This window comes from Ochlerotatus camptorhynchus, unplaced genomic scaffold, assembly GCF_037179485.1.
Source record: "Ochlerotatus camptorhynchus isolate MF236.1 unplaced genomic scaffold, CSIRO-AGI_Acam_v1.1 ptg000370l, whole genome shotgun sequence".
Taxonomy (NCBI): Eukaryota; Metazoa; Arthropoda; class Insecta; order Diptera; family Culicidae; genus Ochlerotatus; species Ochlerotatus camptorhynchus.
Window position 1 is genome coordinate 1,288,006 of NW_027040858.1, and position 268,245 is coordinate 1,556,250.

The 268,245-nt window shown below is 40.8% G+C and overlaps 1 protein-coding gene, 1 non-coding gene and 2 pseudogenes across 2 annotated transcripts; 1 reads left to right on the top strand and 3 right to left on the bottom strand.

Annotated features, from left to right (window-relative positions):
• Positions 1 to 2,813: 2,813 nt before the first annotated feature.
• Positions 2,814 to 6,830, bottom strand: LOC135710024 (uncharacterized; annotated as a pseudogene).
• Positions 6,831 to 35,648: 28,818 nt separating this feature from the next.
• Positions 35,649 to 233,834, top strand: Ugt50B3 (UDP-glycosyltransferase family 50 member B3). The gene is made up of 9 exons (XM_065232571.1): positions 35,649 to 35,709; positions 55,343 to 55,865; positions 93,674 to 93,726; positions 180,072 to 180,242; positions 194,473 to 194,656; positions 194,722 to 195,018; positions 209,626 to 210,290; positions 210,351 to 210,473; positions 233,389 to 233,834. Exons 4-9 carry the CDS (start codon positions 180,106 to 180,108, stop codon positions 233,513 to 233,515), a joined length of 1,533 nt encoding a protein of 510 aa, XP_065088643.1. The 5' UTR covers positions 35,649 to 35,709; positions 55,343 to 55,865; positions 93,674 to 93,726; positions 180,072 to 180,105; the 3' UTR covers positions 233,516 to 233,834.
• LOC135710162 (U6 spliceosomal RNA) lies at positions 53,645 to 53,751 on the bottom strand. Its single transcript, XR_010518399.1, has one exon. It is a non-coding gene; the product is annotated as a U6 spliceosomal RNA (small nuclear RNA).
• LOC135710025 (uncharacterized) lies at positions 217,009 to 231,938 on the bottom strand (annotated as a pseudogene).
• Positions 233,835 to 268,245: the final 34,411 nt, after the last annotated feature.

Here is a 268,245-nt window from a genome sequence, read left to right on the forward strand (position 1 = left end):
TTTCATTCATTCGGTGTTTTCGTCGGATCGAGAGAAAGAAAGAGTCAGCTTGTTTCCTTCTGCTTCACCTATAGATCTCGCTTATCGAGACGAAATCACTAAGATTTTTTACGTTTGATCAGCGCACCAAAAAACTATCTCGAACAAGTGCGAGCAGGAGAAAAAATAATGATTCATCCCTGTGTGCTACATGGAGAAAGCGCGAACAAACGTCAAAATACTAAGTGATGATTGCTGTCTCATACACGCTCATTTGAGGTTATGGGAATGAATAAAAATAACTCATGAACGAATACCTAGCCGTTTTAGTCAAAATTCAGTTCTGGCTATGTTACTCAATTTAGAGGAGATCTGGTTTTAAATAAATTGAGTGGTTTGTCACTCAATTTTTAGTAGCCACGAACGAGTCTGCACACAAGTTCTAATTTCAACGTGTTCAAGATGCATTTAACCGAAAAAAATGTTACGGAATTTTCATCGGCTTGGCATAAATTTATTCGGCGGCGTGAACCATTTTACTGCGTTGGCGCGCCGGTTCAATTTCATCGGCGGCGGCGGCGTATAAAAATCGTCGGCGGCGGCGGCGTGGTGCTGCGGCGCACAGGTCTTATAAAAATAAGATTTGAATTTGTTGTTTTTCAGAATAATTCTATTTTTCGGTTTTCAGCCCATTTAGGAGTATTGGAGAAAACCACACAGACAGGCAGGGCAATATCTCCGGTTGTCGACTGGGGGAGGAGGCTTGGAAATGGAGAAAAATATGTCTACGTAGTTTATGGATAGTTCAACTTAGTTCAAGACAGTAACCTTCTATACGGCCAGGATTTTGAGATACAGCCGGCAGAGGAAGTTCATGTGCACACTAGCGCCGTGTAGTGAGAGAGGAGAGAGTTCTTAACTAGTATGACCACTAGAGTGATGCAAAATTTGAAATTTTCGCTCCACAATACTTAAACGATTCCAAATCGGATTCTGACTAACCTCTCAAAATTTGAACCCATTTGGTGAGAAACTGAGATGGCACAAACCATTTGAAGTTTGTATGGGAATTACTATGGTAAAACCAAGATTTTTGTTCATGTCTATCTAATAATTCACCATATCGGTCTGCTTCAAAAGTTTTCAACTGTTCTTGTAGGAAATTTTCCCAGCTACAACTTTGCTCAATACCACTTTTTAATTAAATAAAAGGATCGAAAGTTATCAATGGTTCAATGCGCTGATGTCTTATGATCATGCTCAATCAACTACTCAGCAGGCAACATTGGTGTTTCTGGTGCGTTGAATAGGACACACAAATCATGGCTACTATGTCACACTGCAAAATACAGTGTTGCCTACAGAGCAGCTGCTTGATCATGTCATAAGTTTACCAATCTCTTAAATAATCAGTAACTTTTTCCTGTCTCGTTTTATACAGAAACGATCTTCAGAAAAGTTGTAGCTGAGAAAATTTTCTATAAGAGTGGCTATCGGATTGTTTCGCAGCTCGATATCGAAAAAGACTAGAAGGCAATGAACAAAAAGTTGAGATTTCCCAAAGTAATTTACATGTAAACTTCAAATGGCTTGTGCGAAGTCTGTTTCTAACCAAATGAGTTGTAACTTTGAGAGGCTTATCAGGACCAGATTTGAAACCATTTAAGCACTGTGGAGCGAAAAAGTCAAATTTTGCATCAGTCTAATGGACACCTTGTATCATCATAATTCTACGATAATTTCGAACATAGGTGAAACAAGTAGCAGAGTTAAGTCTGCAAGCTTTATATGATCAGATTTGTTAGTATCAGACAAAGAGGTTAACATTTGGACTGGGATTCCAACTTTAATCGTATTAGAAGAAATTTTCCTGGCATGCAAAAATTTGGAGTTGGTGTTGTATGCAAAGAACTTCAAAATGCACACAACCGATCGTGTGATCCTGACGCTTACTAAACTGAAGCAGAATCTCAATTTCGAAACACTGGGTACGTTGTTTGGAATATCTGGAGTGACCGTTTCCAGTTACTTTGGTTATAGGGTGTTATCGCCGTTCCTGTATTGGCCAACTAAAGAGGAGATTTCCAAAAATATCCCTTTATGCTTCCGTGAGCAGTTTCCAAATGTAACGATTGTACTCGACTGTACCGAAATTTTAGTAGCCACACCAAAATGCCTCAACTGCCGAATTTCATGTTACTCAAACTACAAAGGGTGACGTACATTCAAATTTTTAATTGGAGTTACTCCCGCAGGTTTGATATCATTCATAAGTAATGGATACACTGGAAAATCTTCGGATAAGTTTATATTTAACCGAGAAGAACTCATCAACCGTTTAGAGGCACACCGGGACGAAATTATTAAAAACGATTGTCCCTACCACCATATTAAACTTCATATTCCTCCTTTTATGAGAAATGAACGATTAACAGCTTCCGAAGCTATCAGGAATGAAGCCATAGCCAGAGTCAGGAAACACGTCGAGAGGGTCATACAAAGGGTGTAAATCTTTGAAATTTTATGCGATTGCATCAGTCCGTCTACCTTGGTCACATTGATGACATTAAAACTACGATTGTTGTTTTTTTTTCTGATTGATTCATTGTAGTGTTTGCTTTTGTCTACATTCCTGATGAAAATGAATAACATTAGCAAATAAAGAAAACGCAACTAATATTTTTTTGTTTTAATTATTTAAACTGAAAATTTAAAGAAGTCAAATTTCTTCCTCCATTCCTAAAAAAAAAACTCTTCAAACGATTATCCAATTCAACAAAGAAAAACAGGACACACAATATTTTATCCCTCTGATTGTATTTCTCTCTAGTAATTTAATCTATATAACAATCAGTTCTGAGTATTGTATAAGGTAACATTTTATCAAAATACAATGGTTTCAATCTACTGACGATTTCTTCAACAAAATCTCACCTTCAATTGTGGCAAAATCATTATCCTTCGAAGAATAAATAATAAAATCGCAAACCATGCAGTTCAATATCCACACGTTTATCTGGACCTGGCAATAGTATGAATGATTATGATTCAATTCTAATTTGTTGGTAGTGTCATTGAATTTCGTAAATCTCTTTACATTCTGAGATTCAAGAACTTCTGCAAGACTTGCTTCACTGCCAACAGGACATTTTATCTCCAAGAGTATTCCTGAAAGTGGCTCAATCCCATCTGGTGACCCAGCAATCCAACTTTCAGCTGGATGGATGATTAGCCCACATTTTTTAATTAATGGATTCCGTTTTTCTCTATAGCATTCAAAAGCTAGACATTCAGCATTTTTTCCATACTTAACCGCTCGAATTTGCATTGGTTTTGTATGCCATTAGCCATGAATTTTCTTGTCCCAATCTGGCTTCTTGTTGTTCAGATATGTGAACAGTTTGTAGCAGGAGCTAGCAGTTATCCTCGTAGATCTATGCATAATTCATTTTAGTTACTGAACCGGAACGTAGGTGTCACCACAATACATTTTGTTTTGCTTTTGATCACCTAAAGTCACTGACGTTAGATGCGATACTGGCGGGTTTTTTCCGCAAATCACTCTTATTTTATTTATTTTTACCATAGATTTATTTTGGTTTGCAAGGCCCCGATCGGCAGGTGCGGGTTATTATTCTTCACGAATCAAGTCAATCCGAAAAAAAAAAATAAACAAATAAATCAGCAAATTTGTATGAAATCCATCGAATTAAATTAAGAGTATATTGTTGGAGGCAAACCAGCCCAAGGCTGAAAGCCTCCCTAATAAAGATAAATAATAATAATAATAATAATTAAGAGTATATTTACTTTCGTCCCCCTCGGACGAATGTAAAAATTCGTGTTAGCTTTAAATGGCAGAGTTATTTACTCACTCGCTGGTTTGTATTTTTTTAATATGAGAGGCAATTTACATATCCGTAGGCGAACTAGTTTTTTTTGAAGGGTGTAAACCCGTCCACGAAAAAACAAAACTATCCAACAATTGAGTTATTTTCTATTAGTATTAGGACTAATAGAAAATAACTCAACTGTTGGATAGTTTTGTTTTTCGTGTACACCCTTTTAGAAAACTAGTTTGCTTACGGACATGGAATTTTCACGCAAATAGACCGAATTTAAGAAAAAAAATGTCGCCATGTTTCACGCATCCAGTGACGTTTGCTTATCCGATTTCCCCATAAGAGTGAAGAGTTACAGAAGCTTTGTAGACGCGAATTGACGTACCTTTCCGACCTTCGGGACTTTTCAGTGAAGCGAAAAGGTAAAGATACTATTCGCTATGTTTCTCGAAACTGACATTTGATTATGGGATTTTCCTACAGGAGCTAGGAATTTGCAGAATTGTCGTCAACGCGAATGGTTGCTCCAATACTAAAACAAAGTTATCAATTAAAGTTCGTAGGCTATAATTAGGAACACGTCTCAACATTAAGTTCCTAATGTTCGGCCCATAGTTATAAAGCGCAAAAAGCGTTAAATCTTCTAAATTTACGATAATAGTGAAAAGTGTGATATTGATTTATTAGGCTAGCTCAGGCATGGAAAATCATTTGCATTCATTTTGTGCATTCATTTACATTCATTTGCCTCTAATTTTTTTCATCAGCAGAATTCCTCAAAATGATGTATGAAAATTTTGTAGGTTTTGCTATCACCTACAACTTTTGTTAACAACTCAAATCCGTATCTCTTAAGCATGACGATCCATAGCGAACAGAAGCCACTACTGTTTTTCAGTGAATGTATTTTACATTCACTGAAAAACAGTAACAAGTTCTGCCCGCTCTAATTCGTGATGCATAAGAGATACAGATTTGAGTTTTGGGCAAAAGTTGTAGCTAATAACAAAATCTACTAAAGCTCTATACAAAATTTTGCGGAATGCTGTTGATGAAAAAAGTTAAAGGCAAATGAATGTAAATGAATTCATGAAATGAATGTAAATGATTTTCCATGCCTGGGCTAGCTTGTTACAAAAAGGTAAGTCCTTTCAGTTCATGAACTTATCTCGTTTTTTGATGACCACCGTAGTGTAGATTTTTGTTAGTGCAATAATACGGCAATATCATGGCGCGTAAAAAAATCGAAAAATATGAAAATTCCATTCAACGTTTCTTAAAATAAAACGGCAATAAATGTACTAATTTTGTCCCAAAAATAGGCAATTCATTTAAGGATTACAATTTCACAGCAGATGTGGTATTAGTTCTCAATTTATTGTGTATTATTGCTGAATGAAAGAGTTATTTGCTGGATAGGCCGAAGTGAGGGACTAGGCTGACACTACATCCCGTAACCTTACATGAGGTAACGGAACTATCAACCCTATACTTTCATCTCCTCATCTATTGTATAAAAATTACCACTTTAGTCTGTTATTTGAAATTAGCATCTTCAATTATATAAACAAAATAATGGTTTTAAGACCTCCAATTTCAATATGAAATAAACGTCTCCATCGTTCTCCAATTATCTCGAAAAAATTAACGTTCCGGAACATTCTGCAGTGGAACTTTCCGGTCAGAACCAAACCGAGTGAAACCTACTCTGCCAAGGCGCCAATCACATGTTTTCCATTCATAGTCACACACCGCCAACCACCATCAACTACTCGTCATCGTCGTCGGTCTTGTTGGTCAACTTGAAAAACCACACATTGCTCAATTCCTTGCAATTTGCTGTATCTGCTGCAATCGCGCTGCAGTCCTTTACCAACACTTTGATTATCACTTTCGTTCGATCGATTCATTGCACCGCGCGGCGGGGCCAGTTGCCTCCTAATTGCACGACCGAAGTGCTTCATACGTACATGCCCCAATCTGCCGCTACCAATCCAAACCGAAACTCGCATGCAAGTGTGGCTTGACGTCGACGACTTCGACCCACTGGCAAGACTTGGGTGCTGCAAGTTTCCAATCAATTTCCCATCCAAGCTTCTTTCGTACTGTTCGAACATATGTTTTCAGCAGCGGCACAATTATCGCTAGGTGCAACACGCTGTCTGCCCATAAGCACGTAATCCACCATCTGCCAGTAGCAGCATACCTCCCTCCGTCCGCCCCCGCAATGCACGCGCTACCGGTGTTCAATCGGTGGATAACCTCCCACCGACCCAACCCAACCCAACACCACCCTGCGCGATCAATTGAATTGAAGATCTTCATCGAAGCAACCACAACAACAATAACCTCAACACCTAGCACCGAGGCAGTTTCGACAACAAAACATGACTCAACTACACACACACACAAGCACCCATACCCAGGTATGTTGTACAGTGCGACTTGAAATGGTTACAATTACACTTGAACGATCAGCATAAAATAATAACTTCGCTCAAATTGAATGGCAAGGTGTGATGATGATGATGATGATGATGATGATTGTGGTGTGAGGTAATCCCCCAGCACAGAAAAGCCCAACAATGAGCTGCAGGCAGAGGAAAGCAGACATACGACCGAGTGACGACGTGAAGAAATTACCACGCTGCTGGTTCTGCTGCTGCTGCTGCTAGAGCTTATAGGCGTTTATAAAAAGTGCCAAGCGCCGCTTCCAAGCCAACACCTCATATTCGTCGTCAGACACTCGTCGGGCACACTTTGACGCACTTATTGTTTGATTTCGCCGAAGGGATCAGGTGGCGGCTGTGCAGCGGTTTGCCACCCAATTATTTTCATTGATGGAATTATTCAATTTGCCGGAGCGATTTTCCGACCTCCCCACACAGCCAGGCAGATGATGAATGGGGTTGATGGTGTTGGGTGGTGCAAGCGACACGGCGGGGGAGGGTTGTTTTTCTATCAGGTGCAACATATTTTCCAATTGTTCGCCCTACTGTTCAACAACATGTAGCGCACTGACTGCCACTACTTGCATATGTATGTAGTTAACTGAAATATGGCAAACTGCAAAAAACAAACAAACAGGAAAGCAGCATGCCAAAACAATAGCACTGAAATGAGTTATAACAAAAACTCGGAAAACAACATGCCGATTGGGCGAGGAGAGGTTGGATTGTGTTGGGTTTACCGGAAGCGGGATGTGATTTGAAAATCACTCAATCATGAACTTGAATTTATGTATTGTTTTGCGAAAAAGGTGCCAGAAGGTATAGGATGCTACACAAATTCGGCAAAATGTTTTGGTGTTTTGAGGTTAGGGAATGGCTTTTGTTGGGGAGGAACCAATCTCCAACGTCTAAACGAGTTTGTCGCTGTCGTTAGGAACATGTAATAGGATTACGGGATGTAATGTTAGCCTAGCCCCTCACTTCGGCCTATCGAGCAAATAACTCATTCATTCAGCAATAATGCACAATAGTGATGAAAAACTAAGACCACTTCTGTCGTGAAATTGTATTCCGTACGTGTATTTCCTATTTTTGAAACGAATTGTGTGCATTTATTGCTTTTTTTGTCGTAGGACTACAATTTATATAATTTCTATACGGGGGTACACTTTGTGAAAACCGAAAATGGAACATGTAACAAAGTTATGAAAGATTTTGAACGTTAATAACTCAGCTGCCCCTGGACAAATTTCAGAAATATTTCTACGCATCTGTAAAATATAAGACTATCATTTTTCAAAATTTCACTATAAAAAATTGCACGAATGTGCAACTGTTGCTATGATAATTTAAATTATCACCGATTGTCTGCGAAAAGCGATTTCCCTAACACAGATTTCAAAGTTGAATTCCATACGGTCTCACCAAACGGTGTTTATTCAATCAACGCGTGGTGAGGGGTGGTGTTCTCCAGTACACAACGAAAGGCTGCCTGCAAGCAGCGAGCTGCAGCCCACATGACCATCCATAGATGGACGGCTGCACAGCTATTAATTGGAATCAGTAGCTCTTCGTGAGTCGCTGTGGGCCAATACGAAAGAGTATAAACAGAGATAACCCCGCTCAATTTCCTATTCCTGTACAAAACACAAGCTCCTGCTGCAGTTAACAAATAAGATTTATTATATAAGACCAAGTAGTCCTACTTCACAATTGCGTACAACCCCATAGGGCTGTCCCTTGTAGTTTTTTAATAGGTAAAGTTACATTTTCACATTTTTCGATTTGTAGGCGCCATGATCTTGCCGTATTTTTGCACTCACGAAAATCTGCACTGCGGTGGTCATTAAAAGTCCTGATGATTTCATAAATTTAAGGGACTTACCTTTTTGCAACTTGCTAGCCTAACATCAAAATGACAGCTTCCACTGTAATTGATAATTTTAAAGATTTAACGCTACTTACGCTTTATAACTATGAGCCGACCATTAGGGACGCTATTTTGAGGTGTGTTCTTAATGATGGCTTCGAAATTAATTTAACAACATTTTATTCGTATTGGTGGAACCATTCGCGTTGACGAGAACTCTGCAACTCTTTACTCCTATAGGAAACTTCCATAAGCAAATGTCAGTTTCGTGAAACATAGCGGATCGGTCTTATCCTTACACTCCACTGATAAATCCCATAGGAAAAATTATATGGCTCCACCTTGTAACGTGAACACGTAACCTGTCGTTGACCTTCGCTTATCTGGATCCCCTCGCCAATTGGCATTGACAAATCCTACAAGTTTCGTTGATCCTTGCTTGGAATATTCCAGCTCTTTCGTCGAAGTTGCTTTCAAGTACCGAATTATCTTCTTGATGGCCTCCCAATGCTGACGTCCTGGATTGGCACTAAACTGATTTACTGCATTCACCACAAAATCAATGTACGGACGAGCCATCTGGACTACGAAAGACAGACATCCGACAGCTTCTTTGAAAGGAACTTTCATCATCTATTCGGCTTCTATCTGGTTTCTCGGTCCCAAGGATTTATCCAGTCTTAAACTGCGATCAGCTACCGATGCTACAGGATACGATTCGATGATAGATACGATAGTGGATTATGACCCATTGTAGCACGGAAACTAAGTCCAACAGCAGTGGACTCTCTTCTCTGTTTGTCTTGATCAAGCTTAATAACCTCTGATTGTCCTCAACATGTCGCTGTATGAAGGGCCAAAAACGGATTGGGTAGATCGATACGCAAAGTCGCCTATACGCATCTACGGAACAATACAGAATGTCCTTCCAGCAACTTGATCAGCCAATTGGTCAAAAGACAAGCCCTCAAACAGGAAGATGCCCCAATGAGTGGGGAGAAGAGCCCGCCCTTTATCCACGAAATGTTATCAACAGGGAGTTGGCATTCCCACTCTCCCCGTCCAAATCGCTTCAATCGGATGCCCTGTTGGACCTTCCCTTCCCTTTTATATATGGATTTCAATGTATATATGAGTTGATTGTTATGATTATTGTCAGTAATACTTACTTTTCGATGAAGATCGTGATACTTATCATCACAGAAACCAATTTTGAATTGTAGACCAGGTCCATAAACAATACACTCGTTCCGAGCTCCTTCTCATCATCTTCTTCTTCTTTTTTTTTTTTTTGTTAATTACTTTATTTGTACAGGCTCATTCGAATAAACTTTACAGAGCCAAGTTATCATTTTCTTTATACATTATAAATGTCTTAAATCTAAAATTAAAGGATTGGAACCGATTACTCGCGGTCTTCTCGAGGTTAGTGGATGACAATTGTTTGGATCGGGAGAGGGAAAAGGAGATTTGGAATATGATTTATGATTCAAAAATGTCGCTATTTCTAAAACATATACTTAATCCTATCGACGTTATATCAACTCTGTAATTATACAATTATTACAGAAACAAATCTACAAAAAAAAAATACACACACACACATACAAAACACAAACTAAACACAAGGTTAATCAAACTTACAATCTATGGTTAATATTCTTCAAGAAAACATATATGAGTTGCATAAACTCCAGATCGCGTCTAGCCAAAATATCCCGAACTGGAACATTAGGTTGTCTACCTCGAGCCCGAAGGGAATCGTACAACTCGGATCTGACTCCACGGTGCTCAGCACATGATCAAATAATGTGATCTGCGTCCTGGTAACCTTGTCCACATTCACAGAGATTACTGTCCCCCAGCCCAACACGGAACAAGTGAGCGCTTAGTGAATAGTGATTGGACATGAGGCGAGACATCACACGAATGAAGTCTCGACCCACCTCCAAACCTTTGAACCAAGGACACTTCGACACCTTAGGGATAATTGAATACAACCATCGTCCCAAACTCCCTTCACTCCATTTATTTTGCCAGCTGGCGAGTGACTGTTGACGATAAATGAAGAAAAATTCGTCGTAGGTGATTTGTCGATCGTAAATATCGCCTTCCATAGCGCCCACCTTTGCAAGCGAGTCCGCCTTCTCATTGCCCGGAATCGAGCAATGAGATGGGACCCATGCAAAGGTGATGACAAAAGATCTTAAAGATAAAGCACTTAGAAGCTCTCGTATTTTCATGAGAAAATACGAGGAGTGCTTTACCGGCCTCATGGAGCGAATAGCCTCGACAGAACTGAGACTATCCGTAAAAATAAAATAATGATCTGGTGCAAGTGAGGCGATCGTTTCTATCGTATAATGTATTGCCGCCAGTTCAGCAACATATACGGAACAAGGAGCATGAAGCATTCGAGAGGCGCTATGAAATTCGTTAAAAATACCAAAACCAGCGGACGCCTCTATTAGTGATCCATCTGTGAAGAACGATCTTGCGGAATCAACTTGGCCAAACTTTGCAGCGAAGGTTGGCGAATTGGCAATCGCAAAAACAATTTTCCTTCCGATGATGCCGAAAACACACTTTCTTCTCAGAAAAAAAACTCACTTTTTGATAAATTTATCGGGAATTATGCCAGGAATCACTAAGCGAGAAAAAACTGATTATTTACGTCAGATAATAGCGAGAAAACTTCCAAATTAACGGAGCGCGAAACAAGTCGACCGTTCTTCTTGCTAGGACGCAGTGAGATGGATCTTCTTCTTCTGGCCATCTTCTTCTTCTGCTTCTGGTTCGCTCACCATCACGGCCGTCATGTGACGATGAGAAAACAGGTCCTATCACTATCACGAGACGAAACTACCTATCATTAGCTTTCTTGTCATTTTTCAATGATCAAGCACTCATGAGAATAATTCTTATGCTGTTTTGTCATCAACATTTCTAACTGATTTAGATGAATTTAAGCAAACAACCGTATGCAATCGATAGAGTGAATATGTTATTAAGATTTCCTCGGTACAAGTAACTTTAATAGCATTAAATGAGCTAGTAATTACGAGGACCACAACACTGTCACGTTCTATCATGATAAAAAATTCGATGAGATTTTGAAAAAATCTCTATCGTCGTTTTCCCATCGAATGATAGGGACAGAGGTATCTCTGTAAACATCGCGTGAGATCTTTCATTGAAAATGACATTTGCCAACCCTGGTTGGATCATCCATCGTACATTCACATTCAGGAGGTAACTGGATGGAAATGGTAGCACCATAGTATGCTCCAGAGCTAATGTAATCATTGTATCTGCCTGGATAACTGGGCTCCCGATCGCTGCGGCTTAACCCTTGCTGCGTACCAGCTGGTCAATTCAGTTGCGATGGGATCGCATTTTCAGCTGCATCCGCGACCTCTTTAATGCAACAAAGGAAATGAACCTACTTTTTCAAATGTCATTAGACAGGATGTTATAGATTTGACATTATGTAATCCTTCAATTTCGATGTGTCCGATGAAATCTCTGATCATAAACATATTATGTTTGAATGGGGCGGGGGTGGAGCTGATTTGTCACCTTCTACATTTTGGGATCCTAGGAAAACAAACTGGGATCATTATGCACAGTGCTTGAATTCTGACATATTTACAAATGATATTAAAATTGAATCGATTCAACAGTTGGAATCATTTTCCCAAAAGGTAAACGAAAGGATTATCAGTTCTTTCAACAGTAGTTGTCCTATCAAGCGGTCCTCCTCTAGCAGGGATGTACCGTGGTGCAATTCGAATTAGGAGCGCCTTCGGAAAACTTCTCGTAAGATGTTCATTAAGGCGAAAATCACTTCTGATTGGACACAGTACAAGAAATCTCTGAATCTGAATATAATAACGAAATAAGGAAATCTAAGAGGCAGTCTTGGATTCGAATGTGTGAAAGCATAAACAGTATTCCGGAAGTGGCACGGTTACGGAAAACTCTTTCGAAAGATCATACGACAAAACTTGGTAATCTTAAATGTCTTGATGGAGGTTTCACCAAATCTCCTTCTGAAACTTTAGATCTTATGATGGAAACACATTTTTCAGAATCAGTCTTGTGTGAGGAATCGGCTAACTATGATTTTGTTGATGAAAGATGTTCTACGGAGACCTCTTCGGAGTCTCAAAGAACAGAAGACACCACACCGGATATAGCTGATTAAATCTTCACTGAGGCCAGAGTAGAAGTTGCGGTGAGATCTTTTCAGCCTTTTAAATCTGCATGTGTGGACGGAATATTCCCGGCGCTACTTCAAAAACGTGAAGCAGTGCTGATTTCGGCTCTAACTAAGATTTTTAAGGCAAGTATAAGGTTAAATTATATTCCATCAAATGGAGATTGGTAAGAGTTATATTCATACCAAAAAATGGGAGGCGCGACAAAAAGCATCCAAAATCAGTCTTTCATCAATGGAAAAGGTGTTGAATTTGCGTATCAATCCGGAATGTCAACAGTTACTGCTCTCCATACCTTAGTAACAAAAATTGAAAAATCTCTTTCAGTTAAAGAAATTGCACTCTGTTCTTTCTTGGATATTGAATGAGCTTTTGATAACGCGTCCTATTCCTCTATGGTTTACGCCATGATGGCAAGGAACTTCGATAGGCGCATCGTCAACTGGATTCAGACTATGCTTGCAAAAACGGAAATTACTTCTGGGCTGGGTTGCTCATCTATAACAGTAAAGGAAACGAAAGGTTGTCCTCAAGGAGGAGTTCTCCCACCACTGCTGTGGTCTTTAGTTGTAGATGATCTTCTAAGAAGCCTGGAAGCAAAAGGTTTCGAAGTTGTGGGCTTTGCGGATGACATAGTCATTCTAGTAAGAGGAAAGTTTGACGTTATCATTTCTGAAAGAATGCAAGAGGCCCTAAAGTTTACCTAGTTTTAGTGCATTAAAGAGGGCCTAAGTATTAATCCATCAAAAGTCGTATCTCCTTTACTAGAAAGAGGAAGATTAACCTAAAAGAATTCAATCTTGGAGGAGAGAAGATCCTTCTTAGTGAATAGGTCAAATACTTAGGAGTTATTTTGGACGCCAAGTTGAATTGGAATGCTCAGCTTGATTCTGTGATTAACAAATCAACCAGTGCCCTGTGGGCATTAGACTGATGCAAAGTTTGAAATTTTTGTTCCACAGTGCCCAAACGGTTCCAAATTGGGCTCTGATTAGCCTCCCAAAATTTGAACTCATTTAGTGAGAAACTGACTTGGCACAAACCATTTGAAGTTTATATGGAAATTACTATGGAGAAACCATAATTTCGGTTCATATTTATCTCAAAATGATAGCTGATCTTATTGGAAAATTTCTCAGCTACTACTTTGTTCAAGACCACTTTTCGATCAAATGTAAGGAACAAAAATTATTCATGATTCAAGTCACTGATGTCTTATGATTATGCTCAATCAACTGTTCAGCAGGCAACATTGGTGTTTATGGCGCGTAGAATAGAGGACAAAAATCATGACTACTATGTCACATTGCAGAATACAGTGTTGCCCACAATACAGTTGCTTAATCTTGCCATAAGATTATCAATCTCTTAAACAATTAATAACAATTTAATGTGACGTTTAGCTGAAAAACGATTTTCTACAAAGTTGTAGCTGATAAAAAATTCCCATAAGGATAGATATATAATAAATTAACAGTACAATATTTAACAAGGCTAGAAGACAATGAACAAAAAGGTTTGTTTTCCCATAGTATTTTCCATATGAACTTCAAATGGTTTGTGTCAAGTCAGTTTCTTATCAAATGAGTTTAAACTTTTGGAGGCTAATCAGGACCCGATTTAAAACCGTTTGAACACTGTGGAGCGAAAATTTCAAATTTTGTATCAGTCTAGTGGGCATGCTACAAAACCATTGGAAGAAAGTTAGGCTTCAAACCAAATATGACAATGTGGATTTACACATCAATAATCCGTCCGAAACTAGTGGATGCTTCGTTAGTGTGGTGACCAAAATCAAAAGAGGAAACTATAGCAAAACTTCAACGTCTAGCATGCATTGCAATAACGAGTGCGTTGCGTAGCACCCCATCAAAAGCATTAGATGCAATCCTCAATCTACTGACCTTCCATAAACATGTGCAACTAGAAGCGGACAGAAGTGCTCTAAGGCTCAAAAGATCTAAAAAAAAGTCATGCCAGGTGATCTTGTTGGTCATCTAAGCATCTTACAATGCTTCCAAAGAGGACCAGTGATGAGTATGAATGGAGACTGGATGAAACCAGAGGACAACTATGAACTTCCCTTCAACGTATGTGAAACGGCACGTTCGGATTGGAAAACTGGTGGTCCTACCTAACGTTCGTCAAGGCTCAATCATATTTTTCAAAGATGGCTCAAAAATTGGAATACGAACAGGTGCAGGAATCTTTGGCCCCGGAACAAATATTTCAGTTGCGATGGGACATTTTCCAACAGTGTTTCAAGCGGAAATTGTAGCCATACTTGAATGTGTACATGTTTGTCTGAGGAAGAAATACAGATGTGCAAATATTTGTATTTTTTTTTTCTGATAGTCAAGCAGCGCTGAAAGCACTGAGTGCTTACAAATGTACATCAAAGATCGTCTGGGAATGTATACTCTCGTTTCGGCAACTGTGCCAACAGAACTCCGTAAACTTATATTGGGTACCAGGACACTGTGGCATTGAAGAACCTACTTCAAGAACCGTGGAAATTTTGAGTTAGGTGAAGTTTTGAAGAAAAGCCCAAAACAACAAAATGAAATCATCGAAACAGCCGGAGAATTCACTATCACTCATGATAGCTGAGTCGAGAAGCTTTAAAGAAGAACATCTGTCAGTCGTTATTCGGTACACAAATAGATTAGAAGTGGAAGAAAGATTCTTGGGATTCCTGGATTGTTCATCGTCTAGAGACGCACAAGCTCTCAAGGAACTAATCACAGAATTCCTATCTCGACTGGGATTGAAAGGTGTACCACGAATAGCGCAGTGTTATGATGGCGCCAAAGTCATGTCAGGCTCACGAGGAGGATTGCATATAGAGTGATAAAGAGCGTTATGAGAGGGGTATTATACCATCAACGCCAATAGGCGACATACACTAGTATCACTGGAACCGTGATGCAACGTGACAACAAGGGTGATTTCATCCTAAGTAGGAAAACGAGCTGCCCTACACAATCTGACTGAAACGAGCTCAAGCGGGTAGCTTGCTACCTGTATGGAACCAGGGACCACTGGTTACGAGTAAGAAGCAACAAGGAACAGATGCCTTCGGCTAAAAATCTCTTAAATAAAGATTCAAAAAAAAAAAAACAACGAACAGAAAGGCCTGATCAGTTTCTCGGACGCAGATGGGGCCGAATGCAGAGAAGAAGTCGAAAGTCGCAACACCGGATTCTTGATTAAATTCAAAATATAGAGATTGCTAAAGTATGATTGTGTTAGTAATTTGTTTTCATCGGGAAAATTTTTAGCTCTGAAAGATTTTTTCCCGATGAAAACATTTCTCGTATACGTATACGCTACCTAGTGTGTGTACGATAAACGTCAGCAATCTCTATGGTACCATCAACTGGGCTTGCAGGAAACAATCATGTGTGTTATCCACCACAGAGGCAGAATGCGTGGCGATCTCCGAAGCCACACAGGAGGAGGTATTGTGGCTCAAACGTTTGTTACGTGATCTCGGCGAAGAACAGCAGAATCCCGTTATCTACGAAGACAACCAAAGTGCACTGAAAATGCTGGAATCCGGAAAATTTAGCGACAGCACAAAACACATTGCAACGCGGTTCCAGTTTGCACGGGACGCAAATAAGAAAAGTGAGATCCAGTCCGTCTATAGTCCTCTCCAGGCGGGTTCGTATTGGTGCGATTTGCGTGTGTTAGTGAGATGAAATTTTTTGTTAGCTGTGAGAAATTTTTTGTTTGCTGTAAGAACTGTCATTCTAAAGTAAAAATAAACAACAAAACGAAAACAAACCCTACGCTAGCACGGTAACAGTGAAATACCCTTTTATGAGTAAAAGTTAACCCATTTTCAATTAAATTGGCTTTACTCATTAATGAGTGAATTATTTGAACAACAATGAGTTTCTGCTAACAGTAGCTAACAGTTACTACTTAATTGGTATAATAAATTACTCATTAATAAGTAGTGCCACTTTTATTGACAATGGGTTCACTTTTACTCAAAAATGGATGTTTGATTCTTACCGTGCACATAACAGTATGCGTTAGTGTGTGTAAAATTATATTATTAGTGTAGTGTTCGTGAGATCTTGCTTGGAGAACTCAATTGCCTAACCGAGCAAATGACTGTTGATCTGCTGACGAAACCGATTGGAAGTCCAGTGTTGAGGAGTGTTCGCGGATCGTAGCAACACCGTGGCCCTAAACCAGATCGAAGTAATATATAAGTTTTCTCTGTAACTTTCAAACTTCATTCTTAAATAAATCGTTCACTACAAAAGACGTGTTTCCTTCAAGTTCCATAAATTTCCATCAATGATAACACTAATAATTCTGCGAGAAAAAGGAAGAACACCTTGCATGTCTTGTGATTTATTTTGTGTATCGATTCAACAGGATGACAAGAAAATGACATTTGATGCCGAAAATACCGACCAGCTCTATGGCCATGGTTGCCAGACGCTGCTTTCCAGATTTTTATCAAGAACATAATTGATATGAGCTATATCAAGCACTGTTCGTGATATAGGTTGACAGGTTTTTTATATGGGATATCAAGTAATATAGAACGTGATATAGTTGCTATATCACGAATCGCTCTATATCACGTGATATGCACGTGATGCATCTACACGCCATGTACATTCATTTGAAGATTGAAGAGGCTGCCGAGTTTATCGATCACTACATTGACTTATGGGAAATCAACAAAACTGTGCTAACAGCGGAAGGAATCGTTTTGAAAAATGTGACAGAGAAGCTTTTCAGCCATGACGCGCATCAAAACGTGACTGAGAACTACTATGTTGCAAGACCGGTTTTCATCACTAGCGGTACTAAACATTGAAAACGAATTTGTGAAAGGAAAGGTAGGTTACTCGTTAAGAAGTTCTCAACATGTGGCAACCGAAAAGTAAAATTCGTGTAAAACTTGAAATTCGAGAAAGCGCATTCGTCAAGGTATGTTATCTCGACTGGAATAAATGTATCTTAGTTGAAGATGCTAATTTCGTTCACTTCACGCAGAAGTAATACAAACAAAATAGTTAAAGTATATCAGTCTAGATAGGAGTAGCAGCAACAATCAATTCGAAACTAACGATTTTAAATTGGCTCACTGCTTGACTAACCTATTGGTCCCAAGCAAACGATTAACGTATCCCATTCTATTTGAAATTCTAGTACTACACTATGTTTGTTTTGATTTGCAATGAAAGTTTGACAGATAAAATGAGGGGTTCATAGATTTTCTTATGTTTCGAGGGGTGCATCGATTAGTTTGGGACCGAAGATAGTACCAGAGCTGAGCCAAAAAGTTGAGCACGTATCTTCGGGACTTTCTGGTCTTAGAGTTACCTCTATGGTAGCAGCACCTACCCTCAAGTCGACGATGACAGGAGCACATACCGTAGTAGAGGTAACAATAGCTGCAATTTCCACACCTACGACTAGAATATCTATAGAACTGTTTCAAACACATCGTCGGTACATGAGCAAATCGGTGATCATCTCTTTTTTTTTGCAGTGTTTGATAAAGAGAGATGATCAACCCGATTCTTACCTTCTTCAAAGCTGTCCTTGCTCGCTTTCTACTCTCTATATTCAATTTTCACACTGCCGTACTCTAACGGAACTATTGGCTCTATACTTTCATCTCCTCATCTATCGTATAAAAATTACCACTTTAGTCTGATATTTGAAATAAGCATCTTCAACTATGTCAATCGTTAATTTCACGCAGCAGCAATACAAACAAAATAGTTCAATGTATCTTTTCATAAAGCAATAGCTGTAAATTTTTTGAAATTCGAATTTTCATTTCAAACGTGAAATATGTGTTGTTATACGCTAGCGAGACGTTCTGTGTATCAGCGGAGAACACTCAAAAGCTGTACTGCCTATATCAGTCGCATATGAAAAAAGTAGGCATTATGAAAATGGCATTTGAAGTTATGATGTGCAATTTCCATGTAAATATTTAAAAAATCATAGTAAATTAATCGATGATTTTCTGTAGTAAAAATCAGTAGCAATGCAGCTAGCATGGTTTGTTATATCTGCGACAAATATGGCGATTCATAAAGTAGAAGTGTAACTTAGCCTCTGAACGATTTAATTTCAAGATTGGACTGATATGCGATTACTTTGATTGATGGGACAAACTGACTTGATGTTGTTTTCACATTTTGACGTAGGACTACGTCTTTGATTTCTATATGGGGGTACACTTTGTGAAAACCGAAAATGGAACATGTAACAAATTTAGAAAGATTTTGAACGTTAATAACTCAGCTGCCCCTGGTCCAATTTTAATCATTTTATCACCAACAGATCAGAAATATGGCTTCGAATGTTGATTTTCAACAAGAAACTATTAAAAAACTGGTAAATGTCCAGCATTGTTCAAAAGCGTCGAATTAACTAACGAATCCACCAATTACCTACATGCATATGCTGCTTCCCCAGCACAGTCGTCAGAGAGTAGTAAGTAGACGAAACAAGTCGAAGTGGCATTCGCCTCCGATCCTCGGGCGCGTGCGAATAGGGAGGATGGAATTGCATAATATTTTGCACACTCACCGCCATATTCAGAACCAAACGCAAATTCTTCGAGATAACCACCATCCGTCGTCTGGCTTGCCATGGTGGTGGCAAACGTATCTCCGGTCTGATCTACGAGGTGTGCTGAAGGTGTTCCTGGAAAATGAGGTCCGTGATGCTGTCACCTACACTAAACACGCCAAGGGTAAGTGGCCATAGATGTCATCTACGTTTTGAAGTGACAGAGACGCACTCTGTTTGGTTTCGGAGGTTAAATCATCACCAACTTTGGCAACAAAACGGCTCTTTTCAGGACCACCAAGCTTATTACAGTAAAGAGTAGGAATAGAATTCATCTGCTTGTTTGTCCATATTCAGAACCAACGACCACACAAAATGCTCATGTAATCAAACTGGAAGCAGGGGTACACATTATTTTGAACAACCTTGATCAACTTTGAATCGCCACGGCCGGATATTTTCGATGGAAGAAGCAACAATTTAGCATCTAATTCGACGAAGACGGCAGGAAAAATTTGTGAAGCCAAGTTGTTTACGAAGGAGAGTGTAGATGAAGAGAATCGATCAATGTAGATAGGACCTATTGAAAAGTGACGCGAGATTTGATTTCCGTACTGAGCTTCAATGCTACCGACGCCAGAACCCTACCAATCGACCCATCAACTCAACCGGGGACCAACGGCGGAAGGCGTGATCAGAGATGTTGCCTTAGAACATGCCGGTGGCGCCGACTGAGATTGGACCCAGGCCTGCTGGGTGAGAGGTAATCATGCTAACCACCGGCGTTGATATCTTTCAAGGTGATATCACGGCGAATGAGAACGACCCAGATTTGAGTTTAGTTATCTCAGAAATAAGAAATAAAGTGCAGCAACTCAGCGATGAGTAAATTTGCCTCATGTTTTCCCAGGGAAAAATTCCCGAATTTGAGAAAAGTAAAGATTGGATTCACTCAGTCTATTGGTACTACTCCGAGACTGAATAAAATTTTCGTCAATTTCCTCATTTTCTGACAGATTTTTAAGGTTTTCCACAGGAAACCATGAGACAAATTTACTCATCGCTGAGTTCCTGCATTTTTGGCGATTATGAGTGAACTAAACTCAAATTTGGGTCGTTCTCATTCGCCGTGAAAGCAAAAGGAAAAGAGCCAATGTCGCTACTTGATAGCAAACTACTCATAATGGGAGGAGTCTTTGTAGCTTTTATACCACTTGGTTGCACATCATTCTGCTTTAACCTGAAAAGATATAAAACAGCGCTGCTGTATGGCATTAGCTCATTTTCGCTTCGGAGGTGAACAGCAATAGCAGCAGTAGGAAGGTGGTGGCTAGTCCACTGCTTCACACCTAACAAGCAACAATTGACTGGTGGTGGCAAAGGAAGAGAAGGTCTGGTAAAAGAGGCGCCAAGCGTCATCGCAAATTTCCTCGAGATAACCGCCATCGGTCGTCTGGCTCGCCGTGGTGGTGTCAAACGTATCTCCGGTCTGATCTACGAGGTGTGCTGAAGGTGTTCGTGGAAAATGAGGTCCGTGATGCTGTCACCTACACTAAACACGCCAATCGTAAGTGGCCATGGATGTCCTCTTCAATAAAACGGCCCATTTCAGGGCCATCAAGCTTACATCAGTAAAGAGTTGGAATAGAATTTATCTGTGCTTGTTTGTCCATATTCAGAACCACAAGCCCCCAACGACCACGCAAAATGCTCTCCAGAGTTGTAATCTTGTAACCAAACTTGGAAGCAGGGGTGCAAGATGATTCTCTTAATCAACTTTCTCTTTGAAAAAGATTACTACAAATTTGGTACGCCTACAATTCAAAAACGGAAAGAGTTGAGATAATAGATAATTGATCAATTAAAAGAACTAAATGCTCTTCACATTTATTCCGTCCACAAGCGGTCCTACGTCAAGCTTCCATTCGTGCCCCTAGGCACAGACTATTCTACTTTTTTATGATTTAAATCCGTAGTTTTATCACGTAATTTGAAAGTAGATGCCAATTGATAGTGGATAGCGTTGTTATCTTAAAATTGACGAAAATCCATATGGAACTAATATGTGATTATAGTTGATTATAGGCAGTGTACACACTTAGAAAAAATCACCGACTTCGGTAATTCATTTACTGAATTCTCAACAGTTGAACAGTCGGTAATGTTTTCGGTAAAATCTGTAAACTGGATCAGCAAAATTAGCTGTCAAATTTACCGAACGATCGGTAACGTTTACCGATGTGCAATGCTTGATTTGTAGTCGACTTTATCGGAGAACTGTAATTATGAGGACGATATGCAAATCGAAAATTACCGAAAGATCTGTTATTTTTGGAAAAGGTAACCGACTCTGCTGTAATTTGCTTTAATATTGTTTCAAGGTGGCGGTGACTGCAACCCATGCAAAAATTTGGCTGCAGTCGTGATCAATGTGTTAGTTTTGCAAATTGCTCCGCCAATGAACAAAAACAAGGTTTAGTCGGAAGGATTCGGTGCTGCACTGAAAACAGGGAAGCATTGCATGAAGATTCCAAATGCTGTTTTCAAATCGTCACCAACGGGAATGGAACTTGCACAGACAGAAAAAAACAAGCAACAACATCGGCCATCTGTAATCGGTATTAATTTAGATAACGAAAATTAATTAGGGGAATTTACGTATTCTCGGCAACCTAAGCAGCGACCTTCTTTCTATAGCCTTTTTCTCTAAGGAACGCACACATATGCAGTATTGGTTTGTTTACAATCTATTGCTGCCAGCTGCTCTAACAATTTCAGTCGAAAGAATTGTCAAAAACTGTTTTGAAACGCTTTTACAAAGCTCCAATCTTCTCTAGTGAGAGCGAGTATTGTCGGCAATTAGTTTTTCTTCGGCAACCGTTCCACTTGAACTGCATGTAAATCTGCTGTTCTATTATTGGCAACTCGAAATCAGCTACAATTTGTAGTGCGTGTGTTTCATTTCAAGAAAACCCTGCTAGATTGCTTTTTCTCAGTGGTAAAAATATAGTCAAATTGAAGTTGTAAGCATAGAGAATCGTTTGCATGCATTCAGCGAAGTGTTTTCGTAAGAAAATCTAGTGAAAATAGTGTTTCAATTTGGGTTGCCGAAAATAGTCTGTCATGCCGAAGCCGTCATTTCCCCATACTTACTGAAAATATCTACGATTCGCTCTTCTTGGTGTTGCATAACAGCCTTGATAATTTCACCTTTTTATTTTTCACAATCACGAACGTTTTTAAAGTCGATCGAAAATCACAATATGGTGGTTTTGATGTTTACCGAGACCGTTACCGAACTCTGTAATGGAACGTTTTGTTTAGCGAAACTTTAGTAAAATATTTCACCGAAGTCAACGATGAAGCTGATTTACAGGCCGGCCGGTAAAATGTTTACCGTTTTCGTTAAATTAAAATTAAATTACCGAAATTCGGTCATTTCATTTACAATTTTCAGCAATAAAGCGAGAAAATACCAAAACATCTGTAATTTTTAGCATTACCGATCTAAGACGGTAATTTTGTTTACTGAACTCAGGGTCTCTGTTTAAGTGTGTACACACTAAGATTTTGTTTCCGTGTAGTTCCGGTAAATTTTACCGAAATCAGAACAGCGGAACGTTCGGTAAAACTTTGACCTTCATTTTAAAGGGTATTGAATTTGAAAATGATATCAGAACATTGTTTAAATGATCAAATCTTGTCATTTTAGTGGAGATTTAGTTTCAAAGTAGCTGAAAAGCAATTGAATTGAATTGCATAAATTTTACCGAAAAGTTCAGCTGTTCAGCGGCGATAATTTCTAAGTGTGTAGGTCTTCATCAACCGATGCCTGCGGTATATAATTCGTGTCTGGAGGCCTCACAACTGTATTTCGAATGCTGAGCTTCATCGTCGATGTCAACAGCAACAGATATAAACAGAAATTCGAGAACGTAAGTGGAGGAGGGTCGGCCACAAACTACGAGGCGGAAATGAAATCGCAGGGTTTCATGGCGGAGGAGTCTCAACAAGGAAATAAAGGAAGTCAAGGCAAAAGCGAGCAACCGCCCAGGATGGAAATGTTTCACGTTGTCCCTATCCACCACTAGGAGTGTGCATGATACATCAGTCAGTGAGTGGAAGCTGGATTGATAAAGCTTGCAGGGAGTGTCCACTTAGTCTTCTGCAAATGTCCGTAGAACTAATCTCACTATCAGTGATCCCAATCTAACATTTCATATCTAACAACACCAACCAGTTCTTGAAAAATTATAGATAGGGTTGATGTTTCTAACGTTGGCCTGACAATTCTAACATTAGGCCCATATTTACATTTTGAGGGAAAGCATTTTTGTTTGCAAATTTTTCACTAGCAACTAAAAATATCCATTTGATTTGTTTAGAAGAAAAATTGTAGAACAGGAAATTTTCATCAATGGGTTCAGTATTTATACATAGGCCAATATTACAGCCATTTCCCTTACACGTCCATTACATTTGTTGTCTGACGTTTGTTTCACATTAATGGAATTTTAGGAGAATCATCGAATCCAATCCAATCTTCCACTCTAAATTTAATGGGAGTCATTGGCAAAGCTTCTTGTCCAAGGCAATTATGCAGAGATGTTCATTTGTGAAAGGGGTTCTGAGCGAGGGGGCGACACATCTAAATCTCAAGTTTAGATGCTCAACAAATCTCACACTAGCGAATCAAATTTCGAAAAATCTTCTTTCATTTGTCGCATCTACTTGCATCGCGCATCATCTTCTTGCAGGAAATCTTCAGAATCGTCGACAATCTTCTTTCTATCTACTCAGCGTGCGTGCAGCTAGCCACAGCATAACACCATTTTTTCTGCATCGTAGATAGAGTCGTCCCCTTCGGTTCTGAGGGGCAGCAAATGTTAATTGGCTCGATTAAAGAGTGTCGGATTATTGAGAGGATACTGTACACGGTAAGAAAAAGTACCCAAAATTGAGTTCCTTTCACTCATCACGTGGCTTCCGTGGGGCTAGGTAAAATTAAGTTAAAGAAGAAAACTCAATTTTGAGTAATCCTGATCGTTGACCAAGTTGACAAAAAAATAATAAAACGGAGCAGACTGGAACCGAACCATGAACGTTGAGATTACCGGTCCCGTTTGTTGACCACTCGTCTATCAACGCTTGTAAAACTGAAAAGGTTAAAGACGCATAAGAGCAACCTCAATGAAAATAAACTTATATTTGAGTTCATTTATTATTAGTTGAGTAAATTTTAACCAACGCCGCTTTTCTGATTCACTCAACGGCGGGCCTCAAATTATAGAACCCAACGTTGAGTTTTTTTAAACCTAATTTTGAGTATTTTTTTCTTGCCGTGTAGTTTGATGGATAAGGTTGATCTACACTGGAAAAAGTTTTCATATAGTTTCTACTAGAAACGCACATAATATTTTTCTAATAAAAAAATTAACTATTTTTGTCTGAATATTACATAACAAAATAAATTCTATGTGAATAATCATTTAGATTTCATTGAACACTTAAATTTCATGTGATTTACTGCGAAAATTTTCGTTTATAGGATCACATGAATGTGCAATTCTCATGGATATTTTCCACTGGCTATTTGATTTTTTTTTATTAGTGTTGTACTTTCCAACGTTCACGATAAAAGCGATGACAAATTGCATCAGCGTCTACAGTTGAGCTCATTGAAAATTGAATTTATAATTTTGCTTCGATTAATTAGCCCGATCTTAACACCCTCGTTATCCTTAACATTATTTTCGCAACTTTTTCACATTGACCACCACAAAATTGATACGATGCAACATCTCGGCACAAAGCAGTTCCATGACACGCCACGGCAGAGAGCAAGAGTGATGAGGGTCAAGTGAAGAAAGAGAGGTCTCATTGCGCGAATGTTATCTGAAAGCAGTCAGCCAGCCAGCGAGCACCGTGCCAACATTGAGTAGATACCTATGCTGATAGAGGGTAAGACCTCTGTTTCGCTTGTATGGAGTTTGTATGGAGTTTGCACGTTAGGGTGCCAACGAAAATGATCATCTTGAGTTTCCTAAACCGACCATATACTACTTAAAAATGTATGAAACATCGAGAGCTGATGTTACCTCGAGAAACAATTGTTTTCAAAAATCTACTTTATGGGACTAGTGTGGTTTATAAAACTATTCACAATTATCTCCAAATCAGTTGAATTTAATTGTAAACCATAACTAGCATTCGGCTCGCGGTATTTTACTAGGGTGGTTCAGTTTTATTCATTGGGGTGCTTCTTTTAATATTTAAAACATCAAAATTCACGCAAAAAATCATACTCTTCACCACTAGCGTGCACAGAAATCTTGTTAAGGAGGGGTAATTTTTTTTTCTATGGTGGATTTAATCTGGGGATGGGGAGTACTCCAAAGTGCGTGGTGGATGCTGCTGTCCACCCACCACCTTTTTCTCTAGTGTTCAATTTAGCTAATTTTATTTAATTTTTGCTCCGGTGGTGGTTCATCTTCTGCAATACAAACTGTTTTCAGACAGCCAATGGGATTGGCAATTTAATCTCATCGACGGTGTCGATGATGATCGGTTCGTCAAATGGTTGCAATAGTAGGGCTTTAACCGAAATGATACTTAGACGAATTCTTAGTAAGACAACAATAGACCAAGATGCCAAACTAATACTCACTTTTAAATTAGGGAATCCAAAAGCTGTCTTTAAACTTTGTACAATTGCGAAAAATTCTATCCTCAGAATTCCTTGAGGTTCCTTTCGAAATTTTTAGAGTTCTATGAGCTCTTTTAAAATTCTTCTCAGAAATCCTCTGGAGTTATTTTTAGAACTCTTCTTGACTTTTACTCAGAACACCTTGAAACTGAAATTCCCTTAGAGTTTCAGAAGAATTACCTCAGTATTAAACAGAAATTATTCCCGGAATAAGCTAGAACTTATCGATGAAATTTTCAAAATCCCTTCGGAATTTCACTCAGAAATTAATTTTCTCGGTATTCTTTTCGGAATTATCTTGAAACTATCTGCAAGATTCAATAGAAATTAGTCACAAAATTTTCTGGGAATACTCCCCACAAATCCTTTGGAATTGTCCTCAGAATTCAATATTCTTGACGTTCTTCTCGGATATTTTAAGAACTCTTTTAAGAGCTGTTTTGAAATTTTTCTCAGAAGTCCACTGGAATTATACGTAGAATTCTTCATGATTTTTTCTCAGAAAACCTTGCAACTGAAATTCCTTTAGAGTTTCAGAATTTTTTCCCGGAATGAGCTAGAAATTATCCGCGGAATTCACTTGAAATTTTGCTTAAAAACCTCTTTGGAATTTCACTCAAAATTTGATTTTCTGGATATTCTTTTCATAATTATCTTGGAACTATCTGCACTAGAAATCATCCGCAGAATTTTCTTTGAATTCTCCCCAGAAATATTTTGGATCTGTCTTAAAAATTCAATATCCTTGAGGTTCTTCTCGGAATATTTCTGGACTTTTTTTTCCTCATAACAACTTGGAACTGAAATTTCCTAAAGTTTCAGAAGAATTTCCTTTGTATTCTCCAGAAATTATTTCCAGAATGAGCTTGAAATTATCCTCGGAATTCCCTTGAAATTTTCCTCATCATTCCTTTGTAATTTCATCCAAAATTTGATTCTCTCGGTATTATTTTCGAAATTATCTTTTCCCTATCAAGCTTAAGTGGTCCGTCCATTCACCAAAACGTTGTAGTTTTTCTACCAGAAATGTTCAATAAAGCTTGCGCCTCCATTCAAAAGAACTGTGCAATTTTTACATCAGGAATTTTCAATTCAGCTTGCCCCTCCATGCAGCAAATTGTTGCAAATCTTACACCAGAAATTTTCAATACAAACTTGTCCCCAGGTAATTCTAAACAAGAAAATTTCAATTCAATGAAAATTTTCAATAAAAATTGCTTCTCCAATCTTCTGATTGGTGCACATTTCTTTTTTTTTATTTTCCACCAGGCATTTTCAAAATAGATTGCTTCTCCTATCATCAGAATGTTGCAGGTTTGCCACCAAATAAAGCTTACCCCTATTTCAGATTTTTCATCATAAATTTTCAGTAAAGCAGCTTCTCTCCAATCATCAAAATGTTGCAGATTTTCCACCAGAAATTATTTTTGAAATTTGTTTCTCTATTCAGCAGCAGGATGCAAATTAAAAACCAAAAATTTAAAAAAAAGCTTTCCCATCCGTTCACCAGAACGGTGCAGATTTTCCACCAAAATTTTTCAATATTGCTTAATTGTAAATAAAGCCTGTGCCTTTATTTACCTGACCAGTGCAAGTTTTCCACCAGACATTTTCTGTTCATTTCATTTATCAGAGCGATTCAAATTTTGCATCATAAATTTTCAAAAATGCATGCTCCTCCATTCACCAATTCACCAAAAATTGTCAGTGAAGTTTGTATCACCATGCAAGTGGTGCAATTTTCAGACTTTGCCTCTTCATGCACCAGAATGGTGCAAATTTTTCCACCATAAATTGTCAATGAATGTTGCATTCATCAGAACGATGCAAATTATGCACCAGAAAAATTAATAAACCTTGATTTTACATTCACCACAGTTATGCGAACTTTCCACCAGAAATTTTCAGTTAAATGTGCACCTCAAAATTTTTGGCGTGATTTATTTTTTCCACCAGAGTTATTCATTTTGATTAGTTCCTCCATGTACCATCTTGATGATATTTTTACACCAGAAATATTCAATAAAAATCTATTTCTTCGATTTACCATCACGAAGGTGAATTTTTTTCAACCTTAAATTTACCCTCTTAAAAACCCTCCATGAAAAACAAAAATTACATCAGAATTTTTTGTATGCACCACTCCACTGTGGTGCAATTTGTTGACCAAAAAATTTCATTGAAGTTTGTCCCTTCATGCACCTTTGTGGTGCTATTTTCAGGCACCATCTCAAAGATTTTCAGTCTTGCAATTGCCCCACCTTGCCCCACCCTGTGCACGCCAGTGCTCTTCACTGATTCTATCTAAAAATACTCCAGAAAATGGAATTTACACTGTCCATTAGAGTAACAATGAAACGTTATGTGCATCCTTAACTGGAATACGTTTTGGAATGTTTCAATAGGGCGGTTCATTTTTATGTCTTTCCCGGTACCACGAAGTCAATAAAGTGAAAGTGAAAGAAGAGCAGCAAAATGGAGCACTTGCAATACGACAATGGAATGATGCTCGTTAAGAAAATACCCAGAGATGGGCACTGTTTATTTTCCGCACTGGTGTTACGGTTTTATAAGGCGCAACTAGGAACTCAAGATCATCATACAAATGTCGTAGAACACATCAGAAATAAGATGGGAGACATTCGGGAGACTAGTAGCATAGAGGTAACTCTAAGACCAGAAGGTCCCGAAGAAACGTGCTCAAATTTTTGGCTCAGCTCTGGTCCCAAGCTAATCGATTCACCCCTCGAAACATAGGAAAATCCACTAACCCCTCATTTTATCTGTCAAACTTTCATAGCAAATCAAAACAAACATGGTGTAGTGCTAGAATTTTTACTAGAATGGGGTACGTTAATCGATTTGCTTGCTTAAAATCGATAGTTTCGTATTGATTGTTGCTGGTACTATCTTCGGTCCCAAGCTAATCAATGCACCCCACGAAACATAGCAAAATCTAGGAACCCCTCATTTTATCTGTCAAACTTAAAAAACGAATCAAAACAAACATAGTGTAGTACCCGGGACGGGACTTGACAATCCAGCTACTGACTCTTCTTAATGTTTCTAATGAAAGCCTGTCGAAAATTACTGCATGGTATTTAACGGAGTTGACTTATGATTTCAGGATTGCAAAATGATTTTTCTATTTTAACACAGTAGCACAATAAAAACAACCATAAACAAACAAGAATATCCATCTCTTAAAGCACGCCGTGGACCCTATTTTCCAACTTTCCTTTCGCAAATATAAACAACTAACAACGCCATTGACGTCAACATTGATTCCGGCATCACTGCCAGTCAGATTGATCCCTCTGCCCTTTTCATTCCACGATTACTACACACTTAGATTTTTTTGCCGAGATGGGCACCACCGAGCAGCTCGGCATTTTATTTTGCTGGAAATTCAGCAAAAAATATGTTTGTTAGCTGAGATCTCGGCAAAATTCCCGTTTGTTAGCTGAATTTTGGCAAGTTTTTCACTGAGAACCAGCAAAATAAAATGCCGATCTGCTCGGTGGTGCCCATCTCGGCGAAAAAATCTAAGTGTGTACTGTCAAATCGACCAATCAGCAACTGGCTCGGATTCGACAACAAATTGGCTCGAAATCGCTACCCGATCGTCAAGTTCCGTCCCAGTGCAGTACTAGAAATTCTACAAGAATGGGGTACGCTTATAGATGTACTTGGGACCAATAGACTAGTCAAGTAGTGAGCCAATTTAAAATCGTTAGTTTCCACCGGTTGCTAGTAGTGGCTAACAGTGATGCAGAGAAGGACTACGAGTCCATAAATAGGCACGAACATTTGTCTGAAGGCTGAAGCAGCAGCGAAAGTTGGTGAGATCGTTTTAAATTTTAAATTTTGATTATCGCTCGTAGGGGTTTTGATCTAATTTCCGTCCTACTAAGCACATCCCGCACTTTACCTCTCCTTTTTTCAAAGGGTTTGAACAAAACATGGAATGTTTTCATCAAAAACAACATCTAAATTTATTCACCGTTCCAGACGTACCGTTGGATTTGATGAAGAGTCAAACAATTTTGAGATATTATTAAAAATCTAACACTGGTTCTTGATTCTAAATTCGTCCTACGAGTTTCAATTCCGTCCTAACGCATTGAAAAGCCATTAGATTTTCTTCGTCCTACGGATAAACGTAGAAAAAGGGGATTCGCTAGGAGCGCTTCTTTTGTTTTGAGAACAATGAGTGTAAATATTCATACAATGCGCTGTAATAGGCTTCATGTTGTGGCTTATGAACTAACGGATCGCAACAAACGTATTATTGGTTTGTGCATGGTGAAATCATTGATATTATTGATGATTTCTGCTCGATAGAACGGAAATGGGCGATTACGACGAAGTAGCGCTCTTCCCTGTGTATATACATGCATGCTCTTCTCCCCACTCATTGGGGCATCTTCCTATTTGGGGGCTCGTCTTTTAGACCAATTGTGCGACCATGTTGCTGGAAGGAGATTATTTACTGACCCGTGGATGCGTATAGGCGACTTTGCCTATCGATCCACCCAATCCGTTTTTGGCCCTTCATACAGCGACATGTTGAGGACAGGAGTGCAGTTTCGAACCCCTTCGGATACGGTTGCTTTTTAAGTTTGCTCTCTGTTTTGTGCTTGCGTTCGCTTTCATAGTTTTCGGCTGCATTTGCCGGATTAGTGCTGACACTCTGCCTCCCGGACGGTTATATGTGTGTGATTGGTGGTTTTATCGCTTTCCGGGAAGAAGAAAACGTGATTAATCATGTTTGCAAGCATCAGAAGAGATGTCGCTATTTGCGTTGTTTGATTTTTTTTTCTCCAGGACCAGAAATTGAGTGATAATTTTAACGCGCTGTAAGGTGCGTGAAAGAGCTCGGCACGGTTGGTGTTGATGTTGGTTCGCAACTATTTTTGCAAAAAAATTAAGTGTTTTCGAACGAAATTGATTCCGAAAGTCTATCAAAAGTGCTTCTGAACCTGTTTTGCAGTTGGGTGTGGTAACATTCGTGCATTCTTTCTTTTATTTAACGTCGGTCTCTGTTCCGCAATCTAGTGCCAATCACCGACGGACATCGATTGCCATCCATTGACGGCAATCGAATGTGCACGATTGCCATCCATTGACAGCAATCACATGTGCAGGAAGGCAGCTTCCACACCTGTGTAGGATATCGCACCCATTCAACACACATGGGCCGGGACCAACGACTTTACTTCCCTTCCGAAGGAAGACGTGACCAGAGATTTTTATGCCTCAGAAAAATTCCACCGACCTCGGCTGGGATTGAACCCAGACCCATCGGGGTGTTAGAAAGCAGTCACGCTTACCACTACACCACCGGCACCGGCAAAATTCGTGCATTCCCGGTATCACAAATTGCTCACCGAGTTCTTTTGTTTTTGCCGTTCGATGACGACGGTTTTGCTTTCGCGAGAGTGATGTTTATTGGATCCGTTTCTTTGCACGGATGTGTTTTTTTTTTGTAAACCAGCGGTGTGTAAGTGTGCTTGTGATTTTCCTTGCCTCCCGAGAGGCCGGTTCACCGTGTTTGGATGCCACGCTTTCGGGGTGTAGTTCTATCGAAAGTCTCGTCACCGCGTACGAGTTTGAACACGGTCCGGTTGGTAAATTAGCCGGGGAAAGTACTGATAATGTATCCATCGCGAGTTTTGGTGGTGATTCGGAGTTTGACGTTGCCGTGAATCAGCGAGTTTACGGCTTGCAAAAGTGTTCGTCTGCTGGTCTCTCGCCAGTGTCGGAGATTGTGAGCAGGGCTGGCAAATGTTATTTTCAATGAAAGATCTCTCGCGATATTTACAGATATACTTTTGTCACTATCATCAGATGAGAAAACGATGATAGAGATTTTCTTCTAAATCTCATCGAATTTTTTGTCATGACAGAACGTGACAGTGTTTAGATCATCGTAATTACAAGCTCATTTATTGCTATTAAAGTTACTAGTACCGAGGAAATCTTAATAATGTATTCACTTTACCGATTACATGCGGTTGCTTGCATCTAAATCAGTAAGAAATGTTGGTGTCAAAACCGCATAAGAATTATTCTCATGAGTGTTTGATCATTGGAAAATGACAAGAAAGCTAATGCCAGGTAGTTTCGTCACGTGATAGTGAGGGGACCATTTTTCTCATTGTCAAATGACGGCCATGATATTTCTTCTTCTTCTTCTTCGCATTTCAAGCTTATTGCATATCGCATGATTAGCTTATTGCGTGCTCTTAACTTAGTGTTCTAGATGCACTTCCACAGTTATTAATTGAGAGCTTTCGATGCCTGTACCATTTTTGCATTGATATGATTGTGTGGCAAGTCCAATCATACTTCTATGCCCAGGGAAGTCGAGAAATTTTTCAACCCGAAAAATTCCTAGACCGAACCGGGAATCGAACCCAGCCACCTCCAGCATGGTCTTGCTTTGTAGCAAGACCATGCTGGAGGTGGCCGTGATATTTACCAGCTCTGATTGCGAGCAAGCTGAAGGATGCCTCGCTGGATACGCCCAAGACTGGACGGGCGGTAGCTTGTGGCCCTGAACAGTTCCTAGGGAAAGGACTAGACGCAAACCTCTTCCCAGATGACCATGGCAATGTAAGAAAATTTGTTGTCGTTGAAGGAAGTATTACAACAAAGGTTATTGCTATTAGATATTTGACAGATAGCAGACATGAAGCTCAAGTGGAGGTGCCGGGCATAGGTGTTGTATCCTAGACAAATGGTGGGTAACAAATTCGCTGTTGTCGCCGTCGTATTCACCGTTGTAGTCGCTATCGTAATCGCCGTCGTAGTCACCGTAGGCAGTACCGTTAGTATATTAAAAATTAACCATCAGCCGCTGAAACTACATGAATTATCGCGTATTTCTGTTGTTCATTACATACCAAGTGAAATTCGAAAACTTAATTTCATTTGAATAGCTTGTTTAACCAGGACTTAAACAATCGCCACGTCGGTCATAGCTTGTTATGATTGCCTGAACAATGCGTAGAGAACAAGTCGAAACATTTAACGTCGCGTGAAAGTGGAACTTAATGAAGGCCTAAGTACTCTTTCGTAGCTTTTAGTTTTCGGATTTGAAATATCGTCGGTTGCAGTGGCTTGCTTACTGAGCAGAAAAACGCGGTCCCAGGTCCTTTCATATTAAAAAGGTGTGGTAAGATCGCTTGTTTATCGTGTATTTTGTAAAACTTTTCGTTGTCGTCGGTGCCGGGTGAATAGTTATAACAACTTGAGTAACGGTGTAATGTGATATGAGAGGCTCGGTGGCCTTAGAGCAACCGTTTTTGCTTACTGAGCAGAACATCAGGAGTCTTATCTCAAGCCCATCCACATTCAAGATTCGTCAATCGCTTTATTTGTTAACATGACTACATGGTAATGACAGCAACTCGATGATTAAAAAGGAGCTCGTCTGCTTAGTGGTAAACGTTTTTGCTAACTGAGCAGAAGACCGTGGATTTAATCAAACGCTCCTTCGCGTTATATGATCGTTAGGACATCTATTCAGCTTATCGTTTACCAAAACGAACCCTGCTGCAAACCCAACTCTCTTATCCAACATCCCAGTGATTCCTCGTGGAAGTGCAGAGGACTCTTCGGCTTCCATCGTAGCGAGTATGACGTCAACACATTTCTACCCATTCCTTTCTTGACCTGCATTTGAATATTTGAATGCCATTTATTTATTTCTGAATGACATTTACGCATCTTTGAGTAAAAAATTACTCATTATTGTGACCTACGTTTTTGTGAATTTAAGTGAACTTGACTCCAATATGTGTCAGATTAATTTGCCGCGTGAATTCACGATCTTTCCATTTTGGAAAATTTTCCTCGTTCCAGAATAATGAGATTTCTTCTTCGATCGCTATCCAAGCTTAGCTATATAAAGCTATATAAATTGCTAAATTTTAAAATTTTGGGTGACTTAAAACAAAAATCAAACTAGAATTTTTCATAATCATAATGCCCAGCAAATCCCAATTTGTAATTTCCCGGGGTTTTGTTGATTTACACGGTTGTTTTGGGATCGAAGAATTCATCCTAAGATTCGTTTCGAAAAAAAACTTACTGAAACTTCCTTACATACTCCTTGCATTCTATTTAGAATAAGTCTGAATATTCCTTATAATTTTCATGCAATTCTCCTCAAAATTGTCATACCATTCTGTTCATAATTGTCTTGGAGCTCTCCACTAAATTATTATGAAAATTCGCTTGGAATTCTCCTCAGAATACCCTTAAATTCTTCTCGAGATGCTCTTGGAATTAAATTCGGAATTCTCATAAAACTCATGTCAGAATTCCTTTGGAATTGTTCCCTCAAAATTCGATCCCTTGGTATTTATCGTGAGATCCTTGGAACTCTCTTTACAATTCACTGAATTATCTTTAAATTTTCTAAGAATTTCCTTCGGATTGTTATCACAATTCACAAGAACTTATTTTGACTTTTCATTTGAAATGGACCTGGAATCCACTTCACAATCGTCATTAATTTTCCAAAAGAGCTACCTAAAGATTCTACTCTGAACTGTTGAAGTCCCACAAATGACTGGGAGTTCTAGTGAAATCTATCTTAGAGTTCTTAAAAACAGATCTATTGGTATTTTTCTCTAAAAAAAACATGGTTGTTATCTGCAGCATTCATCCTAAAATCTTTTTAAAATTCTCATAATATTTAGTTAATTAAAGTGACTGTATCTTGAAAACATTTTTCAGTCCAGGGGCCTTACAATTGTTTAAAGATCCAGAATCTTATTTTTCTCGGTTTGTCATCGAAATTTTCTCCGATTTTCCTGAATTCCTGGTTCACTGTAAAATAAATAAATATTAATTTTTCGAGACAAGTTTATCGGTAAACCATTATTTGTTTAATTTTAAAGGAGCATGAAAAATGCTCAGGATGGGTTGTGATTGTGAGTTTATAAAATTTCTCGAAGTGGGTTGCAGTCAACGAAATATTGTAACCATTTTTTCCCGATTAAAAAATTTCACTATTAGTCTCTTTTTATTTCTTTAAAGTCACTATTTGGTCACTATTTTCGTTATTTTAGTCACTAAAGTCACTACTTTTAAATTACATATCCACTACCAGCCCTGCGCTATTGATCAGAATCAGTAGCTCTTCGTGAGTTGCTGTGGGCCATCTATGTCAAGCGCGTCATACTTAAGAGTATAAACAGAGAGAACCCGGCTCAAATTCCTATTCCTACACAAAACACAAGCTCCTGCTGCAGTTAACAAATAAGATTTATTGTATAAGACCACGTAGTCCTAAGTCACCATTGCGTACAACCCCAGATACAAGATAACATCAGATCTCGACGTTTCATGCATTTTAAAGTAATTTGGCATACAATCAATCAAACGCCGAAATTTTATCTTGGGTGATTTTTCGGTTTTCAAATGTAGTGATTGAGCCCAACTTTAGCACAAGGATTTTTTTTATCGAGGCATTAAACATTTTGTATGTGGTCGGTTCTGAAAATTCGGTTGTCACTTTTTTTCCTCCATACATCCACGGGCACCCTAATTCACGTGTTTGTATGCATGAATGTACTTACGACCGAAACTTCGGAGCATGCGGGAATAGGTAATTCATAGTGCACCCGAGGGAGCTTTTAGTTTTCGATCGTTATGATCCGCATCGCAGTAGCCCGGGAGCGGATCGTTCTGAGCTTTAATGCAAAGCTCTCTCCCTCTATCATCTACAACGAGCTGCACAGACGGAGCTGCAAGTGTACCTACCTGCCTTCCGATACAAAGTGACTAGGCGAAGTACGACCTACGGATAGGTAAACGAAGCGCCGAAATAAAAAGAATAAAAAATAATATGATCGCTGCCCGTAATCGTCGGAGTCGGAGTTGCGCGCCGCTATAATAGAGGGAGCTGAACGATCGGACGGTGGCCGCGCGCGCGTACGCTCATGGATGGGATATTCGAGGCTTATTTGCTTATGCGCAAACAACTTTCAGTTTCGATCACGCTGCGGCCGGTTTCAGACGCGCTTTTCTCCGCCGCTTCCTCCTGCGAACGAAGATATTGTGTTTGGTGTGTTTTGGTTCATAATTTTCTGTTTTCTTTTTCTGTTTCGATATCGAATGCCTATCGAGAGCGAATTAAGTTGAGCTTATTTTATTTTCTGTTCATAGTTGGGTTGCATATCGATTTTTGCGTTGTCTTCTTTTCCCCTATTTTGGCCCGCTGGGGAGCGACGCCGAGTGGGCGCGGGGCGGGGAGGGTGCCTTTACATCATACGTGTTCATATTTCGGTTACTGTGATCTTCGCCTGCTCCGTTTGTCTGTGGTCCATATTTGTTGTGAAGTGAGGTAATAGTGCAAGTAAACAGAGGTGCCCGGCCGAGCAATTACAGCGTCGCAAGTTTGATGAAAGTAAAAGTTTCAACTTTTTCGGTTGGTCCCTTGTTGTTGTTGCTGTGGTTGAGGGAAGGGGTGGTCCGGACTTTCGATCTCCTTCACGACCAACGACACACAGCCGGTGCAGCGCGGCCGAGGGAAGCAGTGGTAGTTGGAGACAAGTGTGAAAAGTTGATAACGACTTCGGTGGCGAAAAATTAACGACAACCGACTGGGAAAGATGGCGAAAAAACAGTTGTTGGAAGAAAAGAAACAGTGAAGTGTTTATGTGAAGGGGGGTAACAGTGCGAGGAGTCCGCTAAGAATACAACTTGAGATGAAGAAGAAAATGTGCCTATTAGGATAGAGCAAACAAGCTGAACTGTTGGTGATGTGCGAGATTGGCCGGGGATGACGTGAATGGACTGTCACTTTTCTTTGGTTTTCACGGTGATACTTAATGTAACTGCTTGGTCAAATTGACACGGTGATGTTTATAATTCAGTCGAATTGTAAGAACGTTTACGAAAACTCTGTGTACACATTTTTAGAGTTACATTGAGAATATGACTCTGAAGTGTAAAACCAGACAAATATTAAAATTTTCATTACTTTAAGAATCCTGATCAATGTGGGCGTCTATAGAGGAATAGTATTAATACAAGACACTGAAGAAGTAGACATTAATGGAAATTACTAATCCTCCTCTCTTTCTTTATGCTTCTTTGCAAATAAACGTCTCCGGGCAATGAAAGATTCTATTACAGACGTGTATAAAGATGTACAGAATTTGTAATGTTTCACTGCATGAACAGGTTTTGAAATGTTTATATCGCGGAATATTTATAAAAAAATTAAATTGTGAATTTGATCTTAGTAATATTTTGGAACAAAGTTTGTTTCACTAAATGCACTTGGACTATAAAATCGTGATTATCGTAGTTATTCCAAAATATTCATTCTGGAGACACTTGCTTTTACGCTACAGCCCGTTGTAGGTACAGCCATTATATTTCTCATAAGAAGCAACTACACAGGATGCAAGAAATCAATTATTATATTTGATGTACATGCCAATTGCGAAGTAGCATTTTAATAAATTATTCGTTTTGTAGTTTTAATGCATATTTAATAATTTGGTAGTGGAATTGAATGAACCTTAATGAAGATGATGATGATGGTCCAACCCCTACAAAGGTTTGAGCTGGACGAGTCATCTTAAAGATAATTAAATATAAACATTTTAACCTGGTTTGCAATCAAAATCGAGCTGGTTACAATTACAGATATAAATGTCCTGTTAAATATGCTATAGACATCAACCAAAAACATTCAAAGTGTCAAGAGTCCAAGTATAGTCCTCGGCAATAATTCCATTTACACGTGACCTGGGATTTACACGTTTAAGCTTCCGCAGTGCCAGGACTATATCCAAGGAAACGACTTCCAGCCAACTCTTTACTAATTCAAGGCTTTTGCCACAATTTCCACGTATTAGTCATTTATACCTGTATTCCGCGTGCGAGGCTCAAACCATTGTAGGCTACTCAATGTTATTTTTACTATTACTACTACAAAATCAAAAAAAAATAAAAATCCATCATCACCATCGAGGCAAACAATATAGTTTTTTTTTGTATACGCTACACAAATTACTAAAATGTCTTTATGACAGTCTCCATACAAAATATTCCGTTAGAGATAACTTTGTCAAGATAGGGTAGAGCGCTACTTCGTCGTAATCGCCCAGTTTCGTTCTATCCATCAGAAAAGATCAATAATATCAATGACTTCACCGTGCACAAATCAAAAATAGGTTTGTTCCGATGCGTTAGTTCATTAGCTACAACATAAATCCTGTTAGAGCGCATTGTATTAATATTAACGCTCATTGTTCTCAAAACAAAAGAAGCGCTCCTAGCGAATCCCCCTTTTCTACGTTTATCCGTAGGACGAAGAAAATCTAATGGCGTTTCAATGCGTTTGGACGGAATTGAAACTCGTAGAACGAATTTAGAATCAAGAAGCAGTATTAGATTTTAACGAATATCTCAACAATTTGTGACTCTTTATCAAATTTGACGGTACGTATGGAAAGGTGAATAAATTTAGAAGTCATCTTTGACAGAAATATTCCATTTTTAGTTAAAACTCGTTCAGAAAAGAGAGGTACAGTGCGCGTTGTGCTTAGTATGACGGAAATTAGATCAAAACCCCTACATGATTTATCCATTCATAAAAATTTAACTGCTCAATGAGCAGTTTTTACATGTGTAATGTAGCGTCTCTTAAATTCTGTAAGTGTAGTTGCACGCTTGATGTGTCTAGGCATCGAATTGAAAACATTTATATAATGAATTTTGTGAAGCATTAATCAAAAGATGTGGTGTTCTTACTTCATCCGCGTTTCTAGTGTTATATCTATGAAAATCACTTCCTCTTTCAATCCGATCACACAAATATCGAGGCAGCAAACCGTTAACTACTTTAAAAATGAACACCGTAGTCAAAAACACAATTCTTTGATTCACTGACAGCCATTGCAAAGCGTCCAGCATAAAAGTTGAGGAAGTGAATCTATTACATCTTAAAATCGAAACGCATTACTTTATCCTGCAAACGCTGCAATCTCGATATTTGTGATTAATTGGCTAAAAATAAAATGGAAGAGCAAAAGTCTACACGAGGGGAAATGATTGATTTGTATAACTGTATTTTACTACCAATAGTTAAATCGTTTTTCAAGCGACATAGAATTCCATACTTCTTGACAATTTTCTTGATGACATTGTCAATATGAGAATTGAACTTAAGTTTGTCATCAATAATCACGCCAATATATTTAATTTCCTGAACGCGATCAATTGTCTTATCACCAATAACAACAGAGACATCATCATCTACACGATTCCGCGAAATTACCATGAATTTAGTTTTACTTATATTAAATTTCAATTGTTTATACTTCAACCATCTACTTAGAGAACGCAAATCTTCATTCAAGCGTGAAACGGCTTCTTCTAAATCTTTAGCTACAATGAACAACACATTATCGTCAGCAAAAAGATTCATATCACAAAACCGTAAAACTCGTCGCATGTCATTAATATACATAATAAATAAAAGGGGCCCTAATACACTTCCCTGAGGCACTCCAAGGTCATTGTCAACGGGACAAGATATAAAATCATCAAAACAGTCCTTTGTGTTCTGTCAGATAAATAGCTTTCAAACCATTTGTATGCAGAAACCGAAATTCCAAAGCACTTGATTGTTCTCAACAATAGGGGCCTAGAAATTGTCTCAAAAGCGCGTTTTAGTTCCCTCCCCTTGGCTAGTTTTTGCACTTTGCTGTTGGTGGGCGGGCTTAATTCCATGCTTTATAGTGGAGTGTTGGAGACGGTCGGTTTATGGTCGGCGTTGCTGATAAACCACTGCATGAGAGAACCAAAGATCTAGTCTAGCAGTGATTTTTTATTTATTTTTTTTTGTTCATTAAGGACATTTTACATCTCCGCGATGCATTCATGTCCGTTCGATTTGTTGTTTGGTGTATTGTGTATGGTGTGTAAGTGTTTTTGTTAGTGTAAGTGCTACAATTCAGTTGCTTCTCCCTTCTTTTCTTCTTTGCTTCCAAACAATTACTTTTCTCCTTCGCTTCACTTCATACTACTCTCCTACTTCGCTTTTCTTCACGAATTGCTTCATCTTTCTACCATCTTTACCTGTGTAATTTGTTATTCTATATATCTTTTAATTTGTTATTCTAGTCTTCTACTTCGTGTTGCTTAATCTTTCTTTCACTTGTGCAATTTGTTATTCTAAAGTTCTTGTATTTTGTTATTCTAGAGCTTTTTGTACAAATCCGTTTCATGTAGGAAATTAAGCATTCGTGTTGTTCTTTCTTCCGTGTTGTCCAGAGCTTCACGTAGACTGGTGCTGATGTCATTTTTCCTTCTCTCTTCGTCGTATTTCCTGCACTCAAGAATGATGTGCTTTACATCCAACACCGTGCCACAACATTCACACACCGGTGGGCCTTCTTTCTTTAGAAGAAACGTGTGGGTTAGTCGCGTATGGCCAATTCTCAGACGTGTAAGCGTACGCTGGTCGGCTGAACTTCCTCGTTCTGTCCATCTATGCGTGTCGAATTTCACCTCCCGCAGCTTCGATTCTGTTGTGCTAAACCACTGTCTATTCCACTGACCACGTATCGCATGTTTCACCGCTTTTATCGCATCCTCACTTGGAATCGGTACGTCGATGGCTGGTTGTCTTCTAGCCTCATTGGCTAGTCGGTCAGCTTCAGAGTTTCCCCTGATGCCGGCGTGTCCAGGGATCCAGCAGAAACGGATGATTTTGCTTTGCACGATTCTCTCTACTTTCTGCACCCAAGGGTGCCGGGAAGTTCCAGCCTCCAAAGTCAGTAGGCAGCTTGCGGAGTCCGTGAGAATAACCAACTCATTTTGAACATTAGGGATGGTGGCGGCCATTTTAATAGCGTAGGCCTCCGCAGAGAAAACACTACATTGCTTCGGAAGACTGTAGGTCCTAGATAGCCCTTCGTTGAAGAATGCAGCTCCTACCGTGTCTTCACACTTGGAGCCGTCCGTGTAGACGATGGTTGAACTACGGAAGCGGGTCTCCAGTAATTTTCGAACAACTGGACGAACTTTCTCCGGTGGGTCTCCAGCGCGTATGCTTCTTTTCACATCGCACACTATCGTCGGTTTTCGTGCGTGCCACAAGCAATTGCTCTGCCTCACGAGTGAACCGACAGTAGGAAGCGTTGAACTGGTTAATTCTTGGAGGCGATTTGAAGCGCGTGTAATCAGAGGTAGTGTGCTGCTGTTTGGATGCTTTGCGAGCATTCGGATGACAATGCGTACTGCGTACAGTTCGAAGGGTAGAGTCCCAGCTTCGGCCATCACCGAGTTAATCGGGCTCGTCACGAATGCTCCGGAAGCGAAGCGAACCATTTTGTTGTAGGCAGGAGCAAGAGTCTGCAAGGTTGCTGGCCCTCCTCGACTAAAAAGTCCAATCCCGTAGAGCAGCTTCGCAGTAACTATGGCTGACCCAACTTGCAGCAGAGAAGTCCGATTGCCACGTGGAAGTTTTACACCGATCATCTGTAAAATCCGTAGAGGATATCGTCCACGTACAAAAGAATGAAGACTCCGTTGGGCACTACTCGGAAGATGGGCTGCATCGCGATGAGGAACAGCGTCACTGACAGGACAGAGCCCTGCGGAACTCCGTTTTCCAACGGATACTGGCGAAACATATGCCCCCCAACGGATACCTGTATCGTTCGCTCCGAGAGGAAGCTTTTCATCATGTTCAGCATCCGACCACGTATTCTCCATGACCTCAGAGTGCGGATTATGCCGCGCCGCCAGGTGGTGTCGTAAGCCTTCGACAGGTCCAGGGATGCTATCAGACAGTGCTCGTCTGTGCTTGGAAGCGTTCTCTCGAGCTCGGAAAAGTACGTGTCGGTGCATCACCCGGCACGGAAAGCGTGCTGTCGTTTGTCAAGTCGCCCGCTCGACTCTAGCTTGGTGAGCAGTCGTCGATTTATGATGCGTTCAAGCAGCTTCGCCATGCAGCTGGTGAGCGAGATTGGACGGAACGCAGCGGGTCCGGTATCGAGCACCACGATTGCATTTCGCCAGCTGGTGGGAAACTCTCCACTACGCCAGATCCGGTTGAGCAGCTCTAGCAGTGTCATCTTCACGGACAAAGGTAGACGTCGAAGCATTGGGTACCCTATCACGTCGGGTCCTGTCGAGGCAGCTCGCCCTTTCTCGAGAGCCCACAGAAGTTCGCTTAGGGTAATGTCGCTGTTGTACACGTCGTCCGTGTTTGGCGAAACATCTATGGACTCTCTTTCAGCTGCTGCTTTAGTCTTCTGAAAAGAAGTAGGGTAACTGGACGTCGCAGATCTATCTAAACCGGCTAGCGCTTCCGCAGTTTCTTCGGGGTCATCGGTGAAGCCATCCGATCGCTTGAGTGCGATGGTACGTTGTTGTCGGCTGCCATGTAGCGTGTTCACCGTTCGCCACAGTTCGGTTGTCGTGCTGCTTGGTGCAATTTTGGCCACGAAGTTCTCCCACGATCGTTCTTTTGCTTCCTTAATCGCCTTCCGTGCTACAGCTCTGGTTTCCTGAAACCTTGCCAATGCAGCGGGTTGATCAGGATCAGATGTCTGCAGCCGCCGCAGAGATCGAAGACACTTTCGTTGATGTCGAATCGCCGCCTTCGCTTCAGGGCACCACCATGGTACCGCTTTAGGCCCCATACGGCCGCTGGTTTACAGTATGGCACGAGTTGCTGCTGCAATTATCTTCTCCGTGAAGCTGTCTACGTCCCATTCAACATCTGGCCGGATGGTTTCTGCGGTGATACGTTCATATAACGACCAATCAGCGCGATCGTACAACCATTTCCGCCGCGCCGTTCGTGAGGATCGGTGTGTGGATGCGCACAGCGACGAGGTGTAAGGAGGTGTCTACTTGCAGTCGCTCGAAAGGTATGCCTTCTCGGACAGCAAGACCAACCACGTGTTGCCAGTAGTGCGTGTTATTGGATTCCAACAGTAGCGTGTAGTTCTTGCCGATGTAGTCTGGTGGTGCGACAGTCTGATTCACCTTGGTCTCCTGGAGTGCGATGATGCAGGGTTCGAGCTCAGCTATGAGGAGTTTCAGTTCGCTGATGTTGCCCCTGAGCCCACGAATATTCCACTGAAGTACGAAGCAGCCACCGTGGTAACTGATACTAGCTGACCGTGTGATGGACGACGATGAGGATAGTGATGGTCTTCGTGTCGGTGGCGGGTCACCTGTAAAAGTGCAAGGTGCCGCAGAAATCGATGCTGGTAACTCTATCGATTCAGAACTTGCCTGTGGGAAGCTTTTCCCCACAGTGCCGGCTGCCGTCGAAACCATTACACTAGTTTTTCCAATACTGACAACAGCCGGCACTGGGGAAGCACTTTGTGTAACATTTGCTCGACGAGTACTTGAAGGACTTTCTGCGGGATATAGCTCTGGTGGGGATGTAACATGATCTGTAAAGATATTGGGCACGGCAGTACCTTTTCGCAGTTGTATCGTGATGGGACTGACCTGTGGGACGTCTTGCATCACAGTGTCAGCCGTTGCCGAAACTACTACACGATTTCTTCCCAAATTGTCGGCAACAGCCGACACTGGGGAAAGACTTTGTGTAGTATCGTTGCTTGCTACGGTGCTGTCAGACGTTGAAATCCATGGAAGAGCTCGGAGTGAAGAGAGTGACGGGGTGCTGTTGATTTTAGTTGCTAGTGTAGGGCGGCGGCCAGGGCAAAGAAGGGATACACCTTCCCCCTGCCGTCACACTTGTTACTCCTTTGATTGATAGCCGCGTCGTAGTACGCTTACGTATAGGCACTGATACTGGCGGGTGTTGCCGTAAATCACTCTTATTTTATTTATTTTTAAGCAGATAGATTTATTTGGGTTTGCAAGGGAATTATACTATTGAAATATTTCAGAAAGTGCCCAACGGTGCTCCTTTTATTTGTGTGACAAGCTTTCACTGTTGTTTTCATTGACTCAGGAAACAATGTTGAACATCACTTTTGTACATGGTATTGTAACTAATCTTATATATGCTTAATTTTGATTTGGGATAAGTGTTTGAACTATAGTTCGGGATTTCCACTGTGGCGTGCTTCTATTGTGACATACCAATACGTATTTTTGTGGTGCGACATAGTGGAAGCGTGTGAGCATAGTTGGAGCATATACCCTATATAATTTAAAAATCAACTAAGAAACTAACTTCAAAATGAAGCATTTTAGTTACATGAAGGTGCTACCTGGGTCGAACTAAGATATAATAAATAGGTATAGGCCAAAATCAAAAGTACTTGAAACACGTTTGATTTTAGATTACAGGCTCAAGTGCAGGTACTTAATAAAGCATGTGTTATGATTGATTAGGTGAATTAGAGCTGTTAATAATTTATTAAATTAGACTAATGAGATTTCATTATCATCAAATGAACTTAAATAAGAAACTTCAGAAAGTCTTATGACATAAAGTAGATTAACAAAAGAATTAGGATGCGGGGGTCCGCTTAGGGAGGCAACTAACCTTTAAAGTTGTAGAATAAATCTTTTTATTTAGTCTTGAACTTTAATAAGAAAACGCAAGCAGACCAATAGCATTAAGCAGATTAACAAGGAGAGGAATAGTTTAGGAAATAAGTAAAAGTTGAGGTATGTGACAATTAATAACTTTTAAACTTTTGGAGGTATTGTATTCCCCTGAGTTTGTTGTACTCGATTCCTATATTATTCTCTCAATACGCAAAATCTCTTGTATATGCGGTAAAAACATTTGAGTTAACTTATTTCTTAGTGTTCAAGTACTTAAATTTGTAAACAGCAGTCAATATTTATCTATGAACTAAACCCTACGTAAAATCGATCTTTCCTTATGTGGTATTGATGCATGTTTAACATTTCGCGGCTGTCGGAATCGACGTGCCTACGTCTACGGAGCTTACGCAGAAGTGATTCGCAATGTGTTAGAGCTCACCAAAAGTTTTTTTGAGCTTCTGTAGTACAGAATTTGTTCGGTACTGTTGCGATAAAATTATTACGTGCGGTAAAATAACTAAATTGAAACAAAGCTCAACAGTAAAATAAGTAGAATATTTAGGGAGAAAACCAAATTCATCAACTTGCTAACATAGGCTATCACATTTATTTTGGTGGCACTCTTTAAATGATAATAAGCCTTTTTTTTCTCGCACGGCTTTCGGAATTCGGATCTACCTCAAATCCCCTCATCGATCAATGTACGAGCTAGGTAATGGAGTGTGTGTTTGATTAGTATTATCGCATTAATGGCCCTTCGCTCAATTCCAATTTCTGTTCCATTTTCACATTGCCGTACTCTAGCGGAACTATCAATCAATCCTTTTAAGAAATATATCTAGCTTATAAATTATCGCACTAAAGTTTCATGTTTATATAGGTATAGCATTTTCTCCCAACCCCCAATACTTGTTGTTTGCTGTGCAGAAGCAAGTAATGTATAAAATTTACAGATCTACATATAAACCTCTTAAATCTTTAGATTTATGTTCTGAAAATTATTAAGTGTGATATGAAAAAGGACACAGTCTTCACTCGGTTGTCGACAGAAGGAGACCACTCTCGATGTGTGTCACGGGATCGTCTGTTTACTCGACAGCAACCATTGTTTGATCCTCTTCACTGTTCTTCACCTTTCGGTCGATACGTCGTCGACTTTGGAAAGCAACCGTTTCGTGATGAGTGTGTGAGTTCTAACCACGTTTTGCGCCCATTGCTGCAATGGAAGCGCTTTGTTCCCCGTTGGTGATACTGCCATACAATGAAACCACTGGAAGCAGCTCCCGTGCTGGTGGTGGAAGCTTATTGGATAGCGGAAGATAAAGTGTTTATTGTGTTGTGTCTTTTGACTATTGTTTTAAGATGTATAGTGAACAGGAATCTTCGACTCTAATTCGATTGAACCTTATCAAATAAATTAATAAACAGCTTCAATGAAAATGGACTCAACAAGGAAACACCTTAATGTTTCTATCAATTTACTTGTAAATTCGTCCAAAAGGATCTTATTTAGACACAATTTTGATCACAACATGTTTTTTTTTAATCAAATATAATTTAACGATTTCATTGGCAACGCTGGTGTATTAATTTTGTCAAAACTCTCACTCCAAAGGGGCTGGGTTCAATCCCAGTCGGCGCCGTCAGGATTTTCTGAGGCATAAAATCTGTGATCACGGGAAGTAAAGACGTTGGTCCCCGGTCCATGAGTTGATGGGTTGATAGGTAGGGTCCAGGTGTGGTAGCTGCCTCCCTGGCATTGGTAGCATTGGTACCAGTGCTGATATAAATTATTCCTTCTACACTCAACTTAGCTGAAAATGAAGACAACCTTAACAGATAGACCAACTACCTGCATGAATTTAAATTTTGACATAAACAAATTCTCTTGATCATGGCAACCTTTGAGTATCAAAGTCAACATTTGCTTTTGTTCATTCGTGGTTGGATGTTTATAATCGCCTGTGCTGTTGTCGATATCAATATTCATCTTCATCTCGGTGGGGATAATTTTGAGTATCGAATGCAATATGATTATTTTCATATTACACAAATATAGCGCTATAGATCGTGTTGTGTTGGTTTCTATACACAGATTGATTGAAAATTATTGCCTCATGCTGCATTGATGATAATATCGAGGTTTTAGGCTCTGGAGTCGACAATATTTGAAATAATCATTTTGCCCAAAATGAATTTGATATGACTCCGACGGACAGACGGATAAATATGCAACTTAAGCTTATGCTAAAAGATAGTTGAACAAGGTGCGGATCTGGTGAGAAACTGAAAGAATATGAAAAACGTTCTCACCGAGGGCACACTGGAAGATGACAGATTAATTATTCATCTTGCAGCAATATTTTTGCTGTTTGGAAGTTTAACCTTAAACTAAATGATTAGATTGGGACCTGATTATAAGAATAAAGAATGACATACGTTTTGGTAAAACTTTAACCATTATCACCGATGTGAAATGCAGAAGGTATTTAAATTATAAAAACAAGATTAGCGACACCGGTAGTGTAGTGGAAAGCGTGACTGCCACTCACTCGAAATGACCTGAGTTCAATCCCAGTTGGCGCCGTCGGAATTTTCTGAGGCATAAAATTGAAACGGTCAAACGATCGTTTCATGTAGAAGCGTTAAAGTTAGTTACGCCTAGTTATTAGGCAATAGGGTAAATTCGAGTGCTTGAATCAATTTGTTTTGAAATGACGATGATAGTGGGATGACTGTGTTTTCACCCATGTCAATGATTAATTTAATGATGAATTATAAAAAAAAAGAAAAACGAAAAATGATTGGAAGATAAAACTAGAATAAAAAAAATTGGGGCTGAAAATAATTATTGGATTAATTGACTTGGGACGTTGATGGTTTTTGGTCGTTGGGAATTTCTAGTGGGTGGATTCTGTTAGGTTAGGAAAACTGCTAACTGGGTGAATATATCTATAACTCTTGGCAGCTGACTCCGTTGGCTGGCGCATAAGCCGAAGTTTTGAGGACCCTAGCAAGATCTCCCTTACAAAACCTCTGATCAGGGAAGTAAAGCCGTTAGTCTCCGATCCATGAGTTGATGGGTCATAAAAGCTGCCTTCTTGGCGTCGGTAGCATTGGTACTCAGGACTGAAAACAAAATCAACGGAAAACAAATCAAGGAAAAAAAGTTCACAGAATTATAAAAAAAAAACAGGCTAGGTAACCAGTTAAAGCACTGCTTAAAAATGACCAGTTATGGCCTGAACCTGTAATGGGCTGTGGAGTTTGCGTGGAGTAGAACCATTACTGGTACCATAGCGTATATGCGATAGTGCCATAATCAGTGCACTTATCATAATTGGTACACCTACTCCATACCCAATCATTTAAACATATTTGAGCCTGTGAATATGGTTTGTTTACGTGGGTAATGTCAGAGAGTTGCAGGAAAGTTCCATTAACTTCAAGATGTTCAGAGCTCTTTAGATCCATTTCAATACCATCAGTGATGCTCCATAAACTTAATGAAAAATTCGAAACATTTAGAAAACGTTCAGAAACTTTAGAACAGTTTGCGGAAGCTCATGAACATCAGGAAAATTGCGTTAACTTATATGAAGCTCAGAAATCTTCACGTCAGTTCCAATAACTCCATGACAATTTCTAAAACTTTGAAAGATTTAAGAAACTTCAGAAACCTTTATGTGCGATCAAAGATCTTCAGAAAAGTTCAGACAACTCCAGGGTGGTTCCATATTAAAACTTTGGAAACTTGAAGGAAGTTTAGAGAACTTCAGATCCGTTTGATTAACTTTAAGAACCGAAATCATTCTGCAACAAATTTTATGTTAAATCCATCAGAAAAATTGCAGAAACCTTCAAGATATTCTGAAATTTTCATGGACATTACAAGAATTTGAAGGAATGCCGAAACTTCAGGGAAAATGCGAGAACTTTTAGAGCATTCAGAACAACATGGAAGTTTTAAGATCTTAAAGATAGGTAGGTTCCGAGAGCCTCAATTATGAGATGAATTTTGCTAACTGGCTAGAAATCTCAATAATAAACTTTCACTAATCATGTTTGCATTACTTCATGCGTGAAGTTAACGATTTCCATAGTTGGAGATGCTTAACTTTGAATATCAGGCTTAAAGTGGTCCTTTTTAAACGATAGATGAAGAGATGAAAGTATAAAGTCGATAGTTCCGTTAGAGTACGGCAGTGTGTAGATTGTATATAGAGAGTAGAAAGCGAGCAAAGGTCAATTTTGAGGAAGTTACGAATCGGGTTGATCATCACTTTTACCAAGCCGCACTGTTGGGGAGGGATGGTGAGGGGTATCCCCATCCGCAACCACTGGCAAAATACATGGATAACCCTCACCATCCCTTCCAAATAGATAGATATCCCTTGCCATCCCTTCCCAACAGGGGAGTTTGGTAAAGGAGATGAACAATCCGATTCGTGCCTTCCTAAAAAATTGTCCTTGTTCGCGTTCTACTCTCTATATACAATTTTCACACTACCGTACTCTAACGGCACTTAAAACTCTATACTTTCATCTCCTCATCGATCGTATAAAATGACCACTTTAAGTCTGATATTCTAGACCTTCAGTGAAGATCAAAGAGCTTCAGGGCTGCTGCAATAAACTCCAGGACAATTACACGTCTTACGGGATGTAACGAAGCTTCGAGCAGTTTTGATACTTCAGGGCAGTTCCATGATTATCAGGAAATTCACGGGCATTTCAAGTATATTTCGAGTACTTTACGGTAGTTCTACGCTATTCAGGAGAATAGCGAGAACAACCCAGAAAAATATTAAAAAATTAAAGAGAGCCTTGAGAACATCGGGGAAGCTTGGACAACTTAAGAGAACGGTCGGAATCTTCGAAACTTCACGTTTATTAATTTCAGGGCAATTCCAGGAACATAATCAAAAGAGTGGCGAGAACTTCAGGGAAGTTCCAAGATATTCTGGAAGGATTAGAGGATTTAAGATGGTGCACAAAAGTTGTAGGAACTTTAAGAAAGAAAGAAATGAAAGGAAATACCTAGGGTTTCGGAGAAATTTCATGAACAGATTGCGGGCTAGAAAAGAAAAGTTTTGTGTAATTTCAAACATTTTAGGGTAACTACAGGAAGTTTAAAGAAGTTGTTGGAGCTTCAGGGATATCCAGAAAATTCCAAGAATGCAGAAAATTTCTAGAGGAAAATTGTGCGAACTTTAAAGAAGCTCCGAGAACCTCAGGGAAGCTAGATCTAGAGGTCTTCAATGAAGTTCAGAGCTCTTAAAGTAAGTCACAATAACTTCAGGAACGTTCAGAATTCCAGGCAAGTTAAACGATCTGCGAAGGTTGTTTCAATAAATTCATCACAGCACTAGGCATGGAAAATCATTTACATTAATTTCGTGCGTTCATTTGCCTTTAACTTTTTTCATCAACAGAATTCCGTTAAATGATGTATGAAGCTTTTGTAGGTTTGATTAGTTACTATAACTTTTCTAAGAAACTTGAATCTGTATCGCTTATGCATGACGAACTAGAGCGGGAAAAAATTGTTTTTGTTTTTTAGTGAATGTAAGTTACATTCACTAAAAAACAATGGTGGGTTCTATTCCCTCTGGTTCAGCATTTATAAGTGATACAGATTTTAATTATGGTCAAAAGTTGTAGCTAATCGTAAAAACTTCAAAAGCTTTAAACGTAATTTTACGAATTCTGTTGACATGTGTTCATCTTGCAACAGTACTAAATTAGACTATACCTACGTAAAAAAAATAAGGAATCGATTGGTGGTGTTCCCGTCTTGTGCAGATCTCAGGAAAAGGTCAATTTTGTCCGATTCTCCTGAAAATATATGGTGGGAGCTAATCAGAAAATAGAAAAAAAAAATAATTTGGCGGTCTGGAAATAAACTCAAATAGCACCTACCCGGGTAGACGGGAATATCAAATCAAAAACAAGTTTTGCTATTAAAATTTAGGAACAGAACCTCAAAAATTGCTATTAATTTGATTGATATAAGTTATATAACAGTCAGTTGTTACCATACCTAAAGAATATAAAAAATCATAGCAAATTAATATCAAATTTTGCTATTATATCTCATCAATCTAGTGGAATGTTAATTAATCAATTCAGTGCCATATTAATAGCTTATTCTGCTATCAGCTCATAATTAGCTCTTGAATGTATAATACTCAAATATCATAACAATAGCAATTTATGATTTAATAGTAGAATGAGCAACTAATATGTTATAGCGCATATCTTACCAATAACTTTTTTTTTCAATTATTTACAAGGCTTTCAGCCATTGGCTGGTTTGCCTTGGGAACTCCAGAAGGGAGTTCCAAAAGGTTTGTAAGAGCTGCTACAGTGTTTGTATAACCATTAACTCCATTAACATAAGACACAAATCAGTACATAAAGGACATATTAAAATAAGAACTGGCGTGGTACATCTGCGTTAATTCAGTTGGATTTCCAATTGGATTGCGGTAAGTTGTCATCAGGGTTCAGGGTTGAAACGTATCGTGGTGTATGCCGGTAGTTGGACCTAGTCATTGAGGGTTGCGGTCGAGTAATTTAAATCATATTGAAGAGTCCGGTTTCGTTCAGGAAGATGAACAGCGTAGCAATCTGAACGGGATCATCGGAGAGGACATCCCGGATGTTGCCGGAAATGTCGTAGCTTCGCCTGGTTCCGTCGTGTTTCGGGCATATGCAGATGAAGTGCTCGACGGTCTGTGGGATGTGGCAGTGGTCGCATATCCTCCGGAAGGGTCCGTCCCCCTTATACTTGTGGGAGATGTTTGTGTGGCCGGACCGGAGTCGCGATAAAACGATCTGCTCACGGTGGAGGGGTGGATCCTCCCATCTGCTGGTGTCCCCTTTTATCTTCCGTATGAACAGGATACTTCCGGCGAGCCGTGATTGGCCGTGTATCCGGGGTAGTAACTGCGATAAAAGCTGCGGCTGCCTCGGCGGAAAAAATAGAGCACTCATCCGGGAGCCTGTGACACTCCTTTAGATGGTCACCGGAGATGCCGATGTCCACCCTTTTCTGGGCTACGGAACCGTCCGAGTAACGGATGGCGTATATAGGGATTGGAACCAGCCTTGAAGTGTCGTTTGATGGTGTGGTCGGTCTTGATTGGCGGTTTGTTCCAGCCTCTGGCTCCAACCTAATGTGTCTTGTACACTGGGAGGAGAGCTCGGTTGGAGATTTCCCTGAGGAACTTGTTGGCCTTCTTTAGGAGGGAACCTTCCTCATCTGTACCTGACGTTATCTCATTCAGCCCGATGGCGTGATTGCATATAGTAGCGGTAATCAGGCGGTCGAAGAGGAGTACTCCTCCCTCAATGCAGGCGGCGATCCCGGGGGTACCAGGAAGGAGTCCGGAAGAAATTCGAAGTGCTTGCTGGTAGACTGGTGTAAGCCTTTCCATCAGGCGCGGTTTGGCAAGGTACGTAGCCTCGATGCCATAGGTCAGCCGCGAGTTTACTATAGCCTTCATAACATTGAAGCGTGAGGTCCGGTTGGCGTTAGGATGTCGGCCTGCTAGTGTCCTCAGGATGTTTAGGCGCTGTTTGCAGGCACTCTTTACCTCGTTCAGGTGCGTGTTGAATGTAAGAGAGCGGTCGAAATGCACACCAAGTATCCGAAGGGTTTTTCTGAATGGAATTACCTCGTCCTGGATGCTGATCTTCGTGCTGAGGATCCGGTGATTCGACGGACAAATATGAGTGTACCCGTTTTTTGCTGCGGACATCTGGAATCCCGCGTTTGATGCCCAATTCGAGATGTAGGCCGTGGCTTGAATAATTTTTCGTCGAAGCGCTTTGACAGTCTCCTTAATTGCCATAAGGACGATGTCGTTTGCATACACGAAAATGAAGATTTCGACCGGCAACCTCGTGAATACCCCATTCATCCTAACGAGAAAGAGGGTGACCGCTATCACCGACCCTTTTGCGGTAGGCCAGTCTCCTCGTCGAAAATCTTGGATCGGCAGTTTCCCAGGACAACCTGGAAGGTCCGGTGCGAGAGGAAGTTCTGGATGAACTTCAACACGTGTCCTTTTAGACCCCAGGCTATCAACTGGTCCAAAACACCTGGCATCCATGCCCGGTTGTAGGCCTTCGATAGGTCAAGCGCAACCAATTCAGCGTGATGGTTATTTGCGGACATTGACGATAAAGCTTCGCTGAGGGAGCCGAGGTATGTGCTGGTCCCGTGACCTGGTCTAAAAGCATGCTGTTGGTGGTCCAGGTGTTTCCCTTCTTCCAGGTACAGGATCAATCTCCTGTTTAACATTCTTTCAACCAGCTTAGACGCACAGCAAGTCAACGAAATGGGTCTAAATTTGTCCACCTCGTGCCCTGTGGAGTTCGGTTTGGGGATTGGGACGGTCAAGCTGTGTTTCCACTGGTCGGGGAAAGTGTCACCCATCCATTCCTGGTTCACCAGCTCTAGCATCCTAGCCTGCTTCCCGATAGGAAGGTATCGAAAGAGAGGATATCCCACTTCATCAGGTCCAGCAGATGCGCCTCTAGCTTTAGATAAAGCAAGGGTGAGTTCATCCATGCGGAGGGTCGATTGATGTCCAGGTTGTCGCTGTCATTCGGGATCGGGATGTTTCTTATCGTGTGGATAGTCGGGCAATTCCTCGGGTGGAATGCTGGGTCGTAACTGTCGATCGATGACAGCGACGCGGAGTAGCTGTCGAGGATGTCGAGGATTTGAGCTGGATTTCGTGTGGTCGTTCCGTCGTGCTCGATGGTGATACCACGGGCTCTCTTTTTACCGCTTATCGCATTGACTTTGCTCCAGAGGTCAGCTGTTGTTTGGTTGGGGTTAACCTCGTCTAGGAAGGACTCCCAGCTCCCCTTTTTAGCTTCAGGGATGATATCCCTGCAGTCATTCCTCTTCGTTCGGTAGTGTTGTAGTGCTGTTTCCTTGTCCGGATGGTTGGCAGGAAGTCTTTTGGCTGCCCGAAGGGCCTTTTTCCTGGCTTTAATGGCCGCTTTGACACTTGGGGACCACCAATGGAGGGCCTTTTTCCCCGGAGTCGCGCTTGTTCTTGGGATGGTTTTCGAAGCGGTATCGAACATCATCTTAGTGAAGTCGCTGATGGTGTGGTGGTAATTGAGCCGACAGTTTTCCTCAATAGCGATCTGGTAGGCCTCCCAGTCGGCCTGCTTATAAATCCAGCGGGGTCTTCGGGATATTTCGGGTGGGCATTCATCAAGCTGTATACTAATCGGGTAGTGGTCGCTGCCCCTCGGGTCATCAATCACCATCCACAGTAATCGGTGTATGATACTGGCACTAGCGAACGTGACGTCAACCGTTGACATTCGGCCACGGGCGAACGTGTTGGACCCGTCGTTTAGCAGGATGAGATTCCTGGATTTGGCGATATCCATGATGATCCTTCCTCTTTTATTCGTTGGGTGTCGTCCCTATGCTTGATGGTGAGCATTGACGTAAAAATGTGGAACGCTTCACGATTTGGCGTGTCATCCTTGCGCAGGGGCCATGCTAATCTTCTCTGTATCGTTCCAATTTTAGTATATGTCCAGCCGAAGCTAGGACATTACCAATAACATAATGAGATATTGATAGTAAAATTTGATATTATTTTGTTCTGCTATTCCACTACATTGTGAATATATCAGTATAATCAAACGCCACCCATTGTCATACTGTCCGAACCTCAATAAATGGTCTATTTTTCCCGCTTCTCCTCAAAATACCTGGTAGAAGCCAGTGCTGGTATATTCATTAGCAAATTGATATTATTCCGCTCACGCGTGATATTGGAGCAAAATATTATGATTAGTATTGATTTTACTAGCTCCTTTGATATTGCGAGACTATTCACAGCGTGAACAGTTGAAGCTGTGAATTGAATCGACGCAAAAATGATTCCATTTCACCTTGTTTTCTTAGAAAGAGAAGGTATCATAATGATTTCTCCTTTCTCTCTTCACCGATGGCAGACACGAAGCGACTGTATCCAACCGTTATCGAAGGTTCGGTTGCGTTCGGGTGTAAAGCAAAAATCATGAAACTCAATCTCATCATAGTTTGGTGAGATTTGCAGCTGGTGAGTTTTGCTAGCTTGACATTTCGAGCTGCTATATCACAGCTTGCAATATCAACCGCAGTTGTTTGCATGTTGATTTTTGTCTACGTCTTTGGTGAGATTTGATTTTTTTCATATTTTCCCAACACTGATAGAAGCTAATAAAGCATTTGGAAATTTATTTGGCGCCCGGGAAATGAACTCAAATAGCACTAATCCATTGTAAAAATATTAGGGAAATCGAAAGCTATCCATTAAATATTGTGCAGATTCATTACTATTACATACTCCTGCGCTGCAATTAATAAAAAAAAATCTTCGCTCATACTTCGAATAATAAAAAATATATTATTTTCTAACTTCAATCACGACTTTATGTCATCTTACGTATTTAAGCTATTGGTAAATATTTGACTCAAATATTTGTGGCTTGCATTACGGAATTTCTAAATGTTATCTAAAATCTAAATTTAAATCTAAAGCGAAAATTTAAGAACCGCTGGCATAAAGAATTATAATTTGAACCACATCATCAAAAAAAAATCTAAGTAAATTTTTAAGAAAGTGAATGTTATAGTCAATTCATTCAGTGACAATGTCTTTCACTAATGCATGATTTTTTCCCAGACTTTGTCAAATACTTCTATTACGAAACAACTCCTTAACCATGGTGACATTAATACCTATTCCCAGTCCAAATTCACGCTTCGCCGGTAGGCACGTGTTCCAAAATTAAAACCATGGTCCTACTCGGATTGATTAGCGTCGTATGGAAACCCAATTTCAGCAATCCGTGGCCCGAGCGAAAATAAAAACTTTCCTTCAGCTCTATTATTGACGGCAATCTCGTCTGACTGACCAATTGGTCGGGTTGACCAAGCGAAATCGAAAACCAAAGAAAGGCGAAAAAATGCGTTCAGCGTGAAATTTGACGCATAGACCAATTGTACCGCTCCGCTCCGCCAGCCAACCGCCGTTGTTCAGTATTATCATCGAAGATTGATCAACGAGATATGTAACCTAATTGTGTTCAATTTGTGATCGTAAACTACATTTGCGTGTCGATAATTCGTTTGTTATCTCATATGATCATCAAAGTTTCTGTTTTTACTAGCTCCTGTGCAAATTTTTGAACCACAGTCGATAGGTTACCCACTTGCCAACTCGGTGTTGTTCTGTTTTGCGAAAAACTTTTCCGTCACTGGAAAAGAAAATTCGAAACATAACTTGTGCTACAAACATCCCACGGTTCAATATAAGAAGAAGAATAAGAAGAAGATAACAACCCGTTACAAGCGAAAAGTTGTGAGTAGTGGAAAATCTGTTCGCTTCGTGTGAATCCTATAGAAACCGAAGAATAACCGCTACCGGAGTATCAGCAACATTGTGGTTCGTACGAGCTACATGTTTCGGGAAATACCTAGCAGCTGAAAATCGGAAGTAGGTAGGAAGCGTAAAGAGGAGAAAATCGTCACCGGGAGAGCGAGAGCCCGGGGTGACAGTTGCAGTGTGGTGCAGCAGCAGCAATTTATGGTCAAGTAACTTGGAGGAAAGCACCGAAATAGGAGAAATATTCCCTCCGGTCAGAGCTTGCCCGAGGACACCCAGGCACAGTCGATTGGTAAGTGAATTTATGGCAATCTTATTTTGGGATTTATTTTGCACCAGAAGCATGGGGGTGAACTCGTTTCGCTCGAAATATATTGAGTGAACGCAAAACAGGAATGTCCGTCGATTGGCGGTGCAGTAGCAGAAGTGAGGCGTGGCATTTATTGGCCACATTTCCTTTCACTTGAATCGGTTGAGGAAAGTTGAATGTCGACTGTTGAATTTTTGACGTAGGACTACGTCTTTGATTTCTATATGGGGGTACACTTTGTGAAAACCGAAAATGGAACATGTAACAAATTATGAAAGATTTTGAACGTTAATAACTCAGCTGCCCCTGGTCCAATTTCAATAATGTTGTCACCAATCGATCAGAAATATGGCTACGCATCGATAACAATGCTTCCGAATGTTGATTTTCAACAAGAAACTATTAAAAAACCGGTAAATGTCCAGCATTGTCCAAAAGCGTCGAATTAACTAACAAATCCACCAATTACCTACATGCATATGCTGCTTCCCCAGCACAGTCGTCAGAGAGTAGTAAGTAGACGAAACAAGTCGAAGTGGCATTCGCCTCCGATCCTCGGGCGCGTGCGAATAGGGAGGATGGAATTGCGTAATATTTTGCACACTCATCGCCATATTTAGAACCAAACGCAAATTCTTCGAGATAACCACCATCCGTCGTCTGGCTCGCCGTGGCGGTGTCTGACGTATCTCCGGTATGATTTACGAGGTGTGCTGAAGGTGTTCCTGAAAAATGAGATCCGTGATGCTGTCACCTACACTAAACACACCAAGCGTTAGCGGCCATGGATGTCATGTACGTTTTCATCAACTTTGGCACAAAACGGCTCTTTTCAGGCCGTTGTACATCGTACAACGTTATTGCTGATTGCAACTGAAACTGGACAGCTTAAATAATCTAAAAAGTGTGATAAAAGTGCACGTTTCCGTCAAATCATTTTGGTGTCTTCGGTGCACTTATTGCTTACTTGCCAAAGAATAAGTGCATCCAAGACACCAAAACGATTAGACGGAAACGTGCACTTTTATCACACTCTTTAGTAAGTGAAAATGCGCTTATTAATCCAGTTTGGTGTGAATTGCGCAATATATTACACAACCGATGGATTGAACTGGTTGCAGCAGTTTGGATGTAATATTCAACAACTTTTTTTTTCTGTGTAGGAGTTTAGTTATCTCAGAAATAAGAAATAAAGTGCAGGAACTCAACGATGAGTAAATTTGCCTCGTGTTTTCCCAGGTTTTTCCGGGATTTTCCAGGGAAAAATTCCCGAATTTGAGAAAAGTAAAGATTGGATTCACTCAGTCTAGTGGTACTACTCCGAGACTGAATAAAATTTTCGTCAATTTCCTCATTTTCAGGCAGATTTTAAAGGTTTTCCACAGAAAACCATGAGACAAATTTACTCATCGCTGAGTTTTGGCGATTATGAGTGAACTAAGCTCAAATTTGGGTCGTTCTCATCCGCCGTGTGCGCAAAAGGAAAAGAGCCAGTGTCGCTACTTGATAGCAAACTACTCATAATGGGAGGAGTCTTTGTAGCTTTATACCACTTGGTTGCACATCATTCTGCTTTAACCTGAAAAGATATAGAAGAGCGCTGCTGTATGGCATTAGCTCATTTTCGCTTCGGACGGCGTGGTGAACAGCAATAGCTAGTCCACTCCTTCACACCTAACAAGCAACAATTGACTGGTCGTGGCAAAGGAGGAAAAGGTCTGGTAAAGGAGGCGCCAAGCGTCATCACAAAGTTCTTCGTGATAACCGCCATCCGTCGTCTGGCTCGCCGTGGTGGTGTCAAACGTATCTCCGGTCTGATCTACGAGGTGTGCTGAAGGTGTTCCTGGAAAATGAGGTCCGTGATGCTGTCATCTACACTAAATACGCCAAGCGTAAGTGGCCATGGATGTCCTCTTCAATAAAACGGCCCTTTTCAGGGCCATCAAGCTTACATCAGTAAAGAGTTGGAATAGAATTGATCTGTGCTTGTTTGTCCATATTCAGAACCACAAGCCCCCACAAAATGCTCTACAGAGTTGTAATCTTGTAACCAAACTTGGAAGCAGGGGTGAAAGTGATTTTGATTGATTCTCTTAATCAACTTTCTCTTCGAAAAAAAAATGCTACAAATTTGGTACGCCTACAATTCAAAAACGGAAAGAGTTGAGATAATAGATAATTGATCAATTAAAAGAACTATTTATTCCATCCACTAGCGGTCCTACGTCAAGCTTCCGTTCGTGCCCCTAGACACAGACCCTTCCACTTTTTTTTTTTCGATTGAAGCCTGATGATTTATAGAAGCCTGTGTCCAGGGTGGCCAGTGAATTTTCGTTTTGAAAGTCCCGGTTTTTCCCGGTTTAAATCTTAAAAATTTCCCATGACAGATACGCATTTCAACTGTGCAGTCTTCATCAGTGTCATTCCCACTAAAGAATTTATAAAAATCTAACCCCCTGTGGGAATGACACTGATGAAGACTGGACATTGTAGTCGAAATTTGTATCTGTCATGGATACCAAAATTAATTAAGTGGAATTAAATAGAAGATAACCTTTGTTGCTGTTTTATTTAAGTATTCCGCTAACAACCCAATTTCATTACTTCATTACCCAGACAACCAGAAGTCGTATAACAATGTACACACAGTATCGTAAATTGCTACAGTTTAAGTCAAAATCGCATAAGAGAATGGCATACCTCGCATTATGTTCAAGTTAAATCGTATAGAATGCAAATTTCCGACCTATATGCGATGACTCATTTTTCTGTCGTACTGTATCACAAAATTAACCGGATTACATCGTAAGACTTTTCAAAATGATTTTGTTATTACAGATAAAATCGTTGATGATGTTAAATCAACTCGTTTAAAATTAAATTAAAATATGCACGTATATGGCCTCCACTTTTGTACGTATAAGCCATTAATTTGCATTTTATACGAATTTTTTGTTTGTATATCACGAAAACAACTTTGAATATACGTGCATTCTGGTTGTCTGGGTAGATTTTCGGAGGTTATTTGTGGGTATATAACAATTTTCGTGATGCAAGATTTGGAGAAAAAAATAATTCAAGGTTCTGAGACTTGGAAGCATTTGATTGGTTATAACAAATTACAGAATAATCTATAGAACCTTGCGGACAAACCCTGGAATTTTTAGTAAAAATTAAAAGTATTCAAAGTGTAGATTTCAAACAAATATTGAGGAGGATTCCCACATAATTTTCGAAGGGAGAAATTCTGAGCAGAATTCAATCATTAGTCTGACATGAAGTCCTTAGAAATTTTTCGATGAATTTCTGTGCAGAAGAATGCAAGTTCTAAATTAAATTCTTATGTTATTTTAGAAAATTTCAAAAGGAATTTTGAAAAAACACTTTAAGGGAAATTTCTCCGTGATTCTGAGGAGATTTGAATGGGGATCATGAGAAAAATGACAGATGAATTTTAAGAAGAATTCCAAGAGAACTATGATCTGATTTCAACAAAAAACAGAGTTCTATGACTGTTTCGGGGATATTTCCAACGCTAGTACGAAAAATTCATCACAGAGCTCCAACAGAATTGATTGCAAAATATTGCTGATAATTAGAAAGAAATTCTTTACAATACTCCAAGGCGTTTCTAAATAAAGTTTCAAAAGATTTGAATAGAAAATTTTGCAAAGAATTTCAAAGGAATCAAAGTCTCCGAAAAGGTTTAAGGCAATTCTAAGAAGGATTCGAATTCTTAGATGGAGTTTCAAGGAAATTCCAAAAAGAATTCTACGGTAATTATTACGCGGAGTGTTTTCTGGTTAATGTCAGAAGAATTCCATGACAATTCAGGGCATAATTCCAAGTTCATTCTGGAGTTCATATCATGAGCATTTTGAATAACGAAAAATTAAAACCCCGGAAAAGAATAGTTCACTTTCGGCTTCTACAAATATTTGTTTCGAAAGTCCAGCATCTTCAATATTTTCTTTTAACGTCCATGCCAGTGATGCAAAATATCATGACACTCACTCGACACTCGTCAACGCAGCAACCGACTATCGCTGACTGAACGTTTTGTCACGCAGTGAGAGGTAGAGCCATGGCAAACAACAACCACCAGTAATGGTCGCTGCTCACAACTCGCTGCTGATGATGTAAAGCACATCGAAAACAGTGAAGTCTTCTGCAGTACGATGATGAGAAAAAGCGAAAAGACAGGAGAAAATGAAAACAATGTCTACGCATTTCAAGTTCGTCTCGGCATGCGCGACAAACAGAGCTGGCGAAATGAAACGGAAGGTGTTGGGCTCACTCACCAACACACTCACATAAGTAAGCAAAGCAGCTACTGCTTCAAAACGAGCACAGATGAGTGTCGTGATTGTCGGGAATGACCATATCGGTGATGGGTCCCCACCGAAGACGACATTCACCAGTTGCTTTTTATTTCTTTCGTCAATTTGATGGATGATCATGGAGAGTGCTTCGACAAGCACATTGATGGGAATGTACCAAGCGTTACTACCATAAGCTGTTTGACGATCGTGAATGTGATAGGTTGCAACTCTGGTCCATGCACTTTACATATGAAATTGAAACGACAAAAATCAATTTGAAATATTGCTGAGTGATTAAATTCTAAAAACAATAAGACGGGAAACTGAAGGAAATTATTCAGCAAATAGAGTAAATCATTTGGTAAAAGATCACTCTGTTTTAATAGTTGATTCTGAAATCATGGTGTATAAATTTGTTCCAATGGCATGGTTAATTTATTTTTCACGGTTCTCTTTTTGAATTTCCGGGTTTTCCCGGTATTCCCGGTTTTCCCGGTTCGCAGGCCACCCTGCTCTGCACATGGAATTTGATTTACTTCTATACACATTTTCGCAGGAACTCAACTCGGGTGATCTACTTGTTGTTCTAATCTGAAAATGGAACCCACTGCACAGTGGTCCAGGATGGGAATTTTGCAAGACACACAAGCTTGGTTTACGTATCTATTTCTTCACCAAATCCAAATGCCCTAACTTTCTTCTTAATTCAATTCCACCCATAAGCTTTTGTAGAACGGTTGAATCGACATTTGTTCCAGCTTTCAACCATGATTCAACATTTCCTGCCCAGTAGTGACAACTTTAGGATGCTTACGGAGTTCGTACTTCATTATAGTCCAGTATCTTTCAATCGGCCGCAACTCCGGTGTGTTTGGAGGATTGAGATCCTTCGGCACGAAATTGACCCCATTCGTCTTGCACCACTCCAAAACGTCCTTGGAGTAGTGGCAAAAGGCTAGATCTGGCCAAAAAAATATAGGAACGTTGTGTTATTTGAGAAACGGAAGCAGTCGTTTCTTCAGGCACTCATTCATGTAGACTTGTGTATGTATGTATGTAAAGGAAATAACTCATTGTTTCAGGCACAACTATTAGACAGTGGACTGTCCACCTCGTACGACTTGATCAAGTACAACACCTGATTATATTCAATTTAAGGCTTGTACTCGAAAAAAATGCAACATCCGTGTGTAACTTTTTTATCCGTTGGTAAAAATTGATGAAAATCTGGGTATAACTAGTTTGGAGTGAATTGCTTAAATGTGCAAAATTTCATAACAATCGGTTCAGTGGTTATTGAGATGTCATCGAAACAAGAAGAAAATCGCCGGAGAATTTTGCGCGCCGTCATTGAAAATCCGACTGCGACCATGAGATGGATCGGAAGACAACTGGGAATCACCCATACAACTTTGTCTCGGTTGGTAAAATCGCTTAAGGAGTCCCAGACAACCGGCAGGCTGGAAGTGGAAGAAAATCTAAGACAGCTGACCCTGTGAAGGCCCGGAAGGTGTTGGATTATTTCAAGCGTAATCCGAACCTTTCGGCTCTGAAGGCAAAGTGTTCCGCCTGGTTCGTTCAGCTAACCATGAAACGAGCTGGGCTTCGTGTATTCAAGGTCCGGAAGGCACCGAACCGGCGTGATCAACAAAACACGGGGGTCAAATCCCGCGCAAGGAAGCTGTATCGAGAATGGTTAACGAAACCGATGTGTGTGGTTATGGATGACGAAACCTACATCAAGGCAGACGCAAAGCAGATACCGGGGCTGGAGTTCTACGTTGCCAGATCACGGTTTAATGTTTCGGAAGACATAAGGAAGAAGAAAGTGGTCACATTCGCCAAAAAATACTTGCTCTGGCAGGCCATATGCCAATGCGGTAAACTGAGTAAACCGTACATCACAATGGGTACCATCTACAGCGAAATTTACCGCACCGAGTGCCTCCAGAAGCGTCTGTTGTCCTTCCTGCGGTTCCACGGAGGCGAGACATTATTTTGGCCGGACCTGGCATCATGCCATTACGCGCGATCGACGTTGGATTGGTACAGAGACAATAAACGTTGTTTTTGTACCAAAAACCGTACTTACCTTACCAATCAGGCTAAGGCCTTGTTGTCCTCTGCTGTCCGAAGAAGTCGTCTCCACTCTACTCGATCCATGGCCACAGTTCGCCAGCCTCGTAGTCTGCGAAGGGTCCGCAGGTCACCTTCTACTTGGTCGATCCACCTTGCCCGCTGCGCGCCTCTTCTTCTTGTTCCTGTTGGGTCGCTTTCTAGAACCATTTTCACTGGGTCGTCGTGCGGCATTCTCACGACGTGCCCAGCCCACCGTAGTCGCTCAATTTTTGCAATGTGGACGATGGATGGTTCTCCCAGCAGCTGGTGCAATTCGTGGTTCATTCGCCTCCTCCACGTTCCGTCATCCATCTGCACTCCACCGTAGATGGTACGCAACACCTTCCGTTCGAAAACACCAAGGGCGCGTTGGTCCTCCACGAGCATAGTCCAGGTCTCGTGGCCGTAAAGGACCACCGGTCTAATCAGCGTCTTGTAGACAGTCAACTTCGTGCGGTGGCGAATTTTATTCGACCGGAGCGTCCTCCGGAGTCCAAAGTAGGCACGATTCCCTGCCATAATGCGTCTTTGAATTTCTCTGCTGGTATCATCTTCGGCGGTCACCAGTGAGCCCAAATACACGAACTCATCGACCACCAAGATTTTGTCACCGTCAATATGAACTCGGGGTGGGAGGCTAACATTGTCTTCCCTAGAACCTATTGCTTTCATGTATTTTGTCTTTGATGCGTTGATGGCAAGTCCAATCCGTCTAGCTTCAGCCTTCAGTCTGATGTACGTTTCCGCCATCATCTCAAAGTTCCGTGCCATAATGTCAATGTCATCGGCGAAACCAAGGAGCTGGATGGACTTCCTGAAGATCGTGCCACTCGTGTCTATCCCAGCTCTTCTGATCACACCTTCTAACGCGATGTTGAACAGCAGACACGAAAGTCCATCACCCTGCCGTAACCCCCTTCGAGATTCAAAGGGAATCGAGAGTGTCCCCGATACTCGAACAACGCACATCACTCGATCCATCGTCGCCTTGACCAATCGCGTCAGTTTATCCGGAAGTCCGTACTCGTGCATAATCTGCCATAGCTGATCTCGATCGATTGTGTCGTATGCGGATTTACCAAAAACCGCCAACCCCCCAAATTCACCAGAGATTCGTCCGGTGGAAAGATTTTGGGCCATAATGAAGGCCAAAGTTCGAAAATCGTCCAAGGTGTTTAAGAACGAGCTGGAGTTGAAGAAAGAATGGATGAAAGTGACCAAAAAGGCCGGCTCCACCATTGCACAAAATGTAATGAGGGGTCTTAGGGGAAAGGTGCGGGCTTTCAGCGTTGGAAAAGAAATTGAATAGAAACATAATGCATATCATAATCCATATGTATTAGTTCATTCCCTGAAAGTTTCAAGAACATCCGACTTAAAATACATTTTTGGCGAACACTTTTGTCTGGTGCATTTTTTTTTTCGAGTACAGGCCTTACCATTGTATGAAGGGCCAAAACGGAGGGCGAACCTGTAAGCAGAGACAGTTACGCTTAGTCCACGGGATCAAAGAGAATCTCCTTCCAACAATAAAATCCTACAACCCGGTAATGTACAAGCCATCGCACTAGGGGATGTCCCAATGAGTGGGGAAGAAGAGCCCACCTTCAATTCACGATCTGTTAACGAGAGGATTCCACTCTCCCCATCAAAATCGCTTCAATCGGGTGTCCTGGTTGGACCGACCCAGCATATAATGTGTCATATAATAATGGAATGAATGTAAAGAGAACAATAAAGGAAAGATCTCACCCGATATGTTGCAAAGGAATCCATGACTTCACGGCGATTTCGAAGAGCTCCCATAGATTAGAGTACGATTTATATCCTTCTGCAGTTAAACAAAAAAAAAATCGTCTCTGAAAGACTCCCGATAGAACTACACGATAAAAGCGTGACATCCGAACACGGTGAACTGGCCTCCCAGGAGGCAATACAATTCGCAGGCACACTTACAACCGCTGGTTAAAATAATAATAATAATAATAAACGTCTCTCTCGCGAAAGCACACCCGTCATCGTCGAACGGCAAAACAAGGAATCGGTGGGCAATTTTGTGATACGGAATTTCCACTGAAAATCAACCGGGAATGCACGAATTTCACCACACCCAACTGTGAAACACGTTCAAATGCACTTTTGAAACACTTTCGATCGAAAACACTTTTTTTTTTCAAAAATAGTTGCGAACGAACCAACCGGGAGAAAAAAATCAAACAACGCAGATAGTGCCAAATCCTGTGATGCTTGCAAACATGATGAATTATGTTCTCTTGCTAGATTCTAAAACTTCTCGGAAACCGATAAAACCACTAATCACACACTTATAACCGTCCGGGAGGCAGAGTGCCAGCGCTGATCATTCAAATGCAGCCGAAAACTATCCACTCAGTCTCTTGGTACTACCAACAATCAATACGAAACTAAGGATTTCAAATTGGCTCACAACTTGACTAGCCCATTGGTCCCAAGCAAATCGATTAACGTACCCCATTGTAATCGAAATTCCAGTACTACACTATGTTTGTTTTTGTGGCTGAAAGCCTCTTTAATACCGAAATCAAATATAATCTGATAAATTATCTAACTTTAAAGGAAAACTTCAGCAAAGTTCCGAGAGATTCATGAAGATTTTTGAAACGGTAGAAAAGTCACACGAACTTTAGGAAAATGCGAGGATTTCAGAGTAGATCAGAGAACATCAAGGCAGTTCCAATGATATCAAGAAAATTGCGAGAATTTTTAAGAAGTTTCGTAAATTTCCGAAAGAATATCAGAGATTTGTAGGTAGTTTCATAATATTCAGCGAAGATCCGAGAGCTTCGAGGATGATCAGTGAACGTCGGAGCAGTCTCTTCAGGAAAATTTCAGAAACTTTCAAGGAGCTCTGAAAACGCTTGGGATATTTTAAGAATTTCAGGAATGTTCCGAAAACTTCAGGGACATTCCGAGATCTTCTGAGAAGTAATATGAATTTCTGGAACTTTTTTTTTTTTTTTTGAAACATCAGGGAAGCTCCGGAGAAGCTCAGGGAAGATTAGGCTAAAGCTACGCGAGCTTCCACAATGTTTTCAAAACTTCAGAAAATTTACGGGAACTTCAAGGAAGAACTTCGTGGAATTTCAATTAACTTCAGAGAAGTACTGCGAAATCCCGGGAAGAACATTAAAGCCGGAAACACGTGTAACAGTTGGGGTACTCCCTGCCCAGCATTAATGAGACCCCCCTCTACACTGCCTCAGGGTCGGCATACACGTGTGACTATCGCGGCCAAGGAAACACTCAAATACTCTTAACACACCCCGATGAACTCTCACACAGGTCTCGTTTAAATATTTCCCTAACTTTCCCACTTTCTTATCGGTTATCTCCTACCTTAGCCTTCACTAGTTCTTCCTTCGTCTTCCGTTGTCGATGGGGGCCCCCTTCTCCTCCGTTCCGCTACACTTTCACCTTCACTTTCTCCTTTCCTTTGCTTCTGTTCTTCGTCCCTCGGGTTCGACTGTGGGTTGCCCAGTAGACTGATGCAAAATTTGACTTTTTCGCTCCACAGTGCTTAAATGGTTTCAAATCGGGTCCTGATTAGTCTCCAAAAGTTACAACTCATCTGGTTAGAAACAGACTTCGTAAATTACTATGGGAAATCTCTATTTTTTGTTCATTGCCTTCTAGTCTTTTTTCCATTTTGAGCTGCGAAACAGTTCGATAGCGATTCTTATAGAAAATTTTCTCAGCTACAACTTTGCTGAAGATCATTTCTATGTAAAACGAGACAGGAAAAAGTTATTAATTATTTAAGAGATTGGTAAACTTATGACATGATCAAGCAGCTGCTCTGTAGGCAACACTGTATTTTGTAGTGTGACATAGTAGCCATGATTTTTGTGTCCTATTCAACGCCCCAGAAACACCAATGTTGCCTGCTGAGCAGTTGATTGGGCATGATCATAAGACATCAGCGCATTGAACCATTCATAACTTTCGATCCTTGCATTTGATCAAAATGTGGTCTTGAGCAAAGTTGTAGCTGGGAAAATTTACAGTTAAAAGCTTTTGAAGCAGACCGATATGGTGAATTATTAGATAGACATGAACAAAAATCTTGGTTTTACCATAGTAATTCCCATACAAACTTCAAATGGTTTGTGCCATCTCAGTTTCTCACCAAATTTTGAGAGGTTAGTCAGGATCCGATTTGGAATCGTTTAAGTAGGGTTTTTGATCTAATTTCCGTCCTACTAAGGACATCCCGCACTTTACCACGCTTTTTGTAAAGCGTTTGAACAAAACATGGAATGTTTTCATCAAAGATAACTTCTAAATTTATCCACCTTTCCATACGTACCGTTGGATTTGATAAAGAGTTAAATAATGTTGAGATATTATTCAAAATCTAACACTGCTTCTTGCTTCTAAATTCGTCCTACGGGTTTCAATTCCGTCCAAACGCATTGAAACGCCATTAGATTTTCTTCGTCCTACGGATAAACGGAGGAAAAGGGGATGCGCTAGGAGCGCTCCTTTTGTTTTGAGAACAATGAGCGTAAATATGCATACAACGCGCTCTAATAGGATTTATGTCGTAGCTAATGAACTAACGCATCGGAACAAACGTATTATTGTTTTGTGCATGGTGAAATCATTGATATTATTGATGATTTCTGCTCGATAGAACGGAAATGGGCGATTACGACGAAGTAGCGCTCTTCCCTATTGTGGAGCGAAAATTTCAAATTTTGCATCACTCTATTGCCCAGTCGATTCACCTCTTAACCCTTCACTCTCCTCTTCTCCTACGGGTGCTCCCACGGTACCGTTTGCCGAGCCGTTCGCGAACGGTATAACGTGTCCACGACGCTCAAGGCCGATCCACAATGGCGATGAACACGGACTAGTAAACGCGGCTGGTTCGCGCCGTAGATTAATGTTGACGGTAAACTACGGGGTCCTGGATATTTCAGTAAGTTGGCTCCTCCTCCACTACTGATCGAGCTTCGCGCCTCAAGACTCGTGCAGACTAATAACTTTAACTCGAATAACAATCTTTCAGTATGATGTATATCACATTCGATTTGAGTTTGTCTAGCTTGGTTTTCGACTACCACTTTTGACTTTTGCCAGGCAATTAGCTAGCAACGATGGCGGGTGATTTCCTTGCGCTCTCGATCGTTGATCTATTTTCCTTCAGCCCAATTTCGCCCCATCATGGCCCCTTTTACACCACCTCCCGATGGCCTCCCAATCCTGCTGTCAGCGGCATCTGGCTGTGAGTAGCGGAACTTCGTGGAGTGGTTGCGTGCTGTCCAGTGGATGGTGGGCGGTGTTGGCACTAATATTTGAATCCTTTCCTGGCATTCATAACATTTAAATCGAAACACTAAATTCGCGACAATCTCAACAATCTTAGACAGATAGACACACCACTGGTTACACACGTAAAACATCAGGAAGGTCTAGACTTTGGGAGCAAGTTCTAAGATGTCGAAGAATTAGTTTCGATAATGGGCAGTTCCAGGAATTTCTGGCAAAAATTAGGAGAACTTCATTGAAAATCTAAGAATTGCATAAATTATTTCGATTTTATTTCAGGAAAATTAAGCTAACCTTTAAAAAGTACCTTTAATTTCAGGGAAGTTTAAAGAACTTCAGTAATGGTATTAATTTTCAGGATATCTTCGAGAAACCAGGAGTCAGAGAACATCAGCGGGAATTTCATAGAAGTCCAGAATTTTTTACGGAAGATTCGATAATTTCTGGGAAACTCCGAGATCTTCCATAAAGCTTCATGAACATCAGGAAAATGCGGGAACATTTTATAAGAAGCTCCGTAAGCATCCGGGCAGTTTCAAGAATTGGGAGAAGTTCAGAGAAGTTAATTATTATTGCAGGAAAATAGCGAGAAACTTTGAGATGGTCCCAAATTTTCAAGTACAGCTATCCTCCGAAGAACGCGTTACTGAGTTCTACCCACCGCTTTGTCTCGGTGGGTTTTCAACCAAGCGCTCTGATTCTGCGAGTGACTAGTTCTCCATTGGCACTACTCACATGCAAAAAGTTGGAAGGGTTGTATACTAGATACGACCGCAAGGTTGACGTTGGATAACGTCTGTTATGTGTTGTACTTAATTGTGTATATTATATTTTAGGAATATTCCTTAATAACTCTTTTGCGAAAGTTTGGTGGCCCTGAAAAGGGCCGTTTTGTTGGGCTGATGTTGTTGACAATGATGGAACGCCCCCAGGCTCTGCTGCCGCTGCTCTGCTGCCGCTGCTCTGCTGCCGTTTCTCTGCTTCCGCTGCTCTGGTACTGCTGCTCTGTTGCTCTGCTGCTGGGTCGACGATCGGATAGACAATGATGGAACGGGTGACCTTGTTGGACGCTTATATAGTAGAACAGAAAATATCAGAGGTGTCAGATACTCGCATCTGATGTCTCGGTTGGAGAAAGTATAAGAATATAAAAAAATCAATCGATTTTCACCATCTTTAGACAATGGTTTACTTTTAACCATTTTTCAATAGTTTACAGAATGAAATCAATAGTTTTGAAACATTCAGCAAATTGCTAGAAATATTTCCAATCGATCAATCCCATTATCTCGTAAATCTATCGAGAGACGGTTGAGTTATTATCGTTCAAAATCTTTTAATTTTTCATGACGCATCCAAAATGACTGTTTTCAATTTTGTACCCCCGTATGTTGCCGAAAGACGTCAAAAATCAGACCGACTGGTTGAAACCCCGCCGAGAAACAGCGGTCGGTGCAACTCAGTGGGTAACGCGTTCTTTGGGGGATAGATGTAGTCTAGAAAACATCAACATGATAAAGCAAAGAGCTTCAAGAGAATTTAAAAAAAAATCTAGAGTGCCGAGAACTTCTGCAAAGTTACTGAAATTTTAAAGAAGTTTCGAAAATGTCTGGAAACTTGTTACAACTTCAGGAGTTTGGTACAGACTTGCTGAAACTTCTCAAACTCACTGGTGGTTTTAAAATACTCTTGTCCTGCGAGTTTAGCCAGCCCTCACCTCGAGTGAGTGGCGGCAGGAATATGGAAGAAGTAAACAAAAACTCCTCAAGAGATAGGAAGAGTGAACTTCAGCGAGAGGATGATTTGACGTGAGGTGCGCTTTTCGAGACTCCGGATGAGTTTTTTGTTCGAGGCAAGAAGATCAGAGTTCACCCAGAGTGATACTAAGAGCGTGTGATAGAAAACATTGACATGAATGGCAGCAAACCTCACTCTCATTTTATCTCCCTTCGTTCACAAGCTCTGAAGCTCAGTGGAATGATTTGGCAGGAAGCATTCTACTCCTCAGAAAAATGCTGCGCTCGGCTCATTTCAAACTCGCGAGTCATCAAGCCTGGTTTCGTAGAATTCCTGAAAAAATGCGGAAACATTTGGGAAGGCCAGAGAAAATCAGAAAAGTTTAAATGTTTTTAGAGAAGTTCTGTGAGCAATAGGGGAGTTTCCAAACTTCAAATCAGTTCCATTTACGCTTCTCTGTATCGCTCCATATTCGATCTCGTGCGGTGTTGCAGCCTGCTCATCCTCGCGTTGATCGGCTGCCAACTAATCACGCGTTGGCGCATCTTACCCAGCACTACAAAGCCGGTTCCCAGCTTGTTGGTGGGCACACAGCTCTGGTCCCGTCCAGCAACGTTTTTGCAGTGCTACGACTTTGAAGTTGCGTGGTTGAAGTTCGTCCTAGATTAACCTATCGAAGCCCCGAGCGATTTGCAGTTCCATGTTCCGAGTTTCCAATCGTAATCCTTATTTCGTCGCGTAGGTCTGTGCCAATTGTTCCGATCCGTATTTCTTTCTTCGGTATTTGCAGCTTTATAGTTTTTCCAGGGCGGATTGTTGGGCCTGCCGGAGGACCATCATGCACAGCTCTGTTTAGAGTCCCACGATGGCACTAGGACGGTGATCAGACGCTCGAGTTTGGTGAAGCATTTCCTCTATCACCGTGCTATGGTTACCGTGCCAGTGTTCGCGTCGCACCTCTTCACTTTGCTATTGCCGGTCTGGCAACATTGCCCAGGCTACGCTACCCAGCTGTGTCCACGTTCCATCTGGTAGTCTTTTGTTATGATCAGGGGTTGAAACTGTTGACGAAGTTCAGTTTCGAATGCCTTTGGATATGGTTGTGTTTTAAGTTTGTTCTCTGTTTTGTGCGTGCGTTCGCATTCATAGTTTTCGGTTGCATTTGTCGGATTAGCGCTGGCACTCTGCCTCGGTTATACGTGTGTGATTGGTGGTTCGTGATGATTCGGTGGTCGACGTTACCGTGAATCAGCGAGTTTACGGCTTACAAAAGTGATCGTCTTGTATGGCAAACTTTAAACATGAGCATTATTTATATAATAAATTATGAACATATCCCTGGTTTGGTTCTGATTTCGGCGTTGGTCGCGAGTTGATTGGGCCGGTGAGGAGCTGCCGTCGCGAGTTATTGGTGATGGAAAGTGGATGCAGTCCTTTTTTTTCTCTGCTGAGATCTCTCTAGAGTGTATTTTGTGGTTGATGGGGTTTGCTCTGCTGTGTGAGAACCGAAAGGCGAAAGTGCTGTTTTTAACACCGGTTGAAGAAGTAGCGGCAGCCAGGGATGGAAAATCATTTACATTCATTTCGTGCATTCATTTACATTCATTTGCCTCTAGCTTTTTTCATCAACAGAATACCGTAAAATGATGTATAAATCTTTTGTAGCTTTTGGTATTAACTACAACTTTTGTTAATAACTAAAAGCTTTGAATACTATTTTACGGAATACTGTTTGTTACGGCTAATGCCGTTGCATTATCTTGATAAACTTAAAGACTACTTGAATTCGTTGATACCTACACTAGCACTAGTTAAATTATTAATTAGATAAACATAAGCTAAACAATTATATCTATCATGCAAATTAATTCAGTTCTACTATTATTACTTAAACTACGGCCACTATGAGCAGTGAACCCTAAATTGAAACAGGTCTAATTAATTTCCTTATATACTGGAAGAAAACAACAGATAGGAGCGAAGAGCGATAACACGATACATACAGTTCACAAACAACGATAGCCGATTACAAAGAATGTATACAATTAGGGATAGCAAAAGGTGGATCGTACGTAGGAGACGGATCAGCTACGATCAACACCTCGTAAAATAAACGTGTCAGACAGAAAACGTCGTTCTGTGCGCGGTCCGAAATTTCCCCTCTTGTTCGTCGGTTTAACTAGTTTTTCGCTAGTCCAGTTTTTCCAGTGGGAAGGTCCCAGTTTTTTCTTGAGTACTCGATCATTCTCGGTTGTGCGGAATCCTGTGTGCCTCAACCTAGTCCTTAGTGAGAAGGAAGGTGAGCAAAGGTCAGTGATTTCGGTGTAGAAGACACCGCCGCGTGTGTTGGAACAGTGGTGATTCCCGTTCAACTTCGTTGATACGAATTTTCGTGCCAGTGTGGCAAACCTTCTGGGCCCAGAGGCCAACAGTGCTGTTAAGCAAGCCTTCGTATCGGCATTCCGGGTGTACCGCCCGATCACTGTTGATGAAAAAAGTTAGAGGCAAATGAATGTAAATGAATGCACGAAATGAATGTAAATGATTTTCCATCCCTGGCGGCAGCATATCTATTGGAGCTCTTCGAAATCATCGTGATGTCATGGATTCCTTTGCAACATATCGGGTGAGATCTTTCCTTTATTTTTCTCGTAATCCCATTTTATTGTTAGTCATGTTAGTTATACATCACACTTTACACTTTACATTTACATCCTTACATTATTAGTAATTAGAGATAAAAAATATATATTTGCTTAATATAACCATGAAATTTCAGTGTTACATCCACTTGATATTGTGAGCTGAGGAAAAATAGAACTGCATCTTATTATATGTAAAATAATTATTATTTTCATTGCAGAATATCAACTATTTTATCTATATAAATTTATATTCATTATTTCATATTCATATTCATATTCATATTGTTTTGATATATTTCATATTCAATGTTATGATATGTATCTCCACTACATATATTTTCATTATATAAATAAATACTGGGATGGGAGGGAGCATCAGGGTATCATTTGACCTGGGACTGGACGATGGAGTGGTATGACAACCGGAGTCGAATAAACACTAACATTTTCTTTATCCTACCGATTCGATTGTGGTGGTGTGAATTCTACTTCAACAGTTTCAGTGAGATTGGCGCGCCCTTCTTTACATACCATCCTGTAGGAAGCTTAATTGGCGTTGACGGCACCGTCAAAAAATCAACTGTTCTAGAAAAGATTGACAGTTTCTTATGGGATTTTTTGATGGAGTGGAGGGATAGTACAAAGTCCGCCATGTTTCACGCATAGTCTGACGTTTGCTTATGGATTTTACCATAGGAGTAAAGAGCTACAGAGTCGCCGTCAACGTCAATAAGTATTACGAATTGTGTTTTTCGATTTATTGGATCGTATCATTGGAAGGAGATTCTTAAATTCCCGTGGATTTCGTGTAAGTGTCTCTGCTTACGGGTCCGCACCTCCGTTTTTGGCCCTTCATACAACGATATTGTGAATTCAGATCGGTAGCTCAAATTGATCTTGCTATTAAGAGGAGCTGCATACACGACAAGATCTTAAAAGGGATGGTGGCTACCTTACATACATACATACATCAGGGGTTGAAACTGTTGACGTTTTTTACTACACTCGCTTCGTTGTCCGGTGCGACAGTCTGTTTGTTTTCGTACTCTCATGCTCTACCGTCGTCTTTCTTACACAACGCAAACGGTAGAACAACATTCGAGCAAAAAGAAAATTATCAAATAACTATCATATGACATGTGTGATTTCGTTCTAATTCCTCAATTTGGTGTAAATAAAACCTTTTCTGATCAGAAATTCTATTACTTGAACATCGTCGCTTGCTATTTTCAGAATTCACACAAGCACAGCATCAGCAGCTCTTATTATAGGAAAAACTAGAATACATACATTCGTGACGGCCTTCGGCGACAATGTCGTATGACAGAGCCATTCATATGACATTTTAGTTTGGCACTTTAATTTGATAGCTTGTTTTGCAAGTGTCGGGAGCAAAGGCAGTCGATTATCACAGAAAATGTGTCGACTACGGTGACCGCTTACAAGACTGTTTTTGATATGACTCGGGGAGGCGTGAGGTAGGAACTAGACTGCTGTGAGGCACACGCGAAACTGTTCTTATACTAATATTTTATACGAATTTAAATTGCTGATGAGCACTAGAAATGCTTCATGAACCACATTCAAAGGTTCCTGAGGAATTCCTAATTTAAAAACAATTACGCTAAGGCAAAATTGGCTATAATAAACGAAGTATCACACAACATCATGTATGGGAAAAAACGCATAAAAAGAGAATCCACTGTAACATGATAATGAAGAAATCCAACTGATCCCCTTAAAGTCCTTCATTCCTGAACTACCTACTGAAAACCCGACAACTAGGCGATGAAATGGTCCGCCGGTACGGTGACATCCAAATGCTTAACCTGTACCTTTGGGGACTGGTAATAAAACCAAAAACATGAAAGCATAATTTCGCCCGACTATAGACCTGCCTGCAAAGATTGCACAATCACAGTCTACCTGCTTCTGTTGCCATACCTACATGTCGACAAATATTTCCAAGGACCATCAGAAGAACACTCAGCTTCCCCTACACAAAGCGTAGGATGTGATGACAAGATGTAGACGAGATGTAATTAAATAACCTTCCCAAGGAATGTGGTGGGGGGGGGGGAGTGCCATCCCCGCCCCGTAGCAAAAAGATCAACCATCCGACAGAACGACGATCCGACAATGGTAATTGGGCGGATGGAGAAAACTCCCAGTCAGATTTCCCAAATTGCAGACAGTCGAAACAGCTGACTTCAGCATCGTCGTCGTCTTGTCGAATGACGCAGCAAATGTATCTTCATCGTGTTTTGTTACTTTTCGGTATGAAAGCAATTTGTAGAATGTAAAACATAATTTTGCAGATATGCAGCGTGGTTGGATGTTGACATATTTGTTTGAATTTCGAGGAATTTAATTGAGACCACAAAACCGTGAAGGCGTTTTCATCTAATTGCAATGTTTGTTGATTTTTGAATAAATTTGTTTAAATTACCTGTTATCAAATATGTGTGAGTCATGAAAAACCCATCATAATTATTATCCCACCACTCGACTGGTTCTTCTCTTCACGTGTTTACCAATTCAAACTTCCCCGCAATAACGCACGGTTCGTTAAAAGTTGCAATATGCAAAGAATTTAATTTCAACATAGCGACCAGCCCACAAGCCGCATGAAATTAATTATCAATTTCGAATGTCAAATGTGCTTCGATTTATTTACATTGGTGGAATATGAAAATTAATGTCGTAAATCAATTCGCATATTCCGTTGTGATATTCGAATCGGAATTAATTCGATATACCGCAAGGACTCGAAATTCGGACATTTTTAAATGAAGATAATCATTGCCACTGTAAATTTTATCATTTTATCAAAGTAGACGATGATGTTGATGATGACCAGATTCGAGGACCGTCCGGTTCTCGATGCATTACGGTACATATTTAAAAATGGCAACAGCCAATGACATTGGCATTCGTCATGATGCGTTCATAAAAAAACCAAATGTTCCCAATAATTAAACTGAAGTATTTCATCTCTCAACAATTTACAAATTGAGTAACCACGAATGGGACGAATCTCCACCATTTCTATCGAATAAACTCATTGAACCATACGCACCGGACAAAAACGGCATTGCATAATTTCGGCTCGTATTATGAAGCCCACATTGGGTCCTCGGTTGTGTCTGCCCGGCTGTCTGTCAGTCATCGTCTTTTTTATGCATTTTATATCGGTTTCGGATCACAGACACACACCCGGCCCGGTTGGTCAATTATCGATGACCGCAAAACAAGTAAAACGAAACACTCACCGAGCGGTTGTTAGTGACTCTGGGTACCTTTTTCTAGGTACCCTCTCTATCGGAGTGCACCCGAGACCCAGTCGCAAACAAACGTTTCAAATAAGGCGCAAAATTGAGCGTGGCAGCGCAATCAAATGGTGGAAGATCGTATGTTTATATTATAAATGAAAATTTCACATTTCATTGGGTTAAACCGAGAGCCTCACACGAATCATATTTGATTGCATATACACACACACACAGACCCATGTAAAAGCGAGGGTTAAGTATACCGGCTTCTCTTGTGGCGCCTCGACCATTCGCTGTCGTCGCTTTCGGTTGCTGTCGTCGGTTAATATTTTCATATGGCGAAATGGTGTGATTAACCGTTTGCTTCACGAAGTACTCTTTTCCGTGTAAAGTGACCCTTTTTGGTTAATCAATCAGCCTTGAAAATGTAATGTTTCCACACATGGAAGTGGCAATCGCATTGCTGGTCAAGTGGTTTATGCAATCCTATGGTAAATTAGCGCAGATTTATGCCAATTTGTTTTGCATTCTCGCAGATATCTCGAACCCTTTTTGATTGCAAACTGACTTAGCATTGGTTATCGGAAGTCCACGACGCAACTAGGAACTCAACATACAAAGATAATGGACGTCGAAATGTTGTAGAACACATCACAAATAACATGGGAGGCTTGCGGGAGACTAGTACCGACTAAAGGGTGACCCACATCAAATTGCATCACGGAAAAAAAAACTCTGTAAAAAATAACCTAGTCGACCGATCCTTTTCAAATTTTCAGACAATAAAATATAACCCATTAGTAAGCTTTTGAGATATTTATTACATTAAACTTCAATACCATAACCGTACGCTCGCACCTTACGCTTAACTCAACTCATTAGGTTCTGTACAACATCTGGCAGCAGCTTCTTCTGTACGGAAACACACTTTTTCTTCATGTCTTCCCACTGGCGTGCACAGGGTGGGGCGAGGTGGGGCAATTGCCCCTCCTTTTATAAATAAGATTTTTATTTTCACATTTACAAAATTATAATATAAAATAACTTGATTTCTTGATATCTTGGATTGAAGGTAAAATGTATACATTTTATAAAATAAGACCACTGAAATCCTTTTATTGCGTCAATTTCTTTGAGATGGTGCCTGAAATTTGCACCAAAAGGTGCATGAAATGACAAACTTCAATTAGGTCAAAAACTTGCACCCCAGAGGTGCATACAAAAAAAATCTGGTGTGAATTTTTTGTTTCAGGGTGGTTCATGGAGGGTTAAAAAAAGAGGTTAAATTTAAGGTTGAAAAAATTCGCCTTCGTGATGGTAAATCGAAGAAAAAGCTTTTTGTTGAATATTTTCGGTGCAAAAATATCATCGAGGAGGGACTTATCAAAATGAATAACTTTGGTGTAAAAATAGAATCACGCTATAAATTTGGAGGAGCACATTTTACTGAAAATTTCTGGTGGAAAGTTCGCAACATTGTGGTGAATGTAGAAGCAAGGTTTATTAATTTTTCTGGTGCATAATTTGCATCGTTCTGATGAATGCAATCTTCATTGAAAATTTATGGTGGAAAATTTGCACCATTCTGATTCATGAAGAGACAAAGCTTGAAAATTGAACCACAAAGTGCATGGTGAAACAAGCTTCACTGACAATTTTTGGTGCACCGTTCTGATGAATGGAGGAGCATGCTTTATTAAAAAAATTTGGTGCAAAATTTGCATTGCTCTGATAAATGAAATGAACGGAATATTTCTGGTGGAAACTTGCACTGGTCTGATAAATGATGGCACAAGCTTTATTTAAAATTAAGCAATATTGAAAATTTCGGGTGGAAAATCTGCACCGCTGAATATAGAAACAAACTTTAATAATAATTGCTAGTGTAAAATTTGCACAATTCTGATGATTGGAGGGAAGCTGTTCTACTGGCAATTTATGATGAAAAGTCTAAAATAGGGACAAACTTTATTTGGAGGAAAACCTGCAACATTCTAATGATAGGAGAAGCAAGCTATAAGGAAATCTGCACCAATCAGAAGATTGGAGAAGCTAACATTAACGGTGAAACATTTGCATCGTTCTGATCAATTGAAATTTTCTGGTGTAAAATTTTGTGGGGGCAAGTTTGTTTTTGAAAATTTCAGGTGTAAGATTTGCAACAATCTGCTGCATGGGAGGCCAGCTGAATTATAAACTCCTGCACAGTTTTGGTGAATGGACGGACAACTTAAACTTGACTTCCGAGAAGAACCTCAAGGGTATTGAATTATGACGACAGTTCTAAAAGAAAAGATATCTGGGGATGAGTCCATAAGAAATCTGCGAATAATTTCTAGTGAACCCTGCAGATAGTTCCAAGATAAGAATACCGAGAGAGTCAAATTTTGAATGAAATTCCAAAGGGATGTTGAGAAAAATTTCAAGGGAGTTCCGAGGATAACTTCAAGCGCATTTTGAGAAGAATTTCTGGAGAATACAGAGGAAATTTTTCTGAAACTTTGGGGGAATTTCAGTTCCAAGGTGTTTTCTAGGTGGCCAGCAAACCGGGAAAACCGGGAATACCGGGAAATATCCGGGAATTTGAAAAGTAACCGGGAAAACCGGAAAAACCCCGGAATCCGGCGAGAGAACCGGGAAAATTAATTAACCATACCATAGGAACACATTTTTACATCAGAATTTCAGAATAAATCATTAAAACAGAGTTATCCTTTACCAAATGAATGTCTTGTTCTATTTGCTGTATAATTTTCTTCAGTTTCCCGTGTTATTGTTTTTAGAATTTAATCACTCAGCAATATTGTAAATTTATTTTTGTCGTCTCAATTTCAGATGTAAAGTGCATGGTCCTCAAAAGAAAATATTGAAGATGCTGGACTTTGGAAACACATATTTGTAAAAACCGAAACTGAATTACTCTTTTCCGGGGGTTTAATTTTTCGTTGTTCAAAATTCTCATGACATGAGTTCCAGAATTACCTTGGAATTTTGCTCTGAATTATCTTGAAATTGTTCTTAAATAAACCATAAAACACTCCGCGTAATAGATGCCGTTGAATTCTTTTTGGAATTTCCTTGCAACCTCTTCTAAGAATTTAATTGAAATGCTTCTTAGAATTCCCTTAAGCCTATCTGGAGACTTTGATTCCTTTGAAAATATTTTCAATAATTTCTTTTAACTCTATTCAAAACAGCTGAAATCTTTCGAAATTCTATTTAGAAACCCCTTTAAGTATTTTGAAGAATTTCTTTCTAATTCACAGCAATTTTTTTGCAATAAATTTTGTTGGAGTTCTTTGATGAATCTTTCGCACTAGGGTTTAAATTATTACCAGCACAATCTAAGAACTCTGTTTCTTGTTGAACTCTGATCATAATTCTCTTGGAATTCTTCTTAAAATTCATCTCTAATTTTCTTCACGATATCCATACAAATCTCATCAGGAACTTTCCGCAATGTTTTGTTTTTGACAACTCCTTTTTAAATCTTCTAAAATTACCTAACAATTTAATTTAGAATTTGCATTCTTCTCCACAGAAATTCTTCCAAATTCATCTAACAATTACTAGGGTTTTCATGTCAGATAATTCTGGAAATCTGCTCAAAACTTTTCCTTCGAAAACTGTGTGGGAATCTTTCTCAATATTTGTTTGAAATCAACACTGTGAATTCTTTTAAAATTTACTAAAAATTCCAGGGTTTGTCCGCTAGATGCTATAGATTGTTATGTAATTTGTTATAACCCTTAAAATGCTTCCAAGTCTCAGAGCGTGACAATTATGACTCCGCGACTCATGTATGATATTTAACTGAAAATTTTCAAAATCTCACATTTTAATTATTTTTACTCCAAATCTTGCATCACAAAGATTGTTATCAATCACACATTTTGAAAAAAAAAAGTTCCAGTTTCAGACACTACTCAAATTTTAAAGCCCCAGAATCTTGGGAATCTTCTTAAATCACATTTTTTGTCCTTTCAGAACGTTTTTAAAAATGCGTTCAATTTGGTTTTTTTTGTTTAATATTAACAACCGGGATTTTTTTAAGATTTAAACCGGGAACACCGGGAAAAACCGGGAATTTCAAAATGAAAATTCACTGGCCACCCTGCTGTTCTGAAAAAAAAAGTTCAAAAATATTCCGAGAAGAACCGCAACGATATTGAATTCTTATGACAGTTCCAAAATATTTCTGGGGAGAATTCAAAGAAAATTCTGCGGATAATTTTTAGTGCATCTTGCAGATAGTTCCAAGATTATTTCGAAAAGAATACCGAGAAAATCATATTTTGAGTGAAATTCCAAAGGGATTTTAAGCAATATTTCAAGCAAATGCCGAGGATAATTTTTAGCTCATTCAGTTCCATTGTGTTCTGAGAAAAAATCATGAAGATTTCTAAATATAATTCCAGTGAACTTCTGAGAAGAATTTCAAAAAAGATCTTATGAGATTTCTGAAAAAATCCGAGAAGAACCTCAAGGATACTGAATCCTGAGGACAGTTCCATGGGATTCCTGGGGAGTATTCCAAGAAAATTCTGCGTATAATTTCTAGTGAATCCTGCAGAATACATAGAAAATAAAATTTTGAGTGAAATTCCAAAGGGATTTTTAGGAAAATTTCAAGGGAGTACTGATAATTTCTAGCTCTAACCGGGAATAGTTTTTTTTTTTGAGGAAATTCTTCTGAAACTCTAAGGGAATTTCAGTTGCAAGGTGTTCAGAGTAAAAGTCAAGAAGAGATCTAAAAATAATTCCAGAGGACTTCTGCGAAGAATTTCAAAAGAGCTCACAGAGTTCTAAACATTTCGAAAAGAACCTCAAGGAATTCTGAGGATGGACTTTTTCGCAACTGTACAAAGTTTAAAGACAGCTTTTGTATTCCCTTGAAATACCCTTGAAAAGTGGGTATTAGTTTGCCTTTGAAACTTGGCCTTACTAAAAAAAAATCGTCAAGAATCTTCTCTGAAAATTTCAAGTCATTTTTTACCGTAGTTAAAAAGTTACAGCTGCTTATGTGCGTTGCAATAAATTCGGGTTTGTGCTTTATATCATCTTTAAAACATGTTGCATGCTCGGAATCATTTTCTGTCACCCCGACTGGTGGTACTTTGGGACGGTTCACGACGGATGGGATTAAATTGCCAAATTCCATTGGCTGTCTGAAAGCAGTTTGCATTGAAGATGATGAACCACCACCGGAGCTAAAAATAAATAAAATTAGCTAAATTAAACAGTAGGGAAACAGTGGTGGGTGGACAGCAACATCTCCCACGCACTTTGGAGTACTCCCCATCCCCAGATTAAATGCACCATAGAAAAAAATTGCCCCTCCTTAACAAGATTCCTGTGCACGCTAGTGTGTCTTCCTCAGATTTGACCTCCTTGGGATGCTTCCCTTTGGGATATTAATGCCTGCCGTATAATAGCTCAGTATTTTTCGATGGGCCTTAGTTCCGGTGCGTGGGGGGGGGGGGGGGGGTTCATGTCCTTGGGTACGAAAGTGACCACTCCAGGACAACATTTGAATAGTGTCACGAAGCTAGATCCGGCCAGAAGATCATAGGACCCTCGTGTTGCTTCAACAGAGTAGATCTTCCCGTTTACAGTCCCGGTAGTTACGAACGGCGAACTCCGTTTGCCACATGAGCAGATTGCTTGGCAAATCATGTATTTCTTGGCAAACTTCGAAAGTTTCTGCTTCCTTACTTCTTCCGGAACATCAAACTTGTGCTGGGCGGTGAAGCTGCCGGAAGTCCGCCTTGACGTAAGTCTCATCATCCATGATGAGACAATGAGGTTTCGTCGGCATCTCGGTGTACAGTTTCCGGACCCGTGATTTTCCCGCCGTATTTTGGCGTTCGTCACGATTTGGAGTCTTATACGTATGCAGTTCCTCCCGGTCCTTGACTATCTGAACGAAAGACTTGGAAAGATTCAAGTTTTTGGCCACATCCCTGACCGAAGCATTTGGATTCCGCTTAAACGCTTTCACGACACGCTTGTGATCCTGATCACTAATAGAACATCCATTCTGACCGCATTTCTCCTTCCGTTCGATGCTCAGAGTTTCGTTGTAACGTTCAATCACACGACTCACCGTTGACGAGGTGGTTTTCGATGTCCCGATGAGAGAGTTGAGGATTTTTCAGGTGCTTGCGCAAAATCAATTCGCGATGATGCTATCGAAAAAAAAAAAATACATTCTAAACTACTTCTACCGAAATATTCAAGAGAAAATATCCAATGAGTAATTTTCTACAGCGTTTTTTTTCCATTGTTCAATTTGTTGTGGGACACCCTTTAGCAGTGGTCTTTATATTTTTAATTTTTATTATTGCTCTTATATATTCAAAATAATGCTGTAATTTGAGGGACCATCAGGGCACCCGATTGAAGCGATTTGGACGGGGAGTGTGGGTATGCAAACTCCCTGTTGATAACATTTTGTGGAAGGCTCTTTTCCCACTCATTGGGGCATCTTCCTGTTTGGGGGCTCATCTTTTTGTCCAGTTGTGCGATCATGTTGTTGGAAGGAGATTCTTTACCGTCCCGTAGATGCGTGTAGGCTAGGGGCAAACCTGCTGTACTCAGAGTTAATATTTTTGCACCGAGTAAATTTGAGCAACTCATAATTACTCAAAAATGATCAAAGTAGTATTATGACCTTACATGCATCAACAAATACAAACTAAATACAGTGTGAATAAATGTAATGTGACAGAGATATAGTTTTCTTATTATTTTATTATATTCATGTTATAAATCGTTATTAAATCAATTGAATTCATCATGAATTACCCTGGTAAGGGAAATCTAAGAACTTCCATATTCAGAGCAGGACTAACACAAGGGGTGGTCACTCTACACTTTTTTCTCAGTGTGCCTCTCATATGCCGCAGCTGTGCCGGCAGAGCCGAAAGTGTCATGAGACTGAATTTTTGACGTAGGACTACGTCTGTGATTTCTATATGGGGGTACACTTTGTGAAAACCGAAAATGGAAGATGTAACGAAATTATGAAAGATTTTGAACGTTAATAACTCAGCTGCCCCTGGACCAATTTCAATAATTTTTATCACCAATCGATCAGAAATCGCAACAAGAAATTATTGAAAAAGTGGTAAATTTCAAGCATTGTCCAAAAGCGTCGAAATAACTAACAAATCCACCAATTACGTACATACATATCCTGCTTCCCCAACACTGTCATCAGAGGGTCGTTAGTAGACGAAACAAGTTGAAGTGGCATTCGTCTCCAATCTTCTGGTGTGTGCGAATATGGAGGATGCAATTGCGTAACACTATGCAGAACCACACGACCCCAACGACCACACAAAATGCTCTCCAGAGTTGTAATCTTAGACCACCCGCACCAATGCGTTGCTATTCGGGTTGCTAGTTTGACAACTTTAGCCATTGCTATTTTAGTTAACAACTTGTTTACGCACTGGTCATTGCTATCACGATTATGAATTTACGTTTTCGGCTTTCGCACCGATAGTTGCTAAACTTATCGTCGAACTTCGATCTGAAATTGATCACAGAGTTTCGTGATGTTTTTTTTTTCGACAATATTGATATACCTAACCACGAAGACTGAAGATTGAAGGTTAAGATCCAACTACAGATCCAGGTACTCAAGACACGGTCCTCCGGATGATCCGAATAGCCCAGCGTTTTTTTTTTTTTTTAATCACTTGTTGTGATGCTACATGAATGAATTTGAATCTGGGACCAGCATGCGCACACTGGTGGTCACGAAACTGTCCTCTGAGAGATCCGGAACATTCATAAAAGTGGTCAATTCGTAAGAATGATCGAAATATCGATCTTCGTATGCTCATCTTATAAAAGTTGCCATCTGGATTACTAAATTACATATTTTAGATTGTGAATGTATCAAGCTCGGTTGGTCGAATTTAATACGGTAGATCTATTAACATCAGAAAAAAATTGAAACCTTTAAGAAGTTCTAATTGATAGAAATGTAGGGAAGTTAAAAGATCTTTAAGGTAAGTTTCGAAAGCTCCAGGGCAATCTAATAGATTTCAGAAAAAATTACTTCAGCGAAGATCAGGGCAGTTCCATTAAATTCAGGAAAATTTAAGCTTAAATATCTAGGAGTAAGTTACGTGAACTTCAGGTAAGTTCTGAAAATGTTAGAGCAGTTCCATGAATATCAGGAATACTTTGAGAACTTGAGGGACGTTCCTAAAACTTTAGGCTCGTTTCGAGAACTTTATGGCAGTTCCATTTATTTCAGTAAAATAGAGGAAACCATCAAGAAGTTCCTAAAATTTAAGGATAGTAAATAAACTTCAGGGAATGAGCTTAAAAACAATGGGAAAGCTACACTGAAGATCCATGTTTAAAGGAAAATTTAAAGATCTTCTCGGCAGTTCCATTAATTTCTGAACAATACCAGGAACATCATCAGGAAACTTCCCCAACACTGTAATATTGTAACCAAACTTGGAAGCACTTGCACCCCGATTTTGATCGATTCTCTTCATCGACTTTCTGTTTCGTTAATAACTCGACGGCAAACACATTCATTGATACCATTGTTTGTTGTTCTGGACGATAGAAGAGCATAGCAGAAATAGTGCGAAAGAGGTTAGTGAAGCCATGGCCATCAAAAGCGGAAATCGATGAAGAGAATTGACTTTCACCCCTCTGCTTCTAAAGAGCTGAACACAATGGCAGCGGCATAGCGACATAGTGGCACAGCGGCAAACGTGCAATGTACTAAAATCGTGCTAACCGATGTACCGCTGCCGCGTTGCCGCATTCCTACCCACAATGCATGCCCTCAATATATATTTATTTTTCTTCTTCCGCTTAATGCTGTACGTAAACAAATGACGCAAACGGGTTTATTTTGATTGCAGTTTTGCGTTATTTGTTATTTGAATAATCTCTGAAAGATCAGTAGAAGGTCTTCTGAATAATTAATCAATCTGACTTTGAAATTCTCCGAAGTTTAGTGATCGTCTCTGAATTTGCATTAACTCAAAAAAATTTGGGAGCACATTGAAGATGTACCTTGAAACGTGGGGAAATATCGAGAGCTTCGGAGAAGAGTTATGAATATCAGGAAAACTGCGGGAGCTTAAGGAAAGTTCCGTGAAGCTTAGGGAAGTCCAGAGAACTCTAATTTATTGAGAAGTTAAAAGAACTTCTGGGGGAGTTGTTTATGAGATATCTTTAGGAAAGTCCCGACTAGCGGGAAAGTTTAAAGATCTTCAAGAGAATATTCGGAAAAATTCGTACATTTCAGGAAAATGTTGAAAACTTCATCGAAGATCTAGAGTAGTTTTTAGGAGAACTTTAGAGTAGATCTGACGAGAACTTAGTTCTGAGGAGAACTTCAGAATAGTTCTCAGGAGAAGTTCAAAGTAGTTCTGACGAGAACTTCAAAGTAGTTCTGAGGAGAATTTTAAAGTAATTTTGAAGAGAGCTTTAGAGTAGTTCTGAGGAGAAGTTCAAAGTAATTCTTAGGATAACTTCAGAATAGCTCTGAGGAGAACTTCAGAGAAATTCGGAAGAGAATTTCAGAGTAGTTCTGATGAGAAATTTAGAGTATTTCTGTGGAGAATTTCAGAGTAGTTCTGACGAGAACTTCAGGGAAGCTCCGAGAACTTCAGGGAAGTTCCGAGAACTGTCTGTCTGTCTGTCTGTCTGTCTGTCTGTCTGTCTGTCTGTCTGTCTGTCTGTCTGTCTGTCTGTCTGTCTGTCTGTCTGTCTGTCTGTCTGTCTGTCTGTCTGTCTGTCTGTCTGTCTGTCTGTCTGTCTGTCTGTCTGTCTGTCTGTCTGTCTGTCTGTCTGTCTGTCTGTCTGTCTGTCTGTCTGTCTGTCTGTCTGTCTGTCTGTCTGTCTGTCTGTCTGTCTGTCTGTCTGTCTGTCTGTCTGTCTGTCTGTCTGTCTGTCTGTCTGTCTGTCTGTCTGTCTGTCTGTCTGTCTGTCTGTCTGTCTGTCTGTCTGTCTGTCTGTCTGTCTGTCTGTCTGTCTGTCTGTCTGTCTGTCTGTCTGTCTGTCTGTCTGTCTGTCTGTCTGTCTGTCTGTCTGTCTGTCTGTCTGTCTGTCTGTCTGTCTGTCTGTCTGTCTGTCTGTCTGTCTGTCTGTCTGTCTGTCTGTCTGTCTGTCTGTCTGTCTGTCTGTCTGTCTGTCTGTCTGTCTGTCTGTCTGTCTGTCTGTCTGTCTGTCTGTCTGTCTGTCTGTCTGTCTGTCTGTCTGTCTGTCTGTCTGTCTGTCTGTCTGTCTGTCTGTCTGTCTGTCTGTCTGTCTGTCTGTCTGTCTGTCTGTCTGTCTGTCTGTCTGTCTGTCTGTCTGTCTGTCTGTCTGTCTGTCTGTCTGTCTGTCTGTCTGTCTGTCTGTCTGTCTGTCTGTCTGTCTGTCTGTCTGTCTGTCTGTCTGTCTGTCTGTCTGTCTGTCTGTCTGTCTGTCTGTCTGTCTGTCTGTCTGTCTGTCTGTCTGTCTGTCTGTCTGTCTGTCTGTCTGTCTGTCTGTCTGTCTGTCTGTCTGTCTGTCTGTCTGTCTGTCTGTCTGTCTGTCTGTCTGTCTGTCTGTCTGTCTGTCTGTCTGTCTGTCTGTCTGTCTGTCTGTCTGTCTGTCTGTCTGTCTGTCTGTCTGTCTGTCTGTCTGTCTGTCTGTCTGTCTGTCTGTCTGTCTGTCTGTCTGTCTGTCTGTCTGTCTGTCTGTCTGTCTGTCTGTCTGTCTGTCTGTCTGTCTGTCTGTCTGTCTGTCTGTCTGTCTGTCTGTCTGTCTGTCTGTCTGTCTGTCTGTCTGTCTGTCTGTCTGTCTGTCTGTCTGTCTGTCTGTCTGTCTGTCTGTCTGTCTGTCTGTCTGTCTGTCTGTCTGTCTGTCTGTCTGTCTGTCTGTCTGTCTGTCTGTCTGTCTGTCTGTCTGTCTGTCTGTCTGTCTGTCTGTCTGTCTGTCTGTCTGTCTGTCTGTCTGTCTGTCTGTCTGTCTGTCTGTCTGTCTGTCTGTCTGTCTGTCTGTCTGTCTGTCTGTCTGTCTGTCTGTCTGTCTGTCTGTCTGTCTGTCTGTCTGTCTGTCTGTCTGTCTGTCTGTCTGTCTGTCTGTCTGTCTGTCTGTCTGTCTGTCTGTCTGTCTGTCTGTCTGTCTGTCTGTCTGTCTGTCTGTCTGTCTGTCTGTCTGTCTGTCTGTCTGTCTGTCTGTCTGTCTGTCTGTCTGTCTGTCTGTCTGTCTGTCTGTCTGTCTGTCTGTCTGTCTGTCTGTCTGTCTGTCTGTCTGTCTGTCTGTCTGTCTGTCTGTCTGTCTGTCTGTCTGTCTGTCTGTCTGTCTGTCTGTCTGTCTGTCTGTCTGTCTGTCTGTCTGTCTGTCTGTCTGTCTGTCTGTCTGTCTGTCTGTCTGTCTGTCTGTCTGTCTGTCTGTCTGTCTGTCTGTCTGTCTCTTTTGAGTTGAAACATCCAGAAACTGTGCAAAATGATCGACCCATAGCTTTTTATTCAAGAAATATAATCAGTGAATAAACCGATAAAGTTAGTATAGATGATGAGTTAACAGAGAAATTGACAGATGAATCATTCATCTGAACATACCAAATCGATAAGATGAGAAAATCCGAAATAATTTCTGTTTGGAATCTGACTTCCATTGGTACACCGGCAGTGTTGGCAGAAAAAATGATTTTTGGCATTTAATTTAAACCATAGAAATTTGAACATTTATAATTTTATAGGGACATTATAGCACTATACTTTCTTCGGCAAAGTTTTTAGGCCCTTCCTAAACTACATATATTTCTTCCTGGGCAATTGCATGGTTCAAGCAAAATTGTAGTATCTAGGGATGAAAGTGCAAAAAAGTTGGTTTTCCCATACTAATTTCCATACAAACTTCAAACGCAATTCGGCAAGCCGGGTTACTACCAACGGTCCAGTTGTTGCACAGTTGTTTGGGACGTTAAATGGAACTAAAAAAAGGGATGTTCTTGCTTGATGAGGTCTAGTTTGCTTTTTTTCCTTATAACGGTGACCCACTCTAATTCATAATTACAACACCAATGAACAACATCAAAATTTAACAGACATTAGTTTTCACAACTTTTGTTTTGACTCACTGAAATGTTATAAAATATACACTTAGTTATACTCTTTAAATTTATCTACATCATTCAAAATAACTGAAAATGTCATTCAAACATTGTATCAATTTCAATTATATAATCTTAAAGCCCAAATTGGAAATCATCTGAGGTTTTGTTCATTGTCAAGCCTAAAAAATAATTTTATGAACAAAATTTCTAGAATTTATGTTGATTAATGTCTGGTTATGCAAAGTAAATTTTAAATAAAATATTTAAACATCACCAAGAGTCCAACTCTTACTTTCGGTACACCTAGGTGTACGAGGAAAGCAAAAACATGAAACACAATCAGACACCAGACACTCTTCCCATTTTTATTACATACATACAACTAACTTTGTTTTTCAACTGTAAACCTAAATCGAGCTGGCAAAAAGCATTTTTGAGTGAAGCCACAGGGTGACAAAAAGTACTCTAACATAAATTCAGGCCAAAAAAGAGCAACTTTTATGACACCCCCGCCCCCGTGCGGCAATCTCTGAGTTTATGCTTTCTTTATATATTTGTGCTAACTGTAGTCTGGGCGGAGAGGCTCGTCGGGTCGGATGGTACACTTATCTTTCGTTCGAACGAGTGAACTCAGTTTTTCCACTACATGAAAACACGCATTCACACCTTGTTATGGTGTATTCAGATCTGAGCGTGCATTAGCGGAGCGGAGCAAAATTTGCGTTGGAATGAGAAAGACCTGCTAGTACCGACGCGCGTGAAATATCGCTCAGGAAGGAATCCAACTTTATCATGGAGGATTTAGCACCCAGAAGTTCTCGAAAATGTATGTGACTATCTGTTTGGCTAGATGGCACAGCAGCACCATATGCCACGACCGCACACTACCAGTACGATGTGTGACTGTGCAATCGCTTCCATGTTTTACCGACAAAGGTATATGTAGCTTTCCTCGTTAATATGTTGCATATTTGAGACTTCCAGCTTAATATAAGGTTTTGAATTTCAACGAATGGAATGCCTTTCCAGCTTTCATTGTTCGTTGATGTGGTACTAGCGCTACTGCCAAACGAGCGGTGGGATTTCTGTTGGAGATTAGCTCCACATATTGAAGGGAAATGGATCTCCATCATTCATGTAGGCACCGGTGAAGGCTGCTTCGAATAAGACAGTCTCACCTGCGAAGATAATTGCCAAGGAGAATTATTGCCCAAAGTTTCACGGCACTCTGGATCTAATTTATTCCAAAAATTCTAGTAATTTTTTCCCATTTGATGAAAAGGGACAGACAGTATAGGGGTAAAGTGACACCGAGCGGTTTTTATTTTTTTAGAAGGTGTGGCACTCAAATTATCTAATAATATCTAAACCCCTACATCTGAAATCCAGTCAGCCCTTAGTAGTGATTTTTGTTCCTGTCCGGGTTTTAAGCCTCAATAAAATCCCATTACAGTGCTCCAGGAATGCAATCTAGCGGAACAAATTATCTCCACATCCAATCATTTTAGTGTCTTTGCGGACTCTTGGGAAATGTTTTTTGATACACACTTAATTTTATTTGCATGAATGAAAAAAAAGGTAGTAGGCTCTGCTCGAGAATGGACGAATTTGGGGAATTCCGAAATGAGATGTAAAGCGTAGAGATAAACAAAACTACGGAACCCATGGATTGTCCACATTCTGTTTTACAATAAATAAAAAAAATAAATAAGCGGTTGTATCCAACACACCACTGTAGATTTGACGTAGTATTACGCCTTCGTGTCACTCGGGCTGTTATCGACAGTCGACTTTTCTACGGCCTCGAAATAACCTGCTTAGCCACCGAGAAGCTCAACCACATCCTCACTCAGGTATACAATACCTACGTACGCATCGTATCCGGCCTTCTCCCTTCCACGCCTGCAGAAGCCGCATGCGTGGAAATCGGAATCCTCTCTTTCCGCTATAGATCTGCTGCAGCCATTGCTACGAAAGCCGCTGCCCTCGCTGCTAAGACATCCGGGTCTTTCTCCTCAACGAGGGGAGCAGAGCCTTCCGCACTGCAGCCAACCGTGACCTCCCCCGGTGGCCAGGGTCCACTGGCAGCAGAGAAGAGTTGGCGATCAAACGTCGTCAAAATAGATAAGTGGATTAAGAGTGGATTCCAAGCCGGAGATAGCTCTGTAGCTTTGAGGCGTTCTGTTGCAGAGCTTCTCGGGTCGGTTTATCCGGGGCACGTTCATCGCTTTACGGACGGATCGCGGTCGCGAGCAGGAGTTGAACTCGGAGTGGCAGGACCAAACACTGCAACGAGGCAAAATTTACCGGAGGAGTGTTCCGTCTTTTCCGCTGAAGCCGCAGCTATTCTAGACGCAGCTATCACTCTGGCAGATCAACCGAACCTCGTGTTAACTGACTCACACAGCGTCATGCAAGCGCTGGAAGCCGAAGCCCCGAGCCACCCCTGGATACAAGCCATTACACGGTATGCCCCACCTTCAACCGTCTTTACGTGGATCCCCGGATACTGCGGTGCTCCCGCCTCGCTACACCAGGAACGTACCCCTCCTAGACGTCAGGCGTTGGATTGTGAATACTATTAAGGAAGCCTGGCAGCAGGAATGGTTCCAGTCGCAGACCATTTTCCTGAGGAAGATCAAGGAAGCCATACGATCCTGGCTGGACAGCGAAAAGTACAAGGACCAGCGGATCATCTCAAGACTCCGGACCGGCCATGCGAGGATTTCCTGTAATTTCGGTGGGACACCTTTCCGCAAGGTTTGTTTAATTTGCAGAACACGTGCTGTGTGTCTGCCCGGAGTTCCAGAAGCTACGCGAACAACACGGACTCCACTGATCGTATTTTCCTCACCTTTCTTTTTTTCTGCCGTCGGGGCTTCTCCGCCGGAAGGGGCACTGTCTCGTACGGTGGAGCTCTGCCTTGATCGCGCACCCAGTCCTCAGCACAGCCCTGATGTAATCCTCACTTTACATTAAGTTTTTAAAAATGTTGTCTGTCTCATTCGTTGGGTAATCAGAGCCAGTTATACGTCGCGTTAATGTCAAATTGAAATTTTTTTTAGGCAGGATCTAGCCTGACCATCTGCTATATAAAGTACTAAACTAGCGTACGACTAAAAATCACGGTAATAATGAGAAAAAAATAGATGGCTCACAGCGACTCACGAAGAGCTACTGAATCCGATCAGTAGTGGTGTGGCTTCTTCCTCCTTCTTCGGTGAATGGACGCTCATGTGGGCTGCAGCTCGCTGCTTGTGGGGAGCCTTTCGTTGTGTACTCGAGAACAATGTTCACCGCCACGCGCCGAAAGTACTGCTGCTGCTGCTGATGACGACCGGACATCACCCCTCTCCACCACACAGATTGAATATACACCCTTCGGCGAGACCGGATGGAATTCGATTTTGAAATCTGTGTTAGGGAGAGCGCTTTTTGCAGGTAATCGGTGATAATTGTGGTCACATTGCAACAGTTGGACATTTCTGTAATTTTCAATAGTGACCTGTTGAAAATTGATAAAGTGTTCAATTTAACAGATTTGTTGAGAAATTTCTAATCGATTGGCTTGTTAAGAATTAAAATCCTTCCACTTTTGACAGAGTTATAAGTGGTCAAAACCTGACCACTTTTTGTAACGCAGTCGATTTTGGTTTTTTGAACTTGCACCACCAATATGTTGCCGAAAGACGTAATCATATGTCAAAACTTAATACGTGCCAGGATTCAAAGAACACTTTGAAACTGGAAGTCCAATTGATAGAGGTAATACATACAGGCGCATCTTATTGTAAATGAAAGAAACCTCGGAATGGGAGCTATCACCTTCTAACTCCCGGAATAAAGCTGTCTACAATTACCATAAATACGACATTGGGAGAGAGAAAGTTCTTCCATAATAACACTGCCGTCCAGTGGGAGTTCGAGGGAATACACTCATACACACACACAAACACACACACAAACACACACACGCGCGCGCGCATTACGATTGAAGCAGACAGAAAGGAGCGCAGGGTGGTGTACCGAACGGCCAGGTCTTCACTAAAACGAAAGATAACGCTGACCAAGTCAAACAGTTTCAAGGAGCTGTGCCGCGATGCCGATGCCAACGTTCCCGGACATGTTCAGGATGGTGCTGCAGAAATGTCTGGACGAGCGTCAGTTCCCTGATAGGTGGAAGGTACAAAAGCTTCTGCTGTTGCCAAAGTTTGGAAAACCACCTGGGAATCCTGCATCGTATAAGCCAATATGCTTTCTGAATACTGTCGGAAAGCTCTTGGAGAGGATTATCCTGAACAGGCTGACGAAATGCACGGAGAGTGAACACGGATTGTCGGAGAGGCAGTTCGGATTCCGTAAAGGGAGTTCGACGGTGGATGCAATTCGGACAGTGAGCCGAGAAAGCTTCCAAACAGAAGCGGAGAGGAAATCGATACTGCGCCATGATTACGATTGATGTGAAGAATGCATTCAATAGCGCCAGCTGAGAGGCAATCGCCAAGGCGCTCCATATAAGCTGTGGAACGGAATGTACAATGGCGTGCTGACGCTCAAGCTGCCCAAAGGAGTTGAGATCGTTGGCTTTGCGGACGATGTCGTCTTGACGGTAACCGGTGAGACGCTGGAAGAGGTGGAAATGCTGGCAGCCGAGGCGATCGATACGATTGGTAACTGGATGCAAGGAGCGAAACTGCAGATATACCCTTACTAAATAGTGCAGTGGGCAGAGATCACCGTTGGAGAGCACACCATTGTTTCGAAGCGCGTGCTGAAGTATCTAGGAGTGATGATCGACGACTGGCTAAAATTTAACAGCCACATCGAATATGCGTGCGAGAACCCTGGTACAAGCAGCAGCAAGAGGCGTCTTCTAGCTAGTGTGGTCTCATCGATACTAAGGTACGGAGGTCCAGCCTGGATTGAAGCGCTGAAAACGAAGCAGAACCACATGAAATTGAGCAGTACGTTCCGGCTCATGGCTATGCGAGTCAGCATCACCTTGGCGAAGGACTACGAGTGCTATATGACGAGAGAAACCAGAAGAGTACGAAAAATGGTGAGAACGGTGTCGATGGCTAAGTGGTAGCAGGAGTGGGATGCAGCAGAGAACGGTAGATGGACACACAGGCTAATACCGATTCTTTCGACCTTTTCCTGGGTGAACAGGAAGCATGAGAAGTCAACTTCCACTTGACGCAGTTCCTGTCTGGTCATGACTGCTTCAGGAAGTACCTGCATCGGTTCGGACACACAACGTTACCCTTCTGTCGGGAGTGTGGGAATGTGGAAGAATCACCACAGCACGTGGCCTTCGAATGTCCTAGATTTGATGCTGTGCGAGAGGATATACTCGCCCTTAGCGCGGAGAATGTCGTCGAAGACATGTGTCGAGAGCCACCCTAATGACAAAAAAGAATACCACTATCCACCACCACCATGGACCATCTTTTTTTTCCAGTGTGCCGCAGGTGTGCCGGTTGTGCCGGTCATAGAGCTAGCTGCGATTGTTTGTAAAATACCCAACCCAGCAACCCGGTATTTCTTATTTCTGGCACCTTAAATGTGTTGGTTTGAAATCGCTAAGATAAATCGGTCTAGCGGCATTTTGGATTTAAATCCATAAGTGAACCGAGAAGTGAACTGCTGGTCTGTTATGTTATGTTTAATTAGAGGTTGTTACTGAATATACAGCCGAACAGCACGTAATGTTGAACAACTTCAGTGACCAGCAGTGCACCCATTCTATTTACAACAATCAAATGCCTACGAGATTGTGCCGAAGGTGAGTCGATGGATGTGCCCAAGCTGTGCCGAATCTAATTGCGGCAATGTGCTGTGAGTGACTTACACCTTGATTTTTAAACAGTCTGCGTGGCTTTTTTTTTGCCAAAGATGGTGTATAAATAAATAAATGAAAAAAGCCAAAATTGTCATGCACATAAGGGTTAATCGTATTGCATGCTTGCTTAAGTTGGAATTCAAGGGTCAATCGAAAAAAATCTCACTGCAAAGATTTTGTTACAGATAACCTCAAAATTATCTCAAATCGGACAGATATAGATAATTTGAAATCTGATACGATAGAGATATATCTATATTGAAGGTGAATTAAATCGCGATAACGATAACCTTATCTTTTGCACAGCCTTGATTAGTACCTATGGCGTAAATTTTCACATAATGTAGACAAAATTACGCCCATAAGAAATTTTCCCGCTGTTGAATAAAAGTTTAGTTCTAATCTTAATTGATTGATGAGAGGAAAAACAACGTAATAAGATATAAACTAATCTCTTATTCTCTATACTTCCAGGCTCGTGAACAATTTGATTCCGGAATATTCCAAGGATATCAATCCTTGGAAAGGTAAGTGATCAATCCTATTACCAATGTGATTCAGTTTCCACATGCAAACTCTAGACGCGGCAGAAGGAAATTCTCTAAACGCTGGGTATTTACGCATGTGACAGTCGGACAGCCCACACAAGCGCAAACATATCCACCATCCACGAGCCAACAGATTCATTGGCTATGTTGACATTTGCTTTGTTTAGCTTCTCGTCCATCGGTAAAAGGTGGACAAAAGAAACTTTGACTGGCACGAGACTTGTTGTTTGACAAATATTGATCTGTTTGAGAGTAAATCGCAGTATCAATGACTAACCATCGAAACGTGACGTATGTAAAATTATGCCTGAAGTTTTTAGAAATTGATCAAGTTGCATCATAAACAACTATGATTGACCCTCAACGGAAGATGCACCGTTTCCGCTTGGGTGATTTACTTCTAAAATAATCAAAATACAGAGTCACTTGCAGCACCCCCTCGCTGTCGCTGATTGTGGAGAAAACTTTCATTTACCATCCAAAACACGTTCCTCCATTTCGAGTCGTTTGAATATCATTCCTCCTTACCTGCCTACAGTGAATTAGATTTGGGTTCACGCATTACTGTTTCAGGCCCTCCCCCTATTCAAATCAATCAAGGGATTGGAAATTGATGGGAAGGTGTCATCGCGTTTGCTTGTTTATTTTATTGCTCGTGCACCTCACTTCTAATGCACGCTGCTTGTAGGTATTCACCTAGTACCCATGTGGAAATAAATCCGTTTCATTTCGGGTGGCATACTAACGAGCCGGACGTGTCCACCCGATCGCAGCAGGCGATTTCGAATTTATTGAAATTGACAGTTGGAAGAATGTGCGTTCATTGTTTTGATTACAGTTGAACGCAGTAAATTCGGTTCACAGTTGCCATTTGCCATCCGGTCAATCCCTTAACCTATGCGAAGGTTAGCTTGCTTTCAAGATCAAACCCTAGTCGCAATACTTAACAATTGCATTCAGGGTTCCATCAATTGGTGGAGCGCTTCCTGCTTCGGTGCACTAAGCAGCAGCAGATGTAAAACTACTTTCAAAAATAATCCAAACTTGTTTTGTTTGTTGTTCTGTGGACACCGGTATGGAACCTCCTCGGCACAGTAGGCTTGCTGCACTTCACCATGGCAACGAACGACCGAGACCGAGATTGGTTGCAACAAGGAGACGTCAGATGACGTAGTTAACTCACTGCAGACCGGACATTCCGGGTTTGATCCCTTTCACTTCACCGTTGTCAGCGCTCGCGCGCATGTGTGTGTGTGTGTGCGGGTTGAAGGACTGAACGCGTTACATTTTTATTTATCAAAATATCAAGCCGAACAATGGATTAGGTCCTAAGCAACATTGTCAGACTCACTTCACGGCGATAAAAGCTATTTTTACGGGTTTAAACGGTGTTATAGCCCAGTTATTAGCGAAAGAGAAACTTGATGAAGAGAATCGACCAATGTTACATAGTACCTAATCCATTGTTCGGCTTAATGTGTCACAAAAACAGTCGCACTAGCAATGACACTGTGAAGGATTTTCCTTGATCGCTCTTTTTTGCTGTTGTTGGAACTTCGCCGAGCCCGATTACATAAGTCTGTATTTCTCGGGTGCAAAAAAACAAAAATGGATAAGAAGAGCAAATATATCTTGCAAAATGGCAAGAGCTATCGCTTTTTTGTACCTTTTCCTGGTATTATAATACGAGGTACGAAATGCTTCGTACGGCACATCCGGGAAGAACGATAAATTTCCGATTTTCCTACGCTGGATCCAATCCTGTTTGCTCGGTGCAAAAAAAAAAACTTTTTATCTCCTACTCCAGGCAGAGTGGTGATGCTTTTGGCAATCTCCTTTCTTTTCTACTACGTGGATTTCAGCATTGGGAAATTATTTCTTCATTGATTCCAAACATATGAAAATATCCATTTTCTGCACGACAATCTTAATCCACCATTGAAAATTGACGTGTGAATGACAAAACGATAAAAAAAAACGAAGAACTGTATCGCAATTGAGATAAAGCTGGCAAGAAAATGACAGATGGAAATGTCGGAAGACTGAATATGTTTCCACCGAGAGTCAAACCAATTGATCCCAATCTGCAGATTGTTCCTGGCTGATTGAATTCAGATTGAATTTCTTCATTAAACTCGTCCATGCCATGGATCAAACACAAAACAAACAAAGTGCCAATTAGAGATCCCATCGGAACCAATCCAATCGTCTGACAAGTAGGCGACTAATCGCTGTCACTACTATTCATGGCACGCGCCGCCTACTGCCGGCGACCATTATTTCGCTAATCGTTGCTTTGAGCTTTTCCCGCTCGATTCGGCTATGATGGCCACTTACTGCCATATGGGACACAAAGGTAATGCGTTTTGATTGCTCTATGTAGGGATTTTCACTAGCGAGCTTAGGTTTCTCGGTCGTAACTGGGTGACTGCACCTATCAAGGTTACTACGAAGGAGGAAGTTTGTATTGACTTTTGTAATTTGCATAACAAACAGCCACGATTTGGGTGGGTAAAGTTTTCGTGTCGGCGGAAATGTCCTAGGGGGTTGGAAATTTTCGATTGTTTTGTCTTGCCCCTCCAAAATCAGCATCCCGCCTTGGATAATATGTTCCAAAAATTAGGACTGCAGTCAGTTTAACAAAGGGTAAATCACTAACTCAGCCCAACAAAGCGTAAATCATTAATTCGGTATAAGCACCCATTTCCGTCATATCGAGCGGAAACATCAAATATGTCAATAATTTCGACGTGAACCAATCAATCGTTTGAAAAAAAACAGCGATATTTAACGCACACATAATTAACATGTATGAACTTCTTCGATTTACATGAAATTTTGCATAATTGAGTGTCATGGGAAATACTTGACATTTTAGTTAAAATTCAATTTTGGATCTTGTAAAATTTTCAAAATGGTGTCATTGAATTTTTTCAAAAAATTGTAGCACGGAAACGGCACTTCTGATCAAAATAACGTATGAGACAGTAGAGAAATGTAATTTTTTGGGGAAAAATGTTAAATTTAGAAACTCGTTATTCGATAACGCGATATTTTCAATAACTCGATGGTTCTGCGGTCCCTTATATCTCCCATACATCGTAAAGGGTGTCCACTGTTAAATTGCATCACTTTCAAAAAGCTGTAACATTTTTCTCTTCGGGTTAATTTTAATGAAATTTTGGGTAGGATGGCCTCAGCGTGTATTGTTTACACTGCGTAACAGCGTTGCCAGAATGTTTTAAAGCTTATCGGTATCAAAGATTTTAAAAAAAATCGGTATTTATCGGTATTCACTATTTTAATTAATTTTAAAGTTTTGCCGTTTTTGAAGGCGATGTTTTTTATCTTTTGGACTATGATTGGAAAATTCCGGAAGAAAACTCCGGGGAATGTTTGAATTAGCTTCTGGAAGAAGCTGAAAACAACATCCAAAGAAAGGAGAAAGAAGCTCTCCTGGAGGAAATTTGAGGAAAATTCTGAGAGAAGTCGGAAAATCATCTGCGAAACTTCCAAGATATAAATTGAGAAACTTCTGACAAAAAATTAAAGAAACATTCAGAAAAATTGGGATTTCACAGTCAAAGGAAGGTAGAAAAGTTTCGGAAATCGGAAATAAATTCCAGAAGTAGCCATTTACAGGGGAAGCCAGAATGAGCTCGGAAAAACCTTCCAATAGAAGTAAAAAAACCAACTGGACAAAATTCCAGAACTAGACGAAAGAAATTTCTGGGAGAAGTTAAATTGAACTTCCTGGAGAAGACGGAAGAAACTTCCTAAGGTAGATTGGAGAAAAAAATTCTGGAGGAAGTCGGAAGCCAGAGCGCTAACGGAACAGTCGAAAGAAACAAGGACATAATTCCGGAAGAAAGAGCTTTTGGGGGATGTTCTAATGATCCAGAAAATTTTCCAAATGGTCATAAAACATCCCTGAAGACCCCGCAATGCCCCTGAAGGTTTTGAAACATTCCTGAAATGTACTTAGAAATATTCCATATTTCCTCGGGCTGTTATGGAGTACTCTGATCATCTTTGAAATACTTGGAACTTCCCTGATTATAATGAGACTACCGGAATATCTCTAATAAACTTATCAACACTGCAAGCACGGAACTTCCCATAAAATGTTCTCACAATGTGCTAATGTTCATGTAACTTCCCTTACGTTTCTTAAATTTGCATGAGCCCCTCGGAACATTGCTGAAGCTTTCGGAAATTGCCTGAGTTTCTCGGAACTCCTTTAAAATTTCAGCGATGTTCTCGGAGCTTCCTTAAGTTCTCTCAATTGTCCTGAAACTTATGGAACTGTCCTTAAAACCATTAAATTTTCCAGGAGTTCTTTGGACTTGTGAAGCATCCAAAATATTTATGATGTATCCTTAAGTTCACTGGAGTTCGCTGGACCGGGTTTCAGAATTTTAACAGAAGTTATTGAAACATTCTTCAATTTATCGAAACTTACTCAAAAGTATGGACTTTTCTGAAGTTTCAGAACTTCTTAAAAGTTCCTGCAGCTAGTGTGGATCCGCAAAATCTGGAAGTATCCCTGCAGTTCCAGAAAAGTTGAAAAAACTGGCGGGAAAAGATGGAAGACTCATTCGAGCGAAGGCTGAAGAAGCTTCCAAGGGAAGTCAAATAAGTTTCCGAGATGAATCGTAAAATAATTTACGATGTAAGGTGGGATAGTTCAGGAAGTTAAATAATGTTTAAAAAGTATGTCCCTATTCCCCCGGAATTAGCAGAAAGAGCCATCGACTGTTTATCGATTCATGGGCAACCAAAAACGGTGAGGAAATTGAAACATTCATCGAAAGAGTATCCATAAGATATTTTTAGAGATGATTTTTTTTTTAATTTTAAAGTCTCAAAAAAATTGAGATGTTCAAAAAGATACAAGTCTCTCACAATAATTTTCTCTGAAATTCAAGTGCGGGCAGGCAATATTCTTTTTGATTATTTAATAAAATCGGTAAAAAATCGGTATAAAACCTAAAAAATCGGTATTCTGAGTAACCTTATCTGTATATCGGTATCTAGTTCGGAAATCGTTATAAATACCGATAAATCGGTATATCTGGCAACGCTGCTGCGTAAGTTTTATTGGCGTTGACGGCGACTCTGTAGCTCTTTACTCCTATGAGAAAATCCATAAGCAAACGTCAGACTGTGCGTGAAACATGGCGTACTTTGTACTATCAGGGGGTGGAAACTAACGATTTTAAATTGATTCACTGCTTGAGTAGCCTATTGGTCCCAAGTACTTCTATGGCGTACCCCATTCTAGTTGAAATTCTATTACTACACTATGCTATGAAAGTTTGACAGATAACATCAGGGGTGTGTGGATTCATACAGAACATGCAGGGGTGAGTGAAATAGCTTGGGACTGCTTGGGACCGTTGTTCTGGTACTGAGTGAGCCAAAAATAATAATGATTTTCTTCGGGACCCAGTGGTCTTAGAGTTACCTCTATGGTACTATCCTTTCACTCTACCGAAAATTCCCATAAGAAACTGTCTATATTTGCTGGAAGAGCAAAATTTTCGACAGTGCCGCCAACGCCAATTGTGAAATTTCTAGTAGTTTTGAAAAAGGATTCAAAGGAACAGCACGTGCGCGAGAAACAACCCACATCTTTCGCACCGAGCCATCGGAAAGATGTTGGGATTCCAAAAATCTACTGTTCCTCGTGTCATAGGGTTTTTCGGAGAACGTTTAACCGTCGATCGGAAGCAAGTGAGCGCAAGAAAAAGTGTTCCGTACTGCGTTGAAGATCATAAGCGAGTGGTTGCTGCTTTCAAACGCCAACCCAACTATTCCGTTCGAGATGTCGCGAAACAAGTGCACCTGACAAAAAGTTTCGTGCAGAAACAAGCAGTAATACGTTCATTCAAGGTTCAGAAAGCACCAAACAATAATGCCAACAATCAATACGAAACTAACGATTTTAAATTGGCTCACCACTTTAGTAGCCTATTGGTCCCAAGCAAACGATTAACGTACCCTATTCTAGTTGAAATTCTATTACTACACTATGTTTGTTTTGATTCGCTATGAAAGTTTGACAGATAACATCAGGGGTGTGTGGATTCATGCAGAACATGCAGGGGTGAGTGAAATAGCTTGGGACTGCTTGGGACCGTTGTTCTGGTACTGAGTGAGCCAAAAATAATAATGATTTTCTTCGGGACCCAGTGGTCTTAGAGTTACCTCTATGGTAATGCTGTACACACAAATGTTGACAAAACCACACTGCTGTATCATGGACGATGAATCATACGTAAAAGTGGACTTCAAACAAATTTCGTTAAACCAGTATGTGACTGCAAAATACAGGTTCGATGTTTCCGAGTACCTCAGGAAACAGCAAGTCTTGACTAGTTTTTCGAAGGGACGTATCAGCTTTTGAAAATAATGCATTCGATCGTCGATTTGGCGTAACTAGTATCTCACCCAGGCATACTAACACTACCATCAGATAGGGGAATTTTCAGCGTTCCCTTCGAAAAAGTAATCAAGAAGTTTCGAAGTGCCCCAAGAAATTCATGATTCGGCAGGCGATTTGTCCGTGCGGAAAACGGAGCAATCCTTTCGTAACAACTACAACCGTAAATGGCCAAGTCTACATGAATTGAGTGCGTGAAGAAACGACAACTTCCGTTTTTCAAACCACACAACGTTCCTACAATTGTTTGGCTGGAACTAGCCTCTTGAAGTTCTGGAGTGAAATAAGACGAATGGGGTCAATTTCGTGCCGAAGGATCTCAATTCCCCAAACACATCGGAGTTGCGGCCGATCGAAAGATACTGGGCTCTGTAAGCATCCTAAATTTATCACTACGGAGCAGGAAATGTTGAAATCATGGTTGAAAGCAGAAACAATGTCGATTCAACCGTTGTACAAAACCTTATGGGTGGAATTAAGAAGAAAGTTTGAGCATTTGGATTTGGTGAAGAAATAGGAATTAATATACGTAAAACAAACCAAAATTTCATGACAAGCGGTTGAGAGACTTATTTTTGGCAAGTACTTCTAAGTGATGCAATTTAACTGTGGACACCCTTTACTCTCCACAAGTCGATATTTCTACAAGTCGATATTTCTACAAGTCGATGTCTCCTTTGGTCGATGATCTACGTAGTGTTATTTTGATTCTTTAACTCGATATGTCAAAGGTAGAGCTTCTGAATTCTGTGATGTTGATGTTAAAATCAAAGGATCTTTAAAAACATGGTAACTGACGATTATACTGAGGACCCAGGACCCATGGTGTTGGTGTTTCGGGTAAATGGTTCGTACCTGTAATTTATATCAGGACCTGTCATGAGATATATCAAACAGGTTATATTGAAGTAATAAAATTGGGTTGTTGGCGGAATGCTTAAATAAAACACCAAAAAAGATTATCTTCTATTTAATTACACTTAATTCTTTTTGGTATCTGTTGTCATAGATGCCAACATTAGTTAAGTGGAATTAAATGAAAGACACAATTTTTGGCTGGTTATATTGAATGCTCAGGCCGGTTGCTCGATTAACGTTTGCATTAACAAAATGGACTTTTTTCGGATGGTGATAAAAAAAGCTAAGACAGATACTTTCTTTTGATAAATTTCCCATGGAAGGTAATTAGGGGAAAAGTTGGCTTCGGCAATACCTTAACCTATTATCGTCAGGGAGGTAAACAACGTCCTTGGGAGCTCAATTTTGGCATGTGGATACATTGTGTTTCAGAGCAACTATTGGCCAAATTTGAGTGCTCTAGGACTTTGTTTACCCCCCTGACGATAATAGGTAAAGGTATTGCCGAAGAAAACTTTTCCCCTATTTAAGCTTACTTGCAAAAAAAAAAATAAATAAATAAATTACACCCTTGCGAGCGGCCTTCCGGCAGTTAACCGGAACATTCGCCAAAACGGACGAAAACATGCGTGTAGGCATGTTTTTGAGTTCTTTCTTCATTTTATTTATCAATTCCTCCTCAGTTTTCGCGACAAAATTGTTTGAGTAGATCTTACGCTTCAGGTTGGCCCAAAAATTCTAGATGGGACGCAGCTGGGGGACGTTGGGCGGGTGGCGAACCCACGGCGAGTCTTGGGTACCACATCGATATTCAGCCGCTCCATCTCCTCCAACAATCGCTTCGAGTAGTGGGCCGACGCCAGATCCGGCCAGAACACCGCGTCTTCGCCCTTATGGTATTTCTTGATGAACGACGCAACTTCCGGCAGGCATTTCGTACTATAAATTTCCCCATTCACGGCCAGTCCGGAGCGAAAGAAGAGCGGCTTTGACATCCCCTTCTCACTGATTGTCAGCCACAGCAGCACCTTCTTGGGGAACTTGGTGTGTGAAATGAACTTCACCTCGGAGCTCACTTCCTTCGTGGGGGAAGTAAAATACGAAGTGCCCTGCCAGTCCTTGCCCTCCAGGGTGAGATAGGTCTCGTCGTCCATCACCACCGCCACGTCGCGATTCGCCGGGAAAAACGAGTTGACCATCTTATTCAGCCGCTGTCGCTGCGTCATTTCCTGCAGCTCCGAAACCAGTGGACGTGACTTCCGCTTCCTGACATGTATGTTTATGTTCGCCAGGTACTTTTTCACTGTTTGACCGGTTGCGTCGACCTCCCGGCCAAGCGCACGCAGCCCTCGGTCTGCCTCTTCTACATACTTTGGAGCTGCTTGTCGCTCAGGGTCGTCGGCCGTCCGGAACCGGGCTTTCTATCTATACTCTGATTGTTGTCTAATAGTGCCAAGATGTTTTAGATGCCAGAACGGGCGTATCCGGCGTCCACAAAGTGCTGCACGATGTCCGTTTTCGACGCGGCGGGATGCCGTTCTTTAAACGCACACACTTCTGAACGGAGTTGCTTCACTGTTTTTGCCATCACGGTTAGAGTTCGACTGATAGAGCTGTCAAATTTTGTCTGATGACTCATGGGCTACTATGATTGATGCTGCATGGGTAGTTTCGTCAATTTTTGTCCATTTTTTAAATGCAAACGTTATTAGGCCAAATATGGTCATTAGGCTGTACGGTTACTAAGCCGAACGGTTATTAGGCCGAACGGTTATTAGGTCGAACGGTCATCAGGCCAAGTTCCGGAAAAAAATTTAACACTTGCGAAGAAAATTTACTGGTTTGAAAAAAAACATCCAGCAGGATAAATAAGGCTATTCCAAGGGGTGGTCACTCTACACACTTATTGTACGCCAACTTTTTTCTCAGTGTGCCAAACGTGTGCCGGCAGTGCCGAGAGTGTCATCAGCTTATCAGCTTAATGCTGTGGAATCCTATCCCAAAGCCTAACTGTCGTGACTCTCGGTTCGTTGCTCCCAAATTCTCTCGGAAAAGGACTACACTGAACCTAATAAGCAACGGCCTCGGCCACCGATTCGAAGCTTCGAGCGAGAAGGTTCTCCAGGGGAGGTACTTTTAATTTCCGACAGGACAATAAATTCTACTGGTTTGGAGTATGATGAGGAGTCGGATGAACCACAGGTGACGGTGGTCTTAAGTAGACGAAGTGAGCGTGCATCATCAGAGGAAACTGGTCCAGATGCTCTTCACATTCTGATGAACGCTTCCGGGAGGAGTTTCTCCCGAAATCCATCGACTCAGTCAAAGATGCGTCGCCAGCGTTCTAGTGGGAGTTTCAACAGGAATCAGACATCCCTGGTGGAGGTGGGGTTTAATATGTCCACACGGTCAGACAGTCCAACGATCGGACAAATGGAGAGAAGTATGATGTCTCTGGCGAAAAGGAGTGCCGGCCAGAGAACACCTGTAAAAGCTGGGCCGCTGTCGATGTTTGGAAAGCAAACACCGGTGAAGTTTCTACCTCCGAACATGGTCCGAGTGATCATCGAAGGCAATACATCGATGTCAGTTACGAGGAGGACCGAATCATGGAACTGAATGTCGGTTGGCTGATCAACGAAGTGGTGAAGCGTTACGAAATCAAACATGGTAAACGATCACTGATAAAACTACTACGGCCAGATGCTGGGTTTGTATGGACACTGATCCCCTTACGACGCTTCTGTGCGCCGAGCTGTGCGCCTCGGATTCCATAATCAATTCGTACCTCATGGAATTTGAAAACCTGCGCTCCGATCAGTTCTACGAGGATTATTGCAAACATTGCGATGTTGACATGCTTACCGAACTGCTCCAAGCGCTGGGCACCGAGGAAAACGCCGGTCACTTTACACTTCGCTGGGACTTCTTCTCCGCCAAGCCAAGCCTATACATATTCTATTTCATGCGCTATCCTTCAACCAAATCACCGATGTCGACTTTCAGGAGTTCACCTTCAAGCCCAACAACTGACCAATCAACATCCTCTTTCAGCTGTGATTTCAGCTCCGTCACGAATCTCCCCGCCCCAAATCGATCTACCAAAGTCTTCAACGTTCCCTTCACTTCCTCCTTCAGGGCCTCGCTCTCCCAACTAACCAACTCACTAATCACATTCCGAATCGGAATTATGATCAGTAGCAGTCCCTTCATGGTCATCTATTCAATCAGCTTCCGGAACGATGCCACCCCCTTCCCAACTTCGATCAAACTGTTCTGAAACACCAAAGCCTTCCGCACCAGATCCTTGAACATTTCGATCGTCTTGAGTGAAGGTTCTCCGATCTCGAAGTCTTCCGCTAGCGACTCCAGCACCATCCGGAAGAATTCCAGTATCACCCCCAGATTACAGTTGTACTTGGCAACGGTCATCGCCTTGATGACCTCGCTCATTCCGCAAGCATACCGCGTTGACTGTTGATCGGTTTTTAGCTAATGTCTTGGGGCAAGTCAGCTTTTGATCATGAGTAAAACCGGAGTTAATTTTGAGTAACTCTGAGTAGCTCGCGTTGCTCAACATAAAATACACATAGCAACCGATACTGTCAAGCAAAGCAAAGCAACAACGGTGCGCTTGCAATGCTTTACTGGGAAGATCTTTCAGCAATGAAAGGGCAATTGCACGTGTATGCAAGGAACTACAAGCTGCCCCCTCAAAATCGATGGAAGATTTTTATGGTGACCTTACGGAACAGTCAGAGCTGTCTTGCTTTACTGCTGGATTTTGAACAATCTTTAGGAGGGTTCCAGTCAATCGCAAAGGGGATTTATGGCAGTCTCAGTAGAGATTCCGAACAAGCCTGGTGGGAATTTCAGACAATCCCTGTTAGGTTACCCAAAAATATCAAAGGTAACTTCGGAAAATCCTTAGAAGGAATATGAACTATCCCAGGGAGGACTCCGGACCATCACAGTAAGAATTTCACTCAATATTGAAGGGGATTCATGACTATCCAGGGGGGATTCCAAATAATCCAGTCAATCCAAAGGTAGATTCTGGACAATCCCAGTATGAAAAAATGGTATGTGGTGGTTCCTACATCCTTTCGACGATCGCTCATTGACAAACTTCATATAAGTTTCAGAATAGAATCAACAATGAAGTTGGCCAGAATTGACCTATTTTGACCTGGGATGAACAGTTAAATAAAAGACCGCATTCAACAATGCTCCTTTTGTGCTAAATATCGATCAACACAACAACACTAGACGATGAAAATTCAACCTGTTCCTGTTAAACCTTTTTCAACTAGTGCCTATTGATGTATTTTTGCAGGAGTATCAGGGAAAACAACGAACGCTTCTGGAGAGAGTTGACCCTAACTCTGACATTTTCCAGCTAAATATTCTCAGAGAATCAAATCCGTCTTCCTTAATAAATGCTGGTAAATAAAATGTTGCTTATCACGAAAGACCGTAATTATTAATAATAATTATTAATTATGAGTTTCCTCATTTCAGGCATGTAGTGCAACAAAATATGAAACCTCTTTGACCGGTTTTGTGACAATGAGTATTAATTTTCATGAGATAAATTCATCTTCTGAAAACATTTGGCCAAATTCTTACTTCCTTAGTCTTGAAATCACAGCATCTACTGTTTCCTGCCCGGGCAATTTACCAGAACTATCATTTCCCGATTCCCAGAAAACTAATTTGACTTCCCGAGAAGCAGTTTTTTTGTACGAAAACCATGTTTAACATATGTTATATTTAAAATTACCACACAACTTTTGGGGAAAATTGATTGAAATTTCCGGAGAAAGTTTGACGAATTTTAGTGCGAAGTCAGGAAAGCTTTCTGGCGAAGAATCTTCCAAACGAAACCAGTAGACGCTTCTGACACAATCTGTGAGAAATTCCCGGGCGAAGTTAGAAGAGGCTTCCATGTAAATTTAGGCAGCCGGATGAAACTTTCAGAATAATTCAGAAAAGTTTTCCATGGGAAGTCCGGATGAAATGGAAAATAGTTTCCACTTCTAGCGGTAGGACTTCTGATTGTAATCTGATACTGTTGGAATGAAAAGATGATGAAACTTCCGTTGAACAATGGAGATGTTGGAGATGTTGGAAGAAACTTTCGTGCAAAGTCAAACGAAACCTCCCAGAGAAATCATAAGAATCCTTCCGAAGAAGCTGATCGAAATCTTCAAGGGGAAGTTGGAAGAAACTTCCAGAAATTGTCGGAAAAATCTTCCGGGGGAAATCCTGACGAAGCTCAAGTTTCAATAAATAACTACCGAAAATATTTCCTGATTCCCGGGAAGAGTCTTCAGCTATCTTAAGATTTCCAGGTAATCAGAAATGGCTGGGATATGGAAACACTAACACCACCACATCACCAAAAACTTCAAAGACATTACACTTTAGCCATCCATCCTAAAAAGGAAAAGAGACCTAAACATCCCCTGGCCAGGACAAGAGCCATCTCTCTTGGATCTTTTAATGAATGAAAACTAAACCTTGAAAACAAAACATTCTGTCAGACGGGGATTGTTTGAACACTATTTGATGAAAAATATTAGACTACTTTGTTTGTTTTTGAGTTTATATGAGTAACTCAAATTCACTCACTGCAAATAAATTAACTCTGAGTACAGTTGTCTACAGTTGTGCGCTGTGAGGAATGCATGGCAGAACTTCGACGGAAATTCACGGTTGAAGTTATGAAACCAAAAATTGGATTGTATCAACAACAACAATGATTAATATGTTGACACATGCACAGAGCAGGTGCAGATATAGTACAGTATTGCCAGTAACTTTAAATATCATGAAAAATTCTAACCATGGGTGCCAATGAAAGTGCCCAGGTGTGCCCATCTGCAGTTTTGGCACGCTGTGCGGAGTTACCATCCCCTTGGTTTTTCACTACCTCGTTGGAAAAGTAAGTATTTTATAATCGGTTAGAAGCAAAACATCGGTTTGTTTGATCCGTTTTTTACTTGCCACGTACAGAAACCGATCATCGTCAGTCAAACACAGACACGTTGGTGACAGATGCTGGCAGATACAATTGATTTCGATATTGTTGAAATAAACATGCTTTTGAATTCAATTCAAACATACATATTTTAGTATTAAGCTTGTTTTCAATTTACTTTGAATAATTCATTTGTTTAGAGTATAAACATTTAAGTTTTTGATTTCAACTAACACAATTCGTATTCGTGTATTAGAAAGATTTTAAGATAAAAACATGAGTAAAGTTTTAGGCTGTAGATTTGAAGACATCCTTCAAATCTCCGCGTGCATCGTACGGGTTAGGCAAAGAGTGTACATTTGACTTGCACTGTCGCTTTAATGGCTTTAATTTTGATTTACTCTGAGTAACTTCAGTTGATCCAAATTCAATACAATGTAAGTTTTAGCTAGCTCAGCACTACTCTCATCTCGGGCCAACTGCCCACGTACTCCAAGCAGACCCATCGGGGGACAAAGTGGACCTATCACCAGACAAACAATCACTTTGAACAGACTTGACATGCACCTAAGGCTCGAGTTTTAGAAATTATAAAACGCACACAAGTTCATTTAAAATTTTTTTTTTATTCATGGATACATGGGGTGGTAGGAGGGGGGGGGGGGGGTAATGGGAGGGAATAGAGGAAAAGGGAAACGTTGCGGCCGTTCAGCTCCGGTTGGGCCCCATGCGGTGGAGAGAGAGAGAGACAGTTGCATTGTCGACATACCTTTGCTGAAGATGCTCACGAAAGGGGGAGAGGCACATCAGTACCAAACACTGGAAAGCGGGGGCGAACCCTCCGGACCTTACCAGGCTGATACCTCCATAACGTCCGCTTCTCCGCTCCGCAGTCGTGTGTAGCCGACCGAAATAACTTGGGGCCTCGGCGTCTACCTGCACCTGGGATGGGTATATTGTCCGGTGATTGGGGTTCCTTCTTGGGTTCCTTGAGGGTTGATTCTTGGCGGTTCCTCGATGTACACCGGTTCCGATTTCCACGACCCACGTGGTTTGACAGCGGTGTTTCGAGGCAGCTCCTTCCAGCGGATCCTTCTGCGGGCTACGGTTTTTCTTTTTTTGGCCTGATCCATTAGTACGCCGTTCCTTCGAAATTCCCTCGACTGCTTCTAACGATACCCACGGAATATGGCTGGTCCGTGATAGAAACCAGGTATCTCCAAACACTCACTCGCGAACTTTTTACGTGAACGCACTATCTACGATCCGTAGTATTTCGGCTTAGAATCCGTAATTATAACCGCGTGCAAGTACGGTATCACTGTATCACCTCTATTCAATATGGCTCCAGCTATATAAAAAAACTTCAATAAGTTGCCGCGACGAACTTCTTAAACGTCCGACTTCCGTGATGGTCCCGTACATTCTGCCTCATCGGTCATCTCCAATCTTTCTTCTCCTCCATCCACTCCTTTTCCAGCTCTCTTTCACTTCTCTTTCGCCGGTTGTCTTCCGGAAATGGGAAAACATACCCATTTCGCTCCATCAGGGATGTGAACGGTGCACGTGATTTGTGCACGGTGAGTCAGTTAGTTGTTTTTTGGTTATATTATTTTAGTGCGGAACTTTGCCGTCTTTTTTCTCATTAACATTATAATCATTGAACAAATGACGCAAGCGAGTAATATTGGTTCAATGGAATTTTTTTTTAATTTCTTTTAAACATCATATAGCTGCATGCGACGCTTTACATATAGTAAGTATGGGGCTGGGTGACTATTTATATAGGTAATAAATTTTAGGTTAAACATAAATTAACAAATTTAGTTTTAAGATATAGTAAATAAAAAATGTATATAATTCAAAACACAGATATTTACATATGAGTGAGCCTTCCTATAGCAAGTAAATTTAATAAACTAGCCTCCTATAAATTTAATTATATTTATGACAAAAGCTGTACAAAACCAATCAGCTTCAAAGCCATTGTTCCCGGTGATTGACCGGTAACAACAAGCAGACTCAGTAACCATGTTTTGCTGTGCTCCCTCCCCACTTGTCAAACAACAATATCATCTAACTGCGTTTCATACCGGAACATCATCCTAAAATAACGAAATTGTTCGTACTTCTTACCTATTCTGCCGTTATATGTGTGTGTCTCACGGTGCATAAAGATTGCAGAGAAAATGGGACAGTCATGCGTATAGCGGCAGTATAGACCAATTATTAAATTTCATATTAAAATTATGCCTTCTAGTCACACATCCATGAATATTTACTGGAAGACATTTGGTTTGATTGCCCCTCTCCTGAAATAACCATGGCCCTCAAAATTTTTCGATAATTTGTTCTGGGGCAGCAATTTGCAGTTTCAGGGTTACATATAGTTTTTATTATTGTAACTGTACGTTTTACAGTATTCATTACAGAAATTGTATTAAACAAATCCTGCTTTTTTGATATTTGCAAAATGCAAGGATTGGCAGGGAGTTTAATGAAAACAAGAAACTGGAATTATCTATTCATATTGATAATGTTATTACTTGTCATTCAAAGAAAAGGTTCTCATTATTCTTGAATAGTTAACTCATGCTCTCGTTGGTGAAATACTTGACAACTATTGACACATATAGGATGAAAATCTTAGATCTTAGTGAAATGTTAACACGGAGTCGCAGGTTTTGGGTTGAAGAGTTCTGCGATGTTTATTCGACGTCCCTAATCGCTAAGGAGGAATCGACAAAGTGCGGCCTTGTCGCCAACGACCGACATAATGAGGGTTATTCCGAGAGTCGAAGTGACCTTTATCACTGGTGAAGTGAAAAAAAGTTACGTCGTGGTGATGTGACTATCCATTTGATTTGCACAGAGTGTCACGTCACCACAACGTGACTGTTCTCACTTAACTAGTGACAAAAGTCACTTCAACTTTCGGAATAACCTCCAGTCAGTTTCCTACACTTGAGCATCGGAACCAGTTAAACATATCAACGAAACTGCCATACCAGGCCACCACCAAACTGCCATCTCACTACACAGGCAGTCGTACTGTACGACGATTGTTCCACCATCTTGATGATAGGATACCCAAGTAACATTTTTGGTTTTATGAGGGTTCTGTAGACCATGATTTAAACTTGTAGAATGCTATAAAACAGCAATAAAACCTGCAATGTTACTTGGGATAGGCACCGTATCATCCGCCTTCATCGGAATCGGGTCTGAAACCTCATCACAAGTGCTCGTTGGATTGTAGTCGATGTTTACTTAAACTGATGGCAAATGATGTGCATTCAAACTGTTTACACTTGTTGACATTGGACTACTTTGATTAATTTTGATTAATTATGAGTCAAGGGGTTGGTCACTCTACACAGTGTGCCAAAATCAAACAGGGGCACACCCGGGTGCAGTCATTGACGTTGTTTGGCACCAATGGTTACAATTTTTATGATTTTCAAAGTTACTGGCAACACTGAACTTTTTCTGCGCCTGCGCAATGTGCATGTGTCAAAAATGTGTTATTGATGTTGCCACTCCTAGTCAAATTATTTTCAAAACAACCGTGAATCTCCACCAAGTCACGCCATGGATTCTCAATATCGTTACACCCGTGACGGCAGTCGCATCCACATTTCCTTCCATACGAAGAACAGCTGACAGCGGTATCTTGACCTGACCGAGGTTTCCGGCCATGGTTACACGAACTAGCGAAGCAGCTCCCACAGCTGCGGCTGCTTCCAATGCTGCTGCTGGTCCGTCTTTTTTGACGAATTTTAGAGGAGACGGCCCAGCAGAAGGAACAGCAGCAGCAGCATTGGAATCAGCCGCAGCCGTGGGAGCTGCATCGCAAATTTGTGTAGCCGTGGTCGACGCTGGAAATCTTGGGCCGGTCACGAAAAGCGATGCTTGAGTTTTAATCGGGAAGTCAACAACCAAACAAAAACTATACCATCCGACCATTCGAACTGCTTGAATACATCCATGGCGGTGGCTACTACATCAACCATTCCATCGTCCAACATATAATGTTGGAGGACCGTCTTGGCAAAATCTCAAATAGTTCAACAAATTTTTACTCTCGTTCCTTTTTGCACTTCCAACTAACACAATAAGAAATTATAATTACGAATCATAACATTAACTACACAGAAAAAGGAAAATCCTTTCCTTTCTCAGAAAAAAAGCTTCCGGTTTTTCAAAGCTAACGTGTTTTCGGTGTTCTCGTTACTCCACGCACCGTTCATCTTCTTGGAGTAAGAGAAGCACAGCTTCATAATGAACGGGAGTTTTGAGCATTTGTGATCATCGCGCTGTGGTTGCACTTCATGATGACGTTAACCGCCAGGGCTACGCTCGGGAACTCGACCAATCCGGAGGAGGAACTTCCCGATTTCAGCGGGAACATTCGCACTTGCGACGGGTGGCAGTCCTTGGTGGTGAATGCAGTCAGCAGCAGATCCTCGGACGGCATACGGGTGGGTTATTGAAGAAGTGGAGAATGCGATTTTTGCTGGCCTGGAAAGCGATTGTTCTTGGAGGCGCTGTAGACCTTGAAGCTGACCGAATTGTCCTGTAGGGTGTACGGGTTGGTGGACTCTGACAAGTAGTTTAGCTTGGAAAATTGGCTGGTCCGTTTCGGGTCAGCGGTGCGTCCTTCTTCAGTCCGACGTGTGTTCCGGCCGGTGTTGGTTTCTAGTTTTCCGACGGATGATACTCGGGCGGTGATAAATTCGGTGCAAATCCATTTCCTCCGCCGGCTCCCAGAAGGGTTGGTTGACTAATGATTGACGTTCGTTGTGCGGGGTCGGCCTTCCGCCGAAGATGAAAAGATCGTGTAGCAACGGTGCTCGTCCGTCGTCCGTTGCAGGCATCCTTGGAGACGGATGCATCCAGTGTGTAGTCCCAACTGGAGTCCGTGTCATTTTTGAAAACATTGAAAAAAAAAACAAAAATAAGAGCTGTTAAAATACAGGGTTGCCAAACAAGGCATTATTCACAAGCAATCAAAAGTCAGTTCAATGACTTCTTGACACTGCCGGTACAGCTGCGGCACACTGAGGTACACTGAGCAAAAAGTTGGCGCAAAACAAGTGTGTAGAGTGACCACCCCTTGTTATGAGTAACTCAAATTTACTCGATGCAAAAATATTAACTTGGAGTACAGCTGGCCGGCCCCTACGTTTTCATACTGCTGTACTCTAACGGAACAATCTACCTACCCTCTTCTAAGACCATTCTCTAGCTAATAAATTATCACACTAAACCTTCATGTTAGATAGCATTTCCGACCAACTCTCAAAATCATAGCTAACTATCCAATTTAAATATTGCGCAATGCTAAGGAATTTGGTAACTGGGATTTTTCTCCCGATGTTCTATAAGCCGATGGTACCTTGAATGTCGAGTGAGGGCGAGTTTACTGTTCACTGTTACATTGCAACTACGGTAGTTAAAATTTGGACAGTTTGTTCAATTTCTTCACTGGCTCCCAACACGATGTGAGTGCCGTGTGCAATACATTGATTTTAAACGCATCTAGCCAAATCACGGTGTGGAAAATTGGTAGTTGTGCGAAATTAACAAGCGCTACCTGATGAAGCCTTCAAGGTGAGAGCAGAGATGCCGACGACGGACGACGCGAAAAAGGCCTGCTATGTTTGTTGCAATGCAGTTACCGCGGCGGCAGTCGTAATGCATTTGTCCGCATGCGATTCGGCTTTTTTCAGCTTTCGCAATATGATGGAATTATTGATATGCTGGTGTGTATTTTGTTTGTGAGTGGCCTATACGTGCGAGCAGCGAATTTGTACCCGGCTAAATATCATAATAAACAACATTGCATGCTGCGTACTGCGGCTGTGAATGTCATCGAGCTTTGGATGTATTTTTCCATACAATGGAAAGCAGCGTGCTCGATGCCGGGGATGAATGGAAATGCGAGACTTATAAATGGTTTTGATTGATGCCGTATAAATGGCTGGTAGTGCCGCAGTGCAGCAGCTAGACGCGGGGGCATTTGTCATTCTCCATTTGAAATCAGAAACGAAATTTAATAAGTTTATATCAGGAAAGGAATCGACAATGGATGTGATCAAATTGCCGCTGTTAGGTTAAATTGTATATGAAATTGCACGAACAATTTTCATTCATCAAACTTCCTATGTGACTGGTAACCAACCTTCAAATGCAACTACAGTGAAGTCGTTTTTTAACACGATTACACGGTACGTTTTTAACGATTTCTCGAAAACGATACAACTAATGAAGTTTATTCCAATCACACTTAAAAGTAAAATCAACCCGTGGAGACTAACGATTTAAAATTGGCTCGCTATTTGACTAGCCTATTGGTCCCAAGTACCCCATTATAGTCGAAATCCTAGTGCTACACTGTGTTTGTTTTGATTCGCTAAGAAAGTTTGACAGATAAAATGAGGGGTTCGTGGATTTTCCTATGTTTCGAGGAGTGTATCGATTAGCTTCGGAACCTTCTGGTCTTAGAGTTACCTCTATGGTAAAATCACAATTTTTGGTGTAAATACGGTAAATACATTTTTTTTTATAAATGTGCATATGAACCCTAACATGCTAAAATTACGAATGGTGGAAATCCAATCGTTTAAAACGATTTTAATAATAATCGTGGTAGGATTTTAGGTTTTTTTTTTCACGGTACAAACCCCCCGATTAAAGAAAGACCTGAGTATACAAATAAAAATTAACGATGACGTCAATTACCTTCCCCTCCCAACTTTGCTTCCATCATAATCGAAGGAAGCCATCACATTTCAGCCCATTTGCAGTTAATTTCCTTTAGGTCCCGTCCTTCTCAGTCAATATCAATTTTCGAGAGCCACAAAAGTGTAAATATTACCGATTTGAGAGCTTCTCCTCCCTGTCGTCTTCCAACCGGTGATGGCGAAAGACCGAATCGTAACAGTTGAAAAGGACTCGTGCCCTTCAGTATCAATAAATCCCAGACCACGTTCACTGTCGCTACCAGCTTGTAAGTCCTTCTCCTTTCAGCCCATGATCCCGTACAGAGCGAAACTTTCAAGAGGGACTTTATTTCGCTTCGGATTTGCTCAGTATAACTTGTAGGAAGCTGAGGTGGGGGAGCGGAAGACCTATACCCGAACTCGAGTCAATCAGATTCTTTGGTGTGCGGGACAAAAGGAGGGCAACAGTTTGGTCCGGAAACGTGACCGGAGTTCTGTTACATGTTATACTGAAGTTATATACTTTTACCAGGGATTTACGCACGTTACAATGAGAAAAAGCTCGGTACGGCATTGATTGTGGAACCCACGGGGGCCCCCTTCCCCTTACCGACAATTAAGAATTGGAAAGCGCGATGACTGTGAAGACTTGGCAGTTTTTGCAATTGATTGAAAAGTCTTCGCGGGATTGCCCGGAACTATCGAGATAAGCTACAGCTACAGGTTGACAGTGACAGAAGTTTATTGGAACGGAAGCGTCTTGTTGCTGAAATTGATTTTCAAATTAAGACCTGTATAGAGATCGATGCGAAGTGAAAACCTCTTACAAAATACTACATTTTTCACCAAAAATTTCACTTCGCTTGGAACTGTAAACAGATAGGGGAAATGGATGTGATGATGGCCTAAATGCCCCTTATTTGGGCCCATACATAAATTCAGCAATCGACTAAATGTTTAATAGTATTAGCATTAGCATTAGCATCGAACAAGTTGCACAATATCGTAAGTGGTACGAATTCAAAACTATTAAGAGCAAGACGGATATCTATTACTGAACAGCAACTGGTAGGGATAGGAAAGGTATGTTAGTTCAATATTTACTTAAGAGAGATGAAGAGAATTCTACGACCCCTCATAAATGTATCGGAAATTTAGGAATTATGTTAGTAGGGAAGGTAAGCCATAAGGTACACCCAGGTCAGTGTTAAAAATGTAGATTTTTTTTAATAAATGGTGAAATTGCTGTCCAGAACGAATTCAATTGATGTCATTATTCATAATCCTAAAATCACACACTAATACACCCAAGTAAAATTTTAGGTTTTATGAAGCTTCTGTAAATCATGACTTAGGCTTTTAGAATGCTAAAAAACTTCTATAATGCTTGTAATGTAACGTGGCCAGAAACTTAATACATTTTCAGTTTTTTTTTAATTTAGAAAGTTCAAGAATCTTGAAACATTTTAAAATTTTAGCTTTCTACTAGAATTTACATTTTTAAATTTCATAGAAATTTTTCGGGGTCTGTCAACGCTACTGGGAAAAACACGTACCTAAAACACGTATTTTGCAAACAGAAGGAATAAAGTTCGAAATTATTTTGGACATTTTGAAATTTAATTAATTGAGATCCAACACATTTTTTTACGATTTGACTTATTGAAGAATCTTCAAGACTGTGAGATTCTTCAGATTTTGAAAAAAGAAAAAAAAAGAAGCTTGAAGAAGTTTTCAAGATTCTGGAACGACGACTCCGATGTCGGATCTTGAAAGGTTTTTGAAAATCCCTGATTTGAAAACAAATATCAATATAATGGATCTTAGAAAAATAGCCTGAGAATTTCTGAAGAATTTTGTGGAGAATTTAAATGGAATGCTAAGAAGTATTCTAAGAGAGTTCTGACTGGAACCCTGTCTTAGTTTTGAGCAGTGTTGGGAAAATATCAAAAAATCAAATCTCACCAAAGAAAAATCAACAAGCAAACAACAACGGATGATATTGCAAGCTGTGATATCGCAGCTCGAAATATCAAGCTTACAAAACTCACCAGCTGCAAATTTCACCAAACTGTGGTGAGATTGATATTCATGATTTTTGCTTTGCACCCGAACGTAACCGAAACTTCCATAACGGCTGGCAGTAGTCGCTTCGTGCCTGCCATCGATGAACTATAAAAAGGGATAGCATTATCACACCTTCTCTTCCGAAGAAAATGCGGTGTAACGGAATCATGTTTGCGTCGGTTCAACTCTCAGCTTCATTTTTACACGTTGTAAACAGTCTCGCAATATCAAAGATTGAGTGATATTGAGAGCATATGAGAGCAGAAAAATATCAATTTGCTAATGATTATGCCATCACTGGTTTTGAGGAGAACTTCAAGCGATTGAATGCGTCCAAGCTAATTCTGACGACCTTTTGAGTCCTTGTAAATACTCAGGAGATTTTCAAGGGAGTTTCTTAGGATAATTTATAGGTAAAAGAAGTATTCAAACGAGAAGGGCTTCAATTTAATTCTAAGTAGAATTCCAAAGTGAGAAGAAAATTCAAACGATTAGCTCAAGCATAATTTCTGAGCAAATGTGAGAATAATTCCAAATGAGCATTCCAATTGAATTCTGAGGAGGAATTCAAAGGGAGCTCAAAGCATGATTTCACCAGAGAATTGAAGAAAACTTAATGAATGTCAAAGATTATTGACTAGAAATTGTGAGGAGAGTTACAGGTGAATTTTAAGGAGAATTTGAAATGAATTCTGAGGAGAATTCCAAGGGAGTTCTGGCTACGATTTCAGAAGAATTATGAGGAGAATTCGATGTAAATTCAAAGCGAATACCAAATGAATTCTGAGGAGATTTCCTTAGGAATATGTTCGGAGATGAACCAGCGTCTGGCTGAAAATCTTCTTAATAAAGACATCCAACCAACCTTAGAAATATTAAGGAGGAGAATATTAAGGTAATTATGCTACAATTATTTAAAATTCGAAATGAATTGCAGAGCGAATTTCAAGAGTTTTCTTTAGATAATTTCTAGAGTGTTTTTAAGAGAATTATGTGGGTATTTCCATAGAGAGTCGGAGTCCCAAGATGAATTTCTTCGATTATTTTAAAGAAATTCTTGAACAAATCCCAGAGAAATTCTATAAAAGGTTCCAAGCTAAATCTGACTTGGAAAAAATTAAGATTCTGAGATAAATATTTAATTTAAATATTCAAAATGCTCGACTTGGCGTCTTAGTGGAATACCTGTATAATGAAAAAGAGGAGGATTAGTGATTTCCATTTAATTTCACTACCTTGTTTGCTTATCCTTCGTAGATACGCGTATTTCGTCTACAATGCACCAGTCGAGTATTAGTACAAGACACTGTAGAAGTCTGTAATTCATACGTGGTTTTGTCCTCTCTTATTTGAAACCCTTGCTCATAATCATATCTTTTTGAAGATGTTTAAAATATGAAGCCAACAGCTACCTCAAGTGTCTCCCATCATGGAGTGCAATCTATGACAAAAGGTAGAATGGACAAAAGTTCGAAGCGACAACTGGTTGAATGGACAAAAGGTCGAATAGAACTTAGAGGGACAGAAGGTCGAATGGACAAAAGGTAGAATTGAACTTAGATGAACAAAAAGACGAATGGGCAAAAGGTCGAAATGGACAAACAGTCGAAACGGACATAAGTTCAAAAATCCAACAACAAAAGAACAAAAAATTGCTTAGAAAATTTTCACTCAGCGTTGAAAAGAACTTAAAAAAAACTGTACAAGTACTCTCAAAGAACTGCTCATTATTTTAAGTAGGAATATATTCTAGAGCAAGCAAGGGGTAATAAACTCTGCACACTGTGCCAAAATACAGCACGGCACACAGTTCGGCACGATAGGGCACACTTTGACTAGTAGGACACAAACGATATTATAAAATGGCATCACTGTTGAGTTGCCAATCGTTGCTAAGGTTGTTTGCTCAAAAGTGAAGCTAGTGAGAGTATTTGTTGTCATATATTAAACTGATAAAACAACGATTCAACCAAAAATTTAAGAACGACAAACCGATTTCGAGGATCGCTCCGAAAAAATCTGTGAATATTCTCTGAACTGTTAATCTCTTTAAATCTAGCAAAACTCACTTCGTCTCATCCGATTCACAGCAAAAATCCCAGCGGCTCGTGATTTCATCCAGAACAGCTTCTTTCTATTCGGGATTGACTTCAATCTAGTTCATCCACTCCATGGTGTGGTCGAGAAGGTCTTTCCGATACGGCTGAAACTGGTTACCTCCAGTGACCGACGGTTGGTCAAAAGCTACCTATGGTGCAAACTAGTTGGATCCCGTGATCATGAAAATCAAAACCAAACCTGGAGATAATGAACGTCAGTTTATACACGTTCGCAATCATTTACTCTCAATTGATATGGGATATCCACAGGACTTGAAAGGGATGTCCATATAATTTTGAATGAAGTCCCAGTACTGCTGGGGGAAGTCAGTATTAACCCCACATATTCCATCAGACCTGGATCGGAGTACGATTGCCTTAGTACAATAGTATAGGATGTATAGGAACGAATCATTGCAGTTAAAAATGAAGTTACATTCTATTCCACGAGTCCGACATCAAGCATATTCCTTTCACCATATCCGGTAGTTTTGCTTATGCATCTCTGTCATCATCTTTCTGTTGAACTAGCTCGTATCAAAGGACCCCAGAACGATGGGTGGTCTACCGATCGGATTTGAGGCTTTATTAAAAACTGGCCCGATGAGGTTGCTCCTATGGTGGAATTGAATCCTCGCCCGTTCAAATTCTGAGCTACTTTAGTCAGGAATAATTTGACAGAGAGCAGATGGCAATTTCATCCATCATCGATCGAGTTACGCCTTCGTTTCTGTACATCCGAAAGGAATCAGCAGCAGGGACATCGAGCCGGAATCTGGTGGACGGGTTTAACACCGTACAGGTTTGATGGCTTCCACTTCCTCTTCCACCTCCCGATTCACAAACGCACTAATGAAAATAAAGGGAAGCTGAATGTTTGCCTTGATCCATCTGATAAATTGGAATGTAAACACAAAAAAAAAAATCATAACTCATGGAATATAGATACATTGATAGGCACACTTTGATTGAAACCACGTTCGGCATAGCGCTTGGTACAGCTTTCGGCACTGCTCAATCACTCGGCACGGATTAAGGTGTGCAGAGTAGTTGCAGAGTCCAGCGAAATCGGATGTTGTGGATCGCATCTTCGCTTAGGTTTACTTTTTTTCCCGAAGGATGATCGAAGTAGACGGTGCAATTTAAAAGAAGTGTTTTGGTTTTGCTAAAAATAAAATCTCAGTGGATTTTATCAAATTTGAACGATTAAAACATAATTATTGCTTGTGTGACAAGATCTGTTATCGCATTTGGATTTTGGAAGATAGATTTTTCGGTTAAAAAAAAGAAGAAATGGAAGTTTTTCTTGGCGTTAGTTGGGAGAAGTGTGCTTGAGAGCATGTGTTTGAAGGACATTAGTGGCAGAAGCTGATAGACAAACTGGAGATCATCTTGGTGGAGTGAATCAAGCGGGTGTCATCCGGGAAATAGAGAACGTTGCTGAAAAATGCGACAGCCTAGTGCACAGTTTAGTGTTTTTTGTTGTTGTCCAGAATACCGTTGCCTATGCGCAAATCACAAAAATATTGGGTGATTTAACAGTTCAAATTTTTCACTAAAAGCAGGGCTGGTAGCGAGTCACTTTTTAGTGACTTGGTCACTTTTTTCAAGCAAGTCACTAAGAAGTCTCTTGTTTTTAAGACCAAGTCACTAAAGTCACTTTTTCTTGTAATTAGTCACTATTTAAAACTTTTTTTTTAACATGAAGTTATTTCAAGATTAATCATTCTTCTTGCAGTGTTTAGGATAGGCCTACATTTTGTCGAAGACATCATATCAGGAAGACTGGCAACTTTGCCAGAATCCAAACGACAGATACAGTTGCGCTACACTTGAGCGAAGGTGGAAGCAACGCATAGAAAAATGAGAAAATACACAAAACTTTCTTCTGAGGATGTAATCTTTGCTATCAAATTCGTTCGAAGCATTTACCTTTGAACGGTAGATGACGCCATTGTACTGTACCATAGAGGTAACTCTAAGACCAGAAGGTCCCGAAGAAACAAGCTCAACTTTTTGGCTCAGCTCTGGTACTCGTTTCGGTCCCAAGCTAATCGATGCACCCCTCAAAACATAGGAAAATCCACGAACCCCTCATTTTATCTGTCAAACTTTCATAGCTTTCACGATAAAATGGAAGAGTTGCCAGTCTTCTTGATATGTTGTTTCCTATTTTGTTCTAATTTTTGTACAATAAGGTAATCCAAGAGACGTTTTTTAGAAGAACTAATAGCTAAAAACGTTTAATCTTTTTTGTCTATGTGTCCACTCATTTGGCTAAACAAAGTTCGCTGAGTTTTCCAGATTTTTCCATAACTTTGGCGGATAATTTCCAGGGTTGTAATAAGAAAGCCATTTATGCGCTAAAAATATGATTTTTTTTTTGTAAAACAACAACAACAGTTAACGCGAACGTTTTGAAGACATGACAATCAGTATTAAAGAAAAAGCTTTACTTGATTTTAGTAAGTTTAAGTTAACAACATTTTTAATGTCAAAATTGTGGAAACTTTTAAGAAGTTCTATTTATCTCAGAACAACTAGATGTAGAGATCTTTGAGGAATTCCAGAGATCTTAAGCGAAAGTAGCTGAAATTTTAGCCCAGACTATTGGATTGGTTTATTAATCTATAAGCGTGAGTGTAGACAAATTCAGGATAATTCCATGATGTACTGAAAAAAAATCGAGAACCTCTAAGATGCTCCGAGAGATTCAGTACAGAGACCTTCAAAAATATTCTGAAAACTTCAGAAATATTTCAGGAACTTCACAGAAATCCAGAGAGTTGATTGGAGAACATCAACGATGTTCCATACATTGAAACAATGCGAGAACTTTTAGCAAGCACCGATATTTTCAAGAAATTCCAGAGAACTTTAAAGAAATTTAGATATTTTTAGATTTTTCCGTTATATTCAGTAAAGTTCCGAGTACTCCGAGGACGATGAGACAACATCACAAAAATCAGATCATCCTAAAAAAAAATTATGAAATATGCAGTGACATACAAGCCCGATCAGAAGGGCATAACAAAATTATAACACAATTATATCAATGGTTGATATTTATATCAACGTGTGTTATATTTTGATATATTAGTGAAAAGTGGGTTGTGCGAAGCTTCTCATCATATCAGAATTATAACAATGTCAGTTATAATTACTATCAATACATAAAATATGTATTAATGATTGCAAAATATAAGTATATTCACTATTTTCTGTTTCTAAGGGACGATCATAAGAGGCATCTGTGTATAAATAGTAATAAATGATAAGATTCTCAGATGATTGTCAATGATTGCTTAAATCATAAACGGCTTATATCGCGAATTTCTTCAGTAATAACCGGTGTCTTGTATTCAGCTAATCTCTTTTGAGTATTTCAAAAAAGATTATATCAGATCGCTGCTTCGTATCTTAAAATAAAATAGGTTGTTGGTCATTATTGTCATTATTGAACAAGAAGACGCCAGTGATGCCATAATTATTATGTCTTTGATGTTTTCATGAAATTTTGCCGATTGATCGTAACTCGAAAAAGATAGGATGTTCTCAGTATTGTCTACCTTGGATATATAAGATAATAAATACCGATCCGGAATATCGTTCATCGTATCCTTCGAAGAATTCTGCTTATATAAAATCTTCCGATTTTTCTGATTCGTCATCTAAAAACGGATCCGAAATAGATTGGCTGCCTACTGCTTCTGAACCATATAATGAATGAAATTTCATCACCATAAGAATCTAATGATTTGATGGAAGATCCTCTAACAATCCATGTGGAAGACCACGAACGACGGTAACCAAGCATCGGGCTCAAACGCTACACAATTAAACGCGTTCCACTTGAGCCGGAAATATGAAATATGCGCGAGGTAACCTTAATTTTTCATTCATTCATTCAGACTTACTAAAACAACCAATTTTTCTCTCAGATCGTTTGTTGGAACTCCGGATATTTCAAGGAGAAATAAGCAAAATATTTGACCGATGAAGCACCACAAATTATGAAGTGAATTCTGGCATATTATGGAAAAACAAGCCAGGAAAATGGCTCTTATTTAATTAAAATGACCTACAGTTGATGAATTTCTATTAATTATTAGACTTAGATTCAAAAAAATGTGAAAAATAAATGGCATAACCATTGCCAGAAATATGGCAAATTTTATATCTAATTTATAACAAAGGTTGTTATGTATGTATATTTTTGAATGCGATAGATTATATCTAATTTTGTAATAATTTTGATATAATCATATCAAAGTCTGTTATAATTTTGTTACCACTAGACGAATCTTTGTTATGATTTTTGTTATTTAAACAACTAACCAGCCAATGTTTATAACTCGTTCTGTTACATTTTTTTTTGTTAAATAAACAACTTCAGTTGTTATAATTGTGTTATGCCTTGCTGATCGGGAGTAGTTCCTTGAAATTATGAGTTATCCCGAGAATTCTATGATTGATCTCAAAACTTTAGAAGATTCAGGGAATTATGAATACATATTAGAAAATTTACTGGGAAATTTTATTAATTTAGAGAAATCAGGGCTGAACTTTCCAGGGAAAAAAAGTGATTTAAGGCAAAGTTTCGTGAGCGTTTATAAACTTTATAAAGTTGAACGAAAATTGTATAACTTAAATGCAATTCAATCAATTCCAGTAAACTTGTAGGTTCTTTTAAAAAAAGTCATTTTAAGGAAATTGAGAAATATTTTGGGCAGTTTTAAAAACATAAAGAAACTCTAGATTATTGAAGAAGCTATGAAAATCGTGAAAATCGACAAATCTTGAGAACTTCGGTGAAAATCATAGAGCTTTATTAATTATTTCGTTGTGGGAACTTAAAGAAATTCCTGACATTTCAGAATAACATTTCGAGATTTCGAGAACTTCATAAAAGTTTATGGAACTTGAAGGGAAGATCCGAGAACTTCAGGAACTTATATGAACATTTCGGGAGCATTTAAGTTTAGTAAAGCTCCAAAAACAAGGGAAATATCAGGGGAGTTCAGTTACATTAGTTTTACTAAATTAGCGGATAATTTCAAGATTTTCAGAGGACATTAGAGATGTTAGGAAAATAATTGAGGTTTTCACACGAGTCCAGAAGTTCACGGAAGCTTAAATATTTTTATAACAGTTCAATTAAATCAGGGTAGTAAAACAAGCTTTATGAGAACTGCAAACACTTTAGAGAAGTTTCGAGAACTTCAAGAAAGATATTGATCTCGCTAAAAAGGTCAACAACAAAACTTCAAGAAAGAACGGATATCCTTAAAGCAGTGAAATTACATAAATTAAAAAAAAAAAAGTTTCGAGAAATTCAGTGAATTGTTAAAACTTTAGAGAAGATTCATGATCGTTAGGAAAATTGTGAAAACTTTAGCAAGTCCAAAAAAGTTAAGAGAAGTAAGTTAAAAACAATAATGAGAAGTATTGCGAGCATCAGGCTAGTTTCTTAAACTACAAAAGAACTTCAAGGCAGTTTCATTAACTTCAGGAATATTTTTGAAACTTTGAAGTTGTTCTGAAGACCTCAGAATTGTCCATTACATATTCAACGGAGATTTTTCATGAAAATTTGCTAGGAGTTCTCCTCATCATTCGCTAGTATTCTCCCGAAACTCTCATGGAATTATTTTAAAAATTCACATGGAATACTTCTTTGAGTTCTCTTAAATATACAAACATATAGTTAGAATTCTTCTCGCAACTATCCTCTGAATCCAAATTTCTTTAAATTTTCCTAGGAATTGCCTTGAAATTCTCCTCAGTAGGAAATCCTACGGAAAAATTCCCAGAATTTTCATTGAATTCATTTCAGATTTCTTTTGACGTAGGGCTACGTCTGTGCTTTCTATCTGGGGCACTTTGTGAAAACCGAAAATGGAAATTGTAACGAAATTTTGAAAGATTTTGAACGTTAATAACTCAGCTGCCCCTGGATTAATCTCAATAATTTTATCACCAATCGATCAGAAATATTTCTGCGCATTGAAAGCAATACTTGCGGCTATTGATTTTCAACAAGAAACTATTGAAAAAGTGGTAAATGTCAAGCATTGCTCAAAACTGTCGAAATAACTAACAAATCCACCAATTACGAATATGCTGCTCCCCCAACACAGTCATCAGAAAATCGTTTATAGACGAAACAGGTCGATGTAGCATTGCGGCTTCCCCAACACTGTTATTAGAAAGCCGTTAGCAAACGAAATAAGTCGAAGTGGTATTTGCCTCCGATATTCGGGCGTGTGCGATTAGGGATTATGCAATTGCGTAACATTTTGCTACACTCATCGCCATATTCAGAACCACACGCCCCCAAAGACCACACAAAATGCTCTCCAGAGTTGTGATCTTGTCACCCAACTTGAAAGCAGGGGTGCAAGTGATTTTGATCGATTCTCTTCATCGACTTTCTGTTTCGTTAATAACTCGACGGCAAAATCAATTAATTGATACGTTTGTTGTTGTGGATGATAGAAGAGCATAGCAGAAATTGTGCGAAATAGGTTAGTGAAGCCATGGTCATCAAAAGAGGAAATCGATGGTAGAGAATTGGCTTTCACCCCTCTGCTTCTAAGCCCCTTAATTCAGTCGTCATCATAGCAATGAAAACTAGCATCGCACCGCTTTTGGTTCTTGGGTTAAACTTGCTGGTTGCAGTTCTGCTGTTCGACATTTTCGAAGGCCACTAAAGAACATGAAATTACATAATTTTCTAGGGATGCTTCAAAGTCCAATTATTCGATTAACGATTAATCGTAAAGATTTTTCCAGCAATTCTATTAAATATTTATCGAATTTTCAATTAGTCGAGTGCGTAACCGACTTTCCTTCTTATTTCTACTCGTTTGATTTAGAGCAGTAGAGAAAATAAATAAAAGTACTAATTTATCTGAACAGGCATAGAGAAGGACCATGACGTGAAACAGGATCATAAATTAGCCGAAAAAAGTGTTAAGTGTCTTTCTGTTAAAGGCTAAGATTTACCAACTTGTTGAGAGAAGGAGTTTAACGAGAAAAACTAAAAAGACGAGGAGCTTTAGCTGGAAGGACACTGATACTCTGCGGCTTTCCAACCTGTCGCAGACACCAGTTCAACCCATATCCAGTAGCAGACGGGCCTGAGACTCTTGCGAGTTCCCAATCATTGAACCGAAGAATATGGGATTGTCCGGTCAGATTTGCTGATCCAGCTGCCTACACGTCATCATCATCTTCCAAAGGCTTTAAGCCTGTACTACCATTGGCCCTTTTCAGGGCCACCAGGATTTTCCAAAAGAGCTACATTGCTGAACATGTCCCAACTAAAAACCATATCAAAGGGTTCTTTTCAGGGCAATCATAGTCATAAGAGTATAAACAGAGAGAACTCGAATCCCTATTCCTACACAAAACACAAGCTCCTGCTGCAGTTAACAAATAACATTGATTATATAAGACCACGTAATCCTACTATTGCGTACAACCCTATAGGGCTGTCCCTTGTAGTTTTTTTAATCTCACTTCTTCCCTTGGAATTCTACTCACATTGAAAGCCTCCTTAGAATTAATTTTCATTTCTGCTTACAAATAGGGTAGAGAACTACTTCGGCCTAATCGCCCATTTTGGGCCTATCAAGCAGAAAACTTCAAATAAATCCATGATTTCAGAGTTAACCACGGGTGTGGATAAATCTATAAACGTCTCTTTAAACTGTTCCCCTACAAGAGGAGAATTTAGTTCATTCGAGACGGGTTTTAAACAGCAGCTGTTTCATCATTGTGTCCCCCGTTAGGTCGGTCGTCCTCCCTCACACACCTTGGTCTTTAGGACCTTAAAGACTGCCTCTTGTCGAATGAAGTTGCATGACTATACCAGTCATTTTCTTACTAATGTCACTTCAACTTACTCATGCTTACATCATATCGTATAAGTCTAACGCCCTCAGGAAGTTGACTACAGTTTGCTCTGTACTCCTGTCGTTGAACAATACCTCACGGATTGTACAAACGACACCCATATCTTCCCTTAATTGTGCTCTTGCCGGGCACTCCACCAATAGATGATTTACATCTAATACCACACCGCATCCCTGGCAGTAGGCCACACTGCCGCTAAAACGAGGTCCATGAGTGAACCGTGTATGACCAATCCTCAGCCGAGTCAGAACTTTCTGATCTCGAGAATTAGGTGCATCCTTCCACTCTTGTGTAGTGTTCTTGATTCGACGCAGGAATGCATTACAGTTGTTAGGCCAAGACACATTCCATGCGTATCGCGAGGTCTGCTTCACCCAGCGGGTAGCGTCACTATAGGGCACCGGAGTGGCCTCTAGCCGAGCAAGACGACCCTGGTTAGCTAGTTTAACAGCAGCCTCATTCCCTGGTATACCTGCGTGTCCAGGTACCCATACAAAGGTTATGTTAGCGTACCGTTGCACCTCTAACAGCCACGGGTGTCCAACCTGCCCATGCTCAAGGGCAGAGAGACAACTCGCAGAGTCAGAAAATACAACGGCCTGAGACCCATTTGCTAGCCTACAAGCTTGCAGGAGAGCATAGGCCTCAGCTGAGAAGATACCACAGAGACCGGGTAACCGGCCGCAGCGGCTTATGTCCTCCCCAGACACCCCATAACCAACCTCCTCTTCGATTAATGAACCGTCCGTAAATAGCTTGAGCCTTCCCTCATATGAGACAGCTTTCGCCACACTAGAGCTAGCCCCCGGCCCGCACATAGCTTTAACCCTCCAATCAACTTTCGGGGCAGTAGCATTCCATGTCCGTTGCCACAGCCTAGCTCGCTGGGCTAACGTGGGAAAATCTACTCTCGTCAAGTCGCTCTACCATTCTCTCGCCCTTGCAACCGTGGGCCTGTCATTGAGAATGGGATCCCTTTCTAGGAGCCTTAGCGCCTTGGAGGTCAGGTCTTCAGTGACAACATTCACCAAAGGAACCTTTCCATTCTCCACCAACAGAGAAGCTATTGGTGAAGACCTCAGCGCTCCGCTACAAATTCTGTACGCCTCATTGTACTGAGGTTCCAGAATCTTGAGCAGGGAGACACCAACCCTGCTCCACAGTTCCGCCCCGTAAAGGATGCTAGGGACAACCAGAGCCCTAGCAACCTTGGTCAATGTACTACGAGAGGCTTCAGAGAAGCGACCATTTAGGGTCCGAAGGATGTTCAACTTGTTGTTGACGTTATTCTTCACCAACTTGGCGTGCTTAACAAATCGGAGTTTGTTATCAATAGTCACACCAAGCAGTTTCATCTCGCGTAAGGCCTTGACCGCATGCTCACCGATACTAATATAAGGCAGGTTCGGTCTGTGGTGATGACCAAAGCAGACGTGCAGCAGTTTGGACTTCTCGGGGGAAATCACAAACCCAACAGCATCTGCCCAGTCAACGACAGACTGCACTGCATCCTGCATCTTGTGCCTAACCACCCTACCGTATTTACCTAACACGATAAGGGTGATATCATCGGCGTATACAATGATGTATACTTCCTTGGGAATGCGTTCAAACACTGAGTTCATCGCAATGAGAAACAGTGTAGCCGGAAGGACAGACCCTTGCGGGATGCCATTCTCCAGCAACCTCGCGGAAGAGGTTGCGCCAGCGTTCAATACCCGGAACCTACGGTTCTGTAGAAAGTTTTCTACGTAGCTAAACATACATCCTTGGAAGTCCCAACTCTTGAGGGAAGTCAAGATAGGAAGCTTCCATGTCATATCATATGCCTTGGACAAATCGAGGTACGATACTTTAGTTAATAAGCTACCGAGCGAAGTCAATAAGAACGCGTGAAATGAATGTTTGCACCCATTATTCTCAAAAACAAAAGAAGCGCTCCGACCAAATCAATTTTTATCTTCATCCGATAGGTCGAAGTGAATTCAATGGCGTTTCAATGCGTTAGGCCAAATTTAAAATCCGTAAGCCGAGTTTGGCGTCAAGAAGCAGTGTTAGACTTTTAACAATATCTCAACAATTTTTTTCTCTTTAGCAAATCTTACGATACGTACGGAAAGGTAAATAAATTTGGAAGCCATCAGTAACAATAAAATTCCGTTTGGTGCTAAACTAAGCTAGATTAAGAAAGACTAAGTGCGGGTTGTGCTTGATAGGCCGGAAATGGGGTAGTTAGCCCTACCTTAGATTTCTCCTCTGAAATTTTTTGGCAATCTCTCCTGGAATTATTTTCAGAATTTTTTTTAAGATCCCTTGGAGTTATTCTCAGATTTAATTGTAATCCTCATTTTAGCATCCCCTTCACCCCCTTAGTATTTACAAAAAAAAAAAAACGAGGACTTATACTCCGATTTCAAATGTGTGAATGAAAATCACTAGAAATATTAAATGTTTTTATTTTAAAATGCATTCTTTTCTTTGAAATATCCTTGCTAAAAAAAAAATATTCAATATAAAAATTAATTTTGAAGTGTCCGTTGTACCCATTTCAGAAAAGTGGTCATTTTTAATCCTTTCAAATGAACATAAGATCAAAACTCTTAAAAATGTTTGTTTTCGTAATTATAGTTTTTAACAGTTTTTTTTTTTAATTGTTTGATAAAAGTTTGTGCTTTGTTTTTCAGTATGTATTTTTTAAGAAAAGGCAATCCAGTTTCCTACATTTTTTTCTCAGACATTATTTTGATTAGATGAGCCGTTTGCATGCAATGATATTTAAAAAAAAATTCAAGCACGCCATTATGAAAATTTAGGCGATAGTCAAAATGGCAGAATTCCGGCGAAAAGGGAAAAATAAAATCGATTCGTCAGTTGGCCTGGAACTACGCAGCTGAAAAAATCTTGATCCTAACAAAAGTATAAATACTGTATGAAGTTCACAGATTTCGATGGTACCATGCAAACGAAAACGATAAAATATTGCACCATGAGAGGTGAAAAATTGGCATAGACAGTTAGAAAGATTCCATGAAAATAATCTAGCTAATTACGGTAGTTCCTTATCGGGGGAAGGATCCATTCCTATGAAGCCTCACGGTGAGTAGGTCAACGCAGGTCATGGATGTTGTCACATCTCGGCGCTACATCTCCGCTGGGCACGATTCATTCACGACCGATCATAACATATATGGAAATTGGACATGGGGGCATGTCACTCTGATGATAAACTCGTTTTTTTTTTGCCTAGCATAATTCATGGACACACGAGGGGGCGAATCGGCAAACCACTCGCCGTCGTCCGATTGAGCAACTCTCATCCACCAAGCGCAAATGACCCACTCTTCGGGTTTGTACCAGCCAAGGGGTAGCAAGGAGCACGATGAGTGAAAATGCCAACCGTAAATCGCGTAATTTCTCGTTTTACTCTTTCACTACGTACCTATATAGTACCGACTATCTAAATGTGTATCTTGCTTCGTTTTTTCCCTCGTCTTTCATTTCGTCGTGATCTTTTACTTTATTACTATAAACTGTTGATATCAAGCAGCAACGAATGTCAGCACGCCACTCACAGAGAATTGGTAGCAACCACAAAAACGCAATTCGACACTACACATGTCGTAATTAAATGAGGGAAAAAACACTTAACGAGTGACGCAGTATGGGCCCATTTGCAACATTCATGTGCTCTAATGATATGGTAGGTTAGTGAGTTTTGACATTTCCAGGAAATTCAGTTGCCCATACAATTTTCGAATGACCTCAAACGGCAACAGAGATAAGACATTCCTGACAAACACTTAAATCTCTTCAAAGAAGGCCATTCGGCTTTGAAGCTTTTATCCCAACATATCCCACGGCGAGAAGAGAGGAGATTTATCTTCTTTCATCCTCCTACAACGACCAGATCGCTTCGAACGATTAGCATTTTCCGTCGTAACAGACCAAGCACTCTTCCAAACAATAAAGTGCATTTGTTTGCATTTTTCCTCGATTTATCAAACCGTAAAGCTCTTCCTGAAGAAGTCCCAATTGCGACATGATATTTATTTTCCTCAAACCGAGTGCACTCGGAAAAGTCTCTCTTGAGGATCCCATTTCGACATCAAAAGATTACGACATCCACCTTTCAGCAATTATGTGCTCTTTGCCACACTTTTAACGAGCATTATAACACTCATACCCCTGCCGTCAATTCTCCATAATTCAGATGCAAATTTGAACAAAATTGATCCACACTGAGGTGACAAAATTCGTTTTCGGCAACATCCTGCAAGGTAAACGGAGCGGAAAATACTCTTTTTTTGTGTGGAGGATATTACCCGACCGATTGGGCGGTTCTCGGCTGACTCTGGCAGCATTTTGAAGGAAATATTCATGAGCACTGAGCATTGCGCCAGACGACCGACTGATAGGGAGGGTAAAAACGCTGTATTTACATAACATTATTAGCATTTCTAATATTTATCTCAAGTTGGACCCGGCAGCCATAAAGTGTATCCAGTGAATGGGCTTTGAATGCGGGCAGAAGGGTAGACGATTGCAGATCCTGGTTTACAAACATGAATGGGTTTAAATTTGGTTAAAGTTGAACTGGAGCAGAGCGTGCAATAAATTTCAATTTTGCACACACAAGTTACACATTTGCAAATGAGTTTCCACTCATTTGATGAATCACATTTCTCTTTATGCCACCAATTAAGCATGCTGTTTCACAAAAATCAAGCGAGAAACCATCTCGGGTTTATGGTGATGAATTGCAATAGTTCGAAAATTAGCTGGTTTTATCATCAACCATTCCAGCAACTAGTGGTTCTCAGAATTTCGTAAAAATTGGTAGTTTTGTTACTTATCGCAAAATATTAGATCTGTATTGTTTTTATTTTGTCATTCGAGATTGTCGATGGAAGAACATTATTGATTGGGTTTTGGAGGCATTGATTTTGATTTTCTACGTGTTGGCATAATCAGCAAAGACTTCAAGGCATCGTTGAAGTTTGTTTGTTATTTCACGAGGCATCCTTCCCTTGACGGTTATAGCGGTATCATCTGCGAACAGGAAGAACACGCAACCGTTGCCCAAGGGAGGAATGTCGGAAGTGTAGATGCTGTATAACAAAGGGCACAACAGGCTACCTTGCGGAACACCTGCTGGGATGGAAAAGGTGTTTGAATTGCAACCATTCAACGATACCTTAAACGACCTTTGCTGGAGGTAGCTACGGGTGATTTTTACAAGATGTGGTGGAATGTTGAAGTTACAAAGCTTGTACACAAGTCCGTCATGCCAAACATTGTCAAACGCCTTTTCAACGTCTAGCAATGCCATGGCTGTGGACTTGGATACAGCTTTGTTACTTCGAATGTTATTCATCACCCGAACTAGCTGGTGATTTGTGGAATGCACCTTCCTAAACCCAAACTGTTCAGAATGTTGTTCTCCTCGACAAACTTAAGTAAACGGTTGAGAATTAGTTTCTCGAACAGTTTGCTCAGCGCTGAAAGGAAGCTGATTGGTCTGTAGCTGGAAGGTAGTGATGGATCCTTACTGGGTTTGCGGATTGGTATGATTTTTGAAAGTAGTGCAGTTCCAAGCATCTATTGAAGATAGCAGTCAAAAGCGAGTACACTTTCGTGCTCAGCTTCTTCAATACCAAGTTAAATATACCGTTTTAGCGACTTTTGCAGTCAATTTAATTGTTTATAGGAAAGTTTGAACATACTGAGAGGTAAGCACATATCATCGGTAAGAGACGTGTGTGTGAGAAAATTTGCGGAAAAATCTAAGGGCACCGGTGGGATTCGAACCCACAATTACCGGTGCCCTTAGATTTTTTCGCAAATTTTCTCACACACACGTCTCTTACCGATGATATGTGCTTACCTCTCAGTATGTTCAAACTTTCCTATAAGCAATTAAATTGACTGCAAAAGTCGCTAAACCGTAAATCAAAAAGTAAAAATAATTGATGTTAAATATACCGTCAAACCCGGGAGCCTTCATGTTCTTGGTGTTTTTCAGCGCTGAGCAAATCTGCTCCACTGTAATATTTTCTGCTGGAGGGACGACACAAGGGGAGGCATCCAAGTTTTGTACACATTATGAAACCTGATTTTCAAGCGGACTTTGGATGATGGAGCCAAGCAGATGCGACAATGGAATGTGGTTGCCAATCGCATTTGCTTTTTCCTGCGGGGTGATTTTGAGCCGATCGTCATCATTTTCGACTCTGAGAGGAGGAATGGGTTTGGGATGAGTTTTCAGCACCTTGGCTACCTTCCAGAATGGACGGGAGCGGTCATCCAGATTCTGGACAACACTCCCGAAACTTTCATTTCGGAGTGAGTCCATTCTGGAAGCAATCTGCCTGTTCAGATCGGCCATTTCACGTTTTTTGCTCAGATCTCCAGTCCTCTGAAACTGGCGTCTACGCACATTTCTCAAGCGAATCAGTAATTGGGTGTGGGAATCAATGGCAACAAACTTACCCCTCACAGGAGCTTGTCGGACACACGTCTCGTCAGCCACGGATATGGCCTGGTGGAGTCCTTCCAGTGCCCGGTCGATGTCCTCTACGGTGTCGTGCGGCGGTTTTTCATCGATGTTTCTGTCAACCACATGCCCAAACTGCACCTAGTTGACATGATGGTAATCTTTGCGCAGGCTTTGAGCAGTTGCCACGTTGATGCCGACTTCAGCCACCACCGGTTGGTGGTCGGAACTGAGATCGTTGATCGCCATCGGTTTGGATAGTCCAGTGTTCTATAGAAAAAAAAGTCCAACGTGGAAGGGTTTCCCGCCGGAGAGATGAATGTCGGTTCATCCGGAAATTGCACTGTATACAGCCCATGCTGCGAGTGGTCGAAGAGCAGACGTCCATTCTGATTCCGCTGATAGTTCCGCCATGCTTCGTGGCGGGCATTTAAATGGCCCCCAATGACGAATCGTGAGCTCGTGCGAGTGATAGCGGTGAGTTTGTTCTTGAATTTCATCCTTAGTCCGTTGCTGGCAGCACACTGACGAGTGCAGTATACGGCGATGAACCGGACGTTTCCGGTTGGTGATTCCACCTCCACACTAAGGGCCTCGATGATAGAAGTGCGGATATGCGGCAGCGTGCAGAACGTGATTCCTTTCTTGATGATGATCGCAACACCACCCCCCCCCCCCCCTGGAGTCGATACGATCAAGCCGGATAATGTGGTGATCAGGCAATCAAAAGCTTTCACCGGATTTAAGATGCGTCTCTGTTAGGAGGCCCACGTCGATACTATGCTTGCGGAGGAAGTCAGCAAGCTCGAGTCTTTTTGCCCTTACAGAGCATGCGTTCCATGTGACGACAGTTATCGGTTTAGACACCATACTGAATAATAAACTTACCGAGCACTTGGATCTGTTCGAGCTTGTTGCGGCACTGGCGAAGAGCGCTGGTTATGTCGACGAAAATCTTCATCAGCTCATCCGCAGAGAAGAGATCGGGATTGGCGTTTTGTGCTGGTGGTTGTCTCCAGAATCCAGGGGGGATGGGGAGCTTTGTCCAGCAGAAGCACCAGACGTTTCTTGACGGGGGCCGGATTGCACCCGCGGATTTACATGACCGTGTTGCGTAGCAGGAAGAGGTGGGAAATCCTCCACTCTGAATGCCGGCGTATTGTCCTTCTTTCGTCCTGGTTGATTTCTTGTGGACGCCTGCTTCCGGATCCGCTTGAAATCTTCCCGTTTGGGGCACTGTTTGTCGGACCCTTTAAGAGCGCCATCACAGTTGGCGCATTTGGCCGTTTCGTCGACAACACACTCGGAGGAGACATGGTTTTGGGCGCATTTACCACAGCGCGGCTTGACGAAGCAGTTTCGGGTGCCGTGTCCGAAATTCAGGCAACGCTGACACTGGGTGACGTCGTGACGGCCGCCACGGTATGGCTCCCATCGGATAATGATGGAATTGATGGAGCGGATAGCCTTTAACGCATTGAGCGTCACCGTTCCCTTCTGGAAATGCACCAGGAAAAGGCAATCCGGATACTTTTTCACGTTCTCGTCCCTCCTTGTCATCCGGAAGACGGCAGTTGGGGCCAGCTTGTAGCGGTTCTTGATTTCCGCTTCGATCAACTTCGGGTCAAAGTTCGGTAGACCCCTGATGACGACCTTGAGTGGTTTCTCGCCTGGAATGTCGTGGGTGAAAAATTCCACCTTGGAAGTCCTCAGGTGGGCAACGACCAAGTCATACTCCACTTTCGTACGGAGCATAACCTTGGTGCCGACACTGCCCAACTTGAATTCGGCTTTAACGCCCAGCGACGCCAGATTTGCGATGAGATCGTTAAGATGGGCATTTTTTACTACCAACGGAGGTAGCTTTACTTTTGCCGTGCTTGTGTCGGCAACGTCGCCGAAATCTCCGACATCACTACCGTTTGTCGCAGTAGCATCGTCGCGAGAAATCGTGCAATCGGACTGGCTCCGATTCTTCTTCCTCTTCTTGCTGCGCTTTCCTTTTGCAGCTGGCTGGGTATGCCCATCGATGGGAAGAACAGCAAACCTGTTCGATATGGGCACACCGGAGCTTCCTTCACCGGGGTCCTGGTCCTTAAACGGGCTTCGCGAGCGATGCTTCCCAATTTCGGGGCACACACACACACGCACGACAAACCACGAAACACATTAGAACATCTTTAGATAGTCTCCTTGAGCACAACTATGTTAGTGATTTGCTTTCATCGGGAAAATTTTCTGCAACGGAAGAAAAATCCGAACGGAAACTTTAACGTATACGTATACCTGACGTAGTGTGCGTACGATAAACGTCAGCAATCTCTGTCGCGTTTTCGTAAACAAACGTAAAGCTGATTACTGGGCTCTCATTATATTTGGTGTAGGACAAGTTCAAGGCATCACAGTAGGGTTGAATAAGATCTCTTATTCCTTCGAGATGAATAAACGAAAATGGGAGCCCTTGTACAGAAACACACTTGATTACACCACCATATAAGCGTTGCCTGGTCATTCGCACAGAAATCTTTGGATCCAAACGTTCCGGGTGAGGATTAGCTTTGCCGGTTCAGAATTCCAGTATCAGAACTTCTCTCGGGTAGAGCTTTTAAATATGGCGTTTAAAGTTTCCAACATTGTACCACAGACAAACAGACATAACTCTTAGAAGAAAATTCTTCAAAAATATCGTCAAGCGTATTTTGCATGCGCACTAGCACCATCTATCATCCCCATTCCCAAGCAATGTTTTGGAACCGGAGCATCCCTCGTGTATGCAATTTTTTCACTAGTTGCTTTTCCCTCGCTCTGTCTACGCGTCAGCTGTGTTGAATAAAAACAAAACAGATGGAAGTCAGTGATGTCGGTTCTACGAAATTTTCCGAAGATCTGTAGAATTGATTGAATTCTGCAGAAATACGGATCCGTAGGAAACATTCTCAGAAGCTAAGACTTTTTTAAGGATTTGTTTGTTTGCTTAGTGTGCTTTTTCTTTTGCTGGAAACAAGTTTTTAAACAAGGTAATGCATCACTTACTAGTGCCCTTTCTTCCACCGCTCATCACTTCAATGTGTACACAGAAGAAAGAAATAATATGTATCAATCAATGATATTCATGGTGAAGTATTGAACATCAATAACTGGTAAAAATTGATAGAATAATACAGTCATCAACATGATTTGTTCTCGAATTCTGTGTACATCGTACAACGTAATATTTGGAACGGAATGACTAATGTGCAGCAATTTTGATGTAATATTCAACAACTTTTTTTTCTGTATTCGTCAGATCACTTATCATTTTCAAGAGCTGACATCTACTAACTAGACGTGAAAAACAACTGGCATCACTGATAAGTTCGAAATTTGATGGCTTACTCAATGCTTCAGTGGCGCCACCATGACAAATGCAAGCACATTCCCAACTAAAAGATTATTTGCGATAAATGTGATTGTGAGTGTTATGTCTGTTTGTCTGTGATTGTACGTTGTCTGTGTGTAACAACAACCATCAACATTTGTACAACGGTATCCATCGCAAGCTAACTTTTTAGTTGCGGTGTTGACAACCTCCTGAACGGTCCGACGTTTTTTTTAAATTTTTGTCATCAATTTCCATCAGTAATAGTAATCAGTAATCAGTTTCATGATTGCAGTTTGGTAGTCTAGGATCAGAAATTAAAATAAGTATAGATAACGTGACCATGTTACAGCCACTATAAATCAGTGGAGGCGCATGGTAGTCTAGTCAAATAGGAGAACTGAGAAAAAACCTAAAACTTGATAACTTAAAGACAAAACGAAAACGATGATTTTTTTTATATGTTGTGTAAAAAAGCCTAAATTTTCAAGGATAAGTATAAAACTTTTTGCATCCTCCCAATTTTTGTATGCAATTATATTATTTATAAACAACCTTTTTAATTACCTTTCATTTGATGATTTGATCTTTGAAATCAGTCCAGTGGTTCAAAAGTTATAAAGTTTTGAAAAAAATATTTTTTTTTAAGCTAAAAAAAACGAATTTTTGGACAACATGAAAATTGTTACACTTATAACAAATAAAAAAAAAAACAGGTTTAATATTTTGCGATGAGGAACAAACTACATATTTTTACAAAGTTCTGAGAATCACTATATCGTTTTGCGATGGAATGGCTGTATAGAACTACCAGAAATGTTCTGCAGTGTATTTTTATTTAATTGTGAATTTAAAAATTGAATAAATAAATTTACATTTTTTATTTGAAAGTGAACGACAAAGACCATGAATGATTTCATTAGGTTGTCGTCAACTTTTTTTGACCTGGATATGCATCCAAATCCAAATTTTTACATGGGAATTTTGACGTAGGACTTCGTCTGTGATTTCTATATGAAGGTACACTTTGTGAAATCTAAAATGGAGCATGTTACGAAATTATGAAAGATTTTGAACGTTAATAACTCAGCTGTCCCTGGACCAATTTAAATAATTTTATCACCAATCGATCAGAAGTATGTCTACGCATCTGCTTAATTTAAGACTTTATCATTTTTCAAAATGTCACGTTTGAAAATAGTACGAATGTGCACTTGTTTCTGTAATTGCCTGCGAAAAGCGATTTCCCTAACACAGATTTCAAAGTTGAATTCCATCCGGTCTCACCAAATCATCGCTGCAGCTGATAGAGTCATAAATCTGCACATGGACAAAAACATTCGGAACGCTGCACACATTCAGGAAATTTGCTCCTGTACTCAGCGTTGCCAGGTCATTTTCAGAAAAATCTGGACCAGTCAAAATATAAAAACTGGAAAAATCTGGAATGCTTCTTTTTTAACATAATGCTATTGAAATTAAAGTGATATATCAATCTCCCGTAAAAATCGGTCAGTATGATCATCTGGAATTTATTCATAGTCTAACAGAATGTTTATGAAATCCATGTTTAAAATATATATATAAAACAAATAACTTGTTAGCATTGCTTAAATTCATCCAAAAGTTGAGAAAAGTATTGACACAGTGTTCCCAAAAAGTTTAAATATCGATTACGCAGCATTTCAAAATTGATTTAAATTTTTGGAAAAATACTGCAGAAAATATTTTTAGAATTCTGAAGCAGCAAAGAGTCAAGCAACTTTGATGGAATGATTTTTTAAACTAACAGTCGATTTAGTCCTTAATATTTGATGCAGTACCAGAATATGTCTTATATTTTTAATTAGCTTAAAATAATTGTAATATTACTCTGCGATTGATCAGACTTCTAATTTAATTCTTGACATCATACAACTCACAATACTCGGTAGACCAGTAGGCAATTTTATTTCAAGCTAAAATTCTCCTGGCTGAAGTGAGAATCAAAGCCTAACATCGTGGTACTCACACACAGTTTACCTAAACTACGGGTAACTCCACTTGACTGTTACAAATAATTTTATGCCAAAGAGTAATATTATTATATAACTGAAATGAAAGTCTGAAAGCGTCATTTTTGAAGTCTCAGCATCATGAAATGATTCTAAATTCTGGAATTTACATTTTTCCTGGGTCCCAGATCATGAAATTTTTTGTTAGTCTGAATTTACTTCTTTTACAGCGTTCGATTTTAATCATCCTAGAATTTCATCATACTTCTATTATGGATTCCCCTAAACTAATTTTGATAATATCCAAACTTAAACATTCTAAGAGTGTTTAGCATTATCTCTTTTAATCTCTTATAAATCGCTCTCTGATTCCACAATTCCCTCAAACTGGTAATAATCTCCAAGAATTAGCATAATTTTGTCTCAATTTTTCTCTATGAAATTCTTTTAATAATTTCCTTGGTACGCTCTTCAGAATGACCGTCGCATTCTTCTCAGACTTATCCTCTTCAGTATACTCTAAGTATTCAAGTACTTTGCCAAAATAGCCTTGAAAGTCTCCCAGAAATTGCCAGATTTCTTGAAACTTGATCTCCATAGAAACATTGGACAGAATTTCATTGACATTAATTTCATGATGCATATCAGCATTCTCCATAAGTTTCATCTTAAGAATTTTCGATGATTTCTCTTCCAAAATTAGGAAAATTCCTCCATATTGAAATATTGATTTTTATAAATCCAAGATTAAAAAAAAAATATTATAGCCAAAATCTAAACAACAAATCCAAATAAAAAACCTGGCTCGACATTTTAAAAAAAATTAAGATTTTTGACAGTCAACAATGGTTTAGAAAATGTCTCAATTTTCATAATTATGCAACCAATTGCAAATATGTTGTAACAATTCCATGTATGATGTTGCAATAATGTCCAACGTTGATTGCCTTTTGTAATTAAAGTAGTAAGTTGTTGTTTTTTTCATTAGAGGGTCCGTTAATTGCAGTGATATTTATAAAGCAACACATTTTAAAAATCTGGGAAAATCTGGAACATATTTAAAAAATCTGGATCTAAACGTGATCTGTCTGTGTATCTGGCAAGACAACTGAAAATCTGTAAAATTCAGATAAATCTGGAATGCTGGCAACGCTGCCTGTACTATCATTACCAACACGGAAGAAGCTTAAGTGGACCCTACACGATTGATTTTATTGACAATAATCGTATTGTCAATACAATCTATATTGACGTCAATACATCGAGATTGACAATATTTCTTAATTCACATCATCAATATTATTGTCAATAATTCCCCTTCGCGTCAATATATTGATGCGTGTGGGGTTTGCTTTATACAAGCTGTCGTAATGCCATTTTCACGTAGGTACTGCGACGTCGTGTATCAACCCGGCTTGTCGGCGGCGCACAAAGAACAGCTGAATCGGTGCTTCAAGGCAGCAGTTCAGTTCGTGTATCGCTTGCAGCATAGAGAATCAACGGCCGCGGTGCGAAACGGAATCCTCGGACACGAACTAGAAATCAATTACCGAAACCGCATTACTAGAACTAGAAATCAATTACCGAAACTGATACTTGGGATCCCTACCTGAGTACCTGCAACAACACCTTCAAAGGGGCCAAATGGATCGAGATCGATCTCTCACCATCCCGAGGCACACTACTTCCGAAAGGGAAAGTGTGCTCCTCGACGGCGCCTACACCTGGAATAACCTGCCGATAGCCATGAAACAACCTACCATCTCCGGTTTAAAGGCTGACCTGCGGGGTTATTATATCAAATGTAAAACTTGTACTTTCTCTAGCTTCCAAAGTTCAGATTTTATAAATGTATTTTCCTTGACCTGACAAAGGGTACAACCAACAGGGTATTGTAAACTAAATAAATTACAATTACAATTTCAATCAAAAACAAATTCGCTATATGTAGTCGGAATGTTGTTCGGCTCGAAAATTCGGTTTCAGATCCACTGAAAAAGTGCCATCTGTTGCAGTATAACACTTTGGATCATGTCATATTGAGAGCAGTTCCTATGGAAATAGTTCATAGGGAACTTGAGAGAACGTCGAGGGGAACTTGATAGAAGCTTCGAGCGAACCTGAGAGAATTCCCTAGATATCTCAGGAGAGAAGTTCCGAGGGGACTTGAGAGAAGGCCCAAAAGCACATGAGAGAAGCTCCGATGGAACTTCAGAGAAGGTTACTCAGGCTACTCAAAATAACTAGGATAGGTAAATTTTTGGTCAACTTTGGAGTGTTGTACCTTCATCAAATATGATTCGATTTTAAATCTTTTGGGCTTGTCTAACTTGCTAAATGTTTGGTGAAATTTTATATATGATGCTGGTTAAATATATATATTTTTAGTAAAAACAACGAAAGAAGAACCATTTTTTAAGCGAATCATATGCCAAGAACTAAAATTGACCTATAATCAACCGAGATATGGCCATTTCCCTGGAATCGGTTATGGTGGAGGGTTCTGAATCATTTAATCACTCAAAACATGCCGTGCGACAGCTCTTTCTTCATGGTTTCTCGTCAATAGACTTTCGATAAACTTTAAATGCATCATTGACCACATTGGCCACTCTCGGAACATCCAGTATGCCCCCGGGGGAACCAGGAGCAGAGGACAATTGCATTTTTATACCAAAACATGCCGTGCGACAGCTCATACTTCATAGTTTTTAATGAATAGGCATTCATTAAACTTCAAATGGATCAGTGACCACACTGGCAGCTCTCGGAATCACGGGATACCCCCGGGGGAACCTGTAGTAGGGGGCAATTGTATTTTTACTCAAAAACATGCCGTGCGACAGCTCTTTCTTCATAGATTTTCATGAATATGCTTTCTATAGACTTAAAGTGGATCATTGACCACATTGACCTTTCCGGAGGAACCTGTAGTAGGATGCAATCACATTTTTACACAAAACAATGCCATTTGGGAGCTCATTCTGGAACCAGCAGATGCCCCAAGATAACATGTAAAAGAAAAATTGTATTTTCACTTCAAAATGCCGTTCGACAGCTCGAACTATCCGAAGTCTTGAAATGGACCATTGACTACTAGCAGTGGATAGGGAGATTAGGTCTTTAAACTCTGGTTGTAGTTCAATAAATGTCTCTCTCTTATATTAATGTAAGGTGTAACAAGAGCACAACAACAACTCTTTAATGAACAAAATGACTGTCGAAGTCAGCTCTGGAGATGTTCGCCAGCACTTTTGTGCTCGCTAGTGACCATCAGTTAGTGCCATTTCCTGCATTTCAAATAAAAAATAGTGTCAGTGCAAATAAACCATTCTTATTTGAAAAGTTGCGCTTTTAATCTGGGTTTCAAAGCTATTTGCTATTTGCAAAGCTGTGTATTATTAATGAATTATTATTTATAAATTAAGAATGCCATTTAAAATTGTACGAAAATGTTATTATGGAACCGTCAAATATGATGTTGGACCACCATTTGCTTCCATAACAGCTTGTATTCGTCTGGGAATTGATTCATATTTAAAGTTTTTGGATGGCTTCTAGTGGAATGTTGTACCATTCTTTGATCAGAAGATGTTCAAGCGTTTTCAACGACGATGGAGGAGGAAAAACACTTCAAATACGAGCTTAAATCCGGTGACTGTGCTGGCCATGGTAGGTGTGTAAAGTCCTCGTCATGTTTCGCACTACAGGTTCCCCCTGAGCATTCCAGTCAATGTGGTCATCCCAGGAAAGGTCAATGTGGTCAATGATCCACTTCAATTCTATAGAAAGCCAATTCATGAAAATCGCACGGCATGTTTTTGAGTAAAAACGCAATTGTCCTCTGCTACAGATTCCCCCGGGGGTATCCAGTGGTTCCAAGAGCGGCCAATGTGGTCAATGATTCATTTGAAGTTTATGGAAAGCCGATTCTTGAAAAACCATGAAGAATGAGCTGTCGCATGGCATGTTTTGGTGTAAAAATGCAATTGTCCCCTGCTCCTGGTTTCCCGGGGGCATACTGGATGTTCCGAGAGTGGCCAATGTGGTCAATGATGCATTTAAAGTTTATCGAAAGTCTATTGACGAGAAACCATGAAAGAGCTGTCGCACGGCATGTTTTGAGTGATTAAATGATCTGCCTGCATTCAGAACCCTCCACCAGAACCGATTCCAGAGAAATGGCCATATCTCGGTTTCCGGCTTTGGTATCCGGTGATCAGGATTATTTTCGTGGCTACACCGTAGAACAATATTAGTTTTCCAGTCAAATGCTTTTGAAAAATTTAAAATCAGATCATATTTGACGAAGTTACAACACTCCAAAGTTGACCAAAAATTTGCCTATCCTAGTTATTTTGAGTAACCCCTGTAACTTCGCCTGAAACTAGAGAGATGTTCCGGGGGGAGTTTCAGACAAATTCCGGGGAAACTTCAGCTACGGGGAAAGTTTTAGAAGCAATACTGGACTTTCCTGAAGTTCCCCCAGATATTCTGCAAAGCTCCCATGGAGCATATCCCAGGTTGCCTCGAAACTTCTCTCAAGTTTAATCTGAGCTTCTCTTTAGATTCCCGGAACTTCCTGGAAGTTTCCCCAGATTTTCTGTTACCGCGAGGCAATTAATTTAAAACCAAAACCATAAGATAACCACATAGTTGCATCTCGTTTGCATAGCCCTAGCTGACGTTGTTACCAAGGCCAAGAATATGAAATGAAAAGTAGGGCAAAAGGAGCGAGAGCTCGTTTTACATAATCTAACTGCAGTATTTACTTAGGAACGTTTCTGCGTTCAAGTAGGATAAACACGCCCACGCATGGCATGCTTGCGCATCTAGGTTACGTTTAGCTTTCCCTCTCTGTTTATCCTTAACGAAGGATATAATTATAATGTTTAAACGTTACAAATGTCTCATTCTTATTTGTAGAGCCATATCAGATCTGAGTTACAAAAAGAAATAAACTTACAAGATAACCCGAGAAATCCCAAAGTTGCTAATGCAACACGTAGCCGTAAGATCACTTTGTACAATTTTGTTGAATAAAATTAAGTTTCGTAGGTTACTCCAGATTCTTCTCTTTTTTGAATCCGAAAGAACTTTCGGCCTAGAAGTGAAAACTTCTCTCCTTAACCGGAGAAAAAAGTAGCTCCTAGAAGAACTCTTGACTTGGAAGTGAAAACTTCTCTCCTTAACCGGAGAAAAAAGTAGCTCCTAGAATCGAGAAACAGTGTCTGACCTAGTAAGCGAAAGACTCTCCCTAACCGGAGAAGAAAGTAGCTTTTGGCGGCGACATTTTCCTTGAAGTTTCCTCGGGTTTTTTGACCTAGGACTACGTCTGTGATTTCTATATGGGAATACATATTGTCAAAACCAAAAATGGCACATGTAACAAAATTATGAAAGATTTTGAACGTTAATAACTCAGCTGCCTCTGGGCCAACTTCAATAATTTTATCACCAATTGATCAGATATATTGCTACGCATCTGTAAAATTTAAGACTTTATTATTTTTCAAAATTTCACTATTGAAAATTGCACGAATATGCAACTGTTGCATTGATAATTAAAATTATCACCGATTGCCTACGAAAAGCGATTTCCCTAACACAGATTTCACCGGTGTTTATTCAATCACGGGGTGGGAAGGGGTGGTGTTCTCCAGTACACAACGAAAAGCTGCCTGCAAACAGCGAGCTGCAGCCCACATGAGCATCCATAGAAGGAGGAAGAAGCCGCACCGCTATTGATCGAAATCAGTAGCTCTTTGTGAGCTGCTGTGGGCCATCTATGTTAAGCGCGTCATACTAAAGAGTATAAACAGAGAGAACCCCGCTCAAATTCCTATTCCTACACAAAACACAAGCTCCTGCTGCAATTAACTAGTAAGAATTATTATATAAGACCACGTTGTTCTACGTCACCATTGCGTTCAACCCCATAGGGTTGTAGTTTTTTTGTGAATCGTTGCCAGTAGAATCTTCAAAATTTTAGATATTCCTTCGAACCTGCAACAGCAGCAGAACAATTTGGTCAAATTCAAATCAGTCATTACAGAAGCCGGCCCAACTACACACCATCTGTTGGAAGTAAAAGTAAACATTTCATTGTGCTGGTAAACAGCAGAAACGAACGAAAATAGAATGACCGTCCCAAGAGCGAATTTCCCAGTTGACCGTGAATAAACATAGTTTGTATAACGATGCTAATGTAAACATGAATCACGACCAGCTGAAGAGAAAAAGAATTCCATCTACTCCCACATGACTCGGTGCAATCACCGTGGTCCACGGTAGACAGGATGACCTAGCAAATTTCATTGACGAGCCGGTGCCAAAAACTGGAGGAGGCAGGCCGAATCAAGGTAGCAGTGCAGCATCAACTGGTAACCGGTTTGTTGTTTTTTTATTTGTGTGTTGGCTGTCATCCAATTTCACCACATGCATGACGTAGGTACATGTTGATATTGGCACACAGCTTGAAACAATCCCCAAATGCGACTTTGATTGTTAAGGGGCATCGGATTTCTTCAGTTGCAAAACGCGAGCGCGCCAAGAAGCTCCATAATCGGTTTAATCGTCGATCGAATGATACCACAAAGTATCTATGTATTAAAGCTGCCCGTAGCTTAGCGCCATCGTAGCTCGGTGCCCGCAGAGCGTTGGAAGAAAGCGAAAGTATCTAACTACTAACCTGGGTCACGTGCTCGCGACTTGACTCGGGTTTTTCGCTTGACAGGTTTCGCACCTTCATTCAAATGGGAAGAGAGGGGGTGGAAGACGAAGTTCAGGAAGGAGCTCGTGGTAAATGAAGCTTAACGGAGCGGAAGGAATGTAAATGGTACGTGGAAGAAATTGGAACAGTGATGCTTAAATGGCGTAACATGCAAATACATTTACTAGTGATTCGTAGAAGACGTATGCAACACATGGAATCAAACACGGTTGAATACAATCAAAAATATTAAAATTAGCCTCTTCAATATGTTCTGATTTTTTTTATTAGAGGAAATGACGGCACCGGTATGACAGACTACTTTTGGCAACCCAAATTGAAACGCTAATTTCACTGGATTTTCTTACGAAAACACTTCGCTTAATTCATTCAAACGATTCTTTAGGCTTTCAGCTTCAATTTGATTATATTTTTCCCACTGAGAAAAGCAATTTAGCAAGGTTTTCTTGAAATGAAACCCACGCACTACAAAATGCTACTGATTTCGAGTTGCCGATGAAAGCACAGCTGTTTGACAACGATGCTCAAATAGAAAGGTTGCCGAATAAAAAGATGTTGCCCACAATAGTCGCTCTCTCTAGAGAATATTGGCGCTTTGCAAAAGCGTTTCAATACAGTTTTTAACAAATCTTTCGACTGAAATTGTTGGAGCAGCTGGCAGCAAAAGATTGTAAACAAACCAATACTGCTTATGTGTGCGTTCCTTAGAGAAAAAGGCTGTAGAAAGATGGTCGCTGCTTAGGTGGCCGAGAATATGTAAATTCCCCTATAGAAAAGCTTGTACAAAATTCTAACATCTGTGAACTTTTCAAGTTGAAATCACTAGCGTGCACAGGAATCTTGTTAAGGAGGGGCAATTTTTTTTTCTTTGGTGCATTTAATCTGAGGATGGGGAGTACTCCAAAGTACGTCGTAGATTGTGCTGTCCTCCTCCCACTTTTTCCCAACTGTTAAATTTAGCTCATTTTACTTATTTTTTGCTCCGGTGGTGGTTCATCTCCTTCAATGCAAACTGCTTTCAGACAGCCAATGGAAATTGGAAATTTAATCCCATCGACGATGTCAAATGCTTGCGATAGTAGGGCTTCATCCGAAATTGAAATTATACATTTGCTGCAATTTTGTTGCCTTGGTGGTTGAATTCAGCTGAAGTCACGTCAGTTGGTGGTGTTAGCATCGACAAACCGAGATGAATGACTAATAAGAATCGCATTCTCCTTTCACCCGCACACTGCGTCGACAAGTACAAGGCTCAAACAGTGCACATAGCAGTGAACAAACAGTATATTGCTCTTGATCAATCCAATCTTGATCAGTGATATTGAGTGCTTAGCGCTGATGAAGTCTGCAAGTAGTAGACGAATTATGCGTATCTGTCAAAAGATAAGCAATTATAACGGAATTAAAAGGAAACAAACCAATACACTCAAAGCTGTTCATTGACATTTTCAGAGAAGATTCTTCGACGATTTTTTAGTAAGACAACAATCGACCAAGGTTCAATGGCAAACTAATACCCACTTTCCAATTAGGGAATCCAAAAACTTTTTTTTTTTAGAACTCTATGAGCTTTTTTGAAATTCTTCTCAGAAGTCCTCTGGAATTACTTGACTTTTACTCAGAACACCTTAGAACTGAAATTCCCTTAGAGTTTCAGACGAATTTCCCCGGTATTATCCAGAAATTATTCAAGGAATGAGCTAGAAATTATCGGTACTCCCTTGAAATTTTCCTCAAAATCCCTTTGAAATTTCACTCAAAATTTAATTTTCTCGGTATTCTTTTCGGAATTATCTTGGAACTATAACAGGATTCACTAGAAATTATTCGCAGAATTTTCTTGGAATACTCCCCAGAAATTCTTTGGGACTGTCCTCAGAATTCAATATCCTTGAGGATCTTCTCGGATTTTTTTTAGAACTCTCCTAAATTCTTCTCAGAAGTCCACTGGAATTATATTTAGAACTCTTTATGATTTTTTTTTCAGAACACCTTGGAACTGAATGCGCTAGAAATTTTCCTCGGAATTCGCTTGAAATCTTTGCTTAAAATCCCTTTGGTATTCTTTTCGAAATTATCTTGGAACTATCTGCAGGATGTACGAGAAATTATCCGCAGAATTTTCTTTGAATTATCTCCAGAAATATTTTGGAACTATCCTAGGAATTCAATATCATTGAAGTTCTTCTCGGAATATTTTAGAACTTTTTTTTTTCTCAGAACACCTAGGAACTGAAATTCCCCTAAATTTTTAGAAGAATTTCCTCTGTATTCTCCAGAAATTCTTCCCAAAATGAGCTTGAAATTATCCTCGGAAATTCCTTGAAATTTTCACCAACATCACTTTGGAATTTCATTCAAAATTTGATTCTCTCGGTATTATTTTCGAAATTATCTTGGAACTATCTGCAGGATTCACTAGAAATTATTCGCAGAATTTTCATGGAATCATCCCCAGAAATCATTTCTTTTGGAACTTGTCTTCAGAATTCTTCTCGGAAGTCAAGTTTAAGTTGTCCGTCCATTCACCAAAACGTTGTAGTTTTTTCTACCAGAAATGTTCGATAAAGCTTGCCCCTCCATTCACCAGAACTGTGCAATGTTTACATCAGGAATTTTCAATTCAGCTATCGCCTCCATGCAGCAGGTTGTTGCAAATCTTGCACCAGAAATTTTCAATACAACTTGCCCCAGAAAACATTACACCAGAAAATTTCAATTGATCAGAACGATGCAAATTTTCCACCGTTAATGTTCAATAAAAATTGTTCTCCAATCTTCTGATTGATGCAGATATCCTTTTTCCATTTTCCACCAGGCATTTTCAATATAGCTTGCTTCTCCTATCATCAGAATGTTGCAGGTTTTCCACCAAATAAAGCTTGCCCCTATTTTCAGATTTTTCAGCATACATTTTCAGTAAAGCAGCTTTCCTCCAATCATAAGAATAGTGCAAATTTTACGCCAGAAATTATTATTGAAGTTTTTTCCTCTATTGAGCAAAAGGATGCAAATTTGAGACCAAACATTTTTCGAAAAGCTTGCCCATCCGTTCACCAGAACGGTGCAGCTTTTCCTCCAGTAGTTTTCAATATAGCTTAGTTTAAATAAATCTTGTGCCTTCATTTACCAGACCAGTGCAAGTTTTCCACCAGAAATTTTCTGTTCATTTCATTTATCAGAGCGATACAAATTTTGCACCAGAAATTTTCAATAAAGCATGTTCCTCCATTCACCAGAACGGTGCACCAAAAATTGTCAGTGAAGATTGTTTCACCATGCACCTTTGTGGTGCAATTTTCAGGCCAGAATGGTGCAAATTTTCCACCCTAAATTTTCAATGAAGCTTGCATTCATCAGAACGATGCAAATTATGCACATGAATAAACCTTGCTTCTACAAGTGTTGCAAACGTTCCACCAGAAATTTTCAGTTAAATGTGCAGCTCCAAATTTTTTGCATGATTCAATTTTTCCACCAGAATTATTCATTGATGATATTTTTACACCAGAATTATTCAATAAAAAGCTTTTTCTACAATTTACCACCACGAAGGTGAATTATTTCAACCTTGAATTTACCCTCTTCCTTTATACCGCATGAACCCCTTTGAAAAAACAAATTACACCAGAATTTTTTTTGTATGCACCACTGACCAAAAAATTTCATTGAAGTTTGTCCATTCATGCACCTTTGTGGTACAATTTTCACACACCATCTCAAAAGAATTGACGCAATAAAAGTTTTTCAGTGCCCTTATAGTATGGGTAGTATGGTATCATAATTTGGAAATGTGGAAATAAACATCTTATATATAAAAGGAGGGGCAATTGTCCCACCTTGCCCCACCCTGTGCACGCCAGTGCGAAATCTTAAAAATTAACAAAAGTAATGGGACAACCAGTTTTCAATATTTTTACATTTTCTTTTGAGAAATATTGCATAAAAAAAACGATGTTGAAAGTTTCAAAAATATTTGTCTATGGAACATTTTACCACAGACAAACAGACGTAACTCTTTGAAAAACTTGTTCTTGAAAACATAGTATCTCAAAACATATAACCTCAGTAACGACATCTCTCTGGCTTCTCGCGGAAAACAAGCTTGCTCGTTAACTCGTAAACAATATTGCATAAAAGTTCTATAGAATATATAGAAACGTCAAAGTGATCCGATGCCAGTGCTGCGGCGAGTAGTTCGCGGAACTGATAATATTCAAATCAACCGTTAAATTCATGAACGAAGATACACAATGAAGAGTTACGTCTGTTTGTCTGTGATTTTACTAACAGTTGATCAAACAAAAATAAAAAAATTGTTGTTAATTTCAAAGTATATAACTTGAAAATTTCACAAAAGTTACCATTTTTCATAAGCTATTTAATAAAAACGAACGTTCAAAAATTTTGAAATTTATCAGTTGTTTGGGTTTTTAAAGAAGCGAATATTTGTTCCTGAATATTTGTCTCAGAATTCATTTTGATTGGAAATGACATTTTCTATTAATGATTTGCTGAACAATATGGAATTCATTATTTTATTTTATTTTTTGCATAATTCAAAATGACCGATCTTTAGCTCAAATGCTAATGATTGACCGTAAAAAAACCAATTATGGAAAGTATCACGCAAATTGGAGAAGGTCCCATTAGATCGATTCGTCATTTGGCGTGGAACTGCACTCATGCCTAATTTTGTAACAAATATTCTCCTCTTTCCACTGAGGAAAAAGCGGGCTGCCTTGCATTTGAGGAAGCGCTGATCTCTCGTACTCAATGCCTTCCCGAAGATGTAGGCTAACGGTGCGTGGTTGAACAACAAAATACTACCCCTAGTTGACTATTTTTGCAACCAGACCAAAGCGTGTGCACCAGACCAAATGACGTGCATCGGTTTATGTTGCTGTTCCTGATGATGACAACGACGACGACGACGACGACGGTATATCGCTGCTGATGAATCGACTCATGAAATCCAATCGGCCATGTTGGGCGAAATTAGAGAAGGGGGAGGAAATCATAGAAAGCCAAAGAAAGATGACGAATGCAGCCAAGCGCGACTAAGCGAATTACAAAATCTATTATCAAGGTCATCGAAGTGAGTCGGACATGTGGGGCGACTTCACGTTGCTTCTTAATGGCATGGTGGCATTCGGATTTCGCTGTCTTTGGAAGGTTGTATTTTCTGTACGGCTCAGCTGGTGATCAGATGACTCACCAGATTGGTATTATTGATGTCAACCAACCCTTCGGGAGATCGATTATTCCACTAGCGTTTCTATTTCAAGAAAGGGATTCTTCTTCAAAGCAATATCCAAGTGGAAAAAAGGTCAGCAAACAACAATTGTCAAAAGCCTTCTTCTTCCCCCATCGGCGAATCGCAAATCATAATATCCTCATTATCAAACCAGAATTGCTGACAAGCATCCTTTGACAGATCCTCACTTGGAAAGCTCCCACAGCAGCCCTATAAAATCGTCACCACTATTGTGAGAAAGCTCCCCTTCCCCAGGGCACTCGAGCTGCGGCGGAAATTCCTCTTGATGATTCTCGTTAGAGCTCGATTGTTCCTGTTTCGTTTCGCTTAGTTACCTACTTACCGAACCCTCCTTAGTGTTTGCCCTCCTTAACCTCAACTCGAAAAGAGTGGTCGTGGCTTTTGAACTTCCGTCTCTAAGGTTTCGCCCTTGCTCTCTTTTTAATGCGAACAGTGCGGGAATTTTTGACTCGTTTGAAGGTTTTCATCGAAGGTTGGTAATTACGATAGATGTTTGTGGATGGTGAATTACTTATTTACGCCTGATCTCAACTCAGTGGTCTTTGCGTTCTTTCGCAGTTGTTAATTAGGCGTCTTCTAAGACAGGTAAAGGGAGAAATTCGCAACCCGAATGGCATGGCACGCCTTTGATGGGTTTGAGCCCCAATCTGCAAGTTTTATCGAGGTTTTAAATCTATATTTAGGTCTTCAGAACCCTAATAAAACCATTTTTTATGATTCAATGATTCGCGATGATAAATTTTCGAAAAAGATCTAATATCTCTCGTAGAACCATTACCCTATTAACGCTCGAATTATTTCACATTTATTACAAGCACGTGATTTTGTCAAGAGTAGATAATTTTAGTCTAAGAACTATTATAATCACATTTTGAACCAAATCTACGGTTTCAGCTCCAGTTCCAACCCGTGCGACCCGAACCAGGTTACAAAAACAAACGTTCACACTGACGTTTAACATAAGGACTGTTCATTAAAGAAAGGGGACACCTGTTTATCAATGGTTTAGGTTTGAAACGTAACGAAGAATTGTGAATTTTCTAACAGTGTGTTAAAACATTATTTATTTTGGCAACACACCTGAAAAATAAAAATAAAAGTAAGAAATTTCGAACGATGGGTCGGATCAGCTTATCAACTCGCAGATTAATTTAGCATAGCATAGCAAAAGTTGCACAATGTCGTAGGTGGTACGAGCTCCAAACTGTTGTTAAGAAGAAGACCCACCTTCATCCGTTGCTGTTAGATAGTAATTTGCGGTTAACCACTACCTCCTAGATACAGGATGAGTCTCCCTCCAACAGACTAGAGCTGTCCTGGCCACGTCCTTGCATCTGGTAGGGATGGGAGGGGAATGTTAATCCGACACTTACTTAAGAGAGTTGCACGGGAAGGGTGGAATTTCGTTAGTATGGAGGGAAAGCCATAGGGTACGCCCAGCGTTGCCGGAAATTATATAAAGTATTTAATAATAAAACCTGTAAAGGGTGATACGGTCAAAATTTGGTCAATATCAACTTGACGTATTTCTTTCAATTTTGCATTTAAAAAACCTGAACACCCCTCATTTTGAAGGTGTGTGTGTGTGTGTAGAATGTTGCTCCTATTTTGATTTTGGAATTCACTCTTCAGTTGTCAAAATGCCGTCCAAGCAAGAAGAGCAGCGTATCAAAATTTTGCTCGCGCATCGCGAAAATCCGAGCTACTCGCACGCAAAGTTGGCAAAATCGCTAAAAGTTGCCAAATCAACCGTTACAAATGTAATTAAAGTGTTTGGGGAACGTTTGTCGACAGCCAGGATGTCTGGATCGGGGGGAAATCGAAAACCGGAAGCCGCTGAGACGACAAAGAGAGTTGCCGGTAGTTTCAAGCGAAACCCTAACCTCTCTCTCCGAGATGCCGCAAATAAGCTGGGTGTATCGTCTACAACCGTGCATCGAGCCAAAAAACGAGCCGGACTATCGACTTACAAGAAGGTAGTGACTCCAAATCGCGATGATAAACAAAATACGACGGCCAAAGCGCGATCCCGGAGGCTGTACACGACGATGCTGACGAAGTTTGACTGCGTGGTAATGGACGACGAAACCTACGTCAAAGCCGACTACAAGCAGCTTCCGGGACAGGAGTTTTATACGGCAAAAGGAAGGGGAAAGGTAGCAGATGTTTTCAAGCACAAGAAACTGTCAAAGTTCGCAAAGAAATATCTGGTTTGGCAAGCCATCTGTACCTGTGGCTTGAAAAGCAGCATTTTCATAGCTTCCGGGACTGTCAACCAAGAAATTTACGTGAAAGAGTGTTTGAATAAACGTCTGCTGCCTTTCCTGAAGAAACACGGTTGTTCCGTACTGTTTTGGCCGGATTTGGCATCTTGCCATTACGGTAAAAAGGCCATGGAGTGGTACGCCGCCAACAACGTGCAGGTGGTTCCCAAGGACAAGAACCCTCCCAACACGCCAGAGCTCCGCCCAATTGAGGAATACTGGGCTATTGTCAAGCGGAACCTAAAGAAGACCAAAAAAACTGCTAAGGGCGAGCAGCAGTTCAAGGCAAACTGGCTTTCTGCGGCGAAGAAGGTGGACAAGGTGGCTGTACAAAATCTGATGGCAGGGGTCAAGCGTAAGGCCCGGCAATTCGGATTTGGAAAAGCGGAAGCCTAACTGAATATTTTTCCTGAATTTTATACTAATTGAACTTGAAAAAGAAATTTAATTTGATTTTTTAAATAAACAATTTCACCGATTTACACGCGTTTTCCCTTGACCAAATTTTAACCGTATCACCCTTTAAATCATTTGTCCGTTTACCGTTGTTGCTGCCCATTACCTACACCCACAATTCGAAACAGTCTTCAAATTCCGGGATTGCGAAACGTTAACTTCTCGATCCTGTTGCTCCTTTGGCCCAACAATTCGGTTGTTCTTAAACATATACACAATCCATTCGGATCGATAAGATGTTCTAATGTGTAAAATGTTATTTATAGTGTGTGGAATCGTAGATTAGAATGAATATTCGTCCATGGTTGTTTCAGTGTTGTGAAAATGATTATGCTGGGGCTGTGAATATGTTTATCGGGTTTCTTTTTATTTGTTGAGTGCGGGAGTGAAAAATTCCTGATATTTCTTCTCCCGTAGGCACAAAACCTTCACGTCTTTTCAGATTGTCAATAATAATAATGAATGTATTAACATTTCAAAATACAATAACAATAAATCAGACAGTGAACTCATTAAAAATAAATTCAACCAAAAATTAAATTTAGAAAAAAAAATAGAAAATATGCGAGTGATAATCCACTTTCATGTACCAGGTGCTGCATTGTCTCTTGGTCATTCTGGCTTCTTGCGATATGAAGGAGAAAATATACAGATTCTTTGTGTCATCTGAGACTATCAACAGCTTAAGAATCATTAGCGTTTGTAGAAATAAGTTTCTCCATCGTTGAAATGCCATCGGTATCAGTATTAACTGTAACAGAATGACTAAGGGAATTTCACAAAGATATCCGCAAGCTATATAACAGCTAACGTGAATGAAAATGGTTTATGCTTACGTGCTTACAATGGTTTATGAATTACAAAGCCAGGATATAGCTATGTTCGGGATATCCTCATTATAATATAACAAACCTCCTACATACAAAAATACATACGAAAACGCGCACACACCACGTAGTCCTACATATTAATATTTGTGTTTTACAGTTTTCGTTACTCAATTATTGTAGTTGAACTATGATTAAATATTATGTTAAAATAAAAAAAAAATCGAACAAAATTATAAATTTACTGATTAGTGCTGATGAAATATTACCACGGTACGGTACTAAAAGAAACAAATTAGCTCAACTTATTGGTACTTTCAACTAAATACTAATTTTAACTAATTGCAAGGAAAACAAATCATCCAGGTGGCTCCAGCAATTCCAATCTTGCTGAAAAATAATTAGATGACTGGGAATTAGTTGTAAATAGGTATATATTCACATTGCCATTGACAGTGACAGATCCGGTGCTTGGCAGCCATTTCCGAGTATTATCGATAACATTGCCAGAAACATTCTTTCCTCGCTTTACACGCCCTAAAGATAATCAATTTCCTACCATGGCGACTTGCCTGGTACTTAAATTACATCCATTTGTGAATGAGAGTTCTGCACCAAACTTCTCCTAACTCACTTAAGTACATATGTTTCTAAACCACTACTCCTCATGACGCAAGTAGGTAGCCAAATTGATCCATTTAGATTTCTAATCTTCGTCTGAAGCTGATTCTGGTAATTTATGTAGCTCCTGTATTGTCTTTTCAAATTCCTCCCTACTCTCTACGATTCTGGGCTATGGTATCCCAACAGGTGAATGCAGGTTTTCCACGCTTCTTATAAGGCAATCTGTACTCAGCAGCTAGTTTTAAAAGGTATGTGTCCCCAATATCTCAGTAGAAATTCTTATTATTGATCATTACCAAACATATCCCATGACAATTTAATGCTCACTGCGTGTTTATGATCATTTCTTTGATTATATTTTATATTTTATTGCAATATCTTTCGTGGTTCTTTCATAGCATCGTAATGTTTGTTTACTTTGCACCTGAGGGAGAGTCGCGAAGAGAGAAAAGTGGAACGTCAAATGCAGCCAGACGGCTGTCATTTGGAGCCAAGCAGTTTTATGATGCTTTTCTTACAGTTGAACAAGAATGCACAAGGCGGTATTGAAATCGTGCGTAAAGTAATTTGTGACAAACTGTCGTTTCCAGCTATTTTATTCAATGGGACACCGTTTCCTTTTAATTCATTCAAAATACACACAAATCAATATTGAAAGATACCATTAGCCAAGGTTTTGTCAAAACATCTAGTGGCATAGTAAAATATCAAACAGAAAAGTACAGTTTCTCACTGCACACTGAACAATCTCAAACAATCACTACACGCTCAAAGAAAAACACGCTATTTTGCTACGCCTGTTTTGATTTGATTTCAACGGTACAAATTTTCATGACAAGAAGAACAACTATACAATGAATTCCGTGTGTGCTATCTGCTTCTCCCTCCCAGCTTTGCACAATTGGTAGTCAGTTTGACAGTTCAATAGGTAGACTTGGCTTCACTCTTGGCGTGACTCATTAGACACCGACTCTAGATTAGACTATCCAATGTGTGAGGTTGAAGGACTGATGGCTCGGTTTGAAAGTCCAAAATTGCGCGTGATTTGTTTTCATCCTTCCCCCGCTCACAGTTTCGGGAAGCCTTCTTAAGACGGCCTACCGATAACTACCGATAAGAGTTTTGAGAAGCTACCGATAGTGAAAAAATATAATCTGGCCACCATGTTCTTGAAGCAATAACTGCATCCCTTGACCGCTTATGGGTGTTTAAATTCCGGTGTAGTCGTTTCGTGATCGGTACTCCAAGGTAGACTAACGAAAATGTTGTTTTGAAAACATGCCCAGCAATAACTGTTTCTGAGGGTGATATTCCTACAGGTGATCTAATCATTACTTGACATTTTTGCTTATTCAACTTTAAGTTTACTTCTTCCAAGTAGTTCTGTAGCACTGATAATAGCTCATCTAATTCCTCTACTGTTCTGGCAATTATCAGAACATCATCCGCATACACCAGAATAAAAGGAAATTTGAGCTTACCGGACTGATTAAGTTTGAGCAAACCATCCAGCTCATCCTCGACTGTTATAAGTACTTCTTCCATTATGAGATCGAATATATAAGGAGAAATAGGGTATCCCTGTTTAACCCCTTTCATTCGAATTTTTGGAGCTGTCTTTTGTCCTTTCCAAAGAATCGTTTGCTCCTCCATATTGAGGCATCTCGTTATTCTATTGGTCAGTTCTTTCAATGCTCCTTTACCCATAAGAATGACTGGAAGTGCCGTAAGGCGGATATTGTCAAATGCGTTTTGAATATCTAAAGCCATCACTATTATATCGTCGCCTGCATTCCATTTTTCTTCCAAAATGCGGCGTGCAGCAAAGATGTGGTCCAACGTTGAACGTTGACTCAAGAAGCCTGCTTGATGAGATCCGATAAGGCTGGTACATACAATCAGGTGACCTAAAATCCAGCTTGCATAAATTTTGTTCCCGATGATAGCAAATACAATCTTCCTAAAATCCTTTGATTTGTGGGTTTTTAATTTTGGAGATGGGTATACCTAGAGTTTCCCACCATCCTGTAGGAATGCTGTTCTCCTTCCATACTCTTTTAAGTAGGTTTTTGAACTCTTCTTGCGTCGGTTTATCCGCATATTTTAGCAGTTCAATCTGTATCCCATCTTCCCCAGCAGCTTTACCATTCTTACAGCTTTTGATTATTGTTTCTATGGGAGCGGTGTCTGGTGTCTGCAAAGATGCATCTTCTTCGTTTAAAGTATCCAGTTCTTCGGGCAGAAGGTTAAATCCGGGTCTATGAATTGGTTCAATGAAATATCCAGGAATTTCGTAATTATAGGTTCTCTTGATTCTCTCCCCTGGTTTAAACTTCTCGAGATTGTTGGAAAACTCCACTGCTTCCTTCTCTTCTTTTTCTTCACAAAGCTTTCTATAGTTCCGCCATGCTTCAGAGAGGTCTTTCAGTCTACGTGAGCTCAAAGTGCATCTATTTTTCCAAGTTAGGAATCATTGCCAATTTGTTGATTGAACCAGTTGCTGCTTTCTCCAGTTTATCAACTAGCTTATCCCACAGTTCCGACGTTGAAAATTAACCATTTTCCATATTGATCGTCATTTTTTTTAGCTAGGTTGTCGAGGTATTTCTTTCTATAGGATTCGTTCTGCAGAAATGTTATTTCCCTGTTGACTATAGATTCCTTATTATTTTTAATCCGATTTGTCTCACCTTTGTAGTTGTTGTTTTTTTGTTGATGACTTACCTCTGATCTGAATGCCGAACGTGAGTTGAATGCCGAACAGCAAAGCATGTTCAAGTCCCGCAAAAAAAAATTGGCAGTTCCACTATTAGGCGCGTGTACATTTATCAGCGTACATTGTCTTTGATTTTTCCCTGACCCACCAGATACTTCTACTTTCATTATGTTGTTAGATATTCTGTCAATGCAACGCACGTTAACTCCCGCGGATCTTCTTATCAAGACTGCTAAGCCTCTTTGCTTATTGCCCACCGCTTTCAGTATCTGCCAACGAAAGTTGTCCGTTGAAATTGAGTTGCAATCTGTATTCACTTCTTTACTGCAAGTTCATACAGCTTTCTGTCAATAGCGTTTCTTTTCTCCACTCTGCAACACCCTCGAACATTCCATGATGCCATTCTAAGAATGTTGTCATTCACCGCATCACCCATTACTTGCCCCTTATCTTGTGAACTCTCTATCGACCTTGCATCCTTCTTGTCCTTGCGCAACTCCTGATTGATGAATCTTTTCCTGGTACGCACTATGTTTCCTATTTTGTCAACCGTTTCGTCATAGCACATCCATAGGCACTGTGAAAACGTAGTCGACGATGCAGGTGCAATTTCCATAATTTTGTCTCCACGCATGTTTTTTACCAGGAACTTTTTATTCTGAACATTGCTTGCCGCCATGATGACTTTCCTAGATTGCATGTCCACTCCATTGAAATCAGCCGATATCGCATTATCAGATATGCTTTCAGAGTTGCGGTCTAAGAATAATTCACACTCGTATTGAAGAACTTTAGCTTGAAGACCCAGATCTGTTGAGTTGCCTCGCACTTGATGTCTTATAGCCAAAAAATGTGCGTCATCCCTGAAACTGCCCTGAACTGCGTCCTATCGAAAGATACTGAGCAATAATTACACGGCATCTTAAGAAGGATGGAAGAGAAACAATCTCTGCAGCACAACGAAAAGTTAAAAAGAAAGTTGTACAGAATCTAATGGGCGGTATCAACAGAAAAGTCCTAGCGTTCATCAAAAATGAGAAGTTAACGTTCAAACTCACTTGAAATCGGTCATAAATATGTTGATTTTCATTTATATAAAGTAAACTTATGAATTTGTTCGAAAATAAACAGTCCTTACAACAAGCAGACCCAATCTTGATACCAGATCCAGGTTGAAACTGAATCAAAAACAAATTCGCTATAACATAATCCATATAAACGGCCGATGTGAACGACCCAAATTTGAGTTTAGTTAACTCATAAATCGCATAAAGTGTAGGAACTGTGATGATTTAATTTGCCTCATTTGTGGCCAGGAAAAAAATCCCGAATATGAGAAAAGTAAAGATTGGATTCACTCTGTCTATTGGTACTAAATACTCCTAGACTGAGTAAAATTTTCGTCAATTTTCCTTACTTTACGGCAGATTGTTGTAGGCAAATTTACTCATCGCTAAGCTCCTGCACTTTTGTTGATTATGATTGAACTAAACTCAAATTTCGGTCGTTCTCATTGACCGTGTACATTCCCTTGCCAGTTATGAGGGGTCATAGAGTTTACTGCACCTCTGTGAAATAAATCTTCTTCTTACACTTCTTCTTTCTTTATTAAAGAGACTTTCAGTCATCTTCATGTCTGTCTCAAATAAATGTCAGACTAGCATTTTATTTCCTATCGCCGCCTCTTGCAAGCACCTAGCCAGGACTGTTCTTGACTGTTGAATATAACATATGTGGAACTTCTTGCAAATAGCTGACTCAAAGTTAACCCCTTTTGACGTAGGACTACGTCTGTGATTTCTATATGGGGGTACACTTTGTGAAAACCAAAAATGGAACATGTAACGAAATTATGAAAGATTTTGAACGTTAATAACTCAGCTGCCCCTGGATCAATTTCAATGATTTTATCACCAATCGATCGGAAATATTTCCACGCATCGATAACAATCCGATTGTTGATTTTCAACAAGAAGCTATTGTAAAAGTGGCAAATGTCAAGCATTATCCAACAGCGTCAAAATAACTAACAAATCCACCAATTACGTACATGCATATGCTGCTTCCCCAATACTGTCATCAGAGAGTCGTTAGCAGACGAAACAAGTCGAAGTGGCATTTGCCTCCGATCTTCGGGCGTGTGCGAATAGGGAGGATACAATTGCGTAACATTTTCCACACTCATCGCCATATTCAGAACCACACGACCCCAACGACCACACAAAATGCTCTCCAGAGTTGTAATCTTGTAACCAAACTTGGAAGCAGGGGTGCAAGTGTTTTGATCGATTCTCTTCATCGACTTTCTGTTTCGTTATTCACTCTATGGAAAATACATTCATTGATACGTTTGTTGTTCTGTACGATACAAGAGCATAGCAGAAATAGTGCGAAATATGTTAATGAAGCCATGGTCATCAAAAGAGGAAATCGATGAAAAGAATTCTCTTTCACCCCTCTGATTCTAAGCCCCTTAATTCAGTCGTCGTCATAGCAGCGAGTACGATCGCTGCCCAAGCCACGACGTCAAGATCATCATAGGATACCTAAACGCTCAGGTAGGCCAGGAGGAGGAATTCAGACCGACGATTGGAAAGTTCAGCGCCCACCAGCCGACCACGTTCTGATTGATGGACGGCACTTCACCGACATTATCGACGTCAGGACCCTTTCGTGGCGCTAACATCGACTCTGAACACTACCTGGTGATGGTCAAACTGAGCCCAAAACTTTCCGTCATCAACAATCTACGGTACCGACGCCCGCCACGGTACAACCTAGAGCGACTGAAGCAACCGGATGTCGCCTTAACATACGCGCAGAATCTCGCGGCACCGTTGCCAGAGGAGGGCGAGCTCGATGTGCCCCCTCTAGAGGACTGTTGGACTACAGTAAAAGCAGCCATCACCATCGGATACGCGGAAAGAAGTCGACGGAATTAATGGTTCGACGAGGAGTGCAGAGCGATTTTGGAGGAGAAGAATGCAGCGCGGGCGGTAATGCTGCAGCATGGAACCCGACAGAACGTGGAACGGTATAGTCAGAAGCGGAAACTGCAGACCCGCATCTTTCAGGAAAAAAAAACGCAGCCTGGAAGAAGCGGAGTGCGAGGAAATGGAACTGCTGTGCCGTTCCCAAGAAACACGGAAGTTCTACCAGAAGCTCAACGCATCCCGCAACGGCTTCGTGCCGCGAGCCGAAATGTGCAAGGATAAGGACGGGAGCCTCTTGACTGACGGACGTGAGGTGATTGAAAGGTGGAAGCAGCACTTCGAAGCGCACCTGAATGGCGAGGAGAACGTAGGCACGGAGCGCAATGGAGGAAACGACTACGTCAGTGCAGCAGAGGACGGTACTGACCCAACTCCCACGCTGAGAGAAGTTAAGGATGCCATTCAGCAGCTAAAAAACAACAAAGCAGCTGGTAAGGATGGTATCGCAGCCGAACTCATCAAGATGGGTCCAGAAAAGTTGGCCAGGATCTGGGAAACAGAAGAGCTACCGGATGAGTGGAAGGAGGGGGTAATCTGCCCCATTCACAAGAAAGGCGACCATTTGGAATGTGAGAACTTCAGAACGATAACTATTTTGAATGCCGCCTACAAAGTGCTATCCCAGATCATGTTCCGTCGTCTATCACCTAAAATTGCCGAGTTCGTGGGAAATTATCAAGCCGGCTTCATCGACGGTCGATCGACAACGGACCAGATCTTCACCGTACGGCAAATCCTCCAGAAATGCCGTGAATACCAGGTCCCAACGCATCATTTGTTCATCGACTTTAAGGCGGCATTCGACAGTATCGACCGCACAGAGCTATGGAAAATCATGGACGAGAACGGCTTTCCTGGGAAGCCGATCAGGCTGATCAAAGCAACGATGGACGGTGTGCAAAACTGCATAAGGGTTTCGAGTGAACTATCCAGTTCATTCCAATCTCGCCGGAGACTGCGACAAGGTGACGGACTCTCATGCCTACTCTTCAACATCGCTCTAGAAGGTGTACACCCCTATTCTGTATTTCGTTTCGAACGAAATTCTCATACAAAAAAATATTTTTTTGTATGAGAATTTCGTTCGAAACGAAATACAGAATAGGGGTGGTAATGCGACGAGCCGGGCTCAACAGCCGGGGTACGATTTTCACGAAATCCGGTCAATTTGTGTGCTTTGCGGACGACATGGACATTATCGCAAGAACATTTGGAACGGTGGCAGAACTATACACCCGCCTGAAACACGAAGCAGGAAAGGTCGGACTGGTGGTGATTGCGTCAAAAACAAAGTACATGCTAGTAGGCGGAACCGAACATGACAGGATTCGTCTAGGAAGTAATGTCACAATAGACGGGGATACTTCCGAAATAGTGGAAGAATTCGTTTACCTTGGATCCTTACTGACGGCTGACAACAATGTGAGTTGTGAAATGCGAAAGCGCATCATCAGTGGAAGTCGGCTCCAGAAGAAACTACGGTCAAAAAAGATTCACCCCCGCACCAAATGTACCTTGTACAGAACGCTAATAAGACCGGTGACACGAGACATGGACTATGCTCGAGGAGGACCTGCAAGCACTCGGAGTTTTCGAGCGACGTGTGCTAAGGACGATCTTCGGCGGTGTGCAGGAGAACGGTGAGTGGCGGCGAAGAATGAACCACGAGCTCGCTACACTCTACGGCGAACCCAGCATCCAGAAGGTGGCCAAAGCCGGAAGGATGCGGTGGGCAGGGCATGTTGCAAGAATGCCGGACAATAACCCTGAAAAGTTGGTGTTCGCTACTGATCCGGTTGGCACAAGAAGGCGTGGAGCGCAGAGAGCACGATGGGCGGACCAGGTAGAGCGTGATCTAGCGAGCATTGGGCATGACCGAGGATGGAGAGCGGCAGTCGCAAACCGAGTATTGTGGCGTACTATTGTTGATTATGTCTTATCTTAAATGTGATGTTGTACAAATAAATGTATGTATATCTTCAATGATATCCAGAAATTAATACAGCGTACTTGCTACAAAGTAACATTAAAACACTTTGAATGAAAACAATTGCTTCTTTCGTAAACATCTCCTAATTAAAATTCAATCCATGTAAGCCACCAATTCTATCCGATAGAGGGACTTTGCCTCTACACAATCGTCATCAGTGTTGGGAACATATCAAAAATTCAAATCTCACCAATGCCCAAGATCACGCGGTTGATTTTGTAAGGGTTGATGCATATATTATGTCACGCTCTAGGGGGAAGGTGGTCTAAGATTTTGTGACAAGGAACCCAAGTAACAATCTAAATGCTTGGAAGATTTATTCTTATTTTATCATAGTTTTATCATAGCATCCCTTGCATCCTGTGGTTGTATTACGGTTTTGTGTGCTTGTAATAAAATCAAGCCGTCAAGTCGTCTATAAAACTGTTTTATGACTACTAAATTAAAACTCAGACTTCATAGTTTTAACGGTAGCTGTAAGGTGGTTCTGTATCACTACTTATAACTGCAGAATAAAACCAAAACAAAACATACAATTATGTTTTATGGCATACTTTTATGAACAATATAAAACTTGAAGCAGTCTTAGACCTTCATTAAAGCCTCATTACAACTATCATCTTTATCAGAGGCCTAAGATTACACAGATAAGTAGTATACTAGAACAATAACAAAAATACTCTGAAAATTGTTACCAATATATAAAAAACAAAAAAAAAAACAAATCTATTCAGATACATGAAATGAAAACCCCTCCAGTGCTTTTGAACACGATGAAGATGAGACGATCGCCAATATGAAACTCCTGGAGGATCTACAGTTATGGGCTCCCTCATATAACATAAGGCACAGTGCGGTGAAGGAGCTCTTAAAAAATATTGAACAAGCGGCTTTCCGATACACTTCCGAAAGATTCACGAACCCTTCTTAAAACAACGCAGACAGTTTCACTAAATCCGGTTGGAGATGGCCAGTGTTGGCATCACGGATTTAAACCTTGTTTTGAAAAAGCTTTTAGTGGATCCATTAAACATTTCTTACATCTTGATTACGAGAGAAAATAGGAGGATCGCTTGGAATGTTGACTTTTTGACAGGTTGGCATGGTTTTTGTTTTGTTTTGATTCGCTGTACCGAATAAAACCAGCAAGCTATTTATAGAGCTTAAATATAACTCAATTTGGACTACGAAATGCTAAGATACAACCATTAGGTTTATGTTATTCTATAGAATTCCAATCTAGGAGAATATGTTATATTGAGGTATTTTTAAGGAGTAGCAAGTTAAAACGAAAAAAAAAATGTCGCCGTATGAACAAATTTCACACAGTATGAATAATTACGCTCTGATTTATAGGCGATAAAACAGTTTCATACATCTATGTATATTAAAATAATATGTGACTGGTTATTGCTCAATAGTAGTAACCGTTTTGTACTAAATAGATAATCTTTTAATGACTCTCTAATGCATGGTGCTAATGAGCATGAGCATGAGCATGATTGACCGCCCACGGTTGCTACTCTGTTACAGACCAGCTGTAATTACACAGAGAACCAATAGACGATGCTTGGGACTAGCAATCACCCTCAATGTGTGAAAACTGGTGATCTCAAACTAGGCAATACCAGCGCCAGCTGCGCCCGAACACAGGTCAAGAAAGGAAGGGGTAGGAATGTGTTGACGTGACACTTGCTTTGATGGAAGCCGAGAACGCCTCTGCACTTCCACGAGGAATCACTGGGATATAGGGTAATAGGGTTGGGTTTGCAGCAGGGTTCGTTTTGGTATGAATTGATGTCCTAACAATCATATAACGACTCTCTAATGCATGGTGCTAATGCAGACAAATTAAAAATATCCCTATGTTTTAGTATACATAAAGGGCGAACACGAAATTATTGCGACACATTCAACAGGGCATAACTTTTTTACCATTGGGAGGCCATATACGTGCATATTTTAATTTAATTTTAAACGAGTTGATTTAACTTTATATACAATTTAATCTGTAATAACAAATACATTTTGAAAAGTCTTACTATGTAATCCGATTTAATTTGTGATACAGTATGACGGAAAAATGAGTCATCGCATATGGGTCGGAAATTTGCATTCTATACGATTTAACTTGAACATAATGCGAGGTACGCCATTCTTAAATACGATATTGACTTAAACTGTAGCAAATTACGATACTGTCTGTACATTGTAATACGACTTCTGGTTGTCTGGGCGCGGTTGTAATCTAGTTTAATGGTAGTCATCAAAAGGTTGTTAAAACTTTCTGACCTGGAGTAGGTTTTATGTTTTCATTTTTAACAACCACGTGTAGAGTGTGATAAAACTGACATAAAACCTATGCTCCTAAGGTACTTCGCATAACAAGTTTTAATGATTGCATTAAAACTGGGACAATCGGCCATGACATGGCTGTATTGCAGTTCTCAGGAGGTTGTTAAAGCAATGTGGTCGTCAGTGAAGGTTTTATAACTTAGTTATATCAAATGCTATTAAACTTCAATAAAACAAAAATTGTTGCTTGGGAATGCATAAGGTATAGGAAAAACATCACTGGTGGGGGGGGGGGTAAATTCCTCCTCGATTTAGCGTGACATAATTAATGCATGGGCCCTAAGCTGTGATATCGCAGCTCGAAATATCAAGCTAACAAAACTCACCAGCTGCAAATCTCAACAAACTGTGCTGAGATTGATTTTCATGATTTTCCTTTACACCCGAACACAACCGAAACTTCTATAACGGTTGGCAGCAGTCACTTCATGTCTGCCATCGGTGAACAGTAAAAAGAGATAGCAAACTATACATTCTCTTTCTAAGAAAACGATGTGCAACGGAATCATTTGTGTGTCGAGTCATCTCTCAGCTTGAATTTTGCACGTTGTGAATAGTCTCGCAATATCAAAGGAGCTTGTTATATCAATATCAAGCATGATATTTTGTTCCAATATCACGCGTGATATTGAGAGCGGGAAAATATCATTTGATTGATGATTTTGCCAACACTGATCGTCATGGTGGTTTACTTCAGAGACGATGTTTGATAAGAGACGCGCGGAGAGAATAGAAGTAAATCTGGTTGCACGGCCGACTAAGTTATTTTGTCTGCGTGGTTTGGTAACCCGCAATTTTGTGTTACTTTTTTTGTTAATACTTTTTTGATCGTTTCGGTAGTATCGGTATTCAAACGAAGTATTTGACTAATCAATTTTAGACAACACTGAGTGATACCAAGCATACATTGGAGGGGACATTTTACAGAGCGTTGCACAAAATTATGCAATCTGCGATTCGTGATGTATGAATGAAATCTCGATTACTTTTTCGAAGGACGTATCTGCTTTTGTAAACAATGCATTTGCTTGTCGATTTGGCTTAACTGGTAGCTCACCTACACATGCTAACACTACCATCACAACCTGATAGTGCTGTTAGTATGCGTGGGTGAGCTATCAGTTACGCCATGCCGACAATCAAATGCATTGTTTACAACAGCAGATACGTTCATTTAAAAAAGTAATCGAGAAATCCCTTTTTTGGAGTCTTCCACCAGATTCACTATCTTGAAAGATTACACCGGAAACGCCTTGATCAACGTTACAGGGCCTGTGTATATGTTTTTCGTTGCACTGGAGCGCACATTTCAAGCTGAACATTGAATTAGGCCCATGTAACATTGACTGAATCTCTTCGTCTACTTTCTCTTTGTATCTCCACGGCCATCGATAAAAAAAGCATATCGATAATAAAAAAAAGCTTTTATCTAGCATCTAATTGTCGTACACAACAAGAAACGGTTTTGTTCTCAAGTTATTAACGAAACAGAATGTTGATGAAGAGATCTTAGGATCTAATGTCATGCTTGATTTCATGAGAATAGAACTATCTGCATTGATCGATTCTCTTCATCGTCTTTTTCTTTTGATAACCACGGCTATGCAAATAGATTTCGCGCTGTTTTCACCACATATATGTAGTTTGATAAAGGTGGTTCATATCTAGCACCCAGAATATCAAACAAGGCATGGCCGATGAAGAGAATCGATGAATGCAGATTGGACCTTTTGAAATGTTCATCTACGATAATACAGCGGGTGAATAGTAATAATATTCCAGCCCAGTTAGCTACCTTGATGATGTTATTGCAAATCACTTTTTTTTTTAAGACGATGTTCACATGAAACTGGATGATAGGTTCAAAATTATTAAAAAAAAACTTAACAGTCGATCAGCCGCTTTGTAATTTTTAAAAAAATATTTGATTTATGTCATTGATGTGTACATAAAGAATTAATCTCAAAAGATTTTGCTTGTGTTTTATTTGTATTCCAAATGTCAAATAGTATCCAATAGCACTTTTCATACGCAAACTCTATAATTATTTAAATCTCAAAAACTAAATTTCAACCGCCATCTCAATGCTCCTCACTTAGACCTTCCACGCCACCGAATAAATTTATGTCACGCCGATGAAAAATCCGTAGCACCTTTAAGGTAAAATATATCGCGTAAAATTGAACGCGTTGAAATTAGAACGCGTTGAAATTAGCGTGTGGTGCAGCGATTGTCATTTAGTTTTTTGACGTTTGTTCGCACTTTCTCGATCTAGCACACAGGAATGAATCATTCAGGTCGGATTTACATAAAGGTGAATAAGTGAATATAGGGTGTCCCAGAATGTCTAAGCACGACTTTCGAACACCCCTGTTTTTTTCAGATGCCGTTTAAACAGTGCTGAATCATTGTTTAAAATTCGACCAACAGTTTCGTGCATCGCAAGTTGCGGTACTTTACATTTCCGTGACAATGCAAAAAATTTCTCCGGAAAAGCGCAAACAGATCGTGCACAAATGGTGTGCTGTACCCATTTTCTTTTAAATATCATTATTAAGGAGACTTTCAGCCCAATCCCTAACATTCCTCTGAGTAAATTAGCGAAATCGGAAGGTGTAAGCATCGGAGCCGTTCAAAACGCGATTCGGAGGTATGGTGATGAAGCAACTTTCCAGGACAAGCAAAAATCTGGAGGTAAACCGAACCCTGTTGACCAAAATCTGAACCGGAAAATCGTACAAGCTTTCACTCGCAAGAAAAGGGCTTCGGTTTGAGACGTGGCTAGAAAAGTGGGATCCCCGACAAGTAACGTCCAGCGGGCCAAGGCAGGAATGGGTCTAAAGACGTTTAAGAAGCAGAAGAAGACAAAGCGAAGTGAAAAACAAGCCGCATCCGTCAAACCGAGGGCTCGGAAGTTATAGAGAGTTTTGACGTTTAATCGGCGCACACTACTGCATCATTTAAATCGAACGAGTACGAGCAAGATGGAAACATATTAGTGGGAAAACAAACCGTTCATTCATCCATGTATGCAAGATAAAGAAAGACTATTAAACGTCAAAAAGGTTTATACGACCAGTTGCTGTGCGTAAAATCGGTGTTCGAGATTATGGACGTTGAATCATACGTTAAATTTGATTACAAAACTCTTCCTAGTAATCAGTACTACACCGTTCGTGATGAATGAAGTGTTGACGACGCGAATAAGGCGGTTTTTTTCCGAAAAAATCGGTAAGAATGCTATGGGCAAGCCATTTGTGAGTGTGGTATGCTTTCCAAACCGTTTGTGATAACGGAAACAATGACAACCGATGTTTACGCGCGTGAGTGTTTAAACAAGCGTCTGTTACCCATGATCCGCAAACACGACGCCTCAGTACTGTTTTGGCTGGATTTGGCGTCGGCTCATCACTCCAAGGACACGATAGCCTAGTATAAAGACAACAAGGTCCAATTCGTACCCAAGGAGATGAATCCGTCAAACTGTCCCCAGGCCAGGCCAATCGAAACTTTTTGGGCCCTGACCAAAGCTTATTTGCGGACACATGTAAAGGCAGCGGATTCCATTACAAAGTTTGTGAAAGACTGAGAAAAAGTATCCAAAATTGTTGGACTGAAGCTAATGAGTAGCGCGAGATAAAAAAAAAAACCGCTCCTTGGCTTACGACTCGGATTTTCTACGTTTAACTGTAAGAGAATAATATAGAGAACATGACAACGAAATAAAAATCGAATCTGCTGTAAGCAAAGTAACGTTATCGTTTTTTTTCAAATCGTGCTCAGACATTCTTCAACACCCTATATTATTAACAACACGTTGATATTTGAACTTTTTTTTTTTAATCTCTTACAGGTCCAAGTTGTGCTTCAAATTCATAAACCAAAAGTTGTATGACTACAATGCGTGTACATTCAAATATGCATCAGAGTAGTACAAGCATATCATTTATCGCTATCAACATATTAATAACGTGTAATGCTCAAGAAATGAAAGAATTCCTAGGGCCCATTAAAGTGTTACGTTATGCAATAGATTGCTTTTAAATACTATCCACCCCTACATAACATACTTTTCTTATACTTAATAGAAGGGTTGTAACACTTTTGCAATACGACTTCACCAACAAGCACTTGACATACTTTACTAAACAAGTTCCACATGTACGGCCAATGATAACGACTCAAAATTGAGTAAGAGTTACTCATATTTGAGTTCAGTTATTTATTTATTTTTTTGTTGGGGAGTGAAGTAAAACCACTCCATACATTATTTGATCTTTTGTGGTACCCCTATTTGCTGTTTGTATCATGCAAACCGACCACTATTTAACGAGTAGGCAGCTAATTGCCTGGACACATCTTTTCCCAGTCCGGTATAATATGGTTTATAAAACCAACTACCTTTCCAGGATTTGCAGACTAAATATCACTAGGGTGTAAGCTAATACTTCCAAGAAATTTGGGTCTACGCTTGTGTAATGCACCACAACTGCAGAACAGATGTTCTGAGGTTTCAAGTTCCAAATTACAGAAACGACAGATATTACTCTGAACCCGACCAATGTTCTTCATGTGATATGTACTAGGACAGTGCCCAATTACTAGGCCAGTGTATATACTAAGAGCTCTTTTATTGAGCTCTAAGAGCTTTTTGGTGTATGTTATATTAGGAGTTATAAATGAGTGCGCAGTAGGCTCTGCCCGCAAACGGTCGGTTTTAATTTCGCTGTCACAAATTCCGTGTTTTCCGCGTGCTGTTTGGCTTGTACAAAAAAAAAAGTAATTCGTTATCATTATTATCATGTGAATATAGATTCATCATGATTAATTTATCGGTGTTTTAATATTGTAAATTATTGTGAAAATTCCCGGGTTAGAATTTTTTTTGAATAGTTGTGTTGCTGTAGCGTCGTGCTAGTGTGTTTCGGTGCTACGCCTCCACTCCCGGAAGCAACGTTTGCCGTGTCTTTTTACGTATTTGGTATTGGCGTTCTGCCCCCTGGACAATAACCGGGAAAGATGATTTTGCAGATTAGACTACGATCCTTCCACGTCGAGGACACAATACATAAGCGGTGAGATCTAACTGATTACAACTAGATATAAAAATATGAAATGCATCCTACTAAATACGTGCCATCTACACAGCAGGAATTGCTTTGATGATGGAAGTGTACACGCAGTACCAATATACATTTTATATCGGTACTACGTGTATGCGGGGCTTGTTGTAAGTGAAAGTAACCTCGGAATGGACGTGAGTGACCAGGCATTCTGAAATGGGTTACTGAATCTCAACAGAGCTATCGCCTTTCAACTTCCGGGCTAAAATTGTTTGCAATGAGGTCAGTATAATAATAATAGATTATATTGCAAACATTTTTCTTCCATAAAAACACTGCCGGACAGTGGAAGTTGGATTGTATATACATACATACATACATACATGTTATATTAGGAGTTATAAATCTTTTCGAATGGTTGCAGTTAGTGACAGTCATCCAATTGGCTATCATTCTTTGCTCTTCCCAGCATTTGAGTTCCATTTTTAACCGTACAGTATGATATTCCATAGTATATTTCGCTTGAAACACTTTTGGGAAATGTCCCATCGCAACTGAAATATTTGTCCCGGGGCCAAAAATTCCTGCATCTGTACCTATTCCAATTTTTGAGCCATCTGTGAAAAATATTATTGAGCCTTGACGAACGTTACGACCACCAGTTTCCCAATCCGAACGTGCCGTTGAAGGGAATTTCATAGTTGTGCTCTGGTTTCATCCAGTATCCATTCATATTCATCACTGGTCATCTTTGGAAGTATCGTAAGATGCTTAGATGACCAACAAGATCACCTGGCATTAATTTTTTACATATTTTGAGCCATAGAGCCCTTCTTTCCGCTTCTAGTTGCACATGTTCATGCAAGGGCAGCAGATTGAGGATTGCTCCTAATGCTTTTGATGGGGTGCTACGCACCGCACCCGTTATTGCAATACACGTTGACGTTGAAGTTTTGCTAGTTTGCCTCTTTTGATTTTGGCCACCACATTAACGAAGCATGAGAGTTCAGATTACTCAAATTCGCGAAATCGTAGGTCACTCATAGACTGAGAAAATTTTCCGACGCTTTTCCGAGGAAAACTTCTCGAATATGAGAAAAACTGATTGTGGTTTTAATCTGTCTTCTAAGTACACTTCTAATCTGTGTACAATTTTCTTAATTTTTCCCATATTCGAGAAGTTTTCCCCGGGAAAGTGTGGGAAAATTTACTCAAACTATGAGTGACCTACGTTATTAGCGATTTTCAGTAATCTGAAATCAAATATGGGTAGCATTTTTTGTCAATGTGCGATTGGCTTGGAAAGTTTTTTTTTTCTAAATCAGTTGTAATAAACTCACGCCGACCCACGCCGCCGCCGAGAATATTTTGATCGGCGCACAGGTCTGTCCTCACGCTTTTCTCGTGAAGCGCTCGTGTTTATTTATATGGCTCGATTGGAACCGCGTTTGACGGTTCGATTGGAACTTTTGGTTTCAGTCTTCGCTCTTATCAAACATCGTCTCTGGTTTACTTGAGTTAGTTTCCATTCTCAAGAAATTTGACACTAGTTCAATCATCCCCGTAAGCGAATTCAGTTCGTTTTTCAGCTATTTCAATAATCTTTTGGTTATGCTTAACCTTTTTGGGGGATGATGCAATTTTAAAATGTGTGTTGCAATACTTTTCCAAGCGATTCCATACCTATGACGGGTGGTGTAAGTGGGAATTAAAATGCCCCTACGAACTTCAAACCATTTGCATTTTCATCAATTTCCATCCATCAGTCCAGTTTTTGCACAGATTCATCTTTTGGGGTTATGAATTAAAGGTGGCCTATAAGATTGCTTATACATTCTTTCAAAATGGTTCACCCTACATTGTACATTCTACATCCTGTAAAATCAAATTATTACTTCCCTGAATTTGTAACTCCCTAAAGTCTAAATCAAAATCGTCAAAATGTTAGCACTATTTAGAAATAAGGTCTTCCACCCACTACTATGTATCAAATCACCTAATTCGTAAACTATAACAAGGTCCCTGCCCAGCCTTGACAGAAAAAAATGTCAGTCAAAGTCCATTTTCAATTCTTCATCCCACGCTGCCAGCGCTGAATTAAAAAAAAATAATGTGATGCAACCTTCACGATGCTCTCACCACCATCCTCCGATGAGCAACAAATACCGACCTTGCCTGATGGTGTTGGCAAATAATCCATTTGTTCACCGCACGAACGGATGGACTGGATAGGAAGGAAGAAGCTGCTAAAACAGGATTTGTATGTTTTGGGTACACCATTGAACTTGACACTTTTTTTTTTGTCTCCTTCTGATCAAACATCAGTAGGCTTTGGCTGTCAAGCCCGGCTGTGGTGTGACATAATGAAATGCTGTTTTGGCCGACCTACCTGCCGTCCGTCCCTCTATAGCAAGCCATGACGTGATGGAAAAAAAAAAATCGGAATCGCAGCAGGCGAGCTGTGGAGCTTTGTTTTGATTTTCATTTGTATGATTAGATGAGCGCAGAAACCTGAATCATCCGTCGTCGATTGGGCGATAGAAATTGCTTTCGACTCGGTCCAGTTTTGCGACGTCTTTTAGTTTGCGATTCTCGATTAATTTTTCAATAGGTACTATCGCCGTTTTTCGATTCAAAAAATCGATTAACTTTCAACTTTTGAATGTAAGCATTAATAGTGCAAATCCACCGCTCAGGTCGCGGTAGGAAGCGAATCGAGTTAATCGATTTTTTGCTATCGACAAATGGAGATAGGACCTTTTCAAAAACGTTCTGAGAATTATTCATTTACAAGCGAAATTGAGGTTTGAATTTCATAAAATCGATTTGAGACCGAAATCACCAGGCAAATCAGAAACGATGAATACTTTTAATCGCTTCGAATAATCGTAAAATTCGAGACCACAACAGTTGCTCCAATCAACACTCTCTAATGGTTCACATCTTCAGTTTCATCCGGTCAGGCGGTGAAAATCGGGATCGAAAATTTACACCCACCGCATCACACCTTCATTAGGGCTGCAGCCAAGAACGATCGACCGAACGAAATCAATTAGCAGAAATAAAAGTATCGCATTTCCAATTTGCCGAAAGGTGCCGACGGTGCAATCACTGAGCAATGTTATGCTCATCCCGGAACCGACTCCGAATCTGCTGGGTTACTATTGAACAACATACACTGTGCCACTGTGTGCCAGTCATGAGGATTTCATGATTGTGTTCCGGTTTGCATCGAGCATTACATTTGATTGAATCCGGATCTTGATAGGGTACATTTCCCTTTAATGGACCACTTACTAGTTTTATAGAAAAAAAATTCAAGCTAAACATTGCATTAGGTCTTAAGTAATATTGACAGATTTTCTTCGTCGACTTTCTCTTTGTATCTGTAAATTCTCAAAATCAATTGAACATTTTTGTTGAAAATGAGAAAAGCAGCTATCCGCTATCAAAGAGGACCTCCTTCGAATGGGTGACATCAGTAGCTTAGTCATTTGACGAAGGCATGGATCATTCTCATTTGAGAAACGCTTGATATCATTCAATTGAGTGTAACCTACACAGAAACGGAGCTCTGGTCGACATTCCGGCGAAAAAGCTAAGCCAACATGACAACAACTTGACTTCTACCAAACCCCAAACCGATGTTGACCCGACATTGACCTGACATAAACCCAAAACAGACCCGAAAACAACACGACATTGGGTCGACATCGACCTTAAATTTGCCTTACATGATCCGACATCGGGTCGACTTGTCTGTTCGGGAACATTTTGCTGGGTTTCTTCCATACTCCACTGTCGTATATCAAATGATAGTGAGTGACTCAATTGACAGAGACGATGAGGTTCGAATGAGAAAGGGGCTCTTCAAATTATGGTCATGTAAGAATTCGTTTTCACAGAATTAATTGAATGGTTGTATTGGTTCACCTTCAATCGAATGATATGAAAATTAACGGCACTGGCGCCATTACTCGCTTTCTGAAAAGGAAAGGAATAGGAGAAGGACAAAGTGAAAAGGATTTTATATACTATATGAACATAAACAATATTTTTGATTAAAATATACACTCTGAAAATTCATAACGGGAGTGGTCACTACCCCCGAGTGTTGTCATAATTAACAAGGCATAGCAAGTAAAGGGTGTCCCACATCAAATTGCATCACGGAAAAAACGCTGTCGAAAATTACACATTGGGTATTTTATCGGCAGATGCTGATGAAACCTCATTGTCTCATCATGGATAATGAGACTTACGTGAAGGCGGACTTTCGGCAGCTTCCGGGGCTGCTGTTCTACACCGCCCATTACTAATTTGATGTTCCAGAGGACGTAAGGAAGCAGAAACTTTCAAAATTTGCCAAGAAATACATGATTTGGCAAGCGGTCTGCTCATGTGGCAAATGGACTGGTCAGGACTAGGGGAGGGTACTCCCACTGACAGATCGTTTCGCGGAACTGTCCCTCCGGTTTCTTATCTGTTGTGAAGTATTCAACTAATTGGTAATAGAAAACTTTGAGAAGCTGCTGGACAGAAATCCTCAAACAAGATTCTCTATTACGAGTACATGACGCTGGAGATTGGCCCTACTTCTTTGGCCCATTCTGAAATACGTTCTAAACTGAGTGCTTTATCTAACTGCTCCCATACAATCACCTTAGTTTGGGTCCCATCTCATTGCTCAATTCCAGGTAATGAGAAAGTGGACTCACTAGCTAAGGTGGGCGCTATGGAAGGCGGTGTTTTGACGTCGAACTACGGCTGTGATTTCTATATGGGGATACACTTTGTGAAAACCAAAAATGGAACATGTAACAAAATTATGAAAGATTTTGAACGTTAATAACTCAGCTGCCCCTGGACCAATTTCAACAATTTTATCACTGATCGATCATAAATATTTCTACGCATCTGTTAAATTTAAGACTTTATCGTTTTGTCACTATTGAAAATAGCACGAATGTGCAACTGTTGCTATGATAATTTAAATTATCCTCGATTGCCTGCGAAAAACGATCTCCCTAACACAGATTTCAAAGTCGAATTCCATGCGGTCTCAACAAACGGTGTTTATTCAATCACCGCGTGGTAAGTGGTGGTGTTCTCCAGTACACAACGAAAGGCTGTCTGCAAGCAGCGAGCTGCAGTCCACATGAGCGTCCATAAAGGGAGAAAGAAGCCGCATCGCTATTGATCGGAATCGGTAGCTCTTCGTGAGTCGCTGTGGGCCATCTATGTCAAGCGCGTCATACTAAAGATTATAAACAGAGAGATCCCCGCTCAAATTCCTATTCCTACACAAAACACAAGCTCAAACAAGCACCATTGCGTACAACCCCATAGGGCTGTCATAGTTTTTTGATCGACAAATCGCCTTTGCGGAATTTTTCTCAGTTACCCGTCAGCAAGTCCTCAACTGGCAACAAAAATGGAATGAGAGTGATCTGGGAAGATGGTTACATTCTATTCTCCCACAGGTATCGAACAAGCCTTGGTTCAAACGATTGGACATGCGCCGTGACTTTATACGTGTCATGTTAAGACTCAAGTCCAATCACTACTCGTTAGACTCGCATTTCTTCCGAATCGGGCTTGCAGGCAGCAATTTGTGCGCTTGTGGTAGTGGCTATCACGATATCGACCACGTGCTTTGGTCGTGCACCCTCCATTGTGTTGCTAGATCTGAGTGATCCGCATCCCTCAGGGCCCGAGGAAAACAACGGGTTAGAGACATCTTGGCGAGCCGAGATCACGGCTAATTAAATTTAATTTATGTGTTTTTAAAACGGATCGATCAGAGATTCATTTTAAGAAGATCGAAGTAGGTTCTGCTCGCGAATGGTTGAGTTTCTTGCGCTACTGTCACGATTTTTACTAGCTTGCCTGTGTGTTTTCTGTCTAAAAACTCTTTTTCGGTTGTATAATACTTGAACAATGAAGATTTTTAGCGGTGGTCTCATTAAATTGATAAAGTTTGCGAATAGTTCTGGTGTCGTGTTTTCCCTCCGGTGTTTTAGACAACATCGATCACTGGTAGAAGTTCGAGAGAATCTAGCAGACCAGAAATGTGGAGGATCTGAATCTGATTATCGTCGTTTTAACAGCGTGAAAACGAGCAAAAAGTGCTATAATCAGGACAAACTAAAGAAAAGTTCAAAACCGACCAAGGACGATCTACGGAAGGAAAATGCCGCGTGAAGCACGGAATCACAGAACAGAAGGGAAAGTGCAAACAAATCGGTGAATCAAAAAGTATCCTTCCACCAATCATCTTTGCGACAAATACAACGCAGTAGGCCTGCCCGTATTGATGTTTATATCATATCTCAGATATGCTGTAAACATCAATTCGACAAGAAAAATGATTAGACCTCATCTAATCTAATCATTTTCCAAGATGCTTTCTCGTACTGGCTTCGTTTGTATTAGATTAGATTAGATTAGATTTTAAAACGGATCGATCTGAGGATTTAGTAGTTAGTGTCATCTTGTGTTCTCCCAAGTTGTTAGCTCCCCATCGGTGTACCCCCATGTTTGTCTTTTTCATCAGTTGGTCGCTTAGTTCGAGATAAAAAGCACATTGCTCTCCAAACCCTGTGTTCTCAATCCCTTCCCTGACATACAATTGTTACAATTTGTTACCCCTAACCTCGAGATAGCCGCGAGTAATCGGCCCCCGCTTTACTAACGTTAGTTTCGAGTAAGTTTGTAATCCAAACACTGAATATCGGCTCCGCAAAGCTACAGCAAATGAGCCTGGAAAAATAAATGCATTATAAAAAATAGGACTAGGGTTCGGTGGTAGATGTTACACCAGTAATGCATTACGGTTCGTGAGTTCTGATCTATCAACGCAAAAAAATCGTCCTCAAAAATTTTAAAAGTTGTCTCCAGACAGATTTGTTGAGAAATTTGAGATAAAATAAATAGAGCAAAACAACTGTTTTTTTTTAGATAACCGTAAGATAATTGAGAAAAATTGCTCTAAATCGGTTTATTCAAGAGATACAACAAAGTTTTATTAATTAAAGTTGCTTGAAATTATACACTTTTATTTCTGAAAATATTTTTTTTTTCAATCTTAGTAAGAATCACCCTAGTATTAATTGACACCAAAATTAAGGGCTTAAGGTGAATTTGACCCAGTGAATAAATAAAAATGTCCAACAAGGTTTGCTATGAGACATAACATCACATTGGAGAAAGCTATCGTCGTTTGGTGCGAAATAGTAAAAGGAGAACAGCGACGAGGACTTTTTTTAAATCTGAAACGATGTCTCAGAGAAAACCATTATTGAAATTTTCATTCACTCACTAGGTCACTTCACCTTAACTGTTGGGAACAATTTTGTACAAGACACTTTTGACGTAGGACTACGTCTGTGATTGGGTACACTTTGTGAAAACCGAAAATGGAACATGTAACAAAATTATGAAAGATTTTGAACTTTAATAACTCAGCAGCCCCTGAACCAATTTCAATAATTTCATCACCAATCAATCAGAAATATTTTTACGCATCAATAACAATGCTTTTAATTTATGATTTTTAACAATAAACTATTGAAAAAGTGGTAATGTCAAGCATTGTCCAATGTACAAATAAAAAGCGATAATTTATCACTGTTTTCATGAAATAAACATTCTTCCCAAACCCAGTCGTCATAATCTAGTACCACTTGGGTGCACATCACTCTGCTTTAACCTGAAAAGATATAAAAGAGCGCTGCTGTCTAGCCTCAACTCATTTTCGCTGCAAACGGCAGGCATCAATAGCAGCAGTAGGAAGATGGTGGCAGGTTAGGTAGTCCACTCTTCTACTCAACAAGCAACAATGACTGGTAGTGGCAAAGGAGGAAAAGGTCTTGGTTCTTCGTGATACCCACCATCCGTTGTCTGGCTCGCCGTGGCGGTGTCAAACGTATCTGCGGTCTGATCTACGAGAAAACACGAGGTGTGCTGAAGGTGTTCCTGGAAAATGTGATCCGTGATGCTGTCACCTACTCTGAACACACCAAGCGTAAGCGGCCTTGGATGTCGTCTACACTTTGAAGCAACAGGCGTACGGTTTCGGAGGTTAAATCATCACCAACTTTGGCAACAAAACGGCTCTTTTCAGAGCCAACAAGCTTACCGAGTTGGAATAGCATTTATCTGTGCCTGTTTGTCCATATTCAGAACCACACGCCCCCTAACAATCACACCAAATTATCTCCAGAGTTGTAATCTTGTAACCAAACTTGGAAGCAGGGGTGCAAGTGATTTTGATCGATTCTCGTTAATTGTGCTTTGGCAAACTACGCAAAATAACAGTGTCACTACTTGATAGTAAACGACTCCTGATGGGAGGAGTCTGTGTAGCTTACCGGCGTGTGCAAAAAAAAAGTCAATCAATATTTCATTTTGTGATAGTTTCCCACACACAGACATCACATTGAAACACCATCGTAACTATGCATTGTAGAATTCTCTGTATATTCCAATCAGTGCAGTAAGTGCTTCAGTGTTTACACTCCGCGTTGGATAAAGTCAATATTCGAAGTGAAACAAGTGTTTATATAGAAATTCTGTAAAAAAATTAAAAAATTCTCAACATGGCGGCTAAATATCTTCAATATTATCGGAAGCGCGTGAGAGACCAGGAGGCAGGGAAACATGCGAAACAGACGCGGACCGTTGCCGAATTCGTTCGATTGTGTCGAGTCAAAAAGAAAGCGGCCAAAGGTAATCCTTATTTTGGGGTTTATTCAATAACCACCCAATTTCAAAAATTTGAATAATGAATTGTTCATTTTGGAATTATGTTTCTAAACCATTTATTTTGTTATTAATATATTAGTGAATGAAGCATCAAAAACAAACTCGTAGTTCTACGTCAACAATGCGACGTAACCCTTAACTTTTTTTCTAATGTTTCAATAGACTCTAAATGCTTCTTTTCTCCTAAATTCCCATTCTGAACCACTGTGCTCTGCAGCAGGGACCGTCTATTACCGTGCCCCAAAACCGAACCAGTGCAGTTACAATTTAGAAAACCTATCTCAACATTCGAGAATGATTCACCAAAGAGGAAAGAATAATGTATCAGTCAACATAGCATTCCCGTCAAAACTGCATTCTCATGCATGCCGCCATACAAGCGTGCATCTCTCAAACCAGTTTCCCAATATCGATGAATGTAAACATCTTCTGTGTGCCGGTCTTGCTTCGAATCTGTTAATGCGGAACTAAAGAAATCGAACGTGGAGAATCTGCTTTCGTCGACAAAAGATGATGCGAGGATAGTAGGTGACCGATTTAGACCATTATGAAACTGAACGCTAGCAATGTTTGAGAATGGTTCCAACCGGTTCCTGCGGGAACTAGAACTAGACCAAGGTGCGTTTGGAATCGAACCGGTATGCAGAGATCAGTCAGTGGCTCGATTCATCCATAGTCAGAGTGAATCATAAATTGGTTGGAGCTAATTTTTTGAACTTCAACTTCAAGATATTAGAAAACAATTACAGGTACAGCTCGATTTTAATCACACGACACTTGGCTTCTACGTCGCCGATATCCCGCAAATGACAAATCAATCGCGTACGATGGAAGTGCAAAGTTTCGTGTGCTTACAATCGAGATATACCCGTATCAGTTCAAGGTCATTAGGAACAGTTCTCCTAAAAATAAAACAAAGTTTGCATTACGTTCGAACATCACGTGGCTCCATTCTCTTCCAGAGCAAACGTGACCAGAAGGATCAGTGTGCCTATTGAAAGCGAAAAGGAATATAAAGGAACAATTCTGTGCAGTGCCAGGGGTTGATGAATGACCGAAACGGGTCACGGCGACGACGATGGCGGATTAATTAGAAGTTGACAGTCAGTCGGTCAGTTAGGCTTCGCTGTGCTCCCGGTAGCGAAGGCGTTCATTAGGATCGTGGTCGGAATCCGAGTGGGTATTTTCTTTGTCAAGTGGAAAAGGATGAAAGGGCAGCGCTTGATGAGCTAAAACGAAGAGCAATTAAAACGGAAAATAGCTGGAAACGGCGGTGATCAAATCGAGGTACGGATAATGATGAATTGCGGGCGTTTTAAAATGAATATTCATAAATTCACAATGGATTCGGCTAATAGGTTGTGAAAATGAAGTCGTAAGTGATGGCAATTAGTGCAAGCTCCTTTATCTTTCGTGCTTTATAATATTTGCCAAAAAAGACATAGCTATGTTGATGTCATGTCAAATGAATGTCCTAAAATGATGCAACATTCTTTTCTGTTCTAGAGGAATGTATACAAATAAACATACTCCTATTAGGACCAAGCGAACGAAAGAAAGAAAAGAATCTTTCGAAACGTGACCATTCCGTAACCAACCATCTTGTACCAAGAATCACTTTGCACTTTTCCTCCTTCCAAACCACTCAAACTGCTGCTTGCTACCATTTTCACCCAAAGGATTATTTTCATTGCAGAAATCTGAAACATTGTATCACACATCTGTTCCCTCAGTATAAATGTATAGAATGTTTAAAAAAAAAATTTTAGGTGCATTCACAACCAGAGTATGCTTCAGCATCGTAAACGACCACTTTGTAGCAAACTTTGGTAAGCGAGGGCCAGAAGTTGGACTGATTCCTTCTTGCCTCAAACAACTTTGACGAACCCAGTATTTACGAATCTACATTCACATCCCAGTTAGTTTTCAAAACCACTTGACCTGTTCGTACTAACACAATCAGAAGTCAGAATTCACTGTTCGAAAGCACGCACGTTGCAATTTCCCATTGCCATTGCCATCGTTTGTGGTGGCGACATATGGCAGGGGACAAACCGACCATCCTCTCTGGTTATAATTCTACTGAAAGTCAAGTCCAACTCAAACTTGTCAACTGGAATGTCCCTTCACGTGTTGCAGCAGCATTACCCAACAACGTCCTTGAAACGAGATTTTTCACATACAAACAAACGACACCGGTGACAGGGAAAAAACACACACTCCCTAAGATTATCCTTCCATAATCACCTATGCCGCAAAACCACACTGTGAGACTGATGAGTTTATTTTTTGCTACCTTTCTCCGTTTTACCAACAGATAATCCCACATCAGATAAACCACCGGAAGGACCATGCGGATAGTCTCGTTATGGACTCTGGTGACGCTGTCATCGCTCTGTTCGGCTGCCGACATCCTAATGGTCACGATGGGCGGCACCAAGTCACACAAGATCCCGTTCTGGGAGCTGGCCAAAGGCCTAATTCCAAGGTGAGTAGGATTATCCCGGTGTCAAACTTGACCGTTCAGTATGTGGTCGCTTTAGACGAAGGGCTGATGGAATTATTATAACTGTAATCCCCCGAGAAGCAGTTCCCCGGTAACAAGTTCTACCCTCCAGGGTCAGCACTAATCACGTACAAAAAATCAGCTTGATTGGTTAGAAAATAGACGAATGAAGGCGGTGGGTAGTTGTTTCCAACCACACCCTCTGGGGGGGATTATAATCGTTTTAACAAATTCGCCTAAAATGAACTGCACTCGTTGGATATTATAAATTAACAATATGGTCCACTTCCCGAACTCCCATATGCTTCTGAAAAGACGCAACAGTAATACCAACCGATGGAAACTAACGATTTTAAATTGGCTCACTACTTGACTAGCCTATTGGTTCCAAGCAAACGATTAACGTACCCCATGCCAGTTGAAATTCTAGTACTACACTATGTGTGGTTTTGATTTGCTATGAAAGTTTGACAGATAAAATGAGGGGTTAGTGGATTTTCCTATGTTTCAAGGTGTGAATCCATTAGCTTGGGACCGAAACGAGTGCCAGAGCTGAGCCAAAAAGTTGAGCACGTTTCTTCGGGACCTTCTAGTCTTAGAGTTACCTCTATGGTATGACTATGATTGCCCTAAAAAGAACCTTTTGATATGATTTTTAGTTGGGACCTGTTCAGAAATGTAACTATTTTGGAAAATCTTGGTGGCCCTGAAAAGGGCCAATGGTAGTATAGGCTTAAAGCCTTTGGAAGATTATGATGACGTATAGGCAGCTGGATCAGAAAATCGGACCGGACAATTCCATATTCTTCGGTTCAATGATTGGGCAGGGGTTGAACTGGTGGCTGCGACAGGTTGGAAGGCCAAAGAATATCAGTGTCCACCCAGCTAAAGCTCCTCCCCTTTTTAGTTTTTCTCGTTAAACTCCTTCTCTCAACAAGTTGGTAAATCTTAGAAAGACACTTAACACTTTGTTTGGCTAATTTGGCTGTTTCACGTCATTGTTCTTCGCTATGCTTGTTCAGATAAATTAGTACTTTTATTCACGGATCACATTTTCTCGGCACACCTTCAGCACACTGAACGACAAAGTCCATAAACGATTTTTTTAGGTTGTCGTCAACTTGTTTTGGAAAGCTATGTGAAATTGACATGGATTTCATGCATTACATATGTGATATATTTTTTGAGTGTAGCCCCTGTTTCCATGTTTGGTTACAAGATTACAAGAGTTATCTCGAAGAATTTGCGTGTGGTTCTGAATATGGCTATGAGTGTGCAAAATATTACGCGATTCCATCCTCCCTATTCGCACGCGCCGAGGATCGGAGGCGAATGCCACTTCGATATGTTTCGTCTACTTACTACTCTCTGACGACTGTGCTGGGGAAGCAGCATATGCATGTAGGTAATTGGTGGATTTGTTAGCTTTTGGATAATGCTGGACATTTACCAGTTTTTTTTCTCTGTTCGGGACTTAACACTACTGCGACCAGTAAATTGATCTATTGTAGTATATCCCGTGTCCTTAGTTTAGTGCATGTCGTATTACTCCATCACTATTGAGAAATGATGAAGTATTCGATTTTTTTACAGTTGCCACTCTTGCATTTATCGCAAGGATCCGACTCTAATTAGAAAATCGTAAGACTCGTCCAGTCATTGTGATTAAACCGAAAGAGTCCAAACAACCTTGCGAAGATACTCGTAAGTTTTTAAAAACTCAGTTGGATCCAAAAACACACAAAATCAGTAATTTTAGGAATGGTAAAGATGGCTCCATTATTGTTGAGTGTGCAACAGGAGCAAACGTAAGTGATGTGAAAAATGGTATTGAAAGCAATCTGGGTGAAAAATATAGTGCTGTTGTTCCCACTTCGGTGCCAAGATTGAAAATAGTGGGCATGAGCGATCAGTTTTCCTCCGATGTCTTTATTGACTACTTAAAAAGTCAAAATGAAGACATCGCTATTAATGATGTAAAAGTAGTGAACATGTTTGAAAATCCACGCTTCACTTATAACAAGTTTAGTGTTGTAATTGAAGTCGATGTCGATACTTATAAATGTTTGTTATGTGCGAAAAAAGGTAAATGTAGGGTTTGATCGGTGCTCGATAGTTCCCGAGATTAATGTGTTGAGATGCTTCAAATGTGGAGAATTTGGGCACAAGAGCATGGATTGCAAAAATTGTGATAGATGCTCTAGGTGCAGCCAACAACACAAAACGTCGGAGTGTACGTCAACTGTATTGAAATGTATTAATTGTTTGAAAATGAATAAAGAACGAAAAATGAACTTGGACGTCAACCATGCCGCATTTAGCTCGGAATGTTTGCTCTATAAAAGACTTTTTGATCAGAAGAAAAGCAGCTTGCGTTTCAATAAATAGCAGCCAAGTTCCAGGAATGTGAATCAATTCGATTTTTTATACTTGAATATTGCGGGGTTGTCAACAAACTACGTAGCATTACGTCAGATTGTTGAGGAAAAACGTCCTCTTTTAGTTTTATTATCTGAAACTCATATTGTAGAAACTGAAGCTTTTGATCAGTATAGTATTCCGGGATATATTGTTGCTGCTTGTTTATCACATTCTAGACACACTGGCGGTGTTGCTATTTATGTCAAAGAATCAGTTCAATTCAACCTTCGTACCAACGAAGTTATTGATGGCAACTGGTTCTTGGGCATTACAGTTGTACGTGGCTAGAAGATGTGTAATTATGGTGTTTTGTATCATTCTCCCAGTTCTAGTGACCAGCGTTTTGTTGAAGTTTTAGAGAACTGGCTCGAGACATTCCTTGATTCTAGTAAATTAAATATATTGGCTGGTGATTTTAATATTAATTGGCGTGATAACCATAATTCGAATCATTTGAAGCGTGTAGCTGAGTTTTTTAATTTAAAGCAAACGGTAAATGAATATACGCGTATTTACAGGCACAGTAGAACTTTAATTGACCACGTTTATTCCAATTTTGATTCCATTTGTTCAGTTACGGATACTGATTTGAAAATAACCGATCATGAGACTTTAGTGATTAATGTCTTAGACCATGTTAACGATAACGATAATTTTGTAAAATTGAAGTGCTGGAGGAAATATTCGAAGCAAGCTGTTTCAAATCTTGTTGAGAGAAGCCTGGATTTTCCATTCGCGGCCGGTAACTTAGATGAATCTACAGCTGTTCTTAATAACGCTTTGAAAACGTGTACCAATCAACTAGTTGAGCAAAAGTTTGTTTCTTTGAAAAACTCGAACAGCTGGTACAATTTGGATCTTTTGCGTCTTAAACGGAAAAGGGACAAATGGTACAAAAAGTTTTGTAGATCTAATAATGACAATCATTGGACTAGGTACACAATCGCGCGTAATAAGTATTCACAATCGATAAAGAAAACTCGTTGTGAATATGTTCAAAGGAAGATTGATCAGCATCAAAACAACAGCAAAGAGTTATGGAAAATTTTGAAATCTTTATTAAAACCTAGTAATTGCAAACCGCGGTCCATAACTTTTAATGGCACATTAGAACAGTCAGAACAAGTAATTGCATCTAAGTTTAATGATTATTTCGTAGACAGTGTTTCATTGATTAATCAATCTATTGAATTGGTCGATGAACCTGACGAAATAAAACAGCCAGTTAATAGTAGTTGCAGATTTGAAGTTTTTCACCCAATTACATTAGATGAACTTAGAGTTATTTGTTTTTCATTAGGAAAATCGGCTGGAGTAGATAATGTTAATGCTAGAGTTATTCAAGATTGCTTTCATGTCATTGGCCACATCTTTCTGGACCTTATTAATGAATCATTGCAGAATGGACATGTGCCACAAATTTGGAAGGAATCCTTAGTGATTCCTATTCAAAAAGTTGCTGGAACGATTAAAGCCGAAGAGTTTCGTCCCATCAACATGTTGCACACTTTAGAGAAAATCTTAGAACTTGTTGTTAAAGGCCAGCTGTTGGAGTATTTGAATAGCAACTCTTTGTTGATACCAGAACAATCGGGATATCGGGAAGGTCATTCTTGTGAAACTGCATTGAATTTGGTGTTAGCAAAGTGGAAAGACAACTTGGAGCGTAAAGATACGATTGTTGCTGTTTTTTTGGATCTGAAACGCGCTTTTGAAACAATTTCTAGGCCCTTACTGTTAAGTACAATCAAGCGCTTTGGAATTACGAGTACTGCATATAAATGGTTTGAAAGCTATTTGTCTGACAGAACTCAACGGACTGTTTTTAATGATTCTGTTTCCAGTCCCGTGGGGAACAACCTTGGAGTGCCCCAGGGAAGTGTATTAGGGCCCCTTTTATTTATTATGTATATTAATGACTTGCGACGTGTTTTACGGTTTTGCGACATTAACCTTTTTGCAGATGATACTGTGTTATTCATTGCAGCTAAGGATTTAGAAGTTGCCGTCTCACACTTGAATGAAGATTTGCAGTATCTAAGTAGATGGTTGAAGTGTAAGCAGTTAAAATTGAATACAAGTAAAACTAAATTTATGGTAATTTCGCGGAATCGATTAAATGAGAACGTCTCTGTTGTAATTGATGATGAGACTATTGATCGCGTTCGGGAGATTAAATATCTTGGCGTGATTATTGATGACACACTTAAGTTCAACTCTCACATTGACAATGTCATCAAGAAAATTGCCAAGAAGTATGGAATTCTATGTCGATTGAAAAACGATTTAACTATTGCCAGTAAAATACAGCTATACAAATCAATCATCTCTCCTCATCTAGACTTTTGCCCATCCATTTTATTTCTGTCGAATGCAACACAAATATCGAGATTACAGCGCTTGCAGAGTAAAATAATGCGTTTGATTTTGAGATGTAATAGATTCACTTCCTCAACTTTGATGTTAGACGCCTTACAATGGTTGTCGGTGAAGCAAAGAATTATATATTTGACTATGGTGTTCATTTTTAAAGTAGTTAACGGTTTGCTGCCTCGATATTTGTGTGATCGAATTGAAAGAGGAAGTGACTATCATAGATATAATACTAGAAACGCGGATGAAATAAGAACACCACATTTCTTGACTTGTGCTTCACAGAATTCATTATTTTTTAAAGGAATAAATGTTTTCAATTCGATGCCTAGACACATTAAACGTTCAACAACATTAGCAGAATTTAAGAGACATTGCATTTCACACGTTAAAACTGTCTTTTGAACGGTTATCCAGTGATTTTTTTTTTATGAATTGACAAATTATGTATCTTGACGAAGTTATTTTTAACGGATTACTTTGTATGGATAGCTGTTATAACGACTTTTTAATAATTATTGTAGCACTGCAAAAACTATTTTGTTTGCCACGATGGTGATGATGGATTTTTGATACATGATTTAATAGTAGTAGTAAAAAAAAATAGTAGTCTACAAAGGTTTGAGCCTCGCGCGCGTATTACGGATATAGAGGACTGAATTTAACATTTGATAAAAAAAAATGCAATTTTGAAGCTTATTTGGAAGATACCTTGAGTTAGTAGTAAGTTTTCTGGCAAATGTTGGGGGTTCGTGAGCATTCCTGACATTGCTGAAAATTATGATAGCATCAGATTGCGGGGTTACTAGTGTAATAGGATGCTTTGTTGATTGTTCATTAACTCTTGATTGCTTGTAATACTTATGAATATTTTAGGTGGACAAAAAGGCGAACTAAGAGGTGGACGCCTGAGCTTTTCCACATTTATATCGCTGTGAAGCAACTGTAAACTCTAGAGGGAATTTATATCTGTAACTGAAACCAGTTCGATTTTGTTTGCCAACCTGGTTAAAATGTCATATTTAATTATCTTCAAGATAAATCGTCCAGCTCAAACCTTTGTAGGGGTAAGAGGTGGGACCATCATCATCATCATCAATTGAAAGGTCCCGCTATTTATACCCTTCGGAGTGTTGAAACACCCTCCAAAGGCGCGCCCCTTTGTCAATCAAAATTGGATTCCTTAGCAACAAAATTAAGGTATGACACCAATAATGACCATGCATCAGAACCCTAGTCTTAACCACTTCAAACTAGGGAACAACGAATAGAAGATTAGGAATCACATAGATGAAGACAACTAACTTATTTTTTTCCTTGTTTCAAGATCATCCTCGGTAGACAAAGCCGAGTCTTGTCACTATCAACAAGGCATAAAAAGTAACAAGGACTAAGATGTGTTCCTTGGATTACTGGAAAATCCTGTTCCCCTAGTTTAAAGTAGTCAGGACTAGGAATCGGTGGTAGTAACGTACCACGAAAAGGTGATCTACCCACATAACGGGGCTACCAGTTTTTCAATAGTTTCTTGTTGAAAATCAACATTGTTATCGATGCGTAGCCATATTTCTGATCGATTGGTGATAACATTACTGAAATTGGACCAGGGGCAGCTGAGTTATTAGCGTTCAAAATCTTTCTTAATTTGTTACATGTTCCATTTCGGTGTGTACCCCCATATAGAAATCAAAGACGTAGCCCTGCGTCAAAATTCTCCATACGAATCAGTAAAGAGTCTCATTCTCTGAGTGATATTCGTTTTCAAAGTATTTAGCTTGCCATTTCGGCTAGTAATTGGATATTGGATAGTCAAGCTCAGTGTACCATTTGCATCAAATTCCATGTTTTAATTTGACAACACGGCCATAAATCAGGTGTCTATATTAAGTGATGTTATTCGGATGGACAATACCTATCGCATGATTGGCCTCTTAGTTCATAATTCACTCACCATGCAGCGCTAGTAACATTGGATTCAAAAAGCTTGCTTAAGCAGTCTACATTCACTGAAATCGAATCTTATTCAGAGAGTGAGTCACTTTTACGTAGGTTAACTCATGGGCTCAACGAATGAGCACAATTTTGAACGTTAATAACTCAGCTGCCCCTGGACCAATTTCAATAATTTTATCACCAATCGATCAAATATATTTCTACGCATCTGTTTAATTTAAGACTATCATTTTTCAAAATAACACTATTGACAATTGTACGGATATGCAACTGTTGCTATGATAATTAAAATTATCACCGATTGCCTGCAAAAACGCGTTTTCCCTAACACATATGTCAAAGTTGAATTCCATCCGGTCTCACCCACCATACGGTGTTTATTCAATCACCGCGTAGTGAGTGGTGGTGTTTTTCAGTACACAACAAAGGCTGCCTGCAAGCAGCGAGCTGTAGCCCACATAAGCATCCATAGGAGGAAGAAGCCGCACCGCTATTGATCGGAATCAGTAGCTCTTTGTGAGTTGCTGTGGGCCTATGTCAAGCGCGTCATACTGAAGAGTATAAACTGAGAGAACCGTGCTCAAATTCCTATTCTTACACAAAACACAAGCACCTGCTGCAATTATCAAATAAGATTTATTATATAAGAACACGTAGTCCTACGTCACCATTGCGTACAAACCCATAAAGCTGCCCGTTGTAGTTTTTGCAAAATGTGACTCGCTGTCACTATTGAAGTGACAATTGTCACCTCGGGTGAAGTAACTCTCCTTTTATTTTGCACGGAGACTCACCTCACCCGATGTGACAATTGTCACTTCACCACACAGAACAGGCCTTGATATCTCCTACAACCACCCAATTACACACGTTCAAGGCTACCAAGTTCAAGATCTTATGCAGTTGTGGTACCATACCTTCCGCAATGTACCACCAATGAAAACCAATGGCCAATGTACCACCGGTGAAATCCATCAAATGTCCCCCCACTCCTGTCACACTTCGGAAATGGTGTGTGCTCCAGATAAGCTTTGTATCTGCAGTTCTACTGCAGCAGTACTCTGTGGTTATCGTTGTTCATCTGCCCGCCCATAGACTCATATCAAACAGCAATTTATTTAGTTTCGTCATACGGGAATTACTGACCCCACCGAAACCCACGAATAACATTTTCGAGATTGAGCAAGGCCAGACTGATTGGTCCACCGATCACCCATCAGCACCGGGTCCTCTTGGGACGAACTAGTTCAACAGAAGGATGAAGACAGAAATGCATCCGCAAAATGACCGGATGATGATGAGGTGTGCTCACGAAATAGAATGTAATTGCATTTATCTGTTCCTATAAAGCCCATACTATTTTGCTAAGGTAATGTGTATTATAGCACTAGCAGATCTTACCGGCATTTGACCAGCCATCACTGCAGGTAACCCATTTTGACCGTCTTGACCAACCATTGTATGGAGGAACTTTGTTAGCGTGAGGTCTGAATAGAAGCTTTTCTGGACTTAACCATGAGTTTGGGATGTTCTTTAAGAATCGGATGAGATAAACTTAGTTTGGTTGGTTTTGAAGAGATTCATGGTGCAGAAAATACTCACAACATTTTTCTTTGGAATCTTTAGAAACATTGACAAGGCACGGTCCACTAACCCATTGTGAAGTAAGAGTAAACAAAGAAGTCAACCTTAGCAACGATTACCCCTTGCTTACGAAACCAAAACTGAACATCTGTTCAAGGTTGTTTTGAAAGTTCTCGACAGTGGTTCAGCCCTGGATCAGATCAAATGTGAATTGACAAAATTACTTGGAGTTGAGCCAGTCCAAGTGATCGAAATGAAAATGAAATCTCGTTCTGGTGATTGGCGCAACGGGATTTGTATTTAGTTCACTGGCTGGATTTGGATCCTGCTTCAACAACTTTCGCATTTTTCGATTTATCAGGAAAGTATGTCAAATGGAAATATCTGGTAAATAATTTTACCAAGAAAGGCAAGGTACTCTCTGGGAGTTTTTCAATGACCTGCAGCTTTCATATTTTGAAACTCCCTGCGCCGCGCAGAGTGTACCGCTCATTGTGTGGATCGCTTTCTCACAGATTAGTTGGAAAAGAGTGTGTGTGAAGTAAATGGGAGAACCACACACTCTTTGTCGAGTGTTGTGAGATGCATATACAAAGTTGCTTTGCTAACGCTCTTAGGTGCTTTCCAGTCCTGGCACTCTCAAACTGCTTAGCAATCTTATGAGCTTTTTCCGCATTTGTGATTAAATTGTACTACCTTCTTTAAGCGCTGGAATAGGCTTTTGAGTTTTTGACGTAGACCACGTCTTACGGGAAGGTAATGGTGGGGGTAAATCGAAAATCTAAAATTGCGACCGTCACGGAAAGGTGTAAGGTTTTGAACGCTTATAGCTTTGTCATTTTTAGATGAAATTAAAATCCAAATACACCAATCGTTAGGAAATAACTCTCACAATTTGCTACAATAGATGCTTTTCCAATTTTCTCAAAAAAATCGTTGAAAAATGTTCAAATAAATAGCGATAATTTTATCACTGTTTCAATTAAATAAACGTTCTCCCCAAACCAAGTCGTCATAATCGAGCACCATTTGGTTGCGCATCGTTTTGCTTGAACCTGTAAATTATATAAGGGCTCTGCTGTCATTCTTCCGCTCACCAAAGTGATTCCAATACACAAGCCTAGCAAAGATCCTACCAGTGCCAAAAGCTATCACCCCATTAGCCTCTTGTCCTCCATATCGAAGCTATTCGAAAAGTTGATACTCAGCCGTCTGCTGGTGTTTTCAAATGATAATAACATCTTTCTCGAAGAGCAATTCGGGTTTAGGAAAGGCCACTCTACCATCCACCAACTCGCACGGGCTACTAAGATCATCAAGCGGAACAAGTCCATTTCCAAGACATCTACCATGGCATTGTTGGACGTTGAGAAGGTGTTCGACAATGTCTGGTATGATGACCTTGTTTACAAGCTGCATTGATACAGCTTCCCGATCTTCCTTGTTAAGATCATCAAAAACTACTTGTCGGGCAGATTATTCCAGGTCTACTTGAACAATGTCCTCTCTGATACGTTCAACGTTGATGCAGGGGTCTCTCAGGGTAGCTTGCTTGGGCCTATCCTATTCAACATTTTCACGTCAGATGTTCCTCCCCTGCCGGTTGGTGGTATCCTGTCAATGTTCGTAGATGACACCTCCATCATCTATACGAGTCGAGTGATCCGTGCTCTGGCGAGTAAACTACAATCAGGTCTGGATGTTCTGTTCGACTTTTTAAAAAGCTGGAAGATTTGTATCAATGCAGCTAAAACACAAACCATTCTGTTTCCACACTCGAATTCACCTCGGATTGTTCCACCTGCTACCGTCAAGGTCCATGTTGATAGCACTCCCATTGAATGGTCGAGTGAACTAGTCTACTTTGATCTCACCCTCGATAGCAAATTGCTATTCCGATCCCATGTGGACAAGACATCCACCAAGTGTAACATCTTGATCAGGTCGCTCTACCCTCAAAAACAAGCTTGTTGTCCACAAGCAGATCATTCTGCCGGCTATTGAGTATGGAGTGCCAATCTGGGAGAGTTCTGCTAAGTGCCACCACCTAAAGTTTCAGAAGATCCTTAACAGTCCACCGCGAGCTCGTAATTCTGAGATTCACCACCTGGCCGGTCTTCAAACACTCGAGGAGCGAAAGACGTCCACGCTGGAAAGGTTCAGAGTCGCCAGTCTGCGATCAAACCACAAAGATCATTCGTGATTTGGTAGGTTTCTGTGCTCAAGTAGGTAGTTTATCAATTTTTTAAATTCAAACCAAAACAATCCCATAAAGGGTATCCTGTAAATTAGCGCTAAACGCAATCATCACATTAGAATAACCAATTAACTAGAACAAAGGTGAAGAGCCAAAGGCTAACCAATTGAAATGTTAAACCAAATGTTGAAACACAGAAAATAAACGTAAATTTTACTATTACTTCCTCCGCTCATTAAAGCTTCGGACGGCGTGGCAAGCAGAAGCAGGAGCAAATCAGGAAAAGGTGAAAATCCCGTCAGGGGCGAGGCTTAGAAAGTAGTTTTTGTGCAGAAAATATTAAAAGGAGAGACTTAGGATCTATTTTTTCTGCAGAACATATAAAAAGGAGGGATTTCGGATGTTGTATGCCTACAAATTACTGATGCATTACTGTAAGAACTGTCAAAATCCTATGAATTTACACGCTAGTGTTTGTGAGATTTTGCTTGGCGAACTGAATTTTGATGATTTTGGGTCATCCCTGTGTTGAAGTGGGATCCAGAGGGACGGTAAAAAATCATTCACAGCTTTAAGTAGAGCTTTACATTGTTGTTTGTTACATACACCAAGTGGATAAGCGAGTTTCTGGGTGGTGCTGTGTTTAGTTCGGCCCAACAAAAATTAAACCTCTGAAAATGGGTTGGAGAGTCTTTGTGTAAATCCAAGAATGGCAAAAAGTTAAGAGATATATTTCTGAATACTTGTAGTTCTAGTTCCTAATTATGTGCTCAAGAGGGGGATAAGTTCCTACGTTAAGCTATCCAATGATTTTTCGATTGCTTGAAGTATCAAATCATGATTAAACTCTGAATATCAAATTTTCGATTATGCTGATGGAAAGAAAGTGAGAGGGCAGTCCCAAGTAACCAACAAGTCTGCTTAGTAACAATGCGACTAATAATGCGTCAAAGCCCTGTATTAGTCGTATGTTAGCTTTAACAACAAAATCAATCCAAATTAGCGGGCTTATTGGTTACCTAGGTAACCATTTGGGTTTTTCGAGGGTACTGTAGACCATGATTTAGACTTGTAGAGTGCTTTAAAACCTCAATAAAACTTTCAATGTTACTTGTGCTGGGATGTGCAATACATGCTTGTGAACGATTTCGAACCAGAAGTATCCCACTGCGATCAAGCGTTTGGTTAAACTTGTTATCCATAACAAATGTTCAACGGAGATAGGGTACACACTTAGAAAAATTCATGTAAATTTAGGTGCTCTGAGAGTAAAATATACGAGCGTAAATTTTGACATAAATTTGAGTCATAACAGACGCGAAATATAGCTTAATCAAACGTACTTTTCGTCGAGCAACGAACTTTTCAGTCTCGGAGCACTTAATATTACATGAAATGTTTGTTTACGTCTCATCTTTTATGTCAAAGATGGATTCCGTCACGTGTAAAATTAATTATTTCTAAGTGTGTAGGGATTTAAAGTTTTTTTTTTTTTTTTTTCTTTATTAAAGAGATTTTTATCCATAGGCTAGTTCATCTCTTAGGGATTTAAAGTGTGCACGGGGAATATATTTTATAACAGAGGATTAAAGACAAGTGTTTTATTTGCGGAATATCCCTACCGAAAAGTCCAGAAACAGTCAGACAAATAACTAATAAGGGTGAGGAAATTAACATGTCAATAAGAGGAAATGGAGTAAATTGAGGAAATAAGTTACTTCTACTGTATTTTAAATCAATATCAAGAAAAATGCATGAGAAGTTCACTAAACATCTCAACGTAGTCTACGGCAACCATGCGGTCGTGTCTTGTACACAACCCCAACATTTTCTTTTTTTTTTTTTCAAAAATGTTGAGAGTTTCCAAAAGAGTTTGATTTCGACACATTATTTGCAAAGTTTTTGTTCGTCAGGGCAGAGAATCGCTTTTTAATTTGTTTTTGCAAATCCCGCCAGATAACCTTCATGGCAGGATCGCGTGTTCTTTGATATTGTCTCCTACGGACATTTTTAAGACTAATCAAGAGCTGAAGATCGTCGTCTATTATAATTGAATCGAATTTAACCTCGCATTTTGGTACTGAGGCAGCTCTTGCTTCAACTATAAAAGTAGTCAAGAGCATAATTAATTTCATCTTTGGTTTGCAAAGAAATGTTTGGATCAAAGCTCTATTCCATAAAAGATCAATATTGCTCCCTATCAGATCTATGGTAATTGAAGGTAGAGTTGTTGGGATTAGAAATTATTTCTTGGGATATATCAAAAGTTACCGGAAGATGATCAGAACCCAAAACAGCATGAGTAACCAATTGCCTACAAAGTTGACATGCATCAGTTAAGACCAAATCATTAGTGGAGGGATTTCTCGCAGAAGAAAAGCGTGTTGGGCTGTTTGGATATTGAATAGTGTAATAACCCGCAGAACAATCATCAAACTGAATATAACCATTGGAATTGCTTTGAGCATTATTCCATAAGCGGTGTTTTGCATTAAAATCACCAATAATGAAGAATTTAGACCTATGATGGGTAAGTTTCTCAAGGTCACCATTGAGAAAATTCTTTTGCTCGTCTCTGTATTAGAAAGACAAATAGAATCCCAAAGTTGTGTCATTCTTTAACTTGTTTAAATATACCTTAGCTAGCTGAAACTATCACAGGCTGCAAACATAATTACAGTCAATTTTAATGCATACATTCTGCGTGGGTGCTATGGGTAATTTGAATTTAATTTGAATTGAATTTAGATGTCTAATTAAATTCAAAATACCTATAGCAATGTCAACCAACACATCGCGATGCATCGGTTCACCGTTGAACAATATTATTCCAAATCAGATCTAATAGGCTCCATTCGAATGCACCGACTTTGTCATTGTTGGGTTGAAAATCAACCACCGCAACCACGTCAACAATTATCGTCACGGTTGAACCTACCCCGAACTCTATTTTAGTTTCGATTATAATTAACTTATTCTAAACTATGAACCTTCCCTATGAATCGATGCAAACACGCACCGCCTGATCACTTTATTAACTATGATGCCTGACCACAATCGACCGAAACCCATATCACCGCCCGCCAGTTGGTTGGTTAGTTTGCCGATGTCCGCAAACATCGTAATTACAACCCGAGCCAAAATTGCATATAATGATACCTTATCGCCTTGTTGGGATACGGTATTAATTATTGGTCCGAAGCGCTTCCCCCATTGCGTTCCAAGCCTGTCAGCTAGATTGGTTAGTTACGATTTCAAGGATGCGATTTTAACGGGCGAACATCGCCATCAACCCGACAAATGACCAAGGGTCAATGTCAAGTTCGTCATTAAAATGGGATCAATCCCTTTTGAGCTTTTATGCAATCGGCCTGGTACCGGGAATAGAAGGGCAGTTAGAACATATGAATCGAAGCGGTAACAGGCTTAATCCGACTCGCTTGCATAACCCAACTAGGTTTTCGTCGGTCAGATGAAAAAAATAAACCGTCCCCTCATCCGATTTGGAGTGAGACCAGTCCAGGTGCAACAGAGCTGTTACTTGTTTTTCTCCTCTCTTTAGGATTATGCGATAACTGGCTTCCAATGTCATGGTTATTAACAGGAGATTAGCTTTTCTCCGCCGCGGCGCTGTTGTAGTTAATGATTCATCGTCAATAATCCAATTTTTTTTTCCATTTCCAGAGGCCACAACATTACCTTCCTCAATGGTTTCCCGGCAGATTTCTCCTACAACGGTCTGCAGGAGGTCACCCCTTCCGGTCTGGTGGAGTTCATCCGAAACTATACCAACTGGGACCTGCTGGGTGCTCGGATGCGTGGAGATTTGCCACTTTCCATGTGGGACGTCTTCCGCTACTCGTGGCAGGTTGGTAAATCGGATTTCCCTTCTATGTGATTTAATTTCTGTGGCTTTTCTTTTGTTATCCCAAGGCCTGCGACGCCACGTTGGAAGACAAGGAAACCATGGACCTGCTGGGAAGGAAGTTTGATCTGCTCATTCTGGACGGTGCCTATCCGGAGTGTGCCCTGGGACTGGCCCATCGCTTGGGCGCTCCGTACATGTTTGTCAACACGGTTGGGTTCTACACCACAACGATGGCCCTGGCGGGGAATCCTTCGCCGTACTCCGTTACACCGGCTTTCTTTCGGCCGCTGACCGACGATATGGACTTCTTCGAGCGGATCATGAACAGCCTCTTCCATATGATGCTGCAGCCGGTTTATATGGTGAGTATTGTGACACTCTACACACATATTTCGTGCCAACTTTTTTCTTACTGTGCCTCACGTGTGTCGGCAAATCCGAAAGTGCCAGTCATCGGACTGAACCTGTTTGTTTGTGAAAAATGGGGATGTTTGGCAAACCGGTTAATTTAAAAATTCGAATGTTTTGTGGAAGACAACAAGCAGTAGAATCCGAACTGTGTCAAGACGATGATCCAGAAGCACCCCAGCTGGACAAGCCGATACTGTACAAACTAGCCCTCGATAAGGTGACCAAGTTGCTCCGACCGCTCGACATCGAAACGCATCTGATGGTTTACAAAACTTCTGCCTCTGGGAAAATCCGCCGTGGATGTTGCAATCATTGGAACGGGCTCACGATATCGATGCCGTTTGTGCGATTCGGTTGTACAACATTTTGTCAAGCAAGATTGTTGGCGATGAAATTGACGAAAGCGTGAAGCTGCCCAAGTAACAATTCAAGCTGAACATTAAGAACAGAAGCTGATTATTGGTTGATTTATGATGTACAAAGCTGATTAACATCAGGCTGAATATATAGTTGATTAGTAGTGCATGAAGTGAAATGTATCCCCATAATCCAACCTCAATAAGTTAGCTGATCTAAAGATTGAACAAGCCTTATTTAAGCTTAACACAACTCCACAAATCAGCAATGCCTTACACATATTTTGATAGCCGAAAAGGAATTTTTTAGGAATAGCTACAGGTAGATGTGGGCTGCGACGACGCCGGAAGTATACATTTATATTCCTGTGTTTTGTCCAAAATTTCCAAAAATATTACTCAATTATAACACTAAAATAGCATCCTAATGATCATCGAATTAAATCACGAACTTGTGTCAACATTGTGTTAACTGCACTTGAAAATGAGAGGAATGTTTTACTGTCACCAGTTGTTGTTTACAATTCTTCCGATTGCTGTTATTCAACTTAAATTTAACGTGCTTCAAGCTAATGATCATACCTTTTGCCACACATATGCTTAAATGGTACAGTAGGTATGGTTGACGCCTGTGAATCAGCGACTGCCGGTTCGAATCCCGAAATGCAAATGTAATTTTTAGACTTATATTAACAATATAAATATGTAAATCCAATTAGTCAGCAACAAGTTAAAGCAGTTCCATATTAAGGCATAAGATATGAAGCGGTCTTCCATTATTATTTTTGAAATAAAACCAGAAGGCTGAACAAGGGTTGCAACAGAGTGTTATTTAATGCCTTAAAAAGCTTATAATGTACATTACTGTTAAGCTTTTGGCTGATTAAAATCACCAGATTTAGATGTTTAAAAGCTAAACAAAGATTAACGTGGTCTATGTACAGCAATTATTCTATCCAAGGCTGAATTAAAATCGATCAAACAACACTTTTTAAGCATCAAATTATTACCTGGGAAATGCGATTTCCGGTGCGGTTGTGTTCGCCGATGTTACTACTTTCGTCGCCGCTGGCGTCTTCAGCTACCGTCACTACCAGTACCACCGGAACGACCCCGGTGGAGCAACCGTCATCAAAAGCAACCATGTCACAATGACAGCAAAATAAAGGCCAACTAAAACTAGACGATTTCAATCTGTTCTAACCGTTCTTAACGGAATCACAACACACAGCAGTAACATAGAGGTAACTCTAAGACCAGAAGGTCCCGAAGAAACGTGCTCAACTTTTTGGCTCAGCTCTAGTACTATCTTCGGTCCCAAGCTAATCGATGCACCCCTCGAAACATAGGAAAATTCACGAACCCCTCATTTCATCTGTCGAACTTTCATACCGAATCAAAACAAACGTAGTGTAGTACTAGAATTTCAACTGGAATGGGGTACGTTAATCGATTTGCTTGGGACCAATAGGCTAGTCAAGTAGTGAGCCAATTTTAAATCGGTAATTTCCACCGGTTGATAATACCGATGGCAGCAGTACACCGGGAATTACAATTTGCTGCAATCGTTATTGCAGCTTTCTACGCTGGAATGGTTATTCTGGCCGAGATTCTGGCAATGAAATGGACGGTGTATTTTTTTTTTTCCTTTGGTTTGTTTTTTTTCCGTCGATCTTGTTTTCCGTGCTGAGCACCAATGCTACCGACGTGCCAGGAAGGCAGCTCCCACACCTGGACCCTACATATCGACCCATCAACTCATGAACCGGGGACCAACGGCTTTACTTCCCATCCGAAGGAAGGCGTGATCAGAGATGTTATGCCTCAGAACATCCCGGCGGCGCCGACTGGGATTGAACCCAGGCCTACTGGGGTGAGAGTTAATCACGCTTACCACTACACCACCGGCGCCGTTAAATGGACGGTGTATAATCAGGCGAAAAATTACTGCTTGGGTTCACGACGAATCGTTCCCATCGTCCTGATCTTAGATCGATTATAGTTTGATTTTAAAATTTGAGGTTCCGAATATTCGAAAGGCAGCTGTTCTCTTAGCACAGTACCGATTGCCCTGGTATTAATGAATTTACTGCACCTGATGGTGTACTGCTTCGGACAGGTAATAGGATGTGCGCTTCTAGGAAATCCAACTTGATTTTGGGGAATCAATGGCGATGAGTTCAATCGCATCCAAAAATAATGCAATTTTAGCAACAACAATTATTTGACAAATGCACTGTGCAGGAACAGAAATAGTACAGTGTTGCCAGTTACTTCAAAGATCATAAAAATATTATCTATGGGTGCCAAACAGTGACAATGGTGTTCCCAACTGTGTTTATGACACATTGTGCCCCTTGTTTTCAATATTGGCGTCAATACATCGTCAATACAATACAATACAATACAATACAATACAATACAATACAATATTTTTGTATTCACATCATCTATATAATTATCAATAATTCCTCTTCGCGTCAATATATTGATTCGTGTGGGGTTTGCTATTGACGAAAAAAGTCTGTCATGTCTGACGTGTAGATATCAAAAATCGATCTCTGTCGTCATTGGTTTCAGAAAAACTGTCCAATACCGTACAATATGAATATTTCCCATCTTTCCTGCAAGGCCGTTATCAAGGATTTCAAGACATTCATTTCCGGTATCTAGACGTCATTCCGATTCTTAAAATACCCATTTTCCCAAGGGGTAAGTCACTCAGCACAGTATGCCGAAAGTTGATTCGGCGCAGCTTGGGCACATCCATAGGCACACCAACGGCACAATCTCGAAGGTATTGGATTGTTTATTAAATAAAATGGGAGCACTACTGGACAGCTGTCATTGAAGTTTGACTGCGTGTTTCAGAAGAATACTCTTACTGTATATAGGACTAGAGGAATTCAGACCAGCAATTCCCTTCTCGGTTCACATTTAAATTCGAAATGTAGGCTTCCGAGGGCTGTCGATTGCTATCGATGCCGGTCACAAGTCTTTCAGCTACTACGCAAATGGAGTGTACTACGAACCGGAATGCATGAACAATTTGGATGGATTGGATCATGCAGTGGTGGCGGTTGGATACGGAAAACTCAAAGGAGAAGATTACAGGCTAATCAAGAACTCCTGGTGCAACTACTGGGGAAACGATGGATATGCTTTGATGGCGGTGAAGGGTAACAACTTTTTCCTTACCACCGATTCGGCGTATGTAAATTTGAAGTAAGGTTTCTGTTTAAATTAGAATTAAGTAAACGAGTAGTTTTATGTTCGGATATATGTCATCTTATACGAGATGAAATAAATAGTTTTAAATTTTTGTAAAAATTTTAAGTTAATTAGGTTGAGTGGATGCAATAAAAATTCCGTGTGATTGTGCCGTGAAAAATAGTTCGGTATGGTTCAAGCTAGTTTTGTTTGGTAGATGACCAATTGACCGAGTGCTGTTGATTTGCTGCTCAAAAGTAGGGTCGTTACAAGGCCGAACTACTTTTCACGGCACAATCACACGGAATTGTGTCCACTCAACCTAATTAACTTACAACACACTCGAATTCTCCCGGAACTCCAACCCGATGGTAAAACCGAACGTCTTAGCTTGGATCCTTCTTCTTGGCATAATCCATTCCGACGTCGAAAACCTTCGAGAGCTTCTTGCCCGGAATCATCACCTTCAGCAGTTCCCCTTCCAGATTGAGCAGAAAGGTGTAGTGCTGCTGACGTTTCCGTCTGATTGACTGGCAACGTACGGACGACATTGGAGCAGTAGGACGCACCCAGAGCACAGATGATCGATCCGAAGTGCAGATAGTTATTGTCGCTGAATGTCCAACTAGTTGGTATCGGAGACGAACCTTTTGTCCGTCATAGCCTGCTCGACACCCTCCGACAGTTTGGCGTGTTTTACTTTCTTATCAGCATCGATAATCTCCATGATGTGATCCTTGAGGAACTTGTTGAATACGTCTCCCGTCACCAGGCAGGCCTTCTTGATGGTGATAACATCGGAGTCCTCCTTAGAGCACATGATGTACCCGATTGGGACGCTGATGTCCACCGTGTTGAAGCTCTTGTCCTTGACGAAGGCTCGCCACGATTCACATAATTCACCCGGGAGGTTCTCTTTGGAGAAGACGCCCAACGTTTTGCCATCCTTGGATCTCTTGATCGCCTCCAGCAGCTTTTCAAAATTGGCCTTGCCTTTGTCGTTCTTATCCCAAACCAGCAGCTTAACGACTGAATGCCCTCCTCACTGTCCTTCTCGATCTGCTTCAAGAAGTAGATCTTCTTGCTGGTCAGGAAAAAGATGGACTTTTCGCACAACACCGTAATCGTATCGGTCAGCTCGTATTCCAGCAGCCAGGTCTGCAGCGAGGGGGATTTGCTGTAATGGTTTCTTCGTCTACGCCGACTGCCGTCAGAATGCAATCCGCCTTCTGCAGCGAATCATCATGGGAAAACTCTGGTTCCTTCCAGTTGGCGTAGAGGCGTTTTATTCGTTGGTAGAAGGAATCCTTATCGAGCACGATAATCGACATTTTCGGGGCCGTTGTGAATGCAAACCAAACATTCAAGCTGTCAGAAATACCGGGTTGCCAAAAATACCATATTTGCCAAAGATACCGTATTTTACAAAAAATCTTAGCTTGCTCTATGACCGGCATTGCCAGCACAATCGGCACACTTTCGGCACACTGAGAAAAATGTTGACCCAAGATTGGTGTGTGGAGTGACCTACCATATATATTTTCCCATTTTTGTTGACATTATTTCCAACTTTTTCTGAAACCGGAAGCCTGTATCATGGACATGGTTTGGGAAATCATTCTCAAATCTCATTTATTGAGCACTCCTGAGCGAATTAGCAAAAAAATCTCACGCTTGAAATGCTCATGCAACAACACCAAAAATTCATTCTACCTCAAAACTCATAAAATCCGGTCAAACGAAGATAAATTAAACTTATTACGTGTAATCTTCAAGTGTTTTTACGTGAGAAATGCTTTAAATATAGATTTTCATTATCCGTCATATACATACGTCATGAAACCTCTGTTGATGTGTTTCATGAAAGACAAAACCACAGACAAACAGACGTAACACTCACAATCACATTCATCGCAAATAATGTTTTAGTTGGGAATGTGCTTGCATTTCTCGATGAACATTTCAAATGGTCCTATCTGCTTTGATCGATTCTCTTCATCGACTTTCTCTTTTCATAACCACTGCTATGCAAACAGATTTCGCGCTAATTCTACCACATAGTTTGATAAAGGAGGTTATTATCTAGCGTCCAAAACGTCAAATACAACAGGGAAAGGTTTTGCAGCTGAGTTATTAACGAAAGAGAAAGTCGATGAAGAGAATCGATCAAAGCAGATAGGACCATTTGAAATGTTCATCGAGATTTGTCATGGTGCACTATGGCCGAAAACGCGAAATTTCACGACAAAAATCTATATCTCGAAAACTATGCACTCTAGTGGTTTGATGTCTTCGGAAGAGTTTGTCTACAAGATAAGATCTTCCTTTTAGCACAGGTGGTTACTAGGGTGGTCCTCTTTTTTCAAAATAAAAAATCATAACTTTTTATTTATACACACTTAGATTTTTTTGCCGAGATGGGCACCACCGAGCAGCTCGGCATTTTATTTTGCTGGAAATTCAGCAAAAAATATGTTTGTTAGCTGAGATCTCGGCAAAATTCCCGTTTGTTAGCTGAATCTCGGCAAGTTTTTCACTGAGATCCAGCAAAATAAAATGCCGAGCTGCTCGGTGGTGCCCATCTCGGCGAAAAAATCTAAGTGTGTATGTTTTAGGAGAATACTTGCTTCCACAAAGTCAAAGATAATTTAATGTCAAGCAACTTTGCCAAGGACATCAAAATTCTATCTCATCAACACACAATTCTACGAACGTTTTTCTAAATTCAGATAGGGTGGTTCTGAAAAAAAACAGTTTTTTTGCTCTAACTTTTTTCTTTCTGTTTTATATTGAGAGCCATCTTCAAAGAACTTCAAGATCATGAGAAGACGCCTCTTTTGAGAAGAGGTGGGAATTGATAGTTGTTATTTTACGAAAGTTATTCTTGTTTTAGTGTAAAAAAAGTCAATTTTTCCTGGACACTTTCCTCCAAAAGGAGCAAATATGAGCTAAACTTCTACGCATATTCTGAAAGAACATGGTTCTGCCTACACAACCTATAGAATATTATCTGTACCCTTTTGTACCATTGATGAGAAAAACATGATTGGAACTAGAGATAACATTGGTTAAAAAAAAAAGCCAAAAGCAACCCTACCGGGCTAAATAATTACAAAAAAAACACTTTTAAATACTTAAATTCACAAAAAGAAGCTATACTATATTATCTATAATCTCTTATTCTCTAATAAAGAATAAAAATCCAGAGTAAAGTTACAGTAATGCATACATTTAAATGTGAGAATTCATTAACATTTTACAGTTATATCATACAGTTATTGTGTGCATATATTTCAACTTAGTCGTACGTCTTGTCTTCGTTGTCAATATATCCTTCAAACCAATGAAACCCCAATTCTTGCAAGCAGTTAGATAAATCTTTCCTTGGGTTGTTCTTTCTTTTGTGAGCTGCTAGAATTGGGTCGGAAGAATCCATCGCCCGATAAAATACATCTGCCATATTGGCAGCTGTTGAGACTTTCCGTGCGTGAAATAGTCGATTGTTTCTATAATATTTGTTTCTTGCTTCAGAACCTTGTTCTCCCATAAATCCAGATGATAGGGGTAGAGTTGCCATGATGCTGGTGGAGTGCACTAAAATTTTGTGAAGTGTAGCTGGCATGGGATACCACTCGTACATTTCAATATACATCTGGTATGTTGCATTGCACAATTGGTCGAAGTCCTCCAGGTTTACCTTATCTAGACTGTTTATAATCAGCAAGATCACGGATAGGTTCCTAATTAAGTTCTCGTCTAGACCGAGTGCCAATGCAAGTTTACATGGCTCCAATAAAAGCCTCCGGCATAATCCTCCTGTTGTTGTCGATCCAGCTCCACCTTGCTTAGGAATATCAACGTGTGTTTTGAACTCTTGGAGTAGAATCTTTTGAACATCCGCTTTTCGTTGTTTAAAGTAATCCTTTTCATCAGGTTTCCTTACTTACCAAACACGAATTCCTATTCTGTATGAAATGTGCAGCAAACAATTGAAAATATTAATTGTCGCGTGCAACGGCTGGCAACCAAAGTGGAGTGCCTTGTCGGATGTTGGAAAATCTAGCCTATTTTTCTAATTAAACTGGCTTGGTTTTGCATGGCAAATAGGACAAGATTGAGACGATTTCGTATCTGTCAGTATGTTCAATATCTTTCCGTCAATCATCGTTTCGTAAAATTTACATTCAATTTTAATGTTTTTATCGTTATTAGAGAACTCAAAGATCTCCAAATTGTCAATTTGTTCTTTCACATCTTTATCAATTCTTAGTACGTATTCCGCTTGTTCTTTTGCATACTCCAGCATAAGTGGTCTTACTGATCGCACCGATTGTGGTGCATCGTTTTCCCATAAGACCTTTCCACATATACTTTTCATTTGCAAAGGAGTCATGGTTACGGTAAACAAGGAATGATCGTCTACCATTTCTCCTTTGTCATCGGCTTGGTTATATACAGACTGTCCCGCGGTTCCGTCCATCCCGTAAGAAAAAATCATGATAGCTATAAACAAAAATGATGCTCAACTGTTGAAATGAGAGTAACCTATGTTTACCTTCATCTGCTAGCTCAATCAATGAATTGTGATGCACAATCCTACTGATCGTATGCTTAGCGATTGCACTCATCGTTGTAGAAGCTTTGGTTGAAGTGATTTTCATCTCGTTGTTATCAGGACGACATTCATCCTTCGTTTTCATGACCTTAACGATAAAAAAGGAACTCCACAGCTTTTTCAAACATTTATAAGATTGAGTAATTTGAAGTTCAACTATACCTGATCATAGCTAGGGAAAATGTCTTATGTAAGTAGCTTTACTCATTGATTCGTCCAACAATAAACTCAAAGCTTGAATTGGTGTGAATGGTTTCGGAATATCTGTGTCAAGGCGTTCCAGAAGATTTTCAAGATTTTCGAAGTTAGCTATAATTTTCTTAATTATCTTGCACAAAAACGTGTTCCCATTTTTCCTTGCTGCGTTGCTGACCGATTCCAGAAGAATTAGCTCACAATTATCAAATTCTGTGGCTTGACGGCGAGAGATTTTACGCTTTCTCTCCAAGCAAAGCTCATTCAAACGCTTTTTCGGGCGACCTGTGGATTAATGCATTATGCTATGTATTTACCAACTATAATTAAATAATTTAAAATTTGTGTACCTCGACTAGCCACATTTAAGGGCAATGCGGTATCGATTGTTGACAAAATCTGGCTTTGAGTTTGAGCATTGGATGACAATGAAATGTTTCCTAAAATTTCCTTAGGAAGTTTGAACGGTTTATCAAAATATTTCTGATTAGATTTGAAAACTCGTGTTGCGTTTCGTTTGTGCTTAGTGTACAATTTCTTGAAATAATTGCATGTATCCTTCACCATTAGAGCAATTTTATCCCTCGTATCTTTCTCCACGATATTATGCATTTTGAAGACTTCTTGACAGACACTATTACGTTTATCAATAGTGTTTCCGGACGCATTTTTCCACAGGTTGAATAATTTGCGCTTATCCATACTTTAAAATAAACCTCATTCGTAATTTTCAAAAATGAACGACAAACATACTTTATTTGACCAAGCGCTTACCTGGAATACTTCCGGAAATTTATCTTTTTAAAGTTTCAACTGATTTACGTATATACTTGCTGCCACAAACTTAAATCCCGTCTTGACGCGTATGGAAACAAATGCCATGACACAGTCAGCACTACGGTGAAGTACAATGCTGCCAACATAAAAGGAAAAAAAAACACTCTGTCCAAGTTGGCTTTGAATAATAGTTGTCAGAGAGATAAAAACAGCAAGAGACCTTTTAGACGTTTAATCGTCTTTCTCTATCTAGCACACATCGATGAATGGGCGGTTTGTTTTTCCACTCATCTGTTTCCGTCTTGATCGCAATCGTTTGATTTAAATGGTGCAGTAGTGTGCACAGATTAAACATCAAAAAGCTCTATGAATGAGGCATTTATTACAATAATAGATTGTCTGGTTGATTTTGAATGATTATTGAATTCTAGCAATGAACGTTTACAGCGTGTTTGCTGGTTTATATTTAACTGTACGTTTGATATTTACAACACTGTACGTTGTATATCCAAACGAAATGTCTAATATTTGAATTTATTAAACTATCAAGAGCAAATTTTCATTGGGTCGTAAGCAACAATGTAAACAAAAACGAGATTTCCATGCGATAGGATAGCTAGAGCGTTCATTAATGTGGGTTTAAATTTTCATAGCGATGTTTTGATAATAAACATTAAAATTTGCACATTGAAAAATCAACTTATGCGGCACAACCCTACAACAATACTACTTTGCAACATAGGGCGAGTTTGCCTGTTGTCGGTTTGAGACGTAAGCAACATTAGATTTTTTATGTTTAGCGAATCGACGAAACGAACATGACGTAAGCAACATGATAGCTTAAAAATTACCGAAACCCTCTCAACGTAAGTAACATGTCAGTTTATAATACAGCGTAATGCTTAGATGAAAGTAACGTGCAACCTATCATAATGACTTATGAAATGGTCGTATACACGTTTGATGAAGCAAAACGTCGAATAATCTTATATTTAACAAATCTCATAGTATTATCGAACTTAATATAAATCTTTATCACAATCTTTATCTAATGAAAATTTGCTCTTGTTATGATGTTTTGTTTGCGTTTGCGTTTGCGTAAGCTCATTGAGATAGGTAGTGAACAGGTAAATATAAAAGCACTGCAACAGAAATTGTGGACAAAAACTACTGCTGTACACTGATAACAAAAAAGAAACATTCACATTTACATACAAATCTGAAACACTTATATATTTAAACATCATCATGTAAATGCATGCATAATATGGGCCATCGTTAATCGCTTACTGGCCTTATAATTGAATTATGTAAAATTAAATTTCCCTATAGGGGTGTTTTTGGTCTTTTTTAACCAATGTTATCTCTAGTTCCAATCATCTTTTTCTCATCAAGGGTACAAAAGGGTACAGATAATATTCTATAGATTTTGTGGGCAGAACCACGTTCTTCCAGAATATGCGTAGAAGTTTTGCTCATATTTGCTCCTTTTGGAGGAAAGTGTTCTGGAAAAATTGGCTTTTTTTACACAAAAACAGGAATAACTTTCGTAAAATGACAACTATCAATTCCCACCTCTTCTCAAAAGATGCGTATTCTCATGATCTTGAAGTTCTTTGAAGATGGCTCTCAAAATAAAACAGAAAGAAAAAAGTTAGAGCAAAAAAACTGTTTTTTTTTCAGAACCACCCTATCTGAATTTAGGAAAACGTTCCTAGAATTATGTATTGAAGAGATAGAATTTTGATGTCTTTGGCAAAGTTGCTTGACATTAAATTATCTTTGACTTTGTGCAAGCAAGTATTCTCCTAAAACATATAAATTAAAAGTTATGGTTTTTTATTTTGAAAAAAGAGGACCACCCTAGTCACCACCTACACCAAAAGAAAGATCTTATCTGGTAGATAAACTCTTTCCAAGACATCAAACCCCTAGAGTGCATATTTTTCGAGATATCGGTTTTTGTCGTGAAATTTCGCGTTTTCGGCCATAGTGTGGTGGCGCCACTGAAGCATTGAGCAAGCCACCAAACTTCGAACTTATCAGTGATGCCAGTTCTTTTTCACGTCTAGTTATCAAATGCCAGCTCTTGAAAATGATAAGTGGTCAAGGCATCCCACTGGAGACACATACCACATCTGACGAATACAGAAAAAAAAAGTTGTTGAATATTACATCAAAAGTGCTGCACATTAGTCATTCCGTTTCTAATATTACGCTGTACGATTAACACAGAATTCGAGAACAAATCATGTTGATGACTGTAATATTCTATCAACTTTTGACCCTTTTACCAAATTTTCTTCTAAGATTTATGTCTGTTTGTCTGTGACAAAACTATCAAAGTTGAGCGCTGTTCCGCTCGTTCGTTTCACCGAAGCTTGGAAGAAAGACCAATGAAGCGACGGGAGAAAGAGAGACAAGCGATTGGACATTTGTTTGTGCACGCCGACTGAGGTCTATGTGGAATGCTGCGAAGCTGTTCGACTTTAACAGAAAAAGAAAGCCAGTAGTCTCTTCGTCACATCGATTGGTCGATTGAAGATGTTATTGTGACGCCCTGACGAAGCCGTAAACCTCCCTATCACCAGTCTATAAAACAATATTTCTTCCCGATTAGAGAATGAAAACAAAATGAAAACTAAATCTGATATTTTGATATAAGCGATCGTGATAACATATTTTGCCTACCGTGTATCATGTTTTCTTGATAACAAATCCATATATGGGTATTGATATCAGTTATTTCGTTTATTATTAAACATAATAAGTAATCACAATGTTATCATAACTATGGTAGGAAAGAAAAAACACTAAATTACACATTATTTCGATATCATGATATCAAATATAGTAATCTGAATGTTTTGAAATCTAATGGTTAATATCAAGATTCAAAATCAAACATGTTATCAATAAGTTTTCATCTATTCAATCTAAAAACAAACATATTTAATCAGTTCTATCGATTTGAAAATTCAATTCACAGGTAGATTAATATCAATATTTATTGTAATGTAAAATCACAATTGTCTTTGTGATGTTCATAAAGAAAACAGCAAGCATCCTGATTGACTCGTTAGCAAAAAAATAAAAAATGTAGGTTTCAGTGATAAATCTGGATGCTCTTTTCATAAAATATCAAATTTTGTTTATATATTGTTATGTTTTTTAGAAATATCAAAATTATATCAAAATATGAATTCAACCGAAATTTAAAAAAAAATTACATATCTAAATGTGCTATCAACATGGTTTCAAAAACATAATTTAATATAATTTTGATAGTATTTTGATATTCGACTTTGCTCAGGTTATGTTTTATCTGTTAAAGGTTCTCAATTCATGGCTAATATGATATCTTTGCTACGCTGAACTGACTTTCCATGATAACAAATGGATCAGTTGAGCCGAATTAATGATGTTCCATCAACCAAGAACTCCAACACGGCTTAGCATTGCAATTTGCATTACCATTCATATGCGGTTGAATAATTTCACATCATTATCATACATTGCGAAACCTGCATGCCATGCTAAAATTACCGGGAATTATAAAAAAAAAAATCATAAATTCTAACAACTTTCAAAAGTTCGACAGACCGCAGTGGAACCACCAATCAGGCTTAATCACTGACACTGCCATATAAATTATCCATTGAAAAAGCAATCAACTGCAGTTAAACTCCAATTACCTTTATCGCACACTATCGAACAGGCACCTGTCCATATGTGCGAAACCAGCAGCAGCAGCAGAGTCATGTAAATGTCATGGTTCTCATCTTCTGTCAACCATTGACCCGACTGCCTATGGCTGACCTCAACCAAGCAGCAACTCTGACTAGATGGCTGTCAATCTGGTGTATTGCGGTCAACGTCCGGTTTACACCTCTACCCTCCTCTAACCTTTCCAACACCATCATGTCATCCGCGGCGCGATAGAGTTTTGATCTGTCACTTGAGAAGCATTGACAAAAATATACATACGAGCGGCGGTCACCTGCTGCTGCCGATACTAAGTGGTCAATTTTCTAGACCATGGCTTTCCACTATCCGAATAAGTGGTGATTGCGAATGTTTTCCACCGCGCGCTGGCTGTGTCCGTCGTTATCGTCGTTGGTTTTAGGAAACGAGAAACCAGTTGTGCGTAAAATCTGAACGATATGGAGGGGTAGAATTAGATATCCACTTTCGGATTTCTGATTCTCTGGTGGGAGGTGGCGAGGGGTGATGGGGAAAATTATAATTACTGAAACCGGCTAGCCGGCAGTGGCCTGATTGCTGGTTAATTGAGCCCGATGCCGCCGCATTTTGGAAACGCTATGTGCGGGACCGCTCGAACGGATCCTATTACTGCAGTTGATGAGCGGTTAAGTTGAATATGATGATCAATATAGCTGAGAAGATTGAATCTGATTTTTGATCGGTGATCGGTTGGAATTATGGCTTGAATGTTTGGTCAAATGCGTACTCTTGATTTTTTATGGGATTGGTGAGAAGCAGCAATTTGTTGCCGAAACTGTCCCGGTGTTCACCGAATTATCGTGTGGATAGTATCCATAATTTTTGAATAAGGTAGATGTATTTTTAAAATGCCAGAAACGGGGTTGAACTCTGGTTCTTGGTTTGGCAGGCCATCTGCTGGTGCGACACGACGGGTACCAGGAACGGGCAAATCTACCGGGACGGGTGCCTGCTTCCTCCTGACGATAATAGGAAAAGCTATTACCCTATCCACATTGCGGAAAGTCAAAAGTACATATCACAAACACGTACCATCTTTGTCTATACTCGGAGAAAAAATCCGATTCACAAACTTAATCATCTCACTAGCAAAATCCTAAATGTGAAAAGGCCCATTTCAGTTCTAACGCCCCACCACCGTAAACGCATACAGCCTAATTGGTTACAACAGCCCTCAGCCACCGCATCACACTCTCGAAGCGGGGAGAGGCCATCAGGAACACTCCAAGTGGCATAATCGTCATGCTAATATTGACATTCTAGCCGCAAAATCTAGATCATTAAGCGAGCCTCGTGTCGGTCACATCCCCGCCGCCGGCAACAACTTGTTAGCACCATTCTCCACCACACACATCTGACCATTTCTGTGACCGCAGATTGAAAATCCTACCATTTACACACGCATAATGACCATATTTTGCGCTACGTTCGTCTCTCCAAATGAGTGCATGTTTTCGTTTTCGCTGTTATTTTTTTTTTTTTTGCTCTGCCGCGTCTTGTTAAACTTGAACCACTTCACCAGAAGCCTATGGGTTGCAAAGACGAATTAATCGACGAGGTAATTACTCTCTCCTTAGGCAAGGTCGTAGAGTTGACTCCACTCCGTTGTTGTCAGTCGTTAATATTTCAATTAACCATTTCTTCCCCTCTGTTTCTTGCAGGCCAGTATAACCGTGCTGCAGGCGGTCGTGCGTCGTCACCTTGGCTCGGACATCCCGCACGTGTGGGATCTGTCGCGCAACGTCAGCTTCATCTTGCAGAATGGTCATGCCACCGTGACCTACCCTCGGCCTCTGCTGCCGAACATTGCCGAGATTGCGTGCATCCACTGCAAACCGGCTGAGCCGCTGCCGAAGGACCTGGAAGACTTCATTGCCGGCGCCGGAGAGTCCGGTTTCATCTACGTTTCGATGGGATCCTCGGTCAAGGCCGCCAACATGCCCGATCATCTGCGGAAGCTACTCATCCAAACTTTCTCCCGCCTACCATACCGAGTGCTGTGGAAGTATGAAGCCAACGCATCCATGATGACGGATCTTCCATCGAATGTGAAACTGGGCCGTTGGCTACCGCAGCAGGACATCCTCGGACATAGGAAGTTGCGAGCCTTCGTGACGCACGGTGGCCTGCTCAGTATGTTCGAAACCGTGTTCCACGGAGTGCCAGTCGTGACCATGCCGGTATTCTGTGATCACGATGCCAATGCGGCCAAGGCGGAAACCGATGGCTACGCGCTTCAGCTGGATCTGGAGACGTTGACCAGCGAGCAGTTAGTGCGAGGCATCCACCGGGTGATTCATGATCCCAAATTCCGCAATGAAGCCAAGTAGGGAATCGATTCGAGCATTCGGGTATTTCTGTAATTGAAGAGAGTTTTCAATTTTAGGCGGCGACAGATGCTGCTGAAGGACCAACGGACGACTCCTCTGGAGACGGCGATCTACTGGACCGAGTACGTACTGCGGCACAACGGAGCCTACCACCTGCAGACGCCGGCCAGGAATCTTTCGTAAGTTGTTTGAGCAGAAGTAGTCTTTTTTAAATGACGATTACCGCCTTTGACAAATGGTTTCTGATTTTCTCAAGGATTTCGGAAATCGTTTTGAGTGATTTTGTCAGTCCATCAGACTTTCACCTTTCAATAATTTCACAAAAGAGCAATTCTCGTCGAACCGATTGGAAGTTACGTTTTCGAGTTATAATTTATTGAAACATTTCGCTATTTTGACATATTTTAGCGACCAATTGACGGGTTGAATTTTAGCTCAAATGTGAATAATTGACCAAACAATAATTTTAATGCAAAGTTTCATGTAAATCGAAGAATCTTCCGTCAGATCGAACTGCTCTAAACAGAAATTCAGAGAACTTCTTAGAAGTTAAGGGCAATTTGCAGAAGCTAAGAGAACATCATTTGTTTTCATAGAGCTTCGTAGAAGATTGGGAAACTTCGTAAATTTGCATAGAACATTGTAGGCCTTCATGGAACTTCATAGATTTTCAGGAAATTTCGTAAGAATTTGATAAAACTTCATAGATGTTCCGAAAACTGCGTAGAAGAGCAGCCAATACGAGTTTAGATTAAATTGTAAAAGCTCAGTGAACTGCGTAGATCTTCGGTGATTATCGTAGATGTGTAGAGAATTTCGTAAAACTTCAGTCATTTTGTTTTTTTTTTTATTAATTTATTTATCAAGGCTCAAATGCGGAAGCTTTACGGAGCCGGAATTATTTTTTAATTATTACAAAGTTTCTTAACACTAAAGTTAGTACAAGAGAGGGCCGAATACTCGCGGCTTACTCGAGGCTACGGGTTACAATCTATTACTGGTAGGGAGGGGGCCAAGAGAAGGTGGGGGGGGATGCGGTTTATATATTTATCTCCATGGCCGTTGAATGACTGTTCTTCGTCGACTGACCGTGGAAGATGCACTGTGGTGACGGAGAAGTGCTCTGGATTTTGCTCGGAGTGACTAATGGTTAAAGGCAACTGCAACGAAATACAAAACGAGGGCTTGGGTTGGGACAAAGATGAGAAAGGAGATTTCAACATTGGAATCATCAAACTAATGATGCCCCTCACTGAATCAGACACATTCAATATTTCGAGAATGCCATCCACAATTCCAGAAAACGTGAAACGTGGCTTCATATTGTTCTAGCAGTGAGGGGTTTTATTATCGGAGGCGTGGAGAAACCTGGAAGTCGCGGAAAGTCCCTATCTAAATCAAATGATTTGAAACCCGGTGGAGGGGCTTTCAGAACATTACCGCTACTTCCTGGATTCTGCAAGACGATTCGAGGTTCAATCCGAGAGGCCTCCTGAGGTTGTTGCGTGATAATTTTGGATCGTTTCTTAGGTGGGGCTTTGAAAACGAAATGACTTCCCCCGCCAACATTAGGGTCAGAGCCCTGTTCATCAGGGGAGAAGTTCGAAGGGGTTATTAGACGGGGAGATTCGGGAAGATGGAGTAACTGGATTTTCGCAAAGGACCGATGTGAGCGAGCCTTCAAAGACCGCTGGAGTTTTTCTCCGTGCTGCTTGTATCTTGGACATTTAGGGGTGCTTCTTCCCACATTGATTGCAGCGTGGCTTGTTGCCACAAAAGACCACAGTGCGTCCTAGGGGCTTGCACTTTGAGCAGTTCATAACCTTTGGTACAAACAATTGCATAGGTAGTCGGATCATACCAATTGCAACATAATCTGATAATACTGACCCGACGAAGGTCACAAGAAACGAGTCCGAAAGCGTGTAGATCTTCTTCGTTCCAACTAGGGACACTGAGTGCATTTGAATGCAGTCTAGTATTTTATTTTTTACATCATAGTTCAATGATCTAAAATATCCTACTTCATCGACTTCTACTTTACCGACTCCAAAATTGAATCGAAAAATATATAAACAAAGCTACCAGATCACAGAGCTAACACATGCTTTTTTTAATGAGTCTGATTTGGGAATTGATCCTGGACAGTTGAAGTATGCTGCTGCCGTTTTCTTCGTTCAATCTCACTGGATCACGATTGATCTCATATATAAGGCTAGTTGAAATGGATGAAGTCACAACTCATATTTTCAATGTTTACCTTGCAGAACAAGCAATTCACATCGCGCTGAAATGCAAAAAGCTTCAATTCAATCGGTTTTGAACAGTAGTTTGATTCAATGTGCAATACACTTGAATTGATAGAGAAAGATTATCAACATTTCAATGTTTGAAACACTAGAAATCAACGTGTAGAACACATTGAACCATGGTGAAATACCAGGGGGAACGACACTCATTTGGATGTATTTTTTCAGTCTAGTAATTACTTAGGATTTTCGAGGAAAAACATAATTGATGGGATTTTTTTGAGTGTGTCATGTTGACGAAAATAGAGCAGGGATAGAAAAAATAGATGGGAATAGATCAGGCAATTGATGTGATGTGAGGGGTGTTAAAAAATTTCAGAGGGATACGAGTCTGAACGCGAAGAGGATAGGTGTAAAAAGAAGAAAAATTTGCTGCAATGAAGCGTCCATGAATTACGTAACGCTTATAGGGGGAGAGGGAGTCACCTATATCGTTACGAATTATACATAGGGGAGGAGTAGTAAAGCTTTGCGTTACGTAACTAAGAGAACATTTTGTTTTTTTTTTTTTTTCGTTTCTTGATGTAAAGTTTGAAAATACAACGACAACGAAGGCTGTCATCACTAAATCTTGCTTTGAAAAATGGATCTGTTTTAATTTTATAAATTGAGATTTTTGCTATCCTTGAACTTTTGAAAAGCAGGTACTCCGCGGAATTAATGGACACCACTCGGGACACCGCCCAACTATAATAACCAAAGCTCACAGCTCAAGTGCAGAAAACGGTTCCGCACCGAATAGGTCGAAACTGCAGTGTAGGAGGAACGGGTGATGGCGATGGATTACAAGGCTCCGGTTAATATTCCCAGCTGTATTTGGACGGGAATTTGATTCGCAATATTCTCGCACAGAAATACATCAACCGGTGGGTGTCTTACTTCACCATTAGCTCTTGCTTATCCGAACCCTTGACCAGCAGCAGAGACGAGTAAAACTTGGGCCGAGTGGAAAAAATGACCTGAATCCCTTTTCCAACTGCTTGTCGTAGGGGGTTTCATTGGTAAGGCTTTTCCCGGGGCTAGAATCAGCAGTTCGAACGAAATCAACAGAGTTGCTTCGCGCCTGTTCGGCAACTTCCATGCTACAATACACAGAGACCCGGGCTCTTATCCGTCGAATTCGATCGGTTTGAGTCCGGGAAATGGATGTGCGTTGCCGTCTCTTCCGTGATGCACTTGATGTTTTTTGTCCCCGAGACCGATTATAGACGAGTGGTCCGTTATCTTTTTTTAGTTTCCGAAACCGATTTTTTACCGGCATGGCCAGCTGACATACGTGGTGTTTGTTGTGGAAAATCTTGTTAACTGACAGTGAGTATCGCAGTGCTTCGCAGTCGACCTGAAAACTTTGAAAAACTGCACGGCTTGCTTGGCAATTTGTGTGCATGCAGAAGGGATAAGTTGGGAATAGAAAGAATAGATAGGATGGATTGAAATTTTGTGCACGTTGAAAATTATATGAGAGGTTTGGGTAAAAATGGGATAATCCTGAAGTGTCGTTCCCCCTGTGAAATACTTTTAAAATAAATGTGATTGTGCACAGGCATGGAAAATCATTTGCATTCATTTCGTGCATTCATTTACATTCATTTGCCTCTAACTTTTTTCTTCAACAGCATTCCGCAAAATGATGTATAGAGCTTTTGTAGGTTTTGTTATTAACTACAATTTTTGTCTGAAAATCAAATCCGTATCTCTTATGCATGACGAACCAGAGCGAACAGAAGCCACTACTGTTTTTCAGTGAATGTATTTTACATTCACTGAAAAACAGTAACAAGTTCTGCCCGCTCTAGTTCGTGATACATAAGAGATACAGATTTAAGTTATGACCAAAACTTGTAGCTAATAATAAAACCTACAAAAGCTCTATACATCATTTTGCGGAATGCTGTTGATGAAAAAAGTTAGAGACAAATGAATGTAAATGAAGGTATGAAATAAATGCAAATGATTTTCCATGCCTGATTGTGCATATGAATAATAAAGTCACCGACAAACCGACATGACACTTAATTCTGACTTTTGCCCGAAAATCGTAAACGGCCTATTTAAATGTGCAGTGATCCGAACTGTCAAAACCATAGGATTTTTTTATCTAGATAAAAATTATTCGTCCAGAATAGATCAGACACGAACCAATTCAAAACTTTTGCATGTGGGTTCATGGCTTAGCTAAATATTTCCTGAGAACACGGAGCCAGACGTCAGTAGTGTGCTTTGGTTAGAAATTTTATTATTTTTGCTATGGTCATTCATGTCGGTTTGTCGGTGACAAAGTGTTTAAGCACTTCGATCAGATGTGTGGAATTTTTTAAGTGTAGGAATAAACGAAAACGACATACAGTTTGGAGTGTGTAACTTCGTCAAATATGGTCCGATTTTAGTTATTCTAAAAACATTCGACTGGACAAATAATATAGTTTTATGGTGTAGCCACGAAAATAACCATGTTGACCGGACACAGGAGATATTCACGGATTCTGGAGGGCTTGCCTAACTTGCTAAATTTGTGATAAGATTTTTTGTCGGAAGCCGAATAAAAACCTATGTTTTAGAGAATGCACAGAAAGCAGAACTATTTTTTAAAGCGACTGATATGGCAAGAACTAAAATCGGCCTATAATCAACCGAGGAATCGGCTATTCCTTGGAATCGGTTCTGATGGAGGGTTCTGAATTCGGTCAGATCTTTTAATCAATTTCGATCGACTTTAAAAACATCATTAACCACATTGGTCTCTCTCGGAACCACTGTCTTAGCAACCGTGTCTGCATCGATCGAAGCAATCTTACCAATGTTGATGTCCGAATTCTCGCCTCCTGTCCTACGTTGATTTCCCGTCGTTGGACGACACGTTCTTTCAATGTGGCATTTACATCCACATTTCTGACACATTTCTTTCTTATCGATTACAAAACAGGCGTCTACTTTGTGATTGATGCAGTTGCATCTCCGAATCCTTTCTGTTCTGATGACAATTGAGTGTCGATTCTGAATGGTAGTTTCCCCGTCTTGCTGGACCAGCCCTCAGATATCTGGCACTAGCATCAGCCACTGTTACTTGTGCAGGCTTCCATGCTTCAACCGATAGAATTCTTCGTTCATAGCTACCGCTTCGATTTCTCGAACCACGTCCACCAGATGCGTGAACGACTCTTTACGGCTTAGCATTTTAAGGGCTGCTGTCCGTACGTCCTTGTTCCTTGCATAGGCCGCAACAGCACTCACAATTTCTTCGAACTCTTTTCCTTCCTGGAAGTCACACGAACGGCCTATAGAACCAACTCTCATAATAAACGACAAGCCTGATTCATCCGGACGCTGAATGATTAGAGTGAGCTTATGGCGTTACGGGGCATAATATCCGAAGCAGATCCGAACTGCATACGTCTTTAATCGGAACATGGCGCGACAGCTCCTAATCATGAGCAATTTTGGAGTTGCTTTTGAGGCACCTCGAGTAACTCACACGGCAAATGAGAATAACCCAAATTTGAGTTTAGTTCACTCATAATCGCCCAAAGTGCATGAACTCAGCGAAGAGTAAAATTTGTTACAAAAAAAAACAAGTTTTTCCAGGATTTTCCAGGGAAAAATTCCCGAATTTGAGAAAAGTAAAGATTGGATTCACTCAGTCTATTGGTATTACTCCGAGACTGCATAAATTTTTCGTCAATTTCCTCATTTTCCGGCAGATTTTGTAGGTTTTCCACAGGAAACCATGAGACAAATTTACTCATTGCTGAGTTCCTGCACTTTTGGCGATTATGAGTGAACTAAACTCAAATTTGGGTCGTTCTCATTCGCCATGCACATTGCATTCTCACTTTTCACATTCACTGTCATTTGCATTCTCACTTTTCACATCACAGCAACATATGAAGGTGTAAAGTCGAAAAGCTGCTGTCAAGCAAAACAACAACAAGCAATCGGCTTAATGTGGTAGAAGAACTCGATCCGCCTGACCAAATACTCCAGATCCGGCAAATTATACGTAACCCGCCGTTCTCCGATACTCGTCGAAGCGATTCCGTTCCCATCGCTCAACAAACCTGCTGCTAGATGAAACTGCGATCGTGAAATGGTCCGTTTTTTTTTTGCGATTCACCACCGAGATTCTGCTGCAGCCGTGGAAGGAAGTCTCCGTTGAAGTTGAACATAACTTCTTTAAAGAAAATATTTCACCAGTAGGAAAAAGATATTCATTATATTCGAAGCATGTTTCGTTCTTCAGTTTCTTGTCAGCAAACTCTATAACGATGATCCTGTACTTGGTTGGATCGGATTAACTCTCGGATTTACTCTTGAGAATCTTCAGATCGCCAAGATTCCTTTCCTTCCACTCTTTCTGAACCATCTGCAGTAGCTTGGAGCGAACACAGAACATTTATTCTTCGTCTTCCTAACCGGTTTTCACTTCGATTTCGTCGGGTTGATCGATGATGGGTTTGAAGTCCGGATGAGGATCGTACTCACCGGAAACATTGGCAGCTGTGTCTTCATCGTCCTCCTCCTCTTCGACTTCAGCAGTGTCGACTGTGTTGATGCTCTGAACATTCTGTGGTAGTGGTTGGCAGCGTTGGGAATTGGGAATCGGGTGTTAATAGGTTTTTACCCACCAGGGGAGATATTTCCTATGTGATTTCCAAAAACGATTTCACGTTCTCCTCGGTGAACATCTGAAAACGATTTCTGTGGTTATTTTACAAGAACAAATCGCGTATGTCCACCTGCCTACAATTAAAACAAAAAGCTTATCCAAAACAATAACAGCAGCAGCAGCCAATCGTGGACCTCCCTTAGCTCAGTCGGTAAAGGCGCAGCTACAAAGCAAGACCATGCTGGAGGTGGCTGGGTTCAATTCCCGGTCCGGTCTAGGAATTTTTCGGGTTGGAAAATTTCTCGACTTCCCTGGGCATAGAAGTATGATTGGACTTGCCACACAATTATACCAATGCAAAAATGGTACAGGCATCGAAAGCTCTCAATTAATAACTGTGGAAATGCATCTAGAACACTAAGTTGAGAGCACGCAAAAAGCTAATATGCGATATGCAATAAGCTTTAAATGCGAAGAAGAAGAAGAAGAAGCAGCCAATCAACACAGAGAAGCAAATGAAGGTCCACGCCAATGCGCCCCCTGTCGAAGCTTTTCCAGCATCGTTCAAGTCATTTTCTGAACAAAATCTGGAATTCACATCGTTTCAATAGCCGAACAAATCTATTTTGTTTACAAACAAGACTTACGTCTAATAGTTGAAAGGGAAAACATCGATGAACTTCGATTAAATTTTGAGGTACAGTGAGTTACTCGCGAGTTACTCGCTGCAAAAAAAGCAATTCAGAGTAAAGCTCTCTCACCCCTTGGAAATACATTGTTTTGAAAACTTTTTTTTTTTTTATTAAAGTCACTTTAACACTGTTGGGTCATTCGTGACTTGTCCGGGGGTGAGATCTGAACTCGTGACTTTGGCGTGAGAGGTATGGATGTTAACCGCTACGCCGGGGTCGCCCCCTATTTTTGAAAACTTGTTTTCTTTAAGCCTTAATTAGCTTAATTTAGTGTTCCATAATTTTCTATACCAAACTTTGGCTGCTAACAAAATTGTCCAATTGAAATATATATGTATGCAAGGTGAGTGGTAATTCCTGTTACACCCAAATGGAGATGAAAGCAGACCACATTTTCAGTAAAAAATTGTATGATGTAATCATTCCTTACCGAGTTATTGATCTACCGTATGCGTGATAATGTTTGCACCATTGAGCAATGTCAAAACTAAAAAAAAATCTCAAAAATTTCGTTTTCGAGTTTTTTTTTATTTATTCAAAGGGGGGATGTTTCTCAGAGCCTTAAACTATGTTAATCATTGATCGAGTTTCCACTTGCTGCAATTACGGCCTCCACACGCTTCCGGAATGCACGGCAGGCTCTAATAATGTAGTCTGAATCCATTTCTCTCCAGGTACGGGTCAATGTTTGTCTGAGGCTTGCTGTACTCGGGTGGCGTTTAGAACAGGCCTTGGCCTTCATGACGCGCCATATTGAGTAATCCAGCGGATTAAGATCGGGGCTGGATGGCGGCCACATATCCTTCGCCCAGAACGGAAGATGTTCCTGCAACCAGTTCTGAGTGCGGTTCGAGGTGTAGCACGGAGCCCCATCTTGTTGAAATACAACATTTGGCTTCGGACCGTACTGTTCTTTGATCCACGGAAGAACATACTTACGTAAAATTTCGATGTAGACCTCTGTGTTGACCATGTCGCCTTTTGGAATGAACACCGGGTCCATTTTTTTGCCATCAAAAGCCACCAATCCAAACACCATAACGCTAGCAGGATGCTTGGTCAGATACACGTTCTTGTGCTCGTCGGCCACGTATTTTACAGGAAGAGAACTAATATACCGGTCGGTTCTGGAATTTGATACGGGATCGACGGTAAACATACTCTCGTCGGTGAACAGGATTACCGGATTTTTTCGCTTAAGAAAGTTCAAGATTTTCTTGCATCGTTCGACTCGTAGCTCCCGGATGCGGTTGATAATCATGTGAGTTTTTTTCCGTGCCCTCGACTTCGCCCCGCAGTCTTCCTTTACGATCTTCCGTGCCGTTAAGTCACTGATCCCGTGTTCCTTTGCCATTTTCCTTATTGAACGCACTGGATTCACCCGAATCTTCCTTTTGATAGCAGCGATAACCCTCGGAACCCGAGCTGATCTCGGAAGACCTGTGGCCACCTTCGTGGATAGTTGTCATTTCTTTTCTCGGTCTAAAACCCTTTTGACGGTCCACCGGGACACTCCCATGGCGATTGAAATGTCTTTTTGCGACATTTGCGCGTGGGACAAATCACGAATATGCTACCACTTCGTCATGGTGCAACTGTCAAACTAAGTAAATTATTTTCTTTTATATACAGCCTACTACGGTATGAGCTATACACACTAATCCAGGCCTCCGTCGCTCGGTAAATTTTGAACTACAGAACTGTTCGGTAAAAGTTTAAAATTCAGTGAAAAATCCAATTATTAAAAAATTTATCCCGAACTTGTACAGAATTTGTTCAGTTTACCCCATTGATTGATGAAAAATAAAATTTATACATTTTCTTGATTTATCACGTGTAACGGTCATTTGAAAATTTTACCGAGTTATTCTGCTGTTCAAAAACCCGGTAAATTCCTACCGACCTCGGTGATCTGAATTAAGTGTGTAGGTTACGTGCATGCAAAGAAAATCAAGGCATTGTATGCACAGGTGAAACGGGAACCTTACGATGGTGCAAACATTATCACGCATACGGTATTTATTTTACATTGCCGAGCAACACTACAACTTTTTGCCCGGGCACTCGTGAATATTACCAAAGCCCACCAGGGAGTAAGCATTGCTTGGCTACTATTTATTTATTTATTTAATTGATTCCATCAACAGGCTTCAATAAGCCCCAATGATGTTAAGTAATACAAAAAACAACATGATTGTCTGTGCTTAAAACTTAAACATTACACTGCTATTCACGGTTACCTGTGCCCGAAAATATCGAGGTGAAACTACGGCGAAGCGTCTGACGTGGTACGTGAAAATCGAACACTGAGGCAACTCTGTTGAAAACTCGCTGCAGTCCGTTTATTGCTCCATTCATTCCGTAGTTCGTGCGACGAAAGGAAAGTCTCAGCATAAGACTGTTTCTTAGTGCACGTGGTCGTACATTCAAATCGATTTTTTCGAGGATAGTAGGACAATCGATTCTCCCTTGCAATGTATCGGCAACAAGTAAAGCCCTTGCAGCGTCTCTTCGGGTCGAAAGAGTTTCCAAACCAATCAGCTGACATCGGCTTTCATAGCTAGGCAAACGGAAAGGATCTCTCCAAGGCAATCGCCGAAGGGCGAAGCGTAAGAATCGGTGCTGGACTGATTCGACTCTTTCAACACCATTGTTGTAGCTTGGATTCCAAACTGCTGAGCAATATTCAAGGACTGATCGGACCAGTGAGGAGTACAATGACTTCAGACAATAAATATCAGTAAAGTTTTTGGTTATTCTAAAGATAAAGCCTAGTGTTCTGGAAGCTTTATCAACGACATACGAAATATGCTGCTTATATGTGAGTTGCGAATCCAAAATGACTCCCAAATCCTTCACGTGGCTCACTCGTTCAATTGCTGAACCCAATAGGTTGTAGTTGAAGATGATTGGTTCTTTTATCCGAGAAAAGGAGATTACTGAGCATTTCGCCGGGTTAACTTCCATTCGGTTCAAGGTGCACCAGTCAGCAAAAGCACGAAGCTGGCGTTGAAGAAAGTGACAGTCGGCAATGGAAAGAATCCGAAGGTAGATTTTTAGATCGTCAGCATACGATAGTCGAGGTCCGTCAAGCACATAATTCACATCGTTGAAGTAGAGCAGGAAGATCAAAGGTCCAAGGTGGCTACCCTGGGGTATCCCCGATGTAGCAGGATAAGTATCAGATCGGTAATCGCCTATGGCAACCATCAGTTGGCGACCGGTTACATACGATCGAAACCATTGTAATAGGTTACCATTGATCCCAAGTCTGTCTAGTTTAGCATGGTTTAGCTTATCGAACGCTGCTGACAGATCGGTATAAATCACATCCGTTTGAGCTCGGTCAACCATGCTATCAGTTACATAAGATGTGAGGCATAGCAGATTGGTGGTGGTGGAACGACCTGACATGAAGCCATGCTGATCATCACTCAAAACATGCTTGCAGTGAGAAAGTAGCGGTTCCATTATGACTAGTTCAAAAAGCTTCGATACGGTGCTCAGTGAGGTAATTCCACGATAGTTGTTGACATCTCGTTTGTTTCCTTTTTTGTGAACAGGAAACATGTCAGCAAACTTCCAGCAAGAAGGATAAATACCACAGCGAAGCGATAATTGGAACACGTGACAGAACGGAGTCAATAGACTATCGATATTCTTCTTGAGAAAAACGGGCGGGATTCCATCGGGTCCAGGGTTGCAAGAAGATTTCAGCTTGGAAGCAGCTCTTAAAATAGTCATATCGTTGATGTTGATGCCATTTAATGTATCGCCGTGCATTGGAACGTTGCTTGCTGCGAGGTTAACATATTCGTCAGATAGGCTCTCGTCAGTGAAAACATCGGCAAATTTGAGAGAGAAGAGTCGGCAAATCTCCTGATTTGTGGATCCCACTTCGCCATTGAACACCATGGACGATGGAAGACCGGATTCCTTTCGCTGCTCGTTTACATAGTTCCAAAAGGATTTCGGATGTGATCTCATCCTGCGCTGAATTCCCTGCTGATATCGCGAATAGCTTTGGCGACTGATCCGTTTGAATTGATGGTTTAGTCGAACATAATAGCATTTTAATTGGAACGTACGGTACTTGGTGTATTTGCGTAGTGCAGCTCTTTTAGTAGATTTCAGTCTACGGAGCTCCTTAGTCTGCCATGGATGATGAGCTGTTTTCTGGTGACTTATCTTCGGGACATGTCTGTCGATAGTATACGCCAAAATGTGTGAAAACGTTCTTGCGGCTACCTCAACATCGTGATGATCGAGGATGTTTTCCCAGTCCAAGCTGGAGAGCAAGTCTGAGATGCTGCGGTAATCTGCTTTTCGAAAATCGTAGGAAACAGCAACGGGCGTTTCGTCGAAATCGTGAAGTAACTTGCTCTCCACAGTCACAATCAAAGGAAGGTGATGTGGAGTTGGTTTCACTAGTGGAGCGGGTGCACAGGAGATGAATGGAGCGACATCCTGAGAACTGACGAAACAAAGGTCCAAGCTGCGGTTGTTCTCGTTGACTACATGATTGATTTGCGATAACGTAGACGTACTGTAGCTATCAAGAAGCATGGTGGCTCCACAATGCAACACTGATCGTTCTGGATCCGGATACAGAAAACAGCTATGGGATGGTTGCCACGAGATACCAGGTAAATTGTAGTCTCCCAAGACAATAACCTCGCCAATAGCAGTTGCGCTTTCCAAGACAGCTTGAATTGAACGACAATGGGCGTCGATGAAATCTATATCTCGAGCTCGGTTTGGAGGTATGTAGACCACACATACAAACAACATGCGATCCGCTAGGTCCACAGCTGCCCAGACCTGCTCTACGCTGTTCCACAAATCATTTTCAATTGCTCTGGCTTTCAATTCAGAACCGACAGCCAAGAGGACACCACCTCCCGTTGATTTTCGGCTGTTGCGGGGGTTACGATCACAACGGAAAACCTCGTATTCAGATCCAAACACTTGATTGGAGATCGTGCGGGAGTCGAGCCAAGTCTCTGTGAGAGCAATAATATTATAGCATCGGTCAGATACGGATATACGATAGTCTTCAACGTTCGAGTTCATCCCGCCTACGTTCTGATAGTAAATAGTGACGTCCTGGTTAGTACTAGCAACACGTTGAGAATCTGTGTACACCTCGCCTGAGAGGGAACTTTTGGGCATCCTAATTTCACTTCTGATAACAGCATTAGGGCAGCTTCGATGATCAAAGGCAGCAGAAGGTGGAGCTGCATCGGAGAAACCAGTGGTGCAACCCGCACTTCCAGTGTTAGAGAGTACCGATACAGTGCTGAAATTCGGAATGGCGTCAGGCGGTGAATGTTCAGAGTTATCATTGTACTTGCCTGGCATAGCAGGCTGGTAGACCCCCGAACCCCTACTAACAACAGGACCAGGACTACTGTGAAGAACGCTGGCTGGTACTGGCAGGACCGTGTTAGAGGGACTAGGGGCTTCCAAAATGCTATTTTCAGTGCGTCCTGGTTCCAAAGGTTGATGTATGAAAGGGTGTGCAATTTCCTGTGTACGGGAAACTTTTTTACGCGATGAAATACTGGGTCGAATCGAGTACTTGCCTGTACAAGCAAGGTGGAAGACCCCCTCCCTACTTCCAACCGCAGGACCGAGACGACTATGAGGTACGCTGGCTGCAGTAGGCGGGACTGGGTTGGAGAGATTGGGGGCTTCCATCAAGCTTTCCATGGTGCGTCTCGGATGTGATAGCTCGGGTTCTGTACGAACAACGGTCGAATTATCGGAACAACTTCGAAGAACAGCAGCTGCAGCTAGGTTGCATAAATCAGCAGTTCCAGTGGAGTCAACATTCGGTCGGGTGATGAAATTTAGTGTGATGGGTGAAATACTGAAATTTGGAACTTTGTCAGGAAACGAAAAACCGCTACAACATGCATACTTGCCTGGAAGTGCAGGCTGGAAGACCCCTTCCTCTCCTCCGAACACAGGACCGGGACGACTTTGATGGCGGGAACAATGGTGAACTTCGGCTGAGCTCCGACGGGAAGCAGCGACGGCTTGAAACTCGACTGTGACGGAGGCAGAAGGGGCTTCCATTGTACCTTGCAGCGAGCATCCCGGATTGATTGTAGAGAAAACTAAGTAGCTGTTAGAGGTGGAGCAGCATCTGTTCCGGAAGTTACATCCATAGGAGTTGGTTGGCTGTTCGGATCTTGCGAGGATGGTATCTAGACAATTATCGACACGTTTTTTGAGCGATCTTCAAATTCTCGGAAGAGAATGTTTTGAGGCCATGATTCACAAGATAAGGCTTCCGTCCTTAGATGTTTACCAATGCCAACTTTGAAGGACACAAAGTTAAGAGTCGACGGATCTCGCCCTTTTGGGATGAGCTTAATAACTTTTACTGGTTGATCGTCGCCCATGTTAAGACATTCACGAACAAAACTGACGGTTTCTTGCACTGTGGTTTCCGGATGAAAAGCAGAGAGATGAATCTATAGCAGATCGTTTCCCGTTTCAACTGTCCTCAAAGAACTGCATGTCGTTTTCGTTCCACAATATTGCTTCGTTTGTACCTTTGATACCACAGAAGAACCGTCATTACCACGGCGTCGTTTAGCGCTTGACGATTGGGCTCTGTTGTCGAACTTGAACCAGGAGCCAGAATTAACTGTCGGAGTCTCAATCATGGTTTACTAATAGCGAATTCGTTTATTATCGGGGTTAACACCAGTTCCAACCCAGTGCGAAACCGAACTTTTTGTCAGTGTGAACCTCAACCTGAGCTAGGTTTTAAAAACAAACGAGCAAACTGACGTTTGTCAGAAATCAAACAGACCTAATCTTGATACCCGATCCAGGTTGGAACTGAATAATAAACGAATTCGCTATAACCATCCGTTCGAACGTAAAGGCCCAAACGCAATGTGGGCGGAAGCGGAACGGAAACGGAAAGTTTGACAGTTGTCACAAATGACATCAAGATGTCTAACCGAAGTCGATTTAATACTAACTAGCTTTCAATCCGACAAACACGCTTATTCAGATCGGACTTTTCCGCTGCCGCTGCCGTTCCGCTTCCGCTGTCATTGCGCTTGGGCCTTAAGCCTGTAGCGCCAATTGAATGTCAATGTGCGAGAGCGGCCAATGTTGTCAATGAAAGCCTATTGATGAAAAACCATGTCGCATGGCATGTTTTGAGTGATTGAAAGATCTGACCGCATTCAGAACCCTACATCAGATCCGATTCCAGGGAAATGCACATATCTCGGTTGATTATAGGGTCGATTTTAGTTCTTGACATATTAGTCGCCAGGCTTGCTGAAACTCCTCAAACTCACTGAAGGTTTTAAAACACTCTTGTCCTGCGAGTTTAGCCAGCCCTCACCTCGGCAGGAATATGGAAGAAATAAACAAAAAATCTTCAAGAGAGAGGGAGAGTGAAATTCAGCGAGAGGATGATTTGACGTGAGGTGCGCTTTTCGAGACTCCGGATGACTTTTTTGTTCGACGCAAGAAGCTCAGAGCTCACCCAGAGTGAAATTAAGAGCGTGTGATAGAAAACATGAAAAAACCTCACTCTCATTTTATCTCCCTTCGCTCACAAGCTCTGAAGCTCAGTGGAATGATTTGGCAGAAGGCATTCTACTCCTCAGAAAAATACTACGCTCGGCTCATTTCAAACTTGCGAGCGAGGCTCCATCAAGCCTGTTAGTCGCTTTGAATATGGTTCTTCTTTCTGTGTATTCATTAAAAATATAGATTTTTATTCGGGCCTCCTATAAAAAATCTCAACACAAATTTGGCACCCTCCAGAAACCCGGAATATCTTCGGTATCCGGTGAACGTTGTTATTTTCATGGCTACGCTTTAAAACTATATTAGCCATATTATAATGCTTTTGGTAGAATTAAAATCGGACCATATCATATCGTTTTCTGTTGCTGATTCTACGTATGTGTCATCCATGAAGATCCGAAGAGAGGTAGTCTCGTCGAGTAACTTACCTTTGATTGCTTCGAATTCTTCATCCACAGGGTCGCAGTGTAGATTTATCATATTTAAGCTGTGGTTCCCCTTTTCTTCGTTTACAAGCATTTTCGATACGTTGAAGTCAGTACAGTTTCCTTTCTTGGTTGCCAAAACGTTATTGTTTTTGATCAAACGAATGTAAGCTGCCTTAAAATGACTCGAATTGGGATTATTATTACATCCTCCTTTAGAACGGATGGCCGCAAAAAATGTTTCCACATGGTCTTGACTGAATCTATATGTAGCAATACTTTTAAGACAGCTTTTTTCGCGAACGTATTCCAAGAACATGTCCCTAAAACTGTTGATATTGACCAAAAATCCCAAAAAAACCCGTCTTGAGGGGACTTTTGAGAATTAATCCCCCGGAAACCAGTTTGATATTCTGAATGTACTTTTCAGCCAATTCGAGCATCTTGTTCACCTCTTCAAAATTATGTGCAACCATCGGCTGTTTGAATCCACTCGTCAGATTGTTGCGACTGTTCATAATGTCGAAAAGGTCATTGAATAGGCCAATGAACTCGACAGTGGCTTTGGCATCACCAAAGTCAACATCGGATTCCATCAGGGTTTTTAGAGCTGATGCAACACTGCGACTGAGTGTTTGGGCTGCCAAAAGTACTTTCATTTTTTGATTTTGGAAAGATACGTGTCGATCGAAAAGATTTTGCGCCAGACACAATCCAGAGAGATTTTGCACATCATTTAGCTTTTTGACGAATTGCCACTCTGCGTTCCCATGGTTCGTTGATAGTACACCCTGGGATGAAAAAACGTTTCTCACGAGTTTCAACATGTGGCATGCATCCAGTAGCACATACACCAGATAATCACCAGATGGATGTTTGAAATTGGTACAGAGGGGTTGGCCATTAGAGTGATGCAAAATTTGAAATTTTCGCTCCACAATACTTAAACGATTCCAAATCGGATCCTGACTGACCTCTCAAAATTTGAACCCATTTGGTGAGAAACTGAGATGGCACAAACCATTTGAAGTTTGTATGGGAATTACTATGGTAAAACCAAGATTTTTGTTCATGTCTATCTAATAATTCACCATATCGGTCTGCTTCAAAAGCTTTCAACTGTACTTGTAGGAAATTTTCCCAGGTATAACTTTGCTCAAGATCACTTTTCAATTAAATGCAAGGATTGAAAGTTATCAATGGTTCAATGCACTGATGTCTTATGATCATGCTCAATCAACTGCTCAGCAGGCAACATTGGTGTTTCTGGGGCGTTGAATAGGAATAGGAAATCATGCACTGCAAATACAATTCACGTAATATTCACCTGAAAAGGTACGTAGATATTTTCCATCATACTTTTCAGGTGAATATTACATGTTTTGGGAATGAAATGCTGTTTCAAGTGATTCAAATGAAAATCAAGTGATTTTCACGTAAATTTTATCGGCCGTTCCGATGATCGTTAAATTAGCTTCACTTAAAAGTTACGTGAATTGTTTAGTAATCGTCACTGGATTTTGTAGTAATATTTATGTGAATTTGTGGTATGTTTCATGTGTTTTAATACAGTGGTATACCGAAAAAAGTTTGCATGTAGCTTCCATTGGAAATGCACATGATTTTCATCCATAATCAAAATTAATGGAATTCATCTGAATTTCACATAACATTTATGCGATCCCATTAAATTTATGTGATTTTGCAAATGAATTTCATCGGCCTCATAATATTCATGTGATTTTGTGGTGGGATTGGCTACTATGTGATCACAGGAAAGCTATGTGAAATTTACATGGATCTCATCCATTAGATATGTGATAATTTTTTTGAGTGTATTGCATTATTTCATCCGATTTTTTTTAAAATAAAATTTAACTTATTTGTTGAATTTTTACTTTATTTTAATTAACATTAAACTGTTCTTTTTAGTAACTATCATGTGTATCAAACTTATTCTTAATTCTATACCCTGTTGCACTGGTTGTTGTTAAGTTGATTGTTTTGCATTTGTTTGCTCCACAATGGTCTATAAAAATTGCTGCTTCTGAATAAAGTTAAAGTTGGTTATTGGTTTATTTAAAACATTAAGTTTGATCCTTATATTTATTTTCCTCCAACAACTGATGACTTCGAAAAGAACATCATGTCTCCAATAGACGTCTTTTTGTAGTAAGCACTCCTGTAGTTCGGCGATTAAGCTTGTGAGGACTGCTCAATCCGATTTTACACTCTTTAATTTATTTTGGGTATTGAAAATCAGGATTCATATATTGATATTAATCAAACTTACGCTCAAAAACATTAAAAATCCCCAATCTCCTACTAACAAAAATCGCATATTTTCATCTGCCGCCATTTTGAACTAACAAATACGCAAAGACAGTTGTCACATCATGAGGTCACTTAAAATTTACGTGAACTTCACTTAACATTTATCTGTATAACACTTGAACTCCATCAGTCAATCTAGTGAAATTCATTACCATGCCATTGATATTTATGTGCAGCATGTAATTCTTATTGGATTTCTATTTTTGAAAGGTTACCTGATTTTTCAGGTGAAATTTACGTTTCTCGTTAGTTCAGTGTGGCTACTATGTCACACTGCAAAATACAGTGTTGCCTACAGAGCAGCTGCTTGATCATGTCATAAGTTTTCAATCTCTTAAATAATTAATAACATTTTCCTGTCTCGTTTTACATAGAAACGATCTTGAGCAAAGTTGTAGCTGAGAAAAGTTTCTATAAGAATAGCTATCGAGCTGTTTTGCTGCTCAATATGGAAAAAGACTAGAAGGTAATGAACAAAAAGTTGAGATTTCCCATAGTAATTTACATGTGAACTTCAAATGGTTTGTGCGAAGTCTGTTTCTAACCAAATGAGTTGTAACTTTTGGAGGCTAATCACGACCCGATTTGAAACCATTTAAGCACTGTGGAGCGAAAAAGTCAAATTTTGCATCAGTCTATTGGCCATTCATTCGGAGGTTACAACCAAACAAGTTGGCCATGGATATGTTTGTTGCAGTTCCATCGAATGTGAAACCGATCACCTGGGCGCCTGCATCATGTAATGCATTCAGGGCATTTTCCGTTAATATTTTCTTGTCAGCTGCATTCAAGCCATTAATAAGAAAATAAGCAACTGGCACTGTGAAAATCCGCCGATATTAGCTATGGGCAAATCACCCACGGCGCAGCTAATTATTGTTCAACTTACCCGTGAAGCAGCTGAATCCAAAAATGACCTTTCACCAACTGACAGGAAATGTGTAAGAAAAGTCATGACCTACCTAGTTATTATCCATCTCATATCTTCCCTCTCCTTTAGTATAAAAGTTATAAAAAATATTTTTAAACAATAACTAATGATAATGAATTACTGAATCTTGATCCATCGCTTCCTGTTCCCTTAATCCCATGTCCCGCAGCAAAGCCTTCACCTGGTGCTTGATGATCGGTATGCCATCCTCCGAGTGCAGCAACTCGCGTCCTGTAATGATGAACAGATCTTTGAACTGCTGCGTCCGGTGGGTCAGCTTTCTGGCGTGCTCTGTTAGGAAAATTTTTAAACACTGCAGCGCTTCCTCCGAGTGCAGATAGTGCAAATCCAACACGTCTACATTGTTCAGCGTCAGCTTGTGCACCTCCATGATGGCATTCGAGGCCTTACTGCTGTACATATCGATTTTGGTTCGATGAAGCCGGGCAAGCTGGTCATAGTACTCGGCCACCCCGGCCATGCCCCGCTGAATGGCATTCCGTGCCTTCTCGTGGCATTCGTTTTTCAGTTCCTGGTGGTCCTGGGACATATTGCGGAATTCTTCGGCCGTTTTCAGGTGAAGATTGGTGTCGCCTTCGCTGGATGACGGTACCTGCTCGACCGTTGGAGGCGGCGACGTTGAGGACGAGGGAAGTGTTTTCTGTTTTTCGGCTTCTGCTCGCTTCATAAGGACTTCCCGTTCGCGGGCGATTTGGTTTCCCAGCTCTTCCGGAATGGATTTGTTTAGGACGGTTATAGTGTCGCTGAATTTGTGGGCATGTAGGATTTCTGCCAGGACTTTCTCGTCAATGATAGGATACATTTCGGCTAGCTTTTGACGAGTCATATGCGAGGCCAGATCTTGCGGAGCTTGCTTAGCCCAGCCGTTAATTCCGCTTCGGTACGCTGTGGCATACGGACTTCGGATTATTCAAGATGCTTCTCGGTTGACATGTACGAATAGACTCTTTATTCAATTTGCAGGTTCGGATCAGGAAGGTTCTTATTTGGTATTTGGATAGGCCGAAAGAATGTAAAATATAAACCTTAAAAAAAGCGAAGCGGCGTGGTAGGTTTATTGCCAAAACATTTGTTGTGCATATGCGCAAGACTTATTGCGCGCATATCGTAGCAGTTAAAGTAGGTTGGTAAACAAGGAAAAGGAAAAGGTTTTACTGTTTTGAAGTTGACTGAGCAGTTTCTCAGTAGGTCATGAATTTTGGCAGTTTCTATCTATGTTAAAACAGTGGGATAAGGAAATGGAAATGTTTCCTTTATTATGGTGATTTATGAAAAGATCTGTGTGGTAATTTGAGCTGTATCATATTACAACATCGTAACACGACAACGCCGTTAGGGCGTACTCCATTTCCATAATGTCGTTCAGTTTGGGGGAATCCTCGATGGTCTTTCCATTTGCTGTGCCAATCGAGCATCTTTTTTCATAAAATCTTGTGAATTCAAGAACGACAAAAACAACTGTTCTGCCATTTCGGTAGCCATGAAAACCTTTGTTCGTTCATTGGTTAGTTCGTCTAAGGAGATGGCACCCGAGCCATGCTTATCCTTGAAAGTGGTGTGTAGCTGGCTTATGAGATTAATTTCCAACGTCACTTCCAGCACTTCGGGATCGTTTTGCAAATCTTCCGCTTTGTCTTTTCTTTTCGTTGTGTTCCGGGGTGATTTCGAGCTGACAGTAGACCGATCGATTTCGTAACCCCCTCCACCACCACCACTACCGGAGGGATGACCGGAAAGATACAATTGTTTCATTGCAATCACATTCATACGCGAGTAGGCCGCCAGCCGCACCGGCTTCCAAATTATCCGCTGTCTCGAATTCGTATGTCTTTTGCTCTTCTAGCAATAGATTTGCTGTCCAATCACCGTGTCCATTGCAGTTCTCGAACAAATCCCACAGATACTGGACCGAAATAAGGGGATAGAGGATGCAAATTTCCGAAAAGCTAGTGTTTTCATTTTTGCATCCTCGTCTGTGTCTGACCAGAGCAATCCGTTTCTTTTCTGATTTCTTCTTTTTGCTGGGCTTGACCGGCGTCACACCTGTGAAAATTAGTCCTCACTCGTTTTCTCAGAACGGCCGTCCCGGTCGCGTTTTCTCCTATGGCTTTGCCACGGCGAGGAGACGATTTTTGCAAATCCGTCCTCACTCGCATTCAGAACGGCCTTCCCGGTCGCGTTCTTATCCTGTGGCCGTGCCACCACGAGGAGACGATTTTTCGCAAATCCGTCCTCACTCGTTTTCTCAGAACGGCCGTCCCGGTCGCGTTCTCTCCTGTGGCTTTGCCACGGCGAGGAGACGATTTTTGCAAATCCGTCCTCACTCGCATTCAGAACGGCCGTCCCGGTCGCGTTCTTATCCTGTGGCCGTGCCACCACGAGGAGACAATTTTTCGCACTCGTTATCTCAGAACGGCCGTCAAAGTCGCGTTCAAATTTCCAATTTTCCTTGCAAGTGGGTGATTTGCCCTTTATTACCTATCGGTGGTCTCCAAGATTCCAGGTTCGTCTCCTGGCAGGATCGCCAGAAATGTGAAAATCCGCCGATATTAGCTATGGGCAAATCACCCACGGCGCAGCTAATTATTGTTCAACTTACCCGTGCAGCAGCTGAATCCAAAAATGACCTTTCACCAACTGACAGGAAATGTGTAAGAAAAGTCATGACCTACCTAGTTATTATCCATCTCATAGGCACCTTCCATTTTTCCTCTACCGATGATACCATATATACCAACGCTTCTTTGGCGACCGGTAGGTCATCTCCTGAGCACAGAAACGAAAACGATTCCCCATAATCGACTACACCTTCAAACTTCTTAGCGTGAGGATTCCAGGTAATTTGTTGCCAAACCGCAACCTCGTCCATGCAAAGGCTTACTAGTAACGGTCGTCCTTGCATTTCTTGGGCTTTAGTTTCGATCAGCGAAAGTGTTACCAGGCCGGTAACACGGTGACGGTGAGACCAGGCTCACCGTTTATACTTCTGTACCACTTAACAATGGTCCGTTCATGGGGTAGAGTATTGTTGAATGTGGCTCTGACGTAGGCGTAAGCTTTAGCCGAATAGAAATGAAGTGTAGAAGTGAATTTCTTTTTGAAGTTCACTGTCTTGAGCATATTCCTGAAATTGAATCAAACATTAAGATAGATTTAGTTTAATTAAATAAAAAAAATATGTGTGTGCTTCAGCTGCAAGTTTGCAGGCAGTTTTATTATTCAGATTTATGAATACATCAATAACTACCTGTAGTAAAAGCTGCCCTGAAGTAGAAAGTAAGCGTTGCTCCTGCAATGTAGCAAAAATTTCCTGTAAATTACCAACTTTCTTCTGAAGCCGATAAGCTTTTTGCTTCAGCCGATTCACTCGCAGTTGTGCAGCATAAAGCTGCTTCTGAACTTTCGGAAGTGCATTTTTTGCACCTTCAGCGGAAATTGAAGACAAATCCTTTATGTCTCCCGAATATCGAATTGCGATTGTTTTCCCGGACGAGGTTGATGCGATCGAATTGTTGTTTAAATCCCGTTCACTGCCGATGTCGGGATCTAAAAACTCCACTTCGGTTGCGACTTCCGATAAGTACAAACTCGGCACCGCTGTATTCGAAAGTCTCTGCTTTCCTTACGATGAATCCAGCTCATCCTGCCGGAAGTGTCGGGAGCAGATCCGTAAATTGGTTTTTCCTCCCCCGTCGATCAGCGTCGGAATTTTATTGATTTGCAGTGCGTAACACCATTTTTTGAACCGCCTCTTGTCGCTGGGGAACCTGAAGAAAACCAGCAAAACATACATCACAGGTTGGTAATAACTAAAAATCACAACAACAAAAATTACCTGTGAGAGGAAAATCCACCGTCCGTTGGTGATTTGTTCAAATCACTCTTGCAGGATGGTATTATACATCGCATGCTGCTGCTGCTTGTACCAATTATGATAACTATGACGATTTTCAAACAAAACCTTTCGCGAAACTACCGAAACGGTCGAAACTACCGTCCGAAAGACGAAAACTCGATGAAAACATTATATGAGTGAATCAAAACAAACACCGATTGACAGATGACCGGGCGCCATGATGGTTTTGATACCAGTTACGATATTTTTGTCAGACAGCACCCCCCTGGCTTGGGCCTTGTCTCCTGGATATCGCGACAGAATTCTATTAACGTTTTCTTATTTTCCCCTAATAACCAAACTTTTTTCCCATTTCAGCTTCTTCACCTACTACGGCTTGGATGTGATTTGTTTCTTCCTGGCCGCCGTCTACCTTCTCCGGTGGGTAGTTCGACGAGTGCTGAAACCACAAATTTTCCAACTTACCAAGGAGAAAATCCATTAGAAGCATCACCACAACCAGCAACATCAGAAAATAAAATAAAACGACAACCGAAGGAAAACAAACAAACAAACGCTTACACCAAAATATCAACTTCTGCAATAACGGGAAATCGAGAGGACGCAATCTGCAACAACTTTGCTCAACCTGGTCTGCTGCTAAGAAAAATGTATTTTTTTTGCTCAGTTTAATTGGATCCATTAACTACCGGCGAGCGTAAGACATTGTGCTGAATTTCAAAAAGGTGCCGAACCCAAACACAGCAGGGATCGATCGCTCTTTTGGGACTTTTTCGTTGCTTTTTAGTATAAAGTGCTAGCTTAAAATTCAGTTCAATTTTCAGTTAAAATGTGTAACGGAAAATTGTTAAGGTTTGAAAAATCATTGCTCAGCAGTTTATCGCTGGATGTTAAATCTATTTGATACCAAATAAATCTATAAAATATGTCATTTTAAATGGTGCCAATAGATTTTAAATTTGTCAATAAATGGCTGAGCTATGATTTTTCAAACATTGCAAGTTTGATGTTACACATTTTACCGGATGCACCGTGTTCGGAGTGTTAATTTCCCTATCAAAATTCAAAATTTCCGCACCGCAGACCAAAACCTCAAGTGCCCCTTCAGTGAAAACACAGAGTGTGGCTCTACGGTGCGAATTTTTTGCATTTTTAAAGATAGATTAATAGCATTAGACTATCTATTTTACGATGGGTTAACTTAAAATTTGACTGGATATTACGTTAGCATTCTATAATAAAAATGAAGGAATAAGCCCCAAAATGAGCGATCCATCACTGCCTAAGAGTAAACAAAGTTTGAACGAACTTGATGAAAACATAAGTATCCAGTCAAAACAACCTGCACGGCTATTGAGAATTACTCAAAGAGAGAGAGAGAGTCACTTCTACTCAGTTGTATGATTAATTTCTAAAAACTGCAGGTACTCAACGCTGAGTTACTGCAATTTTTAGAAATTTATCCATACCTTCGAATAGAAGTGACTCTCTCTCTCTCTCTTTGGGTTATTCTCAATAACCGTGTGCAAGGTACACGTCGAAATACGATCCACCTTCTTCAGACGCAAATTGCCTCAAAACAACTATGAAAAACTGCTTTAAAAGTGTCTACAAAGGATATTACCCTTAAAGGAGAACTTTCACTGAACGTTATTAACAAGCCCCAGGATAATGAACCAACGGTTGAATACTTTTCCGGACTGATTCGTGATTAGGGCGTACATGCTTTTTGTAAACAAACACGGCAATCTCGGAAACTAACTACACAATCAGGTAGAGGAACCATTCCTCTACCATTTGGAATAGTTCGTTTGCTATGGTCTCGTTTGCCTACAAAAGCATGTACGCCCTCATCGCAAATCAGTCCAGTTTATGCCAAGTCCTTCCCAGAATGGCAACCCTTCATGGCATGGTGTGTAACGGTGGGGGTAGCAGAAAAAAAATGAAGATGTTTTAGTCAGAAGATTCCAACCACTTACACCTTTCCTCATTTGGGTATCTCCAGTAGATCATCGACAAACAATGTGATAACTGGCTCGAAAGCGTGACCGAAAGATGAAAACAAAGAAAAAGACCGATGCGACAAAAGAAAAAAAGGGCTACAGTGACGCAGATTATGGTTTCATTTACATTTACATTATAGACGCGGTCACACCTCGTCCGGGTGTGATTAAAGGATTTTAGATATTTGTTTTCTTTTCTACTGTTAGGAAATGAGGGTTCACTTTTAGTCTAGGATGTGAAAAAGGGTAGAATAAGCGACCTAATTTATTTATCCCATGATCATGAATGTGCGAGGACTCCCCCGAGCCAGCGACCGACCGGAATGGTGCAGCTGTAAAACAGTTGCTTCCGGAAAGGACGGTGGACAGAGGGAGGGGGGGGGGGGTCTGGGACAGTGAGAGATTTTTTTTATTTAGATTTTATTGCATTTCGTTGCAAGTGTGTACAGATAGATGGATAGGCGAAGATGAGGTCCAAAAATGATGAACACTGTAAATAATAGGATAATAAAAGTAAAGAATAAAGGAGGTGTTCTATCATTGGTATCACAAGTCACATAGGTGCTATATTTTTTTGATGTAGGTTTACGTCTTTCGGCAACATATTGGGGGTGCAATTTTAAAAAAAAAACCAAAATCGACTGCGTTACGAAAAGTGGTCAGGTTTTGACCACTTATAACTCCGTCAATAGCGGATGGATTTTAATTCTATTCAAGCCAATCGATTGGTATTTTTTCTACGAAGCTGCTAAAATGAATACTTTATCACAAATGTCCAACTGTTCCAATGGTGATCAAAATTATCACCGATTGCCTGCAAAAAGTGGTTTCCCTAACATATCACCAAATATTGATACCAAGCACGTAATCCTACGTCAAATCTACGGTCGAGTCTAGGATACAACCTCTTAATTTTTTTTTATTCTGCTTGCACTTGTTAGGAGCGATGATTACCTCCTGACAACTACGCGGTGCATCCAAGCACCCCCGGGTGAGTACGATCTCTCATCGCATCGTCTTACCTCACAGTAAGTTTGACAGCTATTCTTATTACTAAAAGCACGTTTCCCGCGTACGGTTTATTATTCCTTTTTATGTGAAATACATTGTTCCTTTAAAAGTTAGTCCGCGTGTTTATTTCACCATTCCGAATCCGAACCTGATTTCGCTGGTCCGCTGCGCTGCTCCACTTGGTCGTATAGTCGTCAGGTTATGGGCCCAGGAAACAGTAGGATTTGAGAAATAGTGGTAGAAATAGTCCGGTCCAAAAGTGACGGAGTATCGCGAAAGTTCGACGGCGTTTCGTCGCGAGTGCGGGATAACGGTGCTATTTTGCCAAGATGGCTGATTCGCGTTTTGCCTTTGCCAAGTTGAATGGCACAAATTGGCAAACTTGGAAAGTGCGCGTCGAGATGCTATTGCAGCGTGAAGACTTGTGGACTGTCGTGAGTGAACCATTCCCGCTGGAAGAGGGACGGGACGATGAGTGGAGGAACGCCGATCGGAAGGCGAAGGCCACTTTGGTGCTGCTGCTTGAGGACAGCCAGTTATCGCTCATTAAGAACTGTACAAGTGCTCACGAAGCGATCAACGCGTTGAAATCGTACCACCAAAAGACGACGCGTTCGGTACGAGTTTCTTTATTGAAGAAGTTGTGTGCGGCAAACCTCCCCGAGCGCGGAAATTTGGAGGAACATTTGCGTGAGATAGACGATCTTTTCGATCGTTTGGACGCTGCCGGCACGGAATTGGACAAAGACACAAAAGTGTGCATGCTCCTGAGAAGTTTGCCACCCTCGTTTGATGGTATTGTTGCGGCTTTGGACAGTCGTGAAGATGACGATATCTCGCATCCAAACTAATGGATGAATATCATCGCCAGTTGGAGCGTGAGGGTATCGGCACCGGGTCGAAATCGGAGAAAGCAATGCAGTCGGTAAACAATAAATCGAAAGAATCGTGTGTGTGTGTCACTTTTGTAAGCGCGCGGGACATTTGCGACGCGATTGCCGAAAGTTCAAGGCACAGAAGGCAGAAAGTGGTGCGGAAAAAGAAACCCCTAAAGCGAAAGCCGCTCAGGGCGACGGGAGAAGTGTTGCCTTTACCGGTAGTGAAAGTGTACGATCGTCGTCGTGGGTGATTGGCAGTGGGGCTAGTGCCCACATGACCAACAATCGTGAGTTTTTCGAGTCATTAAGTGACTTCTCTGGTGGGTGGATTACGCTCGCCGACGTGCAGAAGACGAAGATTCTCGGAGAAGGTTATGGAATGCTTCGTGGTGTGGATGGTTTAGGCAACACGGTGAAGATCGACATGCAGAATGTGAAATTCGTTCCGGGGCTGTCGACAAGCTTGATATCAGTAGCCAAGTTGGGAGAAAAGAACCTTGCAGTGAATTTCGATGGTGAAGGCTGTCGGATTGCTGATGCAGGAGGAGACGTCGTGGCGACAGGCTATCGCTACGGTGGTTTATACTACCTTCGGACGGTGGAGGTTTCCAACAAGGCAGCAGCTGGTGAGCACCACGAAAACTGCCAGCATCAGTGGCACCGGCGGTTTGGCCACAGAGACTGGGCAGCGGCTGAACGACTCTTCAGCAACCGGCAACCGGCGTTAAGGTAGGTGACTGTGGCATGCGACTTGTTTGTGAATGTTGCCTCGAGGGGAAGTCCGCTAGGCAACCATTTCCCCCGGTGGCGGAGCGTAAATCCAAACGAATCCTCGACATTGTGCATACCGATTTGTGTGGGCCGATGAAAACCACGACTCCAAGTGGTAATCGTTTCGTCATGCACTTGATCGACGATTATAGCCGGTTCACGGTGACATATTTGTTAAAGCACAAATCGAAAGCCGCACAAATCATAAAGGATTACGTTCGATGGACGCAAAATGTGTTTGGCCGGAAGCCTGGAGCTATTCGTTCCGACGGAGGGGGCGAATTTTGCATCAATTACTTGAAGAGCTTCTATCGTGCCGAGGGTATCATGGCGCAGTTCACGACACCGTACACTCCCCAGCAAAACGGTGTGGCCGAACGTAAAAATCGGTCTATTACGGAGATGGCCACATGCATGATGATCGACTCTGGCATGAATGAGCGCTACTGGGGAGAGGCGGTGTTGACCGCAACATATTTGCAAAATCGTTTGCCTTCCAGAAGTGTACCAAAAACCCCCTACGAGCTCTGGTGGGGACGTAAGCCGGATTTATCTCACCTTCGCATCTTCGGATCAGAGGCCTATGTCCACGTGCCAGATCAGAAGCGTGGAAAGCTGGAGGGAAAATCGAAGAAGCTTCGATTTGTAGGTTATTCGATGGATCATAAAGCCTACAGATTTGTGAATTGCGAGACTGATCTCATCATCCTTAGGCCGATGACATGCTAAGGCGTAACGCGAAGCGAACCGGAATGCGGTGCGAATGCGTATTAGCTGTTTCCTTGTGCGTCCATATAAAACGCTTAAACCTGTCATAGTGGAAGCGTCACTAAGCGTCAGTGGAAGCGATAAAACAGAACGTGAAGTGTTTTGACGCGTTTGCACTCTGTTGTGAAAAATGGAGATCGAAACAGAAAATCTAATTTCTCTTGTTTTCACAAAGAAACCGCTTTGGGATAAAACGTTGAAACTGTACAGGAACAGATTGGCAGTGGACAAACTTTGGAGACAAGTTTCTAACGAATTGGGCGGTGAAATAACAAGTAAGTTAGATAATAACCAAGTGTTTCGTTTTGTTCAATTTATTATCATTTTTAGCCGATGCGGTCAAGAAAAAATGGAAATCGCTACGAGATACTTTCGTAAAAGAACTGAAGAAAGTCCCGGAAGGAAGATCCGGTGACCCAGCACCATCCAATTATGAAGTATACTCCGCTTGGCCGCATTTTGAGTCGATGCTTTTCATCAAAGACCAGGTTAAGCCAAGAAAAGCTGGAGGGAATCTTTCTGTTGTTGACTCCGATAGAATGGACATTATTGAAGATGATTCACATCCAACAGAAACTTGCGACGAGCCGAACGAGGAAGTTGTGATACTGGATGATGGTGTAGACGAAGGACATGAACATATCAACCCGCCACAACAGAGGAACATCAAGAGAAGTGCGCAACAGCAATTGATTGCTATCGAGGCACAGAAGCTGAACCTTCTGGAAAAAAAGTAAACAAGGCTAACGCTGATGACGATGAAGATGAAGCTTTCTTTAAAAGTCTTCTACCTCATGTCCACAAACTGAAACCAGAAGAAAAGATGGAGTTTCGTATGGATGTGCAAAAGTTAGTCCAGGCACATGTTTACAACAAGAACCGATTCCTGAATGATCCGAATGAGAATAACCCAAAGCAGCTTTCTACGCCTACTCGGAAGCCAGTAGGAGTATCGTTTGATGAGGTTCATCAAGCAACCCCTCTCTCATCTGGTTCCGAATACAACCGTTATTCACCTGTTACATCCACCCATGGAGAAATTGTTACCATTCAATACCAGGATGATCCGGCAAGCAGTACACCCCAACGATCTACGAACATCGCACCTGCAAGACAATACTATTCAGTGATCACTTCTCCCATCTCCAGTGCGGCATCGCGACAATAATGTTTATTTCAAGTTAAAATAAATGTTTGCTTTACATAAATTTTAAATTTAACTGAGCTTATTTTTGTTCACAAAATCATTGAAATAATTTCGCACAAAGCGCCCTGTTTTTGTGCAAAACTTATTGGAGCTGCTCGTTTGTTGCTTGTCGTCGTTTATTTTGTTCAGTTCAGCAGCTTCTTCCAACAGTGTTTCAAGACCTTCGTGATCAATGATTACATTATGAAGTATGCATATCACCTTAACGATCTCATCAGCGAATTCCGCATTAGTCTCAATTGGCTTCTATAGGATCCTCCACTTAGCGGTCATTATTCCAAACGCACATTCAATACATTTCTTTGCTCTGGACAATCGTGCATTGAAATATTCCTTTTCCGGATCAAGCTGTGATTGTGGATATGGGCGGAGCAAGTTCCGCATTAAAGGATATGCTTCATCTCCGACGAAAACGTGTGACATATCCAAGCTTAACTCTCGATCTGGTAATGGAGTATCTGGAGGAACATTCAACTTTGCTTTCTCCAATAGTTGGTACAAATCGGAGGCACTAAATGTTCCTCCATCACTTTGCTTGCCATATCCTCCAACTTCCACCACCAAGAACTTAGCATTGGCATCTTCAACAGCTTGCAACACGGTTGAATGGAATCCTTTATAATTAAAGTACATTGATCCGGATCCATGTAACCAGTTGGTTACAATCCGTGGATTTTCGTTTGTATGAGTTGTTGTTGTTTGGAAAATTCACGTATTTTAATTTAAAAGACAGAAGGCAACACACAGCAGCGAGAGGGTTAGTACCGCTGCAAAAACACTCGAACGATACTAAAGGGAGGACAATTAAGCTAAAAATGGAGAATGATCGGCAAAAGGCATGCGAGTGGCCATGTTGTAAAAGAAAAAAACCTTCTAATTGGCAGAAGTAACCAGGCGTCCGTGTAGACCAGTTGAGTGTTAAGTGTAGTGCATATTTAATACAACACCCCCTAGAAAGCCTACCTCCGTTCAGGACTCTTGTGCTTTTGTACAACATGTACACCTCGTACCGTAAGCAAAACGGTTTTACACGGCTCGGCTCGGAAGTCAAGATGGCTTCCGAGCCTAATAGTAAATGATCCTCGATCGTCCGTCAGGGACGATTCCCTCAGGTCGGTGACCTTAATTGCCAAGGAGGGTCCCGTCTCGGCTCGACCAAGGTGGCCATGCCACGGTCAGCCGATTTTGTCAACGACGGAAGACGCCTGCCAGCCAAACGAGCCAGCAACGCCTGCTGAGCCGTATGTGGCTGATGAACGCCACCAGATCCGCCATTCTCCCAAAGCGGCAACCACACTGTCTGCAGCCCGCGCCGCAAGTTTCCGGCCACACGGTAGTGCAGGAGCAGCCGTGTGGGCCAACGCCAGCGTCGCGACGCCGAAGAAGAATCTGCTGCAACAGTGAGTACCGTAACATTTTAAACCCTCGCATACACGCCACATATATGTGAAAACCCACACCCACACGCCACAGAAAAGGGCAAATAAAAGTGTTAGAAAATGTGAATATTCCTGTGTGTTTCATACTTTGTTCGTGTAGCCCCTCCGAATACCCAGTAACATGCCGGCCCTGCGACACAGTTCAGGGGTCTCATGCTACTGAGCTAGTTACCCGGGAGTGTCTGGTAATGCCATAGTCACATCCATTTGGACATTTTATCCGGATATGTTTTCCATCAATGGATCCAACACAGTTCGGAAAGTTCCATTTCGTCCAATATTCTTCAGCTGCATATTCAAACATTTGTTTCGTTGGAGTTGGCATGTAGATGGGCTGAAGGATTTCCTACAAAACCTGGCATGTTTCCCGCACTATATCAGCTACTGTTGATCGACCCATACGGAAAGAAAAGCCAAGTGTTGTAAAAGATGATCCAGTAGCAAGGTACCTGTATAACAGATTGCATAGTATACATTAATTTGTGAATTGAAAATTTAAACAGATAATTTAATTTTAAGAATCACTGTACCTTAGGGTGACAACTAATCGTTCGCAAGGAAAGATTGGTTCTTTAGTGCAATTTGTCCAGTCTTTACTTAGCTTATTCTTCACCATATCCAACACTAAATCAAAAGTTTCCATGGTCATCCTTGTGTAGGTTCGACGGCGCCAGTGGTGTAGTGGTAAGCGTGATTACCTCTCACCCCAGCAGGCCTGGGTTCAATCCCAGTCGGCGCCGTCGGGATGTTTTGAGGCATAACATCTCTGATCACGCCTTCCTTCGGATGGGAAGTAAAGTTTCCCGGTTCATGAGTTGATGGGTCGATAGGTAGGGTCCAGGTGTGGGAGAGCTGCCTTCCTGGCACGTTGGTAAAGGGTGATACGGTCAAAATTTGGTCAAGGGAAAACGCGTGTAAATCGGTGAAATAGTTTATTTAAAAAATTAAATTAATTTTCTTTTTCAAGTTCAATTAGTATAAAATTCAGGAAAAATATTCAGTTAGGCTTCCGCTTTTCCAAATCCGAATTGCCGGGCCTTACGCTTGACCCCTGCCATCAGATTTTGTACAGCCACCTTGTCCACCTTCTTCGCCGCAGAAAGCCAGTTTTCCTTGAACTGCTGCTCGCCCTTAGCAGTTTTTTTGGTCTTCTTTAGGTTCCGCTTGACAATAGCCCAGTATTTCTCAATTGGGCGGAGCTCTGGCGTGTTGGGAGGATTCTTGTCCTTGGGAACCACCTGCACGTTGTTGGCGGCGTACCACTCCATGGCCTTTTTACCGTAATGGCAAGATGCCAAATCCGGCCAAAACAGTACGGAACAACCGTGTTTCTTCAGGAAAGGCAGCAGACGTTTATTCAAACACTCTTTCACGTAAATTTCTTGGTTGACAGTCCCGGAAGCTATGAAAATGCTGCTTTTCAAGCCACAGGTACAGATGGCTTGCCAAACCAGATATTTCTTTGCGAACTTTGACAGTTTCATGTGCTTGAAAACATCTGCTACCTTTCCCCTTCCTTTTGCCGTATAAAACTCCTGTCCCGGAAGCTGCTTGTAGTCGGCTTTGACGTAGGTTTCGTCGTCCATTACCACGCAGTCAAACTTCGTCAGCATCGTCGTGTACAGCCTCCGGGATCGCACTTTGGCCGTCGTATTTTGTTTATCATCGCGATTTAGAGTCACTACCTTCTTGTAAGTCGATAGTTCGGCTCGTTTTTTGGCTCGATGCACGGTTGTAGACGATACACCCAGCTTATTTGCGGCATCTCGGAGAGAGAGGTTAGGGTTTCGCTTGAAACTACCGGCAACTCCCTTTGTCGTCTCAGCGGCTTCCGGTTTTCGATTTCCCCCCGATCCAGACTTCCTGGCTGTCGACAAACGTTCCCCAAACGCTTTAATTACATTTGTAACGGTTGATTTGGTAACTTTTAGCGATTTTGCCAACTTTGCGTGCGAGTAGCTCGGATTTTCGCGATGCGCGAGCAAAATTTTGATACGCTGCTCTTCTTGCTTGGACGGCATTTTGACAACTGAAGAGTGAATTCCAAAATCAAAATAGGAGCAACATTCTACACACACACACCTTCAAAATGAGGGGTGTTCAGGTTTTTTAAATGCAAAATTGAAAGAAATACGTCAAGTTGATATTGACTAAATTTTGACCGTATCACCCTTTAGCATTGGTGCTCAGCACGGAAAACAAGATCGACGGAAAAAAACAAACCAAACGAAAAAAAAAAAAAATCCTTGTGTAGGATCGAAACTTGTCGGGATATTTTCGCAGCTCCTGGTAAATTCGGTGAAACTCTCCATCTCTCCTTCTATTTCGGTTGATTGTGGGTGTACAGCAAAATCTCTTTCTTTATTCAATATAAAATTTATCGTGCTTGAAGAAGCAAAGAATTCATCATCGGACGAATCCATTTTCACTTAAGACAAAACACATGCAACTTGAATCAGAAACGCGCTTGAAACGCACGGACAGAAGCTTTTAGTATGTCACAGCACGCTGTGCGCAACGCTTTTATCAATTCCAGTTTTAAAACCGCAAAGCTTCGCTTCGCGTTACGCCTTAGCATGTCATCACCCTTAGTCGCGACGCCCGCTTCGTCGAACTGGGGAATGGCACTTCGTCGCCCGATATTCCGCTGAAGTTTGAAACCCATGGAGAGCAGAGAGCGACCGTTAAGGAGGATACACTGAACCAATATGACATATTCCTGTTATGTGGAAATCTTATAAATTTGCGCTATAAGATAATCCATTGAAAATTATATGATTGAAAATGTGCCAGGTAAATTCTATATGAATATCTGATACATTAACAATGCTGATAATTTGGTAACTTTTATATGATCGTCGTATGATAAATGAAAATCGATCAAATTATAATAATTAACTGAAATGGATTTGAAACCCATAAGCATAAGCTACACTTTTCACCACAATAAAATATATGTGTCATAAATCAATCGAAGTAAAGTTTGTGTGAAAATCACATGAAATTTACTTCTTATTTTGACACATATATTTAATCGATTTCTAAAAATAAATCGAAAAATAAACATCAGGCAGTGGGAGCTTTCACAGTTGTGCCTTTTTTTATTGTAGCTGATTTGGGATTCGATCAAGGACTGTTGAGGTGTGATGCTTTCGGTGTCTGCGCTCGATTTCACTGGGCCACGACTGACTTCAAGATTGAGCTCGTTCAAATAGCATGAAGTAAGAACAGCTCTCCCGACATGGAATGCAGTGCAACGTTATGCTCGTTTTGCTAGAGTGAAGACAAATAGCACTGACAAATTTATGTTCCGTTTCGGTGGTGTGGTTTGTTCAAATCTTTTTTAATGCACCTGTGAGCAATAAATCAACGACTAAATTATATAAGTTGGTGTAACTGGTTCATGAAGTTCGAGTACTAGGGCTGGAATCTGAATTAGCCGTGTAGAAGGCTTACAATTAGAATCATAGCAAAGTAAATATTGCAGTAGAATCATTTTTTTTTTCATTCTCAATACATTCTTTTCCGGAAACAAACAAAGATTATTCAATACAGTATCATTGTTGTTAGTAGTATTTAGTTCAACTAATCATTTTAATGAGTGTACGATAACATCGTTGAAAATTGTTTCAATAATTTATAAAGAACAATCATGTAAGATGTATTTTATTGGGAGCGATATTCAGCCCAGAAAAACATGCAAAAACAAACGTTTGCTGTTGGATTTCTTAAAAGGCATATCTATATGACTATTAAATGATTGGGATGGATCTATTTACAATCTTTAAACCTCAAAAATCAAAGGAAGCTATTCCAATGAGATATACATGTTTTCCTATACTGCAAAGTTAAATTACAGTCCAATAGTTTCTTCATGTCTGTTTACACGCGACATATCAACAAACGTCAAAAATCATTAAAAGCAACTCCAATAAAATATATATCATTATCTTATAAGATATACATTTTAGTGAGCAATATTCATCATGGAAACAGGTATATTTTACTGGATTTTCTCATAGTGCAAACTTATATGATTTTCCATTAGTTTCTAGATGTCTGTTCCCACCCATGACATATCAACAGTTTTTCACCATGAAATATATCAGACAATATTCATATACTTATTACCTATCGCCAACCACGTTCGAAGCAAAGTATTATCAAGTACTAAGTATGTGAAATTACGATAGAAATCATTCCATATCGCAGTCATAGTTTTTAAGTGATAATTCAATGGAATCTATCAATCATCACATAGAATGAATAAATCTGCTGACATTGCTATGGTATAAGATGGATCCAATAAACGGTACATGTCGATTTGTTTCAGTGTAATGATCCACTGAAGCTTGAAGATGAAGAGAAACTTGTCCCGGAAGCAGAGGAAGAAGTTCAAGAAGGGAAATCAGTTCAGGTGGAACCTGTTCGTCGCTCGCAGCGTCAGACGCGTGGCATGCCACCACGGAATCTGGATGATTATGTACTCGATTACGCCGTCGGGAACATGGCTTGTGCCTCGGAGGAACCGATCAACGTACTGGAAGCGCTGTAGATCGAGGAATGGCGAAATGCGATGGAAGACGAACTGGACTCACACAAGTGGAACCAAACGTGGGAACTCGTTCAATTGCCGAAAGGAAAGAAAGTCGTAGGATCACGCTGGGTGTATAAGCTGAAGCGCGACGAAAATGGCAACATTGTGAAGCACAAAGCGCGAGTCGTGGCTCAAGGTTTTTCACAGAAGTTCGGCGAAGATTTTGAGGATGTATTCGCCCCTGTCGCTCGACACGCAACGTTTCGTACACTGTTGACCATTGCATTCAAGCGGAAGATGGCTGTGAGACATCTAGATATCAAGACGGCATATCTTTACGGCGTTTTGGAAGAAGAGGTATACATGAGCCAACCGCCAGGATATGCAGTGCCAAGCAAGGAAGACTACGTCTGCAGGCTCAAACGGAGCATCTACGGGTTACGACAGTCCGCACGTTGCTGGCACAAGCGACTCCATGATGTGCTGGTCAACTTGCAGTTCAAACAATCATCGGCCGACCCTTGCTTGTATGTGAGAGATTGTGGAAGAGCTAAGGTGTTTTTACTCGTGTACGTCGATGACATGCTGCTAGTGTCGGCGAGCTCCGGTCAGCTGGAGGCGGTAACGGATGGACTGAAAAATGAATTCGAGCTTACGTGTCTGGGAGATGTTCGCCATTTCCTCGGCATGGAGATTCGTCGTGAAGAGAATGTGTACACAATTCGGCTGCAGAGTTACATCGGCAAGCTGCTTGAAGACCACGGTATGAGTGATGCAAAACCTGCCAAGGCGCCGATGGACGCGAATTACGTCAAAGTCGAAGATAAAAGTGAGTTGCTGAAGGATGCCTCGAGGTACAGAAGTGTCGTCGGAAGCCTATTGTACCTCTCTGTAGTGGCTCGACCTGATATTGCCAACAGTGTGTGCATTCTTGGAAGAAAGTTTGCAGTACCCACGGAGCAAGATTGGGTGGCGGTGAAAAGAGTGATGAGGTATCTCAAAGGCACGATCAGCTGCAGTCTGCGTTTGGACGTAGTCAGGCGTTGCTGGGTTTTCGGACGCCGACTGGGCCGGCGATTTGACAACTCGCAGATCGTCCTCGGGATTTGTTTTTATGTTTTCCGGTGGAACGATCTCGTGGGCAAGTCGTGGTCAAGCTAGCGTGACACTTTCGTCAATGGAGGCGGAATATATTGCCCTCAGCGAGGCCTGTCAGGAAGTAGTCTGGTTGAGACAACTATTGTCGGATTTCGGAGAACATCAGAAAGAAGCTACTATAATCCGCGAAAACAAACAGGGTTGTATCGCCTTCGTTGAAACGGAGCGTGTCAACCGAAGATCTAAACATATCGATACAAGGCAGAAATTTGTGCAGGAGCTATGTTTGTCGGGTCAGATTGCACTCCAATATTGCCCAACGGATCAAATGGCTACTTACTTACAAAGCCACTGGGACCGCAGAAGCATAACCGTTTCTGCGTGATGTTAGGCCTGGAGTAACGGAGTTCCTGATGACGGATGCTGCTCATCGAGGAGGAGTGTTAGGAGCGATGATTACCACCTGACAACTACGCGGTGCATCCAAGCACCCCCGGGTGAGTACGATCTCTCATCGCATCGTCTTACCTCACGGTAAGTTTGACAGCTATTCTTATTACTAAAAGCACGTTTCCCGCGTACGGTTTATTATTCCTTTTTATGTGAAATACATTGTTCCTTTAAAAGTTAGTCCGCGTGTTTATTTCACCGTTCCGAATCCGAACCTGGTTTCGCTGGTCCGCTGCGCTGCTCCACCTGGTCGTATAATCGTCAGCACTGCTACCGTAAAGTTGGATGGCGTTTTAAAGTTTTAATTTAAATCCACATAAAACTGTAATATGTAGTATAGGCTTTTGCAGTAAATTTCACTTTATTTTCATGTAACATCTAACTGAAAATTACTCAAAGTGAAAGATCTTTCCCAATCCACTAGAAAGCAACATAGATTTTATAGTACTTTCCAGGTTAATTTTAGTACACTTTCACTTAAATTTAAGTAAATTTCTTCGTAGCATCCAAACTGTTGTTATGCGTTCTTAAATGATTTTTCGAAATAATAAAAATAACTGGATAGATATTTCTAGATAGAGCTGGAATTAGGGCGTAACAGCTTTTGTAAACAATGACTTCTCTCGATGATTTCTCGGAAGTCAAGACTTCTCCTACCCGATGGATATGTTGGTTTGTGTAGGCGTGTCTTCCGAGAAATCAACGAGAGAAGACATTGTTTACAAAGGCTGTTACGCCCTTATTTCTAGCTCTATCTAGATTTGTTTATTTATTTTATTATTCAGCTTAATACAGAAGCGTGTGGAGGCCGTAATTGCAGCAAGTGGAAACTAGATCGATGATTAACATAGTTTAAGACTCTGAAAAGCATCCCCCCTTTGAAAAAATTAAAAAAAAAACTCGAAAACGAAATTTTTGAGAATTTTTTTAATTTGGCATTGCTCAATGGTGTAAACATTATTACGCATACGGTATTCCAGCCACCCCCGGCCAGCTGCACTTCCTCTGCCAATCTTTCGGGTGAGATGGTTAGCAAATCAAACTCGTCGATTCCTCGTTCTACAAAACTATATGATTAGTAAATGGTGTATGATGACGAAAATAAAACAACTTACTTGTCAGAAAATTCAAGTCGTCAGCAATGCACCGTTCGGACGCCATGTTAGGTTTTGATAGTGCCATCTCCACTCAGAAAATTTCATACTCTAAATTCATGTAGAATCTAAGTGAAATTATCTTACATTAAATTCACTTGAAATTTATATATATTTCATTCAAAGTTCAAAGCTTATCACATTGCTTTTAATATGATTTGTAAGGAATTTTGTTAACGTCATGTACCTTTCTGATAATTTTTAACATCTGAAGGTTACGTGTTCTTTCCAGTGAAATTTATGTGACCATTTTTTTTAGTGTAGCAATCATCATCGTTATCGAAGCTTTCTTTCTGCGGCAATTTTTTCCAGAATCCTTTCTTCTCATCGTCAATTACTGGTAGGACAAATGGCTCTAATGTTGACCTATGGATCCCAAGCACAGTCTCCTAGTAATCTATTCCGGGACATCCCTTGCTCAGTCGGTAAAGGCGCAGTTACAAAGCAAGACTATGCTGGAGGCTACGTTCGATTCCCGGTGTGGTTTAGGAATTTTTTGGGTTGGAAAATTTCTCGACTTCCCTAGGCATAGAAAGAGTATGATTGTACTTGCCACCAGTGTTGGGAAAATATCAAAAAATCAAATCTCACCAACGCCCAAGATCACGCTTGATTTTCGTAGACAAAAATCAACAAGCAAACTATTTTTTTTTTTTTTCATTTCGTTTATTTGGCAGGCTCAAATGTTATAAAAATAACTTAGCGGAGCCGAGTAACATAGAATACCAATTATGGTACTCAAAATACAAAAAAAAATATGTACAAATATATTTTATCATATGATTTTTCTGGGTGGCGATCAAAGCGGCGACAGAGCGATCTTCTCCCGTGCACGCAACTTCTTTCTTTCCCGAATTTGTTCCTCATTTTCATTGAACCCGAATCGTGATCGCTGCTGCTGTTTCTGGACATCGTTTCCCGTTGCATGCTCTCCGCTACTCTCGTCGGTCGTCGGGGTAGTCACGTCCATTTCGTTATCTGCATTCAACATCTCCAACCCCGTATCCGTTTCCTGGTCGCTAATGACAAACGACGCACCTTCCACCACTACACCAGCATACGTACTGCTGCTGTTTTGTTTTCTTTCGCTTTGCTTTCCTTTTTCCTTCAGTTGTTTCTCCGGTTCCTTCCGAGCCTTCCGCTTGGGACAGGAAAGCTTCCGGTGTCCGTCCGCCTTGCACAGAAAACATTTGTCTTTGTTGCCATCATAAAAAATATTTCCTTTGCGATTGAAGAAATGTAATGACGTGGGGATTTCCTTCTTCACATCCATATATACACCGCGTATCCCTGTATATACCTCAAAACACAGATCAGTTGGAAATTTCTCCCGGATGATGCGTTTAATTTTCCCATATTTCCCCAGCACTTTATCCAGCTCGTTGTCGGGTACCTCTGGTGGCAAGTCATACACACGCACATACTGAATGAATTCACCAGCATGCGACATGCGTACCTTTGCCGTCGTTCCATTCGCATAATGGAAGATTAAATCCTCCGAATTGAATGTCAGAGCATGGAGCATCGCTTCCTCTGATTTGAACTTCATGAAGACTCCCCTTTCCTCACCAATGCGATAAACAGCTTCCATTTCAGCCGGATCCGCGTCGAGTGCTTTGGCGAAATTTACTATCTCTCCGATGTTTGGTTTGGCATCACAATGGCTGAAGCTAAACTTGATGGTGTTTTTTACTTCACACATCTTGCACCGTAGCAACAAAAGGCACCGAACTGCTAGCAACGAACAAAGAGCAACTATATAATAGCGAGTCTCGAAAACAGGCTATCGTGTGGTTCACAACGAAATAAAAAATCGACTGCTGCTGTAGACAGCTGTGGGACAACTGCAAGCAAACTATGTACTGCGGTTGATTTTACAAGCTGTGATATCGCAGCTCGGAATATCAAGCTAACAAAACTCACCAACTGCAAATCTCACCAAACTGTGGTGAGATTGAGTTTAATGATTTTTGCTTTACACCCGAATGCAACCGAAACTTCCATAACGGCTTGCAGCAGTCCCTTCGCGTCTGCCATCGGTGAGGATTAAAATAGCAAACTAAGCTTTCTCTTTCTAAGAAAACGATGTGCAATTGAATAATTTTTGTGTCGGGTCATCCCTCAGCTTGAGTTTTGCACGTTATGAATAGTCTCGCAATATCAAAGGAGCTTGAAAAGTCAATATCAAGCATGATATTTTGTTTCAATATCATACGTGATATTGCGACGCATGAGAGCGGAAAAATATCAATTGATTTCTGATTTTGCCAACACTGCTTGCCACACAATTATACTAATGCAAAAATGGTACGAGCATCGAAAGCTCTCAATTCATAACTGTGGAAGTTGCATCTAGAATACTAAATTGAAAACACGCAATAAGCTAATATGCGATAAGCAATAAGCTTGAAATTCAAAGAAGAAGAAGATGTAGAAATAATATAGCGCACCATTATCGATAAATTTGATTAGTAGTGAATTTCTCCATACATTCTAAAATCGATTTTCCACAGCCCATACGATCGAAGGCGGCTTTCTCTCTTGTAGTGCTGTCAGAAGCAGTTTACGAAACACCTCATTTCCACATAGTCGTTCAGACTGACTCAAAATTGAGTCAAGTTGACTCAAAAGTAACGGTAAAAGTGGATTTGCTCGAAAGTGAGTTGAATTTTCCAGGCAAAAGCCGTGGAAAACCGGGAAAAACTTCTCGAATATGTGGAAAATCTATGACAATTGTACTCAGTATAGGAGTATACTAAAAGATTGAGTAAAAACTCTATCGATTTTCCTCATATTCGAGAAGTTTTTCCTAAAAAAGCCAGGAAAATTCAAGTCACTTTTGAGTAAATCAGCTTATGCCGATATTGAGTCGAGTCGACTCAATTTTGAGTTGGTCCGAATGACCGTGAAATATGTACAACTTTGTACAGTCCGCCAAAATGTATGTTTCCTGCGAGTCAATTACCGATTCGAAGCATCCCGGTTAGCAGCTGATGAACACAGTGGGGGTACAAACAACCGCAAAGTGCACCATGCACTTCACCGATCAACGTTCCATGACGACGCTATACATAATTAGAGTAAACGCTCTTATAAGGTAAACGCACCAATCGTGGAGGTACGTTAAAGCAATGTGTTCCTATAGAGGCTTATGGAGACTCCATAAGCCACTATAGAAACATATTGCACTAACGTACCTCTAATATAACCCTAGTTACGTTAGTAGGTTCCAATATTTGCTTATGGAGTCTCCATACAGCAACTGTAGAAACCTAACGTTTCTAATGTTCTTCAACTAAAGGGGCATTTACCCTACATCTACTGTTAATGATAATAAGCTCTTAGGTTGTCCATTTCTGCGCTCTCGTCCGCCCAAGAAAACCTCTCCGATCAAAGAAGACGAACAATGCTTTCAAAGAAAATGATACTTCAAAAGCCAAAAGCCATCATATTTCATTCTACAACAACGATTCTAGTTTTTTTTTTCGCATGTACATACAATGCTCATATACTCAAATCCTACAATCTAACCATCACACCCCCGGAAGGACTGCCTTGCGGTTCTATTTTTCCTAGGAGTCTGTGTGCAAATAAATATACACAGACTCTATAATATAGAGTCTGTGTATATTGATTTGCTTGTTCCTTTTCATGATTATTCATTTTGCTCTACCTAGGATTCTGCAGGCAACAAAACATTATTCTACAGCAAATATCCCACTGGGAGGATGCTCTTGATACAATAGAATTACGTATACCGATGATGGCGGGGGTGTGCCCGTGAGAATCGTATCAGTAAATATAAAAGTTGATTTTTCCGCCTGAGAGCGCTCGCTCAGTATCGTTTCCTCTGCTCCATTTTCCAAACCATCGGTGGCAGTCGGAATGTTAGAATAACTGTTGACTTCCGAGGCCGCTCCGTTTATATTTAGAGTTCTGGTTAAAAGCTTGATCGCTGCAATTGGAAGACGAAAAATTAAAGGTCAATGTTTGGCCGAATTGGTTCATTACTTTACTAAACTTAACATACAGATTATACTCTGTTTCTAGTCCGTTCAGCTGAGCTTCCTTTGAGCTTCCGTTAAAAACACGGGCAACATCACTTCCGGTATCATTCCCAGTTGTTCGTGATCACGGATGTGTTCCATTTACGTGCTTAACACCAGGGACGTAGCGAGGATTTGCAACGCCCTTGGCGAATCACGAGGCGAATCATGACATGATCCCTTCCAAATTGTTGAAATCAATTAAAAAATCAACTTTTTTGGATTCTCAACATTTTAAAGTTTAACATTTTAGCTGGGAAGTATGAGAAGGAATTTTGATGATTATTTTTTTTTTTTGTATATTAATTTATTTGATAAGGCTCAATCGAATTATTTTTACAGAGCCGAGGATTGTTGTTCACTATACAAAACATCGTAAAACTAGAATCAAACGGAACAACAAAATAAACACTTTATCTTCCGCTATCCAAGAATCCTTCTGATACTTCATATAAAAATTAAGTCCCAATATCTTGAAAAAAAAAACAAATTAAGTCCTAGACACTGAAAATATTTCTAAGTTTAATACGAGGTTTAATATATGTTTCTTTCGAAATCCAAGATCGTTAAAACTGACTCTCCAAAATCTTAAGCAGAGTTCATCCTCCGAAATTTTGCAATTTCTCCTAATTTTAATCTAATATTAGGTTTTTGCGATATTTATCAAATGTATCAAAGTTTCACAATTACGTATATAAATTATATTTATCTTATTTTTAAAGTTCCCGAATCTCAACACTGTAATGTCGCAGTTGTGTTACCCAATGAATTATACAATCTTGATATTATTGTTGCACTTCATCAACTATGTCTTCCTTAAGATGTCCGGACAGTTATTAGTAAGACCTTATCAAAGGCCAGTGGGAAGTGATTCTAAAGGAAATTCTAAAGCCAGACATTTCACGCGGAATATTTCACGCGCACCCAAAATAAGTACATTTTTTTAGGAGCCATTTTTAGGACCATTGACCAGGCTGAGCGTACGGTCCAGGAGATAAGCGAGCATCTGGAAGCAGCATGTAAGATTCAGAGCGTCTTGAATCATCAGAAGGAGGATTTGCGGATGCAGGGGGAAACGTATTTGATGAAAACACAAAGACCCCAAAATGGGCTCCAGGAAGTGTTGGATAAATTGACTGTGGATTTGAGATATACTAACAGACTCTCAGGGTGTTTTGAATTGAATGTTTCGAGGTAATTAGATCGCATTACTCAAGCTTTGGGACTGTTTTAGTTTGGGCGTGTCTTTTATTAAAGAGAACGAATAGAGCTCGATCTTATATGATTCTTAACTGAAGTGCACTGCTACTGAGTACTCAGCGCAAGCGAAAACGTAGTCCTGTATTGTCGCGAAGCGTTATGGTTCTAGATGCTCGATGACCCTGGAGGGATCGTTTTTGCTTACTGAGCAGAAAATCATGGGTTTACTGTACACCTTGAGAGCGTAAGCAGAACTGATATATTTTTTTATTTAAATGATCTTTATTTCTTGTGTTCGTGTGGTTTACATGTATGAATTTTCAAGTGACACAGATGCGTCTTTTCAACTTTAATACATTGGAAATTTTAATTATTAATTACAGTTCCTAGTCCTATCAGGCCTGTTTTAGCAAATAACCACCTTGGTGAGATTGGTTTGTTTTAAATTGAAAAGGAAACTACTTACACACTTAATCTAGCTCGGTAAAATCTCCAACAGCCGATTACCTCGGCATTTACTTTTGTTGATATCTCTTCAAAATATCTGTTTGTTAGCTGATCTCTCAGCAAAATGTTATTTGTTAGCTGAGCCTCGGCAAATGTTTTACTGAATCTCAGCAAAATATATTGCAGAACTGCTCGGCTGTTGGAATCTCGGCGAAAAATTTTAAGTGTGTATAACTACTATTTACAACTACAACTACTATATACACCTAATCTACTATATACAAATTGCTTATCAAAGCATGTTCTGATAAAATACATTTTTGAGCAAATTTAGTCTGAATTTCGTTAATTCTGTAATCTATTTTGGCAATGCCTGCCTCTTCGTGTAAATTTGATATTCTAGTGTCGAAAGGACGATCCAGAACCATCCTCAGCACTCTATTCTGAGCGACCTGAATTTTGTTCCTGTGAGTCTGTGCACATGATTCCCACACCGGAGCTGCGTAGAGGATCGCAGGTGCTATGATTTGTTTGTAGACAAACTGGCTGTTCACCCTTGCGAGGCATGTAAAGCAAGGGGCCCAGCAGACTGCCTTGCGGGACTCCTGCTGGGATGGAAAACGTGTCTGAAAGACAACCATTCAACGATACCTTAAACGACCTTTGCTGGAGGTAGTTACGGGTGATTTTAACCAGATGTAAAGGAAAGTTGAAGTTACAAAGCTTGTACACAAGTCCATCATGCCAAACATTGTCACACGCTTGCTCAACGTCTAACAAGGCCATGGCTGTGGACTTGGATACAGCTTTGTTACTTCGGATGTTATTCATCACCCGCACTAGCTGGTGATTGGTGGAGTGCCCTTTTCTTAGCCCAAACTGTTCCGGAAGGAGAATGTTATTTTCCTCGACAAACTTGAGCAAACGATTGAGAATGAGTTTGTAACATTAGAGCATGTCCCATTAAATTAAAATATACTTGTTATTGTAATTGTTTGTAAGATAGGAGCTAGATCTAGAAATTGTTAGAATATTTAAAATAAACTCGCCTATTTGAGCGCCGTCCGCTACCAAAACTGCTCGAGTAGACGACTACCACCCCTTCTCAACGGTTGGCAAACGTGTGTGGAAGGAAGTTCAGTTCTCCCATTGCGAGCGAGGGAGGAGATAAATAGGCTCTCGACCGCTTGAGGAGGCCTCTTTTGTGGAAAACCTTGTGACCGTACGGACGCGCAAAATTATACAGTCGAGATAGAAAGTATAATACGGATTTTTACCTTTCGCGTGTGTGACGCCGAGTGTGGCGAGTGAAACGGCCTGTAGCCTGGCCAGAAGATCCTAAAACCAGTCTCGGTAGTGCATAACTCTGGTGTTCGGACGAAGTGTGCCGAAACCTACACGTGGCGTGCGTAGTATTTGCCACCGAGCTGGTGCACAGTCCTAAGTTCGCGAGTGTCCGTCGGTTGTGTGGTAGCCGAAGGAGTGAATAATTGCCTCCTTCGAGCTCCTAGTGTTGGTCCGAGAAGCCGGAAAAGAACAGGCCGTTAGAACGATCCACATTAGTGCGCGAGTGGTGAAATCAAATTTCGTACCTCTGTCCGAAAAGTGCGCCGCAACCAAAAGAAGTACGCCTAACCACGTATGCTCGCAGGATTCCTAGGAGAATCCCTGCCGCAATTGCCCCGACGCCTGCGACGACGCAGAGAGCAGCGAGCGACGGCGCGGGCCCAACGTAATCTCCCGATCGACAGAGTAGGCAGCCCCTGAGGGAAAAAGGTAAGTTGCATGCTACCTTCATAATGTTATAAGTTTCTCGAACAATTTGCTCAGCGCTGAAAGGAGGCTGATTGGTCTGTAGCTTGAAGACAATGTTGGATCCTTACCGGGTTTGCGGATTGGTATGATTTTTGCTACTTTCCAGATGTTTGGAAAGTAGTGCAGTTCCAAACATCTGTTGAAGATAGCGGTTAGAAAAGACTGCACTTTCATGCTGAGTCTCTTCAAGATCAAGTTGAATATGCCGTCAAACCCGGGGGCCTTCATGTTCTTGGTGCATTTCAGCGCTGAGCAAATTTGTTGTACTGTAATCATATCCACCGGAGGCACGACACAAGGGGAGACATCTAGGTTTTGAACGCCATGCGCAATCTGATCATCGAGCGGACTTTGGATAGTCGAGCCAAGCAAATGCGATAAAGCGACATGCTTGCCGATCGCATTTGCTTTCTCCTGTGGGGTAATTAAAAGTCGATCGTCATCATTTTCGACTTTGAGAGGTGAAACGGGTTTGGGATGATTTTTCAGGACCTTGGCTACCTTCCAGAATGGTCTGGAGCGGTCGTCCAGATTCTGGACAACACGCCCGAAACTTTCATTTCGGAGTGAGTCCATTCTGGAAGCAATCTGCCTGTTCAGATCGGCCACTTCACGTTTTTTGCCCAGATCTCCAGTCCTCTGAAACTGGCGTCTACGAACATTTCTCAACCGAATAAGTAATTGGGTGTGGTGATCAATGGCAATAAACTTACCCCTCACCGGAACTCGTCGGACGCACGCCTCGTCAGCTACGGTTATGGCTTGGTGGAGTCCCGCCAACGCTCGGTTGATGTCAGCTACAGTGTCGAGCAGTGGATTTTCATCGATGTTGCTGTCCACCATTCGTTCGTACTGCACCCAGTTGACATGGTGGTAGTCTTTACGCAGGCAGCTTCTAGCAGGAACCACGTTGACACCGACTTCAGTCACCACCGGTTGGTGGTCGGAGCTGAGATCGTTGTGCGCCTCCGGCTTGGATAGTCCGATGTTTGACAGGAAAAAGTCCAGCGTGGAGGGATTTCCCACCGGAGAGATGAAAGTTGGTTCGTCTGGAAATTGCACAGTGTACAGTCCATGTTGTGCGTGGTCGAACAATAGACATCCGTTCCGGTTCCTCTGGTAGTTCCGCCAAGCTTCATGGCGGGCATTCAGGTCACCCCAACGATGAATCGGGCGCTAGTACGGGTGATGGCGGTTAGGTCGTTCTTGAATTGAGTTCCTAGTCCATTGTTGGCGGTGCACTGGCGTGGGCAGTAAACAGCGACAAACCGGACGTTTCCAGTTGGTGATTCCACCTCCACACTAATGGCCTCGATGATAGAAGTGCGGATGTGGGGCAGAGTGCAAAACTTGATTCCCTTTCTGACGATGACCGCTACACCACCCTCCCTGGAGCTGGTGCGATCAAGCCGGATAATATTGTGGTCAGGCAACCAAAAGTTGTCACCGAACTTTAGGTGGGTCTCGGTTAGAAGACCCACGTCGATGCTATGCTTGCGGAGGAAGTCGGCAAGCTCAATCTATTTTGCTCGATGATGGTGGAATTGATGGAGCGGATGGCCTTCAGCGCGTTGAGCGTCACCGTTCCCTTCTGGAAGTGTACCAGGAAAAGGCTATCCGGATACGCCTTAACATTTTCGTCCTTCCTTGTCATCCGATAGACGGCACTTGGGGCCAGCTTGTACCGGTCTCTGATTTCAGCTTCGATAAACTTCGGGTCGAAGTTTGGTAGGCCCCTAATGACGACCTTGAATGGCTTCTCACCGGGAATGTCGTGGGTGAAGAATTCCACCTTGCACGGGAAACAATCCGTTGTCATTTTCATGAATAAAAAATCATGAAACCATAAAAAAATTCATCCCATGAAATCATGAAAACCATTCATGCTTTCATGAAACAAGCGACGAATATCATGAACAAAAATAATCGCTATCATGAATATAAATCATGGCCGTTAGCAAGCGTTACGCGTACGCGTTTGCCTGTCAAACCGTGCTTATAAAATTTCAGCGTCCATTGCGGTCGGGTGTGAATTTGGAAAAGGAAGCGAATAGAAGCAACGTGTGATCCGTTTCAGTGTCCGGTGCTGGTTTAATCATTTTATTACAATAATGGAACTGGATCAAGTACAATATCTTGCCCTCGATGGGCCAATACTGCCAACAGCGGCAGCCCTAATTACGGAGGAACAGAGGACATACAGAGTAGACTTAGATCCCGAAGCCCCAGAGCTGGATTTTGAAGCTATCGGGCTGGCCTGGACAATTACGCCAGTATTGTGATAAATGACCATGGCATTCAAAATGGCAGAGAGTTCAGCGAGCTTCAGGAAGGAGATATAAAACTCTTCTGCAAAGTAGCACGGGATAGAGTCATGTTTCGCAAACTGCTGAAAAATTTGGTAAGAAATTTTTGTATTTTTTTTTTAAATATGTAATCTATCTTTCCAAATTAGTAGCTTCCCGCATAGTAGTATTTACAGTACCCGTTCGTTTTTGGCACGGTTCGATTTTGGCAGCAAAATCACAAAACCGTTCGATTTTGGTGCGGAATCGATTTTGGCACCGTGCTAAAATCGAACGGTTTTTGAAAATTATGCATTCTTGCTCCTTGTGACTACAGTTTATAATAAAAGATTAATTCAATCAATAGTTTTCATAAGGGCGTAATTGCTTTTGTAAACAATGGCTTTAGTCATCGGTTTCTCGCGAATCAAAGCTCATACATGCAAATGAACGATGCCAGCAGATAGAGGAAACATTCATCTACCTGATAGCGTCATTCATTTGCATGAGTGAGCTTTTATTCGCGAGAAATCGACGACTAAAGCCATTGTTTACAAAAGCAATTACGCCCTTATGAAAACTATTGATTGAATTATAATTGAATTCTAGATTAAAAAGGTACAGTCAACTCTTCCTTATACGATCTCTCCGTTTCTCGATATTCTCACAAAGTCGATGGTCCCTTCAATATTGAGTTAGGGAGCGTTAACTGTATGTACGAGAGTAGGATTAAGTGGCGTACGACAAGTCAACTTGTACGTTTGTTCATTGATTGGATTATTGACAAAATCAACAGATTCAATGCCAAATGATGGTTTGTCTTTTCAAACTTACAATGAGCCTAACAATGTTGACAACCCACAAAATTAATAAGCCAGCATCTATTAAGCAGGTTACGCAAAATAAGGGAATGTTAGTTTCGTCACTCCTTCTCCTTGGAGTGTGAGGAACTTAATGGATCGCCCCTTAATCAGGTAACTGACCTATCTTACCTCTCGATCTATTTTGCATGAACTTACCCTATAATATAGCGGAAGCAGTTGCCTCTGGGTCATTAGCACTTTTACCGAAACCACACACAGTCAGACTTGGTTGTACAACTTGGTCGAGTCGGACGAAAAGTCTGACCGTGTGTGGGGAAGTTGTACTACATGTCGTACAACTTCCCCACACACGGTCAGACTTTTCGTCCGACTCGACCAAGTTGTACAACCAAGTCAGACTGTGCGTGGGCCCTATTAGTACGCTACAAAGATGACCAGCGGACCAGGATAAGGGCAATGCAAGCCGACTAGATGGCCGTCCCTTTGGGGTCATAGAACCAAACCCAACACAGCATGACGTTTCCACACAGGATTCGATATTCAGCAAGGTGCAGGAACTGGGTCGTGAAGGCAAGCATGAACCGCTACTAATCGAGTAAATATGTACCTGTCTAGACGAACTTCATCCTAGGTGACGCCAGATAGCACAGTTGTTTTGCTGGATGTCTTCAACTTTGCTGTAGCTTCCGCCAGGATGCAATGATATGTGAGCGACTTGTGTTCTGCATGTTGCAATCACAGAATCCGGGCGTGATGGACCAGCCATGGTCGTAGGAAAACTGTTGAGGCTGCTGGTACTGAGTGCTGACCGGGGTCGGTTCCTCCCGTTCCTCCATTTTCAATTAGTGTCGTCGACAGGTGGGCAGGAAACCGTTCATGTAGAGAGCGCTTCTACTGGTGACGCTGACGAAGTCTAACTATAAGCTGCTACTACCGCTGAGGATCTGAGTACCCGAAAAACCGAAATTTATACTGATTTCCCGCTGATGACGAGCACTATATCGATTCCGGCTGTGCCTTCGGACATGGCACACAAAAACGCTCCGAATTAAACCCGAACAAGTATGTTGAAACGGTGACATAACGTAACAAAAATCAAGTAACATGATGACGTATGGGAGAATCCAAACAAAACAAAAAGTCATAGTCATAGGGTGACCATATCGTCGCTTTCGGAATGGATTGAACACGGACGTAAAAAGTTACTCATAGGTCGAGTAAAATTTGCTCTCACGCGGCCAGCATGCAGAAATGAGGGGTAAAATGTCAAAAGGGCCTATCTCGATTCGTAAACAATGCCTTCTAACGGTAATTTCTCACGAATGTCAATACACCCACGCAAACCAACCGCACCATCTGATAGAGCAGAGTTTTCTCTATCAGATGGTGCAGTTGGTTTGCGTGGGTGTTTGGTATTTTGCAATAAATCCCGAATGATCACGAAACTGGCAATAACACGAAGGCACATTTCTGAGCATTCTTAGCTGAACATCAAACCTTTTTTAAAAATGCGGATGTTATTTTTTTTTTAATTTTTCCCATATATTGTTTGCCACAAAAAAAGTTTCCTATCACTTGACTATTGTGTAAAAAACTTTTTTTTCCTGAAAAAGAATACTGATTTTTACAATTGTGCCTCAGGCTTCTTATTTGAAAAATTAAGCTGAATTTTGCCAGCAACTTGTTCATTGTAATTTGTGAACAATTATGTGAAGCTTCAAGGAAATCGGAGGAATAAAATGTTTGTAAATTTTTCACTGTTTTGCTGGAACTACTCATGATACACAGAACATTTGCATCTGGAAACATAACTCTTGGAATTCTAGGAAACATATTACAAAAGCGGCCATACAACGACAGAAGGAACAAGAGTCGGCCCGACAGGAAAATTAGCGTTTGTATGCACATCACGTATGTTCTGAATCTGCAGTACGCTCCAGACTGCAAACCGTTGTGGCTGTTTATTCAAACTTACCTGTTCAAAATACCCGCATCGATCGTTGAGCTGCCGAAAAGTACGCGTGACTTGTTGCAGTCAATCTACAATTGACGATGCTTGTTATTGTTTTTGATTAAATTGAATTATCTCTTATGAAATAAACCAAGAAAACACGAAATGACCCACAAAACCCTGTTTTAATCGCTACGACCATCACTACCACTACCAATTGAATATCATTATCTTAAAAGAAGCAAATAATTTGATTCGTAGCTTGGGATATTTGAATCATAATGGGGTTGTACCACAATCGATTTATAAAATGCCTGAAATCATAAATTATCCGTACCATTATCATGAATCAAGCTTTCAAAGCCATGAATATAGCTCATGGTTTCAACTAAGATGATTCATGATTTCGTGAATCTATTTACAAAATGCCTGGAATCATAAATGGTTCGTACCATAATCATGAATCAAGTTTTCAAATCCATGAATATAGTTCATGGTTTTGATTCGGATGATTCATGATTTCATGAATCTAGTTACGACCCCTCGTCAACCGAAAAAAGTCGTAACGCATAGGTTGCGTTACGAAGAAAAAGCTCATGAAATCATGAATATTATTCATGGTGTATATTCATAACATGAAAACACATCATGTTCATGAAATCATGAGTCATTTTTCTCATTTCTGAGATTGGATTTCTTCCCGTGTGGAAGTCCTCAGGTGGGCGACGACCAAGTCATACTCCGCTTTGGTACGGAGCACCTTGGAGCCGACTCTGCCCAACTTGTATTCGGCTTTAACGCGCAGCGTCGCTAGATCTGCGATGAGCTCATTAAGATGGGCATTTTTCACTACCAATGGAGGTAGCTTCACTTTTGCCGCACTCGGGCCGGCAGAATTTTCGTTGCCGATGGCGTCACCGAAATCACCGATGTCGCTGGCGTTCGTCGCAGTGACATCGGACTGGCCTCGATTCTTCTTTCTCTTCTTGCTGCGTTTTTCCATCACAGCTGGCTGGGTATTCCCATCCATGGAAAGAACAGCAAACCTGTTCGAGGTAGGCACACCGGAGCTTCCTTCACCGGGGTTCTGGACCTTCGCCGGGCTTCGCGACCGATGCTTCCCCATTTCGGGGCACACACACACGCACGACAAACCGCGAAAGAGAGCGCGAACACTATCGCCACGAACTTTCCAAACAACTCGAGAGAGCGAGCTAACACCGAACTGAACTGCTTGACGATCAAGCAGAGAATCTGCCATTTAAATGATCTTTATTTCTTGTGATTGTGTGGTTTACATGTATGAATTTGTTAAGTGACACAGATGCGTCTTTTCAACTTTGGTACATTTGAGATTTTAATTATTATTTACAGTTCCTAGTCCTATCAGTCCTATTTTAAAGTATGACCACCTTGGTGGGATTGGTTTGATTTGAATTGGAAAAAGGAGACTACTTATAACTACTATTTACAACTACAACTAACCTACAACTACTATGTACACCTAACCTACTATATACAAATTGCTTATTAAAGCATGTTCTGATAAATTACATTTTTGTGTAAATTTAGTCTTAATTTCGTTAATTTTGGAATCTATTTTGGCAATGCCTGCCTCTTCATGTAAATTTGTTATTCTAGTGTCGAAAGGACGATCAAGAACCATCCTCAGACTCTATTCTGAGCGACCTGAATTTTGTTCCTGTGAGTCTGTGCACATGATTCCCACACCGGAGCTGCGTAGAGGATCGCAGGTGCTACGATTTGTTTGTAGACGGCCAGTTTGTTCACCCTTGAGAGGCGGGATCTGCGGCAAATCAGCGGATACAGACTCCTAACCAAGGCGGAACACTTGAATACGGTTTTCTCCACATGCGAGCGGAATAGGAGCTTTTCGTCAAACAACATCCCGAGATAGGTTACTTCGGCGGACCACTCAACCCTTGTGCCATCCATGATTACAGTACAAGAGGGAGTCGGTTTTAGTTTGGGTGATTGCCGATGGAGGAACATGATTGTTTGTGTTTTGGAAGCATTGATTTTGATTTTCCACGTGGTGGCATAATCAGCAAAGGCGTTAAGGCATCGTTGAAGTTTGTTCGTTATTTCGCGAGGCATCCTTCCTTTGACGGCTATTGCGGTATCATCTGCGAACAGGAAAAACACGCAACCGTCTCCAAGGGGAGGAATGTCGGAAGTGTAAATGCTGTAAAGCAAGGGTCCCAGCAGACTGCCTTGCGGGACTCCTGCTGGGATGGAAAACGTGTCGGAAAGACAACCATTCAACGATACCTTAAACGACCTTTGCTGGAGGTAGCTACGGGTGATTTTAACCAGATGTAATGGAAAGTTGAAGTTACAAAGCTTGTATACAAGCCCATTGTGCCAGACATTATCAAACGCTTTCTCAACGTCTAACAAGGCCATGGCTGTGGACTTGGATACAGCTTTGTTACTTCGGATGTTATTCATCACCCGCACTAGCTGGTGATTGGTGGAGTGCCCCTTTCTGAACCCAAACTGTTCCGGAAGGAGAATGTTATTTTCCTCGACAAACTTGAGCAAACAATTGAGAATGAGTTTCTCGAACAATTTGCTCAGCGCTGAAAGGAGGCTGATTGGTCTGTAGCTTGAAGACAATGTTGGATCCTTACCGGGTTTGCGGATCGGTATGATTTTTGCTACTTTCCAGATGCTTGGAAAGTAGTGCAGTTCCAAACATCTGTTGAAGACAGCAGCCAGCAGAGAGTGAACCTTCATGCTGAGATTTTTCAATACTAGGTTGAATATTCCGTCAAACCCGGGGGCCTTCATGTTTTTGGTGCATTTCAGCGCTGAGCAAATCTGTTCCACTGTGATTCTATCCTCCGGAGGGATGGCACAAGGGGAGTGTAGTGATCAAGACAGACCAACAATAACAAACCAAGTTAATTTTGACAATTGAATAGTCAGAATTCGAAGGTCCGAGTCAGCTGTCAAAAATACATAGAATATGGATGTGAGCCGACATTAATAAGAAACATTACAACGTCACAATGGAGATTTAGGTACATACACGGTTGATATGATCTATGTAAGTTTCTCGAAAACTGGGTATGAATATTCGCTACAGTACTCGCATGTATATTTATATACCGATAGAAAATAAATACTATTACAATGTTGAGATTTGATTGGATTATCATTAGATTTAATCGTGTGATGGTTTCTACCTATTATGTATATGCTATTTATTTATATACGAAAAAAACATCATATTCAACGAGAATAAAATAGCAATAATAATTAATATTTCATTCAAGTAAGATCGATCTATAATAATAATAACAATAATAAAAAAACATTAATAATATTAATAATACAAATATGACATTTCTTTAAAATATAATCAGTGTATATTTTATCTGAGTGTAGCTCCATGGTTTCGAACGCAAACTGAAACGAGCGATGAAAAAGAAACGCAAAGTACTACCCGGAAGTGAAGGGGATCTTGAATGTGTGTTTCGAGGAGAAAAACTGGAGGGAGCTCAGGCGTCATTCTGTGAACTAGTCTTGTGGAAGCAAGTCGAGTTTTTAATGTGGAAAAAAAATCTAGGATACGACAGGGAGGAATCAAGGTTGAGTACGCATTGCTCAACCTGAACTTCGAGCGGACTTTGGATGTTGGAGCCAAGCAAGTGCGATTTGGCAATATGCTCACCAATCGCATTTGCTTTCTCCTGAGGGGTGATTATGAGCCGATCGTCATCATTTTCATCTTTTAGTGGCGGAATGGGTTTAGGGTGCGTCTTTAAGACCTTGGCAACTTTCCAGAATGGTCTGGAGCGGTCGTCCAGATTCTGGACAAGCCGCCCGAAACTTTCGTTCCGGAGTGAGACCATTCTGGAAGCAATCTCCTTGTTCAGATTGGCCATTTCACGTTTCCTCGCTAGATCTCCAGTCCTCTGAAACTGGCGTCTACGAACATTTCTCAGGCGAATTAAGAGTTGGGTGTGGGAATCAATAGCAATAAACTTACCCCTCACAGGAACTCGTCGGACGCACGCCTCGTCAGCCACGGTTATGGCTTGGTGGAGTACTTCCAACGCTCGGTCGATGTCCTCCACGGAGTCAAGCGGCGGGTTGTCGATGATGTGCCTGTCTACCACGCGTCCAAACTGGGCCCAGTTTACGCGATGGTAGTCCTTGCGCAGGCTTGGAGCAGCAGCTACGTTGTATCCCAGTTCAGCCACCACCGGTTGATGGTCGGAGCTGAGTTCGTTTAAGGCTACCGGCTTGGACAAGCCGGTATTTGAAAGAAACAGGTCTAGCGTCGATGGGTTGCCTGCCGGTGAGATGAATGTTGGCTCGTCCGAGAACCAAACGGAGTACAGCCCATGCTGCGAATGGTCGAACAGCAGACGACCGTTCTGGTTCTGCTGGTAGTTCCGCCATGCCTCATGACGAGCATTCAGATCTCCTCCAACAACGAAGCGGGAACCGGTACGGGTGATGGTGGACAGGTCCTTCTTAAATTTAGCCGCTAGTCCACTGCTGGCGGCACACTGTCGAGGGCAGTAGACGGCGATGAACTGGACGTATCCAGTCGACGACTCCACCTCCACACCAAGGGCCTCGATGATAGAGGTGCGGATATGGGACAGAGTGTGGTATTTTATTCCTTTCTTGACGACGACCGCAACACCACCCCCCCTGGAGCTGGTGCGATCAAGCCGGATAATATTGTGGTCAGGCAACCAGAAGCTGTCGCCGGACTTTAGATGGGTCTCGGTTAGAAGGCCCACGTCGATGCTGTGCTTGCGGAGGAAGTCGGCAAGCTCAATCTTTTTTGCTCTTACAGAGCAAGCATTCCAGGTGACGATAGTTAGCGGTTTAGACGCCATACTGGATGATGAACTTACCGAGCACTTGGATCTGTTCGGGCTTATTGCGGCACTTACGAAGAGCACCGGACATGTTGATGAAAATTTCCATCAGTTCATCCGCTGAGAACAGATCGGGGTTGTTGTTTTGCGCTGTTGGTTGTCTCCAGAATCCAGGGGGGGATGGAGAGCTTTGGCCAGCAAAATCACCGGAAGCTTCTTGAGGGGGGGCGGGTTGCACCCGCGAATTCGCTTGCCTTTGCTGGGGAGCACGAAGAGGCGGAAAATCCTCCGTCCTGAATGATGGGGTTTTGTCCTTCTTGCGTCCTGGTTGATTGTTGCTTGACGCCTGCTTTCGGATGCGTTTGAAGTCCTCGCGTTTGGAGCACTGTCTGTCGGAACCTTGATGTGCACCACCACAGTTAGCGCATTTTATCGCCACGGCTCCATCCGCAGGGCAGTTGGAAGTGGCGTGTTCTTGAGCGCAGTTGCTGCAGCGTGGCTTGATGTTGCAGTTGCGGGTACCGTGTCCAAAATTGAGGCACCTCATACACTGCGTTACGTCACGATGGCCGCCACGGTATGGCTCCCACCGTACGATGATGGAGCAGATTGATCGGATGGCTTGTAGCGCATTGAGCGTCACTGTCCCTTTCTGGAAGTGCACCAGGAAAAGACAATCCGGGTACGTCTTCACGTTTTCGTCTCTCCTTGTCATTCGGAAGACAGCGATTGGGGCCAGCTTGTACCGGTTGATTTCAGCTTCGACCATCTTGGGGTCGAAGTTTGGTAGACCCCTGATGACTACCTTGAAGGGCTTCTCACCGGGGAAGTCGTGCGTGAAGAATTCCGCCTTGGTATCCTTCAGATGTTTCACGGCCACTTCGTACTCCGCTTTTGTTCGGAGCATCACCTTGGTGCCGATCCTGCCGAGCTTAAACTCAGCTGCAACGCCCAGCGATGAAAGATCGCCAATCAGCGTGTTGAGTGGGACTTGCTTCACCACCAGTGGAGGAAGCTTCATTTTTGCTGCACTCGGGGTGGCAGCAGTTTCGTTGTCGACGGCGTCGGCAAAATCACCAATGACGCTGACGTTCGTCGCGGTGGCATCGTCCCGTCCACTCGCACCATCGGACTGGCCTTGATTTTTCTTCCTCTTCTTAGACCGCTTCACCGTGGCTGAGGTGGGATTCCCTACATCGGTGGGAAGAGTAGCGTACCTATTCGAAATAGGTACACTCAAGCTACCCTCACCGCTGTTCTTCTTCTCCGTTTTCTCTCGGAGCCTGCTCCGGGAGCGCTGTCTTCCCATCACACGAAGCGACCGACACTACTGACGACGCGATTAAACTGCGAATGTTTGGAACAAACTAGAAACTTTAGAACAACTCGACAGAGCGAGCAAAGACCGAACTGTACTGCTTGACGTTCAAGCAGAGAATCGCGAGCTGAGCAGAGAATCTGTCTTTGCCTACTGATTTTATACTGTGCGTGCGCACATCTGATAGCTACAGGGAAGTAACAAAAAAATGAAGATGACGAAAAATATTCTAAGAAGGAGGGGCTTGATTGGCTGTTCTGTGAGTATAGACCCAACAGTCATCTAGCACTTGCGATCAGTTGCAGTAAAGGGCTTGAAAAGGGATTGTATATCGTCCGTAACTGCATAAGTCTTCAATTTGTGCTCTATAGTTAAGTCCGTGTTTGGGATTTTCCGTTACAGGTCTGAATTTTTATTTTTTAAACGTGGCGCCCAGTATTGAAATTAAAGACGTAGTCCAACGTCAAAAGATGTACTGTATAACACTTTTAAATCAAAATGATTATCATTTGAATTAGCACCACTGTTTTCATCCATTGAATTTGATTAGTTTTGTTTTTGGAAGCAAGTGTCGAAAGCTTCTTCTTCTTCTTCTTAGCATTTCAAGCTTATTGCATATCGCATATTAGCTTATTGCGTGCTCTCATCTTAGTGTTCTGGATGCACTTCCACAGTTATGAATTGAGAGCTTTCGATGCCTGTACCATTTTTGCATTGGTATAATTGTGTGGAAAGTCCAATCATACTTCTATGCCCAGGGAAGTCGAGAAATTTTCCAACCCGAAAAATTCCTAGACCGGACCGGGAATTGAACCCAGCCACCTCCAGCATGGTCTTGCTTTGTAGCTGCACCTTTACCGACTGAGCTAAGGGAGGCCAAAAGCGCACATGCCAAATATTTCTCGTGAAGATGGCAAGTCAACAACAAATTAATTAAGAGCAAGAAAGCGATAATTCTCCATTTCCACCTGAAATAATTAGTATTCTAGAGCGCGAGTATTACGAAATTGTTGCTGTATTCAATAAAAGTGTATTATTCAGATAAGTTCTATGACAAAACATTGTCAAACTTATCAAATTGATTGCTCAATGTTACTTCTACTACAAGCCTTGTAATGTTGTTCAATATCACTTGGACACAAGTGAT

Bases quoted from the DNA above. Each gene is read 5' to 3' on its own strand.
- Ugt50B3 (XM_065232571.1), top strand. From the start codon at position 180,106: ATGCGGATAGTCTCGTTATGGACTCTGGTGACGCTGTCATCGCTCTGT. The intron at 194,657-194,721 runs GTTGGTAAATCG...TGTTATCCCAAG, and splicing joins TCTTCCGCTACTCGTGGCAG to GCCTGCGACGCCACGTTGGA. The intron at 210,474-233,388 runs GTAAGTTGTTTG...TTCCCATTTCAG, and splicing joins ACGCCGGCCAGGAATCTTTC to CTTCTTCACCTACTACGGCT.